Source organism: Phyllobates terribilis, unplaced genomic scaffold, assembly GCF_046119375.1.
Source record: "Phyllobates terribilis strain yellow unplaced genomic scaffold, ASM4611937v1 Scaffold_4__5_contigs__length_816908805, whole genome shotgun sequence".
Classification (NCBI taxonomy): domain Eukaryota; kingdom Metazoa; phylum Chordata; class Amphibia; order Anura; family Dendrobatidae; genus Phyllobates; species Phyllobates terribilis.
In genome coordinates, this window is record NW_027362764.1 from 613844744 (window position 1) to 614133101 (window position 288358).

Below are 288358 nucleotides of genomic sequence, written 5' to 3' on the forward strand. Positions count from 1 at the left end.
TTGTGTCACAACAGTCAGGAGACACTACTGTTTTTCTTTACGGAAAAAACTACAAAAGGCTGAATAATAGAGATTTTTTACCGTGGGATTGCAAAACCACAGTTATTGTTTACTGGGGTATGCCACACTTTTTAAATAGAGATATTTGCGGCTGAACAGTGAGCGACACACTCAAACTGCTTTTTTTTTAGATACCAAAAGCCCAAAACTGGATAGTACAGCGATTTGACCCGTGGGACTGCGAAACCACACTGGGATGTCGGGCCTACACAAGACTATTTTCAACAGATATATTTTTGTGTCACAACAGTCAGGAGACACTACTGTTTTTCTTTACGGAAAAAACTACCAAAAGCTGAATAATAGAGATTTTTTACCGTGGGATGGCAAAACCACAGTTATTGTTTACTGGGGTATACCACACTTTTTTAAATAGAGATATTTGCGGCAGAACAGTGAGTGACACACTCAAACTGCTTTTTTTTTAGATACCAAAGGCCCAAAACTGGATAGTACAGCGATTTGACCCGTGGAACTGCGAAACCACACTGGGATGTCGGGCCTACACAAGACTATTTTCAACAGATATATTTTTGTGTCACAACAGTCAGAAGACACTACTGTTTTTCTTTACGGAAAAAACGACCAAAAGCTGAATAATAGAGATTTTTTACCGTGGGATGGCAAAACCACAGTTATTGTTTACTGGGGTATACCACACTATTTTAAATAGAGATATTTGCGGCTGAACAGTGAGGGACACACTCAAACTGCTTGTTTTTAAATACCAAAGGCCCAAAACTGGATAGTACAGCGATTTGACCCGTGGAACTGCGAAACAACTCTGGGATGTCGGGCCTACACAAGACTATTTTCAACAGATATATTTTTGTGTCACAACAGTCAGAAGACACTACTGTTTTCTTTACGGAAAAAACGACCAAAAGCTGAATAATAGAGATTTTTTACCGTGGGATGGCAAAACCACAGTTATTGTTTACTGGGGTATACCACACTTTTTTAAATAGAGATATTTGCGGCTGAACAGTGAGCGACACACTCAAACTGCTTTTTTTTTAGATACCAAAGGCCCAAAACTGGATAGTACAGCGATTTGACCCGTGGAACTGCAAAACCACACTGGGATGTCGGGCCTACACAAGACTATTTTCAACAGATATATTTTTGTGTCACAACAGTCAGGAGACACTACTGTTTTTCTTTACGGAAAAAACTACCAAAAGCTGAATAATAGAGATTTTTTACCGTGGGATGGCAAAACCACAGTTATTGTTTACTGGGGTATACCCCACTTTTTTAAATAGAGATATTTGCGGCTGAACAGTGAGCGACACACTCAAACTGCTTTTTTTCTAGATACCAAAGGCCCAAAACTGGATAGTACAGCGATTTGACCGTGGAACTGCGAAACAACACTGGGTTGTCGGGCCTACACAAGACTATTTTCAACAGATATATTTTTGTGTCACAACAGTCAGGAGACACTACTGTTTTTCTTTAAAGAAAAAGCTACCAAAAGCTGAATAATAGAGATTTTTTACCGTGGGATGGCAAAACCACAGTTATTGTTTACTGGGGTATAACACACTTTTTTAAATAGAGATATTTGCGGCTGAACAGTGAGCGACACACTCAAACTGCATTTTTTTCTGATACCAAAGGCCCAAAACTGGATAGTACAGCGATTTGACCCATGGAACTGCGAAACCACACTGGGATGTCGGGCCTACACAAGACTATTTTCAACAGATATATTTTTGTGTCACAACAGTCAGGAGACACTACTGTTTATCTTTACGGAAAAAAACTACCAAAAGCTGAATAATAGAGATTTTTTACCGTGGGATGGCAAAACCACAGTTATTGTTCACTGGGGTATACCACACTTTTTTAAATAGAGATATTTGCGGCTGAACAGTGAGCGACACACTCAAACTGCTTTTTTTTTAGATACCAAAGGCCCAAAACTGGATAGTACAGCGATTTGACCCGTGGAACTGCGAAACCACACTGGGATGTCGGGCCTACACAAGACTATTTTCAACCGATATATTTTTGTGTCACAACAGTCAGGAGACACTACTGTTTTTCTTTACGGAAAAAACTACAAAAAGCTGAACAATAGAGATTTTTTACCGTGGGATGGCAAAACCACAGTTATTGTTTACTGGGGTATACCACACTTTTTTAAATAGAGATATTTGCGGCTGAACAGTGAGCGACACACTCAAACTGCTTTTTTTTAAATACCAAAGGCCCAAAACTGGATAGTACAGCGATTTGACCCGTGGAACTGCGAAACCACACTGGGATGTCGGGCCTACACAAGACTATTTTCAACAGATATATTTTTGTGTCACAACAGTCAGAAGACACTACTGTTTTCTTTACGGAAAAAACAAACAAAAGCTGAATAATAGAGATTTTTTACCGTGGGATGGCAAAACCACAGTTATTGTTTACTGGGGTATACCACACTTTATTAAATAGAGATATTTGCGGCTGAACAGTGAGCGACACACTCAAACTGCTTTTTTTTTAGATACCAAAGGCCCAAAACTGGATAGTACAGCGATTTGACCCGTGGAACAGCAAAACCACACTGGGATGTCGGGCCTACACAAGACTATTTTCAACAGATATATTTTTGTGTCACAACAGTCAGGAGACACTACTGTTTTTCTTTACGGAAAAAGCTACCAAAAGCTGAAAAATAGAGATTTTTTACCGTGGGATGGCAAAACCACAGTTATTGTTTACTGGGGTATACCACACTTTTTTAAATAGAGATATTTGCGGCTGAACAGTGAGCGACACACTCAAACTGCATTTTTTTCTGATACCAAAGGCCCAAAACTGGATAGTACAGCGATTTGACCCATGGAACTGCGAAACCACACTGGGATGTCGGGCCTACACAAGACTACTTTCAACAGATATATTTTTGTGTCACAACAGTCAGGAGACACTACTATTTTTCTTTACAGAAAAAACTACCAAAAGCTGAATAATAGAGATTTTTTACCGTGGGATGGCAAAACCACAGTTATTGTTTACTGGGGTATACCACACTTTTTTAAATAGAGATATTTGCGGCTGAACAGTGAGCGACACACTCAAACTGCTTTTTTTTTAGCTACCAAAGGCCCAAAACTGGATAGTACAGCGATTTGACCCGTGGAACTGCGAAACCACACTGGGATGTCGGGCCTACACAAGACTATTTTCAACAGATATATTTTTGCGTCACAACAGTCAGAAGACACTACTGTTTTTCTTTACGGAAAAAACTACCAAAAGCTGAATAATAGAGATTTTTTACCATGGGATGGCAAAACCACAGTTATTGTTTACTGGGGTATACCACACTTTTTTAAATAGAGATATTTGCGGCTGAACAGTGAGCGACACACTCAAACTGCTTTTTATTTAGACACCAAAAGCACAAAACTGAATAGTACAGTGATTTGACCCGTGGAACTGCGAAAACACACTGGGATGTCGGGCCTGCACAAGACTATTTTCAACAGATATATTTTTGTGTCACAACAGTCAGGAGACACTACTGTTTTTCTTTACGGAAAAAACTACAAAAAGCTGAATAATAGAGATTTTTTACCGTGGGATTGCAAAACCACAGTTATTGTTTACTGGGGTATGCCACACTTTTTAAATAGAGATATTTGCGGCTGAACAGTGAGCGACACACTCAAACTGCTTTTTTTTTACATACCAAAAGCCCAAAACTGGATAGTACAGCGATTTGACCCGTGGGACTGCGAAACCACACTGGGATGTCGGGCCTACACAAGACTATTTTCAACAGATATATTTTTGTGTCACAACAGTCAGGAGACACTACTGTTTTTCTTTACGGAAAAAACTACCAAAAGCTGAATAATAGAGATTTTTTACCGTGGGATGGCAAAACCACAGTTATTGTTTACTGGGGTATACCACACTTTTTTAAATAGAGATATTTGCGGCAGAACAGTGAGTGACACACTCAAACTGCTTTTTTTTTAGATACCAAAGGCCCAAAACTGGATAGTACAGCGATTTGACCCGTGGAACTGCGAAACCACACTGGGATGTCGGGCCTACACAAGACTATTTTCAACAGATATATTTTTGTGTCACAACAGTCAGAAGACACTACTGTTTTTCTTTACGGAAAAAACGACCAAAAGCTGAATAATAGAGATTTTTTACCCTGGGATGGCAAAACCACAGTTATTGTTTACTGGGGTATACCACACTTTTTAAATAGAGATATTTGCGGCTGAACAGTGAGCGACACACTCAAACTGCTTTTTTTTTAGATACCAAAAGCACAAAACTGAATAGTACAGTGATTTGACCCGTGGAACTGCGAAAACACACTGGGATGTCGGGCCTGCACAAGACTATTTTCAACAGATATATTTTTGTGTCACAACAGTCAGGAGACAGTACTGTTTTTCTTTACGGAAAAAACTACCAAAAGCTGAATAATAGAGATTTTTTACCGTGGGATTGCAAAACCACAGTTATTGTTTACTGGGGTATGCCACACTTTTTAAATAGAGATATTTGCGGCTGAACAGTGAGCGACACACTCAAACTGCTTTTTTTTTACATACCAAAAGCCCAAAACTGGATAGTACAGCGATTTGACCCGTGGGACTCCGAAACCACACTGGGATGTCGGGCCTACACAAGACTATTTTCAACAGATATATTTTTGTGTCACAACAGTCAGGAGACACTACTGTTTTTCTTTACGGAAAAAACTACCAAAAGCTGAATAATAGAGATTTTTTACCGTGGGATGGCAAAACCACAGTTATTGTTTACTGGGGTATACCACACTTTTTTAAATAGAGATATTTGCGGCAGAACAGTGAGTGACACACTCAAACTGCTTTTTTTTTAGATACCAAAGGCCCAAAACTGGATAGTACAGCGATTTGACCCGTGGAACTGCGAAACCACACTGGGATGTCGGGCCTACACAAGACTATTTTCAACAGATATATTTTTGTGTCACAACAGTCAGAAGACACTACTGTTTTTCTTTACGGAAAAAACGACCAAAAGCTGAATAATAGAGATTTTTTACCCTGGGATGGCAAAACCACAGTTATTGTTTACTGGGGTATACCACACTTTTTTAAATAGAGATATTTGCGGCTGAACAGTGAGCGACACACTCAAACTGCTTTTTTTTTAGATACCAAAAGCACAAAACTGAATAGTACAGTGATTTGACCCGTGGAACTGCGAAAACACACTGGGATGTCGGGCCTGCACAAGACTATTTTCAACAGATATATTTTTGTGTCACAACAGTCAGGAGACAGTACTGTTTTTCTTTACGGAAAAAACTACCAAAAGCTGAATAATAGAGATTTTTTACCGTGGGATTGCAAAACCACAGTTATTGTTTACTGGGGTATGCCACACTTTTTAAATAGAGATATTTGCGGCTGAACAGTGAGCGACACACTCAAACTGCTTTTTTTTTTAGATACCAAAAGCCCAAAACTGGATAGTACAGCGATTTGACCCGTGGGACTGCGAAACCACACTGGGATGTCGGGCCTACACAAGACTATTTTCAACAGATATATTTTTGTGTCACAACAGTCAGGAGACACTACTGTTTTTCTTTACGGAAAAAACTACCAAAAGCTGAATAATAGAGATTTTTTACCGTGGGATGGCAAAACCACAGTTATTGTTTACTGGGGTATACCACACTTTTTTAAATAGAGATATTTGCGGCAGAACAGTGAGTGACACACTCAAACTGCTTTTTTTTTAGATACCAAAGGCCCAAAATTGAATAGTACAGCGATTTGACCCGTGGAACTGCGAAACCACACTGGGATGTCGGGCCTACACAAGACTATTTTCAACAGATATATTTTTGTGTCACAACAGTCAGAAGACACTACTGTTTTTCTTTACGGAAAAAACGACCAATAGCTGAATAATAGAGATTTTTTACCGTGGGATGGCAAAACCACAGTTATTGTTTACTGGGGTATACCACACTTTTTTAAATAGAGATATTTGCGGCTGAACAGTGAGCGACACACTCAAACTGCTTTTTTTTTAGATACCAAAGGCCCAAAACTGGATAGTACAGCGATTTGACCCGTGGAACTGCAAAACCACACTGGGATGTCGGGCCTACACAAGACTATTTTCAACAGATATATTTTTGTGTCACAACAGTCAGGAGACACTACTGTTTTTCTTTACGGAAAAAACTACCAAAAGCTGAATAATAGAGATTTTTTACCGTGGGATGGCAAAACCACAGTTATTGTTTACTGGGGTATACCCCACTTTTTTAAATAGAGATATTTGCGGCTGAACAGTGAGCGACACACTCAAACTGCTTTTTTTCTAGATACCAAAGGCCCAAAACTGGATAGTACAGCGATTTGACCGTGGAACTGCGAAACAACACTGGGTTGTCGGGCCTACACAAGACTATTTTCAACAGATATATTTTTGTGTCACAACAGTCAGGAGACACTACTGTTTTTCTTTAAGGAAAAAGCTACCAAAAGCTGAATAATAGAGATTTTTTACCGTGGGATGGCAAAACCACAGTTATTGTTTACTGGGGTATACCACACTTTTTTAAATAGAGATATTTGCGGCTGAACAGTGAGCGACACACTCAAACTGCTTTTTTTTAAATACCAAAGGCCCAAAACTGGATAGTACAGCGATTTGACCCGTGGAACTGCGAAACCACACTGGGATGTCGGGCCTACACAAGACTATTTTCAACAGATATATTTTTGTGTCACAACAGTCAGAAGACACTACTGTTTTCTTTACGGAAAAAACAACCAAAAGCTGAATAATAGAGATTTTTTACCGTGGGATGGCAAAACCACAGTTATTGTTTACTGGGGTATACCACACTTTATTAAATAGAGATATTTGCGGCTGAACAGTGAGCGACACACTCAAACTGCTTTTTTTTTAGATACCAAAGGCCCAAAACTGGATAGTACAGCGATTTGACCCGTGGAACTGCAAAACCACACTGGGATGTCGGGCCTACACAAGACTATTTTCAACAGATATATTTTTGTGTCACAACAGTCAGGAGACACTACTGTTTTTCTTTACGGAAAAAGCTACCAAAAGCTGAATAATAGAGATTTTTTACCGTGGGATGGCAAAACCACAGTTATTGTTTACTGGGGTATACCACACTTTTTTAAATAGAGATATTTGCGGCTGAACAGTGAGCGACACACTCAAACTGCATTTTTTTCTGATACCAAAGGCCCAAAACTGGATAGTACAGCGATTTGACCCATGGAACTGCGAAACCACACTGGGATGTCGGGTCTACACAAGACTATTTTCAACAGATATATTTTTGTGTCACAACAGTCAGGAGACACTACTGTTTTTCTTTACGGAAAAAGCTACCAAAAGCTGAATAATAGAGATTTTTTACCGTGGGATGGCAAAACCACAGTTATTGTTTACTGGGGTATACCACACTTTTTTAAATAGAGATATTTGCGGCTGAACAGTGAGCGACACACTCAAACTGCATTTTTTTCTGATACCAAAGGCCCAAAACTGGATAGTACAGCGATTTGACCCATGGAACTGCGAAACCACACTGGGATGTCGGGCCTACACAAGACTACTTTCAACAGATATATTTTTGTGTCACAACAGTCAGGAGACACTACTATTTTTCTTTACAGAAAAAACTACCAAAAGCTGAATAATAGAGATTTTTTACCGTGGGATGGCAAAACCACAGTTATTGTTTACTGGGGTATACCACACTTTTTTAAATAGAGATATTTGCGGCTGAACAGTGAGCGACACACTCAAACTGCTTTTTTTTTGCTACCAAAGGCCCAAAACTGGATAGTACAGCGATTTGACCCGTGGAACTGCGAAACCACACTGGGATGTCGGGCCTAAACAAGACTATTTTCAACAGATATATTTTTGCGTCACAACAGTCAGAAGACACTACTGTTTTTCTTTACGGAAAAAACTACCAAAAGCTGAATAATAGAGATTTTTTACCGTGGGATGGCAAAACCACAGTTATTGTTTACTGGGGTATACCACACTTTTTTAAATAGAGATATTTGCGGCTGAACAGTGAGTGACACACTCAAACTGCTTTTTTTTTAGATACCAAAGGCCCAAAACTGGATAGTACAGCGATTTGACCCATGGAACTGCGAAACCACACTGGGATGTCGGGCCTACACAAGACTATTTTCAACAGATATATTTTTGTGTCACAACAGTCAGGAGACACTACTGTTTTTCTTTACGGAAAAAACTACCAAAAGCTGAATAATAGAGATTTTTTACCATGGGATGGCAAAACCACAGTTATTGTTTACTGGGGTATACCACACTTTTTTAAATAGAGATATTTGCGGCTGAACAGTGAGCGACACACTCAAACTGCTTTTTTTTTAGACACCAAAAGCACAAAACTGAATAGTACAGTGATTTGACCCGTGGAACTGCGAAAACACACTGGGATTTCGGGCCTGCACAAGACTATTTTCAACAGATATATTTTTGTGTCACAACAGTCAGGAGACACTACTGTTTTTCTTTACGGAAAAAACTACAAAAAGCTGAATAATAGAGATTTTTTACCGTGGGATTGCAAAACCACAGTTATTGTTTACTGGGGTATGCCACACTTTTTAAATAGAGATATTTGCGGCTGAACAGTGAGCGACACACTCAAACTGCTTTTTTTTTAGATACCAAAAGCCCAAAACTGGATAGTACAGCGATTTGACCCGTGGGACTGCGAAACCACACTGGGATGTCGGGCCTACACAAGACTATTTTCAACAGATATATTTTTGTGTCACAACAGTCAGGAGACACTACTGTTTTTCTTTACGGAAAAAACTACCAAAAGCTGAATAATAGAGATTTTTTACCGTGGGATGGCAAAACCACAGTTATTGTTTACTGGGGTATACCACACTTTTTTAAATAGAGATATTTGCGGCAGAACAGTGAGTGACACACTCAAACTGCTTTTTTTTTAGATACCAAAGGCCCAAAACTGGATAGTACAGCGATTTGACCCGTGGAACTGCGAAACCACACTGGGATGTCGGGCCTACACAAGACTATTTTCAACAGATATATTTTTGTGTCACAACAGTCAGAAGACACTACTGTTTTTCTTTACGGAAAAAACGACCAAAAGCTGAATAATAGAGATTTTTTACCCTGGGATGGTAAAACCACAGTTATTGTTTACTGGGGTATACCACACTTTTTTAAATAGAGATATTTGCGGCTGAACAGTGAGCGACACACTCAAACTGCTATTTTTTTAGATACCAAAAGCACAAAACTGAATAGTACAGTGATTTGACCCGTGGAACTGCGAAAACACACTGGGATGTCGGGCCTGCACAAGACTATTTTCAACAGATATATTTTTGTGTCACAACAGTCAGGAGACACTACTGTTTTTCTTTACGGAAAAAACTACAAAAAGCTGAATAATAGAGATTTTTTACCGTGGGATTGCAAAACCACAGTTATTGTTTACTGGGGTATGCCACACTTTTTAAATAGAGATATTTGCGGCTGAACAGTGAGCGACACACTCAAACTGCTTTTTTTTTAGATACCAAAAGCCCAAAACTGGATAGTACAGCGATTTGACCCGTGGGACTGCGAAACCACACTGGGATGTCGGGCCTACACAAGACTATTTTCAACAGATATATTTTTGTGTCACAACAGTCAGGAGACACTACTGTTTTTCTTTACGGAAAAAACTACCAAAAGCTGAATAATAGAGATTTTTTACCGTGGGATGGCAAAACCACAGTTATTGTTTACTGGGGTATACCACACTTTTTTAAATAGAGATATTTGCGGCAGAACAGTGAGTGACACACTCAAACTGCTTTTTTTTTAGATACCAAAGGCCCAAAATTGGATAGTACAGCGATTTGACCCGTGGAACTGCGAAACCACACTGGGATGTCGGGCCTACACAAGACTATTTTCAACAGATATATTTTTGTGTCACAACAGTCAGAAGACACTACTGTTTTTCTTTACGGAAAAAAAGACCAAAAGCTGAATAATAGAGATTTTTTACCGTGGCATGGCAAAACCACAGTTATTGTTTACTGGGGTATACCACACTATTTTAAATAGAGATATTTGCGGCTGAACAGTGAGCGACACACTCAAACTGCTTTTTTTTAAATACCAAAGGCCCAAAACTGGATAGTACAGCGATTTGACCCGTGGAACTGCGAAACCACTCTGGGATGTCGGGCCTACACAAGACTATTTTCAACAGATATATTTTTGTGTCACAACAGTCAGAAGACACTACTGTTTTCTTTACGGAAAAAACGACCAAAAGCTGAATAATAGAGATTTTTTACCGTGGGATGGCAAAACCACAGTTATTGTTTACTGGGGTATACCACACTTTTTTAAATAGAGATATTTGCGGCTGAACAGTGAGCGACACACTCAAACTGCTTTTTTTTTAGATACCAAAGGCCCAAAACTGGATAGTACAGCGATTTGACCCGTGGAACTGCAAAACCACACTGGGATGTCGGGCCTACACAAGACTATGTTCAACAGATATATTTTTGTGTCACAACAGTCAGGAGACACTACTGTTTTTCTTTACGGAAAAAACTACCAAAAGCTGAATAATAGAGATTTTTTACCGTGGGATGGCAAAACCACAGTTATTGTTTACTGGGGTATACCACACTTTTTTAAATAGAGATATTTGCGGCAGAACAGTGAGTGACACACTCAAACTGCTTTTTTTTTAGATACCAAAGGCCCAAAATTGGATAGTACAGCGATTTGACCCGTGGAACTGCGAAACCACACTGGGATGTCGGGCCTACACAAGACTATTTTCAACAGATATATTTTTGTGTCACAACAGTCAGAAGACACTACTGTTTTTCTTTACGGAAAAAACGACCAAAAGCTGAATAACAGAGATTTTTTACCGTGGGATGGCAAAACCACAGTTATTGTTTACTCGGGTATACCACACTATTTTAAATAGAGATATTTGCGGCTGAACAGTGAGCGACACACTCAAACTGCTTTTTTTTAAATACCAAAGGCCCAAAACTGGATAGTACAGCGATTTGACCCGTGGAACTGCGAAACCACTCTGGGATGTCGGGCCTACACAAGACTATTTTCAACAGATATATTTTTGTGTGACAACAGTCAGAAGACACTACTGTTTTCTTTACGGAAAAAACGACCAAAAGCTGAATAATAGAGATTTTTTACCGTGGGATGGCAAAACCACAGTTATTGTTTACTGGGGTATACCACACTTTTTTAAATAGAGATATTTGCGGCTGAACAGTGAGCGACACACTCAAACTGCTTTTTTTTTAGATACCAAAGGCCCAAAACTGGATAGTACAGCGATTTGACCCGTGGAACTGCAAAACCACACTGGGATGTCGTGCCTACACAAGACTATTTTCAACAGATATATTTTTGTGTCACAACAGTCAGGAGACACTACTGTTTTTCTTTACGGAAAAACCTACCAAAAGCTGAATAATAGAGATTTTTTACCGTGGGATGGCAAAACCACAGTTATTGTTTACTGGGGTATACCACACTTTTTTAAATAGAGATATTTGCGGCTGAACAGTGAGCGACACACTCAAACTGCTTTTTTTCTAGATACCAAAGGCCCAAAACTGGATAGTACAGCGATTTGACCCGTGGAACTGCGAAACAACACTGGGTTGTCGGGCCTACACAAGACTATTTTCAACAGATATATTTTTGTGTCACAACAGTCAGGAGACACTACTGTTTTTCTTTAAGGAAAAAGCTACCAAAAGCTGAATAATAGAGATTTTTTACCGTGGGATGGCAAAACCACAGTTATTGTTTACTGGGGTATACCACACTTTTTTAAATAGACATATTTGCGGCTGAACAGTGAGCGACACACTAAAACTGCATTTTTTTCTGACACCAAAGGCCCAAAACTGGATAGTACAGCGATTTGACCCATGGAACTGCGAAACCACACTGGGATGTCGGGCCTACACAAGACTATTTTCAACAGATATATTTTTGTGTCACAACAGTCAGGAGACACTACTGTTTATCTTTACGGAAAAAAACTACAAAAAGCTGAACAATAGAGATTTTTTACCGTGGGATGGCAAAACCACAGTTATTGTTTACTGGGGTATACCACACTTTTTTAAATAGAGATATTTGCGGCTGAACAGTGAGCGACACACGCAAACTGCTTTTTTTTAAATACAAAAGGCCCAAAACTGGATAGTACAGCGATTTGACCCGTGGAACTGCGAAACCACACTGGGATGTCGGGCCTACACAAGACTATTTTCAACAGATATATTTTTGTGTCACAACAGTCAGAAGACACTACTGTTTTCTTTACGGAAAAAACGACCAAAAGCTGAATAATAGAGATTTTTTACCGTGGGATGGCAAAACCACAGTTATTGTTTACTGGGGTATACCACACTTTATTAAATAGAGATATTTGCGGCTGAACAGTGAGCGACACACTCAAACTGCTTTTTTTTTAGATACCAAAGGCCCAAAACTGGATAGTACAGCGATTTGACCCGTGGAACTGCAAAACCACACTGGGATGTCGGGCCTACACAAGACTATTTTCAACAGATATATTTTTGTGTCACAACAGTCAGGAGACACTACTGTTTTTCTTTACGGAAGAAGCTACCAAAAGCTGAATAATAGAGATTTTTTACCGTGGGATGGCAAAACCACAGTTATTGTTTACTGGGGTATACCACACTTTTTTAAATAGAGATATTTGCGGCTGAACAGTGAGCGACACACTCAAACTGCATTTTTTTCTGATACCAAAGGCCCAAAACTGGATAGTACAGCGATTTGACCCATGGAACTGCGAAACCACACTGGGATGTCGGGCCTACACAAGACTACTTTCAACAGATATATTTTTGTGTCACAACAGTCAGGAGACACTACTATTTTTGTTTACAGAAAAAACTACCAAAAGCTGAATAATAGAGATTTTTTACCGTGGGATGGCAAAACCACAGTTATTGTTTACTGGGGTATACCACACTTTTTTAAATAGAGATATTTGCGGCTGAACAGTGAGCGACACACTCAAACTGCTTTTTTTTTAGCTACCAAAGGCCCAAAACTGGATAGTACAGCGATTTGACCCGTGGAACTGCGAAACCACACTGGGATGTCGGGCCTACACAAGACTATTTTCAACAGATATATTTTTGCGTCACAACAGTTAGAAGACACTACTGTTTTTCTATACGGAAAAAACTACCAAAAGCTGAATAATAGAGATTTTTTACCGTGGGATGGCAAAACCACAGTTATTGTTTACTGGGGTATACCACACTTTTTTAAATAGAGATATTTGCGGCTGAACAGTGAGTGACACACTCAAACTGCTTTTTTTTTAGATACCAAAGGCCCAAAACTGGATAGTACAGCGATTTGACCCATGGAACTGCGAAACCACACTGGGATGTCGGGCCTACACAAGACTATTTTCAACAGATATATTTTTGTGTCACAACAGTCAGGAGACACTACTGTTTTTCTTTAAGGAAAAAACTACCAAAAGCTGAATAATAGAGATTTTTTACCATGGGATGGCAAAACCACAGTTATTGTTTACTGGGGTATACCACACTTTTTAAAATAGAGATATTTGCGGCTGAACAGTGAGCGACACACTCAAACTGCTTTTTTTTTAGATACCAAAAGCACAAAACTGAATAGTACAGTGATTTGACCCGTGGAACTGCGAAAACACACTGGGATGTCGGGCCTGCACAAGACTATTTTCAACAGATATATTTTTGTGTCACAACAGTCAGGAGACACTACTGTTTTTCTTTACGGAAAAAACTACAAAAAGCTGAATAATAGAGATTTTTTACCGTGGGATTGCAAAACCACAGTTATTGTTTACTGGGGTATGCCACACTTTTTAAATAGAGATATTTGCGACTGAACAGTGAGCGACACACTCAAACTGCTTTTTTTTTAGATACCAAAAGCCCAAAACTGGATAGTACAGCGATTTGACCCGTGGGACTGCGAAACCACATTGGGATGTCGGGCCTACACAAGACTATTTTCAACAGATATATTTTTGTGTCACAACAGTCAGGAGACACTACTGTTTTTCTTTACGGAAAAAACTACCAAAAGCTGAATAATAGAGATTTTTTACCGTGGGATGGCAAAACCACAGTTATTGTTTACTGGGGTATACCACACTTTTTTAAATAGAGATATTTGCGGCAGAACAGTGAGTGACACACTCAAACTGCTTTTTTTTTAGATACCAAAGGCCCAAAACTGGATAGTACAGCGATTTGACCCGTGGAACTGCGAAACCACACTGGGATGTCGGGCCTACACAAGACTATTTTCAACAGATATATTTTTGTGTCACAACAGTCAGAAGACACTACTGTTTTTCTTTACGGAAAAAACAACCAAAAGCTGAATAATAGAGATTTTTTACCCTGGGATGGCAAAACCACAGTTATTGTTTACTGGGGTATACCACACTTTTTTAAATAGAGATATTTGCGGCTGAACAGTGAGCGACACACTCAAACTGCATTTTTTTCAGATAACAAAGGCCCAAAACTGGATAGTACAGCGATTTGACCCATGGAACTGCGAAACCACACTGGGATGTCGGGCCTACACAAGACTATTTTCAACAGATATATTTTTGTGTCACAACAGTCAGGAGACACTACTGTTTTTCTTTACGGAAAAAACTACCAAAAGCTGAATAATAGAGATTTTTTACTGTGGGATGGCAAAACCACAGTTATTGTTTACTGGGGTATACCACACTTTTTTAAATAGAGATATTTGCGGCTGAACAGTGAGCGACACACTCAAACTGCTTTTTTTTTAAATACCAAAGGCAAAAACCTGGATAGTACAGCGATTTGACCCGTGGAACTGCGAAACCACACTGGGATGTCGGGCCTACACAAGACTATTTTCAACAGATATATTTTTGTGTCACAACAGTCAGAAGACACTACTGTTTTCTTTACGGAAAGAAACTACCAAAAGCTGAATAATAGAGATTTTTTACCGTGGGATGGCAAAACCACAGTTATTGTTTACTGGGGTATACCACACTTTTTTAAATAGAGATATTTGCGGCTGAACAGTGAGCGACACACTCAAACTGCTTTTTTTTTAGATACCAAAGGCCCAAAACTGGATAGTACAGCGATTTGACCCGTGGAACTGCGAAACAACAATGGGCTGTCGGGCCTACACAAGACTATTTTCAACAGATATATTTTTGTGTCACAACAGTCAGGAGACACTACTGTTTTTCTTTACGGAAAAAGCTACCAAAAGCTGAATAATAGAGATTTTTTACCGTGGGATGGCAAAACCAGTTATTGTTTACTGGGGTATACCACACTTTTTTAAATAGAGATATTTGCGGCTGAACAGTGAGCGACACACTCAAACTGCATTTTTTTCTGATTCCAAAGGCCCAAAACTGGATAGTACAGCGATTTGACCCATGGAACTGCGAAACCACACTGGGATGTCGGGCCTACACAAGACGGGTTTCAACAGATATATTTTTGTGTCACAACAGTCAGGAGACACTACTGTTTATCCTTACGGAAAAAAACTACCAAAAGCTGAATAATAGAGATTTTTTACCGTGGGATGGCAAAACCACAGTTATTGTTTACTGGGGTATACCACACTTTTTTAAATAGAGATATTTGCGGCTGAACAGTGAGCGACACACTCAAACTGCTTTTTTTTTTAGATACCAAAGGCCCAAAACTGGATAGTACAGCGATTTGACCCGTGGAACTGCAAAACCACACTGGGATGACGGGCCTACACAAGACTATTTTCAACCGATATATTTTTGTGTCACAACAGTCAGAAGACACTACTGTTTTCTTTACGGAAAAAACGACCAAAAGCTGAATAATAGAGATTTTTTACTGTGGGATGGCAAAACCACAGTTATTGTTTACTGGGGTATACCACACTTTTTTAAATAGAGATATTTGCGGCTGAACAGTGAGCGACACACTCAAACTGCTTTTTTTTTTAGATACCAAAGGCCCAAAACTGGATTGTACAGCGATTTGACCCGTGGAACTGCAAAACCACACTGGGATGTCGGGCCTACACAAGACTATTTTCAACAGATATATTTTTGTGTCACAACAGTCAGGACACACTACTGTTTTTCTTTACGGAAAAAGCTACCAAAAGCTGAATAATAGAGATTTTTTACCGTGGGATGGCAAAACCACAGTTATTGTTTACTGGGGTATACCACACTTTTTTAAATAGAGATATTTGCGGCTGAACAGTAAGCGACACACTCAAACTGCATTTTTTTCTGATACCAAAGGCCCAAAACTGGATAGTACAGCGATTTGACACATGGAACTGCGAAACCACACTGGGATGTCGGGCCTACACAAGACTACTTTCAACAGATATATTTTTGTGTCACAACAGTCAGGAGACACTACTGTTTTTCTTTACAGAAAAAACTACCAAAAGCTGAATAATAGAGATTTTTTACCGTGGGATGGCAAAACCACAGTTATTGTTTACTGGGGTATACCACACTTTTTTAAATAGAGATATTTGCGGCTGAACAGTGAGCGACACACTCAAACTGCTTTTTTTTTAGATACCAAAGGCCCAAAACTGGATTGTACAGCGATTTGACCCATGGAACTGCAAAACCACACTGGGATGTCGGGCCTACACAAGACTATTTTCAACAGATATATTTTTGTGTCACAACAGTCAGGACACACTACTGTTTTTCTTTACGGAAAAAGCTACCAAAAGCTGAATAATAGAGATTTTTTACCGTGGGATGGCAAAACCACAGTTATTGTTTACTAGGGTATACCACACTTTTTTAAATAGAGATATTTGCGGCTGAACAGTAAGCGACACACTCAAACTGCATTTTTTTCTGATACCAAAGGCCCAAAACTGGATAGTACAGCGATTTGACACATGGAACTGCGAAACCACACTGGGATGTCGGGCCTACACAAGACTACTTTCAACAGATATATTTTTGTGTCACAACAGTCAGGAGACACTACTGTTTTTCTTTACAGAAAAAACTACCAAAAGCTGAATAATAGAGATTTTTTACCGTGGGATGGCAAAACCACAGTTATTGTTTACTGGGGTATACCACACTTTTTTAAATAGAGATATTTGCGGCTGAACAGTGAGCGACACACTCAAACTGCTTTTTTTTTAGCTACCAAAGGCCCAAAACTGGATTGTACAGCGATTTGACCCGTGGAACTGCAAAACCACACTGGGATGTCGGGCCTACACAAGACTATTTTCAACAGATATATTTTTGTGTCACAACAGTCAGGACACACTACTGTTTTTCTTTACGGAAAAAGCTACCAAAAGCTGAATAATAGAGATTTTTTACCGTGGGATGGCAAAACCACAGTTATTGTTTACTGGGGTATACCACACTTTTTTAAATAGAGATATTTGCGGCTGAACAGTAAGCGACACACTCAAACTGCATTTTTTTCTGATACCAAAGGCCCAAAACTGGATAGTACAGCGATTTGACACATGGAACTGCGAAACCACACTGGGATGTCGGGCCTACACAAGACTACTTTCAACAGATATATTTTTGTGTCACAACAGTCAGGAGACACTACTGTTTTTCTTTACAGAAAAAACTACCAAAAGCTGAATAATAGAGATTTTTTTACCGTGGGATGGCAAAACCACAGTTATTGTTTACTGGGGTATACCACACTTTTTTAAATAGAGATATTTGCGGCTGAACAGTGAGCGACACACTCAAACTGCTTTTTTTTTAGCTACCAAAGGCCCAAAACTGGATAGTACAGCGATTTGACCCGTGGAACTGCGAAACCACACTGGGATGTGGGGCCTACACAAGACTATTTTCAACAGATATATTTTTGTGTCACAACAGTCAGAAGACACTACTGTTTTTCTTTACGGAAAAAACGACCAAAAGCTGAATAATAGAGATTTTTTACCGTGGGATGGCAAAACCACAGTTATTGTTTACTGGGGTATACCACACTTTTTTAAATAGAGATATTTGCAGCTGAACAGTGAGCGACACACTCAAACTGCTTTTTTTTTAGATACCAAAAGCCCAAAACTGAATAGTACAGCGATTTGACCCGTGGAACTGCGAAAACACACTGGGATGTCGGGCCTGCACAAGACTATTTTCAACAGATATATTTTTGTGTCACAACAGTCAGGAGACACTACTGTTTTTCTTTACGGAAAAAAATACAAAAAGCTGAATAATAGAGATTTTTTACCATGGGATTGCAAAACCACAGTTATTGTTTACTGGGGTATATCACACTTTTTTAAATAGAGATATTTGCGGCTGAACAGTGAGCGACACACTCAAACTGCTTTTTTTTTAGATACCAAAAGCCCAAAACTGGATAGTACAGCGATTTGACCCGTGGAACTGCGAAACCACACTGGGATGTCGGGCCTACACAAGACTATTTTCAACAGATATATTTTTGTGTCACAACAGTCAGGAGACACTACTGTTTTTCTTTACGGAAAAAACTACCAAAAGCTGAATAATAGAGATTTTTTACCGTGGGATAGCAAAACCACAGTTATTGTTTACTGGGGTATACCACACTTTTTTAAATAGAGATGTTTGCGGTAGAACAGTGAGTGACACATCAAACTGCTTTTTTTTTAGATACCAAAGGCCCAAAACTGGATAGTACAGCGATTTGACCCGTGGAACTGCGAAACCACACTGGGATGTCGGGCCTACACAAGACTATTTTCAACAGATATATTTTTGTGTCACAAAAGTCAGAAGACACTACTGTTTTTCTTTACGGAAAAAACGACCAAAAGCTGAATAATAGAGATTTTTTACTGTGGGATGGCAAAACCACAGTTATTGTTTACTGGGGTATACCACACTTTTTTAAATAGAGATATTTGCGGCTGAACAGTGAGCGACACACTCAAACTGCTTTTTTTTTTAGATACCAAAGGCCCAAAACTGGATAGTACAGCGATTTGACCCGTGGAACTGCGAAACCACACTGGGATGTCGGGCCTACACAAGACTATTTTCAACAGATATATTTTTGTGTCACAACAGTCAGGAGACACTACTGTTTTTCTTTACGGAAAAAGCTACCAAAAGCTGAATAATAGAGATTTTTTACCCTGGGATGGCAAAACCACAGTTATTGTTTACTGGGGTATACCACACTTTTTTAAATAGAGATATTTGCGGCTGAACAGTGAGCGACACACTCAAACTGCATTTTTTTCAGATACCAAAGGCCCAAAACTGGATAGTACAGCGATTTGACCCATGGAACTGCGAAATCACACTGGGATGTCGGGCCTACACAAGACTATTTTCAACAGATATATTTTTGTGTCACAACAGTCAGGAGACACTACTGTTTTTCTTTACAGAAAAAACTACCAAAAGCTGAATAATAGAGATTTTTTACCATGGGATGGCAAAACCACAGTTATTGTTTACTGGGGTATACCACACTTTTTTAAATAGAGATATTTGCGGCTGAACAGTGAGCGACACACTCAAACTGCTTTTTTTTTAGATACCAAAGGCCCAAAACTGGATTGTACAGCGATTTGACCCATGGAACTGCAAAACCACACTGGGATGTCGGGCCTACACAAGACTATTTTCAACAGATATATTTTTGTGTCACAACAGTCAGGACACACTACTGTTTTTCTTTACGGAAAAAGCTACCAAAAGCTGAATAATAGAGATTTTTTACCGTGGGATGGCAAAACCACAGTTATTGTTTACTAGGGTATACCACACTTTTTTAAATAGAGATATTTGCGGCTGAACAGTAAGCGACACACTCAAACTGCATTTTTTTCTGATACCAAAGGCCCAAAACTGGATAGTACAGCGATTTGACACATGGAACTGCGAAACCACACTGGGATGTCGGGCCTACACAAGACTACTTTCAACAGATATATTTTTGTGTCACAACAGTCAGGAGACACTACTGTTTTTCTTTACAGAAAAAACTACCAAAAGCTGAATAATAGAGATTTTTTACCGTGGGATGGCAAAACCACAGTTATTGTTTACTGGGGTATACCACACTTTTTTAAATAGAGATATTTGCGGCTGAACAGTGAGCGACACACTCAAACTGCTTTTTTTTTAGCTACCAAAGGCCCAAAACTGGATTGTACAGCGATTTGACCCGTGGAACTGCAAAACCACACTGGGATGTCGGGCCTACACAAGACTATTTTCAACAGATATATTTTTGTGTCACAACAGTCAGGACACACTACTGTTTTTCTTTACGGAAAAAGCTACCAAAAGCTGAATAATAGAGATTTTTTACCGTGGGATGGCAAAACCACAGTTATTGTTTACTGGGGTATACCACACTTTTTTAAATAGAGATATTTGCGGCTGAACAGTAAGCGACACACTCAAACTGCATTTTTTTCTGATACCAAAGGCCCAAAACTGGATAGTACAGCGATTTGACACATGGAACTGCGAAACCACACTGGGATGTCGGGCCTACACAAGACTACTTTCAACAGATATATTTTTGTGTCACAACAGTCAGGAGACACTACTGTTTTTCTTTACAGAAAAAACTACCAAAAGCTGAATAATAGAGATTTTTTACCGTGGGATGGCAAAACCACAGTTATTGTTTACTGGGGTATACCACACTTTTTTAAATAGAGATATTTGCGGCTGAACAGTGAGCGACACACTCAAACTGCTTTTTTTTTAGCTACCAAAGGCCCAAAACTGGATAGTACAGCGATTTGACCCGTGGAACTGCGAAACCACACTGGGATGTGGGGCCTACACAAGACTATTTTCAACAGATATATTTTTGTGTCACAACAGTCAGAAGACACTACTGTTTTTCTTTACGGAAAAAACGACCAAAAGCTGAATAATAGAGATTTTTTACCGTGGGATGGCAAAACCACAGTTATTGTTTACTGGGGTATACCACACTTTTTTAAATAGAGATATTTGCAGCTGAACAGTGAGCGACACACTCAAACTGCTTTTTTTTTAGATACCAAAAGCCCAAAACTGAATAGTACAGCGATTTGACCCGTGGAACTGCGAAAACACACTGGGATGTCGGGCCTGCACAAGACTATTTTCAACAGATATATTTTTGTGTCACAACAGTCAGGAGACACTACTGTTTTTCTTTACGGAAAAAAATACAAAAAGCTGAATAATAGAGATTTTTTACCATGGGATTGCAAAACCACAGTTATTGTTTACTGGGGTATATCACACTTTTTTAAATAGAGATATTTGCGGCTGAACAGTGAGCGACACACTCAAACTGCTTTTTTTTTAGATACCAAAAGCCCAAAACTGGATAGTACAGCGATTTGACCCGTGGAACTGCGAAACCACACTGGGATGTCGGGCCTACACAAGACTATTTTCAACAGATATATTTTTGTGTCACAACAGTCAGGAGACACTACTGTTTTTCTTTACGGAAAAAACTACCAAAAGCTGAATAATAGAGATTTTTTACCGTGGGATAGCAAAACCACAGTTATTGTTTACTGGGGTATACCACACTTTTTTAAATAGAGATGTTTGCGGTAGAACAGTGAGTGACACATCAAACTGCTTTTTTTTTAGATACCAAAGGCCCAAAACTGGATAGTACAGCGATTTGACCCGTGGAACTGCGAAACCACACTGGGATGTCGGGCCTACACAAGACTATTTTCAACAGATATATTTTTGTGTCACAAAAGTCAGAAGACACTACTGTTTTTCTTTACGGAAAAAACGACCAAAAGCTGAATAATAGAGATTTTTTACTGTGGGATGGCAAAACCACAGTTATTGTTTACTGGGGTATACCACACTTTTTTAAATAGAGATATTTGCGGCTGAACAGTGAGCGACACACTCAAACTGCTTTTTTTTTAGATACCAAAGGCCCAAAACTGGATTGTACAGCGATTTGACCCATGGAACTGCAAAACCACACTGGGATGTCGGGCCTACACAAGACTATTTTCAACAGATATATTTTTGTGTCACAACAGTCAGGACACACTACTGTTTTTCTTTACGGAAAAAGCTACCAAAAGCTGAATAATAGAGATTTTTTACCGTGGGATGGCAAAACCACAGTTATTGTTTACTAGGGTATACCACACTTTTTTAAATAGAGATATTTGCGGCTGAACAGTAAGCGACACACTCAAACTGCATTTTTTTCTGATACCAAAGGCCCAAAACTGGATAGTACAGCGATTTGACACATGGAACTGCGAAACCACACTGGGATGTCGGGCCTACACAAGACTACTTTCAACAGATATATTTTTGTGTCACAACAGTCAGGAGACACTACTGTTTTTCTTTACAGAAAAAACTACCAAAAGCTGAATAATAGAGATTTTTTACCGTGGGATGGCAAAACCACAGTTATTGTTTACTGGGGTATACCACACTTTTTTAAATAGAGATATTTGCGGCTGAACAGTGAGCGACACACTCAAACTGCTTTTTTTTTAGCTACCAAAGGCCCAAAACTGGATTGTACAGCGATTTGACCCGTGGAACTGCAAAACCACACTGGGATGTCGGGCCTACACAAGACTATTTTCAACAGATATATTTTTGTGTCACAACAGTCAGGACACACTACTGTTTTTCTTTACGGAAAAAGCTACCAAAAGCTGAATAATAGAGATTTTTTACCGTGGGATGGCAAAACCACAGTTATTGTTTACTGGGGTATACCACACTTTTTTAAATAGAGATATTTGCGGCTGAACAGTAAGCGACACACTCAAACTGCATTTTTTTCTGATACCAAAGGCCCAAAACTGGATAGTACAGCGATTTGACACATGGAACTGCGAAACCACACTGGGATGTCGGGCCTACACAAGACTACTTTCAACAGATATATTTTTGTGTCACAACAGTCAGGAGACACTACTGTTTTTCTTTACAGAAAAAACTACCAAAAGCTGAATAATAGAGATTTTTTACCGTGGGATGGCAAAACCACAGTTATTGTTTACTGGGGTATACCACACTTTTTTAAATAGAGATATTTGCGGCTGAACAGTGAGCGACACACTCAAACTGCTTTTTTTTTAGCTACCAAAGGCCCAAAACTGGATAGTACAGCGATTTGACCCGTGGAACTGCGAAACCACACTGGGATGTGGGGCCTACACAAGACTATTTTCAACAGATATATTTTTGTGTCACAACAGTCAGAAGACACTACTGTTTTTCTTTACGGAAAAAACGACCAAAAGCTGAATAATAGAGATTTTTTACCGTGGGATGGCAAAACCACAGTTATTGTTTACTGGGGTATACCACACTTTTTTAAATAGAGATATTTGCAGCTGAACAGTGAGCGACACACTCAAACTGCTTTTTTTTTAGATACCAAAAGCCCAAAACTGAATAGTACAGCGATTTGACCCGTGGAACTGCGAAAACACACTGGGATGTCGGGCCTGCACAAGACTATTTTCAACAGATATATTTTTGTGTCACAACAGTCAGGAGACACTACTGTTTTTCTTTACGGAAAAAAATACAAAAAGCTGAATAATAGAGATTTTTTACCATGGGATTGCAAAACCACAGTTATTGTTTACTGGGGTATATCACACTTTTTTAAATAGAGATATTTGCGGCTGAACAGTGAGCGACACACTCAAACTGCTTTTTTTTTAGATACCAAAAGCCCAAAACTGGATAGTACAGCGATTTGACCCGTGGAACTGCGAAACCACACTGGGATGTCGGGCCTACACAAGACTATTTTCAACAGATATATTTTTGTGTCACAACAGTCAGGAGACACTACTGTTTTTCTTTACGGAAAAAACTACCAAAAGCTGAATAATAGAGATTTTTTACCGTGGGATAGCAAAACCACAGTTATTGTTTACTGGGGTATACCACACTTTTTTAAATAGAGATGTTTGCGGTAGAACAGTGAGTGACACATCAAACTGCTTTTTTTTTAGATACCAAAGGCCCAAAACTGGATAGTACAGCGATTTGACCCGTGGAACTGCGAAACCACACTGGGATGTCGGGCCTACACAAGACTATTTTCAACAGATATATTTTTGTGTCACAAAAGTCAGAAGACACTACTGTTTTTCTTTACGGAAAAAACGACCAAAAGCTGAATAATAGAGATTTTTTACTGTGGGATGGCAAAACCACAGTTATTGTTTACTGGGGTATACCACACTTTTTTAAATAGAGATATTTGCGGCTGAACAGTGAGCGACACACTCAAACTGCTTTTTTTTTTAGATACCAAAGGCCCAAAACTGGATAGTACAGCGATTTGACCCGTGGAACTGCGAAACCACACTGGGATGTCGGGCCTACACAAGACTATTTTCAACAGATATATTTTTGTGTCACAACAGTCAGGAGACACTACTGTTTTTCTTTACGGAAAAAGCTACCAAAAGCTGAATAATAGAGATTTTTTACCCTGGGATGGCAAAACCACAGTTATTGTTTACTGGGGTATACCACACTTTTTTAAATAGAGATATTTGCGGCTGAACAGTGAGCGACACACTCAAACTGCATTTTTTTCAGATACCAAAGGCCCAAAACTGGATAGTACAGCGATTTGACCCATGGAACTGCGAAATCACACTGGGATGTCGGGCCTACACAAGACTATTTTCAACAGATATATTTTTGTGTCACAACAGTCAGGAGACACTACTGTTTTTCTTTGCGGAAAAAACTACCAAAAGATGAATAATAGAGATTTTTTACCGTGGGATGGCAAAACCACAGTTATTGTTTACTGGGGTATACCACACTTTTTTAAATAGAGATATTTGCGGCTGAACAGTGAGCGACACACTCAAACTGCTTTTTTTTTAAATACCAAAGGCCCAAAACTGGATAGTACAGCGATTTGACCCATGGAACTGCGAAACCACACTGGGATGTCGGGCCTACACAAGACTATTTTCAATAGATATATTTTTGTGTCACAACAGTCAGAAGACACTACTGTTTTCTTTACGGAAAAAACGACCAAAAGCTGAATAATAGAGATTTTTTACCGTGGGATGGCAAAACCACAGTTATTGTTTACTGGGGTATACCACACTTTTTTAAATAGAGATATTTGCGGCTGAACAGTGAGCGACACACTCAAACTGCTTTTTTTTTAAATACCAAAGGCCCAAAACTGGATAGTACAGCGATTTGACCCATGGAACTGCGAAACCACACTGGGATGTCGGGCCTACACAAGACTATTTTCAATAGATATATTTTTGTGTCACAACAGTCAGAAGACACTACTGTTTTCTTTACGGAAAAAACGACCAAAAGCTGAATAATAGAGATTTTTTACCGTGGGATGGCAAAACCACAGTTATTGTTTACTGGGGTATACCACACTTTTTTAAATAGAGATATTTGCGGCTGAACAGTGAGCGACACACTCAAACTGCTTTTTTTTTAGATACCAAAGGCCCAAAACTGGATAGTACAGCGATTTGACCCGTGGAACTGCAAAACCACACTGGGATGTCGGGCCTACACAAGACTATTTTCAACAGATATATTTTTGTGTCACAACAGTCAGGAGACACTACTGTTTTTCTTTACGGAAAAAGCTACCAAAAGCTGAATAATAGAGATTTTTTACCCTGGGATGGCAAAGCCACAGTTATTGTTTACTGGGGTATACCACACTGTTTTAAATAGAGATATTTGCGGCTGAACAGTGAGCGACACACTCAAACTGCTTTTTTTTTAGATACCAAAGGCCCAAAACTGGATAGTACAGCGATTTGACCCGTGGAACTGCAAAACCAAACTGGGATGTCGGGCCTACACAAGACTATTTTCAACAGATATATTTTTGTGTCACAACAGTCAGGAGACACTACTGTTTTTCTTTACGGAAAAAGCTACCAAAAGCTGAATAATAGAGATTTTTTACCGTGGGATGGCAAAACCACAGTTATTGTTTACTGGGGTATACCACACTTTTTTAAATAGAGATATTTGCGGCTGAACAGTGAGCGACACACTCAAACTGCTTTTTTTTTAGATACCAAAGGCCCAAAACTGGATTGTACAGCGATTTGACCCGTGGAACTGCAAAACCACACTGGGATGTCGGGCCTACACAAGACTATTTTCAACAGATATATTTTTGTGTCACAACTGTCAGGACACACTACTGTTTTTCTTTACGGAAAAAGCTACCAAAAGCTGAATAATAGAGATTTTTTACCGTGGGATGGCAAAACCACAGTTATTGTTTACTGGGGTATACCACACTTTTTTAAATAGAGATATTTGCGGCTGAACAGTAAGCGACACACTCAAACTGCATTTTTTTCTGATACCAAAGGCCCAAAACTGGATAGTACAGCGATTTGACACTTGGAACTGCGAAACCACACTGGGATGTCGGGCCTACACAAGACTACTTTCAACAGATATATTTTTGTGTCACAACAGTCAGGAGACACTACTGTTTTTCTTTACAGAAAAAACTACCAAAAGCTGAATAATAGAGATTTTTTACCGTGAAATGGCAAAACCACAGTTATTGTTTACTGGGGTATACCACACTTTTTTAAATAGAGATATTTGCGGCTGAACAGTAAGCGACACACTCAAACTGCATTTTTTTCTGATACCAAAGGCCCAAAACTGGATAGTACAGCGATTTGACACATGGAACTGCGAAACCACACTGGGATGTCGGGCCTACACAAGACTACTTTCAACAGATATATTTTTGTGTCACAACAGTCAGGAGACACTACTGTTTTTCTTTACAGAAAAAACTACCAAAAGCTGAATAATAGAGATTTTTTACCATGGGATGGCAAAACCACAGTTATTGTTTACTGGGGTATACCACACTTTTTTAAATAGAGATATTTGCGGCTGAACAGTGAGCGACACACTCAAACTGCTTTTTTTTTAGATACCAAAGGCCCAAAACTGGATTGTACAGCGATTTGACCCGTGGAACTGCAAAACCACACTGGGATGTCGGGCCTACACAAGACTATTTTCAACAGATATATTTTTGTGTCACAACAGTCAGGACACACTACTGTTTTTCTTTACGGAAAAAGCTACCAAAAGCTGAATAATAGAGATTTTTTACCGTGGGATGGCAAAACCACAGTTATTGTTTACTGGGGTATACCACACTTTTTTAAATAGAGATATTTGCGGCTGAACAGTAAGCGACACACTCAAACTGCATTTTTTTCTGATACCAAAGGCCCAAAACTGGATAGTACAGCGACTTGACACATGGAACTGCGAAACCACACTGGGATGTCGGGCCTACACAAGACTACTTTCAACAGATATATTTTTGTGTCACAACAGTCAGGAGACACTACTGTTTTTCTTTACAGAAAAAACTACCAAAATCTGAATAATAGAGATTTTTTACCGTGGGATGGCAAAACCACAGTTATTGTTTACTGGGGTATACCACACTTTTTTAAATAGAGATATTTGCGGCTGAACAGTGAGCGACACACTCAAACTGCTTTATTTTTAGCTACCAAAGGCCCAAAACTGGATAGTACAGCGATTTGACCCGTGGAACTGCGAAACCACACTGGGATGTCGGGCCTACACAAGACTATTTTCAACAGATATATTTTTGTGTCACAACAGTCAGAAGACACTACTGTTTTTCTTTACGGAAAAAACTACCAAAAGCTGAATAATAGAGATTTTTTACCGTGGGATGGCAAAACCACAGTTATTGTTTACTGGGGTATACCACACTTTTTTAAATAGAGATATTTGCGGCTGAACAGTGAGCGACACACTCAAACTGCTTTTTTTTTAAATACCAAAGGCCCAAAACTGGATAGTACAGCGATTTGACCCATGGAACTGCGAAACCACACTGGGATGTCGGGCCTACACAAGACTATTTTCAAAAGATATATTTTTGTGTCACAACAGTCAGGAGACACTACTGTTTTTCTTTACAGAAAAAACTACCAAAAGCTGAATAATAGAGATTTTTTACCGTGGGATGGCAAAACCACAGTTATTGTTTACTGGGGTATACCACACTTTTTTAAATAGAGATATTTGCGGCTGAACAGTGAGCGACACACTCAAACTGCTTTTTTTTTAGATACCAAAGGCCCAAAACTGGATTGTACAGCGATTTGACCCGTGGAACTGCAAAACCACACTGGGATGTCGGGCCTACACAAGACTATTTTCAACAGATATATTTTTGTGTCACAACAGTCAGGACACACTACTGTTTTTCTTTACGGAAAAAGCTACCAAAAGCTGAATAATAGAGATTTTTTACCGTGGGATGGCAAAACCACAGTTATTGTTTACTGGGGTATACCACACTTTTTTAAATAGAGATATTTGCGGCTGAACAGTAAGCGACACACTCAAACTGCATTTTTTTCTGATACCAAAGGCCCAAAACTGGATAGTACAGCGACTTGACACATGGAACTGCGAAACCACACTGGGATGTCGGGCCTACACAAGACTACTTTCAACAGATATATTTTTGTGTCACAACAGTCAGGAGACACTACTGTTTTTCTTTACAGAAAAAACTACCAAAATCTGAATAATAGAGATTTTTTACCGTGGGATGGCAAAACCACAGTTATTGTTTACTGGGGTATACCACACTTTTTTAAATAGAGATATTTGCGGCTGAACAGTGAGCGACACACTCAAACTGCTTTATTTTTAGCTACCAAAGGCCCAAAACTGGATAGTACAGCGATTTGACCCGTGGAACTGCAAAACCACACTGGGATGTCGGGCCTACACAAGACTATTTTCAACAGATATATTTTTGTGTCACAACAGTCAGAAGACACTACTGTTTTTCTTTACGGAAAAAACTACCAAAAGCTGAATAATAGAGATTTTTTACCGTGGGATGGCAAAACCACAGTTATTGTTTACTGGGGTATACCACACTTTTTTAAATAGAGATATTTGCGGCTGAACAGTGAGCGACACACTCAAACTGCTTTTTTTTTAAATACCAAAGGCCCAAAACTGGATAGTACAGCGATTTGACCCATGGAACTGCGAAACCACACTGGGATGTCGGGCCTACACAAGACTATTTTCAATAGATATATTTTTGTGTCACAACAGTCAGAAGACACTACTGTTTTCTTTACGGAAAAAACGACCAAAAGCTGAATAATAGAGATTTTTTACCGTGGGATGGCAAAACCACAGTTATTGTTTACTGGGGTATACCACACTTTTTTAAATAGAGATATTTGCGGCTGAACAGTGAGCGACACACTCAAACTGCTTTTTTTTTAGATACCAAAGGCCCAAAACTGGATAGTACAGCGATTTGACCCGTGGAACTGCAAAACCACACTGGGATGTCGGGCCTACACAAGACTATTTTCAACAGATATATTTTTGTGTCACAACAGTCAGGAGACACTACTGTTTTTCTTTACGGAAAAAGCTACCAAAAGCTGAATAATAGAGATTTTTTACCCTGGGATGGCAAAGCCACAGTTATTGTTTACTGGGGTATACCACACTGTTTTAAATAGAGATATTTGCGGCTGAACAGTGAGCGACACACTCAAACTGCTTTTTTTTTAGATACCAAAGGCCCAAAACTGGATAGTACAGCGATTTGACCCGTGGAACTGCAAAACCAAACTGGGATGTCGGGCCTACACAAGACTATTTTCAACAGATATATTTTTGTATCACAACAGTCAGGAGACACTACTGTTTTTCTTTACGGAAAAAGCTACCAAAAGCTGAATAATAGAGATTTTTTACCGTGGGATGGCAAAACCACAGTTATTGTTTACTGGGGTATACCACACTTTTTTAAATAGAGATATTTGCGGCTGAACAGTGAGCGACACACTCAAACTGCTTTTTTTTTAGATACCAAAGGCCCAAAACTGGATAGTACAGCGATTTGACCCGTGGAACTGCGAAACCACAATGGGATGTCGGGCCTACACAAGACTATTTTCAACCGATATATTTTTGTGTCACAACAGTCAGGAGACACTACTGTTTATCTTTACGGAAAAAACTACCAAAAGCTGAATAATAGAAATTTTTTACTGTGGGATGGCAAAACCACAGTTATTGTTTACTGGGGTATACCACACTTTTTTAAATAGAGATATTTGCGGCTGAACAATGAGCGACACACTCAAACTGCTTTTTTTTTTTAGATACCAAAAGCCCAAAACTGGATAGTACAGCGATTTGACACATGGAACTGCGAAACCACACTGGGATGTCGGGCCTACACAAGACTACTTTCAACAGATATATTTTTGTGTCACAACAGTCAGGAGACACTACTGTTTTTCTTTACAGAAAAAACTACCAAAAGCTGAATAATAGAGATTTTTTACCGTGGGATGGCAAAACCACAGTTATTGTTTACTGGGGTATACCACACTTTTTTAAATAGAGATATTTGCGGCTGAACAGTGAGCGACACACTCAAACTGCTTTTTTTTTAGATACCAAAGGCCCAAAACTGGATTGTACAGCGATTTGACCCGTGGAACTGCAAAACCACACTGGGATGTCGGGCCTACACAAGACTATTTTCAACAGATATATTTTTGTGTCACAACAGTCAGGACACACTACTGTTTTTCTTTACGGAAAAAGCTACAAAAAGCTGAATAATAGAGATTTTTTACCGTGGGATGGCAAAACCACAGTTATTGTTTACTGGGGTATACCACACTTTTTTAAATAGAGATATTTGCGGCTGAACAGTAAGCGACACACTCAAACTGCATTTTTTTCTGATACCAAAAGCCCAAAACTGAATAGTACAGCGATTTGACCCGTGGAACTGCGAAAACACACTGGGATGTCTGGCCTGCACAAGACTATTTTCAACAGATATATTTTTGTGTCACAACAGTCAGGAGACACTACTGTTTTTCTTTACGGAAAAAAATACAAAAAGCTGAATAATAGAGATTTTTTACCGTGGGATTGCAAAACCACAGTTATTGTTTACTGGGGTATACCACACTTTTTTAAATAGAGATATTTGCGGCTGAACAGTGAGCGACACACTCAAACTGCTTTTTTTTTAGATACCAAAAGCCCAAAACTGGATAGTACAGCGATTTGACCCGTGGAACTGCGAAACCACACTGGGATGTCGGGCCTACACAAGACTATTTTCAATAGATATATTTTTGTGTCACAACAGTCAGAAGACACTACTGTTTTCTTTACGGAAAAAACGACCAAAAGCTGAATAATAGAGATTTTTTACCGTGGGATGGCAAAACCACAGTTATTGTTTACTGGGGTATACCACACTTTTTTAAATAGAGATATTTGCGGCTGAACAGTGAGCGACACACTCAAACTGCTTTTTTTTTAGATACCAAAGGCCCAAAACTGGATAGTACAGCGATTTGACCCGTGGAACTGCAAAACCACACTGGGATGTCGGGCCTACACAAGACTATTTTCAACAGATATATTTTTGTGTCACAACAGTCAGGAGACACTACTGTTTTTCTTTACGGAAAAAGCTACCAAAAGCTGAATAATAGAGATTTTTTACCCTGGGATGGCAAAGCCACAGTTATTGTTTACTGGGGTATACCACACTGTTTTAAATAGAGATATTTGCGGCTGAACAGTGAGCGACACACTCAAACTGCTTTTTTTTTAGATACCAAAGGCCCAAAACTGGATAGTACAGCGATTTGACCCGTGGAACTGCAAAACCAAACTGGGATGTCGGGCCTACACAAGACTATTTTCAACAGATATATTTTTGTGTCACAACAGTCAGGAGACACTACTGTTTTTCTTTACGGAAAAAGCTACCAAAAGCTGAATAATAGAGATTTTTTACCGTGGGATGGCAAAACCACAGTTATTGTTTACTGGGGTATACCACACTTTTTTAAATAGAGATATTTGCGGCTGAACAGTGAGCGACACACTCAAACTGCTTTTTTTTTAGATACCAAAGGCCCAAAACTGGATAGTACAGCGATTTGACCCGTGGAACTGCGAAACCACACTGGGATGTCGGGCCTACACAAGACTATTTTCAACCGATATATTTTTGTGTCACAACAGTCAGGAGACACTACTGTTTATCTTTACGGAAAAAACTACCAAAAGCTGAATAATAGAAATTTTTTACTGTGGGATGGCAAAACCACAGTTATTGTTTACTGGGGTATACCACACTTTTTTAAATAGAGATATTTGCGGCTGAACAGTGAGCGACACACTCAAACTGCTTTTTTTTTTTAGATACCAAAGGCCCAAAACTGGATAGTACAGCGATTTGACCCGTGGAACTGCGAAACCACACTGGGATGTCGGGCCTACACAAGACTATTTTCAACAGATATATTTTTGTGTCACAATAGTCAGGAGACACTACTGTTTTTCTTTACGGAAAAAGCTACCAAAAGCTGAATAATAGAGATTTTTTACCCTGGGATGGCAAAACCACAGTTATTGTTTACTGGGGTATACCACACTTTTTTAAATAGAGATATTTGCGGCTGAACAGTGAGCGACACACTCAAACTGCATTTTTTTCAGATACCAAAGGCCCAAAACTGGATAGTACAGCGATTTGACCCATGGAACTGCGAAACCACACTGGGATGTCGGGCCTACACAAGACTATTTTCAACAGATATATTTTTGTGTCACAACAGTCAGGAGACACTACTGTTTTTCTTTACGGAAAAAACTACCAAAAGCTGAATAATAGAGATTTTTTTACCGTGGGATGGCAAAACCACAGTTATTGTTTACTGGAGTATACCACACTTTTTTAAATAGAGATATTTGCGGCTGAACAGTGAGCGACACACTCAAACTGCTTTTTTTTTAGATACCAAAAGCCCAAAACTGGATAGTACAGCGATTTGACCCGTGGAACTGCGAAAACACACTGGGATGTCGGGCCTACACAAGACTATTTTCAACAGATATATTTTTGTGTCACAACAGTCAGGAGACACTACTGTTTTTCTTTACGGAAAAAACTACCAAAAGCTGAATAATAGAGATTTTTTACCGTGGGATGGCAAAACCACAGTTATTGTTTACTGGGGTATACCACACTTTTTTAAATAGAGATATTTGCGGCTGAACAGTGAGCGACACACTCAAACTGCTTTTTTTTTAAATACCAAAGGCACAAAACTGGATAGTACAGCGATTTGACCCGTGGAACTGCGAAACCACACTGGGATTTCGGGCCTGCACAAGACTATTTTCAACAGATATATTTTTGTACCTATAGACAGTATAGGTACCGTCCCAATTTAGGGTCACCTTGCCGCTGGTGGGACGGCTTGTATACTTTTTTTGATCAAAAATAGTTCACTAAGTACCCTATATTTATTATGCAACTTTGCTTTACATTTATATATAATGATGGTAGGGTATGAGATATATTTTTGTCTTTTGTAGGTTTTGCTTCTTTTTGCTAGTGTGAACATGCTCCTATTTCTTGCATGTCTACCATCTTAGACCTCAGTTCACATTGCTTGGTTTTTTGTCTTGTTTGCATTCTGTGCAATTTAAGGGTGTGGCATCCCCTTTGTTGAGCTGATTAGTATATATGTAGCTTACCACCGGCCTAGGTGGTCTGGAGTTGGGACCCGGTCCTATTTGTCTACCCTTTTATATGCATTACTTCAACTTTGATATACAGTAAGGTTTTTAATATAGACAGTATAGGTACCGTCCCAATTTAGGGTCACCTTGCCGCTGGTGGGACGGCTTGTATACTTTTTTTGATCAAAAATAGTTCACTAAGTACCCTATATTTATTATGCAACTTTGCTTTACATTTATATATAATGATGGTAGGGTATGAGATATATTTTTGTCTTTTGTAGGTTTTGCTTCTTTTTGCTAGTGTGAACATGCTCCTATTTCTTGCATGTCTACCATCTTAGACCTCAGTTCACATTGCTTGGTTTTTTGTCTTTTTGCATTCTGTGCAATTTAAGGGTGTGGCATCCCCTTTGTTAAGCTGATTAGTATATATGTAGCTTACCACGGGCCTAGGTGGTCTGGAGTTGGGACCCGGTCCTATTTGTCTACCCTTTTATATGCATTACTTCAACTTTGATATACAGTAAGGTTTTTAATATAGACAGTATAGGTACCGTCCCAGTTTAGGGTAACCTTGCCGCTGGTGGGACGGCTTGTATACTTTTTTTGATCAAAAATAGTTCACTAAGTACCCTATATTTATTATGCAACTTTGCTTTACATTTATATATAATGATGGTAGGGTATGAGATATATTTTTGTCTTTTGTAGGTTTAGATATATTTTTGTGTCACAACAATCAGGAGACACTACTGTTTTACTTTACGTAAAAAACTACAAAAAGCTGAATAATAGAGATTTTTTACCGTGGGATGGCAAAACCACAGTTATTGTTTACTGGGGTATACCACACTTTTTTAAATAGAGATATTTGCGGCTGAACAGTGAGCGACACACTCAAACTGCTTTTTTTTAAATACCAAAGGCCCAAAACTGGATAGTACAGCGATTTGACCCGTGGAACTGCGAAACCACACTGGGATGTCGGGCCTACACAAGACTATTTTCAACAGATATATTTTTGTGTCACAACAGTCAGAAGACACTACTGTTTTCTTTACGGAAAAAACGACCAAAGGCTGAATAATAGAGATTTTTTACCGTGGGATGGCAAAACCACAGTTATTGTTTACTGGGGTATACCACACTTTCTTAAATAGAGACATTTGCGGCTGAACAGTGAGCGACACACTCAAACTGCATTTTTTTTAGATACCAAAGGCCCAAAACTGGATAGTACAGCGATTTGACCCGTGGAACTGCGAAACGACATTGGGATGTCGGGCCTACACAAGACTATTTTCAACAGATATATTTTTGTGTCACAACAGTCAGGAGACACTACTGTTTTTCTTTACGGAAAAAGCTACCAAAAGCTGAATAATAGAGATTTTTTACCTTGGGATGGCAAAACCACAGTTATTGTTTACTGGGGTATACCACACTTTTTTAAATAGAGATATTTGCGGCTGAACAGTGAGCGACACACTCAAACTGCATTTTTTTCTGATACCAAAGGCCCAAAACTGGATAGTACAGCGATTTGACCCATGGAACTGCGAAACCACACTGGGATGTCGGGCCTACACAAGACTGTTTTCAACAAGTATATTTTAGTGTCACAACAGTCAGGAGACACTACTGTTTATCTTTACGGAAAAATCTACCAAAACCTGAATAATAGAGATTTTTTACCGTGGGATGGCAAAACCACAGTTATTGTTTACTGGGGTATACCACACTTTTTTAAATAGAGATATTTGCGGCTGAACAGTGAGCGACACACTCAAACTGCTTTTTTTTTAGATACCAAAGGCCCAAAACTGGATAGTACAGCGATTTGACCCGTGGAACTGCGAAACCACACTGGGATGTTGGGCCTACACAAGACTATTTTCAACCGATATATTTTTGTGTCACAACAGTCAGGAGACACTACTGTTTATCTTTACGGAAAAAACTACCAAAAGCTGAATAATAGAGATTTTTTACTGTGGGATGGCAAAACCACAGTTATTGTTTACTGGGGTATACCACACTTTTTTAAATAGAGATATTTGCGGCTGAACAGTGAGCGACACACTCAAACTGCTTTTTTTTTTAGATACCAACGGCCCAAAACTGGATAGTACAGCGATTTGACCCGTGGAACTGCGAAACCACACTGGGATGTCGGGCCTACACAAGACTATTTTCAACAGATATATTTTTGTGTCACAACAGTCAGGAGACACTACTGTTTTTCTTTACGGAAAAAGCTACCAAAAGCTGAATAATAGAGATTTTTTACCCTGGGATGGCAAAACCACAGTTATTGTTTACTGGGGTATACCACACTTTTTTAAATAGAGATATTTGCGGCTGAACAGTGAGCAACACACTCAAACTGCATTTTTTTCAGATACCAAAGGCCCAAAACTGGATAGTACAGCGATTTGACCCATGGAACTGCGAAACCACACTGGGATGTCGGGCCTACACAAGACTATTTTCAACAGATATATTTTTGTACCTATAGACAGTATAGGTACCGTCCCAATTTAGGTTCACCTTGCCGCTGGTGGGACGGCTTGTATACTTTTTTTGATCAAAAATAGTTCACTAAGTACCCTATATTTATTATGCAAGTTTGCTTTACATTTATATATAATGATGGTAGGGTATGAGATATATTTTTGTCTTTTGTAGGTTTTGCTTCTTTTTGCTAGTGTGAACATGCTCCTATTTCTTGCATGTCTACCATCTTAGACCTCAGTTCACATTGCTTGGTTTTTTGTCTTGTTTGCATTCTGTGCAATTTAAGGGTGTGGCATCCCCTTTGTTGAGCTGATTAGTATATATGTAGCTTACCACGGGCCTAGGTGGTCTGGAGTTGGGACCCGGTCCTATTTGTCTACCCGTTTATATGCATTACTTCAACTTTGATATACAGTAAGGTTTTTAATATAGACAGTATAGGTACCGTCCCAATTTAGGGTCACCTTGCCGCTGGTGGGACGGCTTGTATACTTTTTTTGATCAAAAATAGTTCACTAAGTACCCTATATTTATTATGCAACTTTGCTTTACATTTATATATAATGATGGTAGGGTATGAGATATATTTTTGTCTTTTGTAGGTTTTGCTTCTTTTTGCTAGTGTGAACATGCTCCTATTTCTTGCATGTCTACCATCTTAGACCTCAGTTCACATTGCTTGGTTTTTTGTCTTATTTGCATTCTGTGCAATTTAAGGGTGTGGCATCCCCTTTGTTGAGCTGATTAGTATATATGTAGCTTACCAAGGGCCTAGGTGGTCTGGAGTTGGGACCCGGTCCTATTTGTCTACCCTTTTATATGCATTACTTCAACTTTGATATACAGTAAGGTTTTTAATATAGACAGTATAGGTACCGTCCCAATTTAGGGTCACCTTGCCGCTGGTGGGACGGCTTGTATACTTTTTTTGATCAAAAATAGTTCACTAAGTACCCTATATTTATTATGCAACTTTGCTTTACATTTATATATAATGATGGTAGGGTATGAGATATATTTTTGTCTTTTGTAGGTTTTGCTTCTTTTTGCTAGTGTGAACATGCTCCTATTTCTTGCATGTCTACCATCTTAGACCTCAGTTCACATTGCTTGGTTTTTTGTCTTGTTTGCATTCTGTGCAATTTAAGGGTGTGGCATCCCCTTTTTTGAGCTGATTAGTATATATGTAGCTTACCACGGGCCTAGGTGGTCTGGAGTTGGGACCCGGTCCTATTTGTCTACCCTTTTATATGCATTACTTCAACTTTGATATACAGTAAGGTTTTTAATATAGACAGTATAGGTACCATCCCAATTTAGGGTCACCTTGCCGCTGGTGGGACGGCTTGTATACTTTTTTTGATCAAAAATAGTTCACTAAGTACCCTATATTTATTATGCAACTTAGCTTTACATTTATATATAATGATGGTAGGGTATGAGATATATTTTTGTCTTTTGTAGGTTTTGCTTCTTTTTGCTAGTGTGAACATGCTCCTATTTCTTGCATGTCTACCATCTTAGACCTCAGTTCACATTGCTTGGTTTTTTGTCTTGTTTGCATTCTGTGCAATTTAAGGGTGTGGCATCCCCTTTGTTGAGCTGATTAGTATATATGTAGCTTACCACGGGCCTAGGTGGTCTGGAGTTGGGACCCGGTCCTATTTGTCTACCCTTTTATATGCATTACTTCAACTTTGATATACAGTAAGGTTTTTAATATAGACAGTATAGGTACCGTCCCAATTTAGGGTCACCTTGCCGCTGGTGGGACGGCTTGTATACTTTTTTTGATCAAAAATAGTTCACTAAGTACCCTATATTTATTATGCAACTTTGCTTTACATTTATATATAATGATGGTAGGGTATGAGATATATTTTTGTCTTTTGTAGGTTTTGCTTCTTTTTGCTAGTGTGAACATGCTCCTATTTCTTGCATGTCTACCATCTTACACCTCAGTTCACATTGCTTGGTTTTTTGTCTTGTTTGCATTCTGTGCAATTTAAGGGTGTGGCATCCCCTTTGTTGAGCTGATTAGTATATATGTAGCTTATCACGGGCCTAGGTGGTCTGGAGTTGGGACCCGGTCCTACTTGTCTACCCTTTCATATGCATTACTTCAACTTTGATATACAGTAAGGTTTTTAATATAGACAGTATAGGTACCGTCCCAATTTAGGGTCACCTTGCCGCTGGTGGGACGGCTTGTATACTTTTTTTGATCAAAAATAGTTCACTAAGTACCCTATATTTATTATGCAACTTTGCTTTACATTTATATATAATGATGGTAGGGTATGAGATATATTTTTGTCTTTTGTAGGTTTTGCTTCTTTTTGCTAGTGTGAACATGCTCCTATTTCTTGCATGTCTACCATCTTAGACCTCAGTTCACATTGCTTGGTTTTTTGTCTTGTTTGCATTCTGTGCAATTTAAGGGTGTGGCATCCCCTTTGTTGAGCTGATTAGTATATATGTAGCTTACCACGGGCCTAGGTGGTCTGGAGTTGGGACCCGGTCCTATTTGTCTACCCTTTTATATGCATTACTTCAACTTTGATATACAGTAAGGTTTTTAATATAGACAGTATAGGTACCGTCCCAATTTAGGGTCACCTTGCCGCTGGTGGGACGGCTTGTATACTTTTTTTGATCAAAAATAGTTCACTAAGTACCCTATATTTATTATGCAACTTTGCTTTACATTTATATATAATGATGGTAGGGTATGAGATATATTTTTGTCTTTTGTAGGTTTTGCTTCTTTTTGCTAGTGTGAACATGCTCCTATTTCTTGCATGTCTACCATCTTACACCTCAGTTCACATTGCTTGGTTTTTTGTCTTGTTTGCATTCTGTGCAATTTAAGGGTGTGGCATCCCCTTTGTTGAGCTGATTAGTATATATGTAGCTTATCACGGGCCTAGGTGGTCTGGAGTTGGGACCCGGTCCTACTTGTCTACCCTTTTATATGCATTACTTCAACTTTGATATACAGTAAGGTTTTTAATATAGACAGTATAGGTACCGTCCCAATTTAGGGTCACCTTGCCGCTGGTGGGACGGCTTGTATACTTTTTTTGATCAAAAATAGTTCACTAAGTACCCTATATTTATTATGCAACTTTGCTTTACATTTATATATAATGATGGTAGGGTATGAGATATATTTTTGTCTTTTGTAGGTTTAGATATATTTTTGTGTCACAACAATCAGGAGACACTACTGTTTTACTTTACGGAAAAAAATACAAAAAGCTGAATAATAGAGATTTTTTACCGTGGGATGGCAAAACCACAGTTATTGTTTACTGGGGTATACCACACTTTTTTAAATAGAGATATTTGCGGCTGAACAGTGAGCGACACACTCAAACTGCTTTTTTTTTAGATACCAAAGGCCCAAAACTGGATAGTACAGCGATTTGACCCGTGGAACTGGGAAACCACACTGGGAAAGTCAGGCCTACACAAGACTACTTTCAACAGATATATTTTTGTGTCACAACAGTCAGGAGACACTACTGTTTTTCTTTACAGAAAAAACTACCAAAAGCTGAATAATAGAGATTTTTTACCGTGGGATGGCAAAACCACAGTTATTGTTCACTGGGGTATACCACACTTTTTTAAATAGAGATATCTGCGGCTGAACAGTGAGCGACACACTCAAACTGCTTTTTTTTTAGATACCAAAGGCCCAAAACTGGATAGTACAGCGATTTGACCCATGGAACTGCGAAACCACACTGGGATGTCGGGCCTACACAAGACTATTTTCAACAGATATATTTTTGTGTCACAACAGTCAGGAGACACTACTGTTTTTCTTTACGGAAAAAACTACCAAAAGCTGAATAATAGAGATTTTTTACCGTGGGATGGCAAAACCACAGTTATTGTTTACTGGGGTATACCACACTTTTTTAAATAGAGATATTTGCGGCTGAACAGTGAGCGACACACTCAAACTGCCTTTTTCTTAGATACCAAAGGCCCAAAACGGGATAGTACAGCGATTTGACCCGTGGAACTGCGAAACCACACTGGGATGGCGGGCCTACACAAGACTAATTTCAACAGATATATTTTTGTGTCACAACAGTCAGGAGACACTACTGTTTTTCTTTACGGAAAAAACTACCAAAAGCTGAATAATAGAGATTTTTTACCGTGGGATGGCAAAACCACAGTTATTGTTTACTGGGGTATACCACACTTTTTTAAATAGAGATATTTGCGGCTGAACAGTGAGCGACACACTCAAGCTGCTTTTTTTTTAGATACCAAAGGCCCAAAACTGGATAGTACAGCGATTTGACCCGTGGAACTGCGAAAGCACACTGGGATGTCGGGCCTACACAAGACTATTTTCAACAGATATATTTTTGCGTCACAACAGTCAGGAGACACTACTGTTTTTCTTTATGGAAAAAACGACCAAAAGCTGAATAATAGAGATTTTTTACCGTGGGATGGCAAAACCACAGTTATTGTTTACTGGGGTATACCACACTTTTTTAAATAGAGATATTTGCGGCTGAACAGTGAGCGACACACTCAAACTGCTTTTTTTTTAGATACCAAAGGCCCAAAACGGGATAGTACAGCGATTTGACCCGTGAAACGGCGAAACCACACTGGGATGTCGGGCCTACACAAGACTGTTTTCAACAGATGTATTTTTGTGTCACAACAGTCAGGAGACACTACTGTTTTTCTTTGCGGAAAAAACTACCAAAAGCTGAATAATAGAGATTTTTTACCGTGGGATGGCAAAACCACAGTTATTGTTTACTGGGGTATACCACACTTTTTTAAATAGAGATATTTGCGGCTGAACAGTGAGCGACACACTCAAACTGCTTTTTTTCAGATACCAAAGGCCCAAAACGGGATAGTACAGCGATTTGACCCGTGGAACTGCGAAACCACACTGGGATGTCGGGCCTACACAAGACTATTTTCAACAGATATATTTTGTGTCACAACAGTCAGGAGACACTACTGTTTTTCTTTACGGAAAAAACTACCAAAAGCTGAATAAGAGAGATTTTTTACCGTGGGATGGCAAAACCACAGTTATTGTTTACTGGGGTATACCACACTTTTTTAAATAGAGATATTTGCGGCTGAACAGTGAGCGACACACTCAAACTGCCTTTTTCTTAGATACCAAAGGCCCAAAACGGGATAGTACAGCGATTTGACCCGTGGAACTGCGAAACCACACTGGGATGGCGGGCCTACACAAGACTAATTTCAACAGATATATTTTTGTGTCACAACAGTCAGGAGACACTACTGTTTTTCTTTACGGAAAAAACTACCAAAAGCTGAATAATAGAGATTTTTTACCGTGGGATGGCAAAACCACAGTTATTGTTTACTGGGGTATACCACACTTTTTTAAATAGAGATATTTGCGGCTGAACAGTGAGCGACACACTCAAGCTGCTTTTTTTTTAGATACCAAAGGCCCAAAACTGGATAGTACAGCGATTTGACCCGTGGAACTGCGAAAGCACACTGGGATGTCGGGCCTACACAAGACTATTTTCAACAGATATATTTTTGCGTCACAACAGTCAGGAGACACTACTGTTTTTCTTTATGGAAAAAACGACCAAAAGCTGAATAATAGAGATTTTTTACCGTGGGATGGCAAAACCACAGTTATTGTTTACTGGGGTATACCACACTTTTTTAAATAGAGATATTTGCGGCTGAACAGTGAGCGACACACTCAAACTGCTTTTTTTTTAGATACCAAAGGCCCAAAACGGGATAGTACAGCGATTTGACCCGTGAAACGGCGAAACCACACTGGGATGTCGGGCCTACACAAGACTGTTTTCAACAGATGTATTTTTGTGTCACAACAGTCAGGAGACACTACTGTTTTTCTTTGCGGAAAAAACTACCAAAAGCTGAATAATAGAGATTTTTTACCGTGGGATGGCAAAACCACAGTTATTGTTTACTGGGGTATACCACACTTTTTTAAATAGAGATATTTGCGGCTGAACAGTGAGCGACACACTCAAACTGCTTTTTTTCAGATACCAAAGGCCCAAAACGGGATAGTACAGCGATTTGACCCGTGGAACTGCGAAACCACACTGGGATGTCGGGCCTACACAAGACTATTTTCAACAGATATATTTTGTGTCACAACAGTCAGGAGACACTACTGTTTTTCTTTACGGAAAAAACTACCAAAAGCTGAATAAGAGAGATTTTTTACCGTGGGATGGCAAAACCACAGTTATTGTTTACTGGGGTATACCACACTTTTTTAAATAGAGATATTTGCGGCTGAACAGTGAGCGACACACTCAAACTGCTTTTTTTCAGATACCAAAGGCCCAAAACGGGATAGTACAGCGATTTGACCCATGGAACTGCGAAACCACACTGGGATATCGGGCCTACACAAGACTATTTTCAACAGATATATTTTTGTGTCACAACAGTCAGGAGACTCTACTGTTTTTCTTTACGGAAAAAACTACCAAAAGCTGAATAATAGAGATTTTTTACCATGGGATGGCAAAACCACAGTTATTGTTTACTGGGGTATACCACACTTTTTTAAATAGAGATATTTGCAGCTGAACAGTGAGCGACACACTCAAACTGCTTTTTTTTTAGATACCAAAGGCCCAAAACTGGATAGTACAGCGATTTGACCCGTGGAACTGCGAAACCACACTGGGATGTCGGGCCTACACAAGACTATTTTCAACAGATATATTTTTGTGTCACAACAGTCAGGAGACACTACTGTTTTTCTTTACGGAAAAAAATACCAAAAGCTGAATAATAGAGATTTTTTTCCGTGGGATGGCAAAACCACAGTTATTGTTTACTGGGGTATACCACACTGTTTTAAATAGAGATATTTGCGGCTGAACAGTGAGCGACACACTCAAACTGCTTTTTTAAATACCAAAGGCCCAAAACTGGATAGTACAGCGATTTGACCCATGGAACTGCGAAACCACACTGGGATGTCGGGCCTACACAAGACTATTTTCAACAGATATATTTTTGTGTCACAACAGTCAGGAGACACTACTGTTTTTCTTTACGGAAAAAACGACCAAAAGCGGAATAATAGAGATTTTTTACCGTATGATGGCAAAACAACAGTTATTGTTTACTGGGGTATACCACACTTTTTTAAATAGAGATATTTGCAGCTGAACAGTGAGCGACACACTCAAACTGCTTTTTTTTTTAGATACCAAAGGCCCAAAACTGGATAGTTTAGCGATTTGACCCGTGGAACTGCGAAACCACACTGGGATGTCGGGCCTACACAAGACTATTTTCAACAGATATATTTTTGTGTCACAACAGTCAGGAGACACTACTGTTTTTCTTTACGGAAAAAGCTACCAAAAGCTGAATAATAGAGATTTTTTACCGTATGATGGCAAAACCACAGTTATTGTTTACTGGGGTATACCACACTTTTTTAAATAGAGATATTTGCGGCTGAACAGTGAGCGACACACTCAAACTGCTTTTTTTTCAGATACCAAAGGCCCAAAACGGGATAGTACAGCGATTTGACCCATGGAACTGTGAAACCACACTGGGATGTCGGGCCTACACAAGACTATTTTCAACAGATATATTTTTGTGTCACAACAGTCAGGAGACACTACTGTTTTTCTTTACGGAAAAAACTACCAAAAGCTGAATAATAGAGATTTTTTACCGTGGGATGGCAAAACCACAGTTATTGTTTACTGGGGTATACCACACTTTTTTAAATAGAGATATTTGCGGCTGAACAGTGAGCGACACACTCAAACTGCTTTTTTTTTAGATACCAAAGGCCCAAAACTGGATAGTACAGCGATTTGACCCGTGGAACTGCGAAACCACACTGGGATGTCGGGCCTACACAAAACTATTTTCAACAGATATATTTTTGTGTCACAACAGTCAGGAGACACTACTGTTTTTCTTTACGGAAAAAACGACCAAAAGCTGAATAATAGAGATTTTTTCCGTGGGATGGCAAAACCACAGTTATTGTTTACTGGGGTATACCACACTTTTTTAAATAGAGATATTTGCGGCTGAACAGTGAGCGACACACTCAAACTGCTTTTTTTTAAATACCAAAGGCCCAAAACTGGATAGTACAGCGATTTGACCCATGGAACTGCGAAACCACACTGGGATGTCGGGCCTACACAAGACTATTTTCAACAGATATATTTTTGTGTCACAACAGTCAGGAGACACTACTGTTTTTCTTTACGGAAAAAACTACCAAAAGCGGAATAATAGAGATTTTTTACCGTATGATGGCAAAACCACAGTTATTGTTTACTGGGGTATACCACACTTTTTTAAATAGAGATATTTGCGGCTGAACAGTGAGCGACACACTCAAACTGCTTTTTTTTTAGATACCAAAGGCCCAAAACTGGATATTTTAGCGATTTGACCCGTGGAACTGCGAAACCACACTGGGATGTCGGGCCTACACAAGACTATTTTCAACAGATATATTTTTGTGTCACAACAGTCAGGAGACACTACTGTTTTTCTTTACGGAAAAAACTACCAAAAGCTGAATAATAGAGATTTTTTACCGTGGGATGGCAAAACCACAGTTATTGTTTACTGGGGTATACCACAATTTTTTAAATAGAGATATTTGCGGCTGAACAGTGAGCGACACACTCAAACTGCTTTTTTTTTAGATACCAAAGGCCCAAAACTGGATAGTACAGCGATTTGACCCGTGGAACTGCGAAACCACACTGGGATGTCGGGCCTACACAAGACTATTTTCAACAGATATATTTTTGTGTCACAACAGTCAGGAGACACTACTGTTTTTCTTTACGGAAAAAACGACCAAAAGCTGAATAATAGAGATTTTATACCGTGGGATGGCAAAACCACAGTTATTGTTTACTGGGGTATACCACACTTTTTTAAATAGAGATATTTGCGGCTGAACAGTGAGCGACACACTCAAACTGCTTTTTTTTTTAGATACCAAAGGCCCAAAACGGGATAGTACAGCGATTTGACCCGTGGAACTGCGAAACCACACTGGGATGTCGGGCCTACACAAGACTATTTTCAACAGATATATTTTTGTGTCACAACAGTCAGGAGACACTACTGTTTTTCTTTACGGAAAAAACTACCAAAAGCTGAATAATAGAGATTTTTTACCGTAGGATGGCAAAACCACAGTTATTGTTTACTGGGATATACCACACTTTTTTAAATAGAGATATTTGCGGCTGAACAGTGAGCGACACACTCAAACTGCTTTTTTTCAGATACCAAAGGCCCAAAACTGGATAGTACAGCGATTTGACCCATGGAACTGCGAAACCACCCTGGGATGTCGGGCCTACACAAGACTATTTTCAACAGATATATTTTTGTGTCACAACAGTCAGGAGACACTACTGTTTTTCTTTACGGAAAAAACTACCAAAAGCTGAATAATAGAGATTTTTTACCATGGGATGGCAAAACCACAGTTATTGTTTACTGGGGTATACCACACTTTTTTAAATAGAGATATTTGCAGCTGAACAGTGAGCGACACACTCAAACTGCTTTTTTTTTAGATACCAAAGGCCCAAAACTGGATAGTACAGCGATTTGACCCGTGGAACTGCGAAACCACACTGGGATGTCGGGCCTACACAAGACTATTTTCAACAGATATATTTTTGTGTCACAACAGTCAGGAGACACTACTGTTTTTCTTTATGGAAAAAAATACCAAAAGCTGAATAATAGAGATTTTTTTACCGTGGGATTGCAAAACCACAGTTATTGTTTACTGGGGTATACCACACTTTTTTAAATAGAGATATTTGCAGCTGAATAGTGAGCGACACACTCAAACTGCTTTTTTTTAGATACCAAAGGCCCAAAACTGGATAGTACAGCAATTTGACCCGCGGAACTGCGAAACCACACTGGGATGTCGGGCCTACAAAAGACTATTTTCAACAGATTTATTTTTGTGTCACAACAGTCAGGAGACACTACTGTTTTTCTTTATGGAAAAAACGACCAAAAGCTGAATAATAGAGATTTTTTACCTTGGGATGGCAAAACCACAGTTATTGTTTACTGGGGTATACCACACTTTCTTAAATAGAGATATTTGCGGCTGAACAGTGAGCGACACACTCAAACTGCTTTTTTTTTTAGATACCAAAGGCCCAAAACGGGATAGTACAGCGATTTGACCCGTGGAACTGCGAAACCACACTGGGATGTCGGGCCTACACAAGACTATTTTCAACAGATATATTTTTGTGTCACAACAGTCAGGAGACACTACTGTTTTTCTTTACGGAAAAAACTACCAAAAGCTGAATAATAGAGATTTTTTACCGTGGGATGGCAAAACCACAGTTATTGTTTACTGGGGTATACCACACTTTTTTAAATAGAGATATTTGCGGCTGAACAGTGAGCGACACACTCAAACTGCTTTTTTTTTAGATACCAAAGGCCCAAAACTGGATAGTACAGCGATTTGACCCGTGGAACTGCGAAACCACACTGGGATGTTGGGCCTACACAAGACTATTTTCAACAGATATATTTTTGTGTCACAACAGTCAGGAGACACTTTTGTTTTTCTTTACGGAAAAAACGACCAAAAGCTGAATAATAGAGATTTTTTACCGTGGGATGGCAAAACCACAGTTATTGTTTACTGGGGTATACCACACTGTTTTAAATAGAGATATTTGCGGCTGAACAGTGAGCGACACACTCAAACTGCTTTTTTTTAAATACCAAAGGCCCAAAACTGGATAGTACAGCGATTTGACCCATGGAACTGCGAAACCACACTGGGATGTCAGGCCTACACAAGACTATATTCAACAGATATATTTTTGTGTCACAACAGTCAGGAGACACTACTGTTTTTCTTTACGGAAAAAACTACCAAAAGCGGAATAATAGAGATTTTTTACCGTATGATGGCAAAACCACAGTTATTGTTTACTGGGGTATACCACACTTTTTTAAATAGAGATATTTGCAGCTGAACAGTGAGCGACACACTCAAACTGCTTTTTTTTTTAGATACCAAAGGCCCAAAACTGGATAGTTTAGCGATTTGACCCATGGAACTGCGAAACCACACTGGGATGTCGGGCCTACACAAGACTATTTTCAACAGATATATTTTTGTGTCACAACAGTCAGGAGACACTACTGTTTTTCTTTACGGAAAAAACTACCAAAAGCTGAATAATAGAGATTTTTTACCGTAGGATGGCAAAACCACAGTTATTGTTTACTGGGATATACCACACTTTTTTAAATAGAGATATTTGCGGCTGAACAGTGAGCGACACACTCAAACTGCTTTTTTTCAGATACCAAAGGCCCAAAACTGGATAGTACAGCGATTTGACCCATGGAACTGCGAAACCACCCTGGGATGTCGGGCCTACACAAGACTATTTTCAACAGATATATTTTTGTGTCACAACAGTCAGGAGACACTACTGTTTTTCTTTACGGAAAAAACTACCAAAAGCTGAATAATAGAGATTTTTTACCATGGGATGGCAAAACCACAGTTATTGTTTACTGGGGTATACCACACTTTTTTAAATAGAGATATTTGCAGCTGAACAGTGAGCGACACACTCAAACTGCTTTTTTTTTAGATACCAAAGGCCCAAAACTGGATAGTACAGCGATTTGACCCGTGGAACTGCGAAACCACACTGGGATGTCGGGCCTACACAAGACTATTTTCAACAGATATATTTTTGTGTCACAACAGTCAGGAGACACTACTGTTTTTCTTTATGGAAAAAAATACCAAAAGCTGAATAATAGAGATTTTTTTACCGTGGGATTGCAAAACCACAGTTATTGTTTACTGGGGTATACCACACTTTTTTAAATAGAGATATTTGCAGCTGAATAGTGAGCGACACACTCAAACTGCTTTTTTTTAGATACCAAAGGCCCAAAACTGGATAGTACAGCAATTTGACCCGCGGAACTGCGAAACCACACTGGGATGTCGGGCCTACAAAAGACTATTTTCAACAGATTTATTTTTGTGTCACAACAGTCAGGAGACACTACTGTTTTTCCTTATGGAAAAAACGACCAAAAGCTGAATAATAGAGATTTTTTACCTTGGGATGGCAAAACCACAGTTATTGTTTACTGGGGTATACCACACTTTCTTAAATAGAGATATTTGCGGCTGAACAGTGAGCGACACACTCAAACTGCTTTTTTTTTAGATACCAAAGGCCCAAAACGGGATAGTACAGCGATTTGACCCGTGGAACTGCGAAACCACACTGGGATGTCGGGCCTACACAAGACTATTTTCAACAGATATATTTTTGTGTCACAACAGTCAGGAGACACTACTGTTTTTCTTTACGGAAAAAACTACCAAAAGCTGAATAATAGAGATTTTTTACCGTGGGATGGCAAAACCACAGTTATTGTTTACTGGGGTATACCACACTTTTTTAAATAGAGATATTTGCGGCTGAACAGTGAGCGACACACTCAAACTGCTTTTTTTTTAGATACCAAAGGCCCAAAACTGGATAGTACAGCGATTTGACCCGTGGAACTGCGAAACCACACTGGGATGTTGGGCCTACACAAGACTATTTTCAACAGATATATTTTTGTGTCACAACAGTCAGGAGACACTACTGTTTTTCTTTACGGAAAAAACGACCAAAAGCTGAATAATAGAGATTTTTTACCGTGGGATGGCAAAACCACAGTTATTGTTTACTGGGGTATACCACACTGTTTTAAATAGAGATATTTGCGGCTGAACAGTGAGCGACACACTCAAACTGCTTTTTTTTAAATACCAAAGGCCCAAAACTGGATAGTACAGCGATTTGACCCATGGAACTGCGAAACCACACTGGGATGTCAGGCCTACACAAGACTATATTCAACAGATATATTTTTGTGTCACAACAGTCAGGAGACACTACTGTTTTTCTTTACGGAAAAAACTACCAAAAGCGGAATAATAGAGATTTTTTACCGTATGATGGCAAAACCACAGTTATTGTTTACTGGGGTATACCACACTTTTTTAAATAGAGATATTTGCAGCTGAACAGTGAGCGACACACTCAAACTGCTTTTTTTTTTAGATACCAAAGGCCCAAAACTGGATAGTTTAGCGATTTGACCCATGGAACTGCGAAACCACACTGGGATGTCGGGCCTACACAAGACTATTTTCAACAGATATATTTTTGTGTCACAACAGTCTGGAGACACTACTGTTTTTCTTTACGGAAAAAGCTACCAAAAGCTGAATAATAGAGATTTTTTACCGTATGATGGCAAAACCACAGTTATTTGTTTACTGGGGTATACCACACTTTTTTAAATAGAGATATTTGCGGCTGAACAGTGAGCGACACACTCAAACTGCTTTTTTTTCAGATACCAAAGGCCCAAAACGGGATAGTACAGCGATTTGACCCATGGAACTGTGAAACCACACTGGGATGTCGGGCCTACACAAGACTATTTTCAACAGATATATTTTTGTGTCACAACAGTCAGGAGACACTACTGTTTTTCTTTACGGAAAAAACTACCAAAAGCTGAATAATAGAGATTTTTTACCGTGGGATGGCAAAACCACAGTTATTGTTTACTGGGGTATACCACACTTTTTTAAATAGAGATATTTGCGGCTGAACAGTGAGCGACACACTCAAACTGCTTTTTTTTTAGATACCAAAGGCGCAAAACTGGATAGTACAGCGATTTGACCCGTGGAACTGCGAAACCACACTGGGATGTCGGGCCTACACAAAACTATTTTCAACAGATATATTTTTGTGTCACAACAGTCAGGAGACACTACTGTTTTTCTTTACGGAAAAAACGACCAAAAGCTGAATAATAGAGACTTTTTACCGTGGGATGGCAAAACCACAGTTTTTGTTTACTGGGGTATACCACACTTTTTTAAATAGAGATATTTGCGGCTGAACAGTGAGCGACACACTCAAACTGCTTTTTTTTAAATACCAAAGGCCCAAAACTGGATAGTACAGCGATTTGACCCATGGAACTGCGAAACCACACTGGGATGTCGGGCCTACACAAGACTATTTTCAACAGATATATTTTTGTGTCACAACAGTCAGGAGACGCTACTGTTTTTCTTTACGGAAAAAACTACCAAAAGCGGAATAATAGAGATTTTTTACCGTATGATGGCAAAACCACAGTTATTGTTTACTGGGGTATACCACACTTTTTTAAATAGAGATATTTGCGGCTGAACAGTGAGCGACACACTCAAACTGCTTTTTTTTAGATACCAAAGGCCCAAAACTGGATAGTTTAGCGATTTGACCCGTGGAACTGCGAAACCACACTGGGATGTCGGGCCTACATAAGACTATTTTCAACAGATATATTTTTGTGTCACAACAGTCAGGAGACACTACTGTTTTTCTTTACGGAAAAAGCTACCAAAAGCTGAATAATAGAGATTTTTTACCGTGGGATGGCAAAACCACAGTTATTGTTTAGTGGGGTAAAACACACTTTTTTAAATAGAGATATTTGCGGCTGACCAGTAAGCGACACACTCAAACTGCTTTTTTTTCAGATACCAAAGGCCCAAAACGGGATAGTACAGTGACTTGACCCATGGAACTGTGAAACCACACTGGGATGTTGGGCCTACACAAGACTATTTTCAACAGATATATTTTTGTATCACAACAGTCTGGAGACACTACTGTTTTTCTTTACGGAAAAAACTACCAAAAGCGGAATAATAGAGATTTTTTACCATATGATGGCAAAACCACAGTTATTGTTTACTGGGGTATACCACACTTTTTTAAATAGAGATATTTGCGGCTGAACAGTGAGCGACACACTCAAACTGCTTTTTTTTTAGATACCAAAGGCCCAAAACTGGATAGTACAGCGATTTGACCCGTGGAGCTGCGAAACCACACTGGGATGTCGGGCCTACACAAGACTATTTTCAACAGATATATTTTTGTGTCACAACAGTCAGGAGACACTACTGTTTTTCTTTACGGAAAAAACGACCAAAAGCTGAATAGTAGAGATTTTTTACCGTGGGATGGCAAAACCACAGTTATTGTTTACTGGGGTATACCACACTTTTTTAAATAGAGATATTTGCGGCTGAACAGTGAGCAACACACTCAAACTGCTTTTTTTTTTAGATACTAAAGGCCCAAAACTGGATAGTTTAGCGATTTGACCTGTGGAACTGCGAAACCACACTGGGATGTCGGGCCTACACAAGACTATTTTCAACAGATATATTTTTGTGTCACAACAGTCAGGAGACACTACTGTTTTTCTTTATGGAAAAAACTACCAAAAGCTGAATAATAGAGATTTTTTACCGTGGGATGGCAAAACCACAGTTATTGTTTACTGGGGTATACCACACTTTTTTAAATAGAGATATTTGCGGCTGAACAGTGAGCGACACACTCAAACTGCTTTTTTTTTAGATACCAAAGGCCCAAAACTGGATATTACAGCGATTTGACCCGTGGAACTGCGAAACCACACTGGGATGTCGGGCCTACAAAAGACTATTTTCAACAGATTTATTTTTGTGTCTCAACAGTCAGGAGACACTACTGTTTTTCTTTACGGAAAAAACAACCAAAAGCTGAATAATAGAGATTTTTTACCGTGGGATGGCAAAACCACAGTTATTGTTTACTGGGGTATACCACACTTTTTTAAATAGAGATATTTGCGGCTGAACAGTGAGCGACACACTCAAACTGCTTTTTTTTTAGATACCAAAGGCCCAAAACTGGATAGTACAGCGATTTGACCCGTGGAACTGCGAAACCACACTGGGATGTCGGGCCTACAAAAGACTATTTTCAACAGATTTATTTTTGTGTCTCAACAGTCAGGAGACACTACTGTTTTTCTTTACGGAAAAAACTACCAAAAGCTGAATAATAGAGATTTTTACCGTATGATGGCAAAACCACAGTTATTGTTTACGGGGGTATACCACACTTTTTAAATAGAGATATTTGCGGCTGAACAGTGAGCGACACTCAAACTGCCTTTTTTTTAGATACCAAAGGCCCAAAACTGGATAGTACAGCAATTTGACCCGTGGAACTGCGAAACCACACTGGGATGTCGGGCCTACACAAGACTATTTTCAACAGATATATTTTTGTGTCACAACAGTCAGGAGACACTACTGTTTTTCTTTACGGAAAAAACTACCAAAAGCTGAATAAGAGAGATTTTTTACCGTGGGATGGCAAAACCACAGTTATTGTTTACTGGGGTATACCACACTTTTTTAAATAGAGATATTTGTGGCTGAACAGTGAGCGACACACTCAAACTGCTTTTTTTTTTAGATACCAAAGGCCCAAAACTGGATAGTACAGCGATTTCACCCGTGGAACTGCGAAACCACACTGGGATGTCGGGCCTACACAAGACTATTTTCAACAGATATATTTTTGTGTCACAACAGTCAGGAGACACTACTGTTTTTCTTTACGGAAAAAAATACCAAAAGCTGAATAATAGAGATTTTTTACCATGGGATGGCAAAACCACAGTTATTGTTTACTGGGGTATACCACACTTTTTTAAATAGAGATATTTGCAGCTGAACCGTGAGCGACACACTCAAACTGCTTTTTTTTTAGATACCAAAGGCCCAAAACTGGATAGTACAGCGATTTGACCCGTGGAACTGCGAAACCACACTGGGATGTCGGGCCTACACAAGACTATTTTCAACAGATTTATTTTTGTGTCACAACAGTCAGGAAACACTACTGTTTTTCTTTACGGAAAAAACTACCAAAAGCTGAATAATAGAGATTTTTTACCGTGGGATGGCAAAACCACAGTTATTGTTTACTGGGGTATACCACACTTTTTTAAATAGAGATATTTGCGGCTGAACAGTGAGCGACACACTCAAACTGCATTTTTTTCAGATACCAAAGGCCCAAAACGGGATAGTACAGCGATTTGACCCATGGAACTGCGAAACCAGACTGGGATGTCGTACTTACACAAGACTATTTTCAACAGATATATTTTTGTGTCACAACAGTCAGGAGACACTACTGTTTTTCTTTACGGAAAAAACTACCAAAAGCTGAATAATAGAGATTTTTTACCGTGGGATGGCAAAACCACAGTTATTGTTTACTGGGGTATACCACACTTTTTTAAATAGAGATATTTGCGGCTGAACAGTGAGCGACACTCTCAAACTGCTTTTTTTTTAGATACCAAAGGCCCAAAACTGGATAGTTTAGCGATTTGACCCGTGGAACTGCGAAACCACACTGGGATGTCGGGCCTACACAAGACTATTTTCAACAGATATATTTTAGTGTCACAACAGTCAGGAGACACTACTGTTTTTCTTTACGGAAAAAACTACCAAAAGCGGAATAATAGAGATTTTTTACCGTATGATGGCAAAACCACAGTTATTGTTTACTGGGGTATACCACACTTTTTTAAATAGAGATATTTGCGGCTGAACAGTGAGCGACACACTCAAACTGCTTATTTTTTTAGATACCAAAGGCCCAAAACTGGATAGTACAGCGATTTGACCCGTGGAACTGCGAAACCACACTGGGATGTCGGGCCTACACAAGACTATTTTCAACAGATATATTTTTGTGTCACAACAGTCAGGAGACACTACTGTTTTTCTTTACGGAAAAAACGACCAAAAGCTGAATAATCGAGATTTTTTACCGTGGGATTGCAAAACCACAGTTATTGTTTACTGGGGTATACCACACTTTTTTAAATAGAGATATTTGCGGCTGAACAGTGAGCGACACACTCAAACTGCTTATTTTTTTAGATACCAAAGGCCCAAAACTGGATAGTACAGCGATTTGACCCGTGGAACTGCGAAACCACACTGGGATGTCGGGCCTACACAAGACTATTTTCAACAGATATATTTTTGTGTCACAACAGTCAGGAGACACTACTGTTTTTCTTTACAGAAAAAACGACCAAAAGCTGAATAATCGAGATTTTTTACCGTGGGATGGCAAAACCACAGTTATTGTTTACTGGGGTATACCACACTGTTTTAAATAGAGATATTTGCGGCTGAACAGTGAGCGACACACTCAAACTGCTTTTTTTTTAGATACCAAAGGCCCAAAACGGGATAGTACAGCGATTTGACCCGTGGAACTGCGAAACCACACTGGGATGTCGGGCCTACACAAGACTATTTTCAACAGATATATTTTTGTGTCACAACAGTCAGGAGACACTACTGTTTTTCTTTACGGAAAAAACTACCAAAAGCTGAATAATAGAGATTTTTTACCGTGGGATGGCAAAACCACAGTTATTGTTTACTGTGGTATACCACACTTTTTTAAATAGAGATATTTGCGGCTGAACAGTGAGCGACACACTCAAACTGCTTTTTTTTTAGATACCAAAGGCCCAAAATTGGATAGTACAGCGATTTGACCCGTGGAACTGCGAAACCACACCGGGATGTCGGGCCTACACAAGACTATTTTCAACAGATATATTTTTGTGTCACAACAGTCAGGAGACACTACTGTTTTTCTTTACGGAAAAAACGACCAAAAGCTGAATAATAGAGATTTTATACCGTGGGATGGCAAAACCACAGTTACTGTTTACTGGGGTATACCACACTTTTTTAAATAGAGATATTTGCGGCTGAACAGTGAGCGACACACTCAAACTGCTTTTTTTTAGATACCAAAGGCCCAAAACAGGATAGTACAGCGATTTGACCCGTGGAACTGCGAAACCACACTGGGATGTCGGGCCTACACAAGACTATTTTCAACAGATATATTTTTGTGTCACAACAGTCAGGAGACACTACTGTTTTTCTTTACGGAAAAAACTACCAAAAGCTGAATAATAGAGATTTTTTACCGTGGGATGGCAAAACCACAGTTATTGTTTACTGGGGTATACCACACTTTTTTAAATAGAGATATTTGCAGCTGAACAGTGAGCGACACACTCAAACTGCTTTTTTTATAGATACCAAAGGCCCAAAACTGGATAGTACAGCGATTTGACCCGTGGAACTGCGAAACCACACTGGGATGTCGGGCCTACACAAGACTATTTTCAACAGATATATTTTTGTGTCACAACAGTCAGGAGACACTACTGTTTTTCTTTACGGAAAAAACTACCAAAAGCGGAATAATAGAGATTTTTTACCGTATGATGGCAAAACCACAGTTATTGTTTACTGGGGTATACCACACTTTTTTAAATAGAGATATTTGCGGCTGAACAGTGAGCGACACACTCAAACTGCTTTTTTTTTAGATACCAAAGGCCCAAAACTGGATAGTTTAGCGATTTGACCCGTGGAACTGCGAATCCACACTGGGATGTCGGGCCTACACAAGACTATTTTCAACAGATATATTTTTGTGTCACAACAGTCAGGAGACACTACTGTTTTTCTTTACGGAAAAAACGACCAAAAGCTGAATAATCGAGATTTTTTACCGTGGGATTGCAAAACCACAGTTATTTTTTACTGGGGTATACCACACTTTTTTAAATAGAGATATTTGCGGCTGAACAGTGAGCGACACACTCAAACTGCTTATTTTTTTAGATACCAAAGGCCCAAAACTGGATAGTACAGCAATTTGACCCGTGGAACTGCGAAACCACACTGGGATGTCGGGCCTACACAAGACTATTTTCAACAGATATATTTTTGTGTCACAACAGTCAGGAGACACTACTGTTTTTCTTTACGGAAAAAACGACCAAAAGCTGAATAATCGAGATTTTTTACCGTGGGATGGCAAAACCACAGTTATTGTTTACTGGGGTATACCACACTGTTTTAAATAGAGATATTTGCGGCTGAACAGTGAGCGACACACTCAAACTGCTTTTTTTTTAGATACCAAAGGCCCAAAACGGGATAGTACAGCGATTTCACCCGTGGAACTGCGAAACCACACTGGGATGTCGGGCCTACACAAGACTATTTTCAACAGATATATTTTTGTGTCACAACAGTCAGGAGACACTACTGTTTTTCTTTACGGAAAAAACTACCAAAAGCTGAATAATAGAGATTTTTTACCGTGGGATGGCAAAACCACAGTTATTGTTTACTGTGGTATACCACACTTTTTTAAATAGAGATATTTGCGGCTGAACAGTGAGCGACACACTCAAACTGCTTTTTTTTTAGATACCAAAGGCCCAAAACTGGATAGTACAGCGATTTGACCCGTGGAACTGCGAAACCACACCGGGATGTCGGGCCTACACAAGACTATTTTCAACAGATATATTTTTGTGTCACAACAGTCAGGAGACACTACTGTTTTTCTTTACGGAAAAAACGACCAAAAGCTGAATAATAGAGATTTTATACCGTGGGATGGCAAAACCACAGTTATTGTTTACTGGGGTATACCACACTTTTTTAAATAGAGATATTTGCGGCTGAACAGTGAGCGACACACTCAAACTGCTTTTTTTTAGATACCAAAGGCCCAAAACAGGATAGTACAGCGATTTGACCCGTGGAACTGCGAAACCACACTGGGATGTCGGGCCTACACAAGACTATTTTCAACAGATATATTTTTGCGTCACAACAGTCAGGAGACACTACTGTTTTTCTTTACGGAAAAAACTACCAAAAGCTGAATAATAGAGATTTTTTACCGTGGGATGGCAAAACCACAGTTATTGTTTACTGGGGTATACCACACTTTTTTAAATAGAGATATTTGCGGCTGAACAGTGAGCGACACACTCAAACTGCTTTTTTTATAGATACCAAAGGCCCAAAACTGGATAGTACAGCGATTTGACCCGTGGAACTGCGAAACCACACTGGGATGTCGGGCCTACACAAGACTATTTTCAACAGATATATTTTTGTGTCACAACAGTCAGGAGACACTACTGTTTTTCTTTACGGAAAAAACTACCAAAAGCGGAATAATAGAGATTTTTTACCGTATGATGGCAAAACCACAGTTATTGTTTACTGGGGTATACCACACTTTTTTAAATAGAGATATTTGCGGCTGAACAGTGAGCGACACACTCAAACTGCTTTTTTTTTAGATACCAAAGGCCCAAAACGGGATAGTACAGCGATTTCACCCGTGGAACTGCGAAACCACACTGGGATGTCGGGCCTACACAAGACTATTTTCAACAGATATATTTTTGTGTCACAACAGTCAGGAGACACTACTGTTTTTCTTTACGGAAAAAACTACCAAAAGCTGAATAATAGAGATTTTTTACCGTGGGATGGCAAAACCACAGTTATTGTTTACTGTGGTATACCACACTTTTTTAAATAGAGATATTTGCGGCTGAACAGTGAGCGACACACTCAAACTGCTTTTTTTTTAGATACCAAAGGCCCAAAACTGGATAGTACAGCGATTTGACCCGTGGAACTGCGAAACCACACCGGGATGTCGGGCCTACACAAGACTATTTTCAACAGATATATTTTTGTGTCACAACAGTCAGGAGACACTACTGTTTTTCTTTACGGAAAAAACGACCAAAAGCTGAATAATAGAGATTTTATACCGTGGGATGGCAAAACCACAGTTATTGTTTACTGGGGTATACCACACTTTTTTAAATAGAGATATTTGCGGCTGAACAGTGAGCGACACACTCAAACTGCTTTTTTTTAGATACCAAAGGCCCAAAACAGGATAGTACAGCGATTTGACCCGTGGAACTGCGAAACCACACTGGGATGTCGGGCCTACACAAGACTATTTTCAACAGATATATTTTTGCGTCACAACAGTCAGGAGACACTACTGTTTTTCTTTACGGAAAAAACTACCAAAAGCTGAATAATAGAGATTTTTTACCGTGGGATGGCAAAACCACAGTTATTGTTTACTGGGGTATACCACACTTTTTTAAATAGAGATATTTGCGGCTGAACAGTGAGCGACACACTCAAACTGCTTTTTTTATAGATACCAAAGGCCCAAAACTGGATAGTACAGCGATTTGACCCGTGGAACTGCGAAACCACACTGGGATGTCGGGCCTACACAAGACTATTTTCAACAGATATATTTTTGTGTCACAACAGTCAGGAGACACTACTGTTTTTCTTTACGGAAAAAACTACCAAAAGCGGAATAATAGAGATTTTTTACCGTATGATGGCAAAACCACAGTTATTGTTTACTGGGGTATACCACACTTTTTTAAATAGAGATATTTGCGGCTGAACAGTGAGCGACACACTCAAACTGCTTTTTTTTTAGATACCAAAGGCCCAAAACTGGATAGTTTAGCGATTTGACCCGTGGAACTGCGAATCCACACTGGGATGTCGGGCCTACACAAGACTATTTTCAACAGATATATTTTTGTGTCACAACAGTCAGGAGACACTACTGTTTTTCTTTACGGAAAAAGCTACCAAAAGCTGAATAATAGAGATTTTTTACCGTGGGATGGCAAAACCACAGTTATTGTTTACTGGGGTAAAACACACGTTTTTAAATAGAGATATTTGCGGCTGAACAGTGAGCGACACACTCAAACTGCTTTTTTTTCAGATACCAAAGGCCCAAAACGGGATAGTACAGTGATTTGACCCATGGAACTGCGAAACCAAACTGGGATGTCGGGCCTACACAAGACTATTTTCAACAGATATATTTTTGTGTCACAACAGTCAGGAGACACTACTGTTTTTCTTTACGGAAAAAACTACTAAAAGCGGAATAATAGAGATTTTTTCCGTGGGATGGCAAAACCACAGTTATTGTTTACTGGGGTATACCACACTTTTTTAAATAGAGATATTTGCGGCTGAACAGTGAGCGACACACTCAAACTGCTTTTTTTTTAGATACCAAAGGCCCAAAACTGGATAGTACAGCGATTTGACCCGTGGAACTGCGAAACCACACTGGGATGTCGGGCCTACACAAGACTATTTTCAACAGATATATTTTTGTGTCACAACAGTCAGGAGACACTACTGTTTTTCTTTACGGAAAATACGACCAAAAGCTGAATAATAGAGATTTTATACTGTGGGATGGCAAAATCACAGTTATTGTTTACTGGGGTATACCACACTTTTTTAAATAGAGATATTTGCGGCTGAACAGTGAGCGACACACTCAAACTGCTTTTTTTTTTAGATACCAAAGGCTCAAAACGGGATAGTACAGCGATTTGACCCGTGGAACTGCGAAACCACACTGGGATGTCGGGCCTACACAAGACTATTTTCAACAGATATATTTTTGTGTCACAACAGTCAGGAGACACTACTGTTTTTCTTTACGGAAAAAGCTACCAAAAGCTGAATAATAGAGATTTTTTACCGTGGGATGGCAAAACCACAGTTATTGTTTACTGGGGTAAAACACACTTTTTTAAATAGAGATATTTGCGGCTGAACAGTGAGCGACACACTCAAACTGCTTTTTTTTCAGATACCAAAGGCCCAAAACGGGATAGTACAGCGATTTGACCCATGGAACTGCGAAACCACACTGGGATGTCGGGCCTACACAAGACTATTTTCAACAGATATATTTTTGTGTCACAACAGTCAGGAGACACTACTGATTTTCTTTACGGAAAAAACTACCAAAAGCTGAATAATAGAGATTTTTTACCATGGGATGGCAAAACCACAGTTATTGTTTACTGGGGTATACCACACTTTTTTAAATAGAGATATTTGCGGCTGAACAGTGAGCGACACACTCAAACTGCTTTTTTTTTTAGATACCAAAGGCCCAAAACTGGATAGTACAGCGATTTGACCCGTGGAACTGCGAAACCACACTGGGATGTCGGGCCTACACAAGACTATTTTCAACAGATATATTTTTGTGTCACAACAGTCAGCAGACACTACTGTTTTTCTTTACGGAAAAAATGACCAAAAGCTGAATAATAGAGATTTTTTACCATGGGATGGCAAAACCACAGTTATTGTTTACTGGGGTATACCACACTTTTTTAAATAGAGATATTTGCGGCTGAACAGTGAGCGACACACTCAAACTGCTTTTTTTTTAGATACCAAAGGCCCAAAACTGGATAGTTTAGCGATTTGACCCGTGGAACTGCGAATCCACACTGGGATGTCGGGCCTACACAAGACTATTTTCAACAGATATATTTTTGTGTCACAACAGTCAGGAGACACTACTGTTTTTCTTTACGGAAAAAGCTACCAAAAGCTGAATAATAGAGATTTTTTACCGTGGGATGGCAAAACCACAGTTATTGTTTACTGGGGTAAAACACACGTTTTTAAATAGAGATATTTGCGGCTGAACAGTGAGCGACACACTCAAACTGCTTTTTTTTCAGATACCAAAGGCCCAAAACGGGATAGTACAGTGATTTGACCCATGGAACTGCGAAACCAAACTGGGATGTCGGGCCTACACAAGACTATTTTCAACAGATATATTTTTGTGTCACAACAGTCAGGAGACACTACTGTTTTTCTTTACGGAAAAAACTACTAAAAGCGGAATAATAGAGATTTTTTCCGTGGGATGGCAAAACCACAGTTATTGTTTACTGGGGTATACCACACTTTTTTAAATAGAGATATTTGCGGCTGAACAGTGAGCGACACACTCAAACTGCTTTTTTTTTAGATACCAAAGGCCCAAAACTGGATAGTACAGCGATTTGACCCGTGGAACTGCGAAACCACACTGGGATGTCGGGCCTACACAAGACTATTTTCAACAGATATATTTTTGTGTCACAACAGTCAGGAGACACTACTGTTTTTCTTTACGGAAAATACGACCAAAAGCTGAATAATAGAGATTTTATACTGTGGGATGGCAAAATCACAGTTATTGTTTACTGGGGTATACCACACTTTTTTAAATAGAGATATTTGCGGCTGAACAGTGAGCGACACACTCAAACTGCTTTTTTTTTTAGATACCAAAGGCTCAAAACGGGATAGTACAGCGATTTGACCCGTGGAACTGCGAAACCACACTGGGATGTCGGGCCTACACAAGACTATTTTCAACAGATATATTTTTGTGTCACAACAGTCAGGAGACACTACTGTTTTTCTTTACGGAAAAAGCTACCAAAAGCTGAATAATAGAGATTTTTTACCGTGGGATGGCAAAACCACAGTTATTGTTTACTGGGGTAAAACACACTTTTTTAAATAGAGATATTTGCGGCTGAACAGTGAGCGACACACTCAAACTGCTTTTTTTTCAGATACCAAAGGCCCAAAACGGGATAGTACAGCGATTTGACCCATGGAACTGCGAAACCACACTGGGATGTCGGGCCTACACAAGACTATTTTCAACAGATATATTTTTGTGTCACAACAGTCAGGAGACACTACTGATTTTCTTTACGGAAAAAACTACCAAAAGCTGAATAATAGAGATTTTTTACCATGGGATGGCAAAACCACAGTTATTGTTTACTGGGGTATACCACACTTTTTTAAATAGAGATATTTGCGGCTGAACAGTGAGCGACACACTCAAACTGCTTTTTTTTTTAGATACCAAAGGCCCAAAACTGGATAGTACAGCGATTTGACCCGTGGAACTGCGAAACCACACTGGGATGTCGGGCCTACACAAGACTATTTTCAACAGATATATTTTTGTGTCACAACAGTCAGCAGACACTACTGTTTTTCTTTACGGAAAAAATGACCAAAAGCTGAATAATAGAGATTTTTTACCATGGGATGGCAAAACCACAGTTATTGTTTACTGGGGTATACCACACTTTTTTAAATAGAGATATTTGCGGCTGAACAGTGAGCGACACACTCAAACTGCTTTTTTTTTAGATACCAAAGGCCCAAAACTGGATAGTTTAGCGATTTGACCCGTGGAACTGCGGAACCACACTGGGATGTCGGGCCTACACAAGACTATTTTCAACAGATATATTTTTGTGTCACAACAGTCAGGAGACACTACTGTTTTTCTTTACGGAAAAAGCTACCAAAAGCTGAATAATAGAGATTTTTTACCGTGGGATGGCAAAACTACAGTTATTGTTTACTGGGGTAAAACACACTTTTTTAAATAGAGATATTTGCGGCTGAACAGTGAGCGACACACTCAAACTGCTTTTTTTTCAGATACCAAAGGCCCAAAACGGGATAGTACAGCGATTTGACCCATGGAACTGCGAAACCACACTGGGATGTCGGGCCTACACAAGACTATTTTCAACAGATATATTTTTGTGTCACAACAGTCAGGAGACACTACTGTTTTTCTTTACGGAAAAAACTACCAAAAGCTGAATAATAGAGATTTTTTACCGTGGGATGGCAAAACCACAGTTATTGTTTACTGGGGTATACCACACTTTTTTAAATAGAGATATTTGCGGCTGAATAGTGAGCGACACACTCAAACTGCTTTTTTTTTAGATACCAAAGGCCCAAAACTGGATAGTACAGCGATTTGACCCGTGGAACTGCGAAACCACACTGGGATGTCGGGCCTACACAAGACTATTTTCAACAGATATATTTTTGTGTCACAACAGTCAGCAGACACTACTGTTTTTCTTTACGGAAAAAATGACCAAAAGCTGAATAATAGAGATTTTTTACCGTGGGATGGCAAAACCACAGTTATTGTTTACTGGGGTATACCACACTTTTTTAAATAGAGATATTTGCGGCTGAACAGTGAGCGACACACTCAAACTGCTTTTTTTTAAATACCAAAGGCCCAAAACTGGATAGTACAGCGATTTGACCCATGGAACTGCGAAACCACACTGGCATGTCGGGCCTACACAAGACTATTTTCAACAGATATATTTTTGTGTCACAACATTCAGGAGACACTACTGTTTTTCTTTACGGAAAAAACTACCAAAAGCGGAATAATAGAGATTTTTTACCGTATGATGGCAAAACCACAGTTATTGTTTACTGGGGTATACCACACTTTTTTAAATAGAGATATTTGCGGCTGAACAGTGAGCGACACACTCAAACTGCTTTTTTTTTAGATACCAAAGGCCCAAAACTGGATAGTTTAGCGATTTGACCCGTGGAACTGCGAAACCACACTGGGATGTTGGGCCTACACAAGACTATTTTCAACAGATATATTTTTGTGTCACAACAGTCAGGAGACACTACTGTTTTTCTTTACGGAAAAAGCTACCAAAACCTGAATAATAGAGATTTCTTACCGTGGGATGGCAAAACCACAGTTATTGTTTACTGGGGTATACCACACTTTTTTAAATAGAGATATTTGCGGCTGAACAGTAAGCGACACACTCAAACTGCTTTTTTTTCAGATACCAAAGGCCCAAAACGGGATAGTACAGTGATTTGACCCATGGAACTGTGAAACCACACTGGGATGTTGGGCCTACACAAGACTATTTTCAAGAGATATATTTTTGTATCACAACGGTCAGGAGACACTACTGTTTTTCTTTACGGAAAAAACTACCAAAAGCTGAATAATAGAGATTTTTACCGTGGGATGGCAAAACCACAGTTATTGTTTACTGGGGTATACCACACTTTTTTAAATAGAGATATTTGCGGCTGAACAGTGAGCGACACACTCAAACTGTTTTTTTTTTAGATACCAAAGGCCCAAAACTGGATAGTACAGCGATTTGACCCGTGGAACTGCGAAACCACACTGGGATGTCGGGCCTACACAAGACTATTTTCAACAGATATATTTTTGTGTCACAACAGTCAGGAGACACTACTGTTTTTCTTTACGGAAAAAACGACCAAAAGCTGAATAATAGAGATTTTTTACCGTGGGATGGCAAAACCACAGTTATTGTTTACTGGGGTATACCACACTTTTTTAAATAGAGATATTTGCGGCTGAACAGTGAGCGACACACTCAAACTGCTTTTTTTTAAATACCAAAGGCCCAAAACTGGATAGTACAGCGATTTGACCCATGGAACTGCGAAACCACACTGGGATGTCGGGCCTACACAAGACTATTTTCAACAGATATATTTTTGTGTCACAACAGTCAGGAGACACTACTGTTTTTCTTTACGGAAAAAACTACCAAAAGCGGAATAATAGAGATTTTTTACCGTATGATGGCAAAACCACAGTTATTGTTTACTGCGGTATACCACACATTTTTAAATAGAGATATTTGCGGCTGAACAGTGAGCAACACACTCAAACTGCTTTTTTTTTAGATACTAAAGGCCCAAAACTGGATGGTACAGCGATTTCCTCCATGGAACTGCGAAACCACACTGGGATGTTGGGCCTACACAAGACTATTTTCAACAGATATATTTTTGTGTCACAACAGTCAGGAGACAATACTGTTTTTCTTTACGGAAAAAACTAAAAAAAGCTGAATAATAGAGATTTTTACCGTATGATGGCAAAACCACAGTTATTGTTTACTGGGGTATACCACACTTTTTAAATAGAGATATTTGCGGCTGAACAGTGAGCGACACTCAAACTGCCTTTTTTTTAGATACCAAAGGCCCAAAACTGGATAGTACAGCGATTTGACCCGTGGAACTGCGAAACCACACTGGGATGTCGGGCCTACACAAGACTATTTTCAACAGGTATATTTTTGTGTCACAACAGTCAGGAGACACTACTGTTTTTCTTTACGGAAAAAACTACCAAAAGCTGAATAATAGAGATTTTTTACCGTGGGATGGCAAAACCTCAGTTATTGTTTACTGGGGTATGCCACACTTTTTTAAATAGAGATATTTGTGGCTGAACAGTGAGCGACACACTCAAACTGCTTTTTTTTTAGATACCAAAGGCCCAAAACTGGATAGTACAGCGATTTGACCCGTGGAACTGCGAAACCACACTGGGATGTCGGGCCTACACAAGACTATTTTCAACAGATATATTTTTGTGTCACAACAGTCAGGAGACACTACTGTTTTTCTTTACGGAAAAAACTACCAAAAGCTGAATAATAGAGATTTTTTACCGTGGGATGGCAAAACCACAGTTATTGTTTACTGGGGTATACCACACTTTTTTAAATAGAGATATTTGCGGCTGAACAGTGAGCGACACACTCAAACTGCTTTTTTTTTAGATACCAAAGGCCCAAAACTGGATAGTACAGCGATTTGACCCGTGAAACTGCGAAACCACACTGGGATGTCGGGCCTACACAAGACTATTTTCAACAGATATATTTTTGTGTCACAACAGTCAGCAGACACTACTGTTTTTCTTTACGGAAAAAATGACCAAAAGCTGAATAATAGAGATTTTTTACCGTGGGATGGCAAAACCACAGTTATTGTTTACTGGGGTATACCACACTTTTTTAAATAGAGATATTTGCGGCTGAACAGTGAGCGACACACTCAAACTGCTTTTTTTTAAATACCAAAGGCCCAAAACTGGATAGTACAGCGATTTGACCCATGGAACTGCGAAACCACACTGGCATGTCGGGCCTACACAAGACTATTTTCAACAGATATATTTTTGTGTCACAACATTCAGGAGACACTACTGTTTTTCTTTACAGAAAAAACTACCAAAAGCGGAATAATAGAGATTTTTTACCGTATGATGGCAAAACCACAGTTATTGTTTACTGGGGTATACCACACTTTTTTAAATAGAGATATTTGCGGCTGAACAGTGAGCGACACACTCAAACTGCTTTTTTTTTAGATACCAAAGGCCCAAAACTGGATAGTTTAGCGATTTGACCCGTGGAACTGCGAAACCACACTGGGATGTCGGGCCTACACAAGACTATTTTCAACAGATATATTTTTGTGTCACAACAGTCAGGAGACACTACTGTTTTTCTTTACGGAAAAAGCTACCAAAAGCTGAATAATAGAGATCTTTTACCGTGGGATGGCAAAACCACAGTTATTGTTTACTGGGGTATACCACACTTTTTTAAATAGAGATATTTGCGGCTGAACAGTAAGCGACACACTCAAACTGCTTTTTTTTCAGATACCAAAGGCCCAAAACGGGATAGTACAGTGATTTGACCCATGGAACTGTGAAACCACACTGGGATGTTGGGCCTACACAAGACTATTTTCAACAGATATATTTTTGTATCACAACGGTCAGGAGACACTACTGTTTTTCTTTACGGAAAAAACTACCAAAAGCTGAATAATAGAGATTTTTACCGTGGGATGGCAAAACCACAGTTATTGTTTACTGGGGTATACCACACTTTTTTAAATAGAGATATTTGCGGCTGAACAGTGAGCGACACACTCAAACTGTTTTTTTTTTAGATACCAAAGGCCCAAAACTGGATAGTACAGCGATTTGACCCGTGGAACTGCGAAACCACACTGGGATGTCGGGCCTACACAAGACTATTTTCAACAGATATATTTTTGTGTCACAACAGTCAGGAGACACTACTGTTTTTCTTTACGGAAAAAACGACCAAAAGCTGAATAATAGAGATTTTTTACCGTGGGATGGCAAAACCACAGTTATTGTTTACTGGGGTATACCACACTTTTTTAAATAGAGATATTTGCGGCTGAACAGTGAGCGACACACTCAAACTGCTTTTTTTTAAATACCAAAGGCCCAAAACTGGATAGTACAGCGATTTGGCCCATGGAACTGCGAAACCACACTGGGATGTCGGGCCTACACAAGACTATTTTCAACAGATATATTTTTGTGTCACAACAGTCAGGAGACAATACTGTTTTTCTTTACGGAAAAAGCTACCAAAAGCTGAATAATAGAGATTTTTTACCGTGGGTTGGCAAAACCACAGTTATTGTTTACTGGGGTAAAACACACTTTTTTAAATAGAGATATTTGCGGCTGAACAGTGAGCGACACACTCAAACTGCTTTTTTTTTAGATACCAAAGGCCCAAAACTGGATAGTACAGCGATTTGACCCGTGGAACTGCGAAACCACACTGGGATGTCGGGCCCACACAAGACTATTTTCAACAGATTTATTTTTGTGTCACAACAGTCAGGAGACACTACTGTTTTTCTTTACGGAAAAAACTACCAAAAGCTGAATAATAGAGATTTTTTACCGTGGGATGGCAAAACCACAGTTATTGTTTACTGGGGTATACCACACTTTTTTAAATAGAGATATTTGCGGCTGAACAGTGAGCGACACACTCAAACTGCTTTTTTTTCAGATACCAAAGGCCCAAAACGGGATGGTACAGCGATTTCCTCCATGGAACTGCGAAACCACACTGGGATGTTGGGCCTACACAAGACTATTTTCAACAGATATATTTTTGTGTCACAACAGTCAGGAGACAATACTGTTTTTCTTTACGGAAAAAACTACCAAAAGCTGAATAATAGAGATTTTTACCGTATGATGGCAAAACCACAGTTATTGTTTACTGGGGTATACCACACTTTTTAAATAGAGATATTTGCGGCTGAACAGTGAGCGACACTCAAACTGCCTTTTTTTTAGATACCAAAGGCCCAAAACTGGATAGTACAGCGATTTGACCCGTGGAACTGCGAAACCACACTGGGATGTCGGGCCTACACAAGACTATTTTCAACAGATATATTTTTGTGTCACAACAGTCAGGAGACACTACTGTTTTTCTTTACGGAAAAAGCTACCAAAAGCTGAATAATAGAGATTTTTTACCGTGGGATGGCAAAACCACAGTTATTGTTTACTGGGGTATACCACACTTTTTTAAATAGAGATATTTGCGGCTGAACAGTAAGCGACACACTCAAACTGCTTTTTTTTCAGATACCAAAGGCCCAAAACGGGATAGTACAGTGATTTGACCCATGGAACTGTGAAACCACACTGGGATGTTGGGCCTACACAAGACTATTTTCAACAGATATATTTTTGTATCACAACGGTCAGGAGACACTACTGTTTTTCTTCACGGAAAAAACTACCAAAAGCTGAATAATAGAGATTTTTACCGTGGGATGGCAAAACCACAGTTATTGTTTACTGGGGTATACCACACTTTTTTAAATAGAGATATTTGCGGCTGAACAGTGAGCGACACACTCAAACTGTTTTTTTTTTAGATACCAAAGGCCCAAAACTGGATAGTACAGCGATTTGACCCGTGGAACTGCGAAACCACACTGGGATGTCGGGCCTACACAAGACTATTTTCAACAGATATATTTTTGTGTCACAACAGTCAGGAGACACTACTGTTTTTCTTTACGGAAAAAACGACCAAAAGCTGAATAATAGAGATTTTTTACCGTGGGATGGCAAAACCACAGTTATTTTTTACTGGGGTATACCACACTTTTTTAAATAGAGATATTTGCGGCTGAACAGTGAGCGACACACTCAAACTGCTTTTTTTTAAATACCAAAGGCCCAAAACTGGATAGTACAGCGATTTGACCCATGGAACTGCGAAACCACACTGGGATGTCGGGCCTACACAAGACTATTTTCAACAGATATATTTTTGTGTCACAACAGTCAGGAGACACTACTGTTTTTCTTTACGGAAAAAGCTACCAAAAGCTGAATAATAGAGATTTTTTACCGTGGGTTGGCAAAACCACAGTTATTGTTTACTGGGGTAAAACACACTTTTTTAAATAGAGATATTTGCGGCTGAACAGTGAGCGACACACTCAAACTGCTTTTTTTTTAGATACCAAAGGCCCAAAACTGGATAGTACAGCGATTTGACCCGTGGAACTGCGAAACCACACTGGGATGTCGGGCCTACACAAGACTATTTTCAACAGATTTATTTTTGTGTCACAACAGTCAGGAGACACTACTGTTTTTCTTTACGGAAAAAACTACCAAAAGCTGAATAATAGAGATTTTTTACCGTGGGATGGCAAAACCACAGTTATTGTTTACTGGGGTATACCACACTTTTTTAAATAGAGATATTTGCGGCTGAACAGTGAGCGACACACTCAAACTGCTTTTTTTTCAGATACCAAAGGCCCAAAACGGGATGGTACAGCGATTTCCTCCATGGAACTGCGAAACCACACTGGGATGTTGGGCCTACACAAGACTATTTTCAACAGATATATTTTTGTGTCACAACAGTCAGGAGACAATACTGTTTTTCTTTACGGAAAAAACTACCAAAAGCTGAATAATAGAGATTTTTACCGTATGATGGCAAAACCACAGTTATTGTTTCCTGGGGTATACCACACTTTTTAAATAGAGATATTTGCGGCTGAACAGTGAGCGACACTCAAACTGCCTTTTTTTTAGATACCAAAGGCCCAAAACTGGATAGTACAGCGATTTGACCCGTGGAACTACGAAACCACACTGGGATGTCGGGCCTACACAAGACTATTTTCAACAGATATATTTTTTTGTCACAACGGTCAGGAGACACTACTGTTTTTCTTCACGGAAAAAACTACCAAAAGCTGAATAATAGAGATTTTTACCGTGGGATGGCAAAACCACAGTTATTGTTTACTGGGGTATACCACACTTTTTTAAATAGAGATATTTGCGGCTGAACAGTGAGCGACACACTCAAACTGTTTTTTTTTTAGATACCAAAGGCCCAAAACTGGATAGTACAGCGATTTGACCCGTGGAACTGCGAAACCACACTGGGATGTCGGGCCTACACAAGACTATTTTCAACAGATGTATTTTTGTGTCACAACATTCAGGAGACACTACTGTTTTTCTTTACGGAAAAAGCTACCAAAAGCTGAATAATAGAGATTTTTTACCGTGGGATGGCAAAACCACAGTTATTGTTTACTGGGGTATACCACACTTTTTTAAATAGAGATATTTGTGGCTGAACAGTGAGCGACACACTCAAACTGCTTTTTTTTAAATACCAAAGGCCCAAAACTGGATAGTACAGCGATTTGACCCGTGGAACTACGAAACCACACTGGGATGTCGGGCCTACACAAGACTATTTTCAACAGATATATTTTTGTATCACAACGGTCAGGAGACACTACTGTTTTTCTTCACGGAAAAAACTACCAAAAGCTGAATAATAGAGATTTTTACCGTGGGATGGCAAAACCACAGTTATTGTTTACTGGGGTATACCACACTTTTTTAAATAGAGATATTTGCGGCTGAACAGTGAGCGACACACTCAAACTGTTTTTTTTTTAGATACCAAAGGCCCAAAACTGGATAGTACAGCGATTTGACCCGTGGAACTGCGAAACCACACTGGGATGTCGGGCCTACACAAGACTATTTTCAACAGATATATTTTTGTGTCACAACAGTCAGGAGACACTACTGTTTTTCTTTACGGAAAAAACGACCAAAAGCTGAATAATAGAGATTTTTTACCGTGGGATGGCAAAACCACAGTTATTGTTTACTGGGGTATACCACACTTTTTTAAATAGAGATATTTGCGGCTGAACAGTGAGCGACACACTCAAACTGCTTTTTTTTAAATACCAAAGGCCCAAAACTGGATAGTACAGCGATTTGACCCATGGAACTGCGAAACCACACTGGGATGTCGGGCCTACACAAGACTATTTTCAACAGATATATTTTTGTGTCACAACAGTCAGGAGACACTACTGTTTTTCTTTACGGAAAAAGCTACCAAAAGCTGAATAATAGAGATTTTTTACCGTGGGTTGGCAAAACCACAGTTATTGTTTACTGGGGTAAAACACACTTTTTTAAATAGAGATATTTGCGGCTGAACAGTGAGCGACACACTCAAACTGCTTTTTTTTTAGATACCAAAGGCCCAAAACTGGATAGTACAGCGATTTGACCCGTGGAACTGCGAAACCACACTGGGATGTCGGGCCTACACAAGACTATTTTCAACAGATTTATTTTTGTGTCACAACAGTCAGGAGACACTACTGTTTTTCTTCACGGAAAAAACTACCAAAAGCTGAATAACAGAGATTTTTTACCGTGGGATGGCAAAACCACAGTTATTGTTTACTGGGGTATACCACACTTTTTTAAATAGAGATATTTGCGGCTGAACAGTGAGCGACACACTCAAACTGCTTTTTTTTCAGATACCAAAGGCCCAAAACGGGATGGTACAGCGATTTCCTCCATGGAACTGCGAAACCACACTGGGATGTTGGGCCTACACAAGACTATTTTCAACAGATATATTTTTGTGTCACAACAGTCAGGAGACAATACTGTTTTTCTTTACGGAAAAAACTACCAAAAGCTGAATAATAGAGATTTTTACCGTATGATGGCAAAACCACAGTTATTGTTTCCTGGGGTATACCACACTTTTTAAATAGAGATATTTGCGGCTGAACAGTGAGCGACACTCAAACTGCCTTTTTTTTAGATACCAAAGGCCCAAAACTGGATAGTACAGCGATTTGACCCGTGGAACTGCGAAACCACACTGGGATGTCGGGCCTAGACAAGACTATTTTCAACAGGTATATTTTTGTGTCACAACAGTCAGGAGACACTACTGTTTTTCTTTACGGAAAAAACTACCAAAAGCTGAATAATAGAGATTTTTTACCGTGGGATGGCAAAACCACAGTTATTGTTTACTGGGGTATACCACACTTTTTTAAATAGAGATATTTGTGGCTGAACAGTGAGCGACACACTCAAACTGCTTTTTTTTTAGATACCAAAGGCCCAAAACTGGATAGTACAGCGATTTGACCCGTGGAACTGCGAAACCACACTGGGATGTCGGGCCTACACAAGACTATTTTCAACAGATATATTTTTTTGTCACAACAGTCAGGAGACACTACTGTTTTTCTTTACGGAAAAAAATACCAAAAGCTGAATAATAGAGATTTTTTACCGTGGGATGGCAAAACCACAGTTATTGTTTACTGGGGTATACCACACTTTTTTAAATAGAGATATTTGCGGCTGAACAGTGAGCGACACACTCAAACTGCTTTTTTTTTAGATACCAAAGGCCCAAAACTGGATAGTACAGCGATTTGACCTGTGGAACTGCGAAACCACACTGGGATGTCGGGCCTAGACAAGACTATTTTCAACAGATATATTTTTGTGTCACAACATTCAGGAGACAATACTGTTTTTCTTTACGGAAAAAGCTACCAAAAGCTGAATAATAGAGATTTTTTACCGTGGGATGGCAAAACCACAGTTATTGTTTACTGGGGTATACCACACTTTTTTAAATAGAGATATTTGTGGCTGAACAGTGAGCGACACACTCAAACTGCTTTTTTTTAAATACCAAAGGCCCAAAACTGGATAGTACAGCGATTTGACCCGTGGAACTACGAAACCACACTGGGATGTCGGGCCTGCAAAAGACTATTTTCAACAGATATATTTTTGTGTCACAACAGTCAGGAGACACTACTGTTTTTGTTTATGGAAAAAACTACTAAAAGATGAATAATAGAGATTTTTTACCGTGGGATGGCAAAACCACAGTTATTGTTTACTGGGGTATACCACACTTTTTTAAATAGAGATATTTGCGGCTGAACAGTGAGCGACACACTCAAACTGCTTTTTTTTTAGATACCAAAGGCCCAAAACTGGATAGTACAGCGATTTGACCCATGGAACTGCTAAACCACACTGGGATGTCGGGCCTACACAAGACTATTTTCAACAGATATATTTTTGTGTCACAACAGTCAGGAGACACTACTGTTTTTCTTTACGGAAAAAAATACCAAAAGCTGAATAATAGAGATTTTTTACCGTGGGATGGCAAAACCACAGTTATTGTTTACTGGGGTATACCACACTTTTTTAAATAGAGATATTTGCGGCTGAACAGTGAGCGACACACTCAAACTGCTTTTTTTTTTAGATACCAAAGGCCCAAAACTGGATAGTACAGCGATTTGACCCATGGAACTGCGAAACCACACTGGGATGTCGGGCCTACACAAGACTATTTTCAACAGGTATATTTTTGTGTCACAACAGTCAGGAGACACTACTGTTTTTCTTTATGGAAAAAACTACCAAAAGCTGAATAATAGAGATTTTTTACCGTGGGATGGCAAAACCACAGTTATTGTTTACTGGGGTATACCACACTTTTTTAAATAGAGATATTTGTGGCTGAACAGTGAGCGACACACTCAAACTGCTTTTTTTTTAAATACCAAAGGCCCAAAACTGGATAGTACAGCGATTTGACCCGTGGAACTACGAAACCACACTGGGATGTCGGGCCTGCAAAAGACTATTTTCAACAGATATATTTTTGTGTCACAACAGTCAGGAGACACTACTGTTTTTCTTTACGGAAAAAAATACCAAAAGCTGAATAATAGAGATTTTTTACCGTGGGATGGCAAAACCACAGTTATTGTTTACTGGGGTATACCACACTTTTTTAAATAGAGATATTTGCGGCTGAACAGTGAGCGACACACTCAAACTGCTTTTTTTTTAGATACCAAAGGCCCAAAACTGGATAGTACAGCGATTTGACCTGTGGAACTGCGAAACCACACTGGGATGTCGGGCCTAGACAAGACTATTTTCAACAGATATATTTTTGTGTCACAACATTCAGGAGACACTACTGTTTTTCTTTACGGAAAAAGCTACCAAAAGCTGAATAATAGAGATTTTTTACCGTGGGATGGCAAAACCACAGTTATTGTTTACTGGGGTATACCACACTTTTTTAAATAGAGATATTTGTGGCTGAACAGTGAGCGACACACTCAAACTGCTTTTTTTTAAATACCAAAGGCCCAAAACTGGATAGTACAGCGATTTGACCCGTGGAACTACGAAACCACACTGGGATGTCGGGCCTGCAAAAGACTATTTTCAACAGATATATTTTTGTGTCACAACAGTCAGGAGACACTACTGTTTTTCTTTATGGAAAAAACTACTAAAAGATGAATAATAGAGATTTTTTACCGTGGGATGGCAAAACCACAGTTATTGTTTACTGGGGTATACCACACTTTTTTAAATAGAGATATTTGCGGCTGAACAGTGAGCGACACACTCAAACTGCTTTTTTTTTAGATACCAAAGGCCCAAAACTGGATAGTACAGCGATTTGACCCATGGAACTGCGAAACCACACTGGGATGTCGGGCCTACACAAGACTATTTTCAACAGATATATTTTTGTGTCACAACAGTCAGGAGACACTACTGTTTTTCTTTACGGAAAAAAATACCAAAAGCTGAATAATAGAGATTTTTTACCGTGGGATGGCAAAACCACAGTTATTGTTTACTGGGGTATACCACACTTTTTTAAATAGAGATATTTGCGGCTGAACAGTGAGCGACACACTCAAACTGCTTTTTTTTTTAGATACCAAAGGCCCAAAACTGGATAGTACAGCGATTTGACCCGTGGAACTGCGAAACCACACTGGGATGTCGGGCCTACACAAGACTATTTTCAACAGGTATATTTTTGTGTCACAACAGTCAGGAGACACTACTGTTTTTCTTTACGGAAAAAACTACCAAAAGCTGAATAATAGAGATTTTTTACCGTGGGATGGCAAAACCACAGTTATTGTTTACTGGGGTATACCACACTTTTTTAAATAGAGATATTTGTGGCTGAACAGTGAGCGACACACTCAAACTGCTTTTTTTTTAGATACCAAAGGCCCAAAACTGGATAGTACAGTGATTTGACCCGTGGAACTGCGAAACCACACTGGGATGTCGGGCCTAGACAAGACTATTTTCAACAGATATATTTTTGTGTCACAACATTCAGGAGACACTACTGTTTTTCTTTACGGAAAAAGCTACCAAAAGCTGAATAATAGAGATTTTTTACCGTGGGATGGCAAAACCACAGTTATTGTTTACTGGGGTATACCACACTTTTTTAAATAGAGATATTTGCGGCTGAACAGTGAGCGACACACTCAAACTGCTTTTTTTTAAATACCAAAGGCCCAAAACTGGATAGTACAGCGATTTGACTCGTGGAACTACGAAACCACACTGGGATGTCGGGCCTGCAAAAGACTATTTTCAACAGATATATTTTTGTGTCACAACAGTCAGGAGACACTACTGTTTTTCTTTATGGAAAAAACTACTAAAAGATGAATAATAGAGATTTTTTACCGTGGGATGGCAAAACCACAGTTATTGTTTACTGGGGTATACCACACTTTTTTAAATAGAGATATTTGCGGCTGAACAGTGAGCGACACACTCAAACTGCTTTTTTTTTAGATACCAAAGGCCCAAAACTGGATAGTACAGCGATTTGACCCGTGGAACTGCGAAACCACACTGGGATGTCGGGCCTACACAAGACTATTTTCAACAGATATATTTTTGTGTCACAACAGTCAGGAGACACTACTGTTTTTCTTTACGGAAAAAACTACCAAAAGCTGAATAATAGAGATTTTTTACCGTGGGATGGCAAAACCACAGTTATTGTTTACTGGGGTATACCACACTTTTTTAAATAGAGATATTTGCGGCTGAACAGTGAGCGACACACTCAAACTGCTTTTTTTTTAGATACCAAAGGCCCAAAACTGGATAGTACAGCGATTTGACCCGTGGAACTGCGAAACCACACTGGGATGTCGGGCCTACACAAGACTATTTTCAACAGATATATTTTTGTGTCACAACAGTCAGGAGACACTACTGTTTTTCTTTACGGAAAAAACTACCAAAAGCTGAATAATAGAGATTTTTTTACCGTGGGAAGGCAAAATCAGTTATTGTTTACTGGGGTATACCACACTTTTTTAAATAGAGATATTTGCGGCTGAACAGTGAGCGACACACTCAAACTGCTTTTTTTTTAGATACCAAAGGCCCAAAACTGGATAGTACAGCGATTTGACCCATGGAACTGCGAAACCACACTGGGATGTCGGGCCTACACAAGACTATTTTCAACAGATATATTTTTGAGTCACAACAGTCAGGAGATACTACTGTTTGTCTTTACGGAAAATATAGCAAAACCTGAATAACAGAGATTTTTTACCGTGGGATGGCAAAACCACAGTTATTGTTTACTGGGGTATACCAGACTTATTTAAATATATAGATTTGTGGCTGAACAGTGAGCGACACACTCAAACTGCTTTTTTTTTAGATACCAAAGGCCCAAAACTGGATAGTACAGTGATTTGACCCGTGGAACTGCGAAACCACACTGGGATGTCGGGCCTACACAAGACTATTTTCAACAGATATATTTTTATGTCACAACAGTCAGGAGACACTACTGTTTTTCTTTAAGGAAAAATCTACCAAAAGCTGAATAATACAGATTTTTTACCGTGGGATGGCAAAACCACAGTTATTGTTTACTGGGGTATACCACACTTTTTTAAATAGAGATATTTGCGGCTGAACAGTGAGCGACACACTCAAACTGCTTTTTTTTTTTAGATACCAAAGGCCCAAAACTGGATAGTACAGCGATTTGACCCATGGAACTGCGAAACCACACTGGGATTTCGGGCCTACACAAGACTATTTTCAACAGATATATTTTTGTGCCACAACAGTCAGGAGACACTACTGTTTTTCTTTACGGAAAATATACCAAAACCTGAATAACAGAGATTTTTTACCGTGGGATGGCAAAACCACAGTTATTGTTTACTGGGGTATACCACACTTTTTTAAATAGAGATATTTGCGGCTGAACAGTGAGCGACACACTCAAACTGCTTTTTTTTTAGATACCAAAGGCCCAAAACTGGATAGTACAGCGATTTGACCTGTGGAACTGCGAAACCACACTGGGATGTCGGGCCTAGACAAGACTATTTTCAACAGATATATTTTTGTGTCACAACATTCAGGAGACAATACTGTTTTTCTTTACGGAAAAAGCTACCAAAAGCTGAATAATAGAGATTTTTTACCGTGGGATGGCAAAACCACAGTTATTGTTTACTGGGGTATACCACACTTTTTTAAATAGAGATATTTGTGGCTGAACAGTGAGCGACACACTCAAACTGCTTTTTTTTAAATACCAAAGGCCCAAAACTGGATAGTACAGCGATTTGACCCGTGGAACTACGAAACCACACTGGGATGTCGGGCCTGCAAAAGACTATTTTCAACAGATATATTTTTGTGTCACAACAGTCAGGAGACACTACTGTTTTTGTTTATGGAAAAAACTACTAAAAGATGAATAATAGAGATTTTTTACCGTGGGATGGCAAAACCACAGTTATTGTTTACTGGGGTATACCACACTTTTTTAAATAGAGATATTTGCGGCTGAACAGTGAGCGACACACTCAAACTGCTTTTTTTTTAGATACCAAAGGCCCAAAACTGGATAGTACAGCGATTTGACCCATGGAACTGCTAAACCACACTGGGATGTCGGGCCTACACAAGACTATTTTCAACAGATATATTTTTGTGTCACAACAGTCAGGAGACACTACTGTTTTTCTTTACGGAAAAAAATACCAAAAGCTGAATAATAGAGATTTTTTACCGTGGGATGGCAAAACCACAGTTATTGTTTACTGGGGTATACCACACTTTTTTAAATAGAGATATTTGCGGCTGAACAGTGAGCGACACACTCAAACTGATTTTTTTTTTAGATACCAAAGGCCCAAAACTGGATAGTACAGCGATTTGACCCGTGGAACTGCGAAACCACACTGGGATGTCGGGCCTACACAAGACTATTTTCAACAGATATATTTTTGTGTCACAACAGTCAGGAGACACTACTGTTTTTCTTTATGGAAAAAACTACCAAAAGCTGAATAATAGAGATTTTTTACCGTGGGATGGCAAAACCACAGTTATTGTTTACTGGGGTATACCACACTTTTTTAAATAGAAATATTTGCGGCTGAACAGTGAGCGACACACTCAAACTGCTTTTTTTTTAGATACCAAAGGCCCAAAACTGGATAGTACAGCGATTTGACCCGTGGAACTGCGAAACCACACTGGGATGTCGGGCCTACACAAGACTATTTTCAACAGATATATTTTTGTGTCACAACAGTCAGGAGACACTACTGTTTTTCTTACGGAAAATATACCTAAACCTGAATAACAGAGATTTTTTACCGTGGGATGGCAAAACCACAGTTATTGTTTACTGGGGTATACCAGACTTATTTAAATATATAGATTTGTGGCTGAACAGTGAGCGACACACTCAAACTGCTTTTTTTTTAGATACCAAAGGCCCAAAACTGGATAGTACAGTGATTTGACCCGTGGAACTGCGAAACCACACTGGGATGTCGGGCCTAGACAAGACTATTTTCAACAGATATATTTTTGTGTCACAACATTCAGGAGACACTACTGTTTTTCTTTACGGAAAAAGCTACCAAAAGCTGAATAATAGAGATTTTTTACCGTGGGATGGCAAAACCACAGTTATTGTTTACTGGGGTATACCACACTTTTTTAAATAGAGATATTTGCGGCTGAACAGTGAGCGACACACTCAAACTGCTTTTTTTTAAATACCAAAGGCCCAAAACTGGATAGTACAGCGATTTGACTCGTGGAACTACGAAACCACACTGGGATGTCGGGCCTGCAAAAGACTATTTTCAACAGATATATTTTTGTGTCACAACAGTCAGGAGACACTACTGTTTTTCTTTATGGAAAAAACTACTAAAAGATGAATAATAGAGATTTTTTACCGTGGGATGGCAAAACCACAGTTATTGTTTACTGGGGTATACCACACTTTTTTAAATAGAGATATTTGCGGCTGAACAGTGAGCGACACACTCAAACTGCTTTTTTTTTAGATACCAAAGGCCCAAAACTGGATAGTACAGCGATTTGACCCGTGGAACTGCGAAACCACACTGGGATGTCGGGCCTACACAAGACTATTTTCAACAGATATATTTTTGTGTCACAACAGTCAGGAGACACTACTGTTTTTCTTTACGGAAAAAACTACCAAAAGCTGAATAATAGAGATTTTTTACCGTGGGATGGCAAAACCACAGTTATTATTTACTGGGGTATACCACACTTTTTTAAATAGAGATATTTGCGGCTGAACAGTGAGCGACACACTCAAACTGCTTTTTTTTTAGATACCAAAGGCCCAAAACTGGATAGTACAGCGATTTGACCCGTGGAACTGCGAAACCACACTGGGATGTCGGGCCTACACAAGACTATTTTCAACAGATATATTTTTGTGTCACAACAGTCAGGAGACACTACTGTTTTTCTTTACGGAAAAAACTACCAAAAGCTGAATAATAGAGATTTTTTTACCGTGGGAAGGCAAAATCAGTTATTGTTTACTGGGGTATACCACACTTTTTTAAATAGAGATATTTGCGGCTGAACAGTGAGCGACACACTCAAACTGCTTTTTTTTTAGATACCAAAGGCCCAAAACTGGATAGTACAGCGATTTGACCCATGGAACTGCGAAACCACACTGGGATGTCGGGCCTACACAAGACTATTTTCAACAGATATATTTTTGAGTCACAACAGTCAGGAGATACTACTGTTTGTCTTTACGGAAAATATAGCAAAACCTGAATAACAGAGATTTTTTACCGTGGGATGGCAAAACCACAGTTATTGTTTACTGGGGTATACCAGACTTATTTAAATATATAGATTTGTGGCTGAACAGTGAGCGACACACTCAAACTGCTTTTTTTTTAGATACCAAAGGCCCAAAACTGGATAGTACAGTGATTTGACCCGTGGAACTGCGAAACCACACTGGGATGTCGGGCCTACACAAGACTATTTTCAACAGATATATTTTTATGTCACAACAGTCAGGAGACACTACTGTTTTTCTTTAAGGAAAAATCTACCAAAAGCTGAATAATACAGATTTTTTACCGTGGGATGGCAAAACCACAGTTATTGTTTACTGGGGTATACCACACTTTTTTAAATAGAGATATTTGCGGCTGAACAGTGAGCGACACACTCAAACTGCTTTTTTTTTTTAGATACCAAAGGCCCAAAACTGGATAGTACAGCGATTTGACCCATGGAACTGCGAAACCACACTGGGATTTCGGGCCTACACAAGACTATTTTCAACAGATATATTTTTGTGCCACAACAGTCAGGAGACACTACTGTTTTTCTTTACGGAAAATATACCAAAACCTGAATAACAGAGATTTTTTACCGTGGGATGGCAAAACCACAGTTATTGTTTACTGGGGTATACCACACTTTTTTAAATAGAGATATTTGCTGCTGAACAGTGAGCGACACACTCAAACTGCTTTTTTTTTAGATACCAAAGGCCCAAAACTGGATAGTACAGCGATTTGACCTGTGGAACTGCGAAACCACACTGGGATGTCGGGCCTAGACAAGACTATTTTCAACAGATATATTTTTGTGTCACAACATTCAGGAGACAATACTGTTTTTCTTTACGGAAAAAGCTACCAAAAGCTGAATAATAGAGATTTTTTACCGTGGGATGGCAAAACCACAGTTATTGTTTACTGGGGTATACCACACTTTTTTAAATAGAGATATTTGTGGCTGAACAGTGAGCGACACACTCAAACTGCTTTTTTTTAAATACCAAAGGCCCAAAACTGGATAGTACAGCGATTTGACCCGTGGAACTACGAAACCACACTGGGATGTCGGGCCTGCAAAAGACTATTTTCAACAGATATATTTTTGTGTCACAACAGTCAGGAGACACTACTGTTTTTGTTTATGGAAAAAACTACTAAAAGATGAATAATAGAGATTTTTTACCGTGGGATGGCAAAACCACAGTTATTGTTTACTGGGGTATACCACACTTTTTTAAATAGAGATATTTGCGGCTGAACAGTGAGCGACACACTCAAACTGCTTTTTTTTTAGATACCAAAGGCCCAAAACTGGATAGTACAGCGATTTGACCCATGGAACTGCTAAACCACACTGGGATGTCGGGCCTACACAAGACTATTTTCAACAGATATATTTTTGTGTCACAACAGTCAGGAGACACTACTGTTTTTCTTTACGGAAAAAAATACCAAAAGCTGAATAATAGAGATTTTTTACCGTGGGATGGCAAAACCACAGTTATTGTTTACTGGGGTATACCACACTTTTTTAAATAGAGATATTTGTGGCTGAACAGTGAGCGACACACTCAAACTGCTTTTTTTTAAATACCAAAGGCCCAAAACTGGATAGTACAGCGATTTGACCCGTGGAACTACGAAACCACACTGGGATGTCGGGCCTGCAAAAGACTATTTTCAACAGATATATTTTTGTGTCACAACAGTCAGGAGACACTACTGTTTTTGTTTATGGAAAAAACTACTAAAAGATGAATAATAGAGATTTTTTACCGTGGGATGGCAAAACCACAGTTATTGTTTACTGGGGTATACCACACTTTTTTAAATAGAGATATTTGCGGCTGAACAGTGAGCGACACACTCAAACTGCTTTTTTTTTAGATACCAAAGGCCCAAAACTGGATAGTACAGCGATTTGACCCATGGAACTGCTAAACCACACTGGGATGTTGGGCCTACACAAGACTATTTTCAACAGATATATTTTTGTGTCACAACAGTCAGGAGACACTACTGTTTTTCTTTACGGAAAAAAATACCAAAAGCTGAATAATAGAGATTTTTTACCGTGGGATGGCAAAACCACAGTTATTGTTTACTGGGGTATACCACACTTTTTTAAATAGAGATATTTGCGGCTGAACAGTGAGCGACACACTCAAACTGATTTTTTTTTTAGATACCAAAGGCCCAAAACTGGATAGTACAGCGATTTGACCCGTGGAACTGCGAAACCACACTGGGATGTCGGGCCTACACAAGACTATTTTCAACAGGTATATTTTTGTGTCACAACAGTCAGGAGACACTACTGTTTTTCTTTATGGAAAAAACTACCAAAAGCTGAATAATAGAGATTTTTTACCGTGGGATGGCAAAACCACAGTTATTGTTTACTGGGGTATACCACACTTTTTTAAATAGAGATATTTGTGGCTGAACAGTGAGCGACACACTCAAACTGCTTTTTTTTTAAATACCAAAGGCCCAAAACTGGATAGTACAGCGATTTGACCCGTGGAACTACGAAACCACACTGGGATGTCGGGCCTGCAAAAGACTATTTTCAACAGATATATTTTTGTGTCACAACAGTCAGGAGACACTACTGTTTTTCTTTACGGAAAAAAATACCAAAAGCTGAATAATAGAGATTTTTTACCGTGGGATGGCAAAACCACAGTTATTGTTTACTGGGGTATACCACACTTTTTTAAATAGAGATATTTGCGGCTGAACAGTGAGCGACACACTCAAACTGCTTTTTTTTTAGATACCAAAGGCCCAAAACTGGATAGTACAGCGATTTGACCTGTGGAACTGCGAAACCACACTGGGATGTCGGGCCTAGACAAGACTATTTTCAACAGATATATTTTTGTGTCACAACATTCAGGAGACACTACTGTTTTTCTTTACGGAAAAAGCTACCAAAAGCTGAATAATAGAGATTTTTTACCGTGGGATGGCAAAACCACAGTTATTGTTTACTGGGGTATACCACACTTTTTTAAATAGAGATATTTGTGGCTGAACAGTGAGCGACACACTCAAACTGCTTTTTTTTAAATACCAAAGGCCCAAAACTGGATAGTACAGCGATTTGACCCGTGGAACTACGAAACCACACTGGGATGTCGGGCCTGCAAAAGACTATTTTCAACAGATATATTTTTGTGTCACAACAGTCAGGAGACACTACTGTTTTTCTTTATGGAAAAAACTACTAAAAGATGAATAATAGAGATTTTTTACCGTGGGATGGCAAAACCACAGTTATTGTTTACTGGGGTATACCACACTTTTTTAAATAGAGATATTTGCGGCTGAACAGTGAGCGACACACTCAAACTGCTTTTTTTTTAGATACCAAAGGCCCAAAACTGGATAGTACAGCGATTTGACCCATGGAACTGCGAAACCACACTGGGATGTCGGGCCTACACAAGACTATTTTCAACAGATATATTTTTGTGTCACAACAGTCAGGAGACACTACTGTTTTTCTTTACGGAAAAAAATACCAAAAGCTGAATAATAGAGATTTTTTACCGTGGGATGGCAAAACCACAGTTATTGTTTACTGGGGTATACCACACTTTTTTAAATAGAGATATTTGCGGCTGAACAGTGAGCGACACACTAAAACTGCTTTTTTTTTTAGATACCAAAGGCCCAAAACTGGATAGTACAGCGATTTGACCCGTGGAACTGCGAAACCACACTGGGATGTCGGGCCTACACAAGACTATTTTCAACAGGTATATTTTTGTGTCACAACAGTCAGGAGACACTACTGTTTTTCTTTACGGAAAAAACTACCAAAAGCTGAATAATAGAGATTTTTTACCGTGGGATGGCAAAACCACAGTTATTGTTTACTGGGGTATACCACACTTTTTTAAATAGAGATATTTGTGGCTGAACAGTGAGCGACACACTCAAACTGCTTTTTTTTTAAATACCAAAGGCCCAAAACTGGATAGTACAGCGATTTGACCCGTGGAACTACGAAACCACACTGGGATGTCGGGCCTGCAAAAGACTATTTTCAACAGATATATTTTTGTGTCACAACAGTCAGGAGACACTACTGTTTTTCTTTATGGAAAAACTACTAAAAGATGAATAATAGAGATTTTTTACCGTGGGATGGCAAAACCACAGTTATTGTTTACTGGGGTATACCACACTTTTTTAAATAGAGATATTTGCGGCTGAACAGTGAGCGACACACTCAAACTGCTTTTTTTTTAGATACCAAAGGCCCAAAACTGGATAGTACAGCGATTTGACCCGTGGAACTGCGAAACCACACTGGGATGTCGGGCCTACACAAGACTATTTTCAACAGATATATTTTTGTGTCACAACAGTCAGGAGACACTACTGTTTTTCTTTACGGAAAAAACTACCAAAAGCTGAATAATAGAGATTTTTTACCGTGGGATGGCAAAACCACAGTTATTGTTTACTGGGGTATACCACACTTTTTTAAATAGAAATATTTGCGGCTGAACAGTGAGCGACACACTCAAACTGCTTTTTTTTTAGATACCAAAGGCCCAAAACTGGATAGTACAGCGATTTGACCCGTGGAACTGCGAAACCACACTGGGATGTCGGGCCTACACAAGACTATTTTCAACAGATATATTTTTGTGTCACAACAGTCAGGAGACACTACTGTTTTTCTTACGGAAAATATACCTAAACCTGAATAACAGAGATTTTTTACCGTGGGATGGCAAAACCACAGTTATTGTTTACTGGGGTATACCAGACTTATTTAAATATATAGATTTGTGGCTGAACAGTGAGCGACACACTCAAACTGCTTTTTTTTTAGATACCAAAGGCCCAAAACTGGATAGTACAGTGATTTGACCCGTGGAACTGCGAAACCACACTGGGATGTCGGGCCTAGACAAGACTATTTTCAACAGATATATTTTTGTGTCACAACATTCAGGAGACACTACTGTTTTTCTTTACGGAAAAAGCTACCAAAAGCTGAATAATAGAGATTTTTTACCGTGGGATGGCAAAACCACAGTTATTGTTTACTGGGGTATACCACACTTTTTTAAATAGAGATATTTGCGGCTGAACAGTGAGCGACACACTCAAACTGCTTTTTTTTAAATACCAAAGGCCCAAAACTGGATAGTACAGCGATTTGACCCGTGGAACTACGAAACCACACTGGGATGTCGGGCCTGCAAAAGACTATTTTCAACAGATATATTTTTGTGTCACAACAGTCAGGAGACACTACTGTTTTTCTTTATGGAAAAAACTACTAAAAGATGAATAATAGAGATTTTTTACCGTGGGATGGCAAAACCACAGTTATTGTTTACTGGGGTATACCACACTTTTTTAAATAGAGATATTTGCGGCTGAACAGTGAGCGACACACTCAAACTGCTTTTTTTTTAGATACCAAAGGCCCAAAACTGGATAGTACAGCGATTTGACCCGTGGAACTGCGAAACCACACTGGGATGTCGGGCCTACACAAGACTATTTTCAACAGATATATTTTTGTGTCACAACAGTCAGGAGACACTACTGTTTTTCTTTACGGAAAAAACTACCAAAAGCTGAATAATAGAGATTTTTTTACCGTGGGAAGGCAAAATCAGTTATTGTTTACTGGGGTATACCACACTTTTTTAAATAGAGATATTTGCGGCTGAACAGTGAGCGACACACTCAAACTGCTTTTTTTTTAGATACCAAAGGCCCAAAACTGGATAGTACAGCGATTTGACCCATGGAACTGCGAAACCACACTGGGATGTCGGGCCTACACAAGACTATTTTCAACAGATATATTTTTGAGTCACAACAGTCAGGAGATACTACTGTTTGTCTTTACGGAAAATATAGCAAAACCTGAATAACAGAGATTTTTTACCGTGGGATGGCAAAACCACAGTTATTGTTTACTGGGGTATACCAGACTTATTTAAATATATAGATTTGTGGCTGAACAGTGAGCGACACACTCAAACTGCTTTTTTTTTAGATACCAAAGGCCCAAAACTGGATAGTACAGTGATTTGACCCGTGGAACTGCGAAACCACACTGGGATGTCGGGCCTACACAAGACTATTTTCAACAGATATATTTTTATGTCACAACAGTCAGGAGACACTACTGTTTTTCTTTAAGGAAAAATCTACCAAAAGCTGAATAATACAGATTTTTTACCGTGGGATGGCAAAACCACAGTTATTGTTTACTGGGGTATACCACACTTTTTTAAATAGAGATATTTGCGGCTGAACAGTGAGCGACACACTCAAACTGCTTTTTTTTTTTAGATACCAAAGGCCCAAAACTGGATAGTACAGCGATTTGACCCGTGGAACTGCGAAACCACACTGGGATGTCGGGCCTACACAAGACTATTTTCAACAGATATATTTTTGTGTCACAACAGTCAGGAGACACTACTGTTTTTCTTTACAGAAAATATACCAAAACCTGAATAATAGAGATTTTTTACCGTGGGATGGCAAAACCACAGTTATTGTTTACTGGGGTATACCAGACTTTTTTAAATATATAGATTTGCGGCTGAACAGTGAGCGACACACTCAAACTGTTTTTTTTTTTTAGATACAAATGGCCCAAAATGGATAATACAGAGGTTTGAACAGTGGAAGTGCAAAACAACACTTCTGTTTCTCTAGCCTACACCAGACTATTTTCAACAGTTCTATTTGTGTCTGAAAAATCAGAGACACGCTTTTTTTTTGAGGGGGGGGGGACACACCAAAAGGTTAATAAGATGGGTATTTGTACAGTGTGAAGGAGGAAAAAAAAAGGAGTTTTTAGATAAAAAAAAAGGATTTTTCCTGGCCCCCGACACCTGGTGCTAAGTCCAGCAATTTCAGCTACAGGAGCACACAAGACTGTAATGCAGCGTTTGCTGGTATAACCACTGTGTCTCCTATACAGCCTGCCTGCCTGGTATCTGAGATGAATACTAGTCCTGAAAAGGACTGTTTGTTTGTTCTGGCAGCCTTTACAGACCCTACGCTAACTATTTCGCAGTTTATATCTCTCCCTAAATCAGCAGCGCTGTCCCTAAACTGTCTAATCCGGAGCGACTGTGTCCAAGATGGCGGCGCCCGGTTTTAAATACTCGAGGTGACGCTGTGCGGCCAGCCAATCACTGTAATGCCCACAACCAACATGGCTGCTGTTATGATCTGCTACAGGGACTAAGGAAAGACAGGAGAACTGTCCCTACAATAGAACTAAACTAGATCCCTACGATGTAACGGGGAACCTGATCCTGCGATCAGACCCGCTAAAGTCCTCGGCTAGTCTGAACGAAGACCTATAGATGTGAGGGAGGGATCCCTACAAGAACTAGGGACTGGGATAAGTTGGACACCTCCTAGCAGAAATAGTAGCAGTGAAAGACAAACACACAACAAAAAGCATAGAGGTCAGAAGACCCAGCAAAACTAACAGAGAACGGCAACAGAGCACCAAGCTAGCTCAAGAGTACCGAGCAGTGTCGAGCATGTTCGCTCAACACTAGTCACGACCCATCTCGAAAAGTTTTCCCCCTCCCATATACTAATGTGCCACAAACAGGAAGTTTATATCACCAACCATTCCCATTTTATTCAGGTGTATCCATATAAATGGCTTACCCCGTAAATCAAATAAATCATTTGGAAACATTCCTGTCAGCAGATTCCATATACTAGAGTTTTTTTTTTTTTTGTTTAACATAAAACACTAATGGCATATACTAATACTATGATGGTCCTTTCATTTATTTATCAGTACCAATCCTGGCCTGTTGCTACTATGCAATTCACACTAATAGGTTAGTTTCTGAAAATTGAAGGTAAAGTTGTGACATCTGTTCTGGTCTTTGGAGACAGCTGCAGTGGTGATTCTTCATGCTTCTTCAGCAGCTTCAGTCACCAGATTTCCCAATACAAACTGCATATATTACTTAATAGATCTCTCTCTCTCTACCACCCTACTCATGCTCTTCATTTTTTTAATGATCTAAGAATAACACTCACTATAACCTGAACCTCACACTCCCATTCAAGACTTCTCTTGTTCTGCACTAGTGCTCTGGAATGCGCTACCCTACCCAGGACAATCTGGTAAATTCCCAGAATCCACAGTTTAAAGCATAGTCCTCATTAATCTAACTTTTCCTCAGAATCTGGTCTCTCCTATCATCGGTTTCCACACCCTCCATGCACTCAATAGCAGTCTATCTCTGTTCTTGTACAGATATTGTCTGATGACTGGTTCATATAGCTTCATTTCAATGCACGATTTATTATAATCACGGTTGGTCCATACACAACAAGCATTTTTTACCTTTTGTATCTATTTTCCTCATAGATTGTAAGTAGTGTTGAGCCACCCCCCTAGTGTTCGGGTTCGGTTCTGTTCGTCGAACACCGGCATGTTTGTCGAACACCGTCGAACACCGTTAAAACCAATGGCAGGCAAACAAAAACACATAGAAAACACCTTCAAAGGTGTCCAAAAGCTGACAAACTGCTCAGAATAGAATAGAATATTAGTGTTGGTGCTTTAAAAAAAACACTTGTCATTTAGTGTTAAAATAAAGGATTTATTAAAAAAAAATTGGCATAGGGTTCCCTGTAATTTTAGTCTCTAGCGGAGGTTAAGCAGACGGCTGAGGCAGATGTTTGAAGCCTGAGAAGGGGTAATACCCACGGAGCTTCCCAGGCTACTAATATCAGCCCCCAGCTGAATACCTAGCCTTTACTAGCTATTAAAATGGGTGACCTCCAAAAAAATGACGTGGGGTCCCCCCTATTTTAGTATCTAGCAAAGGCTAGGCAGACAGCTGGGGGCTGATATTAATAGCCCAGGAAGGGTGCCATGAATATTGGCCCCCTCCCATGCCTGCGCTTCTCAGTGTCTGCGGCATGGCAAGCTGGATGGCAGCTTTCTGCTGCGATCCAACCTGTCATGTCAATGTAGCAGAGCTGAAGCCGTCCTGGGAACCATGGAAAGGTAAGGATGAGGTTGGTTTATTATTTTACTTTTATTGCAGAAGACATTGGCTTCAGCTGAAATGGGCGTGATGATAAGTATGGTTTAATTTAGAACATTAAAAGAATGTGTCTTTATTTCATTTAAATGACTTTATTCTGGGTGTTTGTGCTTTTTTTTAACTTTGACTATGGGGTTAGTAATGGGGGTGTCTTTTTGACGCCTCTCCATTACTAACCTGGGCTTGATGTCAGCTGGCATTATAAGCTGACATGAACCCCAGCCCTATTACCCCACTGCCACCGCTAAAGGGCAGTGGGAAGAGCGAGGCTAAGTGCCAGAATTGGCGCATCCTATGGATGCGCCATTTCTGGGGTGGCTGACGGCTGGTGTTTCTAGCCTGGGAGGGGGCCAATATTCATGGCACCCTTCCTGGGCTATTAATATCAGCCCCCAGCTGTCTGCCTAGCCTTTGCTAGCTATTAAAATAGGGGGGAACCCCACGTCATTTTTTTGGGGGGTCCTCCATTTTAATAGCTAGTAAAGGCTAGGTATTCAGCTGGAGACTGATATTAGTAGCCTGGGAAGCTCCGTGGGTATTACCCCCTCCGAGGCTTCAAACATCTGCCCCAGCCATCTGCTTAACCTCCGCTAGAGACTAAAATTACGGGGAACCCCACGCCAATTTTTTTTTAATAAATCCTTTATTTTAACACTAAATGACAAGTACAGTAACCAACACTGTCACTGTACTTATATATGTGACTGACATGTTTCTATCTATCTAATCTACGCGTGATGCTCTATTCTTTCTGTTCTAAATTGTCGGGTACCGGTGTATGCCGCTGCTGAATTGCCGGCTTTTCAGGTTTCACTGTGAGCACTGTTCCCATCAATTTGTGCAATCACTGTAATGCCACAACCACCATGGCTGTGACATTACAGTGAGTGGCAGACAATCCCTGCATGATTGGTGCTCTAAATAGCGCCAAACATGCAGGACGGGAATCAGAGCTCCCGCCCGAGCATCTCGAGTACTGAGATGCTCGGGCGAGTACCAAGCAGTAGAGAGCATGCTCGCTCATCACGAATAACAGTATTACTGTGAAAAAATCCAGTTACACTTTTGGTGCACAAACAGTTATCGAACATAACCTCGAACAGCCGAATTTTTTGCAAATCGTTGGTGTTCGTCGAACGACTCGAACACCGCCCATAACAGCTCGAATTTGAGATTGGCGAACAGTTCGAGTCGAACACCGCTCATCTCTAATTGTAAGCTTACATCCAGAGCCTTGATTCCTCTTGCTTGAATTTTGAATAATGTATTGTAGTGTACTGTCCCCTCCGATTTGTAAAGTGCTGTGAAATGTGTTGGCACTATAGAAATAAAATGATTCTTAGACCAGATCAGGATGCTGTATTTAGTTTGACAATCCAGGTCAGAAAGGCTGTTTAATCCCTTATGAAAATCTATCTCAATCTCTCCCCACCTAGCCTGATTAACAGCTTTTCAGCTAAATTTCTGCTGCTAAGATCTCATACTGCTCAGTAAAAGCTGCAGATGTCAGTCAAGCTGGATGGACAGAGACTGAATATATACAGTAACATGGTTTGTAAAGCCGAATAAAGACTTGCGTCCATCAAGTTCGACCTGTTAGTTCTGTAATTGCTAAAGTTGATCCAGAGGAGGGCAAAAACCCCAAATGATTTGGCCAATCTTCACCTGAGGAAAAATTCCCTCCCGACTCTGAAACCAGCAGTCAGAATAAATCCCTGTATCAACCTACTATTTTATTTTATTTTTAAGTATATGCTGAAATCTGCCTGATATCTAGAAATGCATCCAGTCCCCGCTTGAACTGGTGTAGTGAATCCGACATTACCGTCTCCTCACTCAGTGAATTCCATATTCTCACTGCTCTTACCGTAAAGAACCCCTTCCTATGCTGGTGCTGAAACCAGTTGCAGTTGGACTCATGAGCTATTTAACTCTTTAGCAGGACTTATTGTGAAATCTGGTGACAGATACACATTAATGTTATCTCTAGGCAATATCTTTAATGACTATTTGCAGTGGATATACCTAGTGATGACCGAGTATGTTTCATTAACTCTTTCGGCGAGCACGCTCAGGTGCTCGCTGAGTATCTTGGCGTGCTTGGCATTTCTTTTACTGTCACCACGCCTGCATGTGTCATGGCTGTTAGACAGCTGTGATACATGCAGAGATTGCATGTTCTGCCCACAGATGGCTGGGACTGGAATACAAACACTAAGACTCATAGTTTTGGCGCAAGCTTGAGCTGTGCAAAACTGTCTATATTTAAAGCAGTTTTATGCCACAATTCTGGTGAAAACTTATGAATCGGTGCCATAGTCTTCAAAAAGAAGGGAATGCACCTAGGAGCACTGGAGAAAAGAGGCATCAGTTGTGTCCTGGACTACAAGGAGATGGAAAGGTATCTAGGTGTAGGCAAAGAGACACTGAATTCAACGATGTATCATTTACTTTACTGGGTGCAGCCATTCTCACACAATCAGTTTTTAGATCCAGCAAGGCAGCAGAGCGGAGAAAGCTAGCCCCATCCCCACCAGGCTCTCTGTGTACAGTCTATAGACAGTGAGGTGCTCCTCACAGAACAGGACAAAGTCAGACAATTGCCCACGCACCAGCTAGTCACAGCAATGATAATCACAAGGTGATTAAAGCTTCAGTCTTAATAAATAACAGCACAGTCCGACAGGTGACACATCATTTAGTTCAGTGTTTTAAACTTTACCTCATGCCGTCCTCAGTTTACATAGCAAAAACCTGTTGCCAGATTCCCTTTATAGTTTGAAACACCTCTTTAAGCTATATATTACAGTATAGTAGCTATTCTTTTATAATGACAAATTCCCGTACATGTTCGAACACATACTATTGCAACCATGCTCCTTGGCTTACAGCAATTCTACAGCTTAATTCATGGCAGTGTTATTTACTGGATTACCGACCCTTAGACGTATCATACATGGGAGATATGCATGTTCAACATTGTATAGTTGCATGTAGCCTGAGCAGATGGCAGTCTGTGTGCCAGTCTTGTGCATCAGCATGTGAGGGGCGGTAGGTCATAATTCCTACCACATATAGTATGCACCAATATTTTTCTCTCCGTATAAAACTTAAAAAAGACAATGCACAGAAAGTTCATGTGGAATACTATGAGTGGCAAAGTAATGTTCTGTTCTCTCTATATGACACTGCAATACACCCCAATGTCCCCTAGACATCACAAAGCTCTTTTTTCTGTATTTGCATAAATGCCTGATAGTCTATTTATTTAAAAGTGGTGGTCCGAAACTAATACTGATGTAATCCTAAATGTTACACTAAATGTCAATCTACTTTATGTAATAATCTAATTGCTTTTCTAATATACTATAATTAAAAACTAACTACCATTCGATTTCTACTCTAAGGCTACGTTCCCATCATCCGGAGCCTGCCGCAGTCTCAATGCTGCAGAGAAGCCGACGGCGGCTTCCGCTCAATATGCTAATGAGCGGCAACCATTTTTTTTTCCCCACATACGGACTTTCGTCAGAGGTTAGGTCTATGGGGAAAGTCCACATGCAGACCCGCCAGAGAAATTGACATGCTGCGGTCTGGAAAGATGCGCCGCATGTTAGTTTCCACGGGTGTGCCGCAGACGCATAGTGGACATGGGATTTCTACAAATCCCATCCACTATGCTGTAACATCTGGCCGCTGCCGTTTGCACGCAGCGCAAGTGCGATGCGTCCAATCAGCAGCGATTACCGATCGTGTGCACATACCCTGCTTTAGTTTTAATTTTTTTAGCAATTAATTTTAGAATCCTCAGTACATGTTGGCATACTCCACCAAGATGTCATCAGGGAGCGGGAGCTCATAAGGTTTTAGGGACTGGACTGGCTCCTGCTCTACTGAGTATACGTCAGTTGTCAATTCAGATGTATGCTCAGTAGAATCTTGTCTCTGTTCAATATTCTTATTAATGCACAGGGACTGTGTGCTCCCTCGCTAGCTGTGATGAGCACACTGTCAATGAACATTGTAAGGAAATAACCCGGAGAGCAGGAAGAGGAAAAGCAGAGACTAGCCCTGCCGGCGAAACCTACCTCACTTTCAGCGGCGGGGCTGATTTCTGCTTTTCCTGCTCACCTACATATCTCCATACAATGTGCACTGAGAGTGCGCTCTATGGCAGGCTTATCCGTTCTCATCAAAGATAGCGAGGGAGCGCAGGGTCACTGTACACTAAAAAGAAAATTGCACAGTGACAAGATCCTACTCAGCATGTGGCGAAATTGACAACAGACGCATGATCAGTAGAGCAGGCACTAGCCCAGCCCCTGAAATGGAAATCACTGATGACGCTTCATTTCAGGTTAGGGACAGAGGCTGCGACAGTGACTGCCCCCTGATGGCATCTCCTGAGTATCCCAGCATGCAATAGAGATTCTCAAATGAAATGGCATCAAACAGGAAGTTGGTGTAAAAAAAAAAGGAAAAAAAGCAGATAAAAATTCCCTACCGTTCCCTCTGTACTTTAACTAAAGTAAAAGCGGTAAGATTATTACAGTAAATAGATATTTAGGATTAAATCAGAGTTTATTTTGGATCACTCTCTTTAAAGATGAATTTAGAAGTTAAGGAAAGAAGGTCCATATAAGGACTGTGATGTACAGACTGGTCTCCCACATTGAATTCATCCGCTATATAAAGTAATGTGCAAAATATTTGTTTAAAACAATTGAGAAAAACTGAAGCCTCATAATAGCATTTACAGTGGGTGAAATGAGGATTGAAAATGTCCAATTTTCTAACTAAATATGTCGATGCTATTGTCATGAAATTCTCACCAGATGTCAGTAATAACCCATCGAATCCACATAAGCAAAGAAATCAAACCATAGATGTCTATAAATCAAGTTATGGGTAATAATGAGAAATGACACAGGTAAAAAGCATTGAACACAAGAGAGGTGTAAAAAGCAATGGAAAGTCATGACACCAACAGAAAACGATCAGTAATTAGAAATCAATCTAGCCACGTAGCAAAAAAATATCAGCTGGTTCAACTTATGGACTTTAAAAAGGTGTCTCATTACCAAGGTGCTACACAAGAAACATCTCATGATAGGTAAAACCAGTGATCGGTCTAAAGAACTTCGCACCTTATTGTTGGAAAACATACTGATAGCATTGGTTACAGAAACATTTCTAAACTACTGGCAGTGTTGGGGCCATAATCTGGAAGTAGAAAGAACATAATTTCACCATAAACAGGCCACGACCAGGTGCTCCCAGCAAGATTTCACATAGAAGAGTAAGAATAATTATCAGACGAGATGTCCAAGAGCCATGGACCACCAGTGGAGAGCTACAGAAAGTACAGTTGTTTCATAGAAAAGTAATGCTCTCAACCTCCATGGCCCGTATGCACGCTCAGCATGCAAGACTCCATAGCTGAACAAAAAGCATGTTCAAGCGCTTTGTTTGCTCAACATTATTTAGAGAAGTCTGTGAAATACTGGGAGAATATAGTTTGGTCAGATGAGACCAAAATTGAACTATTTGGATGTCATAATACACACTATGTTTGGAGGACATCATGGTGTGGGTCTGTTTTTCAGCATATGGCACTGGACAACATGTAATAGAAGGATGAATACACAAATGTACCAAAATATTCTTGATAAAAATCTGCTGCCATATACCAAGACGATGAAGCTGAAACAAGGGTGGACATTTCAGCAAGACAATGATCCCAAACACACAGCCAAGGAAACTCTCAAACTGGTTTCAGAGACAAAAAATAAAGCTGCTAGAATGGCCCAGCCAATCATCTGACCTAAATCCAATAGAAAATGTATGGAAGGAACTAAAGCTCAGAGTTCATAGAAGGAGCCCACGAAACCTTCAGGATTTTAGGAGTGTTTGTGTGGAAGAATGGGACAAAATTACATCTGACCAATGCATGTGACTAGTTTCTCCATACAGGAGGCGTCTTGAAGTCGTCATCACCAACAAAGGCTTTTGTATAAAATATTAAATAAATTTCAGTAAGTGTGTTCAATACTTTTTTGCTGTGTCATCTCTCATTATTACATCTGACAACTGTGAACAGATATTCCAGGTCGAGCTGACTGGACTACATTCCACAGTTCTTTGTATTCTTAGGTTTTGTATAACGAAACAGCATTTTTGATATTACTCTACAAATTCTCAATCTTTTTGAGGTCTGGGGATAGGGCTGGCCCCTTCATAACATCAATGTCGTTGGTCTGGTACCAGGAAATTATCTGCTTGTTGGTGTGTTTGGGTTCGCTGTCCTTCTGAAACAACCCATTTCAAGGGCATTTCTTCTTCAGCATAAGGAAACGTGACCTCTTCCAGTATTTTCATATATTCGCACTGGTCAATGGTGCCTGGAATGCGATAAATGGGCCCAACTCCATAGTATGATAAACATCCCAAACCGTTATACTTGCACCTCCATGTTACACAGTCTTCACAGTGTACTGTGGCTTTAAATCAGTGTTTATTGATAGTCTCACAAACTGCGGCCTTCGCACGCAATAAGAACAATCTTGCTCTTATCTGTTCTTAGAATTTTGCGCCACTTCTCTTTAGGCCAGTCAGTGTTCTTTGGAAAACTGCAACCTTTTCAACATGTTTTTTTTCCATCAATGGCACTTTACAAGGATTTCTTGCAAATAGTTTGGCTTCACATAGGCATCTTCTGATGGATTCAGGACTCACAGGTAACTGAAGATCTTCTTTGATCTCTATGGAGCTGATCATATGATGTTTGTTTGCCATTCGTGTGATTCTACGATGTATGCGGATGGTATTTCTTTTCCTACCACGTATTTTGGGCTTTGTTTGCCATTTTAAAGCTTTGGAAATCTTTTTAGCTGAGCAGCCAATTATTTTCTGCACTTCTTTATATATTTTCCTTTCTCCAATCAACTTCTTGATCAAAGTTCTTTCTCCTTCGTTACAATGTCTGGAACGATCCATTTAACTCACTGAAAAAGGGCTAAAACCAGCAGTTACAATATATCCTGACCACCTTCTTTAAATAAGGTCGATAATTGATACCTGCTTCTTAAAAGAATGAATGACCTCACTAAATGAATTGCTCACTGCTATTAATTAGAACACCTCCTTTCATTAAATGAATCTCTTACACCCAATAAGCAGTGTGCATATCATGACTGTTGATTCTTTTGGTTGCCCATTACTTGCCTACACCTATCCATGAGTTTTTTCCTGTTTGCATGATCTTTTCTTCCAAAAAACAGTAATTAAACATTAGTGATGTCAGACTGCTATTATTTTGCACATAACTGTATATGCCTAAAAGGATGTCAAGTTCGGGTGAGAAGGCCTGTGGCAAGTCCGTGTTTCAGGGATGTCTGAATGAGGCCTAAACTAATACATTTATCAGTTTTTGAACAAATGTATAGCACAGCGCAGCTTTTGAAGTAACATCCTTTGTCAAAGCATAGTATATATTCATTAAACTACAATAAAAAAGTGTGTTTCTTAAAACAATGAAAGTATTACATATAAAAAACATTAATCTTATAACCTGCTGGTAAAAAAAAAAAAAAATCTAGCTTTATGACCCATTGGAGTATTTCTCCTCCATTAAATCTAAATGCTTAATTAGTAAAGCAGAGACACAATTTTTCCCTTGTTTTATTGGAAAACATTACTAGAGCATAACATTTCACATAACTTAGATGCATGAATAAAATTATGCACAATAATATTGTGTTTTATTATATGTACAGTATACATTTTTGTTTAAAAGACAGATTTTCAAACATTTACAGTTTTAAATTTTTATTGTTTTAAAACTCTACATGTCTTTGCAATACAATAGTTTGTTACTTGAGTATGGTTAATGTACAATGAAGTTCTTTTGCCTGAAACTCAACCATAAAATACAATTTTATCAATATGATCTATTTAACATAAAGAATTTCCGTATGGCTGGGGTTTCTTCAGCTCGGTTTATGCCATGTAGTGCTGTATACATTCTTCCCTTCAAAATGTCCAAAAGAAATCAACCAAAAGTGCATTGGAAAGCTGTATTGACCGGCCAATAGATTAAGTATTTTTTTTATGATATTACCACGCCATATTGTATAAATAGATAAATTCCAATATTTATCATACTTTTACCTCATTTATTACTGAGGCAAACTCATAGTAAATTGAATGGTGATTATCTGCATGCCATACACACTCCCCTTTGATGTAAAATTTACACAGGTTATAAAGGACGTGTTGAAGAGTGCCAGTACTTTAGATAAATGTATTTCACAAAGAGACAATGCTGGTAATAATGGTAACTAACATTTAACATCTAAGTACAAGCTAATTTATATTTATCAGGCAGAAAAGTATGGCTAAAGTAAAAAAAAAAAAAGAAAAAGAAAAAAAAATGTATCCATATCATCTGCCTATGAAAGAACAAACATGTCTTGGTCCACATTTCTAAGTATTTTAGATGAAAGAAAACAGGGGCAGATATGCAGAACCATCTCATGTAAGATTTACATTTCTAAATCAAAAACTCGGAAAAAAAAAATCTTTATGCAATACCATTAAGGACCTGAATTCCAATCTTCATAAATAAAAAGGATGAGCAGCTGTTTAGGCTATGTATATATATATACACACACACATACATATTTATATATATATATATATATATATATGTATATATACATATGGGTAAAACAAGCCAGGATATAAGTGTGTAATAGTTGTACAGGTGGGCAGTTTACACTTTCTTGTTCCATGGCACTGCTTTCACACGATAAAATTTTGTACCCAAAGGAACTTTAAACCGGTTTTGAGCCTGAAACATAGAGACATGGTTATAATTACTAATTAAACAGAAACAACACTATGATAACAGAAACATAACACTGACATCCAAAGAATACTATACTGGTATAGAAAATGTCACTACTACAGCATTATTATAACGTACAATTCGTCAACACGACATGAATATTTTCTTACTAAAAGTCCATTCACACATCGGTTTCCATTTTTCTCCAGTGTGTCATCCATTCAGCCTCGTGTTTTTTCTGATCCATTTTTACAAACTGGAATAATTAAACTTTCTGAAGTTTTAGATTTTATTGTCACTTAACAATAGGTCATTTAGAAACGGATGAAAACTGGAATAAAGCTGGTGTTTAAAGGACGGTTTAAGTTTTTCAGCTTTATTGAAAGGGAACCTGTCATCTGGGAAAATACTATTTACCTGCAGATGTAGGGTTATTCCGCAGGTAAATAGTGTTACAATGCTGCCTGGAGAAAATTAACTTATTTCTTCTCGGGAGTTCTCAGCTTTCAGACATGGGGTGTGTGTGGAGCAGCTACAGTCCTAGCTCACAGCACCCCTCACTATACTGTGAGCTGCAGGTGTAGGCACGCCCCAACACTTTGATTGACAGCCAGCTCTGCAGTGCATCTGTGCAGAGTGAGGAGACAATCAAAATGCCAGGATGTGCTTACAGCTGCCACTCACAGTATAGTGAGCAGTGACTGTAGCTGCTCTGTGCCCACCCCCATGACTAAAAGCTGGCGGCTACTGGGAGGAAATAAGTTCATTTTCTCCCAGTAGCCAAACTTTCAGTAAGGCAGCCTGGCCAGGGATAGTTGTAATGCTATTTACCTATAGATTGACCCTATATATGCAGGTACGTGTTTTCCGAGGTGACAGGTTCTCTTTAATGGATATCCATAGACTTGAATTGTTGAGTTTCATCCGGATATATGGATGAAATATAACATGCAAAAGTTTAACGCAATAGACTGACATAAAAAAACCTGATATGAAATGCTTTATCTACACGCTAGGGATCAGTGCACAATGGAGCCATTAAAAGTCAACAGGATCATTAGGATAAACTTTAAATAGATCTGAATCAGAACAGAAGTCATAATCCCAATGTGAACAAGGCCAAACAAAAGATTCTAAGAACGACTTGTGTGGGATTAGAAAAACATGATCTCTTTCTTCTAGAAACAGTCCCACACTGTCCACATGTTGTGTGTTGTACTGGAGCTCAGCCCTTTTCGTCTCACTAGCTGTATTCTACTACAGGACATTTCAGTTTTGTAAAATACTTAAAGAAATGAAACCATCAATGACTGTGCATAGACAATATTATCTTCACTCTCCATTTATCCTGTCCCAGCTCGTTACAGATCACAACTATGTAACTGAGATCTTAAAACAAAGGATTGTGTATGTACGCAGTTTACCTTTTTTGCTTGGCAATACTCCTTTTCCATCACTTTACCGAGTACCCAGGGCCTTCTAGAAGAACCAGAAGCTGAATAAAACAAGGAAAAACATATAAAACATAGTAAGCATCAGACTTCCACACAACAGGTACAGGTAAATCTAGGACTACATGATGATATGTAGTTGTGCAACATAAGATCGCATTGTCACAACTAGTGAACGTGGTTGCGCTGTGACCATGATCCATCGGTCCTCAGAAATGTAACCCTACTGGATTTCTGTGCACACACATTCACTAATATTATCTGTGGCTGAGTGTGACATGTTACTATGTAGCTCTAACCCTGGGAAAAGAAAAAAGTGCAAATGTAATCACCATCACCAAATTGTACACATTAAAGTGTACTTCTAAATATATGGGGAAAAAACCCTTGTAAGTGTTAACCCCTTTATGGACGGAGTTAACATTTTCTGGAAAAAAAAGACTTTCCAAAACTTTTTTGAAAGGCTGCAAACTGTAGATTCACAATATGGCTAAAGGTATGCTGAAACAAGATCGCTAATGGCTGCAGTGGTCATGTGTTGCATATGGGATATCACAGCTGCAGCAATGGGTGGCATCAGCAGAGAGATGGCAATGGAACTGTAAGTGATGCTTATTTTGTTAATGTGCAGCTCAGTGTGCCCTTGCCCCACTCACTTTAAAAAGTACCGTATTTTTCAGACTATAAGACGCACCTAGGTTTTAGATGAGGAAAATATAAAAAAAATAATTTAAGCAAAAAATGTGGTCATGATGCCCTGTTAAGGGGGAGGGGGTCTTCTGCTGACACTGTTATATGGGTAATGTCCCCTAATTCTGTTAATATCCCCCATCCTGGTATATATAGCCCCCTCCTTCCTGTTATACATGGCCCTCATCCCCATTCTGATATGCATGTCACCCCAAATCTCCCATCCTGGTATGTATGGCACCCTTCATCCTGTTATGTATGGCCCCCCTCACACCCATCCTGGTATGTATGGCACCTTCATCCCTCTTCTTGGTATGTATGGCACTCTTCATCCCTGTATGTATGGCCCCCTCAACCTGGTATGCATGTTCCCCTTCATCCCTGTATGTATAGCCCCCTTCATCCCTGTATGTATGGCCCCCTTCATGCCTCATCCCTTTATGTATGGCCCCCCTCATGCCTCATCCCTGTATGTATGGCCCCCTTATCCTTGTATGCTTGGCACCCCCTGATCCCCATCACACTGCACAGAAAAAAAAATAAACACTCATACTCACCTCCTCTCTCCTCCAGCGCTGTGTCACGCTTTGTGCCGGAATAGTCACTGCTCCCCACGCCGGGACTGCGTTCGTGTGGGGAGCAGTGACCATTCATTCTCCCTAATAGCACACACACTTTAGCCGCAGAGTGGCTCCAATCAGTAAATGTTTGGCGATCATATCGTGTCATCCAACTTTCCTAAAAATTTAAATTTAATTAATGTAAAATCTTGAAGTAGCCCCTCTGTATTTCTTTGAGAAAATGTTCTTTAACACAGTGGTAGCATTTCTTTACACTTATGACTTTGCCTCAGATGACTCCATCATTTTGCTCTGGCTTAGGACACAGCAGGAGTTCCTGAAGGATTAGAACGTATTATGTAATAATCTTTCAAATAAAATCAATCTGTATTAGATCCGCTACCCTTTAAGGTTAGCCTACCAATTGCCTGACTTAGCCTTGCTGCTTTATTTATTTTACCCCTAGCTTAAACATAAACTCTGCAGGTTAATGTCCAGCCATAAATACATGAGTTTATATTCTAAATATTAGCTTCAATCTTCCATCTGGACAGTTAAAATGTTTAAGATCTGGCAAACAATGATCAGCAGCTAATACGAAGTCACTGAAATATCAACAAGTCATATGTCTTTACAGCAAGATCCTACTCGGTGCAGTGTGACGGTGCCTGATGTACTTCATGGTTAACATAGCAAAAGGCAAAGTACACCTCAGTGATATTCCTATACCTATAAATAAATCTGTGTCAATGCAATGAGGACAGACTAGAATAAATCAGCGGCAGAATAATCCTCTGCTAGAAGGAATGCTGAACTATAATTGACAGATGGAGAACTTATCATTTACTTTTTTGCTATAAAATAGCAAAGTTGGCAATATCCAAAGTTTTAGGTTTTCATTATGGTTGTATACAACTTGGATAGAAAGAAAGGAGGCAACAAGAATAAGAATGACCGATCACGAAAATCGTATATATTCAGGGGTGAGAGCATCTGTGATATATTGGGACAGCACTCTGATCAACACATTTATATAATAATGGCATGATCTATGTCCACCATTAATCATATTGTATTTTTGCATCAAAAATTACATTCCGTTTATGAATATAACTTAACTGTTACCAGAGTTATGTTTTTCTGATGCACAGCTTTGATTGAGCACGATATGCAGACTCCTCCAGGCAGAACCCGTACAGTGGAGGAACCTTACCTACAAGTGTATTGTGCGAGGCTGCGCCCACTAGATGGGTTCTGCAAGGAGTATGCATATTGCATACTTGACCACTGTTCCCAGGGCTGACAAAGGAGAATGCTAGCAGTGCACAATGTTGGTAGAGCACCTCCAAAGCACTGTCCTGTCAATGATACTTAAGTAATTACTTTCCTCCCCCTTTTAGTTGACTGGCGTATCTTTTGGAGCAGTGTGTGAGCTAGAGGAGTGTGATTTTCAACAAGACCAGACACCCCACCGCAAAGGAAAAAAAAAACACAGGAGTCGCCTGATTGCTGGACAGAGAGGATCAGGACAACAGGCTCACAAGGAGCAATCTGAACGTTACTTAACTGCCACTGTAACAGATTTAATGTGGGTGTCCCTCTTCCGTTTTTTATTCTACTTTGCTTCGGCCTAGCAAACTATAGAAAAATGTTAGAAGATTAGTTTGCAAAACTACTGTGTCATACCATAAGTTCACAACAGTCAGCTGGGAATGTCCGGTCCTCTCAAGCCTCCTATCGAAATTAAGCTAAACCAGGATATTACTATTAATGGATGTGGCCGATGCAGCATGGTAGCTCAGTGGTTAGCACTGTAGCCTTGCAGCACTAGGATCCTGGATTCAAATCCCACCAAGGACAACATCTGCAAGGAGTTTGGACGCTCCTCCCGTTTGCGTGGGTTTACTCAGGGTACTCCGGTTTCCTCCCACACTCCAAAGACATACATACTGATAGGTAATTTAGATTGTGGACCCCAATGATGATGATGTTTGTAAAGCGCTGTGAAATTAATGGCGCTATGTACAGTGGGGAAAAAAAGTATTTAGTCAGCCACCAATTGTGCAAGTTCTCCCACTTAAAAAGATGAGAGAGGCCTGTAATTGACATCATAGGTAGACCTCAACTATGAGAGACAAAATGAGAAAACAAATCCTGAAAATCACATAGTCTGATTTGTAAAGAATTTTTTTTCAAATTTTGGTGGAAAATAAGTATTTGGTCAATTACAAATAAGCAAGATTTCTGGCTCTCACAGACCTGTAACTTCTTCTTTAAGAGGCTCCATTGTCCCCCACTCATTACCTGTAGTACTGGCACCTGTTTGAACATCAGTTTGTTATCAGTATAAAAGACACCTGTCCACAACCTCAGACAGTCAAAGTCCAAACTCCACTATGGTGAAGACCAAAGAGCTGTTGAAGGACACCAGAAACAAAATTGTAGCCCCGCACTAGGCTGGGAAGACTGAATCTGCAATAGACAAGCAGCTTGGTGTGAAGAAATCAACTGTGGGAGCAATAATTAGAAAATGGAAGACATACAAGACCACTGATAATCTCCCTCGATCTGGGGCTCCACACAAGATCTCACCCTGTGGGGTCAAAATGATCTCAAGAACGGTGAGCAAAAATCCTAGAACCACAAGGGAGGACCTAGTGAATGACCTGCAGAGAGTTGGGACCAACGTTATACAGGCTACCATCAGTCACACACTAAGCCGCCAGGGACTCAGATCCTGCAGTGCCAGACGTGTCCCCCTGCTTAAGCCATTACATGTCCGGGCTCGTCTGAAGTTTGCTAGAGAACATTTGGATGATCCAGAAGAGCATTGGGAGAATGTCATATGGTCAGATGAAACCAAAGTAGAACTGTTTGGTAGAAACACAACTCGCCGTGTTTGGAGGAGAAAGAATGCTAAGTTGCATCCAAAGAACACCATGCCTACTGTGAAGCATGGGGGTGGCAACATCATGCTTTGGGGCTGTTTTTCTGCCAAGGGACCAGGACGACTGATCCGTGTACATGAAAGAATGAATGGGGCCATGTATAGTGAGATTTTGAGTGCAATCCTCTTTCCATCAGCAAGGGCATTGAAGATGAAACGTGGCTGGGTCTTTCAGCATGACAATGATCCCAAGCACACCACCAGGGCAACAAAGGAGTGGTTTTGTTAGAAGCATTTCAAGGTCCTGGAGTGGCCTAGCCAGTCTCCAGATCTAAACCCTATAGAAAACATTTGGAGGCAGTTGAAAGTCCGTGTTGCTCAGCGACAGCCCAAAACATCACTGCTCTAGAGGAGATCTGCATGGAGGAATGGGCCAACATACCAGCAACAGTGTGAGCCAACCTTGTGAAGACTTACAGAAAACGTTTGACCTCTGTCATTGCCAACAAAGGATAAATAACAAAGTACTGAGATGAACTTTTGTAACTGACCAAATATTTATTTTCCACCAAAATTTGAAAAAAAATTATTTACCAAATCAATGTGATTTCCAGGATTTGTTTTCTCATTTTGTCTCTCATAGTTGAGGTCTACCTATGATGTCAATTACAGGCCTCTCTCATCTTTTTAAGTGAGAGAACTTGCACAATTGGTGGCTGACCAAATAATTTTTTCCCCACTGTAAATAATGTCCCCTACATTAGCCACACTGTGATTGAGATGGCTATTGCATAGCACAGGTCTAATGTCACTTCTACGTCATCAGCTTCATCACTCGCATCTGCAGCATTGCCTAGCCAGAATAAGGCAAAACAAACTGCTCCTGTGGTGTGGCGAAATTTTGGAGCAGGGAGTGGATGTCATAGGTGACGTTATAAGCATTAATCAAGGAAGAGGGCAGGCTAAGTGTGACTTCACAAGCAGATAGAATGGTGCAGAAAAGTCCAAGGGACTATTATGAATTAAGTAACGTACAACCCAAGAGTTTTAAAACTACACTAAGATATAACGTTTGAAAGGTATTTTCTTGCACGACGGAGTGGCTAGAACAATTTGGAAGGTAGAAACCCGATGACCAATTCTCTTTAAAGGCATTTTAATTTTCATGACCTATCTTACTAGGCACAGCCACTACAAAATATAAGGAGCATTATCTGGTGAACAAAGAAAAGCAGTAGCACTTTCCAGCCCCTTTAATTAGCAGATCGCTAGGGTTGCTGGGGGCTAGACCCCAACTGATGTGATACTAATGAACAATTCTAAAGATAGGTCATCAATATTGAAATCCCAGAAAACTTATTTAAAGGGGTTGCACTATGACTGTAGATTAACTCATATCCTTAGGATAGGCTTTGTGGTCCAACCACTAGAACCCCCAATAATTATCAGAACAGGGATCTATAGAGCCCCATCTGAATAGAGCAAAGGTTAATCATGTGTATCTCATCCCCATTCGTTGTCTAATAGACTGCCAGAAGTAGACGAGCGCTGAGTTTGGCTATTTGTGCCAGTCCCATAGACAATAAATGGAACATCGGTGCGTCTGCTTGACCTCCATTTAGATGGGACTCTGCATACCACCGATAATGGGATTGGTGGTGGTCCAAGCAGTAGGACCCCAGGCGATTACTACATTATCCACAATGCATCAGTAGTGGATAACGTACAGTCGTACTATTACCTCCTTTATGTTCAGCAGTATGTAATAAGCTCTGAAACTGTGACAAGAGGCAGCCTTTCAAGCTGTGTCTACAAAGAGGATGTGAAACGTGGCATCAGAAAAATCAGCTTCAATGATTTTAAAAATATAAATTATACATGAAATTAATAATTTCAGACTTTTGAACATAACAAAACTTTAAGGCTATGTTCACACATCATGTTTTTTTCAGCGTTTTTTGATGCAGTTTTTATGCTAATTTTCAGCTGCCTTTTGCAGTATCAGCAAAGTCTATGAAAAAAAACAGAATTCTCTGTTCACATATCATGTTTTTTTTTTTGTTCAGGATTTTGTGTCTTGCATGTTTTTTTGCAAAATAGAGCATGTCACTTCTTTCAGCATTTTTCACCCATAGGAAGTGATGAAAAAAAAACATGAAAAAACGCATCAAAATTTGTATCAGCGTTTTTGATGCCAAAATAGAATGGGGTTCTTTTTTTTTTCACAGAACTTTATGTACATGCATAAAAAGAGACACAAGGACAGTGAAAAAAACGCTGAAAAAACACACCAAAACTGCAAGAAAAATCCTCAACAAAATGCCCTTGAAGATCAGGTTTTGCTGCAGAAAACTGATGCCAAAAAAAACATGATGTGTGAATATAGCCAAAAAAAGAGAGAAAGATATTCACTTTAATGGTCATCAGGGAAGCCACTACAGCAAATCTTAATATATCATAACTATAGCACCATTATTGGCACCCCTTCATTTTTTTCATAGAATGTACAATATCTTCAGAAATAAATGGAAATGTACCAAAGTTATATCCTCAGGATTTTTTAATTAGTGGTCCAAAGTAATACAATGATCAAACATTGTTTTTCAACTTCTATGTTGCAATTTCAAAGAAAAAACAGAATAAACAGCATATGCAGCATTAAAGGTACTACTAATTAACACTTGGTTGCACACCCTTTGGCATTGCTGACAGCCTCCAAACGTTTCTTGTAGCCATCTATAAACTTGCACTTCTCAGCTGAAATTTTCTCACACTCTTCCTTTGCAGTTTGTTCAAGCTCTTGAATGTTTGCAGGGTTCTTTTCCCAATGGCAGATTTCAGCTCACCCCAAAGATTTTCAATGGGATTGAGGTCAGGACTCATTGCTGGCCATATTAAAACAGTCCATTTTTTCTTTTTCAACCATTGCTTTGTACTTTTGGATGTGTGCTTTGGGTCATGATCTTCGACTCAAACCAGATTCGACTCAAACCAAGCTTTCTTACACTGGGTATGACATTTCGCTCTAAAATCTCGATAATTCTCCGATTTCATGATTCCTGTGATAAAGTCAATGCCTCCAGTACCAGAGAAAGCAAAGCAACACCACAACATTATAGAGCCTCCACCATGCTTAACTGTTGGTAAGGTGTTCTTTTTGTTTCATCTGTCCACAGAACATTTTCCCAGAAGGATTGTGGTTTGTCAAGGTACTCGTTGGCAAAGATCAGTCGTTCCTTTTTATGTCTTTTCTTCAGCAATGGTTTCTTCCTTTGCCTTCGCTCATAAAGCTCTCCTTGGTTTAGTGTGTGGAATATAGTACTTGTTGAAACCATGACCTCAGACTGTTCCAGGTTGGCCTTCAGGTCTTTGGATGTTTGACGTGTTTTTTCCACCATTCGCATCAACCTTTGAAGACATCTTGTCAATTTTCCTCTTTCCCCCACGTCAAGAGAGATTCTTGAAGGTTCCATGCTTGGCAAACTTCTTAATAACATTGCTCACTGTTGAAACTGGACTACCAAGGTCTTTGAAGATGGCATTATACCCTTTGAAAAACTGGTGTTTGCTAATAATAGCAGTTCTGATTTCCTCAGACAGCTCCTCTGTCTTCACCATTGTGACAAAGGAACAGGGCCTACCATGTGGCTTTTTAAAGCATTGAAGTCATCATTCATTGGCTAATTTATGTCACATGGGCGGGAAAATCACAGGAGAATGTATTTTGTGATTTACCACAGGCGAGTCAAAATGTGTTTCCATACTAAATGAATGCAAAGAGTGCCAATATCAGTGTCATAACAAGCTTTAGGTTTTTCTATTTTTCTCTCCCATTGTTTTTGGCTCTAAATTATTGTTTAGCATTTGCTCTTTTGTATTTAACACGAGTGCTCTATACAAAAAAACTGTTTCACTTGATTCAATTTTTTCAGGAGATATTCCACATTATGTACTTAAACTTCATGGGTGCCAATAATGCTGAGCAGGACTGTACATTGTTAATTTTACTTGGCTGCAGTAGATTATTAGAGATTAACATGAGGCTCTTGGTTAACATTCTGATCGGAACATATAAGCCCACTGCCACGTCATGGCAAGCAAACCGCTTAGTGAGTCCCTGATCTATTAAAAGCAAAAAAGCGTGGTGACCAACGCTGCCATAATAATGTGCCAGGCAGGAGAGCTACGCAGGTGCCCCACAACACCCAAAGACTCTGGGTCATACCACTCCACAGACACAACATGACAGCAAAAACGTCCCCAGCACAGCAATATCACTTTACTGCTGGTCTCCCACATTACCAGCTGATTCAACTAATAATTAATAATGCAATTACCTAATATAACATGTGTATGCATATGTGTGTGTGTGTAGGAGTATATGTGAACTGGTCTTAACAGGTGAAGTTCAACTTTAAACATTGTAATCTAATTTACTCTAGCTTCCAACATGCTTTTAGAAAAAAAGTAGTGAAACTTGAAAAATATTTGAAACAAAAAAAATTTGGATTATAGAGAACATTCTTGAAGCTGAAGCTACTTCATCTAAAAATACCTATCTGCCTCAATTTTTCCTGTAGTTTTTAAAAGTTAAAATTAAAAATAATAATCGACAGCATTAGATGCTGCTGCTGCACGGATACATATAAGGCTTTATATTCTTATGTAAGGTTAAAGGTTATTTCTTCCTATCTGCAACCTTTAAAGAGCACCTGTCAGCAGGTTTATGCTCAGTAAACCATATACACTGTCAGGTGGGTGGCGTTACACTGATTAAAATGATACCTTGGTTGATGAAATACGTCCTGTGGTTCTTTTATAATCTTTATTTTCATTCCTGAGATAATGATATTCTGATGCTTCAGGGTGGCCATTAAGGAGGGGCTTTATCTGGGGCTCTGCTTAAGTATTCATATGTACAGCTTCTGAGAGGTCACTGTGCTTTCAGTGACCTGCCTCCTATTTTAAATACTGCCTGTATAACAGTGGTACACATCAGAAAATTTGCCTGCAGCAAAACGGCCCCGCCGCCAGCGCATGCGCAGTAGCATCTCGTTTGCCGAGAGATGCTACTGTGCAAGCTCCGCTAGCAGCGCCATTTTGTGGAGGAAAAATAAATTTGCCTGCAGCAATATGGAACCACCGCAGCTGTTTTACTGCAGGCAAATTTTTTGATGTGTACCAAGATTACATAGGCAGTATTTAAAATAGGAGGCAGGTCACTGAAAGCACAGTGATCTGTCAGAAGCTGTACATATGAATAAATAAGCAGAGCACAAGATAAAGCCCCTCGCCCAGGGCCCACCCAAAAGCATGGGCAGATCATTATCTCAGGAATGAAAATAAAATTAAGAAAGAACCACAGGAAGGATTTAATCAACAAAGGTCTAATTTTAATCGGTGTAACAGCGCCCAACTGACAGTGTATGTGGTTTACCAAGCACAATCGTGCTGACAGGTGCGCTTTAATAACATTATTGCTCAACTCGCAATCGGCATTGCCTCCAAAGGTCAGGGACTTCTGCACATTAACAACAGATCACAGTATCTTTTCTATGCCAACAAGATTTCAGTCCTTTGAGAAAAAATAATTTCAACTGAAAATATTCTGGATAGTTCCAGTTTCTGAACAAAACCAGATGAGGCTTATAAGTAGAAACATTGACAACATGAAGGGCTGTTAGCATGAAAACAAGGATTTCCCATTGTTCACTGCTTTTCATTAGCAATTACAGGATTTGACAGTGTCTATTTTGGGGAGAAGAGACACATTTCTCACACATAACTGTATTTTACAGTCTCTCCTTATCTGTTCTCAGATGTGTGAACATAACTATTTTGGAGGCTACCACAGATCTGTGTCACAACCCAATGGTACATTCCCACATGATGCATTAAGAAGCCATAGTCGTAGCTGATCTGCAGAGATGTCCTCCATTCAGCATGCATGCGCCATCCTCGTTACCCTCAGTGCACTAATATTATATTTGCACATAGGATGTTGGACCTAATTTTAGTATCAGCGAAAACCAGGGAGAAGCAGTAAGAATATTTTTATGTAAAGAATATCTTAACATTTGCTATTTTTATACGTCGCTCTCTTAATTGCTAGTAGATTGGTGGGGGTCCAGGTTCCGAGACCCTAGCAACTATCCCTGAATACACTGCCCATAGAAGGGAGGAGAAGATACGGATTGTGGGGGGAGTGCAGGGCGCAGGTGCGGGATTCCAACGCCACAACTGCACATCACAGGGCACTGAGACGTGCATTGGAGGAGGGTGGTATTATAATGGAGAGGAGGTGGGGATTTCTTCCGGCACCCTAAGCCACGGAGCCTGGAAAAAATAGTTAGCATACAGAAATAAAATAAGATTTCCCAACAGGACTGCTAATGTGAGGCATTACAGGTAGGACTAGTTTAACATTTCTATCCCCTGCATACCCATATTAATAGGTTATATACGTCCCAGAGGGCGACAGTTTCCCTTTAATGAATCAGGAGCGTCTGACTCCCAACATGTCCCCCTCTCATCAAGACCAGTGAGAAAACCGCCAGTCTTGATGAATCGGGAAGAAAATATCAGCAAAGTAGATGATATTTTAACAAACTTCACCTAAGGCTGCAGAAAATATCTGTGTAAATATTGAGTGGCAGTGCAAATTTTTAAATATGTAGCATGTCATTTTTGTTTTATGTTTTAGTAAATTACACCAACATCTAGCAGTGAATTTGTGGGTGAACAAAATCAGTCCCGAGGTCAGGAACCCTTAACCCTTGTTTAGCATATAATATTGATGCCCTAATCTTAAGATGGGTCAGCTGTATAAATGTGTGGCAGCAACTACTGCAGATGAGAGGAGCTAATAACAGCTGATCAGTAGGAGTGCCAGGTGTTGCACCCCCACTGATCCGAAATTGATGAACTATCCTTTGAATAGGTCAGCAGTAGTATATGACATGACATCCTTTAATAATGATGCTGATTTACAAAAGGTGGTCCAGTTTTTTTCATGGGCGTGGGGAGGTGAATATTTATGCCCTTTAATAAGTGGGCACACGCGATAGCCCGGCAGCAGCAGGAGCCTCAGCGCGGCTACACTGTGTGCCGGCTATGAAGGAGCATGAAGTCACTGCTCCCCGCACACACAGTCCCGGCGTGGGGAGCAGTGACTTCCGGCAGCTGATCTCTACTTGTGAGCCGCGCATGGCAGTGACGCCATGCGCGACTCACATGGAGAGATCAGTGCGGACAGACAGGATGCAGCGCTGGAGTAGAGAAGAAAGGTGAGTAGGAGTGTTTATTTATTTTTTTATGTGCAGCATGATGGGGATTAGGGGGACCATGCATTCTAGGATAAGGATGAGGGGGCCATACATACCAGCGTAAGGATGAGGGGGGCATATATAACAGGATAAAGATGAGGGGGCCATACATAAGATAAAGATGAGGGGGCCATACATAATAAGAAAAAGATGAGGGGGCCATACATACCAGGATAAGGATGAGGGGTGCCATGCATACCAGGATAGGGATGAGGGGTGCCATGCATACCAAGACAGGGATGAGGGGTGCCATGCATATCAGGATAGGGATGAGGGGTGCCACGCATACCAGGATGGGGATTGCTGTGCCATGCATACCAGGATAGGGATTAGGGGTGCCATGCATACCACGACAGGGATGAGGGGTGCCATGCATACCAGGATAGGGATGAGGGGTGCCATGCATACCAGGATAGGGATTAGGGGTGCCATGCATACCAGGATAGGGATGAGGGGTGCCATGCATACCAGGATAGGGATGAGGGGTGCTATGCATACCAAGACAGGGATGAGGGGTGCCATGCATATCAGGATAGGGATGAGGGGTGCCATGCATACCAGGATGGGGAGCATACCACGACAGGGATGAGGGGTGCCATGCATACCAGGATAGGGATGAGGGGTGCCATGCATACCAGGATAGGGATGAGGGGTGCCATGCATACCAGGATGGGGATGAGGGGTGCCATGCATACCAGGATGGGGACCACGTATAAAAGGAAGGGGGGGGGGGGCATATATATCAGGATGGGGGATATTGTCAAAATTGGGGGACATTACCCCTATACCAGTGTCAGCAGAAGCACCCCTCCCCCTTAAAAGTGCATCATGAACACATTTTTTGCTTACATTTTTTATTTTTTTTATTTTCCTCCTCTAAAACCTAGGTGCGTCTTATAGTCCGAAAAATACGGTAAATGCTTCATTTCTGTCATGTGCATGATTACTGCTTATTAAACTTGAACTTTGACTCTTCAGGCCATGTCTCCATGTGTATATGTTGGAGGTATATTTTGGGGGTATTTCAGATAATAAGACACATGATATCTTGGGGAAGGAATATATGATAAAAGAAAAAACATGCCTCATAGATAACGTGACCCAATATATACATAATCATCTCCAAAGTTGTTGAAAATGTTACAATACTTTTACTAATTTACCAAACAGGCATAATTCCATAGAATAAAATGGAAGTAGCAGGTTTAATGGGGCTAAAATACTTATGGGTGACACTTACCACACTCACCTGGCTTAAGATCTAATGCCAAAAGAGATTCCGAATGCAAGAAATACAGTGTTGGGCTGACTGTAAATAACACATAATTGTCGTGACGTTCATCCAAAATAATAAGAACCAAATCCCCAACCTGGAAGCTGTTAACATGTGAAACAAAAAGAAGATATGTTTTCCATCATATTTAATGATATGAACATTTTCATGCATCAGATAACTCTTAAATGAGAACTTGTTACAAAACATAATTCCTTAACTTTAATAGCACTGTTACATTCAAACTGAAAATTAGTGTACCCTACAGTGTCCATTTTAGGACATGATCAGGTATCAAAATCAAACATCAGAATGATGTCAGTTTGAGGCCTAAAATGAACACTGTAGTATCCAGTGGAAGCTCGGCCGTCGATGTAAGGAGACAGCAAAGGAACCAGTGGATGCAAATGTGACAATATGAGAATCACACATTACCACTCGGTGGTCATGCATGTGAAACAGCAAACAGAGGGCAACTCTGCATTAGTCACAAAGTATGTGCTTGGAGTTCAGGATAATTTCAGCAAAAAATAAAGCTCGAGTTTTGCAAGTAGTTACATTTAAAGGGAATCTGTCATCCTGTTTATTCTTCCCAATCTTGTGTCACCATAAAATAGGGACACAACCCCCGATTCCCTCACCGGGTCTACTGCTGGGCTACTAGCTGTAGTTTTGATAAATTCACTGTTTTCTCTCTTGTAGCACTATTAGTCTTCTCAGTGATGAGCTCTGAATAACCCGACCACAACATTGATTGACAGCTTTCTGTCTACACTGTGCATAGCCAGAGAGTTGCTAATTAGTGGTGGCGGTTGGGGATAGCCAGAGCTCATGAACATGGATGACTACAGTCATGGCCAAAAGTTTTGAGAATGACACCAAAATTATATTTTCACATGATCTGCTGGCCTCTGGTTTTTATTAGTGTTTGTCTGAGGTTTATATCATATACAGAAATATAATTGCAATCATATTATGAGTACCAATAGGTTATATTGACAGTTAGAATGAGTTAATGCAGCAAGTCAATATTTGCAGTGTTGCCCCTTCTTCTTCAAGACCTCTGTAATTCTCCCTGGCATGCTCTCAATCAACTTTTGGACCAAATCCTGACTGATAGCAGTCCATTCTTGCATAATCAATGCTTGCATTTTGCCAGAATTTGTTGGTTTTTGTTTGTCCACCCGTCTCTTGATGATTGACCACAAGTTCTCAATGGGATTAAGATCTGGGGAGTTTCCAGGCCATGGACCCAAAATCTCTATGTTTTGTTCCATGAGCCATTTAGCTATCACCTTTGCTTTATGGCAAGGTGCTCCATCATGCTGGAAAAGGCATTGTTGGGCGCCAAACTGCTCTTGGACGGTTGGGAGAAGTTGCTTTTGGAGGACATTCTGGTACCATTCTTTATTCATGGCTGTATTTTTAGGCAAGACTGTGAGTGAGCCGATTCCCTTGGCTGAGAAGCAACCCCACACATGAATGGTTTCAGGATGCTTTACAGTTGGCATGAGACAAGACTGGTGGTAGCGCTCACCTCTTCTTCTCCGAATAAGCTGTTTTCCAGATGTCCCAAACAATCGAAAAGGGGATTCATCAGAGAAAATTACTTTGCCCCAGTCCTCAGCAGTCCACTCCCTGTACCTTTTGCAGAATATCAGTCGGTCCCTGATGTTTTTTCTGGAGAGAAGTGGCTTCTTTGCTGCCCTCCTTGAAACCAGCCCTTGCTCAAAGAGTCTCCGCCTCACAGTGCGTGCAGAAGCACTCACACCAGCCTGCTGCCATTCCTGAGCAAGCTCGGCACTGCTGGTAGTCCGATCCCGCAGCTGAAACAGTTTTAAGATACGGTCCTGGCACTTGCTGGTCTTTCTTGGGCGCCCTGGAGCCTTTTTGACAACAATGGAAGCTCTCTCCTTGAAGTTCTTGATGATGCGATAGATTGTTGACTGAGGTGCAATCTTTGTAGCTGCGATACTCTTCCCTGTTAGGCCATTTTTGTGCAGTGCAATGATGGCTGCATGTGTTTCTTTAGAGATAACCATGGTTAACTGAAGAGAAACAATGATACCAAGAACCAGCCTCCTTTTAAAGTGTCCAGTGATGTCATTCTTACTTAATCATGACTGATTGATCGCCAGCCCTGTCCTCATCAACACCCACACCTGTGTTAATGGATCAATCACTAAAACGATGTTAGCTGCTCCTTTTCAGGCAGGACTGCAATGATGTTGAAATGTGTTTTGGGGGTTAAAGTTCATTTTCTGGGCAAATATTGACTTTGCAAGTACAGTAATTGCTGTTAAGCTGATCACTCTTTGACATTCAGGAGTATATGCAAATTGCCATTACAAAAAATGAAGCAGTAAACTTTGGAAAAATTACTATTTGTCTCATTCTCAATACTTTTGGCCATGACTGTACATAGCAGTGAGAGGACTAGCAGAGCAAAAGATAAAACAGTGTTTTATCAAAACTACAGCAAAAAGCCCACAAAGTGACACTGCTGGAATCCAGATGTCGGCGCCTACTTTATGTTGCTCTAAAGGGGGAAAACTTGGTGAAAGATTCACTTTAAAGGGCTCACAATACCAAAGGTCCCCATACACGTTAAACAACTGCCACCTGAACGTTCATCTCCACCGCTACTCTTGTACACAGGAACACTCAGCTTGACCAAGAGCGCCTGTGTTCTCTATGAGAGAGCTGGTGGCAGAGAAGCCTGGCAAAGGCTTGTCTCCCAGAGTACAGAAGGAACAGTGTTGGAAATCCAATAGAACAGATCCTTCTATATTTAAACATCATCTGTCTGGGGAAACAGCAGGTCTCCAAACACATTAAACGAGCATCGATTCAGTCATTCCATCCTTGTGTGTGGGGGCCTTAAAATGTGATTAAAATTATGATCATCTAATGATCTAGTATCTCTGGAGGAAGTGGGTTCAGATGGAAGACAAACACCTACCCATTTCAAAGTCGGACATCCAGAGTTTTTAGAGGGGTTAGTTTAGCTTAATTTTATGAGAACACCTTCCTTTTGTCTCAGAAATTCTCAAACAATAGAAGGTACAACCAAGGATACTTTTTTTATAGCCAGAAAAACACATAATACAAGTAATATTTAATTTAGAAGATTCTACGGTACTGTATACCAGGGTTCCCCAACCACCGGTCCGCGGACCAGGACCGGGCCGTTGGGTTTTCTTTTTCCAGTCCGCGGCTCAGAGCACACTGTGTGGGGTGGATGCTGCCCGCTACTGCAGGGAGTGACGGGGCGGGGAAGCAGGCTGGCCTCAGTAGACGCGGCTCCCGGCAGAGAACATTATGCGGGGGTGCCGGGATGGCGGGCTGGCCTCAGTGACGCAGCTCCCAGCACAGCACATTATGTAGGGCTTGGTGGGGCGGGGCGGTGATCTGGCCACAGTGCCGTGGCTCCAGGCATAGTTCCCGGTGGGGACCTGGTGTACACTGTAGACCAGGTCCTCGCCGGGAGCTATGCCCGAAGCCACGACACTGTGGGCACTACACTGTGTTAAAGGGAGCCGCGTCTGACCTGGGTTCCGGGTATCAGTTCTGCACTGGAGCAGGCCCCACCCCTTCAGGTGACATCATTTCCTTGCATGGACACATGGGCCTGACATCAGCAGAGAGCAGCAGAGCTCTATTAGCCGCTGTGGAGAGGGGACCCGGCAACAGATCTGCACAGTCCTCAGTCCCCACTTATGTCTGGATATTACTGCGCGGAGTAGCCAGGTATCCCAGATAACAAGTGTGTGCGGCTCTTGTCCTCTGTGAGCAACCACCGGCTTGTTATGTTGCATTATGAGAATGAATTAAAGAAGTTGGCCACAACTTTTTATTATGCTCCCAATGTATCCCCCCGGGGCCCATAAGTGTCTTTGCACTTATCTTCTGTTGCAGTTTCGGCCTGTGAGCGGTGGTATCGGTGGCCGCTCACAGGCACCACGTGACCTGCCACTGATGTCACGTCAAGTGAGGCGTGACATCAGTGACGCGGTCCCCATGGTGGATGGTGGGCTGTGGGCGGGGATACCCCACGCGTCACACCCAGCATCCACCACGCTCTTTCCCGATGAATGAGGAGAGGGAAAGCGCACGGTGGATGCCGGGTGTGACTTGCGGGGTAACTCTGCCCACAACCAAGCATCCACCGGTGGAACGCAGAAGACAGAGACCCCGGGCTGCATCCGGAATCATGAAGTGACATCAGTGGATGTCAGAGCCAGCTGCAGCCGGGGGTCACGTGATGCCTGTGAGCGGCCAGTGATAGCGCCGCCCACAGGCAGTAACTGCAACAGAAGGTAATTACAAAGACACTTATGGGCCCCGGGGGATACATTGTGGGGGGAATAACAAGTAGTGGACAACCCCTTTAATGAATGGGGGGATGTGTGTGACTCCAGTAGCCATTGTGCTTCTGCTGTATACAGGTTGCAGGCACCATTTATTGAGTGATTTAGGCCCTAAATTATATATGTGTATATATATACACATACACACACACACACACACACACACACACATATATACATATGTATATATAATTTGTTTTTCTAAAGAAATGTTTCCTTCCTTCCTCTTGGCTCAAGAAATCTTTAAAAGAATAAAATAAAAAATAAATAAGTAAATATATATAATTTCAGTGTAGCTGCTACACTACTACAGGACCTCTGCTGATGTCACGCCCATGTGACCATGCAAGGAAGTGACACTAAAACACTGACAGTGTGCTCTGTGGCGCTCAGAGCACACTGTATGGGGTTGATGTTCCCTGCTGCATCAACCTCCAACCCCCTTCATAAACCCACCCCCATATGACCAAAGCCCCGCCCCTGTCGGGCCATGGAAAAGTGGTCTTGCTTTAAGCCGGTCGCTGGTGCAAAAAAAGGTTGGGGACCACTGCTGTATACAATCGAAATGGAGGAGGAATCCAGATCACAGGTATACAATTTCTTTATTCAGGTAAGTATGGTACAAAGGATGAAGGATAAAATCTTCATGTCAGCGATGGCATCTATGTATTTCAGGTGTCTTAGCACTCTAAGTCATGACTAAGGTTGCTAAGACACCTGAAACGCATAGATGCTATTGCGATCATGAAGATTTTATCCTTAATTTTTTTTTACCATACTTACCTGAATGAAGAAATGGTTTGCCCGTGAGCTGTATTCCTCCTCCATTTCGGCTACACATCCACGCTACGCCGAGGCATCTCTCGGTGCTCCAGGTTACAAGGATATTTAAACGGTGAGCTGGATGTCTCTCTTTCTATATTGACTGTATATAATACAACAGCAAAGTGCACTAACTACAGTGTGTAGATTGGAAAAATAAACCTTAATCTTCAAATCACAATTTAAGGTTGCACTTTTTATAATGTGAAAACAACATTAAATCTTAAGGCAAGGTAGCTAAATGTCCCCCATGTGCATATATTTCAGGATTTGTATGATGGTCTCCATTGTAAATGCCATTTGGGGTCTTCTAATAAAAACTTCAGCTCCTGCATGCAATTTAACGACTATTTATAGAGTAGAAACGCAAGACATAACTGTATATACTTGTTTTTAATGCTATGCTGTCATTCTGGTATATGGCTAATGTACCACCTACAGCAACAAAGAGTCCAGAAACTTGAGAAAACTAACAATTATGGGACAGTGAAAGCCTGATAACATTTGCATACTGTATATTAATGAAGAAGACAAAAACATTTTTTTCACACTAAGATAATAGAGCTTAAACCCTTCAGAATGCAGTATATTTTGGCTTTTCATCTATGCTTCTCCACATATTTACGAACATTTTACTCTCTTTGTTGGTTTCTTACGGCGTTATTCTTTGCACCACCATGGAACATATCGGTTTTGTTTTTTCTGCGTTCATTGATGATTCTTCAGGTCAGTGTGATTAAGGAAATACCAAATTTGTTAGTTGTTCTTTTATTTGAGTGGTGAAAAAACAAAAAAAAAGCAGAATTTTGTAAAATTAAAAAAAAAAAAAATATAGACAATTTGGTTTGTGTCGAGATTTTACTATACCCGTACCATTTGCACTCCCCCCTTGATGGACACGTGTGAGGTTTTGCTTCTCGCATGGTGAGCGAACGTTGTAATTGGTACAATTTCAGGGTACATAAAACATTTTCATCGCTTTTTATTGCATTTTGTGGTGCAGTTATGGTAGAAAATACAATTCTGTCAAGTGGACTTTTTTTTTTTTTTTTTTTTACAGCACAGGTTAATTTATTTTATATTTTGATTGATCGGACCTTTACAGATCTGGTCATACCAAATATGTTTGTTCTTTTTCTATGCATTTTTAAAAAGGAAAAAGGAGGGTGATTAAAATATTTATGTTTATTTTTCAAAACTTTTTTTTTTACTTCATTTTATTAGTCCACTCAAGGATCTTGAACCTCTGATCACTTGTTCTATATATTGCAACACTATGTTATTGCAGTATATAACTAAAATAATAGGTCTCCTATGGCTGGGCTTCACAGGAGTAACAAAATGACAGCCATGGGCACGATCAGTTGGCCCTTTCAAGCCATGGCAACCCACTGGCATTCCGGGATTGCATAGCACAATGGAAAGGCGATGGCCACATGGGATCATGCATTTTAGATGCCACTGTCAGATAGTGAGAGAGCAATTGGCATTTAGATCCGATCTTAGTCATTACAAGCAGATGCTGGGTATGGTGCGGGCTCAGCTCCTGAGCCTGCTCTATATACACAGGCACTCAACATGGGACGTACCAGTAGCCAAATTGTCAGTAAGGAGCAAATAACTTTGACTACTAAAAATTGAGGTATAAAATATTAAAGGGGTATTCCCATCTCCAAGATCCTATCTCAATATGTAGTAGGTGTAATAATAATAATATTAGCAAATACCTCCAATTAGAAATGTAGTACAGTTTTCTGTTTTTTCATTGTCTTTTTCCTCATGTGCAGGGCATTGCAGGACCTTAGGTATCCATGGTTACGGCCATCAGCAATGAGCTAACTCACTATATCAATGGTCGGAACCATGGATACCTAAGGTCCTGCAATGCCTGCACATGAGATAAGTGACACAGAGAATCAGAAAAACCATACTATATTTCTAATTGGAGGTACTTGCTAATATTATTATTATTACACCTACTACATATTGGGAGAGGATCTTGGAGATGAGAATACCCCTTTAAATAAAAATGGTTTGCCTATTGTACATATAGGCAAATAGCTTTGATAAATAAAAAAATGTTACATTTTTAAACACTTTTTTTTTTTTTTACTCTTAACTATTAATGTACTGGATTATTTCTATATACCAAAATTCTATATTCTGTGTCCCGATTCCCAGTGGCAGTTTTTCGGTCATGCCTACCTATGCCCTAACTACAGGCAAAAGGAGTTTTCTCCAAATCAACAATTCACGGCAAAGGTTATAAATGTCTATTTTCCTGAAACCCAACACACATTAACAAAAAGAGTCCCATGTTCCCGGGCTGAACACAGCACAAGTATGTGCATTGCTGCACTATTCAAAGTCTACTGAACTAATGGGAGATCGCTGAGAGCTGTACTCAGATATCGGTCAGTCCTGGGGTGTCTGAATGATGTTGTGGCGTGCATGATCGACCACCACTTCAATCACGCACAGTATATAGGACCTGTATTCTAAGCTCTAATACACACTAGAACTGAGATTCAGTAGAAGATAAGATGCATATGTGAAATGATCACCTGCTTTAAAAAGGTTTCCAAACTAAAAACATCTATCATTTTTATTAACTAAAATTGGACTTTTACTAGACAGATATTTAGTTCATCTTGAGAAAAAGCACACTAAGCTGAAGTGTTATCAGAACCCATGGAAAAAGTGATCACATACTTATCTACATGATATCCCACCCTTTTTGGAAATATTTGGCAAAATAAAATACGGTAAAATAGGTCGTAAATGTGAAAGGTTTTGTTTAAGGTAAGAAAACAATCCACACAACAATTTAAAGAGGACATGTCACTTACCATAAATATGTGCATTCATTTTACCTGGTGCAAATGCTCCTCTGTTCTCCTGAATCTGGAGCCGTTTATTCTTTGTCCACAAGAAAACATCTATACAGAAGACTAGGGGACAATGCCCAGTTGGCTAAAAAGACTACATTTACTGCCGTGGCCAAAAATTTGAGACTAACAAACAAACTTTAGTTTGCACAAAGTTTGATCTTTTAGTTTTTGTAGGTACAATTTGTATTACTGAATTATTGTTCTGAAGACTGATCAGATGAATTGCCATAATATTGCAAAGACATTCTTTTGCATGAAAACTAAATCACAAAAAACACATTCAAAGAGAAAGGTTCAATTGCCATAAAAAAGGCTTTACTAATGCAGAGCTTGCACAGTAATGGCAGCAGGCAGGAGTCCGTGCATCTACATGCACAGTGATGGCTTTTGTGATTATCTTTAGTTAATATAAGCGCAATAAGTCTCGGCAATCTCATTCCTTCATTCATTATCAGACCCCGATATGCAGTCTGCAGCCTGATCCTGGGTTCAGACTTTTCTCTGTAGGAGTGTCTCTCCCGGTAATAAAGATAATGTGGGGTGTGAGCATATCCAATGTCCTGCTGTCTTTATTAGCTCTTACATCAGCACAGCTTCTATCCTGCACTTATTTTCACTTCATGTACTTTGCTCCTTTTCTATAGCCTCTTTTCTCTGCCACCCCTGAGTCTGTATATACTTTTCCCCCTCTCCAGGATATTGAAACCGGTGTTTAACTGTTTCTCTGTCACTATCTCTGCCAAAAAGAAAGGAGAATGGGAGGGAGCCATCAGAAGTAAGCACCAACTCTGACAGATTCGGCTGATCACTCAGCTAGATAAAAAAAAAAATTACTGATGTTCTGCAGAAGTACAATGGTGGAATTTTTTTATAAACCATTAACACATAGCACTTCATGCAGGCTGCTTACATCAACTATGTATATTCATGTGAACACAATTTTACAACTTTACATATTTGGCATCAACAGAATTTAGTCAACTTATTTTTTTTGTGACTAATCCTGAGTTACAGCATGCATAACTGCTCAGGACTGCATGAACATGTAAGGTGGCCACAATGCTGTAAACTCCTATCATTTAACATGTTTATCGTGTGTCATTATAAATCTGCAATAACTGGAAGTGCAGTAGAGAAGAAGCCCAGGGGGCTAACGCTGTATTTCACGAGAATGACAATTATATATTCAGAATTGTAGCAGCAATTGGATTATTTATAATATACTAGAAAAAGTAAAAGGGCTCTTAAAAGAAAAAAATATATATTCCCCCACAAATACTTTATATACATATATAAATATACTTATATCTATCCAAAAGAAATAAAAACTTACTCTCGAATTGCGATTTTCTCAGAATGCCTTGAAGAAACTGATGACAAGCTCTGCGACATCTTAAATAAGAAAAAAATCAAATATTAGTCTAAAATGTATAATATTATAATAATATGAGCTTTACTTTCAATGTAAAGTGACTAACACTTGTGTTTTTCCCATAGGCCACCAAAAGTGCAAAGATTCCTAACTCTCTATACATGTCAGACTACATTTGATTTTCAGAACATGTGGAGCAATTTCGTAAGACAATGGTGCATACACCGATAATATATAATGTGCATATTTGTTGAATCAAGAAACTATATATTTTTTTTTTTAAATTAAAGGGACCGTATCACTAGAATATCATCACATCGCTATCTGTATTTAAATGATCCTAGGCTTAAAGGGGTTCACCAGGAATAGAAAAATATAAATAACCAAAGTAAAGGTCATTATAAAGAGATATCTAAAAATATTTATTTAGCAAATCACCATTGTTTTTATCTAGGGAGGGAGTCATTGAAAGAATAAAAATAGCTGCTGTCCTGTTACACTGAGGGAAACCTGATCCAGAATGTTGGCACAGCTGCCTGTGAGCATGCACAGTAGGAGGCACCACCCTGCCTCATATGTAGGAAGATGTGCTCCGCTAGTACTGGAGATACCAGAAGTGCTGCGGTGACAATACAGGGTACAGATTATCACCAGGTCAGTGCCGGAGCTTTCTACTGCATATGCCCACAGGCATTTGTCCTAACATTACAACACAGGTCTATTTCACTACTGTGGGACAGCGGCCATTTTAATTCAACAGCGATTAGCTCCCTAGACAAAACAATTGTGATATGCTCATTAAAAGTATTTAGAATATTATTTATAATGACAATTCTTTTAGTCATTTATTATTTTTGGTTAGACTCATTCTTCCTGCTCTTCACATGTACATTAGCAGAAATAGACTGACTCAGACCCAATTTGTTTGTATGATTGGGTCATTGTGATTGGTGGATCATCTACTGTATACAGAGTCCTGTCTGTGAGGATAATGAAGCTGATAAAAAGTCATCAGTACAGTACAGAAAGTCTAATATAAGGCCTAGTGGTCAGTGTGAAAATGGATACATTTATAGATTTTTTTTTTAATATAGTGATATGGAATATTGGAAATATAAAAATATTCAACAGAAGAATTGAACGTGTTTTTTGAAAGACCACAATATTAACTGTGCAAGGGCAGTATTTAAAACAGGAGGCAGGTCACTGAAGGTTTGGTGACCTGTCATTTAAGCCCAGAATGATGACGATAAGGCGAGACCACCAAAAAAAGCTTCCCCTCTCCCCCCAAACGGCCGCCACGGAGAACGAGCATCTCATTAACTCAAAACTGAAAACACTGATTACACAACAACCACAAGACAGATTTCATCAACCCAGGAATCATATTAATCAGTGTAACAGCGCCAACCTGTCACTGCCTGTAGTTAACTTAGCAAAATCCTGATTACAGGTTTCCTTTAGGCTGCTTTTTCATAGTGAGGTTTGCGTTTAAGTAGCAATAAGAGGGGAAGATGTGGCTCAGGAGTTTAGAAAGAAGCAGAATTATAAGATTTGATATATTACACAGTTTCTTCTAGCAGCTTTTCTATTAATTTTTGCAAACTTTGTCAAAAATACAGTTCTCATTTAAAGATCAGGATACAGGATACACTGGCATCATTTACATTTGTGCAATTTTCACAGCCCAAGATAAAAAAAAATGTGAAGGTATGATTGTTTACCATAGAGTCCTTCTGTTAATATAGGAAACACTTTTATTTGTTATATTGATTTCTAAATACTGAATCTTAATCGCAGTCCACTGAAAAGGATATTTGAACCATTAAATAGATTTATTTTCATTATTTAGTCCAAACATTAAGATCTGGGATTTAGTTGTTAACTTTAAAGTGAGAAAATATACTAAGACCAGAGGTTTATTACTTCATAAAGAGAATTTATTGGTTTTGTAAAGTATGATACTCTGACCAATCATAATACCTTGAATTTTAGGACTAATTCAAGGATATTCCACCAGGGACTCCATTACTAATGTAAAAATTAGTCACGACGGAGGACAGACATGGCATGTTCCATTAGTGTTATGGAAAGGATCAAAAAGGAAGAAAGAAAAGAACACTTTAGCCAAAAGTTAGAATATAGAGCCAGAATGGCAGATTTTTATGAAGGCATTTAAGCTGAATGTACTTAATAGTGAGTGGACTATCAAAAGCCTGGTCTGCATCCGATGCTAAAAAAAAAAGGAGAGAGGCATATGTCAAGAGCCGGCAGCGTAATTAATTCCATTCACAGAATCCTCTCCAAAATCTACGTAAAATAACAGTGTGAACATACCCTAAGGTATTTGGTTAAAGGGGTTAAAAAACATCATATTTTGATATGATATTTTAATTTTTTATATTTTTTATAAAATTAAGGCAAGGGCTACATGGTGACATATGTCAAGAAGCGGCAAGTGGCACAATCAAAAACATTTTTTTGCGTCTTTCCGCAACTTGCCGACGTATGACTATTCTAGAGCCGAAACTTGGTTATAAGGCGAAGGCCATACTGAGATATTTTTTGAAGCGCTACGGATTTAACAGATGGAGTCTATGGGAAGACCAGTAACCTGATGGCTTGATACTATCAAGATAACGGCAGCAAAGACCATGGTGGACCTATCTAGGCATGCACAAGATCTATCTTCCTACAGATCGTTCATCCATCAAGTTGCCATAGCTAGAGACCGAGGCGTAGGTCGTTAAAAAAAAAAAAAAAGAAGTCTGTATGCACTTAATGCATTGCAATGACAGCAGCTACAGATTGACAGTTAAACATCAAAGAGTTGTAAACCCAGATAGAGGTAAAGTGACCCAAAAGGCACTGAGAGCCATAAAAGATACCAAAAACCACAAAGTATGCCTGGACAGAAATTTATTGAAGCATGACTAAAAGTATTTATTTTATTAGGTGCAAACATACAAAAACAAGTAAAATCCTTGTCCCACTACTATGCAATCACACAGTAACAAGGTGACATACATAGGTGTATATATATATATATATATATATATATATATATATATATATATATATATGAGATTATTATATTATTGAATAAGGTATGCAACATATAGGTATTCACTAGTGATGAGCGAGCATGCTCGTTACTTGATATTTACGAGCATGCTCGTGTGTTTTCCGAGTATCTTCGGCATGCTCGAATGTAATGTTTGAATCACTCCCGTGTGCATGATTTGAGACTGTTTGACAGCTTTAATACATGTGAAGAATGCCTAACGGTCGCAAATCATGCACACACAGTGACTCAAACATAACTTTCGAGAACCTTGCAAATACTTAGCGAGCACCCGAGCATGCTCGCAGAAAGGGTTAACAGAAGATGCTCGCTCATCACTAGTAGTCACCAAAAAACTATGACCATATATAGATGGACATAGATTAGTAAGATGTAAAACAACCCATAGATATATATAACGAGATATATCTGAAAATACTAGGAGACCCAGTAATATGAAATTAAGCAACCATGGGGTGACATATATAGGCATATATGTATTAGGAGATTCTCATTTTCATTAAGTGCGATACATATTATATGAACGGGTCACCTAGCAGTTATGACCATACGTATATGGACACAAGGTGATAGATTGCAATGCTATTGGCAAATATGAATGATCAGACATATCAAAAAAGTGCAGAGTGCAATCACACTCCTCCACCAAACACCTGACGCACGTTTCACATCTTCGTCATCTACATATGGTCATAGTTTTTTGGTGGCTACCTATATGTTGCATACCTTATTCATGTTTCGATCTTAATAAATTATTGTCCTGGCATACTTTGTGGTTTTCTGTATCCAGATTAACAGTTCAACTCAAATCAACAGTGTTACAAAAAAAACCTGTGTTTTCCTAGCCTTAAAAAAAAAATTGCACAAAGGTCACAGTTACACATGACTTGCATTGCAATCTATGATAAAGTTGTATACGACTTGAGACCAAATGTCCCATAAGTGTGGTTTGCCTGGGACGATCACATTGCGGTGCAAATAACTGTAGTGGTGACATGTTGAGGCCAACGCCGCAGTCAGTGATTGACTGAAGTGGTTTTGTTGACACAACACTGCTTCAGCCAGAAGATCAAAAACAGATGGGGGACGAGGGAATGGTTGCCACAATGGGTGTATTACTCCTTTTGCCATTTTATATGATTGTCAACTGTTTTTAAAATCATTTATGGATAAATCCTCCTTATCCAATGTGGATTCACTTATTGGCCTAGTCTTTTATAATCTAGAAAAAATGATATTTCTCATTCTTGCTGGTTAATTTAGTTTTGCATATTTGACTGCCCATTGCATTTGTTTAACCATGTGTCCATGAGATGGCAGAGGCAGAGATGTGCAATACACACAGCAGTCAGCAAAATGAGTAATGTACCACACCTTGACCCGGTCACCATATAAGACTGTGTCTTACTTACAAATGAAGAACTATTTTAGAAGCACATATAATTTGTTTAGAAACCCTGACAAGTTCTACAGGCCTGGAATATATTACTTTTTTTTCACACTTGCTGGTGTAACATAGAAGCCATGGGTTCACTGGTAAAATATAACACTTCTCTCCATTGCTGTATAATTGACAAAGAATATTTCATACTAATAAAAAAAAATCTCATCTGTGGGTTAAAAGTGCTTATAATTGAATATTTTCAAAATATCTTACATTCCATTATTTAGCCAGCACAAGAAAACGGAAGATGAATGTGAGTTGCTGTTATTACAAAATAAACTTATTTTTTTTATTTATTATTATTATTTATTATTTAATCACTATTTAATTACTATATATTATTTAATCATTATTTAATAACTTAATCACAAATATGAAGCGATATAAGATTGAAAACAGATTACATGATAACTAAACAGTCTGCTGATAGCAGGAAGGGCAGACAGAAAAGTAGTGTGTGATGTGATGAGATATAAGTCAGAAACACCGTATTCTTTCCAACAAACTGGGGATCCAAAAATAAAAAAGCAACATACTGATTGGAAATCTGCTACTAAAATGGGATTTGTTATTTCAACAAAATTTGTATAAATAGTAGTGTTGAGCGAACGTGCTTGGATAAGGCGTTATCCGAGCATGCTCGTGTGCTAAGAGAGTGTCTTCGGCGTGCTCGAAAAATATGTTTGCGTCGCCGCGGCTGCATGTCGGGATTGCCTAACAAAAAAAATCACATGCAAGGATTGCCTAACAAACAGCCAATCCCTGCATGTCTTGCGGCTGTCTAATAATTGCAAGACATGCAGCCGTGGCGACGGGAACATATTTTTCAAGCATGCCGAAGACACGGTGTTCAAGAAAGAAGGAATTCTGCGGTGTTAGTGAAGCGCTAGAACAACTAGACAGTGGATTAGGTTATAACACACAAACCTTTTATTGTTTAGTACGCTCTCTAACGCCACGACGCGTTTCGATAGCAGACGCTATCTTCCTCAGGTAGATCGAAAGCGTCGTGGCATTAGAGCGTACTAAACAATAAAAGGTTTGTGTGTTATAACCTAATCCACTGTCTAGTTGTTCTAGCGCTTCACTAACACCGCAGAATTCCTTCTTTCTTGATTGCTAATCTCCCCTGTGGAGAGCGGTGGAAGCTGCTCTTTTTACAACTAGCCTACTACAGGACCTGCCGTAATGTCATTGTGGAATGCCCACTTCGGTCACACGGTCCTGGTCATGTGACCGCTGAAGCAGACAGAAGCTCCCTACAACAGTTCCTGCCAAGTTGTGATCATCTTACAGACTCCCACCTGGAACAGTTTTCCCTTGTTGTGCGGGGCTCCTTTGCACAACACTACATCTCCCCCTTCATTTCCACCCCCCAAACCTCAGGCTCTTCACCATTGGCGCTTCTACTGTTTTTGTTTTCCCCGAAGACACGGTGTTAGCACACAAGCATGCTCGAATAAAGCCTTATCCGAGCACGTTCGCTCAACACTAATAAATAGTAAAAGTGAATAGAAGAAGCTTTGTAATATATATTACTAGAGAAATATGCTTCTTATGAGCCACATCTCACCCCAGCCTACTGAATTCATTATACAATCTGAAATTAAAAACAGCTCAAATGGGTCTTGGTAAAAGCAAGACAGCCTGTCAGCACAGTGAGGTGTCAGGTTACACCTCCTATTATACTCTATGAAGAGGAGAAGGGAGAGCAGAGTAAGAACACTAAGGCCCCCCGATTCATTTACAATGGCGTTTGATATGCCAGTCTTAACATGAGGTGTGCAGGCATAAGTTGTGTGCTCCTTAATGAATTTGGCGCATCTTACGAGTGGCATGCGCCTTTGTGCACCTCAGCAGACTGGAGTAACATTTCTGGCGTAAGAAACACTGCAGCTTTCTATGAATTTGATGGGTGAAAAGAACCATGCCCAATGCCCTCCACAGCTCAGTTCATCCTGGGTGAGCTTCTTGAACCTGGCATGAAAATGCCAATTGGTGAAAATGTTTTGTGACTTTTCAAAGTGTTTATGTCAGTATTAGGGCAAAAAAACTTTGATGTATCAGCCCCTAAGAGGCGAGACAGACAGCAATTACCGTGTGACTTAGATTATCCCAGATCTGGATTCTCAGCCACACAGATCAGTACTGCTGCATAATCTCCTTCATGCTGCTGCTGCACTTGAATATGTGCTAACATGAGAAAAAAGCAGGAATTGCTCTGCTTCTGTGTATAGGAGACATCAAAGCATCTAGTCGCCATACACTAGCTTAGTGGGAATTGAAAACTAAAGTTAGAGCCTGCAGATGTTGAAAAAATGGAGGATACAGGTCATCTAATGTCCAGAAATTGTCTTATTACTCATGTACCCACAAGACAGCCTAAACTGAAAAGTTACTTGTAATAACTAGTGATGAGCGAGAGTGCTCGTTTAACCTTTTCGCCGAGCATGCTCGGGTGCTTTCCGAATATCTTCGGCGTGCTCATTTATTATGTTCGAGTCCCTGCATCTGCATGATTTACAGCTGTAAGACAGTCTGAACACATACAGGGACTACCTGTTTGTTAGGGAATCCTAGCATGTGTTGAGGCTGTCTTACAGCTGTAAATCATGCAGACGCAGAAACTCGAACAGAATATACGAGCAAGCAAAAGCTACTTGGCAAGCACCCGAGCATGTTTGGTGAAAGGGTTAAACGAGCACGCTCGCTCATCACTAGTAGTAACGTGTGCTGTAAGACCTCATGAAAATGCTGCATTCTCAGCTGTCCTGCAGCTTTCCATACGGTTTAAAGACCCAAAAGACTTCAGGTGTATTATGAAATGTTGAAATTTAATTTCTTTATGTGAGTAACATTAAAAAAAAAGAAGCACAAGGAATCCATCTGATTTATAAGAACACTGTAAACACTTGCGGAGCTGGGCTACAAACCAACTGGCTGCATTGCCTTCACAGCCAGTCTTACTGGTATATAAAGAACCTGCTTTACGAGTAATTCTCTCAGGCCGAATGATTGCGGAATTCTTTTTTCCTTTGCAGTGAGGGGCAAAAAAGAAATTCAGGGGTACTTCTGCATTGCCGGCAGTATAGAAGGAAGGGGGGCTCTGCTAAAATGCTTCTGCTTTTGTATGATGCTATTCTGTTTGTCTTTCCTCATATAGGGATGTATGCCATACATAGGAGTATATAATATATATACTCCTATAATATATGGGAGGAATTCTGACTTTATTTGGGCCAAGATACTGATTTTAGCACCAACATCGTTATCTCTGAAAGAACACTCATTACACCACTAAAAAGAAAGCACTGTCCATACAATTGTTATTTCTCACCAGTCTCTGGTTTAATCGCTTATTTTCTTCTTCTTTTTGTTGCAATGTCTAAAAACAAGAAAACAGAAAAAGAGAAACCATTACATGCATTACCAGATCATTTGGGTATGGTTCTAGAAAAAGTGCAAGCTGCTACATTTTAAAGGGGTTGTCCAGTGCAGCTTGCCGAATATGAGTGTGTGTAGGTGTGTGAGTGTGGGTATGTGATATGAGTGTGTGTGTATGGTGTGTGTGATATGAGTGTGTGTGTGTGTGTGTGTGTGTGTGTGGTGTGTAGTATAAAATTAATTTGGAATTTTTCCTTTATATAGAAAAAATAAAAAGACAACTGACAGCGTTATCAGAGTGTACCAAGAGCCAATAAATATGATTTATGAATGGAGTCCTTCTCGAGCTGTGCAAGACACAGGGCACAAGTCCTCAAAGCACTTACACTGACGTAGCTTGATCACACGCAGCCGGTCTTGCTCTCTCCTGGTTATCCTCCAAATAAGACCCAAAGGGCATTTATATGAGATCAAATATAATGAATACCTTTGGAGCAGTAGATGAAGTGCTCATACATAAGAAAAAGCACATCCAGCGGCGGGTACAAGCCGAAACACATTGCATATATATGATTCACATTAAAGTGCATCTTATGTGTTCTAAAATGAGAAGCCACCGGATGTGTATTTTCTACGTTACAAGTGCTTGGTCTGCTGCGCCGAATGTATTCGTTATATTTGATCTTCTCTGTGTGTAATATACATAATGTTATACACTTGTTTGCTGACATGAAGTCAAAAAGTTCTGCTTTGACAAACAGGGGAGCTCGGAACAGAAGCAACAATATTTGAATTTTGAACACAAATTTGTCTCTATTTGGAATAGATTGTCATATTTGCAGAGCACGTGTGGATCAAGAAAAACAGAAAACCCCCATGAATGTCTTTTTTGTAAATTATACCCTGTAATGGATTTATCTAAGGATGTAGTGGGTAGTTTGATACCACCATTTTTAATGCAGTTGATGCAATACAAGTTTGAAAATGTACAATTTGCATTTTTTTCATTGTTTCTTTTATGAATCTTTTTTGTACATTCTGAGGAACACACCTCAAATTTAATTGCACTAGTTTTCCAGTGTTCAGATATGCATCCAACATGGCATCAATGTGAGTACTGGACCCAGGTCTGTGCCTATAATAATAGATGGCGCACCATTTGGTCTTTAGGGTAAAAGTGATGAAATTCTAGAACCCATTCAAAGCTTACAGAGACATTGAGCAAACAAGAATTCCTCTAGGAATTATTACTCAGAGGGACGCATGCCCCTAAAAACACATTTGCTGATTATAAAACTTGGTCTTGCTAACAAAACAGTTGTCCTGCAATTGTGTATGTTATAGCAGGAAGAATAAACTGTACTGGAGAGAAGGGCAAAATGTGGAGGAAAATGCAGGCAACTATGTGGCAAACCTGAGTTTGTTCCAAAGATGAAATAACACCAGCAGGGCTAGAATGACAGGTTTACTTTTCAGAGACTGGTCGTACAACGTTCGTTTAGCTCCATCAATTCCTATAGAAGAGACGAATGTGCCAGTAGACGTGGTACACCATAGCAGGCTCCCGCCAGCCAAGGTAGCAACCGGTATGTGCACAAAACAACCAATCCCCTACAAAATCCTGAAAGTATTGTCTGGTACAGGATGTTCAGCAAGAACCATGCAGTATAGCCCATAGTGTACAAGTAAGGAACAGCCTCATGATTAGAGATCCTCCAATAAAATGATCATGCCCGTATCACCAACATAAATATATAATATAAATGGAAAGAAGAGTTTGGTGTAACAAGACAGTCGTAAAAGCAGTCAAACTAAGATAAATGGTCAAAAATGTTTGTGAGTGATCAAGTCCTGGAATTGTCAGATGACCTGACTTTTCAAGCACACTTGTGGGGTCCACATTCTGGAGTGTACAGATGTGGGCGAGAATTTGTCTGAATAATAGTTTGGTATGTGAGGATTGCAGCCTTGAAGTAATTGTGAAATGGGGTAAAATATTCTCTTCATTACTTGTCCCATAAAAATAACTCTACTGGGGCCAACTAAACAAAAAATATAAATTATTTGAAAATAAAAAAAAAGACCCTATCACACAATTTGGTGTAATTCATGGCAATGTAATAATGGGAAGTTGTGTGGTAGGTCTCAAAATAGGGGGAGATACAAAGGCCTAGTTGTTAAGGGCATATAGCGCAATAATACCAGGAATCACTCCTCCTACCTGCCTTCCAACAAACCCGGCATCTTTTTTGGGATTACTTTTGGGTGGGAGTGGCAGGGATGGGGTTTAAAATGAAATGGTGCTCTGCAAGTCTCCGGACATCCTCGGACGGCAAGGCTACCTCCTGTGCTGTCGAGTCAAATAGGAGACACTCGACAATTTTGCCCTGGAACTGGAGAATAGTGATTGCTCCTTGAAACTTCTCGTAAAAGATGAAGATGTAGTAGGTAGCAATCTGAATGAGGTACATAGCTACCTTTTTGTACCAGGCCCTGGTCTTCGGCTTCACCAGATATGGTTGAAGCACCTGGTCTGATAAGTCTAAGCCACCCATAAATTTATTATAATCTGTGATGCAGACCGGTTTCTCCTTGTCCCTGGTAGAGCCCGTCTCAGACCGTCACAGTGGTGTCCGCATGCAGCGTGGTCAGCATGTAGACGTCTTTCCTGTCATTCCACTTCTCTGCAAGAAGTTGGTTACTTGCAAGTGAGAATGACACCCCCTTCTCCAAACATCTGAAACCAACTGTGACAGAAAACCTACTCATTTTTTTCTGATATATTTGCAGCGTGGAGGGATTTATATAGGGGGATACTGGTTTAATAATTGTTGGTGTACAATACATGTGGTACCCTTCATGTAAAAATGGCATCAATTGTCCGGGGTGGGGGCAGTTTGATGGGTTCATTTTGCGGTCCCTATCTTCATATATTAGAAAGGTGCACGTGTACCCTGATGTGCTCTCGCACATTTTGTACAATTTTACACCTTATTTGGTGCGCTTGGAGGTGGTGAATTGGCGGAATGACAGACGGCCCTTGAAACTCATCAGGGACTCGTCAACTGCAACATTTTGCTCAGGGGTATAGGAATTTTAAAATGAATGCTTTAGGAGGGAAATTAGGGGTCTCAATTTACTAAGGTGATCATAGTTGGGGTCATTTCTTGGGGTTTAGGGGGGTTGGAAATTGTCAATAAAATGAAGGAATCTTATTAGGGATTCATAACAGGCTCGGGTCATGATAGTTGAAAATGCAAGGGGTGCTGTGGACAAACTTTGTTGCCCAGTAGAAATGGAGAGTGGATTTTTTTTTTCCTAAACCCATGTTAAGGGTGAGGTCCCAAAATGTATTTATTTCAGGGACATTTGTAGGGATCCATGAACGGGAATGAAAGGATGTGGAGTTTTGGGAAATATGTTGTAGGGCATATACATTTGTTTGGTGGGCAATTAATTGTAGGACTTCTGGGGTAATGAAAACTTGGAAAAATTCAAAGGGAGTAAAATTGGTGACACCTACTTTTATTCTTGGAATTGCTAAAAACGGGGACGTTTGAGGGGAAAACGCATTGTCGGGATATCACAATGGAAGGGGGAATGCAGAACTTGGCCTGTCTCTGACGATTCAGCAGTGACGACGGACTCCGCTACCATTAAGCTGTGGGATCCCGTGGGGGAAGAGGAATTGTCACTGGCTAAAAACTGTTCTACTTCAGAAGCAGATTCTGTATCATGTATCAATCCCGGAACTGCTGGAGCAAAGCCGGGTGTACGCCTGCTCCACAGTGAACATTCTATGGGTCATTATTTTATATATAGTAAACCTAACGTAACAGTAGTCATTTATATATAAATATATATTAATTTTGAAGACACCCTAACCCTAGCTAAATGCAAATAAAGAAATTAATAAAAATATATAATATCTGACTACGGGAATGACACGGGGATGGATGATAGGGGGGGGTGAAGAGGAGATTAGGGAAGAATTTATTGAAGGAGATCTAGAAATTAGATTTTTTTGTTATAGCACAGGACAGCAGTTGAGTATAGTGTATTTCTTTTCTCTCCCAGAACTACAAGGGGGAGAAGAGAGAGTGCTGCCATATTTACTAAATATTGGGGTTTTGATCACTATGATAGGGTCTGCAGTATTACTACACTAATGGGATCTTAAATGTTATTGTAGCACAAATTTCCTAAAATTATATATGTTAGCATTGAATACAAAAGCTAAGCCTAATTACTACATAAGCATACAACAGTAAGAAGGAGGATACTTACTCTCTCTAACAGCATAATTTTCTGTTTCTCCTCTGACAACGTAACATCACTATAAAAAGAAATGTGCCGTGATACAGTTACAGATTTGTCATAGATGATTCATCGAAAGTCAAAGCCAATAGCTAAAATTAGAAATTAGGCAAGCAATAGTGCCATCTTCTACAGTGATGTCACAAGGACAGGCAATGACTGACCACCACTGTCACTTGAAAACTGATTTTGAAAATCAAAAGCTGCCGCCAGGTACAGCCAATTCTGCGCATGCACACACTGCATGCACACATACACACACACGCTGCACACATGCACGGCGCGCGCACACACACACACACACACACGGGGAGTGATCACATTACACTCTCTGTATAGTGAGCGCAGACCGCTCTTTCAGTAAGCCTGGCAGACATGATTTAAACAATATTTTCCTGCATAAAACCACTATATCGGCAGGTAAATAGTGTTTTTTTTGACTGGTTCTGTTCAAAGGTGTAGTTTAGGATTGGTGAAAACTTTTTACTAAATGCAGGAAATGTTGTAAAAAAGTAGCAGCTAAGTCCTACTTCTGTAATGGACCGGTCAGTTGTGGTGACTAGTGTTGAGCAAATTTGTTTGGCATTTCAAATTCAGGTTCGTGTTAGGGGTTCCGCCTTGTTCGTGCCAAAAATCGTGACAGCGTGGCTAATCAGGGATGTTCATGGGTGGAGCCGATTTTTTTGCGCAAACAAGCCGGAACCCCGAATACGAACCCGAATTTGAAATGCCGAACAAATTCGATCAACACTAGTGGTGACTTGTCTTGCAGTGAAGACCTGCTGACCATGGGCGTGAGACCGCTGCAGCCATGTGTGCATGGTTGACTTGTCATCACTGCAGGCCAAGTCCAATATGTTATATTTTTATTTTAAGACAGTTTCTTACCCATAGTAATTTTTTTAAAATCCTGGCGAATAATACAATATAATACAAGCAGAGAATCTAATAATAGAGTGAGGTAAAAAAAATAAAGCTCCCACGCAGTGATTAACGTGGGGAACATCTTCTTTGTAAAGTCCAAATTTCGTATACAGCTCAGTAGGTTACCACTAGTGCAAATGCTGAAAGCTTTAAAGGGGTATACCCATGGATATGCTTAAATGCATAGTATTGTAGATACAATTCCCACCAATGAGACCTTTATTCTTCTTGAGAATGGGGCCCCGTGATAATCTGCTGTAAGTGGAGCGATGGTCTGAATTCCCATATGAATAAAAAGGGAATTCTGCCCCACTCTCCACTGACAGCAGTGTGCGTCAAGGTCCTGTTCTCAAGATGTGGGATACTATTCATGTTGAGCATATCCTCTATATGAGATATTACCACCCTTTTAATCCATAAAAACGTTTAACCAAACACAGAGACGGCACTTACTGCACAGCGGTCATACTGATTTCTAAAGTGGGCTCCATTCTATCTTCATCGTCACATTGAAGTTCAGGCACGAAGGCTCCACTAGGCTCAGAGGAGGTAGGAACCGTGTGAGTTGAAGACATAAAACTCCTTAGCTTGCAAACATCTTCATCAAGTCTCTTCTTTTCCTCAAGTAAACGTGCTCGGTCTTCCGATAGTGTTTCAATTAAATCTGCAGAAAAACACAGAAGAGATGAGAGAAGCTGCTGCGTACGCCCTTAGTGTACAGCCATATCGTAGCCATAGAGTTGCTTACATTCATGTTTATATACCCTATTAAAAGTACCTACTATTGGGACCTTCCAGCACCATGTTACCAATCAGTAGCGTGAAAAAATATGAAGCAACGCACCGTTCCAAGGGCTGCTCATTGCCCACACAGATCTACTTTCTTACACATTACTGTAGGAAAGGCTCTAATCTTACAACATTTTGCTTGTTTGTATGGATTTTCTTAGCTTATTTTGCTTGCTGTGCAATTATTACTGTATGTTCATTACCTCAAGTAACTTAACAAGGATATTTCATTCTTTTTAGTCTTAATCTAAATATGACAGTGTATCATCTCACAAATCACCAGAAAGAATATTGTGCCCCATAATTACCATTCTATACTTCTTTAACTCAAACCCGTATTTCCTGTCAACTAAGCTAATACTACTTAAAGGGATTGTCCCCTTTGCAGAAATCTTTGTACGGTGCTATACTCGGCCTCCGCCGCTGCTCTTAGTGTCTGGCACTGTCTATGGCGCTGACATCATGTCAGCAGCCAACCAGTGAACTCAGAAGCTCTCCGTCAGCAATGGAGAGTTCAGTGATTGGCTGCCTGCTGTGTTGTCAATGTGACGTCAGCGACATACCAATGCCAGACACCGAAAACAGTGACGGAGACTCGCCGATGGACCAGGGGACGGTGAGTACAGTGCTTTTTGCTTTATCCTAAACTGCACTGAGGATTGAAGATTTCCTTGACAGCGGACAACCCCTGTAATGCTGAGTCCATGCTGCAAACATCATGAACATCCTTCGTCCACATTCACTGTGAATGTCGTCCATAGTTTGATCACCTATTTTTTTCCTGTGATAAGTCTCTAGAAAGTTTACAATTAATTTCACAGTACGACACAACATATGGCACACTCCATAATACAACTATTACTATCGTAAGGTCATACAAATCTAGGCGCCACTTGTATTGTTGGGGGGATTTCACAACTGTAACATGGATCAGATTAAAAAAAAAATTCAGCTCCTAAATGTCTTGTCCCTAAATGTAATTTATACAGAAAAAGATATTATAAAGGTTTCTTCCCTTCAAAGTGACAGTCAGAAATGGCAGACACAACACCTTATTAGTACAGGTAAAGCAGGACAGCAGGAGAGATTTTTTTGGAAGAGGTATGTACTGTATTTTGTAGTACTCTATATAAACGGCATTGAGAAAGCCTTCTGCTTGTGATAAACAGGAGAAAAAGGTCCAGAAATCCCCGAGTTCTATATTCGAGCGCAATACCAGTCTCCCATGTAAAATCACAGTCATGTCATCATAATGTCTGACGTTACCAATGTGTCTGAGAGGCTTCTTAATAGCGAAACGCAAGGTATTCCAAGAATGCAATGGGTGCAAATGCAAATCTGCATAGTCCGGTCAGTCAAGTAGGAGGAAAAAGTCTGGATTATACATTTCTAAAAATGAGCGTATAAATTGCACAGTTAGAAATAAAACTATATAAAGTGAATAAGTGCAGGGGGTGGCAAGTAGGATAGCAGAAGCTCATGTTGATTACTCCAGAAGATAATGTCTAAAGGAAGGGGATGGCATATAGTAGTCCTGACCAGATTGCAATCCACTGGTAGACCAGGAAATCCTACTGTTAGGCTACATTCACACATCCAAGGCTAGCTCATCAATATCAGATCGGTGGGGGTCCGACATCACCACTGATCCATGTTTTCAGCTCTAGTGTCAACCACATATCAACAGCTAACTGACCCGGAGCAGCCAGGCTGCCTTCTGTTCTCTGGCAGCGGCTAATCTCCAGAGAAATCCAGCAGACCGGATACTTCTTTCCCCGTCAGAGAAAGTTAGGAGGCTCCAATACACATTAGACTGACACTTGATCTTGTCTATATCAGATGGTTTGGCCGACTTTAATCTAATGTTTAAGGGGGTCTTAAGACACTTTTCCTGACAAGGCTCCACTAAGTTACACCCCTTTCTGGCTACTTTTAAAACAGTCTAGTGAGGTGAAAAATAAAGGCTAAAAGTCGGAGAAAGGCATACACACCACTTTCATGGGGCAGGGTTTTGGCACATTTTTTCATTGTCTTGACCTTACCTATATACAGTACAGACCAAACGTTTGGACACGCCTTCTCATTTAAAGATTTTTCTGTATTTTCATGACTATGAAAATTGCATATTCACACTGAAGGCATCAAAACTATGAATTAACACATGTGGAATTATATACTTAACAAAAAAGTGTGAAACAACTGAAAATATGTCTTATATTCTAGGTTCTTCAAAGTAGCCACCTTTTGCTTTGATGACTGCTTTGCACACTCTTGGCATTCTCTTGATGAGCTTCAAGAGGTAGTCACCGGAAATGGTTTTCACTTCACAGGTGTGCCCTGTCAGGTTTAATAAGTGGGATTTCTTGCCTTATAAATGGGGTTGGGACCATCATTTGTGTTGTGAAGAAGTCTGGTGGATACACAGCTGATAGTCCTACTGAATAGACTGTTAGAATTTGTATTATGGCAAGAAAAAAGCAGCTAAGTAAAGAAAAACGAGTGGCCATCATTACTTTAAGAAATGAAGGTCAGTCAGTGCGAAAAATTGGAAAAACTTTGAAAGTGTCCCCAAGTGCAGTTGCAAAAACCATCAAGCGCTACAAAGAAACTGGCTCACATGAGGACCGCCTCAGGAAAGGAAGACCAAGAGTCACCTCTGCTTCTGAGGATAAGTTCATCCGAGTCACCAGCCTCAGAAATCGCAGGTTAACAGCAGCTCAGATTAGAGACCAGGTCAATGCCACACAGAGTTCTAGCAGCAGACACATCTCTTCAACAACTGTTAAGAGGAGACTTTGTGCAGCTGGCCTTTATGGTAAAATAGCTGCTAGGAAACCACTGCTAAGGACATGCAACAAGCAGAAGAGACTTGCTTGGGCTAAAGAACACAAGGAATGGACATTAGACCAGTGGAAATCTGTGCTTTGGTCTGATGAGTCCAAATTTGAGATCTTTGGTTCCAACCACCGTGTCTTTGTGCGACGCAGAAAAGGTGAACGGATGGACTCTACATGCCTGGTTCCCACCGTGAAGCATGGAGGAGGAGGTGTGATGGTGCTTTGCTGGTGACACTGTTGGGGATTTATTCAAAATTGAAGGCATACTGAACCAGCATGCCTACCACAGCATCTTGCAGCTGCATGCTATTCCATCCAGTTTGCGTTTAGTTGGACCATCATTTATTTTTCAACAGGACAATGACCCCAAACACACTTCCAGGCTGTGTAAGGGCTATTTGACCAAGAAGGAGAGTGATGGGGTGCTACGCCAGATGACCTGGCCTCCACAGTCACCAGACCTGAACCCAATCGAGATGGTTTGGGGTGAGCTGGACCGCAGAGTGAAGGCAAAAGGGCCAACAAGTGCTAAGCATCTCTGGGAACTCCTTCAAGATTGTTGGAAGACCATTTCCAGTGACTACCTCTTGAAGCTCATCAAGAGAATGCCAAGAGTGTGCAAAGCAGTCATCAAAGCAAAAGGTGGCTACTTTGAAGAACCTAGAATATAAGACATATTTTCAGTTGTTTCACACTTTTTTGTTAAGTATATAATTCCACATGTGTTAATTCATAGTTTTGATGCCTTCAGTGTGAATGTACAATTTTCATAGTCAAGAAAATACAGAAAAATCTTTAAATGAGAAGGTGTGTCCAAACTTTTGGTCTGTACTGTATATACAGTATATCATGGTATACAGGTGGTTTACCCTGAAGAGCAGAGACATAGCAGGCATACTGTCTTGTGATAAAAATCCTCACATTTTCTACCAAGTATGTTAGGACAATTCCAGTCTTTTTCTCCAGTGGGACCACTTACCTTTATCTCTTTCCTGCTGCTGTGTAATACTCTTCAGCTTCTCACTCAGTTCATTAATTACATTTTCTTTTTTAAGTCTCTCCCTTGTTAAAACGGTGTTAAAGTTTGTCTATAGGGAAGAGAAGAAATGTAGTAATAAAACTAATCATTTACAGTATATATCCGGAAGCTAATCAAATCTGTTTGTTTTAAATTAATTATGTGAGTATGGAGAAACAGAAGAATACACCACACATCTCGCCATCACCCCACTTATATGTAAGATGATGGGTGATAGTTTGATCATTGTGCGCATTCTGTTACTACCGAGACCCATGCGTTCTACATAGGATTTGCACTGCGCATGCAGCCTGGAATACAGACTCAATAAAAAGCATTTCATGTTTTAAGAAAATATTTTTTAGAGAAGGAAGGAATGATATAGAGGGAAAACAAAAAAAATAAATAAGTAACACTGCTTACCCCTGCAATCCCATGCTGCTCCAGCACGACCTGTCACGGCGGTCCAGGCCGTACCCAGGGTTATGATGTCCAATCTGTCACCTGACTGCTGCAGCCAATCACAGACCTCATAGTCATGTATTGTACATGCCGTTGTCACCACTTTGTGAAGTGACTAGCACAATGATCTGCATAGTCAGGAAAACCAACGGGGCCACCAGAGTAGTGACAATGGCTTCACCAGGTGAGTTATTTATCCAGATTACCTGCCTTTGGCAAGTCCTAGACAACATCTAAATTTGCAAAATTCCTGGAGAACCCCCCTTAACTATAGTCACTTTTTTATCATTTTAATTTTACACTTTTTAATCTTATATATGTATTTTTAATTTTGATTTTAATATTTTGTACATATAATGTAGCAATATATATAGTATATGCCAGTAACAGTTGTTAGAGCATAACTATGTCCTAACATCAAAATAAATGGTCAGACAGCCCTTGGCATTGGTGGTCTGTGCTTATTAGGTAAGGGTCTAGATTGCCTCACAGCAATTTCCAGTGACACAATCAAATTGGGAGGCTACATGATCTCCTTGGAATGCTGTGATCAGTGTTAATTGTGGCATTCAAAAGGTTAAACATAAGAAGCCAGTCTGCCTCTTTATGTTAGAGCTGTGGTCCCGGCTCCTCACTGCATAGGTACACATCCAGGTGATCAGCAGGACGAGGACCTACTCCTCATTGGGTAGGTACACATCCAGGTGATGAGCAGGACAAGGACCTGTTCCTCACTGCATGGGTACACATCAAGGTGATCAGCAGGACGAGGACCTACTCCTCATTGGGTGGGTACACATCCAGGTGATGAGCAGGACGAGGACCTGCTCCTCATTGGGTTAGTACACATCCAGGTGATGAGCAGGTCAAGGACTTGCTCCTCATTGCATGGGTACACATCCAGGTGATCAGCAGGACAATGACCTACTCCTCATTGGGTGGGTACACATCCAGGTGATGAGCAGGACGAGGACCTGCTCCTCATTGGGTTAGTACACATCCAGGTGATGAGCAGGTCAAGGACTTGCTCCTCATTGCATGGTACACATCGAGGTGATCAGCAGGACAATGACCTACTCCTCATTGGGTGGATACACATCCAGGTGATGAGCAGGACGAGGACTTGCTCCTCATTGGGTGGATACACATCCAGGTGATTAACAGGATGTGGTCCTGCTCCTCATTGCGTGGGTACACATCCAGGTGACCAGCAGGACGAGGTCCTGTCCCTCATTGCGTGGGTACACATCCAGGTGATCAGCAGGATGAGGACCTGCTCCTCATTGGGTGGGTACACATCCAGGTGACCAGCAGGACGAGGTCCTGCTCTCCATTGCGTGGGTACACATCTAGGTGACCAGCAGGATGAGGTCCTGCTCCTCACTGCATGGGTACACATCCAGGTGACCAGCAGGACGAGGTCCTGCTCCTCATTGATTGGGTACACATCCAGGTGATCAGCAGGATGAGGTTCTGCTCCTCATTGGGTGGATACACATCCAGGTTATCAGCAGGATGAGGACCTGCTCCTCACTGGGTGGGTACACATCCTGGTGATCAGCAAGACGAGGTCCTGCTCCTCATTGGGAGGACGCTAATCTGAAGCGCTCGATGCCTGCCTTCTAGTCCTGCATTGTTAACCAGTTAGAACAATCCTCCGCTGTTACAGACCTGCTGTTCTGCTATAAGGGTGATCCTGAGGTTCTGCAGTTCTTCAGTTTTTTTCCTTTCTTGCTGCTCAAGTTGCTCAGAGATCAGCTGCTTCTCCTGCTGAAGCTTTTCTTTAAGCTCCCAAACCAGACTGTGCGAAAGTCCAGAAGAACTTAAAATGGAGACGAGAGAAAGGATGACAGAATTAGACAACCTTAATGTTTTTACAGCTTTCCATAGCAGTATTGTCACACTTTACTATTTTATTTAGTAGGCTTTCACAGATTCTAGGTAACTTAAATAGCAGCTTAAAGTCTACTGAAACACACTGCCGTTAGTAAAAGCAGTGATTGCCATTCTAAGGGTATGTTCACACTGTTTTTTTATGGAGATTTTGGAGCATATTATGTGACAAAATCCATATAAAAAAGCAAAAACAAAAAACAATACAAAACACTACTGTATTGCTGTAAATAGAGAGAAAACACTTTTCTATGAAGCCCATCTTGATTTTTAAAGGGGTTAAGCTACAAGTCTTCAGTTACTCTGTGTGACTGCACACCTATAAATCCTCACATTGTGGGATGCTGTGAGGATTCTCCAGTGCCAGGCACGTTACTGCAACTATGTGATTGGCCTACATGCGGTCACATCCTGACTAGACGTGTGCAGCCTCACTCAATGTAAGCATATTGAGTGAGGCCAAACAAAACTAGTCGTAATGTGGTTAGGAGTATGTAAATCTCATAGTTGCGGTCACATAAATGCTTGCTCCCGGCACCGGAGAATCCTCACATCTCGCATAGAGTGACTGCAGACTTGACTATCTCAAAATTGCATAGGAAAGAGGATAAAGGGAGCAGGTACACAATTTAACTGCCACTGTTAGTGACGGTCAGCAGTCACTGGTCAATAGCAGCGATTGGAGCAAACTCTGGTCACTGCTTCTACATGCAGATGCTGACTGTATAACACAACAAGAATCTACCAGATATGTAATACAACTTGAAATTCTAAGCCCTATGTTAATAATGAAGTAGCTGAGATGTACCTAAATATCGAAGGCGCCAAAAAAAAAAAAGGCTCTAAATCACATAATCTTTATTAATATAAAAGACAAACAGCACAGTAGCTCCAAGAAAAGCTAAAAGACACCACTAGGGGGCTATAAAACAGTGTCATATGGGAGATTCCAATAAATATCAAGGTATCCAGGAAGATTAGTCTATAACACATGTGATGAACCGCTATCCTAAGATACAGCCACCAATGAATTACAGAGGAAGTCTCACCATAAGATCCCAGGAATAGTTAAATGGATTGTCTGGGATGTTTTCAGTGATTGCCTATCCTTAGGATAGGTCATCAATATCTAAATTGGTGAAGGAGCAACACCCAGCACACTGGAGGTTCAGCGGTTCCCAGTGCTTGCCAGATGTGCTCAGCTATGGAGCAACACAGAACAGGTCTGTCATCCATATAGTGGCCGTGGCTGGGGACTGTACATCCGAACTCTACCGATTTGAAGCTCCGCAACTCCACAACTGAGCAATTCCAGCTGCCGCCAGCACCAACTGGTCAGTGGAGGCGTTGGGTGTCGCACCTCCACCAATCTAAGTATGAGGATAAGGCTAGGCCATCAATGTAAAAGTCCTGGACAATCCCTTAAATTTACATAGTGTAAATGGATTCCCTGGCAGTATTTAGCACAGGCTTCCTTTGGCACCTTTTTTTCGAGTTTATCTGCCGGTTATTGTACAGACCTAGCTCCTGAGCCTGCTCCATACATGGTGATTTGATATAGATGTAGGATGTACTATTGTGGCCTACGTCAGGAAGGGGTTAAGATAACTAGCTTTCAACTGAGCTTCTGTAACTTTTCAATGTATACAAACTAAAGTCAGAGAGCATTGGATTACCAACTAATGCTGATGACAATGCACAGCTCGCACTACATATTGTACAGCACGGCAAAAACGCTCCTTTTAGAAAATTTGAGGTCAATTTTTAGCCAAGAAGGAGTAGATAATTTGCAGTAAATCAAATTTATAGTACAGAGGTATACATAATGTTAAAGAGCAAATCTGAGGAGAATCAGAGTCTAAATTGCTAATAATTTAAAAATGTTTTATTAGATTTTAATGCATACTCTTTTTTTAATAGATACAAAAATACACAGGTCAGGATCACAGCCCAGACGCAGGCAGGAAAGATACAATGGGTAAATACCTTTTATGATTATATTGTTTATCAACCATACCGTATTTGACTATAAGCAATTCTTGAGATAATGGTGGTTAGAACTCATGATTGACACACTATGTCAGTGCTATCTTACACGTGCACATGTCCATACATATGAACAGTGTCATTGCATTGAAATTTTGACTTGATATTACTCAGTCATTTCAAAAAATGGTAAATCCACAACTTTCGCTGCTATATGGCTATAATTGAACATGTACAGACCTAGGTATGTTTGACACTTTTTACATAATTGTATCCTGACCTAACCCTCGACCCACATACCTTGGGGCTCACCTACTGACTCTTGCATGTACCCACCATATTTTTGTACAAATATATGTATTTTTGTATCTATTAAAAAAAGAGTATATATTAAAATCTAATAAAAATAAATTTAAATTATTAGCAATTTGGACTCTGATTATCCTCAGATTTGCTTATTATGTTGAGTCGCAAACATATGGGTACCACACAATAAAACATGGAACCGGTATTTTTTCATAATAATATTAGAGGCTGTACAGTGAAGAAGATAAGTTATCCACAGATAAGGGAATACAGAGATATTTTCTAAAATCAGGCAATAACTTTACATGCTCAAGCAGGTGAGATCGGTGAATTGTAACATTAAGAAATCTATTAAAAAAACAAAAACGGATACCTATGGCGGTAACTTCAGTGAAGAAGAATAGAGACCCAGATGGGGAAATAAGAAATTAACTTTTACCCCTTAACGACATGGGAAATTTTCGTTCTTGCGTTTTCCAAGAACCAGATTTTATTTTTTACCCTGTTTAGCCATAGGAAAAGCTTTTTTTTTGTGGGATGTGTTGTAGTTTGGAATGACACCACTTATTTTACTGTAGAATGCGCTGAAAAAATGTGAAAAAATTGAGAGTGCGGTGAAATTGAGGGGGAAAAAAGCTGTTCTGAAATTGTTTTTTGGGTTTTATTTTTATAGGGTTCATGATGTGGTAAATATGACTTGGCAAACGATTTTCCAGTTCAGTACGATTGCAGTGATATAAATCAGCTTTTTTTTGTGTGTTAATTTAATAGCGAAAAAAAAAATCAGAAATTGTATAAAAGAAAAGTTTTCTTGTATTTTTTACACGCTGAGCTGATGTTTTTATTGATACCATTTTGGGGTACACGAGGGTTTGATTATTTTTTGGTGCATTTTTAGGGGGTGAAATGCGGTGTACAAAAAGCAGCCATTCTGGTGTTTCGATTTATTTTACTTTTGATAATTTTAGATTTTGATTGAACTGACTTTTTGGGGGGCCACAGTGATACCAAATTTGTCTATTTTTTTTAATTTCTTAGTCAGTGGTGTATTGAATGAGCCCCACAATGTCGTTTTCAATGTTTCCTTTCCTTCTTGCAAAGTATTGTTACAAAAATTCAAACGACCTATTTATCAAAAACTTGGTACAGCTTCAGAGAAAAATAGTTGAATAGATAAAAAAGCTAAAAATGGCTAAATGGTATCGTCTCACGTAAAATTCTGCTCAGGTGGGAATATTCCACAGCTTTGTACCTCAAAACCAGACCATTTATCAAACACCAGGCCAGACATATAAGCCATTTGTGGCCAAATTTAAAAAATAATAATATAAATGTAAAGGTTTTGCAACTTACTGGACTCCCAGAATATAATTTCAAATTGAATTGTTTTTTTCCACCAAGCAAAGAAGGGAAAATCTCTTCTTACCTTTTACTTAACTCCTGCTCAAGGAACTGAATTTTTTCTAAAAGTTCGTTTTCAAAAGTTTGTCTGTGTACGTCAACATCTGTAAGACCGAGGTGTGCACGGTCCTCTTTATCTGACGGACCCTTCTGTGAGAGTGATTCTCTTTCAAGCTTGTGCGTGGACAAAATTTGATCTCGCTCTTCCTCTAGCTTCCGAATCGACGATTCATAGACGTCTTTCTGCTCCTTTAGAGACCTCTCGTGGTCTTCAGTTTGCTTTTCAAATGCTTTCAAGCTATTATCTAGTTGGATTCGGAGGACATTTATATCTTCCTGGAGCTTACACTCAGTTTCTCGAGCTTTTTGATGGACAGACGTTAAATGGCTAATGTCATTTTGCAACGAGCTGGTTTCGGATTCTTTTTGTTCTAAAAGTTCTGAAATACACTGATTTTTTTCAGCTGTCAATAGTGTTTTGAGTTGGGTAAGTCCTAGCTCATGTTCTTCTTTCTGAACCTGCATCAGGCTATTCAGATTTCCAATCTCCTTTTTTAGGGCTTCTGTCTTTTCATCCAGTTGACATTGTAAGTCATCCTGCTGTTGCATTTTACTTTCCTCCAGGACTAACTTCATTTCGTCTACTTCTCCCTCTTTAAGTGCCAACTCCATCTCCAATTTACAACGAATGTCTGTGAGTTCTGAAAGTCTACAGCTTAAATCTTGCAATTGGGAATCCTTCTCCTGAACAGCGACAGCGGACGATTCCTTTAACTGGTTAGTCATGAGCTTATTGTCATGCCTTATCTGTTCCACATTACACTTGTGTTCAGTTATTACATTTTCAAGATCTTCTGCATGCCTGAGCTTTAAGTTTTCTTCTAACTCTTTTAAATGTGTTTGCTCTAAAATAAGTAATTCCTCCTTAAGTAGTCGAAGTTTTTCTTCATTCTCAGCATGAAGCATCTTAACATCCTCGAGCGCCGCTTCCCGAGACTGCTTCAGCTTCTGAATTTCACACGTCTGCTCCCTCATGGCACTTTCAAGTCGGATAACTTTTTCATCCTTCTCGCTCTGTAAACAAAGAAAGGTTTCATTTTCCCTTCGAATTGCAGCAAATTCATTATCTTTACCCTGCAAATCATCCTTTAGGCCCGAAATGTCAAGTTTTAACTGGGCAATGGTTTCCTCGTTCACTTCATGGCCTTGCTTTGATACATGGAGTCGTTTCTCATATGAGTCTTGTAAGCGCTGCAATTCCTCTAAATGCCTCACTTTTAAGGCGGTTTCGAGAGAAACCTTGGAGCGTTCGATCATATTTAGAATCTCAGAAGAAACAGTTTTAATAGCATTGGCAAATTCACTTTGCTCCCTTTGTACGTGTTTCCGCAAATGGCAAAGCTCCTCTCGGAAATTTCTCACGTTAGTTTGCGATTCCTGGGCCACTATTTTACACTTCTCCAGACAAGTTTTCAAAGAAGCGTTTTCCACATTGTCATCTTTAGCTTTGCTTTTTGTATCCTGCATTCGTCTGTTGTCGATTGCATTTATAACAGAAGAATACAGAGACTCCACCATCATTTCTGGACTTTGCGTATCACTGATATTGGGAGAGACAGGATTCTCCTCGATAACAAACTCATTAACTGCAGACATAAAATCAGATTCCGGACTATCCCCTAACGAGTCCAAATCTAAAGAACCCTGTTTAATTGCCTGTTCACTATTTGGATGGGGAATTGTTTCAAAGTCAAATGTATGAGCGTCAATGCTGTCTGGAGACAGTTCTTCTAAAGGTCCGGGAATGGCAACAGAAGGACAAATGGGACCCTGAAGGCTAAATGTTGGAGGAGACTTGGATGAGGTAGTTGTAATTTCGGTTGCATTCTCAATCCTCGGTGTTGTTACAGATTGGGGGGACAGCTGGCCATTAGAACCCTAAAAATTAAAAGCAGGGATATGAGATAATGTGTCATGAGATAACAGTATTCGTGAAGTTACATAAAAAGTGATTGTTATGTTACATAAATTGCAATTATCCAGCCAAAGTTCTGAATAAGTTGCAGAACAAATATTTCTTCTGGCAGTACGCACAATTTTAACAAATGTTGTACCTTTTGTTCGTTTAACAGATCTGTAATGGTCTGTGACATTTCATCCAAACTTTGTGCAGCTTTTACCAAGTTATGTAGAGCACGTACATGCTGGTGTAGAGGCTCAAAATCACAAAGTAAGGGAACCCTAAAGGGAGAAAAGGCGAACTTAAAATGATACATAGTGAGTTATGTTTTTATAAAAAATAAAGACCACAGAGTAAGAGACAAAACAGTTCATTCCCTTCAGTATGAAGAGCAGAGGTGCACATAGAAAGATTCCGGGTATCAAGCCTTCACCTTCAATGACCACTGGACTTCCCTTGAGAGGGGAGCAGGTCGTTCAGACATTAGACTTTAGTATTCTGAACTCCAGGTAGCATGTCATGTTTTAACCTCAGCATTGTGTAGTACCATTTGTTCTGTTTAAAATAATATAAACTGGAACATATGTAAAATGTACTCAAAAATAAGCGACAGATTAGTAATACAGTCAGAATATAAGCATGTAAGAGTAGTTCTAGTTACTACTGCACCCAACGTATGGTCCCAAACTTCCATAATGGAGACCTGCTCTGCGTTCTCACCTGAAATTTCTTCTAAAGTTTCTGATAGCACACTGAGCTGCAACTTTACAAGAAGTAGCAACTAATATCTTAAAGAGTACCCAGCTTTTTTGCCATATTTGGTCAATAATAGGCCAAATTTTTGCAATTATTTTATTCTTGCTGCTGCCAGTGTTTATTTTTTCTTCTTTTAAATCCAGCATTGGGTTCCAGAAATATGGGCCTTCTTATTTAATGCCAATTTTTTTGGTCTTCATCCATGGGGCAAAACTCAGAGGGTAATAATGCAGAATAGACTAAAGACACACCCCAGAGGATCCTGTTAGCCAAGCCTCTTTGGTAAAGACCATAAAATTAGCACTAAATAAAAAGACCCACATCTCTGAACAGTATGGTGGATTGACCAAAACAATGGAAAACTAAGAGGAGCAGCAAGAATAAAATAAGGGCAAAAACAAGCTACTTTTGACTTTGCGACAAATCCTATTAAAATATGTTTTCCCTAAATTACATGTCATGTACATTTGTGGCGGTCTAGATTGTGACACTTCAACCCGATTGATAAAAAATGTTCTCTGAAGCTGCTCAACAGACAAAAGCACTACGCTGCTGCATCATAGCGCAGTGTACAGGCTCAATAAAAAGTCTATAAGATGGACACCACTTTGTACTCATGCTCATGAAGGATGAACATACTAATTCCTGGTAAGAAGTGCATTTTAGAAAAAAAAAAATTTAATGCACAATGAGGGTCTCAGGAACCGGAAGGACATGCAAGGAAGGGAAAATAAATTAAAAGCAAAACAAAACAAAACCATAGGTACTTTTCCATGTTTTTATGGCATATAATTGCTGCCCCAATATACAAAAAGTTTATCTCCATGACAAATCCTCTTTAAATGTCACTTTTCTGCTTTATAAAGAATAGACAACGCCATTGGTCCCCAAGGGCTTCTGCTTGATGAAACTATTAAAGTTGAAAGAGTTGACGGATGTACAACCATGCAAACCATAAATCTCTCTCATCTTGGGATTCATCTCGTTTTAAGCAATATTTTCAATGCCAGACATCATATGTGCGGCTTTTGAATGAAACCATAATTTAATAAGATTTATTTTGATCCAGGTCAACAGCTGCTTGCTCTTATGACTCACTATTGTGGCGATATAAAATGTCAACAGGAATGGGAACATGAAAAATGCACTTTACAGGGTTTTTTTTTTCTTCAAAAAGCAACCGAAAATATAAATCTAGAAATTTGTTTCAATACGTAATTCCTGTTACATTTCTAAAGCACGTTCAAAAAGCGGGTAACTTGTTAGGATTAGGACGGGACGGTCGGAAAAAAATAGACCAGCAGCGATTGGGAATTTGGAGGAGGATAAATAATGACTAAATTGTGAGTGGAAAATTTGAGAAAACAGTGGTCTCAAATACTGTAGATGACAATGACCCCATAAAGAGTAACAAGTATCATTACTGGATCTTAAGAGTACAAAGGGCTATATTTTTAATTTTATCATAACTCGCAACTGAGAAAAAAATGCTTAATTGTATATCCTATAAGATGAAAGTGACCTCTTCCTTAAAGCAAAAACAAGTTTTTTTTTGAGAGCTATAGTGGGGCTAATAATCTAAGTTCCCTGACCCTGGCATTATACTTACCAGCCGCCATCTTCATATATTACCAGCACTGCTTTGGTCGCGCCATCTCGTGACCGCAACTTCTGCTGGTAGTCTGCTGTAACGGTCACAAGTTCTCAAGGTAAATCTGAGACCCTCGTTCTGGCTTTCAGAGACTTACATTGAAGTGTGACTTCCGGCTCACCCAACAAACACAGGAGCAATCCGGCAGGTCACAATCTGCAGAAGACCAGCGTCAATAAAAGAAGAAGCCGGCGGTGGTGAGTATAATACTAGGGACAGGGAACTTACATTAGTGACACCACTCCAGAGCGCCCCAAAAAAAAATGCTGGTGCTTTAATTTACAGCAGCCTGCTGATCCTCTTTCCCCTGCCTACATGTTCTTTGCAAATGTCAGAAAAACTTTCTCAGTACCCCCCAAAAATTAAGCTAATATTGTACAATGTAGGCAGGGTGGAGGGGTTATGGTTGCACGTGAAAATTCATGTTGTGAAAGGAGACAGAAGAAAGTGGAGGAGGGGGCATCTTATCGACTATGCACATCAATACCATGGACTAAGAGAAGATGACAGGATTTGGGAATGTTTAGCTTGCAAAAAGAAGACTGAGAGGAGACTTAATAGCTGTCTACAAATATCTCAAGGGCTGTCACATTGTAGAAGGATCATCTTTATTCTCATTTGCACAAGAAAAGACTAGAAGCAATGGGATGAAACTGAATGGGAGGAGACACAGATTAGATATTAGAAAACTTTTTGACAGTGAGGGTGATCAATGAGTGGAACAGGCTGCCACAAGAGGTGGTGAGTTCCCCTTCAATGGACGTCTTCAAACAGAGGCTGGACAGACATGTCTGAGATGGTTTAGTGAATCCTGCATTGAGCAGGGGGTTGGACCAGATGACCCAGGAGGTCCCCTCCAACTCTACCATTCTATGATTCTATGACCTATCCAACATTTATAGAGGAAGACCATATGTATTTGTAAAAGACATACCTGAGGAAAAGTTGGACTTCTGGAGGACAGAGTGACTGTAAAAACTGCAGGTCGTTCAAAGAGATATCGGGAAGCTCACTATCAAACCTTCTTGGCTTTCGGGTCTAAATTGCAAATGTACAATTTTAATGAAATAATGAAAAAAAAAAGTTAAGTTGTAAAATTGGTGTATTATATGCAATAACCCAAACACAAATAATGAAATAAAAAAATCAATAACATAAAAGAGAGGCTCATATACTTTTCCTTCAAGAAAATTACAGCATTGTCATGTTTCCAATTTTCACTGGGTGGAATGAAACAAGGACGTACAGTGTGGCTAGCCTGGCACCCAAAACGACACCCAGCTATGGCGAGCCAATGGTCGCACCCTAACTAAAAGAAATGAATGGCATTTGGTCCTTTAGATAAACCCTATGTAAATTAATGGACACACCAAAGAAATATCTGTCTATGGTTTTCAATAAACATGACCATAACACACGTTGTATTAAAAAAAAAAGCCATAATCTAAAGATTTTGGACCTTAGTGTTAAGAGCTTTCAGAACCACTTGTACTTGGTCTGTGAAGTAGTAGGACAGACCTTGGACTCCTTCTCCAAAACACTATTGAATAACGGTCTGTTTTTGCGTTCAAGATAAAAAAAAAAAATTCCAACACTGCAGATAAACTTTCTATCAGCGACCTCTCAGCATCAAGAAAAATTGCATACGGGCTACAGAACACATCCTAAATTAGCCTTTTTGGACAAATTAATTCTGCAATGTTTGGCCTGCTTAAGAAAAATTGTAATATATTTAGCTTCCACAATTCAGAGTATCAAATACCTAACAAAAAAGAAATGGAGTCATTCCATTATACATACGCAGAAAGATGAAGGCCAAGAGTCAAGTCCTCGAAAGAGACGATTTCTTAAATAGGATTTCCCTGTTTGAATAAAAATAAAATTAGATCACAAAAATATATTATAGAGTTAGAAGGTTTCGCCGTACACCCTCACGGGCTTGGTTAATTTATTTACATTTTCCAGCAACAAAAAAAGAAAAAAATTGCATAGCTTCTATGAGACTGGTAGCAGAGGGAGCCTTGGAAGTAATTTGTTCACCAATTCAATGGCTGCTGTTATATGTTGAGTAGAGCGACAGCCTTTCTCTTCTCCAGCACACTCACCCTCTCAGGCAAATAACAACCTATGTTCCAGCTGTATTATGCTATTCCTACTTTTCATGAACCATGGAACAGCTTAATAATTGGGGAGCGACAGAGCCTGAGCTCCTTCATCTCTGCTGCCTTTATCATTAGTGAAGCCCTGGAGCTGCAAGGGTTGCAGTGGTTTATAATGAAGCCACAGGCTGATCATGTCACACTTCACTTTCGGCTGGAGAAACCATGATCACACTGGGAACTCCGTGGGAGTAGTAGGGACTGGTGTCGGATTGTATGGTGCCGGTGGGCTGGTCTTGCTTTGGTTGTAGATCTTGGCTGCTGCTATGGAGAGGTACAGGAGGCTTGTACATGAGACGTATCTCTCAGTAGGCCTATACCATGGAAAACATTACTACAATCTACCAAAAGGTATAGGTCAGGAGTCCCACCCCCCCCCCCCCCCCAACACATATCTCTGACGGAAGTCTAAAAAAGTGATGTGAACATAGCCTTAAGTGGTCATCTTTTTCTCAATCTGCTCTTCGTCCTAAAGCAGAATAAACTCTCGAGTCCTTAAAAACATCTGTGGATGATGGTGAATTATAGGAATATAACAGAATTCTGAAATATGTTATCACATTAGCGCACTATGATTGGGATCTCTAGATCCTATATGAATGATGCAGCAGTGCGCTCAACCTAAATATCATTAGACAAACATAACAACGCAAAACTTACTAAAGATTTTCCCAAAAGTTTCCCTTTTTGCCTTCTCGTTTTCATAAAGAGATTTTCCATCTTTTACTAAGGCATTTGCCCACTGTAACAGAAGAAATGCTGATGTTAAAAAATATATACTAATAATGAAATAAACTGATTATTATTCTATTCCATACAGCTCACTGAGCAGTCATAGCAGGTACCGGGCCAACATGATAATTATAATCTTTATTTATAAAAATTTATATATCCAGAGTGTTGTAAAATACTTATTGCCAAATGCTTGATTGCAGTTGTTGCTGCTAAAGGTGGCCTAACCAGTTATTACGTTTAGGGGGGCAATCACTTTTTCACACAGGGCCCTGTAGGTTAGGATTTCTTTTTTCCCTTAATAATAAAGACTTTAATTTAAAAACTGCATTTTGTGATTACTTCTGTTATCTTTGTCTAATATTTAAATTGATTTTATGATCTGAAACATTTAAGTGTGACAAACATGCAAAAGAATAGGAAATCAGGAAGGGGGCATACACTTTTTCACACCACTGTATATATACATATATAACACGCACACACATATACCAGCATTAAAAAAATACAGTTAAACATTAAAAACACATTTAATTCCATTTCAGAGCAAAAACACTGGACATCTGATGATGAATTCCCGTTAAAAGGACATGTTATACTACCACATAAAATTGAAAACAATTCTATACCTTAAATCTTTCTGCTGTACAAGCTCTAGGTGTCTCCCTTCCCTAGTTATGGCTCACACTATTTACGGTGCTTAACATGCATATAGGCAGCCATATAAAAATTGATGAATTGAAAACAAAATAGTCTTAGCTTCTCCGGTGTCAAATATAGTTCCACCATCAAGAAGGCGATTTGTGCAAGAAGATTTGTCTGTCTTCACTCTTCAAAGCGACGCCCGGCTAAATGGGATGCACTGAGCGGTCATAGAGACAAACACCACGAGAAGACTGGATTCTGCGAGAGCTGCGCCCCATTTATCTCCAGGTAGAGGACACCCACCATTTTGATATCAATATGCCGATAGTGGATTCACTTCGCACTTACCTCTCTGTAGTGTTTTGTGAACATCTTTCTTCTTACAACCTCCACCACTGCTAGGCAGTACATTTGAGGAACTGTACTAAGTGCCTCCACTATTTTGATCCTTTCAAGTAATTCTGTTAAAAGTCTGAATAAAGCCTGAAGTTTTTCCCCATCTTGATCAGCATGCAGCATTACAAAGCAGCACCACCTACAAAAACACAAAAGACACATAACAATGACATATGACCAGGTTTTCAGACTATTCATGCTCACTTATGAGCATTATGTTCTTTAATGCCCAGAGAAGCGTGAGGATGACGAGGGTGGCAATGCCTTGCATTATATCTACAGTGGAGAAAATAAGTATTTGATACACTGCCGATTTGCAAGTTTTCCCACCTACAAAGAATGGAGAGGTCTGTAATTTTTATTATAGGTGCACTAAAAATAAATCCAGAAAATCACAATGCAAATGAATTATGTAAAAATCATACACTTTATTGCATGAAATAAGTATTTGATACAATAGAAAAACAGAACTTAATATTTGGTAAAGAAACCTTTGTTTGCAATTACAGAGGTCAGATGTTTCCTGTAGTTCTTGACCAAGTTTGCACACACTGCAGCAGGGATTTTGGCAGATTCCTCCATACAGATCTTTTCCAGATCTTTCAGGTTTTGGGGCTGTCACTGGGCAACATACAGTTTCAGTTCCCTCCAAAAATTTTCTATTGGGTTCAGGTCTGGAGACTGGCTAGGCCACTTCAGGACCCTGAAATGTTTCTTACACAGCCACTCCTTAGTTGCCCTGGTTGTGTGTTTCGGGTCATTGTTATGCTGGAAGACCCAGCCACGACCCCTCTTCCATGCTCTTACTGAAGGAAGGAGACTGTTGGCCAAAATCTCGCGATAGAAGACCCCATCCATCCTCCCTTCAATAAGGTGAAGTCGCCATGTCCTCTTTGCAAAAAAACATCACCAAAGTATGACATTTCCCCCACCATGCTTAACGGTTGGGACAGTGTTGTTGGGGTTGTACTCATTCTTCTTCTTTCTCCAAACACGGCGAATGGAGAATATACCAAAAGTTCTATTTTGATCTCATCTGACCACATGACCTTCTCCCATGCCTCCTCTGGATCATCCAGACGGTCACTGGCAAACTTCAAAACGGGCCTGGACATGTGCTGACGTGAGCAGTGGGACCTTGCGTGCCCTTCAAGATTTTAATCCATGACGGCATAGTGTGTTACTAATGGTAATGTTTGAGACTGTGGTCCTAGCTCTCTTCAGGTCATTGACCGGGTCCTCCCGTGTAGTTCTGGGCTTATTCCTGACCTTTCTCAGAATCATCCTCACCCAATGAGGCGAGATCTTGCATGGAGCCCCAGAATGAGGAAGACTGACAGTCATCTTGTGCTTCTTCCATTTTCTAATAATTGTGCCAACAGTTGTTGCCTTCTCAATAACCTGCTTGCCTTTTGTCCTGTATTCCATCCCAGCCTTGAGCAGGTCTACAATTTTTCCCCTGGTGTCCTTAGACAGCTCTTTGGTCATGGTCATGTTGGAGAGGTTGGAGTGTGATTGATTGAGTGTGTGGACAGGTGTATTTTATACAGGTAACGACGAGTTAAAACAGGTGCAATTAATATAGGTAATGAGTGCAGAGTAGGAGGGCTTCTGAAAGAAAAACTAACAGGTCTGTGAGACAGAATTCTTGCTAGTTAGTAGGTGATCAAATACTTTTTTCATGCAATAAAATGCAATTTAATTATTTAAAAATCATACAATGTGATTTTCTAGATTTTTTATTTAGATTATGTCTCTCATAGTTGAAGTGCACCTACAATAAAAATTACAGACCTCTCCATTCTTTGTAGGTGGGGAAACTTGCAAAACTGGCAGTGTATCAAATACCTATTCTCCCCACTGCATCTGTAAACAGGAGGTGTCAGAAGGGAAACAGGTGAAAAAGTTTAAAAGTTTAAATCTAAATCCTTCTAGTGCCATTATCCATAAAGACTGTTTCTGCAAAAATCTGAGAAAATATTTGTAGTCTGATTCGCTGGTGCCATGGTCTGGATTGTGATTACCTTTGTTATCTAAAACCATACAGAAAGACATTGTGGGATGCATATTTGATATAGTATTATATGTATTAGGGGCTTGGCCACTTTATGGCGTGACACTAATAGCACTTAATAATGTATCAATGCTAGCCTGGCATAAGTGGATACTGGTCATAAACTTATATCAGTAATCCGCCTATAGTCTGTAGTGTTCTGGCCATGCTCTGTGACCTGTAGGAAGGTCACTGTGCAGGTGAGAAAGAAGGGAGCCCTGACCATTAACCTATAGTTAGTGGTGGATCCTGCGCTATCTGTATATGTTTTACCTTTGTACAATGGGGGAGGTGAATGGTTCAGGAATAGTTTACCTAAGACATTGGCAGCGCATTGAGTTTGTATGAAAATATTTTACTTTCACACTATGGGGTCTGCCATTGAGTTGCTCAGGGCATTGTTCAATTTCACACCTAACTGGGCCACATGTACTGTTCAATCTCACACATAGCTCAGCCAATGTTTACACTGTACATATCACTAATTTAATTACACTGTACTAATACAAACTACCATCTCAGTGACCAAGACAAGATGGTAAAATTACAAAAATAAATGAGTTTCACATACTGCTGTACTTGCTTATTTTCAATTAAAAAGCAGCAAAACCTGATAGCTATGTTCACACTAGGCGTTTTTTCACTACCCATTACTTCCAATGGGTGAAAAATGCTGAAAAAACGCTGAAAGAGGTGACACGCTCTATTTTGCAAAGAACCATGCAAGGCACAAAATCCTTAACAAAAAAACATGATGTGTGAACTAAGAATTCTGGAATCTCATAGACTTTGCTGGTACTGCAAAGGGCAGCTGAAAAATTGCATAAAAAAAGCATCAAAAACCGCTGAAAAAAAAACATGATGTGTGAACACAGCCTTATAGCGCTCTGCATTCTCAGAACGGTGCTCTCTATATTTAAAGATAGGGATAACAGTGTACTGTGTAGTCAACATATCACTGATAGCTAAATGTGTTATAGCCTAACTGGTGCTGGGCTTTATAGTTCTACTAATACTACAGTTCTATTCACCAGAGATGTCATTCAAGGAGAAGAGCCCACAGTACTAAAAACCAAGAAGTAAGGAGACTGCATAGTTCTGTGCTGCTCAAGAGACAACTTGAGATTAACCCCTTTAACACCAATGAATACACATTTATATTTTACACAGTTACACATATTGCTTTAAACTTTCTTAAAACGTCTGCAACACAAATGGGAACAACTCTGAAAAAAATCTTAATAACGTAAGAAAATAAATACCAATCTTTGCGATATTCTTACTTTAATCGAACTTGTAGGTTATTGGCAAGCTCCTGTTTGGCAGTGGTACATTTCTGTTTGATATCCAACAGTTTTCTGTGGTTTGTTAACATGATCATTAGTTGATTTGCATGGCTCAAACACAAATCAGGTAAAACAGAGGGGTCCTTCAAGTTTTCAGCCCGCTTCTGATTGGCTAAAAATCCCTGAAAAGAACAAAATGCTCTTTAGATCAAAACTTAATACACATATCACAATATTTTTTTACAACATGCATAAGTAATGACCAGCTATAAAAAGAACATTTTTGCCAAGTAGTTAACAAATGTATCCCCTTTGAAAGTATAATTCAGGAGCATTTTTCCTTAGAACACTGTATGAGGCCTTTATTTAGAGTTTCTGGAAATAACTATATAAATGAACTGACAACGCTTCTTGTACAATTAGTGCTGACAGTGTCAGGCAGTGTAAGGGCACATTCTACTTTACTAACAAATTGAATAACTAAATTTAGTCAAAGATTTCCAGGAAGAGTATTCGAGAGATGGCATCAAGAGTTCTTAGAAAGAAATTGCTCAATAGCTGTTATTTCGTACGGAGTGTTTGTTAAAACAGCAATACCAGGAGAGCCAACAGATCATCTTCAGGCCTGATTCAGATGGCACATTTCTTATCTGTGCCTCATCAGTTATTTACAGATGGTGATATGGTGAACATGTAAAGCAAAAGACTTACTCACATTGCTATTTATTTTATGTTCTAGGTTCCTTTTTTTCTACTTTCATTTTTCTAATGGATAGAATATGTCCACTGAAGTCTTTTGGGGCAGCTAAAAATTCGGATGCATCATTTTTCAATCCATACTCATTGCTATGAGTTTACATTGGGCAAAACTGATTTGTCCTAACATAAAAGCACATCATTACAACAAAAGAAAATACAGATGTACTCAGCCATCTAAGGTCCAGTGCCACTTCTCCGTCGCTATGTTCTTTGCTGACAAGCTGCATCTGTATCCCAACTACAGCCAACCACAGAGACCAGCTCTATGTCATCTCTGGAAACCCATTTAATGGCGGAAAAAAAAAATCAATTGGGAAGCATAACTTCCTTTTTTCGTGGATACAGTCATAGTATTTATTCTTATAGGATATAAGGCTGTATAGACCTTTTAGGATTGTTTGTGTTGCATCTAAAATTAAGAAACTTGCCGACAGTCATGATTAAAAATACTATAACTTTTGTCACCTCCAATGCAAAGCTATGTGCATCCATGGTAACAGACTACAAACAAACCCTGTGTAGTCTGATCCTGCAATTGTTTTTTTATTTTTCTAATTGCCCCGATCATGACCTCTACTGTCTGTAGATTATTTTCAATAGCACAGACAGTTTTACAATTAAAGAAACCTTTGCATTTGCCCACAAAAGAACAATGATAGATTTAACAAAAATTGTAAGTCGTAATAATAGATTTGTTTCATCTTAGGACAGAAGAGGAAAAGGTTAGACTATTGGGCAAGATTAACCTGATTTGTTATTTTAAATAGCAGCAATATCAGAGGACAGGAGAAATATAATTGGAAATCCTTATTATCATCCTGTATAATGACAGCACAGCCACTAACAATATATTTAAACTTAGATAAGGAAATGAAAGGGAGGGGAAAAATCCCATTCCCAATGGGATGAGGCTGATGGAGGGTCATGTGACCAGACCAGTCTACCAGATGCCATTGTATGGACAGAGGTGCCGGTCAATCTGGAGGAAAGCTGCACTAACAAGCGAAAGAGGCCAACTCCTTTAAGTCCTCTGCTGACAATTCCTTCAGTTTCATGAGATGCTCCATTTCTCTGAGTCATTCCATTATGGAAAGCAGTATGACAGGGTTTGCCATTGTTAGGAAGTGTTCAGGATCCCTTAGCAGATGAGATTGAATTGGAAATGACTGATAAGTGTTAGGAACCCTAATGCGACTTTCTGAAGGACAAATGTCAACAACGGAGGTGCATTACAAATTACATGTTCCTAGTTACAGCAATGATATGACTAAGGACAACTTATGTCTATGGTCATGTGATGGTCCCCGGAGTGCACCGCTCACCACAGGACTAGGCTCTGATAAGCAGTCATGCACCTATGTGCTTATTACATGACCAGGACAGATTTATCTCTACGGGAAGAAAATAATGAAGATTGATTGGCAGCTGGCAGAGATCTGGAAAACTGAAAATCCAATTGATACAGGAAGTATATGCGAATAATGGAAAATGTTGCATTAAACAAATTTACAAATAATATTTATGAGCTAATATTGAAATAACGCTGAAGTGGAATTCAGGGTATAACATGTTATCAACCAGTTATCGAGACCGCTGAGACCCAATGTTGGGATACAGTGGTGGTTGTGCCTGGAAATGAGATCCATAATTCACAAAGTATAGTTTGATGTACATTGTTGTGGTCAGGAAGCAGACTAGCACAGGGGTCAGCAGAACACCAGCAAGAAGAGCAGAGGGATTTCCCATCATAATTATCTATTTTAATATATCTGGCAAGACTGAACAGATAATAGTAAGTCCAAGTTCATGGCATATTTTGTAAGAAATTCCTTAGTGATTACAAACTGGACATCGATTCAGACTCCACAGCCCGGCCGACCCCACAGAGTCTCAAAAGGATACTCTTTTGTCCTGACAGGCTAATGGAGCTAAGAGGAAACTGGTCTACTTGGACAGATGTTAAATTGGAAAAGGATGTATGTAACAGAGTCCTTAGGTACACACCTTGGAGGTACAAGTCCGGAGACAAAAAATTTTTTTTCTTCTCATCAGATGAATTAAAAAATGAGATCACAACACTTTACATAATCATCCTGCACGGCGCTAGACACATTATATATGAAAAAAAATAAAATACATATATTTTGTTTTAAAGTAGACAAGGGAAAATCTGCACATATTGACATGTTTTATGAAATCAGTTATGAAGTTAAACATTTTTAGCTCATGCCTGCTCAAGAGAAACCTACAGTATACGTCAGTACTTCTTTCCTGGCATACAGATGTATACGTCTGACGTACAGCTGAAAAGGTGTTATGGATAGAGCCAAGATCACAAGATAATCCTAAAGGTTTGGGACAGGCTCAACTGTTTACATCTCCCAACCTTCACTGTAAAAATGATCATGTTGCTTCATCCTTTAATGGAAAATAATTAAAATACTTTCCACATGTGATATATAAAGCCCATATAGCGCTATTTTACACTGGAGCCGTGCCAAAACAGTTACTGCTTACTTTCACCTCTTGCCATGCACTTAAATGTTATTTACCCCTATAAAATAATGAAAATCTTTTGGAAAGGTTAACACTTGTTATGTGACCCACACGCACGGCCCAGCAAACGAGGCACATCTCAAGGGAAGAGGAAACTAATAAGATTTACTAGAAGCAGCTTTCCTGCGTGTTGACAGTTCCTTCTATAATGCATAAAGTGAAAATTAAGTATCACAGCAAAACAAAATAAGGACTGTAAGGCAACAACACAGACAAGACCAATTAATTTGATTAGTAGACGATTTTTACTTCATTGCTGATGTATCAACACTGAAGGAATTCTGAAAATCAGTGACTTCAGATTTATAATTAGGAATCACATCCTGACCGTTTTCCAAAGTATGGTGTTACAAGATATGTACTTACAAGAAAGAATGTATTTTGGTCTGTGATCACAAGTGAACGTGATATCTTTTACAAGTAATGTTTTGGAAAGATGCAGAAAAGCCATCAGTCACCAGGTTTAGGCTGCCCTATTTGAGGTAGCATGAACTAGATTCACTTTAAAGATGGCACAGCGACGAAGAAGCAATTTAACCTATGTATTTCACTTCTGACCCTTTTTTTTTCACTAATATACATGTCTGTTATATATATAATATTTTGCTGTAATTGCACTTCTACTTTCATAGCGTCATAACTTTAATTTTCCCATCAACGAAGCCACATGACAGGTTGTTTTTTTTAGTGGGATGACATTTTTGAATGGCACTATACTTCAGCATATACTACTAGATAGATATCAGACCTGATGAGGCTAGTTAGAGACTGCTGATTTTAATAATCCATGTCAGAATGGATGTATAATTCTGAAAAGTCTTAACTCCATTTCCATCCACCTAGCCTTTAAGACCGCTCCTCAGTGTCACTCCTCCCTGCTGTGATCTCACATGCACAGTACAAGCTGCAGCTGACAGTCAGGCTGGGTGGATGGAGAATGAATACACTAGGACTTGTGAGCTCTCTCAATCTATATCTGGAGCTTCATCCAATTGAATAGATTCATTTAATAATGTATGCAGTTTATATACTGAAACCTGTTGATAGATCGGCTTTAAAGAGAACACTGATAGAAAGAGAAATAATGAACAATAGTAGTGGACTGGACTGGAGAACAAGTATCGGGAATAACCAACATGAAAGGGCTGATTCATCAAGATTGGCATAGCGCACAACTGAGTTACGCCAGCCTTGCTGAAATAGAAGGCACTGAATTAATTAAAGGGAATCTGTCAGGTGCTTTTTTCGTAGGATAATAATAGTATCCTGAAATCGGGTTCGGGCAGCCTTTCAGAATATGTAAGTTTTATTACTGTACCTTCACCAGTTTTCTTGCTGTAAGCTTTGAACAATTCAGAGTCATGCCGGCTAGTCAAACGTAAGGAAATCAAAAGTAAATATGCCCCTTCCCATAATCCCACGCACCCCTTTGCGCCTAAGTGCAGCCAAAGTGCTATTTCAAGATACTATTAGTATCCTACAAAAAAAATCACCTGACAGATTCCCTTTAATTCGGTGCCTCTTCTAAGTGGTGCGCGCCAGAGACTGGAGTAGCAGTTCTGCCGTACAAAATGTCGGTACTCTTGATAAATCTGACAGGCAGGCGTGGTCATGTCCCAGTCCTGGCTCAGCCCAATTTGGCAGAGGCGAGTCAAACTGTTGAAAAGCCAACAAAAGTCACATCATTTTTGCGCAACTCCCCTTTGATGAAAAGCTCTGATGAATAGGCCCTATATACTGTATTATTATCCACTAAGACAAGGAAGTAAATTCACATGATCACAATTAGAGTCCATGTATCATTACTATATTAAGTAGTATATCCAGTCCTATAACACTGCTAAGACAAATCCTCAGCGAGGTTTCTGTAATCAATAACACACCAGGATGATGAATCATGTCTAAATTATGTGCCATGTTTGCCTGTAAACCATCAAATGCACAAAGTATTATGGTAATCTCCTACTTCATTATTACCACCAGAATCAGGGCATTACTCATAAATTGTATGCTCACTGGTTTTTTTCATGTTTCTACTGTTTTCAGCAGAGACCAATGTGGCCTACTTTCACCACAAAGTAAAGCATATGCAAGTTTCTTAGTCCATACATCTTTAAAGAGATGCCAAAAGTGAAATGTATTTGGATAGGGGACAACTTCCTGATTGCGGAGGGTCCCAAAGCTGGTACCACCATGATCCTGAGAACAGATCTGATTCATAAATGGAGCAGGCTGGACCTCTGCTCCATGTACTGCCTGTGGGTTAGCCATAGAAAGCCAAGCGCTGTACTCTGGTTTCACTAAGTTCAGCTGTTCACAGTGAATAATGAGTTCAGGGGGCAGTGGTGTGAGGGTTTGAGGAAAAAGGGATTCATAAGTGGAGAAAGAAGATTATTTGTTTGATAATAGACAGCATATAATAAAGTTTCTTATATTAGTTTATGCAAAGTTTGTTATATTAGCAGAGACTATTTAACTGGAGATGTCAACCAAGGACTGGATTTTCAATAAATACCTGTAGAATGGGATAAGGCACCTTGTGTCGTTTGATGTAGATGTGTAATGCACATTTCTTGTAAATAGTTTCTCCCATTCCCTTATAAAATGCACAGATTGTCAACTTGGGAGAAACAGTTTACAAAAAATGTGCATTACATATCTACATCAAACGACACAAGGTGCACTGTTACAGGTATTTATTGAAAATCCCATCCTTGGCTGACAGCTCCAATTAAATAGTCTCTGTTGGTTTAACAAACTTTGCATAAATCAATATAAGAAACTTTATTATATGCTGTATATTATCAGAGAAATAATCTTTCTCCACTTCTAAGTCACTTCTTCTCCAAACTTCCAACCCACCCCCTCCTGAATTCACCGTTTACCCTGAAAAACAGCTTAACACAAGATGGGCAAACAGCTCACTACATCATGTCACAATTGGCTATATAAAGGGAATCTGTCACCCCTGGCACTTATCTGACCTCTAACATGGGCATACAGGTGATAGAAATGTAAATCTCTACAAACCTGTATGCCTCATATTAGAGGTCTTGTAGCTGTGAAATAACTTTTTATTCAATCAAGTTTCTGATGTGTTCCAGTCCCGGGGCCCTGAAGAAATCCCGCCTCCTGTGGTAATTATAATGTTTCCCTCCTCCCCTGCACGTCACAGTGCCTGGAACTGGCTGCTGCAACTGCACATCCCAGGGCACCGTGACATGCAGGGGAGGGGGGAGGGGGGGCCTGATAATTTCCACAATAGGCCGAGATTTCTTCAGGGCCCCCGGGCCTGCAAGCATCAGAAACTTGATTGAATAAAAAGACATTTCACAGAAAGACCTCTAATATGAGGCATACAGGTATGTAGAGATTTACATTTCTATCACCTGTATGCCCATGTTAGTAGGTCAGATAAGTGCCAGTGGGTGACAGATTCCCTTTAAAGAAGGAGGCTATTGGAGGAGTGAGGAGCTTCAATTTCTAATAAGTGATTTTACTTATCTCAGAGCTGAATTAACAGCTACACGGCTTAATATTACTGTGTAATATCCTCCATGATGCTGCTGTTTCTGAACATGTCTCAAAGTAAAGAAAAAAAAAAAAGTCAGAAATCCCTCTGTCTGTGTGTAATGTGCATAGGAGACATGATAGCAGTTAGTCTCCACCTATTCGCTAAGGGATAACTGTAAAATTAGTGACAAAGGCTGCAGAGGGGAAAACTGGTGCCATGTACAGTTCAGAAACTGTTTTATTCCTCATGTACATGCACAACATCTAAGGTTGGTTTCCCACTACGATTTTATAACTTTTGAAAGTAGATTGCAAGCAAAAAAAGAAAAATCTGATCTATTATAGAACTGATGCAAATGGATGTACACAAGCATATCCGTTTTTATAACATATATGTTGCATCCATAAAATTAAAAAAAAAAAAAAAGTGATCCTTTTTTTAAACACAGGAAAGTGCCAGGAGATCACGTGACTTTTTTTTTCGGGGGTGGGGAGGAGGAGGGGGAATGAAAAAAAAGGTCTGAAAAAAAAAAAAAAAAACAGATTCAATGGTATGACAGTACATTTGCATAATGTCTTCTATAGACTGCTTTTGCATCTTGCAAAAAAAACAGATCGAAACGGATATGTGCACAAACATATGTCAGACTGATACCCATTTGACATGGTTTTTCCTATCTGCTTAAATATGTTTTTTTTTTTTTTTTACAGTACGAATGGATATGTCAGGTACAAAACAAAAACGTGGTGTGAAAGAGGCCTTATGCTGGGGCAACACATCGACTTTGGCTGTAACACCTGTCATGCCTTCAAAGTTGGCTAGGAGTCACTGCTATCTCACAGCAACAATATAAGAGAATGGGGCTGCGAAATGCGAATGCAACAAGGGCACAACGTCCATGACAAGTAAGTCGCAACAATGTCACATTTTTTGCGACTTGATGGTTGCAACTTGGTGTCGTATGGCAACCCCATTCACTTGTATTGCACTGTAATGCAGCAGCAACATCTAGTGAACTTTGGTCACGTGACAGGTGTCGTAGCCAATGTCGCCGTATACACCCGGCTGTATTCTGAACAGTCAATGGAAAGAGCAGTTAAGTTTTAATTCCAAATCTTAGAAAATGACTGTAAAATGATTTGTGCCGCAGGCATTGAGGGCAGTCATAGAGAATAAGTATGATCTAATGACAAAGATTTAGATGCTTGAGTCGTGTAAGCTTTACAATAAATTGAAGAGAATCAAAAGGATTGGTTATTCTTCAGTAATTCACTTTGAAATCTGTTATTGGAATGATAAGGGATTTCACAGGGAAACCATACATTATTCACCAAAGTATGTTGGCCTGCTGAATAAAAGTGGCTATAAAAAGTGGCCTGTTTGTACAAGGCAAAGAAAAGGGAAAGGAATACAGAGTGAAAAAGAGAAAGCAACAGATAGAAATAGCAAAAAGGAAAGAAAGAGACAAATTGAAGAAGAAAGACACAAAGGAAGCCAAAGACACAGAGAAGGGGACAATGAAACACAGAGAAAATGGCAAAAACAAAGAAAGTGACAGGGACATAGAGAAAAAGCAAAATAGACAAAATGAAAACGAGCAAAAGGCCCACAGAGAAAGCAAAAAATGGACACTACAAGTAGAAATAAACAGAAAGAGTTACACATAATAGCTTATCTACCCTCAGAACAAGATGATCCAGTAGGTTTGAGTTCAACTGTCTGAACTGTCTTTTCCCACATCCTCCACAGGGAAGGCGTTGGTTTGCTTACTTCTCTCATTCCAAAGCAAGTCGTCCACATCTTGCAGACGTGTGTACCTTTCCGCTGTGCCAACAGGGTGTTTAGCAAGGACATAATCAAGTGTCAGATTGCTATAGCAAAACCCCTCTAAGTGTACTAAGGCTAAGTGCCCACGATGCAGAAATGCTCCGGATTTTTCCTGAGCATTTCTGCATCTCCCTGGCAGAAAAAACGCATGCGGATTGTACATGCGTTTTTCCTGCCAGGTTGAAGCGTTTTGATCATGTGATTTCGCATGCGGGTTGACAAGCGCTTTCCAAGCGATTTTAGCATCACTTGGAAAGTGCTTGACAACTTGGTCACACTATATAACAACCAGCATGGATTTTATATAGTGTGACCAAGTTAGTTAAAAAAAAGAAGAAAAATGGTAAAAAAAAAACAAAAAAAAAAAAAACATATACTCACCTTCCGATGGCCCCCGGTCTCCTTATCCGATGCGCCTGGTCTTCCCGGTGTCTCGCGGTTGTGTAAAAGGACCTTCCATGACGTCATTTAGTCATGTGACAGGTCACGCGACCGCCGACGTCAGCGGTCGCGTGACCCGCCACATGACTAAATGACGTCCTTTTAGACCATCGCGAGCCGCCGGGGAGCCAGGACGCATCACTATGGAGACCGTGGGCCAACTGAAGGTAAGTATAATGTATATTTTTTATTTTATTTCTTTTTTTTACATGTACTATTTTACCCGGGTCTGGATGAGAGTCTCCTCTTCTCCAGACCCGGGTACCATCCGCACATTGAATCGCTTAATATCTGCATGTGCACATGTAGTGATGCAGATATTTTGCGATTCAATGCAAGTCAATGGTGGCGAAAACGCCGCAATTACGCAAAATAATTGGTAGTGCTGTGGATTTTACCGCAATGATAATCCACAGTGGAAATTTAAGCAGCATGTGCACAGAATATTACAGATCTACCAAGCGTTTTTCAAGCATTTCAGCAGCGGAATTGCTTAAAAAACGCATAGTGGGCAGACAGCCTAACACTGCATATTGAGACAATTCAATCTAACAATTTTCATTCCCCAAGGACACACGGCAATAACAGCTTCAGAACATAGTACAAGCTAGTCTACAGATGTGGCCAGAACGCAGGTTGCAGAAAGATGAAAAGCAAGTATTCTGGCATAAAATGTTTGATGAATTCCGCCCTTTGGGTTTTAGACATTTTTGGGGTTTTGCTCAATAAGGCAACCAGAAAGAAAGAGTGCGGCTTAACTGGAAAGCAGTGGTTTAAGATGCAACATGGAGTGCTAAACTTTGGTTAGAAATTTCTGCCACAAAGTAAGCAAACTAAGAGGTGGTGTAAACTTAGACGAGGGCAGGGATGCACAGCCTTTACTCCAGTCACTGCTGTCAAAGACAGGCAGCGGGTGGGGGATAGGGAGAGAAACAGCAGAGCTGTAAGTACAGTATCCACCCACTATATGTAATAGAGAGAGAGTTAAAAAATCATTTCATCAGAATTTTATACCCCAAACTGCTGATTGATCTGCATGCAACAATGAAGCAGAGTCTGCACTCACTTACCTGAGCAAGTTCCTTTTGTTCATTAACCAACCTACTGCAGCTAGCAATCATTTGATCCAGTGCATAAAGCCTATCTTCAAGCCCCTTGATGGCTTTCATATTCTGATTATCCAATTTGGCAACATTTTGTCGGCACTCAGCCAAGAAGGGTTGAATTATTCGCGGGTCCAACTACAAAATTTCAAAGCAAAAAGAATGCTTTACAAAGTAGAAATAATGTTGTGTACATGTCAATCAGTGCATAATAAATGAAAAAGAATATATACAATGATTACTTATGAGGGAACTGCTATTTCAACAAAGGAATGCATAAATCAATAGTACAGGTGAATGTAAGAAATTTTATAATATGTCTTATCAGAGAACTTAGCTTCTTTCTCAACTTATGAGCCACTTCTTGCCCTCCCCTGGCCTCTTGAACTCATCATTCACCCTTGAAACAAACTGCTCAAGACAAAATGGCTGCAGGCTCACTGAGGTGCCAGGTTACACCTCCTATTATAATCTATGTAACTGGAAGGACGATGAGGAGCAAGAAGCAGACAGAAAAAACAAGCAGAGACACAGAAAGATTGTGCTGAGCTTTCTATAAAGTCTTTTATCTTACATCAGGACTTAATTCACATCTACAATGCTCAATACTGCTGAATAATCTCTTCCATGCTGTTGTACACTGCTCAAAAAAATAAAGGGAACACTTAAACAACAGAATATAACTCCAAGTGGATCAAACTTCTGTGAAGTCAAACTGTCCACTTAGGAAGCAACACTGATTAACAATCAATTTCACATGCTGTTGTGCAAATGGAATAGATAATAGATGGAAATTATTGCCAATTATCAAGACACACTCAATATTGAGTGGTTCTGCGGGAGGGGACCATAGACCACATCTCAGTACCAATGCTTTCTGGCTGATGTTTTGGTCACTTTTGAATGTTGGTTGTGCTTTCACACTCGTGGTAGCATGAGATGGACTCTACAACCCACATAAGTTGCTCAGGTAGTGCAGCTCATCCAGGATGGCACATCAATGCGAGCTGTGGCAAGAAGGTTTGCTGTGTCTGTCAGCGTAGTGTCCAGAGGCTGGAGGGACGTGGAGGGGGCCGTATGAGGGCAACAACCCAGCAGCAGAACCGCTACCTCCACCTTTGTACAAGGAGGAACAGGAGGAGCACTGCCAGAGCACTGCAAAATGACCTTCAGCAGGCCACAAATGTGCATGTGTCTGCACAAACGGTTAGAAACTGACTCCATGAGGGTGGTATGAGGGCCCAACGTCCACAAATGGGGGTTGTGCTCACAGCCCAACACCGCGCAGGACGCTTGGTATTTGCCACAGAACACCAGGAGTCTGGAGACGCCGTGGAGAGCGATCTGCTGCCTGCAACATCCTTCAGCATGACCGATTTGGCATTGGGTCAGTAATGCTGTGGGGTGGCATTTCTTTGGAGGGCCACACAGCCCTCCATGTGCTTGCCAGAGGTAGCCTGATGGCCATTAGGTACCGAGATGAGATCCTCAGATCCCTTGTGAGACCATATGCTGGTGTGGTTGGCCCTGGGTTCCTCCTAATGCAGGACAATGCCAGACCTCATGTGGTTGGACTGTGTCAGCAGTTCCTGCAAGGTGAAGGCACTGAAGCTATGGACTGGCCCGCCTGTTCCCCAGACCTGAATCCGATTGAGCACATCAGGGACATCATATCTCGCTCCATCCACCAATGTCACATTGCACCACAGACTGTCCAGGAGTTGGCGGATGCTTTAGTCCAGGTCTGGGAGGAGATCCCACAGGAGACCATCCGCAACCTCATCAGGAGCATGCCCAGGCGTTGTAGGGAGGTCATACAGGCACGTGGAGACCACACACAATACTAAGCCTCATTTTGACTTGTTTTAAGGACATTACATCAAAGTTGGATCAGCCTGTAGTGTGTTTTTACACTTTAATTTTGGGGGTGACACCAAATCCAAGCCTCCATTGGTTAATAAATTTGATTTCCATTGATGATTTTTGTGTGATTTTGTTGTCAGCACATTCAACTTTGTACAGAACAAAGTATTCAATGAGAATATTTCATTCATTCAGATCTAGGATGTGTTATTTGAGTGTTCCTTTCATTTTTTTGAGCAGTGTATATTGTCCACTATGCCACGTCTGCTTCTGTCAGTGTGCTAAGGAATGAATAGCAGGAATAACTCTCTGGTCTGAGTATGGGAGATATCATGGCAGCTACTCTCCTTCCACCAGCTCAGAGTCAATTACAAATTTAGAGAGAGAGCTTGCAGAGGGGAGAACTGGTGAAAATGCAGGTTTACAAGTCATATAATGGCCAGAAATACTATTATTTCTCACATAAACACACACGAAGGCCTATTGGGAAAAGTTACTTAAAAGTATAGTTACCCTTTAACTTTGTAGTTATCACATCTCAGTATAATCTAAATGGTCTGGAAAGAAATGGTCTGGCAGAAAACCTGGAATTTGACAAAAATAGTCCCTTGACAGATTAACATACAATAACAGTGGGCCGAGTGATATGTGATAAAATATTGCACAGCACTAGGCCGTGTTATATGGCAGTGTGAGCAGGCCCTTAGACTGGACAACCCCTTCAAATTGTGATCTCCAAAAGAAGATACATAGGGTGGGTGACGTACAGCGGACTGGTAGTGCCCCAATATCACCTAGCAAAGTAATAACATTTGAGCAGGATGTGCCAATTACATAGATTTCATTTTCATAGATGAATATTCGTCATGTGGTGACAGGTGTTGTCTACATGCAATCTAATAGAAAATGCCCATTGATGTGTGCAATACATAACATAACTAGAGGGCACAGAATCAATATTGGAAAATGTACCAACAATCCTTTAATCTCATTTTGGCTGCGAGTAAACCATTATCTCATGCAGGTTGAGAACATAAAATGACATTAAACATCAACACATTACACTAGTTATTCTGAATAAAACCTATAATTCCTCGTATTATGGGAAAACCACTGCTTGACCTCAGAGGCAACAAAGATCAAAAGCTATAAAGGAAATGATTGTCCACTCAGAGAACCATTCATTTATTTTTAATGGACCCCTTGAAGGAAAGGGTTCTGCCGTGTTCCTAATCCAGCTTAGAACTCTCTCATCCATGACCAAACCAGCGGAGCATATTCCAGATCCGCCATTAGTTTTGGTTGAGCTTGAGCACTAGATGTACACATTAGAAAAACACAAATCTCTTATGAGAAAACTGGAGAAATGGCTTTTCTATGAGAAGGGAAATAATCCATTTCATGACCTTATGTGGGGTCTCCAACACAAACACATCGGCTCCGGCTGCACGCGCCCGCCTGCTCACATTATGCAATAACAGCCTTATTTCTTTCTGATTTTTGCCACTTTCATGTGATGCCAGCAGTTAAGCTCATTAGTTATCCGGCTCCAGATGGAACTAACTTGCAAAAAAAGATTTGCATTTTGAGTGGGATTGAGAAGTACTTTTTGCAGCTAGGACTATTTAGAGCTGTATAGAAGTCACCCATGATGATACACAGCAGCGTAGACAACACGTAGTGATCCGTAACACAGATATAATGAGGATCCCCTTTTTCCTGACTTCTAGGAGAATACGGCTATCATACAGCATCAGATAGAGCAAGCTGCCACCGGAAAGAGGATGAAATACAGCCAGATAAAATATGGATGTATCACTGGCTCCTTAAAATAACATTGACCTCAGTAAGAGCACAAAACCTACAGTGTGAATGAGCATAGTAGCAATACATACAACTTACTGCCAGAAAAACAGAATTTTGGTATTAGACCGTTGATCTCATAAAGTGAGATATCCCACCACATTTGGATTGGTTGGGGAGGGAACTACGGCCCCTTCATCAATCTTGAGAATGAAAGAGCCACAGGACTGACATAAGGCTGCTTTCACACTTCTGATATTCACAAGTAAGGACCAGTTCGCAGAGGATCGCCTGACCCAACTTCAATAGCCTCATACATGCCCAAGAAGCCGATGAGTTTGGGTCAGGACACTCAGCAGTAAACTAGTGCCGCAGGCCCTTCATTCTCTGAATCAGTTGGGGTCCCAGAGGTTGGACCCTACCAATATGTTAGCGATTTATGTCTTCACATTATAAAATGGGAATACACATTAAAAAGGAAAACAATCAGAATGATTTCTGGTAAGTCTCACATATACACTACTCACAAAAAGTTAGGGATATTTGGCTTTCAGTGAAATTTCAGGATGATCCTAGAATGCGCTCTAACCTTTTCTGGTGAACTTAATGTGACGTCTCCAAACCTTTGATTGCACACGTCCAACTGTGCAATGTTTCAGCACTTTTTACACAACTTGCTGTTCTCTAACAAGGAGCTTAATGGTAAAATTCACAACAGGTGTTTGATCCATGAATCGCCCAATCAATTTCGAGGTTCACTTATAATTGGTATTAATCAGTCCTCCTCATCACGCTGTTCACATTTTGACATCATGAGACCAAGACGACACCTAACAATTGATCAGCAGTACTGGCCATTGCGAGGCTTCAAGCAGGATGTTCTCAGACAGAAGTGGCCACAGAGCTTAGCGGGTCACAGAGTCATCAGCAGGGTGCAACAGAGATACAGGAAGAGTCACAGACAGGCAGAGAAGTGGACGTCCTTTGACCACATCCCACACTGATGACCGCTTCATTGTGAACAATGCCCTTCAGAAACGGATGATGAACGCCACACATCTCGAGGCACATTTAAGGGAGGCAAGAGGCACCCAAGTGTCACGTCAGATCATTCAAAACCTTTTACATCAGCATGGTCTGCGTGCTAGACGCCCTTGAAGGATATGGGCCTTTTTATGAAGTGCTAATTTTTCCGGTCTCCACCAAGGTGTGATTTATAGGACTCCGAGGGCTTCTCTTTGGCAGCTCTGCATTATTACCCTGTGAGCCACACTCCCCTGGTAGACACCAGAAAAGCTAAATAAAAAGGCTTATATCTATGGGCCTGTATGGCAGATTTACAAAACCTATATACTGAATAATCGGAGAAGCAGAAGAAATAAAATAATAGTAAAACCTGGCTACATTTGACCTGATGACAAGTCCTCCCTGAATGTCCTCACATTTGTTTCACATCATCTTCTCACATTACCCATGACTTATCAGAAGATCATTGCTTGTGTGTGTAAAGTCAAACAATAGCAATTTAGGCAAGAGAAGAATATATAGAAAAAAATAGGGGAATATTTATTAAAAATGTGTTTCATTTGTCAGTCCTAAACCCACGTGAGTTGTATCCAATTTAGCCTGAGGAACACAACTTATTTTCACTTTTATTAATAAATCTTCCCCTAAGTTTTGTCTTGGAAAATTGTATGAAAGAACAAGCACAGCGGGTTCTAGACATGTTATGACACGGGATTTGGTTCCATGACCAACGCCAAAAAGACATGGGAGGCGATAGCGTCCCATATCCGGATCTGCCCTGCTCATCACATCAGCTCATTCTCCAACAGTGAAGAATGAACTTATCACTCGGAGCAGATTAAACCCATTCGTTCTCAACACACTGCATCAATTAATTGCACATAGAAGGGGGCACAGTTTTTCTAAGGCTTCTGAAATGGTAATAGTGCCATAAATTGAGAAAAAAACATAATTTATAACAGACAAAATTACTTAAGGGTTTGCTTCCAAAACATTGCAGCATCATCTTTTTATCTCGCTATATCTGCCACAATATAGGAGAGCTGAATTTTCTATGGTCGAGGGGACACATACTAACTCTTGGAGAAGAAACATCAAGTTTTCCATTTTCAAGAAACCTAATCCAATTACACAAGGATACTTTGCATTCTATAGCAGATGGAGAATGAAACAATTCATGAAGTGCAAACTCCGTCTTTTTCTTTTTAATGCACGTAGACCACCATACAAATTTGTTGGGCATTTAGACACTAAAAAGGTAGCCAAAATGTCTGATGTCCTTATTAAGCAGTTTAAGACAGTAATACAAAAGCCTCATTCAGATGTCAGGGATGCACAGACTGGTCACCTGACCCGCGATCAGTCCTTACATCACAGTCCGTATGCGGACCATATTACATGGACTTCTGAATGAGGCTTAAATTACGTTTAAATTACAATTATGTTACAATTACTTCTTTATACATCATGCATTGTTTTTATAGAGGGAAAAACTAAAAACTGCAGTTTGAAACACTCATGTTTTTTATTTAACACTTTTGGAGAGCATTTCAACATTAAAGAGAATCTGTCACCATGTTTGTGCTACTTCATCTGACTGCAACATAATGAAGGAAAAGAGATCCTGATTCCAGCGATGCATCACTTAGATTACTGGGTGCAGTAGTTGTAACACAGTCAGAGTTTTTAGATGTAGCAGAGCTCAGAAAGCCGCCCCCATCCACACCAGGCTCTCTGTGTGCACTGCCTGTTGACAGTGAGCTGCTACTCAGAGGAGGGGGGTGGTCAGTCTAGCAGTCCTGTGAGCTGTAGTCCTGGCAGTGATAGCCTCCTTGTGATAAAACCTTCATTGTAAGCAAACCACACACAGCCGCCAAAAAAATGTGACACATCACTGAAATGTATGTCTCAGCCTCCACCTCCTGCTGTCTTCAGATTACATAGCAAAAGCCTGCTCACACTTTCTCTATAAAGGGTTTGTCCACGACTCCAGGCATGTCAGCACCTGCTCTCTTGAGGCTTGCGTTACATTGTCACTCGAGCCCTGTGGCCAATCAGAAGCCTTTTCTTTTCAGAAGAGGAGGAAGTCAGTGAGTAGCAGCAGCTCTCATTTTTTCTGAATGTCAGTTTAGTCACGCGAGCCCCAAAACAGCAGGTGCCGACATCCCTGGAGCAGCGCCCACACCCGAAGGTAAGTACAGCTGTTATTATTTTACACGCGGGAAATAGTGATTAAGAATGGGTTGTAGTAGTAGTGGACAACCCCTTTAAACTCTTACAATTTAAGTTTATGACCTTTTATTTAGTCACTGTACTATATAATGTACAGTAAAAAAACAAAAACCTGAAAATAAAAATTTGTGGACGCCACTTGCAGAGGAGACCAAAGGTGCCAAAAACATCAGAAACACCCATTTTGGAAATTACATCCCTAATGGAATTTATGTAGGGCGAGTATTTAGTGTTTAGCCAACTTCTTTACCTTTGAGCTGTGTGAAGATGAAAAATGACATTGGTTGCAATAAAAAAATAGATTTAGCTCAAAATGTTTTGTATTTAACATGAAAAAACATACCCACTCAATTATTATGCCATTACTCCCAACAGCAGCAATACCCTACATATGGTCACACACTACTGTTTTAGCACGTCAGGGCTCAAAAGAGAAGGAGCGCCATTTGACTTTTAGGACGCAGTTTCATGGAGAAGTTTATGGGCACCATAAGCATGGCATCTGAAGTGACAAAACAGCACAGCCAAAAAGGACACTTTCAGCAAATGTGATATATACTTATATACATACACACATCATATATATATTATATATATATATCCATATATATAATTGTCTTATCTCGTCTGCCTGTCTGTGTCTAGGAAATCCCGCGTCGCTCATTGGTCCGGTAGCGGCCAATCAGCGAGGCGGGAGTTCAGAAAAAAGATGGCGGCCGTTAGCGGCTCATCTGCCGGACGGAGGTCAGTGGCGATGCAACCGGGAGATGAGCGGCGCTAGCAGCAAAACTACCCCGACCGGCGGCGCCGCTGACCTCCATGCGGCTAACGTCGGGAGATCAGCGGCTTGGCCCGCTGATCTCCCGACGGCAAGTGTGAATGGAGGACCGGGGAGCGACGCCGCCAGTCGGGATGCTTCTGCTGCGAGCAGCCGCTCATCTCCCGGTTGCTTGCAGCGGAAGTACCCGCACAGGCAGCACTGCTCCCCGGTCCTCGCTAATACGACGCTGATTGGTCGCAGCCTCCAATCAGCGATATGGGCGGCAAATTTAAACGCCGCTCTGTTGATTGGTCGCGGCCGCCAGCCGGGCGCGACCAATCAGCGATTTTGGCGCCAAATTTAAACAACGGTCTGATCATTGGTCGCCTTCGCCGGCTGCGAACAATCAGCATTATTGGCGCCAAATTTAAACAACGCACTGCTCATTGGCGGTCGCCGGCCGCGACCAATCACCGATTTGGGCGCCAAATTGAAATATCGTCCGCGACCAATCACCGATCTTGGCTCCACATTTAAACACCGCTGTACTGATTGGTCGCGGACGCTATTTATATGTGGTGCCAAAATCGGTGATTGGTGGCGCCCAGCGTCGGCGACCAATCAGCACAGCGGTGTTTAAATGTGGAGCCAAGATCGGTGATTGGTCGCGGCCGATATTTAAATTTGGCGCCAAAATCGGTGATTGGTCGCGGGCAGCGCCCGCGACCAATCACCGATTTTTAACACAAATGTCCGGACCTTTGTAACACCATGCGGATACTGTGGGGACATCAGCGGCTAGGGTGTCAAGGGAGGACCGGGGAGCAGCGCTGCGGGTCGGGATACTTCTGCTGCGAGCAGTCGCTCATCTCCCGGCTTCTCGCAGCGGAAGTAGCCGCACAGGCAGCGGCACTCCCCGGTCCTCACTAATAAGATTCCGCTCCCCGGTCCTCACCAATACGATTCGCTGATTGGTCGCGCTCTCCGCACGCGACCAATCAGAGATCTTGGCGCTAAAGTTAAAAACCGCTCTGCTGATTGGTCGTGGCCGCTGCCCGCGACCAATCACCGATTTGGGCGCCACATTTAAATAGCGGCCGCGACCAATCACCGATCTTGCCGCCACATTTAAACACTGCTGTGCTGATTGGTCGCGGACGCCAGACGTGTCCAATCAGCGAGATTGATGCCAAATTTAAACACCGCTCTGCTGATTAGTCGCGGTCGCCGTCCGCGACCAATCAGCAATATTGGCGCCAAATTTAAACACCGCTCTGCTGATTGGTCGCGGTGGCCAGCCGAGACAAATCAGCGATTTTGGCGCTCTGCTGATCAGTCGCAGCCGGCGATTACGACCAATCAGCATTATTGGCGCCAAATTTAAACCCCACTCTGCTGATTGGTCGCGGTTGCCGGCCGCGACTAATCAGCATTGTTGGCGCCAAATTGCCGGCCGCGACTAATCAGCATTATTGCCGCCAAATTTAAACACCGCTCTGCTGAATGGTCGCGGCCGTGACCAATCAGCATTATTGGCGAAAAATTTAAACCCCGCTCTGCTGATTGGTCGCGGCCAGCGAACGTGACCAATCAGCATTATTGGCACAAAATTTAAACCCCGCTCTGCTGATTAGTCGCGACCGCCAGCCGTTACCAATCAGCGATATAGTCGCCAAATTTCAACACCGCTTTGCTGATTGCGCCCGGTCTGCCGCATACATATTCTAGAATACCCGATGCGTTAGAATCGGGCCACCATCTAGTATATATATATATATATATATATATATATATATATATATATATATATATATATATATATATATATATATATATATATATATATATATATAGTCATGAAAATACAGAAAAATCTTTAAATGAGAAGGTGTGTCCAAGCTTTTGGTCTGTACTATATATATATATATATATATATATATATATATACACACACACATACATACATACATACATACATACATATATATATATACATACATATATATATATATATATATATATATATATATATACACACACATACATACATATATATATATATATATATACATATATATATATACACACATACATACATATATATATATATATATATATATATATATATATATATATATATATATATATATATATATATATATATATATATATATATATATATATATATATTACAGACCAAAAGTTTGGACACACCTTCTCATTTAAAGATTTTTCTGTATTTTCATGACTATGAAAATTGTACATTCACACTGAAGGCATCAAAACTATGAATTACCACATGTGGAATTATATACTTAACAAAAAAGTGTGAAACAACTGAAAATATGTCTTATATTCTAGGTCCTCCAAAGTGGCCACCTTTTGCTTTGATGACTGGTTTGCACACTCTTGGCATTCTCTTGATGAGCTTCAAGAGGTAGTCACCGGAAATGGTCTTCCAACAATCTTGAAGGAGTTCCCAGAGATGCTTAGCACTTGTTGGCCCTTTTGCCTTCACTCTGCGGTCCAGCTCACCCCAAACCATCTCGATTGGGTTCAGGTCTGGTGACTGTGGAGGCCAGGTCATCTGGCGTAGCACCCATCACTCTCCTACTTGGTCAAATAGCCCTTACACAGCCTGGAGGTGTGTTTGGGGTCATTGTCCTGTTGAAAAATAAATGATGGTCCAACTAAACGCAAACCGGATGGAATAGCATGCCGCTGCAAGATGCTGTGGTAGCCATGCTGGTTCAGTATGCCTTCAATTTTGAATAAATCCCCAACAGTGTCACCAGCAAAGCACCCCTACACCATTACACCTCCTCCTCCATGCTTCACGGTGGGAACCAGGCATGTAGAGTCCATCCGTTCACCTTTTCTGCGTCGCACAAAGACATGGTGGTTGGAACCAAAGATCTCAATTTTGGACTCATCAGACCAAAGCACAGATTTCCACTGGTCTAATGTACATTCCTTGTGTTCTTTAGCCCAAACAAGTCTCTTCTGCTTGTTGCCTGTCCTTAGCAGTGGTTTCCTAGCAGCTATTTTACCATGAAGGCCTGCTGCACAAAGTCTCCTCTTAACAGTTGTTGTAGAGATGTGTCTGCTGCTAGAACTCTGTGTGGCATTGAGCTGGTCTCTAATCTGAGCTGCTGTTAACCTGCGATTTCTGAGGCTGGTGACTCGGATAAACTTATCCTCAGAAGCAGAGATGACTCTTGGTCTTCCTTTCCTGGGGAGGTCCTCATGTGAGCCAGTTTCTTTGTAGCGCTTGATGGTTTTTGCAACTGCACTTGGGGACACTTTCAAAGTTTGCCCAATTTTTCGGACTGACTGACCTTCATTATTTAAAGTAATGATGGCCACTCGTTTTTCTTTACTTAGAATTTGTATTATGGCAAGAAAAAAGCAGCTAACAGTCTATTCAGTAGGACTATCAGCTGTGTATCCACCAGACTTCTGCACAACACAACTGATGGTCCCAACCCCATTTATAAGGCAAGAAATCCCACTTATTAAACCTGACAGGGCACACCTGTGAAGTGAAAACCTTTTCCGGTGACTACCTCTTGAAGCTCATCAAGAGAATGCCAAGAGTGTGCAAAGCAGTCATCAAAGCAAAAGGTGGCTACTCTGAAGAACCTAGAATATAAGACATATTTTCAGTTGTTTCACACTTTTTTGTTACGTATATAATTCCACATGTGTTAATTCATAGTTTTGATGCCTTCAGAGTGAATGTACAATTTTCAAAGTCATGAAAATACAGAAAAATCTTTAAATGAGAAGGTGTGTCCAAACTTTTGGTCTGTACTGTATATATATATATATATATATATATATATATATATATATATATATATATATATATATATACACACACACACACATATATATATATGTACACACACGTGTGTGTGTGTATGATATATATATCTTATTTAGAGAGCAGATCTTTCTGCTTTCTCGGAAAATGTGTTTAGAGAAGGACAGCATTTTTAGTTGATACACATTTTTTCAGGGTTTTTTTTTCACAATTTTTTTAAACTGATTTTTACCTTTTTGCTTAGTCCTAGTACTTCAGCATTGCAGGTTATTAGACCTGCAATGTGGCTCAGGCCACCATTGCTGGGAGACTATGAGGCCATCACCTGGTCTGGAGTCATCATAGCTACCATCGGAACTGCAGACTCGCGGGTACCAATGGTGTGCTGGGGTGTAAGAGAGAGCCCCCTCCCTCAAATATGCATCTAGATTCTGCTATTAGTATTGTCAGTGGCATCACCAATCTGGGCAATTATAGCAGGGTGTCAGCTATGATATACAGCCGACGAGCACTGATTATTTTGGTGACTGAGCCAGAAAAATCATTGTGCTGTACGTGTATGGCAGTCTATGAGAATGCACTGCGCCGATGTCAAGAAACAATTACGTTTCCCAAGGAAACTTAAACCTGTTGGTATTATAAGAGTATGTGTATACCATGCCTTTTTCAGACAGATTTCGCTCCAAAACTAAAAGCTCAAAAGAATGAACATATACATTTCTATGTAAAAATGGCTCGCTGTTCTTAATTTCAGCCTTTTGAGAGACTTAAGTTTATGGTTTCAAAAATATGCTAAGTAGTTATAAGAAGTGATCCGAACATTCTTCAGGCATTTTTGCTTTGAAGATTCTCTATACATAGGAGAAGTTAACATAAGGCCCAAAAGACGCCCGCAAGGTGCCCAGGCGTCTTCTTGAGCATTTCGACAGAATTTTTGCTTGAAAAAACAACAGCAGTTTCTTCATTGAATTGAAGCTATAAAAGGATCAGAAATGTCAGTAAAAAAAAAACACAAATATGTACAAAGAAAGCCTGTCGGCAGGCACAAACATAAAAGCAGGAGGCACAGTGGCTCAGTGGTTAGCACTGCAGTCTTGCAGCGCTGGGGTCCTGGGTTCAAATCCCACCAAGGACAACACCTGCAAGGAGTTTGTATGTTCTCCCCGTGTTTGCATGGGTTTCCGCACACGAAGACATACTGATAGGGAACCTAGATTGTGAGCCCCCAGTGCTAATAATGTCTGTAAAAAGTCTAATAAGCTTCAAGAGGTAAAATGTTTTCTATAGCGTTGTCCTCTTGAAATTTCTAGGCGGGTTCACCATCAGTATTACCGTAAGTAGTAAAATTAACGATCTCTATTGAATCCAGTAAGAGTACAAAGATGGCTGCCTGGGTCCTTCTGTAGGGTCATGGCAACACATCAGCATCTAACGATCACATGAAGGGTGTAGGGGAGTGGGGGGAGGCAACAGAATGGACCCTCATCCTTCATCACATCACTTATAGGGAACTTGTCACTAGATTCCTGCTGCCCAAACAAGGGCTGCAAGAATCATAGCCCTGCTGTCTGCGATTGCATCCAGATATACTTTACTCTGAAATGCTGATTTTTTTTCTGAGAAAACAAAGTTTGAAAAGCCGTCAGCGGACTATTAGAAGAGACCTGTCTAGTGTAGCATCCCTCACTCCCACTCCAGTTGAATTAAAGGCCTCACACAAGGCTCAGTCTACAATTTATGCTGTCTGTGTTTCGGGCAGCATGAACCTAGTGAAAAATCCTTTTAAATGCCGCTTTCAGAGACCAATAGTGGCATTTATGTGATTAAAATAGCAGATGTCAGGAAGAGATAAAAATTTGTAATTTTTAACTGAGTTCCCCTGTAACTGGTATATTGACCTCAGTTACAGGAAAATTCAGCCCACTTACTGCACTGATGGGCTCCCATTAGCCTTATCGCACAATATTTTTACATGTCGATTGATGTTCTTATAACAAAATATTGCTTCTGTGACTCAACATAAAACATGGTGTGAATACATTTCTGAAAATGAAAGACTGAGTAGTCATAGTAAATAATTAGTAATGGTGTCATTCACTTACTCTGCTCATAGAGTCAAAACATTTCCTAACCAATGACTCCACGTCATTGGGACGATCCTGTACATTTATCCAGTCCAGAAGTGACACATTGAACAGTGGGCCATCCTGGGCCATAAGCTCCTCTGAAGGATCCACAGACTCCATATTTTCTTGCTCTGTGAGATTGTCATGTACTTCCTGTGATACGTGTTCTCCAGATGTGGAAAGAGAAGCTAATAAAGCGGTATTTTTCAGTTTTGTTTCATCATATTGCACCATGTGAGTTGTCTTCTCAGTCTCCAGTTCATCAATCTCTCCATCAGTAGAAGACAACAATCTATCTAAGCACATCCTATAGCTATGACGAGTCAGACACTCTAGCAGCGGGATCTTGGCCATGACAGACACAGCGGTTCCTAAACTAGAAAATAAATTCAAACAGAGCAATTAATATCTTAAGAAGGTGCACATCTGATTGACCTCGGTAGGGAACGGCAGATCATAAAATGCTCATTAACATACTGTGCCATTGAAACAGTTGCATAAACCTTCTTTAAAAGGGAATCTGTCACCAGATTTTGGCTACCTCATCTGAGAACAGCATAATGTAGGAAAGAGACCCTGATTCCAGCGATGTACCATTTAGTTTAGTGGGTGCAGCAACTGTGAAAATCAGAGCTTTTAGATGTGGCAGAGCTCAGAAAGCTAACCCTGCCCACACCACAGCTTTCTGTGTACATTGTATATTGACAGTGAGCTGCTTATCAGTGGAGGGGGCGTGGTAGGACCAGGGCTCACGTGCACTACGGTCCGGGCAGTGATAATCTCCTGGTGATAAAACATTAATAGTATGGGAACAACAGAACACAGCCTAATAAGTGACACATCCCTGAAATCAGTGTCTCAGCCTCTTCCTGATGCTGCCCTCAGATTTCATAGCAAATACCTGCTGACAGATTCCCTTTAAAGGGAAGATGTCCGGACTGCAGAAAAAAGCAGTCATCCTTACCAATAACAGGTCACAATACTAATGCACTGCAGGCCTGGATGATAATTGGAATTGGGGTGTCTGTCCCTGTGGGGTGCACTTACATAGAGCTGAGCAGCTCGCCGGATCTATTAGTATAGGTTTTACTAATAAATTGTAAGCCGGTATGGTGGACTACACATATCTGTGTGACTGGCACCTTATCTGTTTGATTTTAGAATATTGTACAACCCCCAACCTACGCCCATGAATGATAGGTGTGTGAGTGGCTGATTTATCAGTATTTTGTACCTGTGCTGCCTCCGCCTTTTATCATGGCCTCCATTATCCTGAAGTGCATTGGTATTGTAACCTGGTATTGGTAAGCATAGCTGTTTTTTTACCCTGTCATGTTTTTTGGATTAATGTCCTTTTTTAAGTGAATTGCCGGAACCACAGGCAGAATGAATCAAGGCCTGGCAGTGAAATTGCAGCCAGGTAGGATTTATTCTAAGAAGTTGTGATGTTCCAGAGACATTATAGATTGAGAAGCTGGCCAGGGACTACATGGAGAGAAGTGACTAGCCCGATGCGGCCGATGGCCGGCTTCTCCCAGCCCTGCACCCAATGATTGACAGGTTTCTCCCAATGTACACACATGGGGCAGACCTGTCAATCAACTGGAGCAGTGCTGGGAGAAGCTGGGCAGGAGCCGCACCGGACTAGCCAGGTCACTCCATATAGGCTGGCTTTTCAAACTTTATATACTCTGAAATGCTGCAGCGTTTCAGAGTAAAACATAGCTGGCGCTAATCACGGAGCCTCCATTTAATATATGTTGCCCATGGTTCTGGGCAGCAAAAATCCAAAGACAGGTTCCCTTTAAAAGGTTATTCTGGATTACTAAAAAGTCCACTTTTTCCAACTTCAATTTTAACACTTAACTTGCAAAGAAAAAACCTTGTTCTCTATTCCTGAACAAGCCCTTTAAGCAAGACCTATGACCACTCCAGACAAGTCTGTTCAGTACATACTTCTACTCCCCATGTAGTAACACTTCTGGAGCATAGTTCCTTACAGCGCTGCTTGCTAACCGTCATATTACTGCTGGAAATTCATGGATACACTGACATCATGGTATTACCACTCTCCTCCCAGGAAAGTCCCTACAGACAGCTCTGACTGGACCGTGTCTGAGAGAGCAGGACACCAGCCCGACAGCAACACACAGGTGAAAATGTATTCACCAATTTATAGGATAGGAGGAATAACAACAAAATGTTATATGTACAAACAAATGATGTGTCACTGCTTGTTTCAGTTTTGATAAAAATCAGTATTAATTAGCAGATTATCACTGGAGGATTAATAAACCTGCTGCCCTGTAGTCCTCCATAGTTATGACCTGTGAATTATCTCATCCCAGCACTGATTGGCAGCTTTCTGCCTATGCACAGTGTACACTGAAAGATGCCAATAAGTGATGCAGACAGGGTTATACAGAGCTAAGCATTCAAAAAACTGGTAGCGCTGCAGCAGATAAAACTGTGACTTTATCAAAACTGCAACACGCAGCCCAGTGATACATTGCTGGAATCAGGGTCTCTGCCCCTACATCATGCTGCTCCGAGATGAGGTAGCAAAAACCTGGTGACAGATTCCTTTTAAAACAGCAGCGGACGATTATGCAAAAAATGATCTGATCATCTGATCGACAAGCCTCACAATGCATTTCAATGCACTTCCAAGCAAGCTTGCAAATTGTTTCCCCAATTAGGCAGCAGAGAGACAGCTGTAAATCAGCATGACACCAGTAGTCCCATCTGTCAACAGGAAGAGACCCTGCAGCACTGTTGACAGGGAGCAGCTGAATTTCTGGCAGGAGCGATCAATGACCGGCGCCGGGTACAACACACAGTTAGTTGCCTGTTATCAACTACATACCATTTTTTTTAAAGTCCCGGATATTCCCTTTAATAGACCCAGTGTGGTGTAAGAAATAAAAAAAAAAGCCTATACTCGCCTACCAGACAAGCACCACCCCACTACACTCCACCTGGTGCCATCTCGTGGCTTCCAAAGGGGAACATCACACAATCACTGCAGCCGTCATGTTGAGTCTGAACAGGTGTCTTACTGCAGTGGTCGCCTGACGTCCCCTATGTCACAGTACTAAGTGCAGAGAAATATTGAGATTCTGGTAGCCGAGTACAAAAGATGAAGAGATGATTTTTTTATTTTTTCACCACTATGGTGAAAAAATAAGGGTAACTTTTAAAGCAGGGGTGGGGAATCTTTTTTCTCCCAATGGCAATTTAAATATTTAATATCATCCTTAAGGGGCCATACAAATTGTGCGCCAACTCCGCCCATAAAGTACGTCCTGACAATGGCACTGATGTCCGCACTCAGTAGTGAACACGGAGCGCGCGTCAGCACTCAGTAGTGAACACGGCACGCGTGTCAGCACTCAGTAGTGAACATGGCACGCGCGTCAGCACTCAGTAGTGAACATGGCACGCGTGTCAGCACTCAGTAGTGAACACGGCACACGCGTCAGCACTCAGTAGTGAACACTCCATGTGAGTACTCACAGAGCAAGAAGAAATTAATGGGCCGGTGGCCATCAGAATACAGCTGCTGACCAAAGCACTGTGGTCCCTGGGAATCTGCCCGGAGACCGGATAAAAGGTCATCGAGGGCCGTAAACGGCCGGTGGGCCTGAAGTTCCCCACCCTTGTGTTAAAGTAATGGACAAACTATTTCAATTTTAAATTAGGGCATTATATTATGTAATAAAAATGCAGTGATAGAGTACTAGGGATCTGGAGTGACACTAACACTACATCATAAATAATCTTTCTGCTATAAATCAAAACTTATACTGAGACCAAAGAAACTAAAAACAAAATCAAGACAATTCAGTTGTTTGCATGCTTTACTGGTGTCTAAAGGAAATCTGTCAGCAGGTTTTAGTTAAGTAATCTCAAGACAGCAGGAGATAAAGGCTGACACACAGAAGTCAGGGATGTGTCACTGGTCAAAGTGGGTGCTGTTATTTACTAACTGTGAAGGATTTATCACTAACAGATTAACATTGCTGGTCTAGTCTGGCAATGCCCCCTCCGGTGATAAGCACCTCACTGTCTATGGACGTTGTACACGGAGAACTTGGTGTGGGCAGTGTTAGCTTTCTCAGCTCTGCTTCATTCTAAATCTAAAAGCTCTGATTGTGTCAGAACGGCTGTACTCAGTAATCTAAGTGATACATCATTGGATTCAGCTTCTCTTTGTCTATATCAGGCTGCTCTCAGATGAGGTAGCAAAAACCTGCTGACAGATTCCCTTTAAAGCTTAAGGACCTTTTTGGGATAATTTGTGCTTTACTATTTAAGTTCTCTAGTGAAAACAAGTTATCAATTACCCTTAAGAAAAGTGATAACTTATTGATCAGTGGGGGTCCGACCGCTGGGACCTGCACCAATCCGCAAAATCGGGGTACTTTTATCCTTGTTTGAATGGAGCAGCAGTGCGCACGTTTGACCGCTTCTCCATTCATTCCTTATGGGTCTACTGAGCGCTGCGCTTGGCTTTTCCAGCAGAATGAATGGAGCAGCAGTCGGGCATGCACACTGCCGATTCATTGTAACAGGAATGAAATTCTCTTGGTGTGGATAAAAGTTACCCGTTCTACCGAGCAGTTCGGTCCGAGCAGTCGGACCACTGCTGATCTTTAATTATCACTTATCCTGCTTGAAGTTGATAATTTTTTATCATATTATGCACATATTCAGTCAACTTACTTTGTTAACTTCATCTTCATATCATCTACAGACTGGATATATCTTGAATAGGCATTATCAAACTTGAAAAGCAGCTTTTGGTATGAATGCGTACAATCTTCTAGGTTGGCCATGATGGCAGCCCAGCCCTGATGCTGAAGATGCTCGTCATGAACCAGACCTTCACAAAAGGAACAAAGCTTCTTGGCTACTTCATACATTTCCTGAGTAGAGATGAAAAAAAAAATGGAATGAGGATTCCTGCCCAAATGCCATACATAAAGAAGAAAAGTAATGGCGATATCAGGGCAACACATGTAAAAAAAGGCTTTATTCAAAACGACAACTTGTCCCCGTAAAAGACAAGTCCGAATACGTCAATGACAGAAAAACAAATAAAAAGGGAAGAAAAAAAAGTCCACACAAAAACGAAAATTTTCCCTTTGCGGGAGGAGTTAATATTGCATTTTATCATGATTTAACAACGGGTCGCATACGGACAGCACACGTGAGAAAAAAAAATTGTCATGAGTTTTCTGGATGAAACGGATGATAATTTTGTATGCTTGTGTGAACTTAGCCTTAGTGGGGTTGTCTCACAAACAATCGTGTTGACCAATTAATAAATAACATTAAGCATTTTCACAATTCGATGTATTAATAAAAATAAAATTAAATTGTTGTGCAGAGAAAGTGTTATTGCTGCCCCTGTTGTATCCTGTGTAAGGCTTGTTGCTGGCCATGTAGAGGCGCTCCAGCTGCAGGTCAGCAATGATCAGATATAAGGAGGGGAGATAAGTGAATATTCTCTACTGATGCTCCTGGCAGGGTCTATTTTTTTGTTTATGGCATTACTCCTCCCTGCTTGTTCCTGTCATTTAAGTAGTGATAGCATCTGGCATAGCTGAAGATCTTTGAACTTGCCTTAATAATTCACAACAGTACAGTAGATGGGCATATACCCTGTTTTTTTTTCATTTTAAGTGTTTGACCTCTGTGATCACCTACAGCTCCTCCTCCTCCTCCTACTACTACCATGGTGTGATTTATGGATGGGAATAGTCCTCAGCTATAGCAGATACCATCACTACTTAGATGGAAGGAACAGGCAGGGAGGAGTAATGCCATAAATATACAATAGCCCCTACCTGAAGCATCAGTACAGAATATTCACTTATCCTACCCCCTTCTATCAGATCAATTCTAACAGCACGTGCTGATCTGCAGATAAAGTGCCTCTACATGATCAGACACCCAGCCTTAGGGCTCATGGAGACACCCGTGGATCTCGGTCCGGGCACGGGCTGCAATGCACAGACTGACTGCGGCTCTCCCGATCAGAGCGACAGCCTCATAGAAATATATGAAGATGTCGTGTTCTGGTCGGGAGATATGCGGTTAGTCCATGCTCAGACCGATTTGCACAGACGTCTGCATGAGCCCTTACACAGGTTACAGCAGGAGCAGCATTATCAGTTTATACCTGCACAAAGACATAATTTTTTAAAAATACACCAAACAATGAAAATGCTTAATCAGTATATTGATTAAACAGCACTTTTGTTTGTGGAACATCCCCTTAAAGAAGCTGCCAGGTCTACATTGATAAGTCTGCAGTTGTCAGTTAAAGGGGTTGACCACTTTATCTTTATTTTAACAAATGTTTGGGGACACAACTTTGTGGCACTTACTAATATAGAAGTATTACAGGTTCTCCTTCTATAGTTGTTGGTGAGGCCCTCATCACAGACTGCACAGCTGTCTATGGCTGCTGGTGGAGGAGGATGGAACCAGACCGGTGCATCAACCTCCTCTAATTTAAAAAACACTGCACATGGTAAAGCTGATATTATTAGATGTATGATCAGATGTACAGGTATGGTCATTTGCTCTTCCACCAGCAGCCATATTGTGAGCAGGATAGTTGTCAGCACACTTCATCCCAGACTGCACAAGTGCAAGAGGAGACAGGTAATACTTATATAATGGCAGTATCTGCAGCCATCAGCCAGGCTGGGAGTATGGAGAATGAATACACTTGGATCATGAACTATTTCACTACTAAAATGTGCATCTTTGAGGGAATGGTCATAAAAAAGGGTGTGTAACTGAAGCCATGGCGCTAATCTACTTGTGACAGTCTTCAGGACAAAAATAAATAAATAATTGGTATTTACTAGCAGATTACCACTATGTCTACAGGTAAATCCTAGAATGTTAGAGTTGGAGGGGACCTTCCATTGAAGGAGAACTCACCACCTCTCATGGCAGCCTGTTCCACTCATTAATCACCCTCACTGTCAAAAAGTTTTTTCTAATATCTAATCTGTATCTTCTCCCATTCAGTTTCATCAATAAATAGTTATTTATTACAGGACCACTTTAATGACATGATTATAGAGCCATTCTGACATGGATTTTCAATGTAAATTCACTCACATTTGGGAAAGTAATATCACTTTCTATAGGCTGATGTTATACAAACAAATCTGTAACAAGTATATTACTGACATACCTAGTCCTGAATGTATCACAAAAGCTGGGGAGAGGAAATCATTCAATTTTCATTTAAAAAAAATTAATAAAAATAGCTGCCAACCAATCTGTACCAGCAACCAATCACTAACAGATGCCATTCATCTGTCCATAGTGAATAAGGCTTCAACACGGGATATTAGAAAGTCTCACCACCGCAAGCTGTGTCCTGGAGGCGACGGTGTGAAATACAGCAGGCATCATAAGAGACTCTTCAACTTTTAATTCCATTTCATTCTCTGCAGAAAACATTGTCCTAGGAATAACCGGAGGCCGTTCACATAATATCATCTCTTTATTGAAGAGGAATATTGGATTGGTGTCCTGTGATGGCAAAACACAAGAGAATATATGACAGAAGTGTAACTTTTTTTTAGTATACATTTGAAGGTACTGACTAGAATTGGTATCAATCAATTTGCAGGACCTGATCCTTCTGCCAAGTCCGTAATCTGTGACAGCTGGACGGGAGGACTTGAGAACCGCCTCTAACACGACAGAATCCTCAGCTCCTCTTTTGATTAGCTGGCCTGGCGCAATGTCATCATAGCGGCGTGACATGCATCTGAAGTCGTCCCAGGCCGACTAATCAAAAGAAGAGCTGAGGATTCTGTCAGGTAAGATACGATTCTCAGGGCATTGGTGCAGAGGATACAGATTACTGACGTGGCCAATGGACTGGGTCCTGCAAATCAATTTGCACCAACTGTAGTGGTGACTGCCGCCATAGTTGGCGGAGCACTTCTTCAATCAGCCTAGTGCTGTTATTTAATAAGTGCTAGATACTACCTGCCCTTTAAATTTGTAGGCATTGGCTCAGAAGAGGCAAGTCTGATAAAGTAGGTACCCATAGAAAAAGGTACACCTTGTGTGGCTCATGGGCAAACACAAATTGGTCCAGTTCTGCGCTGAGTGCCTCAGTTTAATAAATATAGTCCATGTGGCAGTAAAACATCTCATGTATCCAGTGTTTGCGGTGTGCTGACAACAGTGCACATACTAATGTATATATGTGTGAGGGAACAATGATGCTTTCGATAGTGCCATGCACAATAAAGGAATGTAATCTCCCAGAGTACACAGTAAATATAACTTTGCATCAGTCATAAAGCAAATACCCTCCTGTACAGACAATGCCAATGCTCCCAGATTTTACTAATGTCTTAATACAGACAATAAAATGGGGTCTGGCTGGAGACACTCTCAGCAAGTAGCTGATTTTTCTTCAAGCAGCTATTTTCCTGCAGTGGTCACCCATATAATACATAGAAAGCCAGAGTCTGAAAATGAGGCTGTGTTCACGGATAGCAGGGATTCCTGATCAGAGAGCTCTCGGTGGTGACGTCCAGATACAGTAGCAAGACATCTGGACAGAGCTCATCTCCATGAGATAATAATGATAATAACCATAATATAGGACTAATACTTACAGTCCCAGCGCTGTAACTGCACACCCTCCTGTCCGGTGCCATACATTCTCCCCCATTTACGACAAGTATCTGGTGCTGAACAGCAATCTTGTACTTTGCCTGAATAGCATGTTTAAGGTCAGTCACCCTAAATACAAAGAGAGGAAAAAAAATCTGTTAATCATTTTTGTTCCATTCATTCAGTCTCTTCAGCATAAATTGAGTTCTGTAAAAGTGGCCAAGCACAATACATTGATGAGCGGCTTATGCGTTTGCTTGCAGAGATCCGTTGACATTAGATAATGTTGTGGTGGCACTTTGGCTGTCACTGTTACAGAGGTAATGTTATAGGGGAACTCTAGCAGTAAACCAGTAATGATTCCAGCTCCCAGGGGACATATGTTTGTAGTAAGCCTTCTAACAGGAGATTGGTACAACATCTTAACAGGCTGGGATGGATAGAGAAGTCATATAGAAAAGATTCAATGATCTGTAAAACCTTGATGATGCCCCCTCAGGCCAGGTCCAGTTTTATAGAAGCGAGTGAGTAGAGTGCACTTTAAGACGCACAGATATCCCCCTCTCTGTCAGTGCCTACGTTATTAATATATGATCTGATATAACCAGCCTAGAAGCTTTCCATATCTGATGACTGACGCAATCTTGGACGTTTAGTGCTTTTAAAAGCTATTTAAAAGAAGCAGTCGGCCAGATATTCCCTATAGATAGGCGCAGCGCTGTCTACTGATGGGAGTCTGTGGTTTGCCTGCTGTTCACAGCCATAATCCAAGACTTTTCCATTGGACGGACATTGACTTACAGGCTAGCAGCCTAGAGGTGGCTCTAGAGAAGCTAATTAATGTCTATTAAGGCTCGTTCAAACCACCTTATTTTCAGTCCGAGTGCAGACCGTGAAAAACACAGACTAATGTTATTCAATGGGGCAGTGAAGATGAGCGATTTTTTTCACTGGCCGAATCTGCATGTGAAAAAATAAATAAAGATTGCAGTATGCTCTAGTTTCTTCCATAAATTGAATGACACTCACCAATTCAAGTCTATGGGTGCGCAATAAAAAAAATAAATAAAATAAAAAAAAAACGATACCATACGATTTTTACGGATACATTGCAATTCTATAACATAGGAAACTGTAAATGGTTTTGGAAATTATTGCTGTTGTAAGAAAACAGATTGTATACGGACTACACATTGATGGCAGCGTGAAAAAAATAAATAAACAAACCCACTTTTCTGGATGAAACTCTGAATGATTTTTTTTGTGAACCTACCCTTAATTGGACAAGGAGAACAAAAAAATACCAGCAACTGCAGATCTGCAAACTATTCATGAGGCCACTGCATCAAGGGGGTTTTTCATTTTCAGAAAGCCTCTGCCCCCAGCTGCAGTTTTGTTTTTTTTTTCAAAAAAACAAACTGTGCTGTGCTTATCCTCCCTGGGTCCAGTGTAATTATCTGAAGCGCTGATGTCACGTTGATAGCAATGCAGCCCAAAAATTAGCTCAGCAGCTCTGCCCAAGTTTGAGCTCACTGATTGGCGGCAACGCAGTCAACATGACATCAGCACTGCAGACAAATAGGTCATGTTCAAACATTGCGTTTTTTCGCTGCTTTTTTATGCAAATTAAGAGCTGCTTTTACAGTACCAGCAAAAGCTATGACGTTTCAGAAATCTCATGCACATGCTTGGTTTTTTCCCCTTGTTTCTTTTTCCTAGGCTATGTGCGCACGTTCAGGATTTGATTGCAGAAATTTCTACAGCGCTTCTGCAACTCTTGGCAGGAAAAACGCTGCAGAAAAAAATGCGCGTTTTGCGCCGTTTTTTTACATCTATGAATGCTTTTTAGAGCTAAATAAACATATTTGAAAAAAGAAACGTGGGACATCGCTTTAACCCTTGAATTAAGGTCATACCTGGGGTGAGTATATTGCTTCATTTAAATGATTAAAGAATGTGTCTGTTGTATTTCAAATAAAGTGCTTTACTTTGCGTGTGTGTTTAACTCTTTACTTTAATTAGGTTTAGTAATGAAAGGGTATGATTGACACCTTGTCATCACTAAACAAAAGGGCTAGGTGTCAGCTAATCCAATAAACACAATCTCTTTAGCATTTCCATTCAAGTGATTTCTGGGGCAGCTGAGTGCTGCCATCTTAAGCCTAGGAAGGTGCCATTAAACAAACATATTCCCTGGCTATTAATAACAGCTCACAGCTGTTTCGTTAGCTGCTACGTCCTCACGATCAGCAACAAGCAGCGCTTTGGATGCAGCGCATTTTCACTGCGTCCAAAACGCTGTGTTCTAATGCCGCACTTTGGCCACGTTTGGGTACGTGGCCATGATCAAGAGCCGCTGCAGGTTTGAAGCTGCGTGTTTATGCAGCGTCAAACCCACAGAGTCCAGATGTTACAGCATAGTAGATGGGATTTCTAGAAAGCACTGCTATGTCCGGATCGTGGGCACATAGCCTAAAATGAAAAAAAAAATGGCGTGGGATCCCGCCTCATTTTTATAACCAGCAGAGGGAAAGCCGACTACTGAGAGTGGATATTAGTAGCCGGGGAAGGGGCCATTAGCCAAAAATATTCCCTGGCTATTAATAACAGCCCAAAGCTGTGGGCTGTTATTAAAATCTAACCAGAAAAGGCTAAAACAGACAGCTGCGGGCTGATATTAATAGCCAGGGAAGGGGCCATGGATACTAGTCCCCTCCGTGGCTAATAATATCAGCTCTCAGCAGTCCCAGAAACGGCGCACCCATAAGATGCGCCAAATCTGGCGCTTAGCCTCCGCTCTTCCCATTGCCGTGTAGCGGTGGCGAGAGAGGTAATAGGGTTGGAGTTTATGTCAGCCTTGTATTGGCGGCTGACATGAAGCCCAGGTTAGTAAAGGAGAGGTGTCTATAAGATGTCCCCATTACTAACCCTGTAGTAAAGGTTTTCGATGGTTATTCAATAAAGACACGGCCAGAATAAAAGTATTATATTGAAATAAAATTACACACGGTTTTAATAATTTATTTATTATTCGCCTAATTCCCGAATCCCTCGTCTCCTTTAAAAATAAATAAATAAATAAATAAAAAACAACCATGTCCCGCACGTGTCCCCCCATCATGACGTAATCCAAATGTCCCACGGCGATCCAGGTCACTTCTACAGCAGCCACATCAATCACTGATGTCACTGCTGTAGAAAACAGCACCGTACACTGACAGGAGTGTAATCACTCCTGTCAGTGTAAATCACTGCTGGCTCAGTTCATCAGCTGAAGATCAGCTGATAAGCTCCGGTGCACTCATTTTGTGCATTAGTGCTGCGTGGGAACATTCATGGGAAAATTCCCACACAGCACCGATGCCGTAAAGTGAGGTACCGGAGCTCGTCAGCGGATCTCCAGCTGGTGAACTCCAGTGAACTCAGTCCCGGCCGCGCAGCAATGTACATTGCTGGGGGTGAGAACGCTCCTGTGAGTTTAACGCCGGCCGCCGGGTGATCGGGTCGCCAGGAGACAAAGGGAGGATGCCGGACAAGTGAGAATAAGGTGTTTTTTTTATTTTAATGTAGATTTTATTTTTACACAGTCACCGCACAGATGGCGGCTCGGCTGAGGAGACTACTTCTCCCCTCAGCCACGCCACTCTCTCTGTTATCAGCGGGAGCGGTGGTAAGATGATGGGAGTAGTCTTCTTCCCTGGCCCAGATAACATTTTTTGTGCGTTTTTGCGCTGCAGAATCGCTACAAAGAATGGACATGCTACGGAATTAAACGCAATGACAATCCTGAACGGAAAATTCCGTATCATGTGCACAGCACATCAGGATTGTCATTGCATTAGCTGGCAGACGGATTACCTAGCGGTTTTGGTGCGGAAAAAACACTGCAAAATGTAACATCCCTGGCACGTGCTGGTATGGCTTACCACCTCCCACCATGCAAGACCGCCAACTTACCTATCAGTTCAGGCTGCACACTTTGCTCCAGTACTTGCTGTGTGCATGTCTCTTGTCTGATTGCTTAGGGCAGCGGTGCGGTTACTGCCTGATTCTTAAAGTTACAGTGTGCGCACTCCTAATGCGTCCCCAGCCTATTGCTGTGAGTCACTGGATACTTAAACCCCCTCCACCCAGTAGGAGGTGCCCGAGCAACACTTTCTTTCAGTGTGTTCTGTGCAACTGAGTTGCCAGGTCCTGTCCTGTATCTTGTCTGTTTTCGCCATCCTGGGGGCTGTATACCCAGGCATGTTACCTGTATCTGTGACTTCTAGTCTGTTTCCACCACCCTAGGGGCTGTATACCCAGGCCTGTTACCTGTATCTGTGACTTCTATTCTGTTTATGCCACCATGGGGGCTGAGTTCCCAGGCTTGTGCCTGTATCTTGTTCCGGGTTCAGTTCCTGTCTGAACTGTGTCCTAGCCCGTTACCTGTTTGTCTCTATGTCCGTACCTTCCCTTTTCCTGCAGTGTCTGAACCTGCACCTAACTCCAACTCGTTGTCTCTGTACTTCTGTTTGTGAGTTTTGTGTCCACTGGCTACTTCATTGTAAGTACCTTGTGTGTATCTGGTTCTGCTTGTCCCGTTTCCCAGCCTCCGTATCTACCTCCTGTGTTCTAGCTATCTTCCTGTGTTTCCCAGTCTGTTCCATGTGAACAGAGCCCTGTCCTGTCTGCCTGCACCTTCTGCTCTGTTCTGCCCTGCTTGTCCTCCGCACCTGCGGTTTCGCTCTGCTTTGCTTGTCCTCCGCACCTGCGGTTCCGCTCTGCTTTGCTTGTCCTCCGCACCTGCGGTTTCGCTCTGCTCTGCTTGTCCTCCGCACATGCGGTTTCGCTCTGCTCTGCTTGTCCTCCGCACCCGCGGTTTCGCTCTGCTCTGCTTGTCCTCCGCACCCGCGGTTTCGCTCTGCTCTGCTTGTCCTCCGCACCTGCGGTTTCGCTCTGCTCTGCTTGTCCTCCGCACCTGCGGTTTCGCTCTGCTCTGCTTGTCCTCCGCACCTGCGGTTTCGCTCTGCTCTGCTTGTCCTCCGCACCTGCGGTTTCGCTCTGCTCTGCTTGTCCTCCGCACCTGCGGTTTCGCTCTGCTCTGCTTGTCCTCCGCACCTGCGGTTTCGCTCTGCTTGTCCTCCGCACCTGCGGTTGCGCTCTGCTTGTCCTCCGCACCTGCGGTTTCGCTCTGCTCGTCCTCCGCAACTGCGGTTTCGCTCTGCTCTGCTTGTCGTCCTCACCTGCGGTTTCGCTCTGCTTGCCCTCCGCACCTGCGGTTTCGTTCTGCTCTGCTTGTCCTCCACACCTGCGGGTTTCGCTCTGCTCTGCTTGTCCTCCACACCTGCGGGTTTCGCTCTGCTCTGCTTGTCCTCCACACCTGCGGGTTTCGCTCTGCTCTGCTTGTCCTCCACACCAGCGGGTTTCACTCTGCTCTGCTTGTCCTCCACACCTGCGGGTTTCGCTCTGCTCTGCTTGTCCTCCGCGCCTGAAGTTCTGCTCTGCTTGTCCTCCGCACCTGCAGCTCTGTTCCTGTATCCCAGTCTGTACTAGTCCCTATCCAGCCTGCGTTCCTACCTGCCAGTATCTGCCTGTCTGCATACCAGCCTTGTCTGGCAGTATCCACCTGTCTGCATACCAGCCTTGTCTGGCAGTACCCGCCTGTCTGCATACCAGTCTTGTCTGCCAGTACCCGCCTGTCTGCATACCAGCCTTGTCTGCATACCAGCCTTGTCTGCCAGTACCCACCTGTCAACATACCAGCCGTGTCTGCCAGTACCCGCCTGTCAACATACCAGCCGTGTCTGCCAGTACCCGCCTATCTGCATACCAGTAGTGTCTGCCAGTACCCGAATGTCTGCATACCAGCCGTGTCTGCCAGTACCCACCTGTCTGCATACCTGCCTGTTCCTGCATTCCCCGGTGTGGGTCAACAGCTGTGACCGGGGTCTGACCTGGAGTAGCACCTGGGCCACCTCATACGTCCCTCCTCAGACCACAGAGTCGATTATGCCGCCGTGTGTTCGTGGTCAGATCTGGCGAGGCCCCTAGTCACGCCCCTACAGGCACTCCTCGGTTCGTGGCCCAGTGGGACTACTAACCACGCTCACGCCAGTCAGTCCGGGCGTGAGCGCAACACAAAAACGCATCAAAAACGCACAGTGTGCACATAGCCTTACAGAATTAGAAAACTGTTGCATTTCTGATATCTGCAACAGGTCAATGAGAAAACGAAAAATCACTGCATAAAAAAACTAAAGCAATTTTCAAGCAATTTTGGTGAATAAAAGTAACTTTAACATGTACAGTAGACAAACCATGCAAATTGTCTCTTTAGACACTACTTACCCCTTAGACCAGAGGTTTCCAACCTTTCTGACCTTGAGAGGCACACTTAGCTATGAAAGAGGATCACAAGCCACATCCAGCTCCTGCCCCACTCACAGTAGTGACACTCAGAACCCCCTATTACCGCTATGACCACAGCCAAGGCTTTTCCACTGAAATCACACCAAGGCAGTATGCCAAGCTCCAGGGTTTCCCATCTTGCCTCCATTCAGATTTGGTCTTCTGTGCAGGGTTACACACAAGTCACCATCTAGTGATCAGCTCTTAATAGTCGTTTGCTACACCTGGTGCTAATGCACCAAGCTAGCAGACAGCTGCAAGCCACACAACACAGGCCCGCAAACCACATGTGGCGCTCAAACTAAAGGTTGGGGACCCCTGCCTTAGACTGTAGACAAAGCACACATGTAATCCAAACACACTGCAAAAAAAAGCATTAAAAAATGCCACGCAAAAAGGTGAAAACAGGCGTTTTGAACGCGTTTTTCCTTCCAGGAGAGCATGTTTTGAGTGAAGAAAAAAATTCAGTATGTGAACATAGGCTACCAATAACCGGGAACAACAGTGGAGACTCAGCGTTGGAACCGGGGAGGAGGAGTAAAACAAACAGCAGCCGATGAGACAGGAGTTTTCTGAAATTGGGAAAAAAAGCACAGACCACTTCTATAGGTTTGTAAACGGACAGCGTTTTAAGCACTATCCTACTGACAGATTCTCTCTAATGCTCACATAGGTACCCATTTACATGATGAAGGTCAAAAGTATGGTTTGGCCTCCATCACACTGCTATGCTTTGGCTGACTGCGCTCTCCAATATAGACAGAGTCCCCACAAAACCAAAGTAGTATAAGTTTCCTTGCAATGGTTCCGCATAGAGACGCGGGCTACCCAGCCATAGAGACGCGGGCTGCCCAGCCATAGAGAAGTCGGATGCCCAGCCATAGAGACGCCGGATGCCAAGCCATAGAGACATGGGACGCCTAGCCATAGAGACACCGGATGCCTAGTCATAGAGACACCGGATGCCCAGCCATAGAGACACCGGATGCCCAGCCATAGAGACACCGGACGCCCAGCCATAGAGACACCGGACGCCCAGCCATAGAGACACCGGATGCCCAGCCATAGAGACACCGGACGCCCAGCCATAGAGACACCGGACGCCCAGCCATAGAGACACGGGATGCCTATCCAACCAGACTGTGGCCAATGTTGGGCGAATACCTGCTTAGAATATATGCCCAACAGTGTCAACAAGCACTCAGCCCTGTACGTAATCTTCCCTGCTCTACCTCTGAGCTATTAATACAACATGTGATACAGAATATTTGTGTCATGGTACTTAATGGGACTAATAAAAGCAAACAATGACATATACATCAATATCTGAATTTTCAATTTGTCTGAGACGCAAGAGGTCAGGATCACCGGTATTAAACTAATTGATATGCTCTTGTCCCCGCTGCCAAAGTAAAGGAAACACACAAGCGCTGGTGCAGTCTGTTAAATAGCAGGCAGCTCAAGGTATTTCTCATTTCCTCCCAAAATGAAGCTACATTATTTTGTCTTTGTATTCTTTTTGTAATGAGCTCACTACATTGCTCCAGCAATACAGAGCGAGAGCAGACATTGTGTGCGAAAATCTAGAATGAGGATTATTGAAATAACAGGCTGCACGCATGTGATGACGGCCCAGTCACAAATATGTCATAGATGATGTGCACTTACAGCCCCCTACTCCCTAGAATAAACCCTAGAGTGGATTAGAAAAAAATATTTAGATTTATGATCATCTAAGTACATCCAAAATTCTGTGCGAATTTCATTTGTAATTTAAGGCAGATATTCCCATTCCTGAGATAGGAGAGGACAGTTTGTGCTCATAAAGTTATCAGCACAGTGGCTCAGTGGTTAGCACGGCAGCCTTGCTTCGCTGGGATCAAATCCCACCAAGCAGGGCTGTGGAGTCAGTGTCCATTTTGATGGAGTCGGGAGTCGGATTCAGAGTCGATATAAAATGGACCGACTCCGAAAATATATAATAAATTGGGTACAGTAGTTCAATGCAGATTGTGGGGAATATTTTTTCATAAGAATTTGGGAAAGTTATGAAATGTCCTATAAATGTCTGTCCTATTCCTGATCTAAGGGTCTAGACTTTTAGCTGAGATGAATCTGTGCTACAGTAAGTTTATCACTTAAACATGAGCCATGTATGAGGGAGTCGGAGTCGTCAAGTCGGTGTCATGGAAATTGAGGAGTTGGAGGTTTGGCTTACCCACTCCACAGCCCTGCCACCAAGAACAACATCAGCAAGGAGTTTGTATGTTCACCCCGGGTGTGCGTGGGTTTCCTCCGGAAAATGGGTGGGGCGTCTTATTGTCCGAATACAGGTTTACCGGGGGAGTTGCGGTGGTGGTGGAGCAGAGTGCCTTCTTCAGGAATCCGGCGGCGGCAGAAGTGTGGCGATGCTAAGGGCTCGGTGTCAGCGGTGAGCAGAGTGGAGTGCATCATTGCTTTCCCGGCAGCCATTTTCCTGAAGTGGTGGGTCGCTTCTGGCGAAGCATACGCAGATTGGGATCTCGGCCCAGCCGGGAAAACAATGATGCACTCCTCTCTGCTCACAGCCGACAAGGGCCTGCAGCATTGACAGCTTCCTGAGGAAGGGACTCTGCTCCACGCTATACACTCTGCTCTGCCTCACCGCCAACAACGGGCCCGCAGCATCACACCACTGGGACACCCCATCCTCCCACCCAGGGCCTGCAGCATTACCCCACTTCTGCTGCCACCGGCATCCTGAGGAAGAGACCATGCCTCCTGTGACCCTGCTCCACCGCCGCAAGATACCTTAAATTCGGACTATAAGACGGATCCCCATCTTATAAAAATCTTTCTTTTTCCTATTTTCCACCCAAAAATTTGGGGTGCATCTTATGGTCTGGTGCGCCTTGTAATCCAAAAAAGATGATAATTGCTTAATGGTAATTTGATTTTCCAGAACCATGACAGCACCGTACAGAGAGAGAGTATCCATATGGTTCTGGAAAATCATATTACCGATAAGCAATTATCATCTTTTCTATCATCTTTTCCCTTCACCATGACATCACAGTACAGAGAGATTAAAATAGAAGAAATCCCTAGGGCGGGACCACTGCTGAAAGCGCCTCCCAAAGGAAGGATCAGACAGCCCTAGATCCAACCTGTAGTGTTTAAAGAAGGTGGTAGGAGAAAACCAGATTGCGGCTTTGGAGATTTGGTAAAGAGGCATTAGCTCTTTCTGCCCAAGAGGTAGTTATGGCCCTTGTAAAGTGCGCTTTTATACCCCGTGGGGGATCACGGTCAGAGGCAGAGTAGGCTAAGGTTATGGCCATCCTAACCCATCTAGCAATCGTGGATTTAGTAGCCCCTTTACCTTTGTTCGGCCCCTGAAAGAGAATAAACATGGCCGAAGAATAGTTACCTCAAGGTATCTTAGGATACACCTTCTCACATTTAGGGAGTGAAATACTATTTCCCCTTGGGTTTTTGGTTTATCACAAAATGAAGGAAGAACCATTTCCTGACTTCTGAGAAATCTAGAACTTACTTTTGGGAGGAATGCTGGATCTCGTCTCAATATCACCAGATCTTGACAGATATAGCCTGTAACTCGCTCACCTGCCTGGCTGAGGTTAGTGCCACCAGTAGCACTGATTTTAGCGTAAGCACTTTAATAGTAGTGAATGAAATAGGCTCAAAGGGAGCCTTTGTAAGGGCATTTAGAACTAACTTTAGGTCCCAGGGGGCCACCTTAGGACCGGCTATTTTTATGATCCTATGAATACATGTCCTAACAAGGCGGTTACCTCTTAGGCTATGTGCCCACGATGCAGAAATGCTCAGGATTTTTTCCTGAGCGTTTCTGCATCTCCCTGGCAGAAAAAAACGCATGTGGATTGTACATGCGGATTGTACATGTGTTTTTCTGCCAGGGACATGCGGATGTGAAGCGTTCTTCACATGCATTTCCGCATGCGGGCTGAGAAGCGCTTTCCAAGTGATTTTAGCATCACTTGGAAAGTGCTTGACAACTAGGTCACACTATATAAATCCATGCAAACAGCATGGATTTATATAGTGTGACCCGAGAGAATGTAAAAAAATAAATGTATACTTACCCTCCGATGGCCCCTGGTGTCTTGCTTCACTCCGTTCTCCCTTGCCGGCAGCGGTAACTGAAGGACCTGCCGACGTCAGCGTCGCGTGACCCGTCACATGACTCTGACGTCAGCGCAGGTCCTTCATTCCATCGCGAAGTGCCGGGAAGCAAGGAGGAGCGCAGCGTGGGCCAGCAGAACGTAAGTATATATTTATTTTTTATTTCATTCTTTTTTTTCCAACTTTTTTAATGGTACCTGGGTGTGGATGAGACTCTCCTCTCCTCTACACCCGGGTACCATCCGCACATTAGAACGCGCCAATTACGCAAGTACAGATGCAGTCTTGCGGTATTGGCGTGTTCTAATGCAAGACAATGGCGGCGAAAACGCAGCACTTCCGCAAAATAATTGGTAGTGCTGCATTTTTTTCCGCAATGATAATCCGCAGCAGAAATTTCCGCAGCATGTGCACAGCACATGCGGATTATCATTGGGGAACATGGCAGGCCTTCTACCATGCGTTTTTTAAGCGTTTCTGCCGCTGCGGAAACGCTTAAAAAACGCATCGTGGGCACACAGCCTTATACTCTGTAAAACACACTGGGGGAGGGTAGAGAGTTGACGCCCCTTTTATTTTGGTAGGTCTCCTATTCCTGGGGGTGGATACTCTCTCTCTGTACGGTGCAGTCATGGTGAAGGGAAAAATATGGTAAGTTATATGGAGAACAGCGACTGTCCTTTCATTAGAACTTGCAATGTCTTCCACTAGCTCTTCCTACTTTCCATTGAATTTTATCATCTCAGTAATGGGAAAATCTGCCTTCCCCGACTACATATTTGACCCATGAACTGAGATTGAAAGATCAGTCCAGGAGGAGAAAGAAGTGGGTTTCTCTGATAAGATATCACAAAGTTGCATATTTGTATGTGTACTACTGATTTGCAAAATAAAAATTAAAACAGTTAGTCTTTAAAGAAATATGATTAAAAAGGTTTTCCAGTGTCGCTGAACTTGGGCCCTCGACAGCAATTAATATAGTGCAAAATAAATGGGCAGATTTCTGAAGAAAAACAAAACAAAAAGCCACTTATTAATTTAGGAAGATTTTTCAATCAAACTGATCTGACAAGGAGAGCGAGATCTCTGACATCCGCTGTGGTCATTCTCTTCCATCACTGGGTTTTCTTATTATTGGGTGACAATCCCTTTTCTCTTTGTTTTAGGACTCTTATGACTTTGTGTTATGCAATGCTGATCTGTCACTAAGGCCTGTAAGGGTACGTGCAGCATGTCTTATCTACTACACCTGTATAGATTGCTTCTTTCCATGGTGAAAGTACACTCTTAACAGTGTGAATATCTAATGTTAAAAGTAGACCTTGCACAAGATAGTCAGACTTAGTCTTAGGCTGTGTGCCCACGATGCGTTTTTTAAGCATTTCCGCAGAGGCAATTCCGCTGCAGAAATGCTTAAAAAACGCATGGTAGAAGGCCTGCCATGTTCCCCAATGATAATCCGCATGTGCTGTGCACATGCTGCAGAAATTTCCACTGCGGATTATCATTGCGGAAAAAAACTCAGAACTACCAATTATTTTGTGGAAGCGCTGCGTTTTCGCCACCATTGACTTGAATTGGAACGCATGGAATCCGCATCACTGCATCTGTACATGCGAAATCCATGCGTTTCAATGTGCGGATGGTACCCGGGTGTGGAGGACAGGAGACTCTCCTCCGGACCCGGGTACTATAGAACCTGTGAAAAAAAGAATAAAATAAAAAATAAATATTATATTTACCTTCTGATGGCCCACGGTGCGATTGTCGGCAGCTCGCGGTGGACGGAAGGACCTGCTCTGAAGTCATAGTCATGTGACGGCAGGTCCTTCAGTGTACTGCGAGCTGCCGGCAAGCCAGGACGGATCGAATAAAGACTCCGGGGGCCATCGGAAGGTAAGTATAGATTTATTTTTTTATTTTTTGCCATTCTTTACGGTCACACTATATAAATCCATGCCGGTTGCATGGATTTATATAGTGTGACCAAGTTGAAAAGCACTTTCCAAGTGATGCTAAAATTGCTTGGAAAGCACTTGTCAACCTGCATGCGGATATGCATGTGAAGAATGCTTCACATCCGCTTGTCCCTGGCAGGAAAAATGCATGTACAATCCGCATGTACAATCTGCATGTACAATCCGCATGCATTTTTTCTTCCAGGGAGATGCAGAAACGCTCAGGAAATATCCGGAGCATTTCTGCATCGTGAGCACATAGCCTAAAGGGACCTGTCAGTCAATTCCTGCTGCCCTTTAGGAGCACAGGAGGCACAAAACGGCCGTCGTCCGACTTTGGTCCACTTCGTTCCCCTGCCTGCATGTTTTTTATTGCAATGCAATAAAGGACTTTTGAACGACGGTGAGTGAAATCTCTTCTTATTTTTCGGATAATAATAATTTTATTTATGTAGTGGCAACATATTCCACAGGACTTTACAATTAAGCAGGGACATGTACAGACAAATTCATTACAGAGTAACACATAGTACACCAGTTACAGGAGGAGAGAGGTTCCTGCTCACAAGCATACAATCTATAAGGAAAAGGGGGACACAATAAGTAAAAAGTGTATGTCATGTGAGGTCCAGTCATCATTATAATAAATAGGGCACTTAGAAAAAGCTGCATGATCCGGTCATCAACCAGTATCTGTGTAAGTGCAGTTACCGTCTGCTATTGGGTGCATGAAGCATGTGCAGAAAGATCAGTAGGAAGGACCAGAGTCTGCGGAAAATTTAGAAAGAGGAAACAGGAAAGAGTTAGATTAGTGAAGTGAGGTGATAGGCCTGTCCTAAGAGATGTGTTTTTAAAGAGCACTTAAAAATGTGGGGGCTAAGTATTAATCGGGGTAGTGCACTCCAGAAATTTGGCACAGCACGAAAGAAGTCTTGGGAGACGGAAGTATTATTATGAAGGATGTTAGTCTTAGATCAGTTGCAGAACATAGAGCCCGGGTAGAGTGGTAAAAAAGATGAGGGAGGACAGATAGAGCGGTGTAGAACTGTGAAGAGCTTTGTGGGTAAGATATGAGTTTGTATCGTATTCTGTAGCGAATGGGCAACCAGTGTAATGACTGGCACAAGGTGGAGGCTTCAGTAAAGAGGCTGGACAGAAATACGACCCTGGCTGCCACATTCAGGACAGATTGGAGAGGGGGGAGTTTAATAAGAGGGAGACCGATCAGCAGAGAATTGCAGTAGTGCAGACAAGAATGAATAAGAGACAGAGTTTTTTGCAGTTTCAAAGGTGAAACGAGCCCTATACTAGCCTGGCGTGATCTGATATATTGACAGGTCTCTGACTAAGCAAACACATGGAAGACACCTGCCAAGTACTTGTAGCAGCGCCAAATTAGCCTGTTCTCTCTCTATGGACCACGGTCACCTCTTCAACTATAATTTCTCTGAAAGTTCAGGCGTTTCCCTGGCTCTGATCCATGCTGCCTGTGGTTAGGACAGCATAAATATAGGTTCTCTTTAAGAATTTTAAACCTGGAAAAACCATTGAGTCGTGACCTACAACAGCCAATCATTGCTGCTTTCACTTCCTAAATAACCTCTGTAAAAAAGAGGTGGTCTCTGCTAGACAGAAAGGGCCTCCTTGACATTTACACGAGTTACTTTCAACCATGTCGGAATTGCTGCCATTTTCCAACCCGATTCTCAAAATAAAGTAGAATGGGACAACACAATACGGAAGCATTAACTTAGATTAGAAAAGCCACCCACTAATGCCAACACGTTATGCACAGAAATTGGTGAGGATTTTTAGGGCACATCAATGTCTTCTGTATTGATATGAATTTTCCTCATTGATTTCCACAGCAAAATCCACAGGTGTAGACAATAAAAAGGAGTATACCCCCATTATGCAAACCATGTGGTAATCCAGTCTGGTCCCTCACCGGCCTCTAGTGATAACGTGCTGTGCGTGTCATCGCTGGAGGACAGACGTCACCGGACCAGTGAAGGCACATTGGCAGAAGCAGGCGTCCATTATACAACTTTTTCGAGATCAGATGTTAGAGTCTGCTCCAGGATCAAGTGATTTGGTGTTGATATTCTGGTGAATTTTCTAACAGATTTGCTGAGAATGAACAAGAGCAAATCCAAACTAATGTGGACGTACTCTTATAGTAAACATCTTACTTCTTGTAACAGCCCAGCATGAATTTTACAAGGGATTTAGTTGCCCAACTTTACCGCTATTGTAACCATTTTCACAGCCACTATACAGACAGGAACCCTGCTGGGTCTCCATAGGAAGAGTTCTACTTCCGATTATCACCAAGGAAGCAGGATTTGGTATGTCTTGTACTGTCCCTTGTCCTTTAATAAAGATTATTCGGTTTTTGTGTAGGTCTGATATGCCAGTCATGAGAAATACAGCCAGATGCAAACGAGGCTGATGGTGCACTGGGGGCGGATCAATGCACCTGGACAGCTTCTTACACGTGCGCCTGGACAGCTTCTTACACATGCACCCGGACTGCTGCCATGTTAGATTTCTCATGACTGGCACATAAAAACAAAGTCTTTTTATTGGGGGGATAAGCATCTATACACTTACTACTACAGCAAATAACAACCTGCTGACAGGTTCCCTTAGAATAGAGATTTTCGTGTGCAAATGGCTCTCAAGAATAAATTCTACAGACAGCGGCCTCAGACACATTTCTGCTTCATTTTACTTTAACAAATAAAATGTATATTGATGTACTGAATTATTTTCATGTGTTTTTCATATATACATGGAAAGACAAGTCCTGACAGCACATACATGATTTACATTGCAACAGCTCTCTCCTGTTGTGGACAGGTCTACCATCCTGCTAAAGAAACCAAGTCACCACTGTATAGACAAATGGAGGAAAGTGACAACCTCTCTGGCCACAGATCGGGCTCACAGCAGCGGTTTGTCACGTCCTTTCCCTGCACGATCCACCTAACCTGCATTGTGAAATCACATGATAGGTGAATTAAAACTGGGTGGGTCGCTAAAAGCAGAAAAAAATAATTCATATGTCCAAAGGCCTCCAAGGCAGTTATTTTCTTAGGGATATTTCTTTATGTTTTTATTACAAGTGATAATTATATTTCAGAATGCATGCCTTGGCAAAAATATACATAGGCTCCTGTCCACCTTGCAGGGCGGCATATGTGGTGCAGATGTTTCTGTGACCGAAGGATCCATTTCTGTGAATGGGCTTGTTTTAGTGGAAGCGCATGGCTTTCTGCAGGCCACATTCAGCTAAACTGCACATTTGCAGAACTTTCTGCAACAAATCTGTCACTTGTAAATTCACCACTAAAATCATTTCAGCAAAAACAGTTACACAATTATTCACATAATACATACAATGCAGTGAAATAAAAAGATGTAAAATAGATTTATGCCTTTATGTGTGGAATGATGCATCTAGGGAGACGTCTCAAATGCAAGAGAAAAGAGTGGAGGAATCGTGCACACATCTTGCTCTTAGGGCAGGTGCAGACAAGCATATTTTCGGTCCGAGTGCGATCCGTCAAAACATCGGATCACACACGGACTAATGTTATTCTATGGGGCCATGCACAAGTCCGGTTTTTTCTTCACTGCATGCCTGAATTTGATCAGATATTCAGATCGCACTCGGCCATGCAAGTTAATTATTCTGTGGAAACCATCGGACTGCACTCGGATGACATCTGAGTGAAGTATGATTTCCACTGATTGACAGAATGGAGAAGACAGAGAGTATTTTTTTTCTTCATCTTCTCCTCATCTGAGAGAATTGGATCGAACTCTGATCAGAGTGTAATTTGCCTAATCGTCCCGATACTCTCGGATGAGAGAATACATGGTTGACGGCACCTGGCCTCACACTTCCACCTGTCTATATTTCCTCTCCTGACTTTCACACCTAGTGTAGTGGAGAATAGCAGCGTAACATAAGGTCAACCAAATAAAAAATCATTCGTTACAAAGGTTCTTACGTTTGAACGGCGAGCTCAGTGTCAAATGTAAGGGTGATTCCTGTGTTCACCAGAAACACATACAGCTTCATGATGACGGCTCTATGTTCCTCTGCTCCCTTCTTTACACTTTATTGTGCTCATTTAGAAACTGTGGAGAGAATGGAAACATTAGAAGTGTAAAGTTTGCACATTGTAGTTTCACAACAGCTGTAAAGCCTCAGGTTGTAGATCACTAATTCTCAAGCATGCAGAAGTATTATAGTCTCTCTATCATTGTGAGTTGGTGAGAATCGATTTCCACTTCCCAGTCTATCAGCCATGATGGTGGAGAGAGGTCACTGAATGGATGTGGGAGAACCACCACTCACCTGACAGCATCCGTGGCACGTCTTTTGATTAACCAGCTGGTCACAACGACACTTTGTGTCGTAGCGCAAGTGACATTGTGCCAGATCTGTTAATCCAAAGAAGAGCCACGGATGCTTCTCCCACAGCCGTACAGTAGTTACTGACTGACCAATATTGTGGCGAAGGACTGGGATGTGCAAATCTATTCACACCAACTCTACTCACCATACATACGTATGTGGATCTCTTATATGGTATTTATGCAAAGTGGCAAACCAACAAATAGTCCCTACTGTGTCTGACTAAGCTTCGACAGTGACCGATATCGGAGAGAACCAGAATATTAGATATATTATGAATAGCCAGGGTTGCACAAAATGAAGTCACCAAGACCAAGCCTGCAACATATCCAGAAAATTGGTCCAACCCACTGGATTCTGCTCTCTGTCATTCATGCACTTGGTGACTGGGTGCTTTCACTTGCAGCCAAGTGAATGGAGCTTGATTGCAAGTAGCTACCATGACTAGATTAGTTTAACGGGAACCTTACAGCCGATGCATGTGCCCGATCCACGGACAGCTTGTATCATACACTGGTAGCATGATCTCAGTTATATATGTATAACTCTAAAATACTGCTGCATTCCAAAGAAAAACACAAGTTAAAAACCGTGGGTGCCCGAGCTGTACAGGAGACTAGTCAGTCAGGACTGTCCCTGGTGACTTGTCCCTGCCGGCTCCACTGGAGTGACAGGTCTCTCCCTACAAGTGCTCGCATTACATAATGTCAGCATCGGGGAAGACCGCATCGACACTGCAGGAAAGAAGATGGCACAACTGTTTTTTTGTTTTACATTTTTTATTTTATGATGGGCAGTTTAACTGTTAAAGTCAATCTGTCAGCATGATTTCAACACCCCCCTCTGCCCAAAAAGAAAAACCTACTTATATGCGCATGTAGCTCTTTCAAAGGCAACTCCAGCAATACCTCTACACTGCCAGTCTGCTCCTCCATTATTGAGAAATCAGAGTTTGAACTGGCAATACAGGTGAATCCTGACAGCGTGTAGATCATACACTGTCAGGATTCAGAAGTCTGCAATCACACAGAGTGACTGCAGACTTTTATCAGAACACTGGATAACCCCTTTAAAGATATAATCAAGCAAGAGTAGTTTTTGTGGGTGCACTGTAGCCTGGGTTGGTTTATTTACAGTCATGGCCGAAAAGTTTGGCACCATTGAAATTATTCCAGATAATTTATATTATTCACTTATTAGCGCCATTAATTCCATAGTGCTTTACAGACATCATCACTGTCCCCATTAGGGCTCACAATCTAAGTTCCCTTTCAGTATGTCTTTGGACTGTGGGAGGAAACCGGAGAACCCGGAGGAAACCCATGCAAACACGGGGAGAACATACAAACTCCTTGCAGATGTTGTCCTTGGTGGGATTTGAACCTAGGACCCCAGCACTGCTAGGCTGCAGTAATAACCACTGAGCCACCGTGCTGCCCCTGAAAGCATTTCTCCCAGAAAATTATGGCAATTACACGTGTATTGTTATACACGTTTATTTCCTTTGTGTATATTGGAACTACACAAAAACACAGAGGAAAAAAAGGCATATTGGACAACATTTCAAACACAACCCCAAAAATGGGCCAGACAAAACTGTTGGCACCTTTAAAAAAAAAAAAAATTGTGGGTAAACAACTTTGTTTCAAGCATGTGATGCTCGTTCAAACTCACCTGTGGCAAGTAATACGTGGTCAATATGAAAATTACACCTGAAACCAGATAAAAAGAGAAGTTGACGCAATCTTTGCATTGTGGGTCTGTGTGTGCCACAGTTAGCATGGAGGACTGAAAGAGGAGAAGAGAACTGTCTGAGGACTTGGGAACCAAAATTGTTGAAAAATATCAACAATCTCAAGGTTACAAGTCCATCTCCAGAGATCTTGATGTTCCTTTGTCCACAGTGAGCAACATAATCAAGAATTTTACAATCCATGGCACTGTAGCTAATCTCCGTGGACGCGGATGGCAGAGAAAAATTGATGAAAGGTTGCAACACAGGATAGTCCGAATGGTGGATAAGCAGCCCCAATCAAGTTCCAAAGAAATTCAAGCTATCCTGCAGGGTCAGGTTTCATCAGTGTCAGCATGAACTATCAATCGACCATTTAATGAAAAGAAATGCTATAGCAGGAGACCCAGTAGGACCCCACTGATGACACAGAGACATAAAAAAGCTAGACTGCAGTCTGCCAAAATTTACGTAAGCCAAAATCCTTCTAGGAAAGCATCTTGTGGACAGATGAGACCAAGATTGATGTGCTTTACCAAGAAGCTCTTTCTCAGAATGAGGCCAACAAAGAAAAGAGCACCGTACCTACAGTCAAATATGTTGGAGGTTCAAAGATGTTTTCGGGATGTCATGCTGCCTCTGGCACTGGGTGCCTTGACTGTGTACTAGGCATCGTGAAATCTGAAGAATACCAAAGTATTTTGAGTCGCAGTAAAGTGCCCAGTGTCAGAAAGCTGGATTTGCATCATTGGTCTTCCAGCAGGACAATGATCCACCCAGAAATGGAAATTCAGTAAAGGGAATTTATAATGTCGAAAAACGCTGTCAATCTGCTGTTAATAGTATTCTAAAGCCCCACTGCTGGGAGAAAATGGACTTCATTCCTCTCAGCATCAGTACTATGTTCAGAGTGGTGACAGGAGACGCGCCTCTATGACTGAAAGCTGTAGGCTGCCAGGAGGAATAAAGGTAATTTCCTCCCAGCAGCCTGACTTCCTGTGTGGAGGCTGCACTGCTTTAGAACACTGTTAACCTGCAGATTAACCCCTTATCTGAGGGTTAATAGTGTTTTTTGACATGACAGGTTCCCTTTAAGAGAAGTGTCCCCATACCTTGCTCTATGTAGTGCATATGTATATTGCTTTTTGACTTAATTTTGTATTTTTGTGTACAACTGTGTTTAACTTCAGCCAGGACTATAGGTCTTGCTTCTTCCGCCCACACTCGGCATCTCCTTCACCACCTTAAGCCTTATTCAGCATCAGTGATTTTTCACATATGGAAAGAAAAATTGTCTGAGTTTCTGCAGAGTTTTAGCTTCATCCGTGTTTGGTCTGTTTTTATCATCAATGTTTCATCAGTGATTTAGATCCTAGCTTCATCCGTGTTTAGACCGTTCTTTACCAACAATATTTCATCAGTAATTTTGACATTTGAAAAAAATAAATAAATAACACAGCTTCTCCCATTCATTGCAGTGTTAATCACAGACTGCACACTGATGGTATCCACGAGCTCCCTGTGATTTTCACTGAACCATAGGCCTGTATGGGTAATTTTCATCTGTGACGAACTTAAAAAAAAAAACGGACATGTTTCCGAGATTATTTTTTTTGTTAGCAGTCCACAAAAACAACATGGAGTTGAGAACTGCTCGCGAGATTAATGGTGTGAGGCAGTGAGGGGGAATCATATGCGAGGGACAGTATGTTTCCCCCTGAATGCGCATAGAGGCATATTGAACCTGCTGGAGTGCATTGCAGTCAAAGACACAGCTGTGGTTGCAGAGCACAATAAAAAGTAAGTTGAACTTGGTCAAGCTATTTGACCAAGTCAGATTAAGAAAACCCGGCATGGGTTTTTATTTTTGGAGCGATCTACAGGATGGAAGTGGGACGGGTCGCTCCCTCCAGCCAGGTCTTACAAGTGGCTCATGTCCACAGTTTCATTTAAAAACCTGCAGCAAAGGTTTGGGTGTGTTAGTGGTTTGTTTGCAAGCTGCAGAGCAGGAGGCTCTGTAATCCTGTGTGAAGGCACAACACAGGCCTGTGAAGGCAACGTAACTGGCGCTCCGCAGAGTGAAACGGCGTGGCAGTTTCCCACGGCAACAGGTTTACACAGACTGTTTGGATCACCTGGCTGCGATCCGGAGGACATCTTTTGCATTTGAGTTGTGAGTTTTTGCAAATAAAGACATTTAAGTTGAACCTTTCCTTGGGTCACTGCCTCATTACCGCACAGTGTGAACACCGCCGCATTACAATGGGTACATGTTCTGTGAAAATCACAGAACATTTTCAACAAAAAATGTACATTTGAATGATTCCTTATGTTCCCCTTAAATGTACAGTAGGAGCACTGAAAGTTTAATTTTAAGTTAAGGAGTTTGTCATACTTCCTTGGGAATCATTTCTCATTTGTATGCTTGCCTGGCAGCGCCACAAGAAGCAGTCACATTACATGATTTCATAAGAAGAGCACGGTGGGGCACGTGGTGACCCCCTCCTCATGGTGACATCACTAAGGAGAACGCTACAGGTCCTTGTGGGTGAGCAATGAGACCAGTGGGGCAGAGAGAAGACTAAAACAACAATGGGACCTATGAAAATGTTTTTCGTTTCTCCACTTTTCTTCTTAAACTTTTAAAGGTCGTCCACGTTCTGATGGAAAAGTTCTTGTACACTCGTAGACATTGCTTCATCACCAGACACATCAGATTGAGGTCACTGGCTGAGATATTGGTGTGCATGGAGGAAAAGGGATGGTGGGTATAAATGGACCTACTGCCAAGAGAACCAACCAGGAGAATATCAGTGCCCCTAACATGCCACATGGGTGGCTGCATCTATAATAAAGCATGTAATATATATATATATATACACATATGTATCATACACTTACAGGTATAATATATATATATACACACACGATGTGTTTCCGTCCTGGGACACCATACAGACACCATACCATGCAGTGACAGCTGTTACCCGGGTCCGTGACGACCCCCGGGGCAGCCATGATGTACAGGGCACAGGCCTCCCAGCACTAGCATGCTTACAGCTGAGGGCGGATTAATAGGAAGCATCTGACTGAGGGGCCTGGGTGTCAGGCCGGGGGAAGGGAGGAGTTGTCAGCTGCTGCCTCATCTACATGTACACCACAACAAAGGGGCTTCACACACCGGGCTCTGCGGCGCCCCCGGATCCCACCCTCAGCCGTGACCCCGTCATACCCGGACACGATGCGGCCGCCACTCGGGAAGATCCCCTTATTATTGTTGTTGTTGACGACTCAGCATCGCTCAGGCTGCTTGTTTCCGGCGGCGGCTCTAGCATCGCGAGAGTGAGGATAGGTCTCGCGGTATTTGGAAGAGACACACAGGGGAACTGGGGATAGGGGAGAGGCGGCGCGCTGGTCGTGACGTCATGTGTGCAGTGAGGCGCTGCGGCGGCTGTGTGTGGCCGAGACTCGGGTGGGGAGCTGCGGTGTCTTGCGACTTCCGGGTAGTTTAGTAACGGCCAGCAGTAGTGGTAGTGAGGCGCCATAATTGTCCACAGGAAGCCTGGTGTACCTGGGCTACTAGAGTCCTGTTGACAGCTGGAAGCAGGGCACAAGCTAATGTGATGCAGGGTGCTCACAGTATTACACCCTGGCCATGTAGATGGTGTTATACCGGGGGTTCTCTCATGGGAGACCCTCTTATAGCTAACATTACTGAGTACGGTGGTAATGAGCTGCCATTACTGCGACCACAGACATTAGATTATGGAGGTCAAAGAGTTAACATTCTTAAACTTTTCTTCTTAAACTTTTCTTTTCTTTTAAACTTTTCAACTGTCTAAGGCTGTGTTATCCCTTCCGACAGTCACACTCTAATGTAGAGACCGCAATGCAGGAGACAGTGACACTCCGCTTATAGACCTCGATGTATGCGACAGTCACACTCCCCATATAGGCCGCGATGTAGGAGACAGTCACACTACGTGTCCAGACTGCGATGTAGGAGACAGTCACAGACTGCGATGCAGGAGACAGTCACACTCCGCTTATAGACCTCGATGTAGGAGACAGTCACTCTCCCCATATAGGCCGTGATGTAGGAGACAGTCACACTCCGCGTACAGATCGCGATGTAGGAGACAGTCACACTCCGCTTACAAACCGCGATGTAGGAGACAGTTACACTCCGCGTACAGACCGCAGTGTAGGAGACAGTCACGCTCCGTGTACCACCGCAATGTTTGGAGACAGTCACACTCCACGTACAAACCACGATGTAGGAGACAGTCACACTCTTCATACAGACTGCGATGTAGGACACAGTCACGCTCCGTGTACCACCACAATGTTCGGAGACAGTCACACTCCGCTTACAAACCGCGATGTAGGAGACAGTCACACTCTTCGTACAGACTGCGATGTAGGAGACAGTCACACTCCGTGTACCACCACAATGTTCAGAGACAGTAACGCTCCGCGTACAGACCGTGATGTTCGGAGACAGCCACACTCGTCTTACAAACCGCGATGTATGAGACAGTGACACTCTTCGTACAGACCGGGATGTTTGGAGACAGTCACGCTCCGTGTACCACCGCAATGTTTGGAGACAGTCACGCTCCGTGTACCACCGCGATGTTTGGAGACAGTCACGCTCCGTGTACCACCGCGTTGTTTGGAGACAGTCACGCTCCGTGTACCACCGCGATGTTTGGAGACAGTCACGGTCCGTATACCACCGCGATGTTTGGAGACAGTCACACTTTATGTACAAGTATAAAAAGACTGGCCTTCATTTCCAAAACAGAAAGCTGGTGTTTACAGGTGCTTACTAAGAGTAGCCATCTCCATATATAACTAATAAAGTTGCACTCTGCAACGCTAAGTATGCAAATATGAAATTTTAATAGCAGCACTGCTCTAGAAAATAGAAATAATTGAGAAATCTTAATTCATAAATTGGCAAATTCAGGTGTACCTGGTAGCCACTTTAAAGCGTTTCTCGTTGCCAGGAACCTACCTTACACTTTGTGTACAGACCGCGATGTTCGGAGACAGTCACACTCTGTGTACATAGAAACAGAAAAAACTGACCGGCACGTCCAAAACAAGAAATAAGTGTGTACAGGTGCTTACTAGGATCAGCTACCTCCATATATAACTGGATGTGCCGGTTATATATATGCTCTTAGTAAGCACCTGTACACACCTATTTCTTGTTTTGGATGTGCCAGTCAGTTTTTTCTGTTTCTATGTATAAGCTTTGACTGAACACTCCGCTTCTATGCCACAGGCAGTTTTTATTGCAGCAGGAACTTGCTTATCCCACACACAAGCAGCTTATATCTGTTAGAGAGGTGTTAACATTGGTAGGTTATTGGTATTTTGAGAAACGCCTTAACGTGGCTACCAGGTACACATGAATTGGCCAATTTATGCGCTAATATTTCTAATTTATTTCTATTTTCTTGAGCAGTAATACTATTCAAATTTCGTACATTTCATGTTCGCATGCTTAGCGTTACAGAGTGCTACTTTGTTAGACTGGTGTTTTTCCCTATATACGGACCACAATGTCCGGACTGACCACAAGTTTCCTAACTCTAACTTCATATGTGTCTATGAGGCTGTAAGTTCAGGTGAGGAAACCCACGAGCAGCCCAGGCATTGAGGTCCATATACAGGCAGTGATATACGCTTTTCTGAATTCTGCCCAATAACCATATATGAGGCTCTCGGGTTTGAGTGTGGAGCCTTGCAGCCGATATATACTGTACATCGTGGTCTGTGTACCTTGATCTAGAGATCTTGGTCTATACGTTGCTGCCAATATATACATTGCGGTCTGTACATTTTATTTACAGCATGGCTGGTTTGTACAGCACAGTCTATACATTATGGTCTGTATATCATGAGCTAGAGATGGTCTATACATCACAATTTTTAACATCACAGTCTACATTACAGTCTATACAACGTGGTCTGTACATTGCGGTCTTTACATCACGGTGTGTAGATGGCGATCTGCTCTCGGACCATAAATAGCGGATGTGTGAACCACAATATTTGGGGATCTCCCTATTCTCCACTGATGGTAGATGTGTGGGAATGAAGATTCGGGCACTTTGGTTGTAACAATCCCGATCCTTTACCTCTCAGAGGATATAAACCACCACAGGACTGTCTGGTAGCATTTTACCTACATTTCTCCTCTCAGAATATTTGCACACAACCGCCGTGAACATAATTGTCATATAGAGTTTATCGGCCTACCTGTTCTCTATGCTCCGCGAGCTACTTTCGACTAACATCCGCACCAATCCGTATCTCCCACTCCCGGCTCCAAGACTTCTACTGAGCTGCACCTATTCTTTGGATTAGGATTAGTGTTGAGCGAGCACTAAAATGCCCGGGTGCTCGAAGCTCGGGCCGAGCTCACCGTGATACTCGGGTGCTCGACCCGAGCAACGAGCCCAATGTTAGTCTATGGGAGACCCGAGCATTTTTGCGGCGGCGCCCCCGGCAGTCTGTAGAAAGCCTAACAAGTGCCCAAAACGATAGTGACAGTGCTCAAATAACATGGGGACAGCATGGGGATCGCCCCAGGAAGCATTTCTGACCCCCAGGTCACTGCTGTCAACAACGTGGTCAGAGGTATTAAGCAACTTTTACGGGCTCACAATAAAATGTTCAAAAACTAAACTGAAACTGGTTTCCTGTGAAATATGTTAAGGAACATCCTTTCCAGGGTAAAGACTTGTGTATAATGTAAAATAAATAACCAAAAAAAAAATACTCCTCCACACCTTGGGCTATGTTCACAAGTAGCATTTTTTATGCGTTTTTGTACTGCTTTCAACCGTGACAAATGCATTCACTGGGAAATGTCATTTTAACATTTTACAACCTTATCTGGCCGTGGAAGCATCTCTGACACCCAGATCACTGACTAAAAGTGTGCCCATCAGAAGTGATCCATGCCGCATCAGAAGATGCAGACTTGCAACTATCCCCGTGCAGGTTCTTGTCCCAGGGCAGTGATCAATCGTACCTCCCCCATTCCTTGCAATGCAAGTGCAAATATGCAGCCTGCCACCCACCCACCCCCAGGCTGCGATACCATACTGCTTGCTTGCACTTGAAATTGTCCTTTTAGGCATGTGGAGGCGGAATCTGGCCACCACGTCATGGCTGCGTCGGCGGCCTGGTATCCTTACTCAGTCCCCATCCGCCTGGCGGCCGGGTGTCCACGCTTGGTCCCCAGCCGCCAGGGGGCGGCCGGGTGTCCATACTCGGTCCCCAGCCGCCCCTATTTGTCCCGGTGCGCCTTATACACAAGCGCGCATACCAAAACATTACCTGTGCCCTCCCCAGTGCATTTAGTGGGAAGGACAGCCTAACCACAAACACGTGGACATGTGAATGTGGCCAGGGATGGTCCATCTCACTGATGCCTTCACACTGGGTTAATATTGTGGAAGCCGGGACACAGTTGGACACTGGGATGCAACACGTCCTCCAGACATAGAGGATTGCGGGTCCTGGGTCAATCAGGCTTCAACACAAAGTTCAGAAGGTAGACAGCAGCAGTGGTCAGCCTCCTACACAACGAGTAAATTATTCATGATCATGAGGCCATCCATCTCCTTAGGTTTCTGTTCCTTGGAATGCAAGCGCATGTATGTAGTAGCGGCTAGGCCTGAGGTGGTCAGCGTTTTGGCGCATAGCCTACCTCCTCTGAGGATTGCTGGATGTTTTCCTGCTACTATCCCAGTTCTATGACTCCCATTAAAACAAAGCTTCAGGTGATGAAAGATGGAAGAGGTGGTGGCAAAGGAGAAAGAGCAGGAGGAACAGGGACCATTCACATCAATACCAGGCCAGTCAGCCACACATGTCTTGTAGGTTATATTTCTGTACCAAAAGGAGCGATTCAGCTACACAGTTATAGGGCATACTGTGAGTGCAATGCCTACCAAAAATTTCGAGGCACTCCAATGGCCCTTGGAAGTGACATGGAGGTCAGAGAGCCTTAGCTAAACCGTTTTTTCCATTTATAGCAACTGGGTCTCCTGTACACTGTTGGCCTAAGCAGTGAATGGAAGGCTTTCCAAAAATTATGAGGAACTGCAATGCCCCTTGAAACAGATGTGGATTACAATGTGCTAAAAACCTTCTACCCATTATTGGGGAGTGGGTCTCCCTTAGTGTTCGCCTATGCATTGAAAAGCAAAAGCTGACTAAAATTAGGAGGAAATGCAATGCCTGTTGGAAGAGACGTGGAGGTTAGAGTTAATTAAAAACAACATTTCAATGCCCCTTGGAAGAGCTGTGGAGTTCAGAGTGGTTTAACAAGACGGTTGTAATGCCCCTTGGAAGAGACATGGAGGTCACAGTAGCTTAACAAGGCGGTTTTAATGCCCCTTGAAAGAGACGTGGAGGTCACAGTAGCTTAACAAGACGGTTTTAATGCCCCTTGGAAGAGACGTGGAGTTCAGAGTGGTTTAACAAGACGGTTTTAATGCCCCTTGGAGAGACGTGGAGGTCCCAGTGGAATAAAAAGAGAATATCAATGCCCCTTGGAAGAGTGGTGGAGGTCGCAGTGGAATAAAAAGACAACATCAATGCCCCTTGGAAGAGATGTGGATGGCACAATAGCTTAACAAGACAATTTTAATGCCCTTTGGAAGAGTGGTGGAGGTTACAGTGGAATAAAAAGACAATATCAATGCCCCTTGGAAGAATGGTGGAGGTTACAGTGGAATAAAAAGACAATATCAATGCCTTGTGGAAGAGACGTTGAGGTCACAGTAGCTTAACAAGACAGTTTTAATGCCCCTTGGTAGAGTGGTGGAGGTCACAGTGGAATAAAAAGACAATATCAATGCCCCTTGGAAGAGACGTGGATGGCACAATAGCTTAACAAGACGATTTTAATGCCCCTTGGAAGAGTAGTGGAGGTTACAGTGGAATAAAAAGACAATATCAATGCCCCGTGGAAGAAACGTGGAGGTCACAGTAGCTTAACAAGACGATTTTAATGCCCCTTGGAAGAGTGGTGGAGGTCACAGTGGAATAAAAGGACAATATCAATGCCCCTTGGAAGAGTGGTGGAGGTTACAGTGGAATGAAAAGACAATATCAATGCCTTGTGGAAGAGACGTGAAGGTCACAGTAGCTTAACAAGACAGTTTTAATGCCCCTTGGTAGAGTGGTGGAGGTCGCAGTGGAATAAAAAGACAATATCAATGCCCCTTGGAAGAGACGTGGAGGTCCCAGTGGAATAAAAAGACAATATCAATGACCCTTGGAAGAGACGTGGAGGTCACAGTAGCTTAACAAGACGATTTTAATGCCCCTTACAAGAGCCATGCAGTACAGCATATTAAAAACATTCCCATTATTGGGGAGTGGGTCTCCCATAGTCTTTCCCTATGCCTTCCAAGCAAAAGCTGCCAAAAATTAGGACGGAGGAACTTGCAATGCCCCTTACCAGAGCCATGCAGTACAGCATATTAAAAACATTCCCATTATTGGGGAGTGGGTCTCCCATAGTCTTTGCCTATGACTTCCAAGCAAAAGCTGGCAAAAATTAGGACGGAGGAACTTGCAATGCCCCTTACAAGAGCCATGCAGTACAGCATATTAAAAACATTATTCTCATTATTGGGGAGTGGGTCTCCCATAGTCTTTGCCTATGCCTTCCAAACAAAAGCTGCCAAAAATTAGGATGGAGGAACTTGCAATGCCCTTTACAAGAGCCATGCAGTACAGCATATTAAAAACATTATTCCCATTATTGGGGAGTGGGTCTCCCATAGTCCTTGCCTATGCCTTCCAAACAAAAGCTGCCAAAAATTAGGATGGAGGAACTTGCAATGCCCCTTACAAGAGCCATGCAGTACAGCATATTAAAAACATTATACCCATTATTGGGGAGTGGGTCTCCCATAGTTTTTGCCTATGACTTCTAAGCAAAAGGTGCCAAAAATTAGGACGGAGGAACTTGCAATGCCCCTTACAAGAGCCATGCAGTACAGCATATTAAAAACATTATTCCCGTTATTGGGGAGTGGGTCTCCCATAGTCTTTGCCTATGCCTTCCAAGCAACAGCTGCCAAAAATTAGGACGGAGGAACTTACAATGCCCCTTACAAGAGCCATGCAGTACAGCATATTAAAAACATTCCCATTATTGGGGAGTGGCTCTCCCATAGTCTATGCCTATGCCTTCCAAGCAAAAGCTGCCAAAAATTAGGACGGAGGAACTTGCAATGCCCCTTAAAAGAGCCCTGCATTACAGCATATTAAAAACATTATTCCCATTATTGGGGAGTGGGTCTCCCATAGTCTTTGCCTATGCCTTCGAAGCAAAAGCTGCCAAAAATTAGGACGGAGGAACTTGCAATGCCCCTTACAAGAGCCATGCAGTACAGCATATTAAAAACATTCCCAATATTGGGGAGTGGGTCTTCCATAGTCTTTGCCTATGCCTTCCAAGCAAAGCTGCCAAAAATTAGGACTGAGGAACTTGCAATGCTGGCAACACGGACCATCGTCACCCTGGTGGTATATTGGTGGTGGAGGCTGAGGATAAGGAGAAAAACAGTCGAAATGAGGAAGCGTATACCTATGTGTGGGTGTGAAGCGGTGCATGGGAATACACCTCCCGAAATAACACAGTGGGTTTGACTTTAAGTTACTCTGCTGTCATTTGGTGGTGATGAGAAGTCTGGCCCAATCCAGTCCTTGTTCATTCTGATAAGGGTGAGCTTGTCAGCATTGTCAGTTGACAGGCGAGTGCGCTTATCAGTTATAATTCCCCCAGTGGCACTAAAAACGCGCTCCGATAACACGCTAGCGGCAGGGCAGGCCAGTGTCCAGCTTGGATGCCCAATAATTAAAAGGCACAGAGGAATCACGGAGGACGCTGGTACGGTCGGCAAGGTGCTCCCTCACCATGTTTTGAAACTTTCCACTCCATGTGAAAGTACCCCGCGCCTCAGGGCCTGTAAGCTGGGTGGGTCTTAGAAAACTGTCCCAGAACGTTGACAGTGTTCCCCTGCCTCTGCTGGATTGGAGTTGCGTCTCTCTCGCCTATACGCCTTGCTTGGGCAACGAACTGTGACCTCTGCCGCTAGCGTGTTCAGATGGGAATTTTTTTAACAGTTCTGCAGCAAGGGCCTTCTGGTACTACCCCATTTTTGTAGACCTCTCCACCTCAGGAATAAGAGAGTGAAAGTTCTCCTTGTAGCGGGGGTCTAAAAGTGTCACCAACCAGTAATGACTGTCACCCAACATTTTGACAATGCGAGGGTCACGGTTAAGGCAGCGTAACATAAAGTCAGCCATGCGTGCCAGACTGGTAACGGGCAAGACTTCCGTGTCCTCACCAAGATGACGACTGACCATGCTCTCCTCCTCCTCCTCAGGCCACCAACGCTGAACTGACGGTATGACAGTTGTACAGGTACTACCATCTACAGCGCATGATACCAGCTCCTGTTCCTCCTCCTCCTCTCCCTCATTGTCCCCCAATGCACGTTGGGATGAGATGAGGCTGGGCTATGTGTAATTGACCGTTACGGCTTCTTGATCCATCTCATCATACTCTGGTTGCAATGCCTCCTCTTTAATTCTCTGCAGAGAGCGTTGCAAAAGACAGACAAGTGGGATGCTGACGCTAATGATGGCGTCATCGCCACTCACCACCTTGGTTGGCTCCTCAAAGTTTGTCAGGATGGTACATATGTCAGACGTCCAGGTCCACTCCTGAGGTCTTATGTGTGGAGTCTGACCTGAATATCGACGGCCTTGTTGCAGCTGGTTCTCCACAACTGCTCTCTTCTGCTCACAAATCCTTTGCAACATGTGGAGGGTAGAGTTCCAACGTGTGGGGACATCACACACCAGTCGGTGTGCCGGAAGCTGCAAACGCTGCTGCAACACAGCAAGGGCGGCGAAAGCTGTAGTCAACTTGTGAAAATGAGCTGACAGGCGGCGTACTTTGACGAACAGATCTGGCAACTCGGGGTATAGCTCTCAAAATATGGCGATGCAAAAAACTAGATTTTGCAAAAAAAAGCGTCTCTTAGTGTGTGACAGCTGTCAGTCATAAAAACCCGATATAAATCTGGTATCTCTGTAATCGCACCGACCCGAAGAATAAAGTAATCTAATCAGTTATATCACACGAGGAACGGCGTAAAAAATAAATAAAACCAATTCTTCACCTGCTACTGATTTGTTTATTATGTCTCCCAAAGATCGCAGTAAGGCTCTGCTCACATTTATCCTGCGCTCCGCGCTGAGCACTTACACCAGAGTTTCCGTGTAAATCTCTGAAATACGTGATTCAGACGGAACCCATGACGGAAGATTCCCTGTAATGAGGCAGATATAGGCCACTGTGGATGCCGTCTGGCCTGTGATCCCACGGTGTCATTTGTTTTAGGCGTGCATAAAAGTGCGGTTGGCCACAGTTTTGTGCACTTCAGAAAAAAAGGACACCGCTAAACAGAGGCCAGACGGAGTCCAGAGAAACTCTGCTGCCTCATTACAGTGAATGGATCCCGCAGGGGTTTCATCTGAATTACATCACTTGGAAATTTAGATGGAAACCCCGATGTAAGTGCTCAGCCTAGAGTGCCGGATAAATGTTACGTAAAATGTTCCCAATAAAAGCTTCAACTCAGTCCTCTAAAAAAGCTAGTCCCCACTCAGGTCCGTCATCTGTTAAAAATATAAGGGACTTCCAAGTTACTGGTAGCAGAAAGACTCTGGAAAAACGAAATGGCCCTTGCCTCCCAAAAGAAATTCAGAAAATTTTGTGCTCCCAAATCCAAATGCCTATTCTACAATAATTTGTTCTCCAATTGTCAAATAGCGCTCCGTCCCCCCCAGATCTCGCCGTATGGCTGAGCGGTACGATACAGCCACATATGGGGTATTGCCACTTTTAGAAGAAATTGTGTGACACATTTTGGCACCATTTTTACCCATTGCCCTGTGTGAAAATGTAAAATCTGAGGGTAAAACATTTTTTTGTGGTAAAAATATAATTGTGCTTTTTTCACTGCCCAATGGTATAAATTAAAAAATACTCACTACTTCCCGAGATGAATTCCTTGAGAGGTGTAGTTTACAAAATGGGGTCACTTGTGGGGGTTTCTGCTGTTTCGGCATGTCAGCGACTCTTCAAATGTGACATGGTGTCTGCAACCTATCCCAGCCAACATAGCGTTCCTTTCTCTTCCGAACCCTGCCGTACACCAAAGCAGTGGTTTTCCCCCACATATGGGGTATCGGCGTACTCAGGAGAAATTGCACAACAAATTTCATGGTGCAATTTCTCCTGTTACCCTTATGATAATGCAAAATTAGGGAATAAAAAACATTTTTTGTGGTCTAGTTTCCAAATTGGTGTCACTTGTGGGGGGTGTCCACTGTTTAGGCACATCAGGGGCCCCCCAAATGCAACATGGCGTCCGCTAATTAGTCAAACCAATTTTACATTCAAAAAGTAAAATGGCGCTCCTTCCCTTTCAAACCCTGCCGTGCGCCCAAACAGTGGTTTGCCTCCACAAATGGGGTATCGGCGTGTTCAGGAGAAATTGCACAACAAATTTCATGGTGCAATTTATCCTATTACCCTTATGATAATGCAAAGTTAAGGGATGAAAAACGTTTTTGTGGGAAAAATGTGAAAATTTTATTTTTACAGCTCATTATTATAAACTTCTGTGAAGCACCTTGGGGTTCAAGGTGCTCATCACACATCTAGATAAGTTCCCTAAGGGGTCTAGTTTCCAAAATGGTGTCACTTGTGGGGGGTTTCCACTGTTTAGGCACATCAGGGGCTCTCCAAACGCAACATGGCGTCTGCTAATTATTCAAACAAATTTTACAAAAAGTCTAATGGCGCTCCTTCCCTTCCGAACCCTGCAGTGCGCCCAAACAGTGGTTTTCCCTCACATATGGGGTATCAGCGCGCTCAAGAGAAATTGCACAAAAAAATTTGGGGTCCATTTTTTCCTGTTACCCCTGTGAAAATAAAAAAAATTGGGTCTAAAGTAACATTTTTGTGAAAAAAGTTAAATGTTAATTTTTTTCTTCCACATTCCAAAAATTCCTGTGAAGCACCTGAAGGGTTAATAAAGTTCTTGAATGTTGTTTTGAGCACCTTGAGGGCTACAGTTTTTAGAATGGTGTCACTTTTGGGTATTTTCTGTCATAAAGACCCCTCAAAGTGACTTCAAATATGATGTGGTCCCTAAAAAAATGTTTTTGTAAATTTTGTTGGAAAAATGAGAAATCACTGGTCAACTTTTAACCCTTATAGCTCCCTAACAAAAAAAAAATTTGTTCCAAAATTGTGCTTATGTAAAGTAGACATGTGGGAAATGTTATGTATTAACTATTTTGTGTGACATATCTCTCTGATTTAAGGGCATGAAAATTCAAAGTTTGAAAATTGCAAAATTTTCAAAATTTTCGCCAAATTTCCGATTTTTTCACAAATAAACGCAAGTGATATCGAAGAAATTTTACCACTATCATGAAGTACAATATGTCACGAAAAAACAATCTCAGAATCAGGGGGATCCGTTGAAGCGTCCCAGAGTAATTACTTCATAAAGTGACAGTGGTCAGAATTTAAAAAATTGGCCCGGTCACGAAGGCAAAAACAGGCTCTGGTGTGAAGTGGTTAAACAGATATATTTGTGTCTGAACAGTCAGCGAGACACTGAAACTGTTTTTTTTTTATGCAAAAAGGTGGATTACACCCAGATTTGAACCGTGGAAGAGGAAAACCACAGTTCTAGTTCTCTGGCCTACACCAGAATCTTTTAAACAGATATATTTGTGTCTGAACAGTCAGCGAGACACTCAAACTGTTTTTTTTTTTTGGAAAAAAGGCAAAAAAGTGAATAATACAGAGATTTGAACCGTGGAACTGCAAAACCACAGTTCTAGTTATCTGGCCTACACCAGAATCTTTTAAACCGATATATTGGTGTTTGAACACTCACTGACACACTCAATTTTTTTTTTAGGGGGGGGGGTTACCAAATGGTTAATAAGACGGGTATTTGTTCTGTCTGACTGAGGGAAAAAAAAAAGAGGATTTAGATGAAAAAAAAGGATTTTTCCTGGCACCCGAGACCTGGGGCTAAGTCTAGCAATTTGAAAAGCAGCACACAGGACTGTAATGCAGTGTTTGTTGGTATAACCACTGCGTCTCCTATACAGCCTGCCTGCCTGATATCTGGGATTGATATTAGTCCTGAGAAGGACTGTTTGTTTGATTTTGCAGGCTTTAGAGACCCTACACTACCTATTTCACAGTATAAATCTCTCCCTAGCTCAGCAGCACTCTCCCTACACCGTCTGATCAGGAGCGACTGTGTCCAAGATGGCGGCGCCCGGTTTTAAATACTCGAGGTGACGCTGTTCGGCCAGCCAATCACTGTAATGCCCACAACCAACATGGCTGCGGCATTATAGTGACTGGCTGGCAATCCCTGCATGTTCATTGGCTCTGTAAAGAGCGCCAAACATGCAGGGCGTAGACCTGAGCTACTTGCCGAGTAACCCGGAAATGCTCAGTGCTCGCCGAACATCCCGAGTAGTGAGATGCTCGGGCGAGTACCGAGCAGTGTCGAGCATGCTCGCTCAACACTAATTAGGATGAACCACAACTTACACAGTTTTAGGCACTCGGTAAAAACACACCTGTTTAGGGCGTCCTATCACGTTCCCTAATCAAAGTCCTTTTATATTTTTATAACCCATTCATTATTTCTCCAAACATAAGTATCCACCAAACTCCACCGCACCCAAAAGCACTACACTACTGCCTGGTGACTAGCTCATGCAGCCTTTATCTATCCCTCATCCCCTCAAGATGGCTGGACCTTCATTATAAGTAAGCCCCTGTACTTTGTGTCACCCCTACCTCATTATAGATTGTAAGCTCTTACGAGCAGGGTCATCATTATTTTTGCTTTAATTATTGTATTATCTTTAGCTATGTTACTTATGACTGTTGAAAATTAACCTCTGAATTGTAAAGCGCTACAGTATATGTTGGTGCTATATAAAGATTATTATTATTATTATAGGGTTCCCCAATGACACATAGTGACTTTGTATTACATAGACAACCATTTATCTGCATGGCCTCCATGGGACCATGGATTCCCTCATGTAGCACAAGATATTAGATGTACTCATGTGCTGCCGGAAGTGGTTCACATTTTTGTTAGATTAGGTGCATCTCACAAAATTAGAATATCATCAAAAAGTTAATTTATTTCAGTTCTTCAATACAAAAAGTGAAACTCATATATTATATAGAGTCATTACAAACAGAGTGATCTATTTCAAGTGTTTATTTCTGTTAATGTTGATGATTATGGTTTACAGCCAATGAAAACACAAGAGTCATTATATCAGTAAATTACAATAATTAACAAAAAACACATGCAAAGGCTTCCTAAGTGTTTACAAAGGTCCCTTAGTCTGTTTCAGTAGGCTCCACAACCATGGGGAAGACTGCTGACTTGACAGATGTCCAGAAGGCAGTCATTGACACACTCCCCAAGGTCCCAGAGTTCCAATTTTCATTTTGAAATCAAGGTCCCAGAGTCTGGAGGAAGAGTGGAGAGGCCACAATCCAAGCTGCTTGAGGTCTAGTGTGAAGTTTCCATAATCAGTGATGGTTTGGGGAGCCATGTCGTCTGCTGGTGTAGGTCCACTGTACTTCATGCTTCCCTCTGCCAAAAGTACCAATACCTGGTTTAAAAACAACTGTATCACTGTGCTTGATTGGACAGAAAACTCTCATGACCTTAACTCCATAGAGAATCTAAGGGGTATTGTCAAGAGGAAGATGAGAGACACCAGACCCAACAGTGCAGACGAGCTGAAGGCTGCTATCAAAGCAACCTGGGCTTCCATAACACCTCAGCAGTGCCACAGGCTGATCGCCTCCATGCCACGCCGCATTGATGCAGTAATTGATGCAAAAGGAGCCCCGACCAAGTATTGAGTGCATTTACTTAACATACATTTCAGTAGGCCAACATTTCAGATTTTAAAAACATTTTTCAAGCTGTTGTTATAAAATATTCTAATTTACTGAGATAATGACTTTTGTGTTTTCATTGGCTGTAAGCCATAATCATCAACATTAACAGAAATAAACACTTGAAATAGAGCACTCTGTTTGTAATGACTCTATATAATATACTGTATGAGTTTCACTTTTTGCATTGAAGAGCTGAAATAAATTAACTTTTTGATGATATTCTAATTTTGTGAGATGCAGCTGTATTGCTCCCATAATTTGTGTTACTCACAGGTGGGCTCCAGACACAGATAATTGGATCACAAAGTGCCTGTTGGTGCAGCTTGTGTGAATTTTCGGTGTGCCAGTACTTACTGCAGTCCAATTTACAGGGCTCTTTTGGTAAAGTATCAGGGAAATTGTGACATCCCCAAATTACCAACTGAAGCCTATGCTTCATTGAATGCGTCCATCATAGCTACTTTATAGAACCTTTCTTCAGGGTAAACTCCGGAGCCAGATTGCTGTAGTTATCTATATTATAAAACCTATGCAGAAGTCCTCATTCTCTACAAGACAGACATTTTCACTACTTTTCTGGAGGTTTCTCCTATTCGTAATACATCGTCACATTCCCTCATTGCTCTAATGCCTTAGCCAGGCAGGGACTCAGACTCACTAGATTGAGCCAGTTGTGAGCCTATAGCGCCTTTAAACTCTGATTTTAAAATATTTACCCACATTCTTGTAAACAGGCTTAATCCCTGGCTACCCTGTCTGGTTAACAAGATCAAACAGACTTTGTACAATTCCATCAGGGTGGGGACAATACCAGACGAGTTGAAGATTTAGTGGACATAATAAAAGGGGAAAGATGGCACTTCTGGTTGGTCTTCATCTTGCAAAGTCAGTTGACTGCCTGTGCTGGCCTTTCTTATTCAGCATTATGAAGTTTGGACTTTCAGGCCACTTTGTGACTGCCCTGTATGCGCTTTATTCATCTCCCACGATTGCTATCAAGCTGCTCATTAGTACTATAGATAGACTCTATATTAGCAATGGTAGCAGACAGGGCTCTCCATTGTCCCCCGGCTGTGTGCCCACGATGCGTTTTTAAAGTGTTTCTGCAGCAGCAAAAACGCTGCAGAAACACTTAAAAAACACATGGTAGAAGGCCTGCCATGTTCCCCAATGATAATCCACATGTGCTGTGCACATGCTGCGGAAATTTCCGCTGCGGATTATCATTGCGGAAAAAAACGCAGCACTACCAATTATTTTGCGGAAGTGCTGCTTTTTTGCCGCCATTGACTTGCATTAGAACGCATTGATTACGCATCACTGTATATGTAGATGCGCATTCCATGCGTTCAATGTGCGGATGGTACCCAGGTCTAGAGGAGAGGAGACTCTCCTCTGGACCCGGGTACCATAGAAAACTGTAAAAAAAAAAAAGAATAAAATAAAAAATAAATATATACTTACCTTGTGGCGGCCCCCGATGCGCTCCTCCTCTCATGCCGGCAGTTCGCGATGGACTGAAGGACATGCGCTGACGTCATAGTCATGTGACGGGTCACGCGACGCTGACGTCGGCAGGTCCTTCAGTGTACCGCGATCTGCCGGCAAGGGAGAACAGAGGGAAACAAGACTGCGGGGGCCATCGGAAGGTAAGTATAGATTTATTTTTTATTTTTTGACATTCTCTCGGGTCACACTATATAAATCCATGCTGTTTGCATGGATTTATATAGTGTGACCAAGTTGACAAGCACTTTCCAAGTGATGCTAAAATCGCTTGGAAAGCTCTTGTCAACCCGCATGCGGAAATACATGTGAAGAACGCTTCACATCCGCATGTCCCTGGCAGGAAAAACGCATGTACAATCCGAATGTACAATCCGCATGTACAATCCGCATGTACAATCCACATGCGTTTTTTCTGCCAGGGAGATGCAGAAACGCTCAAGAAAAATCCGGAGCATTTCTGCATCGTGGGCACATAGCCTTACTGTTTGTATTATGCATTGAGACATTGCCAGTCATAATACGATAAAATCCTAACATCATTGGGGTCCAATTGGGAAATAAAAACTTCATGGTATGCCTTTTTGAGGATGATGTTTTTTTGGCCCTTACTAATTTACATACACTGTGTGCAGAATTATTGGGCAAGTTGTATTTTAGAGGATTATTTTTATTATTGATGAACAACTATGTTCTCAATCAACCCAAAAGACTCATAACTATCCAAGCTTAATATTTTTGGAAGTTGGAGTGTTTTTTTTTTTAGATTTAGGATATCTGTTTGTGCAGGTAACTATTACTGTGCCGAATTATTACGCAACTTAATAAAAAACAAATATAATCCCATCTCACTTGTTTATTTTCACCAGGTAAACCAATATCAGTGCACAAAATTTAGAAATAAACATTTCTGACATGCAAAAACCAAAACCAAAAAAATTACTGATCAATATAGCCACCTTTCTTTATGATGACACTCAACAGCCTTCCATCCATAGATTCTGTCAGTTGCTTGATCTGTTTTCGATCAACATTGCGTGCAGCAGCCACCACAGCCTCCCAGACACTGTTCCGAGCGGTGTACTGTTTTCCCTCCCTGTAGATCTCACATTTTATGATGGACCACAGGTTCTCTATGGGGTTCAGATCAGGTGAACAAGGGGGCCATGTCATTATTTTTTCTTCTTTTAGACCTTTCCTGGCCAGCCATGCTGTGCAGTAGTTGGATGCATGTGATGGAGCATTGTCCTGCATGAAAATCATGTTTTTCTTGAACGATACCGACTTTTTCATGTACCACTGCTTGAAGAAGTTGTCTTCTAGAAACTGGCAGTAGGACTGGGAGTTGAGCTTCACTCCATCCTCAACCCAAAAAGGTCGCACAAGTTCATCTTTGATGATACCAGCCCATACCAGTACCCCACCTCCACCTTGCTGGTGCCTGAGTCGGAGTGGAGCTCTCTGCCCTTTACTAATCCAGCCTCTGGCCCATCCATCTGGCCCATCAAGAGTCACTCTCATTTCATCAGTCCATAAAACCTTTGAAAAATCAGTCTTAAGATATTTCTTGGCCCATTCTTGACATTTTATCTTATGTTTCTTGTTCAAAGGTGGTAGTTTTTCAGCCTTCCTTACCTTGGCCATGTCCCTGAGGAGCGCACACCTTGTGCTTTTTGATACTCCAGTAACTTTGCAGCTCTGAAATATGGCAAAACTGGTGGCGAATGGCACCTTGGCAGCTTCACGCTTGATTTTCCTCAATTCATGGACAGTTATTTTGCGCCTTTTTTGGCCAACACGCTTCTTGCGACCCTGTTGGCTATTTGCCATGAAACGCTTGCTTGTTCGGTGATCATGCTTCAAAAGTTTGGAAATTTCAAGACTGCTGCATCCCGCTGCAAGACATCTCACAATTTTGGACTTTTCAGAGCCCGTCAAATCTCTCTTCTGACCCATTTTGCCAAAGGAAAGGAAGTTGCCTAATAATTAAGCACACCTTATATAGGGTTTTGATGTCATTAGTCAACACCCCTCCTCATTACAGATATGCACATCACCAGATTTACTTAATTGGGAGTTGGCTTTCAAGCCTATGCAGCTTGGAGTAGGACAACATGTATAAAAAGTATCATGTGATCAAAATACTCATTTGCCTAATAATTCTGCACACAGTGTACAGTGAAATGTAGAATTTTGGGCATCCACGGTGGCTCAGTGGTTAGCACTGCAGCCTTGCAGCGCTGGGGTCCTGGGTTCAAATCCCAAAAAAGGACAACATCTGAAAAGGAGTTTGTATGTTCTCCCTGTGTTTGCATGGGTTTCCACCAGGTTCTCCAGTTTCATCCCAAACTCCAAAGACATACAGATAAGGAATTTAGATTGTGAGCCACAATTGGGACAGCGATGATTATGTATGTAAAGTGCTGCAGAATATGTTAGCGCTATGTAAAAATAAAGATTATTATTATTATCCATGGTCAAAATTACTGTTATTGTGAACAGTTAATCAAGTTGAAGATGAAATGATCTCTAAAAGGCCTAAAGTTAAAAATGACGCATTTCCTTTGTATTTTAGCCCAAAAAATATATACTGTATTTATATTTTCATCTTTTACATCTTAAAAATTACAAAAAGGAAAATGGCCAATGCAAAAGTTTGGGCACCCTGCATGATTAGTACCTAGTAGCACCCCTTTTTGAAAGTATCACAGCTTGTAAACGCTTTCGGTAGACAGCCAAGAGTCTTTCAATTCTTATTTGAGGGATTTTCATTCATTCTTCCTTGGAAAATTCTTCTGTGAGATTTCTGGCATGCACTGCTATTTTGAGGTCTAGTCACAGAGATTTTCAATGACGTTCAGATCAGGGAACTGTGAGGGCCATTGTAAAACCTTCAGCTTGCACCTTTTGAGGTAGTCTATTGTGGATTTTGACATGGGTCTGGATCATTATCCATTTGTAGAAGCCATCATCTTTTCAACTTTTGCTTTTTTGCAGATGGTGTTATGTTTGCATCAAGAATTTGTTGAAATTTCTTTGAATCCATTCTTCCCTCTACCCGTGAAATGTTCCTTGTGCCTTTGGGTGCAACTCAACCCCAAAGCATGATTGATCCACCCTCCATGCTTAGTGGTTGGTGAGATTTTTTTTTCCTGAAATTCTGTGCCCTTTTTTCTCCACACATACCTTTGATCATTGTAGCCAAAGAGTTATATTTTACATTCGTCGATCCACAGGACTTGTATCCAAAATTCATTAGGCTTGTTCTTTTGCATACTTCTGATGCTGAATTTTATGATGAGGACGCATGAGAGGTTTTCTTCTGATGACTCTTCCATCAAGGCCATATTTGTGCAGGTGTCTCTGAACAGTAGAACAATGTACCACAACTCCAGAGCCTGCTAAACTTTCTGAAAGTCTTTTGAAGTCAAGCAAAGGTTCTGATTTGCCTCTCTAGCAATCCTAAGACCAGCTCTCACTGAACTTTTGCTTGGTCTTCCTGACCTTATCTTGACCTCCACTATTCTTGTTAACTGCCATTTCTTAAATACTTTTCGAACTTAGGAAAGGGCAACTTAAAAACGCTTTGCTATCTTCTTGTAGCCTCTTCCTGCTTTGTGGACCTCCACCATTTTCAGAGTACTAGGCAGCTGCTTAGAAGAATCCATGGCTTCTGTTTTTTGGCACAAGGTTAGAGGAGGCTGGGCTTTTATAAAGTTGAGAAATTTGCATCACCTGGCCTTTCCTAACGATGATAGTGAACAAGCCATAACCCTAATAGGCTAATTAAGATCTGAAACCTTGGTCAAAGTTATCTGAGCACACAAATCTCCAAGGGTGCCCAAACGTTTTCATCGGCGCATTTTCCTTTTTGTAGTTTTTAAAATGTAAAAAATTACAAGTATATACGTACAGTACAGACCAAAAGTTTGGACACACCTTCTCATTTAAAGATTTTTCTATATTTTCATGACTTTGAAAATTGTACATTCACACTGAAGGCATCAAAACTATGAATTAACACATGTGGAATTATATAGTTAACAAAAAAGTGTGAAACAACTGAAAATATGTCTTATATTCTAGGTTCTTCAAAGTAACAACCTTTTGCTTTGATGACTGCTTTGCACACTCTTGGCATTCTCTTGATGAGCTTCAAGAGGTAGTCACTGGAAATGGTTTTCACTTCACAGTGTGCCCTGTCAGGTTTAATAAGTGGGATTTCTTGCCTTATAAATGGGTTTGGGACCATCAGTTGTGTTGTGCAGAAGTCTGGTGGATACACAGCTGATAGTCCTCCTGAATAAACTGTTAGAATTTGTATTATGGCAAGAAAAAAGCAGCTAAGTAAAGAAAAACGAGTGGCCATCATTACTTTAAGAAATGAAGGTCAGTCAATGCGAAAAATTGGGAAAACTTTGAAAGTGTCCCCAAGTACAGTTGCAAAAACCATAAATCGCTACAAAGAAACTGGCTCACTTGAGGACCGCCCCAGGAAAAGAGGACCAAGAGTCACCTCTGCTTCTGAGGATAAGTTTATCCGAGTCACCAGCCTCAGATATCGCATGTTAACAGCAGCTCAGATTAGAGACCAGGTCAATGTCACACAGAGTTCTAGCAGCAGACACATCTCTTCAACAACTGTTAAGAGGAGACTTTGTGCAGCAGGTCTTCATGGTAAAATAGCTGCTAGGAAACCACTGCTAAGGACAGGCAACAAGCAGAAGAGACTTGTTTGGGCTAAAGAACACAAGGAATTGACATTAGACCAGTGGAAATCTGTGCTTTGTTCTGATGAGTCCAAATTTGAGATCTTTGGTTTCAACCACCATGTCTTTGTGCGACGCAGAAAAGGTGAACGGATGGACTCTACATGCCTGGTTTCAACCGTGAAGCATGGAGGAGCAGGTGTGATGGTGTGGGGGTGCTTTGCTGGTGACACTGTTGGGGATTTATTCAAAATTGAAGGCATACTGAAGCAGCATAGCTACCACAGCATCTTGCAGCGGCATGCTATTCCATCCGGTTTGCATTTAGTTGGACCATCATTTATTTTGCAACAGGACAATGACCCCAAACACACCTCCAGGCTGTGTAAGGGCTATTTGACCAAGAAGGAGAGTGATGGGGTGCTACGCCAAATGACCTGGCCTCCACAGTCACCAGACCTGAACCCAATTGAGATGGTTTGGGGTGAGCTGGACCTCAGAGTTAAGGCAAAAGGGCCAACAAGTGCTAAGCATCTCTGGAAACTCCTTCAAGATTGTTGGAAGACCAATTCCGGTGACTACCTCTTGAAGCTCATCAAGAGAATGCCAAGAGTGTGCAAAGCAGTTATCAAAGCAAAAGGTGGCTACTTTGAAGAACCTAGATTATAAGACATATTTTCAGTTGTTTCACATTTTTTTGTTAACTATATAATTCCACATGTGTTATTTCATAGTTTTGATGCCTTTTGTGAATGTACAATTTTCATAGTCATGAAAATACAGAAAAATCTTTAAATGAGGTGTGTCCAAACTTTTGGTCTGTACTATATATATATATATATATATATATATATATATATATATATATATATATATATATATACACTGCTCAAAAAAATAAAGGGAACACTCAAATAACACATCCTAGATCTGAATGAATGAAATATTCTCATTGAATACTTTTTTCTGTACAAAGTTGAATGTGCTGACAACAAAATCACACAAAAATCAGAAATGGAAATCAAATGTATTAACCAATGGAGGCCTGGATTTGGAGTCACCCCTAAAATTAAAGTGGAAAAATACACTACAGGCTGATCCAACTTTGATGTAATGTCCTTAAAACAAGTCAAAATGAGGCTTAGTATTGTGTGTGGCCTCCACCTGCCTGTATGACCTCCCTACAACGCCTGGGCATGCTCCTGATAAGGTTGCAGATGGTCTTCTGTGGGATCTTCTCCCAGACCTGGACTAAAGCATCTGCCAACTCCTGGACAGTCTGTGGTGCAACGTGACGTTGGTTGATGGAGCGAGACATGATGTCCAAGATGTGCTCAATCGGATTCAGGTCTGGGGAATGGGCGGGCCAGTCCATAGCTTCAATGCCTTCATCTTGCAGGAACTGCTGACACACTCCAGCCATATGAGGTCTGGCATTGTCCTGCATTAGGAGGAACCCAGGGCCAACCGCACCAGCAAATGGTCTCACAAGGGGTCTGATGATCTCACCTCGGTACCTAATGGCAGTCAGGCTACCTCTGGCGAGCACATGGAGGGCTGTACGGCCCTCCAAAGAAATGCCATGCCACACTATTACTGACCCACTGCCAAACCGGTCATGCTGAAGGATGTTGCAGGCAGCAGATCACTCTCCATGGCGTCTCCAGACTCTGTCACGTCTGTCACATGTGCTCAGTGTGAACCTGCTTTTATCTGTGAAGAGCACAGGGCGTCAGTGGTGACTTTGCCAATCCAGGTGTTCTGTGGCAAATGCAAAGCATCCTGCACGGTGTTGGGCTGTGAGCACAACCCCCATCTGTGAACTTTGGGCCCTCATACCACCCTCATGGAGTCGGTTTCTAACCGTTTGTGCAGACACATGCACATTTGTGGCCTGCTGGATGTCATTTTGCAAGGCTCTGGCAGTGCTCCTCCTGTTCCTCCTTGCACAAAGGCGGAGGTAGCGGTCCTGCTGCTGGGTTGTTGCCCTTCTACGACCCCCTCCACGTCTCCTGGTGTACTGGCCTGTCTCCTGCTATCGCCTCCAGCCTCTGGACAATACGCTGAAAAACACAGCAAACATGCCGCAGCTCGCATTAATGTGCCGTCCTGGATGAGCGGCACTACCTGAGCAACTTCTGTGGGTTGTAGAGTCCGTCTCATGCTACCACGAGTGTGAAAGCACAACCAACATTCAAAAGTGACCAAAACATCAGCCAGAAAGCATTGGTACTAAGATGTGGTCTGTGGTCCCCACCTGCAGAACCACTCCTTTATTGAGGGTGTCTTGATAATTGCCAATAATTTCCATCTATTGTTTATTCAATTTGCACAAAAGCATGTGAAACTGATTGTCAATCAGTGTTGCTTCCTAAGTGGACAGTTTGATTTCACTGAAGTTTGATTTACTTGGAGTTATATTCTGTTGTTTAAGTGTTCTCTTTATTTTTTTGAGCAGTGTATTTTCTGCCTAAAATGCAAAGGAAATGTGTCATCTCTAACTTTAGGCCTTATAGAGATCATTTCATCTTCAACTTGCTTAACTGTTCACAATTAACAGTCATTTTGACCAGGGGTGCCCAAACTTTTACAAGCCACTGTATCTCACTTCCACACCTCTTTAATATTGTCAGGATATAAAATTAACACCATTAAAACAGAAGTCTTACCATTTAATAGCCCAGACAATCAACTACACACTTTACAGGAAAAAGTTAATTTTCAGTGGAAAATTGTTGCCCTGATTTACTTGGGGTTACACCTTTCCCCTCCTTACTCTACCACATACTTCCGATTTCATTCTTTGGCCGAATATGTGTTAGAACCCTCCTGTTTGTTTTTTCCATCATGTGTTTTGCGGTCACGTGACCATCTGCCTTTATATTCTAGCTCCGCCCTTTTGGCTGTGCTTGACTACAGTGTTTGACTGTTTCTCTAGCCTGGTGCTTCTGTGCCTTTCTCTGTCAGTTCGCTTGGTCCTTCTGGGACCTCTAGTACCTTTTTGTCAGTTTGTCTTTTTGTGTTCTGCAACTACTTCTCTGTTTAGGAGGTGTCCCATTTTTGTCCCAGTCCTTAGTTCTTTTAGGGACCCCTCCCTTTATGCTATAGGTCTTCATTCAGACTAGCCGAGGACTAAGATGGGTCTGTTCACTAGGAACAGGCAGCCCGCTACATCGTAGGGATTCAGCTTAGTCTTACTGTAGGGACAGCTTTCCCCTATCTTTCCTTAGTTCATGTTGCACATCATAACTATATGAGACATGAAGATAACCCTCCTAATAACGTGACAGACCTCTGCACTTCCACGTCTGAATAGAGCGGATGTCATGCAAGCAACGATCTGCATAGGTACATTCTCTGTATTCACTGGAGATCCCATTGATATAACCCTTAATAATAAGTATAGTTAGGGGATAATATAAAAACTTGTCACAAGTCACAACCCCTAACATCCAGACTGTGCCTATATTTTTCTTTCTCAGTCTGTGGATTCTGATAGAAAGAAGGTAGAAAAACATCTTAGGTATTGTTTCTGTATGAAGCAACCTTGGGCAGAAAGACAGGAGCAATCCTTACTAAATAGATCTCTAATGCTCAGATATGATTCTTTTCACAAGAAGGCTTGAAAATGATAGCAGTCAAGATTAGCACATTTATCAAAAAAAGCTTGAAGATCTCTGACAATGGCTTACTAAGACACCAGTAGCTTCTGCAGCCTACGTATACATAGCTTATAAGGGTTATAAACTGTGTGGTCAGACAAGCTTATTAATGGATTCACTGTTAACTCACTCTGCACATTGCAATGTACTATGATACATAAAGGCTGTGAAAGCCAAACAATTCATATTTTTTAATAAAATCTTATTGCAAAAATGAAGTTTAGCCAAAATATATTGATATACCGTAAGTAAAAAATGTATGCCCCAAAAATGACCATATTCTTTAATTCATACAATGTTTTATTATGATGTTTAATATTCTAGAATGTGTTTTACTGATATGCTGTCACAGTGGCCTTTGTGTTTATCGGCCTGTGTTCTCTTTGGATGATTTCACAGTTTTGTCTTCACGCCTAGGAAATGTTCTATATTATATTACAATATATCTGGGTGTAACCTACATGGGGTAAATAGGAGTATTGTATATCAGTGTAAATCACCCCGTATGAGTATGCCATATTAGGAAAAACTATTTTTAGTTGGAATAATAAATAAATAGACCAAACACACTATATGCAAAAGCAATGTGTTATTTCTGCTTCCCTTTGGGGTTACACTGTTCTACATAATTTCAAAAGTTGTCAAGTTCAGTTATGAAATCAGCCAGTTCTTAATGATTTTGACCTCCTGAATTCAATCTGACAATGGCAATTTTTAGTTGGCTCTTGTTTCTATGATATCAAAGCGTTTAGCTTTTACTGCTACAATTAATGCATAAGTTTCATTATTATTTTTGCATTTATAAAGATGCAGAATATTTTGTTATGCCAATTTTCTGATATCTATTTAGAGGAAACTTAGCAACAATTCAAATAACAAAAACCCGTCTAAACACTATTGCGAGTTGTAAATAGTTACAGAAATTGCACTACAAAATTTGGTCCTCACTCAGTGACAATTATTTTTTGTCTCTTGTACTCCTGCATCGGATCATCTCTTACAAGTGTCAAACAGTAATCTGCAAGCTTTGATGGATTCCATTTTCCTTCATATCTTTTCTCCATAGCCTCAATATCTTGGTGAAATCTATCTGCTTTGTTAATGCAAGAGCAAGGCATATCTGAAAAAAACATCTAGAAACATTTCAATATGCTAAGAAACTAATTGAATAAATCCTAAAACTGTATACCTTACACAGAGAAGATTTATAAAAGTAGGTGATGCAACTATAATTAGGATTACTCTCAGAAGTGCTTATTACCCCACGGCCTATACCCTGTCTGATTTCCTGGTTGCCCGGGTCATACTACACACAGATGTCTTTGACAAAGACCAGTCTCGGTCAAAACGTTGGACAATATCTGTTTTGTCTCCTTGCCTGATCATAATAAATAACACTGCAGCAAGATCTACAATCTCATTTCCTTTTTTGTGGTGCTGAGGTTTTTACTTTGATTAGGCTGGACCACAAGTCCCTTCCTCAAGCAAACTACATTTATTAAGACAGTGCTACTAGTCTTTCTCCTTCATGTAATTAGGATTACATCATCAAAGCTGAGTTGGCGTCTTTTGATTGGTCACCCTGTAACACTAATGCTGGCACCTCTGCATGGTTCTTCCTCCTCCATGCAAGGACCCCGACATACTCACCGCCGCGGTCACATTGTCAGCTCGTCGCTCGGCACGGCGTGCTCACCTGTCTCCTGCTCTTGTGCACTGTTTCCGGTGAGGCGCCAAGTGAGCACATGCGCTGACCTGTTCTTAAATGGGCAGCACATGCACCTGCTAAAATGCCCTTAGCCAAATAGCTGGAAGGCTTCTTGTTTAAAAGGCACCCTCCCCAATAGGGAGTTCGGTTTACTACTAGTGAGTTGATACGCCCCCTGGTTCTTGCATGGCCACTCCTGAACCCGTAGCCCCTGATCCTTGCTTACTGAGTAAGGAGGTTTAAATAGAGAGAGTCCCCTGGCACTATTGAGGACCTCGAATAATACACAGGGTAAACTGATTTGAGAGGAACGAGTACAAATAGCACTAAAGCTATTAAAGCTTACCTTGCCCCGTGGCAACCGCACTGCCAATGACACGCCTCCAAACACAGAGGTAGCTATAGCGAGTTCTGCAACGTGTGTTATACCAGTGATAAAACATAAGATCTTTGGTTCTGAGACAAATGCATCAGTAAAGGGTTGTGGGATGCCACTCAGCAAGTCTCACAACCCAGAAGTTGGACCTAACTCCTGCGAAAGTGTTGGGCGATTTAAAAGCTGCATAGGGGTCCAGTTTAGTTTATTTTTTTAATTAGTAATATTTAGACAATTTTTCAGTGTGTATTTGCTTGTTGTATTCTTAAATAAATAATACACTTTAAACACACTTGGCAGGGGACCACACAGGGGTGTAGAAAGCTGTTTTTTTGTGTCCGAACTAGGCAGCTATCAAATTAAAAACACTGTATATTAGTAAGTTTTTCAATTTGCATTTAAGCATGTTTAAAAAAAACATGTTATCTCCCTGGACACCTCCTATAATCGTGGATTGATTAATGCAATTATTCTTACATCACCTTTGCAGTTAACACCTTCCGGTTCATGATTTTTTTTACACTAATTTATTAGTTGAGCAGCCTGCACTAAATCAGTTGGTGTTTTATGAAGGTACCAAGCAATAGTTTTATCGCTTTTATTTTGTTTCACCTACTGGATCTCATCTCTAGATGTTCTCAATTTGCATATACATTTAAAGGGAATCTTAGAGAAATGTGTTACATGGAACAAAATCTGCTCCAGTGTCCGCTCAATGTGAACTTATATTTGTCACATGAAAAAGACAAAGCTAGACATTGAAGTGATATTAAAGCTGATGTTTTGAATGATTAGAAAATCTAATTTTTTTCCTGCCACTTTCTTCTAGAGATCTGTCAATGGGACATTGATGGAGTTGGCTGCTATTGGTTCTTATGGGACAAACTCTTTAACACTGGGCTTTATTACTTGAACTTTTGTGCATTTCCAAACTATCAACTCTTTGCAACTACGTCATGGTAAAGTTCAGAGAATTAAACTGTCCCTGACTGTAAAAATGAGAAGGCTTTTCTGATTTATCACATTTAATCTTATTTTGTCTAGCAGTATTCTGATGATATAGAGATGTTCAGACTTCTTCAATTTCAATTATCTCATAAGAATGTGAACATCTAATAAATTATTTCAGGGATCAACACATGCTTTTGTTTTTGTACCTATTTTTATTTGTTGACATATTATACATGGACACAAAATCTTGTCGAAATGAATTTTGCTCGGGATTACGTGAGACTTTCAGAAATCCTTTAGTGAGTCAGAGTATTAAGGGATAAAACTTAAGACATGGTAATATATTGTCTGGTAAATTGCTAATCGTGTATTACAACCCCTGGCAAAAATTATGGAATCACCGGGCTCAGAGGATATTCATTCAGTTGTTTAATGTTGAAAAAAAGCAGATCACAGACATGGCACAAAACTAAAGTCATTTCAAATGGCAACTTTAGGGCTTTAAGAAACACTAAAAGAAATCAAGATTAAAAATATGGTACTCAGTAAGGGTAATTTTTTTCAGACCAAGCAGAGGGAAAAAATTGTGGAATCACTCAATTCTGAGGAAAAAATTATGGAATCACTCTGTAAATGTTCATTTCCAAAACTAACACCTGCATCAAATTAGATCTGCTTGTTAGTCTGCATCTAAAAAAGAGTGATCACACCTTGGAGAGCTGTTGCACCAAGTGGACTGACATGAATCATGGGTCCAACACGAGAGATGTCAATTGAAACAAAGGAGAGGATTATCAAACTCTTAAAATAAGGTAAATCATCACGCAATCTTGCAAAAGATGTTGGTTGTTCATAGTCAGCTGTCTAAAATCTGGACCAAATACAAACAACATGGGAAGGTTGTTAAAGGCAAACATATTGGTAGACCAAGGAAGACATCAAAGTGTCAAGACCGGAAACTTAAAGCAATATGTGTCCAAAACATCAAATGCGCAACAAAACAAATGAGGAACGAATGGGAGGAAGCTGGAGTCAATGTCTGTGACCGAACTGTAAGAAACCGCCTAAAGGAAATGGGATTTACATACAGAAAAGCTAAACATAAGCCATCATTAACACCTAAACAGAAAAAAACAAGGTTACAATGGGCTAAGGAAAAGCATTCCTGGACTGTGGATGACTGGATGAAAGTCATATTCAGTGATGAATCGCGAATCTGCACTGGGCAGGGTGATGATGCTGGAACTTTTGTTTGGTGCCGTTCCAATGAGATTTATAAAGATGACTGCATGAAGAGAACATGCAAATTTCCACAGTCATTGATGATATGGGGCTGCATGTCAGGTAAAGGCACTGGGGAGATGGCTGTCATTACATCTTCAATAAATGCCCATGTTTATGTTGATATTTTGGACAGTTTTCTTATCCCATCAATTGAAAGGATGTTTGGGGATGATGACATCATTTTTCAAGATGATAATGCATCCTGCCATAGAGCAAAAACTGTGAAAACATTCCTTGAAAGAAGACACATAAGGTCAATGTCATGGCCTGCAAATAGTCCGGATCTCAATCCAATTGAAAATCTTTGGTGGAAGTTGAAGAAAATGGTCCATGACAAGGCTCCAACCTGCAAAGCTGATCTGGCAACAGCAATCAGAGAAAGTTGGAGCCAGATTGGTGAAGGGTACTGTTTGTCACTCATTAAGTCCATGCCTCAGAGACTGCAAGCTGTTATTAAAGTCAGAGGTGGTGCAACAAAATACTAGTGATGTATTTGAGTGTTCTTTTGTGTGTTTGTTTTTCATGATTCCATAATTTTTTCCTCAGAATTGAGTGATTCAATAATTTTTTCCCTTTGCTTGCTCTGAAAAAAATTACCCCTACCGAGTACCACATTTTTTATCTTGATTTCTTTTAGTGTTTCTTAAAGCCCTAAAGTTGCCATTTGAAATGACTTTAGTTTTGTGCCATGTCTGTGATCTGCTTTTTTTCAACATTAAACAACTGAATGAACATCCTCTGAGCTCGGTGATTCCATAATTTTTGCCAGGGGTTGTACAGTGCAGAGGAACTCCAATCAAAGATGGAAAAACCATACATCATATAGTATTTGTGTATGAATGTTAATTTTACATTATTATGGCTGTATTTCTGCTGTCTTTTTACACTATTTACCTGCAGATATGGGGTTAATTTGAAAGTTAAAAGCATTCTGAAACTGTCTGGCACCTGCACTGAGCGCCCCGCTGCCAGGAGTAAATTACCTTTATTCCTCTCGGCAGCGTTTCGGCTTTCAGTCATATGGGTTGGCCAGCGCGGCTTCAGTCAGCACTCAGAGAGCTGACAGTCAACTGCACCAACTCCAGAAGTGGTGTCTTCTCCATTTTAAAGTCACAGCACTGCTGCAGCTTGAGATTGGCTGATGCAGTCATGTGATTTCAATAATGGTCATCAGAGAAACATCCGATGATGTGCTTTTCAAGGCTGCAGCAGTCCTGTGACTTCTGAACAGAGGAAACATCACTTCTGGACCCAATGCAGGCCCCCTGAGCTCCGGGGGAGCTGGAAGATGAGTATGCTTCTGTTTATTATGTTAAAACTATTCAAGCAGAAAAAAATATCTGTCAGACTACCCCATTGAACTGCATAAGACTCAAACAGGCTATTGAATTATATATTTTTCATCCAGCTTCTATGGGATCCAGGAAAGTTAGGGCTTTGCCATGTTTTACTATTGGTGTACAAGAGCTGTCATTCTGAATATGGCCTTGATTTGTGTTTGGGGTATCACATCTGTGCCAGAGAGTTGATTGCTAAGTGTCTCCCAGTTCTGTATAACTTTAAAGCAGAGTATATAGTATATACAGTGAGTGAAATAAGTATTGAACATGTCACCAATTTTCTAAGTAAATATATTTCTAAAGGTGCTATTGACTTGAAATTCTCACCGGATGTCGGTAACAACCCATACAATCCGCACAGGCAAAGAAATGACACCATAGATGTCCAGAAATTATGACATGAAATGACTCATGGAAAAGGTATTGAACTCATAAAGAAAGAGAGGTGCAAAAAGTAATGGAAAGTCAATACACCAGCTGAAATATATCAATAATTAGAAAGCTATCCTGCCACTCAGTGAAAAATAATATCAGCTGGTTCAACTTATGGCCTATAAAAAGGTGTCTCATTACCAAGGTGCCACACAAAAAACATCTGATGATGGGTAAAACCAGTGCACTGTCTCAAGACCTTCGCAACCTTATTGTTTCCAAACATAATGATGGCATTAGTTACAGAAGAATTTCTAAACTACTGAAGGTTCCAGTGAGCACTGTTTGGGCCATAATCCAGAAGTGGAAAGAACATAATTTCACCATAAAGCAGCGACGATCAGGTGCACGTCACAAGATTTCAGACAGACTAGTGAAAAGAATCAGAACGGTTGTCCAAGAGCCAAGGACCACCTGTGGAGAACTGCAGAAAAACCTTGAATCAGCAGGTACAATTGTTTCAAATAAAATTATAAGTAATGCAGTCAACCTTCATGGCCTGTATGCACACTGACCACACATGACTCCATTGCTGAACAAAAAGCATGTTCAAGCACGTCAAAAGTTTGCTCAATAACATTTAGACAAGTCTGCGAAATACGGGGAGAATATAGTCTGATCAGATGAGATCAAAATTGAACTCCTTTGATGCCATAATACACACCATGTTTGGAGGTCAAAAGGCACTGCAAATCACACCAAAAACTGCATACTAACAGTGAAGATTGGAGGTGAGAACCTCATGCTGCGGGGCTGTTTTTCAGCATATGACACTGGCAAACTTGATTAATAGAAGGATGGATGAATGGACAAATGTACTGAGCCATTCTTGATAAAAATCTGCTGACATCTACCTGGATGATGAAGGTGAAACAAGGGTGGACATTTCAGCAAGACAATGATCCCAAACATTCATTAGAGGAAACTTTCAATTGGTTTCAGAAAAACAAAATAAAGCTGCTAGAATGGCCTAGTCGATCATCGACCTGAATCCAATAGAAAATTTATGGAAGAAACTAAAGCTCAGAGTTCATAGAAAGAACCCACCAAACCTTGAGAATTTGAAGAGTGTTTGTGTGAAAGAATGGACCAAAATCACACTTGAGCAGTGCATGGGACTTCTTTCTCCATACAGGAGGTGTCTTGAAGCTGTCATTACCAATTAAGGCTTTTGTATAAAGTTTTAAATAAATTTCAGTAAGCTTGTTCAATACTTTTTCCCTGTGTCATTTCTCATTATTACACAAAACTTAATTTATGGACATCTTTGGTTTGATTTCTTTACCTGTGTGGATTGGATATGTTATTTACCAACATCTGGGGAGAATTTCATGTCAATAGCAACTTTAGAAATATATTTACTTAGAAAATTGATGACGTGTTCAATACTTATTTGACACATTGTGGCTGACGCGGTTTGGTTACGCTGTGGTAATCCTTATGAGGATTGGGAATGTACAGTATATGAAAGTTTCTGCTGTTTTAGAATTTTTAGAAGGGTTAAAAGTTGACCAGCGATTTCTCATTTTTACAACAAAATTTACAAAACCATTTTTTTAGGGACCGTATCACATTTGACTTTGAGGGGTCTATATGGCAGAAAATATCAAAAGTGACACTATTGTAAAAACTGCACCCATCAAGGCGCTCAAAACCACATTCATGAAGTGTATTAACCCTTCAGGTGCTTCACCGTAATTACTGGAATGTGGAAGGAAAAAATAAATATTTAAGTTTTTTTCACAAAAATTTTACTTTAGGCCCATTTTTTTTTTAGTTTCACAATAGTAAAAGGTGAAAATGGACCCCAAAATTTGTTGTGCAATTTCTCCTGAGCACACAGATACCTAATATGTGGTGGGAAACCACTGTTTAGTGCATGGCAGGGCTCGGAAGGGAAGGAGCGCCATTTGACTTTTTGAATGTAAAATTTACTTGCATAATTAGCAGACGCCATGTCGCGTTTGGAGAGCCACTGATGTGCCTAAACAGGGGAAGCCTCCCACAACTGACACCACTCTGGAAACTAGAACCCTCAGGGAACATATCTGGATGTGTAGTGAGCACCTTGAACCCCGAGGTTCTTCACAGAAGTTTCTAACGTTGAGCCATGAAAATAAAAAAAATCTGATTTTTTCCACAAGAATATTTTTTAGCCCCAAATGTTGCATTTTCACAAGGGTAACAGGAGAAAATGGACCCCAAAATTTGTTGTGCAATTTCTCCTGAGTACCCCATATGTGGTTGAAAACTACTTTTGAGGCATAGTGCAAAGCTCAGAAGGAAAGAAGTGCCATATTAGGGTTCAGACTTTGCTGGACTGGTTTGAGGGTGTCATGTCGCATTGGTAGAGCCCCTGAGGTGGCAGATCAGCCGAACCCCACATAGGTGACCACATTTTACAAACTACACCTCTCAATGAATTCACCTAGGGGTGCAGTGATCATATTAACACCACAGGTGTGTTACAGTATTTTTTATATTGGGCAGTGAAGAAAAAATAATTACATTTATCGGTCGACTATGACAGCACCACGAGAGAGGGGATCCGCCCACCCAGGACAGGAAACTTACAGGCTTAAAAGGGGCGGTCCTCTCTCTCGCCTCAGTTTGATTTCCTGTCCTTGATAGAGGGAACCTATAGCAGGCTCATGTAAGATCCCAAATAGTCCGAAGATGGGGGCCTCCGGTGGTAGACCTCTTTGCCACGAGACTAAATCGAAAGACAGAGCTCTTTTGTTCTCTAAATCCCAGAAAAAATCCCCTGGCAGTGGACGCCTTCCAAGTAACTTGGGATTTCAGCCTGGCCTATGCCTTTCCCCCATTGAATCTTCTTCCCATGGTCCTAAGAAAGATCAGAGAGGATAAGGTGAGGGTTCTTCTGGTCGCACCTTTTTGGTCCAGGAGGCCCTGGTTCTCATGCCTGAGGAACATGTCCATCTCCGATCCTTGGGTCTTGCCCGAGATTCCGGATCACCTTGTCCAGGGTCCAATAGTCCATCCTCAACCTCCTGGCCTCCACTTGACGGTGTGGAACTTGAGAGGTCGCTGTTAGAACGTAAAGGGTTCTCTCGGGACCTAGTAGCTAAACTAATGCGTAGTAGAAAACCTATCACTACTAGAATTTACGCTAGAACTTGGAAGAAATTTTTATCTTTTTCCGGTTCTACAGTTAGTGAGGGGACACCAATTGGTAAAATTTTAGAGTTTTTACAAAAGGGCCTTGAGTTGGGGTTGGCGACAAGTACCCTAAAAGTCCAAGTCTCTGCCTTGGGTGCCCTATATAACTGTGACTTAGTGGGCAATTACTGGGTTTCTCGCTTTATCAAAACCGTGTTTAGATCCAGGCCTGTCATCAAAAGCAATTAGTACCCTGGGATCTAAATTTAGTTCTAAAGGCACTAACCAGCTCGCCATTTGAACCAATAGATTTAGCAACCCTTAAGTCCATCTCCCTTAAAATAGCGCTTCTAATAGCTCTAACATCAGCTAGGAGGATCAGTGATATCCAGGCTCTGTCTTCGGCTTCACCTTTCACTCAGATCCTGGACGATAGAATAATTCTTAGACCTGACCCAGCGTATCTCCCTAAAGTAGCTTCCAATTTCCATAAACTCAAAGAAGTAATCCTACCCTCTTCCTGCCCTAATCCGAGTAACCAAAAAGAGGCCGAATTTCATACGTTAGATGTAAGGAGATGTGTGATTAGGTACCTCTCTGTCACCCAGGCTTTCAGGAAAGATATTTCTTTGTTAATCTCCTACCAAGGGGTTAGAAAGCGTCTTAAAGTTGCTAAGTCCACCATAGCTAGGTGGATTAGGGAGGCTATTACTCTAGCTTATGCTTCTAGCGGTGAGGAAGCGCCACAGGGGTTGAAGACTCACTCTACCCGGGCAGTGGCGGCCTCGTGGGCGGGTGTATCGATGGAAGACATATGTAAGGCTGCTACCTGGTCTTCTGCGTCTACTTTCTATAGGCACTATAGACTGGATTTGGGTGTTTCATCTGACCTCACATTTGGGAGAAGGGTGCTCCAGGCTGTGGTTGCTCCCTAGACTTCTTCATCTCTGCAATTCACTCGTAGTGCTGTCATGGTCGACCGATAAAGTCATAAGTTACTTACTGGTAACTGGTAACAGCACCCATATATTCCCTCCCTTCACATTGTGGGAGTGCTCCGTATTTATTAATTAGAGATTTCACACTTAGTTGGTGTTATATTAAAATATTGTTTTATGGTTGTTTGCTATGTCTACAAACCTGGTGGTCCTTTCAATGCTCTGTAATCCAAACTGAGGCGAGAGAGAGGGCCGTCCCTTTTAAGCCTGTAGGTTTCCTGTCCTTGGTGGGCGGATCCCCTCTCTCGTGGTGCTGTCATGGTCTCCAATAAATCCCATTACCAGTAAGTAACTTATGACTTTTTACCACCAAAATTTTGTTTTAGCCCCAGATCTTACATTTTCACACTGGGAAATGGGTAAAAATGGCACCAAAATTTGTCCCACAACTTCTGCTGAATTTAGAAATACCCCATATGTGGCAGTGCAGTACTGCTTAGCCATATGACAGAGCACATTTTGCCTCCTAAAGCACAGATTTTCCTAGAATAGTTTGCGGACATCATATACAGAGCTCATACGTGCTAGAAGAGCAGAATCCCCATCAAGTGACCCCATGTTGGAAATTATACCCCTTTGTGAAGTTATCTGCAGGTGTAGTGACTATTTTGACTCCATGGGTGTTTTCCAGAAACAAGCAGCAGTGGATGAAGTGAAGATTTCAAATTGCCGTTGTAATGACCAGTACATTGTAGTGAGCAGTACGTTTTGCTCAGCTCATGCTTCTGGAGACACTCACCCGTAAATTAGGCAGGCTCTCATTGCTACAGGAATGCCAAATATGTGGATGCTACCTGTGGTTTAGACCCTTCTGAGCTCCACAGTGTGAGGGGGACATTTGGATTTGGGAGCGCAGAAATCAATGGATTTCTTTTGGATGGCGAGGTGTCATTTCATTTTTCCAAAGCCTTTGTGTTACCATTAATGTGGAAGCCCCTTATATTTCCATTAACAGATGATGGACCTGAGTGGGGGCTTTTTTTGTGAAAGGAGTTGAACTTTTATTGGGAACATATTTTACATAACATTTTGGATCACATTTATTCTGCGCTCTACGCTGAGCACTTATATCAAGATTTCCATCGAAACCGCTGAGTGACGTGATTCAGATGAAACCTCTGAGAGATCCATTCACTATAATGAGGCAGCAGAGTTACTCTGGACTACGTCTGGCCTCTGGTCAGTGTTGTTCTTTTCGGAAGTGCACAAAACTGTGGCCGATGGCACTTTTATGCACGCCTAATAAAAAGACGGACACCGCTGGATCATAGGCTAGGCGGCGTCCACATCAGTCTCATTACAGGGAATCTTCCGCTGAGGGTTCCTTCTGAATCACGTATTTCAGAGATTTACACGGAAACCCCGGTGTAAGCGCTCAGCATAGAGCGCAGTATAAATGTGAGCCGAGCCCTACTGCGATCTTTGGGAGGCAGAATGAATAAATCAATAGAAGGTGAAGAATTAGTTTTATTTATTTTTTACGCCGTTCCTCGTGTGGTATAAGTGATTAGGCTTCTTTATTCTTCGGGCCGGTGCAATTACAGCGATACCAGATTTATATTATTTTTATGTTATAGTACTTTTACACAATAAAAACTATTTTATAGAAAAAATAATTATTTTTGCATCGCTTTATTCTGAGAGCTGTAACTTTTTTATTTTTCCGCTGATGGAGCTGTATGGCAGCTTGTTTTTTGCGGGGCAAGATGATGTTTTCAGCTATACCATTTTTAGTTGCAATTGTCTTATTGATCGCATTTTATTCCACTTTTTGTTTGGCGGTATGATGATAAAGCATAGTTTTTTGCCTTGTTTTTCTTTTTTCTTACAGTGTTCACTGAAGAGGTTAACTAGTGGGACAGTTTTATAGGTTGGGTTGTTCCGGACGCGGCTATACGTATGTGTACTTTTTTTGTTTAATTTTTTTTTACACAGATAAATGTATTTATTGGATTAATATATATATATTTTGTTCTTTATTTTGTGATTTTTTTCAAATATTTTTATAATTTTATTAACATTTTTTTTTTACTTTTTTACATTGTCCCACCTTTCCCTGCCCTGATCATTGATCTAATACTCTACAGTGCATCGCATCGCATTATGCTGATAGAAGAAGACAGGGAGCTCACTCCCTGTGCGTTGTCGCTGTCCCTATTGACAGCGGCATCACAGGGAGCTGTTGAGTGTCAGCTCTCACATAGAGTTGACATCTGCTCTGGATCATGGAGGCGCTCAGCATGAGCCAGAAAGATTGCGGTGCTTTATATACAGTACAGACCAAAAGTTTGGACACACCTTCTCATTTAAAGATTTTTCTGTATTTTCATGACTATGAAAATTGTACATTCACACTGAAGGCATCAAAACTATGAATTAACACTTGGAATTATATACTTAACAAAAAAGTGTGAAACAACTGAAAATATGTCTTATATTCTAGGTTCTTCAAAGTAGCCACCTTTTGCTTTTATGACTGCTTTGCACACTCTTTGCATTCTCTTGATGAGCTTCAAGAGGTAGTCACCGGAAATGGTTTTCACTTCACAGGTGTGCCCTGTCAGGTTTAATAAGTGGGATTTCTTGCCTTATAAATGGGGTTGGGACCATCAGTTGTGTTGTGCAGAAGTCTGGTGGATACACAGCTGATAGTCCTACTGAATAGACTGTTAGAATTTGCATTATGGCAAGAAAAAAGCAGCTAAGTAAAGAAAAACGAGTGGCCATCATTACTTTAAGAAATGAAGGTCAGTCAGTGTGAAAAATTTTGAAAACTTTGAAAGTGTCCCCAAGTGCAGTTGCAAAAACCATCAAGCGCTGCAAAGACACTGGCTCACGTGAGGACCGCCCCAGAAAAGGAAGACCAAGAGTCACCTCTGCTTCTGAGGATAAGTTTATCCGAGTCACCAGCCTCTGAAATCACAGGTTAACAGCAGCTCAGATTAGAGACCAGGTCAATTCCACACAGAGTTCTAGCAGCAGACACATCTCTTCAACAACTGTTAAGAGGAGACTTTGTGCAGCAGGCCTTCATGGTAAAATAGCTGCTAGGAAACCACTGCTAAGGACAGGCAACAAGCAGAACAGACTTGTTTGGGCTAAAGAACACAAGGAATGGACATTAGACCAGTGGAAATCTGTGCTTTGGTCTGATGGGTCCAAATTTGAGATCTTTGGTTCCAACCACCGTGTCTTTGTGCGACGCAGGAAAGGTGAACGGATGGACTCTACATGCCTGGTTCCCACCGTGAAGCATGGAGGAGGAGGTGTGATGGTGTGGGGGTGCTTTGCTGGTGACACTGTTGGGGATTTATTCAAAATTGAAGGCATACTGAAACAGCATGGTTACCACAGCGTCTTGCAGCGGCATGCTATTTCATCCGGTTTGCGTTTAGTTGGACCATCATTTATTTTTCAACAGGACAATGACCCCAAACACACCTCCAGGCTGTGTAAGGGCTATTTGACCAAGAAGGAGAGTGATGGGGTGCTACTCCAGATGACCTGGCCTTCACAGTGTTATGCACATGCCCGGGCTGACTGGCATGTGCGTGATTAGTGATCCCACTGTACCATGAACCGAGGAGTGCCTGGAGGGGCGTAACTAAGTATCAACTCGATCCGACCAAGGTCGCACGGCGGCTTAGTCGACTCCGTGGACCAAGGAGGAACCGAGCAGAGGGACCAGGTGCGACTCCAGGTCAGACCCCGGTCACAGTTGTTGACCCACACCGGGGAATGCAGGAACAGGCAGGTTAGACTGGCATACAGGCAGGTGGGTATTGGCAAGTACGGCTGGTATGCAGACAGGTGGGTACTGGCAAGTATGGCTGGTATGCAGACAGGTGGGTACTGGCAAGCACGGCTGGTATGCAGACAGGTGGGTACTGGCAAGCACGGCTGGTATGCAGACAGGTGGGCACTGGCAAGCACGGCTGGTATGCAGACAGGTGGGCACTGGCAAGCACGGCTGGTATGCAGACAGGGAGATACTGGCAAGCACTGGAGGAGTGCAGAGACTCAGGAGTAACCACTGCTTCGAAGTATACTTTGTCAAGCTCACTGGATGAAGTGGGCGAAGTATCAGGTACAGGGTGTAGGAAAGTCTCATTCCAATTGTTATCAGGTAGCATCCCGGGGAATTCAGGAGACAACTGGAGGTCCTCCGCCTGGTTGGAAGGGTGCAGAGACTAGGGGGTAACCACTGCTTCGGAGTACACTTTGTCAAGCTCATTGGATGAAGTGGGTGAGGTATCAGGTACAGGGTGTAGGAAAGTCTCTCTCCATTTGTTATCAGGTAGCACCCCGGAGGATTCAGGAGGCAACTGGAGGTCCTCCGCCTGGTTGGAGGGGTGCAGAGACTTGGAGGTATCCACCGCCTTGATGGACGTAAGGCCAGATTTATTAGAGATGGATGGTCCTTGCTTTGGGACCATCTTCAGTCTGGTTTCAGAGATCATGAAGTACAATCATCGAGACTGTGTGGGGACATCGCCTCCGCTTCTCTTCCTTCGGAGACTTCAGCGTACAGCGAGTCAGCGACTAGCAGATCTGGTGAAGAAGAAGAAGAAACTGCTGACTGTCCTGAAGATATGGGAACTGGACACCCCTTGTACCTTAGCAGTCCCCCAGGATACACCATGTAGGGTCTCCAGACCTGAGCGGGCACTAGATCTCTCGGCTCTGGACGACTTGTGGGTAAACCAGTCAGCACCTGGAATGTGAGCTTCTTCATGTGTAATGCTCCAATCTGGAGCTTAATTTGTACAGACATATTTTGACTGTTTCTGAGTACGGCTCGTCCTTCCGCTGACAATGCCCAAACCGGCTTCTGGAGTTTTCGGATGGGAATCAAACACTGACTCTTCAAGGCTTTATGCCTGAAACTTCCGGTCAATCCGAGGCTTTCACTTGCCGCGGAGACAGTCATGGTCATCTGTGGAGAGGAAACACTAGCGCCAAGGGCAGCCTCTCCTACAGGCCTAATGTCTTGGGATTCTCCAACCTTCGCTGGACAAAGACCGTCAGGGGTTCCCAAACAACCGCAGCGGGACCGCAATCCGATTTTGTGACTGAGTTCTGGCCTCTGCTGCGCCTGAAGAACATGGTCAACCTTCATGGATTCAGTGCGGATAGCTGCCTCTACAGGCTGGGGAACAGGAGGTCTTTGGGAGGACAGAACCTGGCGTGATGGTTTGCCTCTACTCCTTGCACGTCTGGACTGCCTCTTGAGGTTAGGAAGATAAGTATTCTGTGGAGCATAGTCATCCTGTGTGGATTCTGGGTGGGCAGCAGTCTCTTCAGGCAGGAGAACTGATGAGCTACCCACACACATTACCCATCGGGGCTGCTCCGGGATATTGGGAAGGGAAGCTTTAGCAGAGGCTTCAGGATTAGGGTCATCGAAGACCATTAGAAAGGCCACCAGGAAGGCCTGCAGGTCAGAGACGATAGGATCCCGTGCTTCCCATAGGGGGATGATCCATTTCAAGGCATCACCCGCTAGGTAGGACATCATAAATCCCACTTTAACCCGATCGGTAGGGAAATAGTGAGCATGAAACTGGAACTGCAGCATGCATTGCCACACAAACGCACGGCTTTGTTTTGGATCCCCATAGTACCGTGGCGGATCCGCAGGAACGGGTACTGATAGCTCCATTGGGGCTGGTGCGTAAATCGTCTGGACCTCAGCTTGCGAAAAAAAATTTTTTTTTTTATGCACGTATTCGCTGGACACGGATTCAAAATGTCTCTGAGAGCGAAGGGCCGCAGGGCTCAACGGGAACCATGGCCTGAGCAAACTGTTATGCACACGCCCGGGCTGACTGGCGTGTGCGTGATTAGTGATCCCACTGTATCATGAACCGAGGAGTGCCTGGAGGGGCGTAACTAAGTATCAACCCGATCCGACCAAGGTCGCACGGCGGCTTAGTCGACTCCGTGGACCAAGGAGGAACCGAGCAGAGGGACCAGGTGCTACTCCAGCTCAGACCCCGGACACGGCTGTTGACCCACACCAGGGAATGCAGGAACAGGCAGGTTAGGCTGGCATACAGACAGGTGGGTATTGGCAGGCACAGCTGGTATGCAGACAGGTCGGTACTGGTAAGCACGACTGGTATGCAGACAGGTGGGTACTGGCAAGCACGGCTGGTATGCAGACAGGTGGACAAGGAAGAGCAGAGCGAAACCGCCGGAGCGGTGGACAACGCAGAGCAGAGAGGAACGCTGGTTCGGTGAGCAAGCAGAGCGAAACCGCAGGTGCGGTGGACAAGGCAGGGCAGAGCGAAACCGTAAGAGCGGTGGACAAGGCAGTGCAGAGAGGAACCGCTGGTGCGGTGAGCAAGCAGAGCAGAGCGAAACCGCAGGTGCAGTGGACAAGGCAGAGCAGAGCGAAACCGCCGGAGCGGTGGACAAGGCAGAGCAGAGAGGAGCCGCCAGAGCGGTGGACAAGGCAGAGCAGAGCGAAACCACTGGTGCGGTGAGCAAGCAGAGCAGAACAGGGCGGAAGGTGCAGGCAGAGAGGACAGGGCTCTGTTCACATGGAACAGACTGGAAAATACAGGAAGATGGTTAGAACACGGGAGGTAGATACGGAGGAAGGGAAAAGGTGCAAGCAGAACCAGATACACACAAGGTACTTACAATGAAGTAGCGAGTGGACTCTAAACTCACAAACAGAAGTACAGAGACAACGAGTTGGAGTTAGGTGCAGGTTCAGACACTGCAGGAAAAGGGAAGGTGCGGACATAGAGACAAACAGGTAACAGGCTAGGAGACAGTTCAGACAGGAACTGACACTGGAAAGAGATACAGGAACGAGCCTGGGTATGCAGCCCCCAGGGTGGCGGAAACAGACTAGAAGTCACAGGTAACAGGCCTGGGTATACAGCTCCCAGGGTGGCGGAAACAAGCTAGAAGTCACAGATACAGGTAACAGGCCTGGGTATGCGGCCCCCAGGGTGGCAGAAACAGACACGATGCAGAACAGGACCTGGCAACTCAGAGGCAAGGTGAACACTGATAGTTAGTGTTGCTCAAGCCCCTCCTTCTGGGTGGAGGGGGTTTAAATATCCAGTGACTCACAGCAATAGGCTGGGGACGCATTAGGAGTGCGCCCACTGCAGCTATAAGAATCAGGAAGTAACTGGGCCGCCACCCTAAGCAATCAGACAAGAGACATGCACACAGCATGAACTAGAGCAAGGTTTGCAGGCTGGACTGATGGGTAAGATTGCGGTCTTGCATGGTGGGAGGTGGTGCACTATGCAAGCACACCGCCAGGGATGTTACACCCGGTATCCAGAAGCGGTGCCGCTAAGAAACTCATCGAGTAAATGCATAGCCAGGGAACTTGTCCATATATTTGCCAGGGCCAGCCTGCCAAAGGAAATCCTAACCAAGGGACCCCGTTTATGAACAAGGTAATGAAGGAGCTGTGCAAGGTCCTCCAGATTACATAGTAACATAGTTTGTAAAGCCGAATAAAGACCTGCGTCCATCAAGTTCGACCTGTTAGTTCTGTAATTGCTAAAGTTGATCCAGAGGAGGGCAAAAACCCCAAATGATTTAGCCAATCTTCACCTGAGGAAAAATTCCCTCCCGACTCTGAAACCAGCAGTCAGAATAAATCCCTGTATCAACCTACTATTTTATTTTATTTTTAAGTATATGCTGAAATCTGCCTGGTATCTAGAAATGCATCCAGTCCCCGCTTGAACTGGTGTAGTGAATCTGACATTACCGTCTCCTCACTCAGTGAATTCCATATTCTCACTGCTCTTACCGTAAAGAACCCCTTCCTATGCTGGTGCTGAAACCTTTTCTCTTCCAGTCTTAGTGAATGCCCTCTTGTTACCGTAATATCCCTCCTTTTGAACAAATCCTGAGCAAGATCTCTATACTGTCCCCTAACATATTTGTACACATTTATTATGTCTCCCCTCAACCTTCTCTTTTCCAGGCTGAATAGTCCTAGTTTTGCTAACCTCTCTGGGTATTGCAGTCCCTCCATTCCCTTTATTAATTTTGTTGCCCTCCTTTGTACCTTTTCAAGCTCATTTATATCCTTTCTATATATTGGGGCCCATAACTGAGCACAGTATTCCAAGTGTGGTCTGACCAGTGCTTTGTACAGTGGAAGAACAATGTTCTCATCCTTTGCAGCTATACCTCTTCTGATACATCCCATTACGCTGTTTGCCCTTACAGCAGCGGCCTGACTTTGGGCACTCCAATTTAGTTTGCTATCAATCAAGATGCCCAAGTCCTTCTCTATCTCTGAATTCCCCAATGATTTCCCATTCAGTGAGTACTGGTGACTTCCATTTCTCCTTCCCATATGTATGACCTATCATTTCTCCTCGTTAAACCTCATTTGCCATTTAATGCTCCACCTACCCAGCTTATCCAAATCCCTCTGTAGGTCTGCACTGTCCTCTTTTGTATTAATTGTTTTACATAACTTCGTGTCATCTGCAAATATTGATATTTTACTATTTATCCCGTTGACTATGTCGTTAATAAAGATATTAAATAACAATGGGCCTAGTACAGACCCCTGTGGTACCCCACTAGTGACGCTTACCCAATCTGAGAATATTCCATTTATAACCACCCTCTGCCTTCTATCCTTTAGCCAGTTAGCTACCTACTTGCAGACATTTTACCCCAGCCCCATCATTCTCATTTTGTATACCAACCTATTATGTGGCACGCTATCGAACGCTTTTGAGAAGTCGAGATACACGACATCCACTGGTTCCCCCTGATCTAATCGAGAGCTAACCTCCTCGTAGAAGTCAATCAGGTTTGTTTGGCAGGAGCGATTCCTCATGAATCCATGTTGGTTCGGGATTAAAAGATTATTAGCATCAAGATGCTCCGTAATTGCCTCTTTAATGAAGCTTTCAAAAATTTTGCCCACAACGGACGTCAGACTCACCGGCCGATAGTTTCCGGCGTCACTTTTCGCTCCCTTTTTGAATATTGGCACTACATTCGCCTGACGCCAATCAAGTGGTACAGACCCAGTCTCAACAGAGTCCTTAAATATAAGATGTAACAGTCTGTCTATCACATTACTTAGTTCCCTTAGTACCCGTGGGTGTATGCCATCAGGTCCTGGTGATTTGTTTATTTTAATGTTACTGAGTCGTTTCTGTACCCCAGCTTGGGTTAGATTTGTCATACTTAGTGGAGGATTAAGCTTGTCACTTCTCATTTCTCCTGTTAGTTCTATTTCCTTTGTGAAAGTTGTCGAAAAAAAATTATTTAATAGATTAGCTTTATCCTCATCTTTCTCTATGATTTTGCCTTCCTCACTTTTTATCGGTCCAATATTATCCGATTTAATCCTTTTACTATTTATATACATAAAGAACAGTTTGGGATTTGATCTACTTTCCCTAGCAATGCGTTTCTCTGTTTCCTCCTTCGCTATTTTTATTTGTTTTTTACAGGTTCTCGTTTTTTCCTTGTAACACATTAGTGCCTCCTTACTGTTTTCCTGTTTTAATCTCTTGAATGCCTCTTTTTGCTATTTAACGCCCCTTTTACGTTCTTGTTCAACCATATTGGTTTCCTCTTATTTCTGGCCCTTTTATTCCCATATTGTATATACCCAGCTGCGAACCTCTGTGTACCATCTGCCGATGGCTTAGTAGAGCGCTTTAACAAGACCCTGAAAGCAATGCTCAAGAAAGTCGTGGAGAAGGATGGACGTGACTGGGACTAACTACTGCCCTTCCTTCTCTTCTCAGTAAGGGAGGTACCACAAGCATCTACCGGTTTTTCTCCGTTAGAGCTCATGTATGGATGTCATCCACGAGGGCTCGTGGATATCGCTTAGGAAACCTGGGAAGCCGAGGTTGCGCCACACCGGAGCATCATTGAACATGTCGCCCAGATGCAGGAAAGTATAGCAAAAGTGATGCCGATCGTGAAAGTGCATCTCCTCCAGGCACAGGAAACCCAGGCAAGGGTCTATAACCGATCGGCGAGGCCGAAGCAGTTCCAGCCCATGGACCGTGTTTTGCTGCTAATCCCTACAGTTCAGAACAAGTTCCTGGTCAAATGGCAAGGTCCGTACGAGGTGATGGAGAAAGTCAACGAGGTTAATTATAAATTCCACCAACCTGGCCGAAGAAAGCCACACCAAATCACCAAATATACCTTGTGAACTTGCTCAAGCTGTGGCGGGACCGGAAACCTGTGGAAACTTCTTGCCTGGGAGCTGCTCCGGAAGGCAAGGTGGAGGAGGTTACTATTGCAGAGACTCTATCGCCGGCCCAAAAGCAACAGTGTCAAGAACTACTAGAGCGGAATCGGGAGCTGTTCTCAGAAGTTGCTGGGGCTTACTCAGGTGTTAGAGCATGATTTGCTAACAGAACCACATGTAAGAGTGAATCTGAAGCCATACCGGATTCCAGAAGCACGTCGGGAGGTGATCTCGGTCGAGGTGAAGAGGATGTTAGAGCTCGGAGTGATAGAGGACTCAAAGAGTCAGTGGTCGAGCCCAATCGTCCTGGTGCCAAAACCCAATGGAGAGTGGATGACTACCACCGGCTTAATGAGGTGTCCAAGTGTGACGCATACCCAATGCCCCGTGTCGGCAAACTCATTGAGAGGCTTGGACCGGCGAGGTACTGTACATCACCACTCTTGACCTGACGAAGGGCTACTGGCAGATCCCCATGTCCCAGACGGCCAAGGACAACACGGCTTTCTCGACACCTGATGGGTGCTTTCAATACACTCGGATGCCGTTCAGACTAGAGGGGGCCCCAGCCACATTCCAGAGGACTATGGATCGGATCCTAGCCCCACATAAGAAGTATGCCGCAGCCTACCTTGACGACATTGTGGCCTTTAGTTCAGACTGGGCTAGTCATCTACCTAAACTACGGGCCGTTCTGGATGCTCTGAGAAAGGCGGAATTTACCATAAATCCGAGAAAATGTGCCGACGGAAAAGAGGAGGCCAAGTACTTAGGCTATGTCGTCGGAAGAGGCAAAATAAAACCGCAAGTTAATAAAGTGGAGGCAATCCAGACCTAGCTTCAACCACTCTCCAAGAAGCAAGTAAGAGTGTTCCTGGGAATGGTGGAATATTACCGGCGGTTTATCCCAAACTTTGCCATGATGGCCGCGCTACTGACGGATCTCCTAAAAGGCACCAGATCAACCATGGTGAAGTGGACGGAGGAAACAGAGACCGCGTTTCAACAGTTGAAGCTAGCACTGTGTAAGCAGCCGGTCCTGGTCGCACCAGACTTTAAGAAAGAGTTAGTGGTCCAGACAGATGCTTCAGAGGTTGTTCTAGGAGCCGTACTCTCTCAAGAGATAAATGGAGAAGAACATCCCATTCTCTAGCTCAGCCGGAAGCTTTCGTCCTGTGAGAAGAACTACGTAATAGTAGAAATAGAGTGTTTAGCCATAAAGTGGGCCATAGATACTCTGAGATATTACCTACTAGGCCGGAAGTTTAAGTTGATGTCAGATCATGCCCCTTTGAGATGGTTGAGGGAAAAGAGGGGTAAAAATGCCAGGGTAACTAGATTGTTCCCAGGTCTTCAGTACTTTAACTTTCACCTGGAATATAGGCCCGGGAAGTTACACGGTAACGCTGATTCCCTCTATAGGATTCCCTGTCTGGTATCGGAAGGTACTCAAACCCCCGGCTTTGGAGAGAGGGGAGAAATATGTGACAGAGTCACTTGTATGATATACGAGGGGAGGTATGTGTCACTCAGGTTGCTCTCCTGTGTGAACTGAAACCTACTAAATTTCTGCCAGCATGTTATACGTTGGAGGTTAACTCTCAAAGGGTGTGTTGGGAGGCCATTCCCCTACCTCCCATCAGGGTGTTGCTGAGCAGAGTTAAATAGTCAGTAGTTTGCTCTGTGTAGTGTGTGGCTTGGAAAAAGAAATCTCCAAGCTGTGTTGGGCTGAAGCCAGAGAGCAACACTGGAGGACTGGTGTTGCTGAAGACTTCGCTGTGCTACCTGGAGCAGGTCGAGCCTTGCTTGCTATTAGACTCTGTTGTACTTTCTCTTTTGTTTTCCCATTAACCCCAAGAGGGCCTGTTTATTTTTTTATGGGACGTTGCTGGAGTTTATGCCGCATAGTAAACCCGCAGGAAGTTTTACCCGAACCTTGTGTCCTGTGTATGCCTCCGGAGAGCCGAGCAAGTCGCTTTACCACAATATATTGACTATTTTATGTTTTTATAAGTGTGATATCCATGTGAAGGAGACATGTGGTCCTCCATTGTTATACTCTGTCAGATTGCTTTTAAATTTTTGAAATACTTGATAAAGATTTATTTTAGAGGCAATAAGCACTTATTGTTTCTTTTTGGTATTACATAAATATACATGGCTGAGTTCATACAGCAAGTGCCTGATGCATTTGGCAGTTAGTGTTAGGTTGGTTTTAATTCATACTTGCACTGTATGATCCATGGTACCTGGATTGTAGAGGCTGAAATTGTAATGGTGGAATTATACTGTGCTCCGGAGTTAAGTTGTCAGTGTTCAGGCAATATCTGACCTCTATATATGTCTCTTCAGTCAGTAGTGTTCATTGGAAAATCACAGTTCGTCCTCTGTTGATGATGGTGTGGAGTGTAATTTCCGTAGATGCTTATTTATTTTCCATGATGCATTGCCCCCTTTCTCCTAAAAATGGACACTAACCATTTTTACAACTACGGTGGTGCAGTCTAATCGTAGGTATCAGGGAACCTCAGCAGATGACCGGGGTGTTACTGAAAATAAATCACTATACAAAGACCAGCATAGATAGTTACTTGCAGCTGAAGTTTTTTCTGGTGAAGTTGTTCACTTTTCCCGCCTTTTCCATCTGGCCCAGACCGACATGACAACTCTTCCAGCCACAACTCATCTGCAGAGATTGCAACACTGACACCTTTGACTTCTCACAATTCCAACAGCGTCTGCAACTGTTCCCAACCTGCGTAAACTACTCAACCTAATGCTGAGCCGCTGCTGCCATATGTGTCCCTATTACTGCACCACTTAATAATGCCCATCTCTGTGCCCCTTACATAGTAATAATGCCTCCTTTGTGCCCTCTAGATGGTAAAATTGTCCCCTAGAAAATATTAATGTCCTGTGCAATTACCCTAGAAGAGTGTCCACATTTTTCCTCATAGAAAGTAATAATGCCCCGTTTGCACCTTTGACAGTCACAATACTCTGTGTTCCTTGATTTCCCTCAAGTACAGCTCCCTTATACACAGTATGATGTCAACACCGCAGTCCTATACACATTATAATGGGCCCACAGCTCTCCTTCATAGTCTGATGCCCCCCACACCTCCTTTATACACAGTATCCTTGAATCACAGCTCCCTTATACACAATAGGATGAGCCCCACTTCCCCTATAGACAGTTAGTTGGGCCTGCAGCTCCCCTATACACAGAATGATGGGCCCACGGCTCCCCTATGCACAGTATGATGGGACCACAACTCCCCTATACACCGTATGATGGGCCCACAGCTCCCCTATACACCATATGATGGGCTTACAGCTCCGCTATACACAGTACGGTACCCCCACAGCTCCCCTATACACAGTATTCTGGGCCCACATCTCCCCTATTCTCAGTATGATGGTACCACACTTCCCCTATGCAGTGTGATGTCCCTCACAGCAACATATACACAGTGTGATGCCCTCCCCCCCCACACACACACCTACACAACAGGATGGGCCCACAGCTCCCCCACACACAGTAAAATATTCTCACAGCTCCCCCACACACAGCAGGAAGAGCTCTAGTAGATACCCCACAAGCATACATTAAATGCCCCAGTAAGCCCTTCACTTGTATGATGACCCATGACCCACAGTAGCCCCTCAACTTGTATGATGGCCCCCAGTAGCCCCTCCACTTGTTTGATGACTTTAGTAGCCCCTCCACTTGTATGATGAACTCCAGTAGCACCTCTACTTGTATGAGGGACCCCAGTAGCCCTCCACTTTTATGATGGCTCTCAGTAGCCCCTCCACTTTCATGATGGACCCCAGTAGCCCCTCCACTTGTATGATTGTTCCCAGTAGCCCCCCACTTCTATGATGGCCCCCAGTAGTCACTCTGCTTCTATGATAGCCCCCAGTAGCCCCGCCACTTGTATGATGGCCCCAAGTAGCCCCTGCACTTTTATGATGGCCCCCAGTAGTCCCTCCACTTTTGATGACACCCAGTAGTCCCTCCACTTTTATCATGGCCCCCAGTAGTCCCTCCACTATTATGATGGTCCCCAGTGACCCTTCCACTTGTATGATGGCCTTCAAGCCCCTACACTTTTATGATGACCTCCAGTAGCCCCCCACTTGTATGATGGCCCCAGTAGCCCCTCCGCTTGTATGATAGCCCCAGTAGCCCCTTCAATTGTATTGTGACCCCCAGTAGCCCCTCCTCTTTTGTGATGCCCCCCCATAGTCCCTCCACTTATATGATGGCACCCAGTAGCCCCTCCAATTTTATGATGGCCACCAGTAACTCCTCCACATTTATGATGGACCTCAATAGTCCCTCCACTTTTATCATGGCCTCCAGTAGTCACTCCATTTTTGTGATGGTTCCCAGTGGCCCTTCCACTTGCATGATGGCCCTCAAGCCCTTACACTTATGATGGCCCTCAGTAGCTCCTCCACTTTTATGATGGCCCCTAGTAGTCCCTCCACTTGTATGATGGCCCCCAGTAACCCTTCCACTTGTATAATGGCCCCCAGTAACCCCTTAACTTTTATGATGACGCTCAGTAACCCATCCACTTTTATGATGGCCCCCAGTAGCCCCTCCACTTTTATGATAGACCGCATTAGCCCCTCCATTTTTATGATGGCCCCCAGTAGCCACACCACTTTTATGATTGACCGCATTAGTCCCTCCACTTTTTATGATGGCCCCCAGTAGTCCCCACAAGTTCCATTAAAATAAAAAAACATGGTATACACACCTATTTCTGGGTAGTGAAGAGTCCACCAGCACACAGCTGCAAGGCAGACCAATGCGGTGATAGCATTGCACTGGGGCACGCAAACTACGTCAGTGTCCCGCCATGATTACATCATCACGTACCTCCGCCCAAGATCCGTCCTGTGCCTCCCTTCTGTTCTGCAGATCTGCACACGTCAGGACTAAAGCAACCTGTGGTCCACAGAACGGGCAGCGGTAGAGCAGGGAGATGGTGTTTCCCTGCTCTACCGCAGGACTTAACTATATCGGTGAGCTGCACACTCCAATATAGTTATAAGTGACAGGAGCTTCTGGTGGAGTGCTCTGAGCATGGGTCCGGGGTCTACCGCACCCTGTGCCCTCCCCCGGTAGCTACACTACTGGTTGGGAGTATTTCCCAATGAATACGCCAAATCCTTGTTAGTGCAAACTTAGAAAAAAAAGCTAAATACTAATTTTGTATGAATGTATTTGTTTAACACTATTTTGTCCTGTATGTTATTTGTTGAAACAATGATGTTATTATTGCTTTGCTTTACATATTTTCCTGTTCCATAACTAAAGAATAATGAATTCACTATTCCATTCAATACATTTATATTGTTCACATTCATCATTATGCAAAGCTAGTAGAATAATTTTCATTTAATTATGTGAGTGGGTGTTTATTAAAATTGTGGGATGTTAACTGATCATTTTTATAAAGTTATTTTTTTCAAGAAGTTGCTTACCTTCCAGATATCATCAAGCAAACTTTATAATTCTCATCTTTATTGTATATATACATTTATCTCGCCTACTTCTTTTACATGAGCCTTTTTCGTAGCAGGTGCCAATTTCATTCCACCTCTTAAAATTACCTCTTAAAACAAGCTAAGATGTGTAACTAGAAGTCTTGACTAAATACTGTATACTTTATAGACATTTGGTGTTTTTTTTCATTAAAGTGTACTTGTTGCGTAACACAAAAACTGCATGGTCTTACTGTCCTCAACCCTAACAGGTAAAAACTGCTTTTGGTTCACATATCAATTTAATTTATCCAGGAAACGTCCTTATTATCATGCTCTGTAATTTGGCATCCACTGGGCAGTTCCTCTTCATCAACATTCTGCCAGCGCTATATGTACTATAACTTTCTCTTTCACAGTTTCAGCATACATTGCACTACTTGCACTCATTTAAAAAAAAATCATGTAGCACATTTCTTCTCTCTAGACTTATACATGTTGTGGATCCCTTGGTAGTAGGGCTCAGAACTAGCGCAGTGTGACATTGCACAGCCTGGCTCTAAAGGATTTTCCCCAAATTACATGTTAGCCATATCTAAGGGATAGGGGATATCTTGCTAATCACTGGGGGTCCTACCGCTGGGACCCTCACTGATCCCAAGAACTAGGTTCTGTAAAGTAGTCTTGAATAGAGGAAATATGCACATCCTAAGTCTTTGTTCTTTTCACTGTCTAGTGAATTGCCGGAGAAAGCCGAGTACAACCCTAAGCTCTTTCTGGCAGTGTCATTCTGGCAGAGGTTAGTCCTGCTGCAGTGGTATTTTTTATTATCTGGAAATTATATAATGCACTTTATAGGCACAGAATGTATGTGTAGTTTGGCCCCTAAACCACAGGGACATTCTTAGGCTATGTTCAGACGTTGCTTTTTTGCTGCATTTTTCTATGCAAATTGTAAGCTGCATTTTACATTAGCAGCAAAGTATATAAGATTTCTCAAATCTCATGCACACACATTCTTTTTTTTCCTGACTGAATTGGCAAAAAATTGGAATTGGGGAAAAAAAAATTGAAAAGGTTTTTCAAACTGCAGCATGTCACTTCTTTCAGAGTTTTTTCAGCGCTTTTTCACCCATAGAAAGCAATGAGTAAGTGCAAAAACGCAGCAAACCACGCAGGTGTCAGGTTTTGCTGCGTTTTTGGTGCAAAAACCTAAGGATATTGCATCATGTTTTTTTTGGGGGGGGCACTAAACTTTATCAGTATGTAGAATAGACAATAAAAACGCAGCAAAATCTGCCTTTTGTAAGCAGCTTCTTTACTGCCAAGAAAGCAGGTTTTGCCTGCAGAAAAGAACGCAGCAAAAACGCAATGTGTGAACATAACCTTAGTCTAATACTTTCTTTGGATAGTAAATTAAGTTTTGCTACTTTTTTTCGTGATATGTTGGGTGGGGCCTGACTTTTTATGTAATTTTGTATTTCTTTTGTTTTTTGATATCAGATGAAAATGTATAGAAAAGAAAAGGAAATTTGTATCTTTTTTCTCATTTTCTTTTTTACCCCAACATAGGACAACTAAAATACTTTTTAATTTGCATATATCAGATAGGGACATGGCTATAGATAGTGATTCAGACTAGCGGTGGGTTTTATTTTTTTTACTATGTTTTATTTATTTTTTCTTGCTTTAAAATATATTTATTTTTTTCATTTTTTCATTCATTTTACACATTTTACCTTCCATATTGTCATATAAGACCCTAAGGAGCATTTCAATATTTAAATACATCATATATTGCTGAAATTCAACACAGCAGCTTCTGCTCACTCGTGACAGCTGATGATTACATGATCGCTGCGTCTGAAGGAGGAAGCACCGTTAGAGCTTCCTGTACTGTATGGTGTATGGTAATAAACCGTCTCTGCCTTTGTCTATGGACACAGACAAACATACTCAGGCTAAAGGTGATCCCAAGACAAGAAGAGAACCATGATTAAAAAATGAATTAATCTTTATTAGAATAAGGGCCCCCGGAAGAAGCTTGTGGCGAAACGCGCATCAGGGTTGGGGGAAGCCACTGTGAACTGTCCTGTCTGCTCCTGCCTTGTGCCTCTTCTGACCTCCTCTACTTACAGGTATTTATTGGTTTTCCATAGTTATATGAATATTATATGTGGTCAGGACAAAGTAGCATCCCTCTTAAGAAGAACTCTGTATTTGACTTTTTTTAAATTATTTTTTACTCTCATTCTGTGATATCAATGCAGCTGTTTGTTTAATTGGCCCTACAGACTTTAAATGTTTGGGCATATAACTGTAATGATGTTTTAGAATGTCACTGCAGAGTAAACAGCGGCATGGGATCATACAGCTTCAGGAGCAGGGAGCTGGGTGTTAGGCACAACCAGACTCTCCATAGACAAGTAGTAAAGCTCAAATGTTCATATAGTTATACAAATGGCACTTTCATTTTCATGCTTTGGCGATGCAATGTGAAAATACATGTAGTGTTGGCACAACTTTTATTACCTTAAGGGCTGCAAAAGTCCAGCAATTCTAATTGTTTATGGGCTGTATTCATCTTTAGAAACATCTCTTTATCTCATGGTTAATGGCCACCATCACTGGTTTCACTGATTCCCAGAATTCACAGCCATCCTTGTGATCAGTAGAATTGTGGAAAAGACTTAAAGATCTTTTGCTTTCAGAGCATCAAAACATATATATATTATTACATTATATGAGCAAAAATATTGGGACATCTACACACTACACCTACAGGAGCCTTTAGGGAATTCCGTTCTAAATCCATAGGCAGTAATGTGGAGTTGGTCCATGTTTGAAGCTAGAACAGCTTCCACTCTTCTGGGGAGATAGCCTCTATCATTTTATTCACTTAGATCAGTGTTTCAAAACTCCAGTCCTCAAGGCCCACCAACAGGTCATGTTTTCAGGATTTCCTCACTATTGCACAGGTGACAGCATTATTGCCTGTGCACGTGATGTTATCACCTGTGCAATACGAAGGAAATCCTGAAAACATGACCTGTTGGTGGGCCTTGAGGACTGGAGTTGGGGAACACTGACTTAGATGACTATTTCACATATGGACATCTCTCGGAACCAGGAGAAGAGGCCGTCTGCAGTAGACTTAGGGCATTTCTACTGTGATTACTTGCAGAGCTACCTAGGTGAGCATATACAGTTGCGCTCAAAAGTTTACATACCCCGGCAGAATTTTTGCTTTCTTGGCCTTGTTTCAGAGAATATGAATGATAACTAAAAAACTTTTTCTCCACTCATGGTTATTGGTTGGGTGAAGCTATTTATTGTCAAACTACTGTTTTCTCTTTTTAAATCCTAATTACAACCAACAACATCCAAATGACCCTGATCAAAAGTTCTCATACCCTGGTGATTTTGGCCTGATAACATGCACAGAATTTGACACAAATGGGTTTCAATGGCTACTAAAGGTAACATCCTCACCTGTGACCTGTTTGCTTGTAATCAGTGTGTGTGCTTAAGAGCTGAGTGAGTTTCTGGGATCCAGACAGACACTTGCATCTTTCATCCAGCCACTGACGTTTCTGGATTGTGAGTCATGGGGAAAGCAAAAGAACGGTCAACGGATCTACTGGAAAAGGTAGTTGAACTGTTTAACACAGGAAAGGGATACAAAAAGATATCCAAGGAATTGATAATGCCAGTCAGCTGCATTCAAACTGTGATTAGCAAATGGAAAATCAGAGGCTTTGTAAAAACCAAACCACGTTCAGGTAGACCAACAAAAATTTCGGCCTCAACTGCCAGGAAAATTGTTCGGGATGCAAAGAAAAACCCACAAATAACATCAGTTGAAATTCAGGACTCTCTGAAAACTAGCGGTTTGGCTGTTTCAAGATGCACAATAAAGAGGCACTTGAAGAAAAATGGGCTGCATGGTCGAGTCGCCAGAAGAAAGCCATTACTGAGCAAATGCCACAAAGTATCTCGCCTACAATACGCCAAACAGCACAGAGACAAGCCTCAAAACTTCTGGAACTAGGTAATTTGGAGTGATGAGACCAAAATTGAACTTTGTGGCCACAACCATAAACGTTACATTTGGAGAGAGGTCAACAAGGCCTATGATGAAAGGAACACCATTCCTACTGTAAAGCACGGAGGTGGATCGCCTTATGTTTTGGGGATGTGAGAGCTACAAAAGCACAGGAAACTTGGTAAAAGTTGAAGGAAAGATGAATGCAGCATGTTATCAGCAAATACTGGAGTCAAATTTGCATTCATCAGCCCGGAAGCTGCACATGGGACGTACTAGGACGTTCCAACATGATTCAAAACACAAGGCCAAGTCGACCTGTCATTGGCTGCAGCAGAACAAAGTGAAGGTTCTGGAGTGGCCATCTCAGTCTCCTGACCTCAATATCATTGAGCCACTCTGGGGAGATCTGAAGTGCGCAGTTCATGCTAGACAGTCCAGGAATTTACAGGAACTGGAGGCTTTTTGCCAAGAAGAATGGGCCGCTTTACCATCTGAGTATGTAAACTTTTGAGCATAACTGTAGGGTAGGGGTCCCCAACCTGTAGCTCTGGAGCCACATGTGGCTCGCTGTCTCGTGAATTGTGGCTCGCATCTGTCTGCCAGCTTGGTGCATTAGCTCCAGGTCTAGTAAACAGGAATGAGGCGCACATCTTAACATGGGTTCACCGGAGTACATCAGCTGAAGATCAGTTGACGAGCACTGGTACCTCACTTACGGCATTGGTGTTACGTGGGAATTTTCCCACGCAACACTGATGCAGTAAGTGAGGGCACTGGAGCTTATCAGTTGATATTCAGCTGATGAACTCTGGTGAACTCAGCCCCAGCAGTGCAGCAATGTACACTGACAGGAGTGATCACGCTCCGTCAGTGTACCGCCTGCTGCTTTTTTTTTTTTTTTAATAACAGATTAAAACCCTGTGGAAATTAATTTAAATAAAAGACTGTATTCTGGTCTTGCCTTTATTTGAAAAAACTTCAAAACCTTACTATGGTGTTAGTAATGGGGGCGTCTTATACACTGTGTGCAAAATTATTATGCAAGTTGTATTTTAGAGGATTATTTTTATTATTGATCAACAACTATGTTCTCAATCAACCCAAAAGACTCATAAATATCCAAGCTTAATATTTTTGGAAGTTGGAGTGTTTTTTTTTTAGATTTGGCTATCTTAGGAGGATATCTGTTTGTGCAGGTAACTATTACTGTGCAGAATTATTAGGCAACTTAATAAAAACCAAATATAATCCCATCTCACTTGTTTATCTTCACCAGGTAAACCAATATCAGTGCACAAAATTTAGAAATAAACATTTCTGACATGCAAAAACAAAAGCCCAAAAAATTAGTGATCAATATAGCCACCTTTCTTTATGATGACAATCAACAGCCTTCCATCCATAGATTCTGTCAGTTGCTTGATATGTTTTCGATAAACATTGCGTGCAGCAGCCACCACAGCCTCCCAGACACTGTTCCGAGAGGTGTACTGTTTTCCCTCCCTGTAGATCTCACATTTTATGATGGACCACAGGTTCTCTATGGGGTTCAGATCAGGTGAACCTTGGGCCATGTCATTATTTTTTCTTCTTTTAGACCTTTACTGGCCAGCCATGCTGTGGAGTAGTTGGATGCATGTGATGGAGCATTATCCTGCATGAAAATCATGTTTTTCTTGAACGATACCGACTTCTTCCTGTACCACTGCTTGAAGAAGTTGTCTTCCAGAAACTGGTCGTAGGTCTGGGAGTTGAGATTCACTCCTTCCTCAACCCAAAAAGGTCCCACAAGTTCATCTTTGATGATACCTGCCCATACCAGTACCCCACCTCCACCTTGCTGGCGTCTGAGTCGGAGTGGAGCTCTCTGCCCTTTACTGATCCAGCCTCTGGCCATCCATCTGGCCCATCAAGAGTCACCCTCATTTCATCAGTCCATAAAACCTTTGAAAAATCAGTCTTAAGATATTTCTTGGCCCATTCTTGACGTTTTATCTTATGTTTCTTGTTCAAAGGTGGTCGTTTTTCAGCCTTCCTTACCTTGGCCATGTCTCTGAGTATCGCACACCTTGTGCTTTTTGATACTCCAGTATCCTTGCAGCTCTGAAATATGGCAAAACTGGTAGCGAATGGCATCTTGGCTGCTTCACGCTTGATTTTCCTCAATTCATGGGCAGATATTTTGGGCCTTTTTTGGCCAACACGCTTCTTGTGACCCTGTTGGCTATTTGCCATGAAACGCTTGATTGTTCGGTGATCACGCTTCAAAAGTTTGGAAATTTCAAGACTGCTGCATCCCTCTGCAAGACATCTCACAATTTTGGACTTTTCAGAGCCCGTCAAATCTCTCTTCTGACCCATTTTGCCAAAGGAAAGGAAGTTGCCTAATAATTAAGCACACCTTATATAGGGTGTTGATGTCATTAGTCAACACTCCTCCTCATTACAGAGATGCACATCACCAGATTTACTTAATTGGTAGTTGGCTCTCAAGCCTATGCTGCTTGGAGTAGGACAACATGTATAAAAAGTATCATGTCATCAAAATACTCATTTGCCTAATAATTCTGCACACAGTGTAGACGCCCTCCATTACTAACCTGGGCTTCATGTCAGCCGCCAATACAAGGCTGACATTAACTCCAACCTTATTACCCCACTCGCCACCATTACACAGCAGTGGGAAGAGCGGAGGCTAAGCACCAGATTTGGCACATCTTGTGGATGCACCATTTCTGGGACTGCTGAGGGCTGATATTATTAGCCGTGGAGGGGGCCAGGATCCATGGCCCCTTCCCTGGCTATTGATATCATCCCGCAGCTGTCTGTTTAGCCTTTGCTGGTTAGATTTTATAGGGGGACTCTACGTCAATTTTTTTCTAGGGTCCCCCTGTAATTTAGCCAGTGAAGCTTATGCAAACAGCTGTGGGCTGTTATAAATATCCGGGGAACATTTTTGGCTAATGACCCCTTCTCCGGCTACTAATATCAGCTCTCGGCGATCAGCTTTCCCTCTACTGGTTATGAAAATGACGCGGGAGCCCATGCCATTTTTTTAAATTTTAGACTATGTGCCCACAATCCAGACATAGCGGCTCTTTGGAAGCAGCATATCTTTGCTGCCTCCAAAACACTGCATTCTACTGAACGCAGGTAAATCCACATGTGTTCACTGAACCATGTGGATTTACCACATTCAATACATTCTAGTGTGAAATTTCTGTTGCGGAGACTAGCGACTCCGCAAGAGAATTTGACATGCTGCGGTCTTGAAAGACGAGCCGCATGTCAGCCTCAGATGCACACATAGTACACATCCACTATGCTGTAACATCAGGACGCTGTGGGTTTATCGCTGCATAAATATGCAGCTTCAAACCCGCTATGACACACAAGTCTCCGCTGCAGATTTTGACCAATTGAAATGTTGAATTGAGAACAAAAGTGCGGCATTAGAACACAGCGTTTTGGACACAGCTAAAATACGCTGCATCCAAAGTGCTGCTGGTTGCTGATCATGGGGACATAGCGGCTAAACAAACAGCTATGAGCTGTTATTAATAGCCAGGGAACATGTTAGCCTAATGGCACCTTCAAAGGCTAAAAATAGCAGCTCTCAGCTGCCCCAGAAATTACATGAATGAGAATTCTAATGAGATTAAGGTTTATAGGATTAGCTGACATCTAGCCCTTTGTTTAGTGATGAAAAGGTAAATCAGACCCTCTCATTACTAAACCTAAGTAAAGAGTAAAATAAACACACACTGAGAGTAAACACTTTATTTGAAATACAACAGGCACACTATTTAATCATTTGAATTAACCAATATACTTACCCCAGGTCTGACGGAAATCCAAGGGTTAAAGCGATGTTCCATGATTATTTTTTCAAATATTTTTATTTAGCTCCAAGAAGCATTCATTTCTGTAAAAAAAATGCATCAAAATCTTGGCAAAATGCGCTTTTTTTTCTGCAGCGCTTTTCCTGCCAAAAAATGCAGAAACCTTAAAAAAATTTCTCCATTCAAATCCTGAATGTGCGCACATAGCCTAATAGAAACACGTCACCATTTCTGCATCTTTTGCCCACTCCTGGTTTTGGCTTACAAATACTGAGGTAAAAAATGAACCAAATGCTCAACATGTGTAAGACTGAGTTTTTATTATGAGTTTTTGGTGAGTTTTTTCATACTATGTACTTTTGATGTGCAACGAACTTAAATTTGCAACGTATCAAAGTCTCTTGCAGTGAATAAGTTACCATATATGTTTTATTTGTGGATTTTCCTCATAGATTTGAATGAGATGAGGAAAATTTGCAGGTAAAAAATCATATGCTTTAATCGTAAACAAATATTAATCAGGTTTGCAAACTGCTAGCAATCTATTCCTTACCTATAGTTCATTAAATGTGTTCATAGGACTGTTCATGGTGCATTTCACATTTTAGCAATTATGTTTAATAAGAAGCGCTTGCCTCTGTGTTAACGTTTTTATATTTTTTGCAACTGAGGAGACCTCACGCACTCAATGATCATGTTAGTTCATATGCTACTTGATATCACAGCATTGTATTGTATATAAAAATGTGACTTTAAAGGGGTTGTCCAGTCAAAACCGAGAAGTCTGCAATTACTCTGTGTGACTGCAGACTTATAAATCTCCCCAGCACATGCATTGTGCGCTGTAGGAATTTGCCGGTTTCATTCCCGGTAATGGAGGGTATGTATGTGTTATACATACTCCCGGTCCACGGGCATTTTCTCGCACACTTGTATTGAGCCAAGGCCACGCCCCATCTAGTGACGCAGACGGTCAGTAAGCCTGGCCGACTAGAGGACGGGGGCACGACAGGGTAGATTTTCTCCTGAGGAACCAATGGACTGAAGGGGATGAAGAAACCCGAATGATGCCCACATGCACAAAAAATGGGTGAGATCAACACATGTCACTAATATTTGATAACACTGTATGTTTTTTCATTTACTGACCAGGATTTGTTGGAAATTATTGGCCTTTTTGTAGGTCATATGTTTGCATTCTAATAGGGCGGTCTAGGCATTACGTGTTTTAGAACTAGTTTTGTTATTACCTGGCATCCTCTGCCTCTTGTTTTGATATTTCTAGAGGTAGTATTTGTCAATTTGGTTATAAACAGGATTTAATTGAAGATTTTTATTGAATTTTGGAGGTATTTAGTATATACTCTTTTTTTAGAGATTTATTAAAGGTTACATTTTAAGAGATATATATATATGAGAGTATATCAATAGCCAATCACCTACAGTCATACTACAGGCTTAAACCAATGTTAGTACAATTATTACGGAAACACACATATGGTCATATTATCATTAGTTCGGCACATGATGGAAAGTTACAAAGTTATACATCCCGGCTCAGACTAGTTAGATAACAGGAGCAGGGTATTTCATAGAATGTTCTTGAGAGAAAAGGTTCTTGTGAGAAAATTGCATGTGAAGCAGGAGAAAAGAATAACAGAATGTATGCTATGCAAGGAGTAATAATAACATGATTTTAAAAGCAAGCAATCAAAAATGAAGTAACTATAAAAGTAACTAAAGCATGAATATTGATATGTCCTTTACATTTGCCCCCTAAAAATTATGTTATTATCAAAAATAGAGGTGCTTTCCCAGGGTCATGTAGAGCCTGAGGGACAGTGGTCTTCACTCAATTAGTGCCCTTGTTACCAATTGAGACCGTCGCGGCATGTCCATGCCCCCTTGTCCGTTGATATAATCATAAAGCTCTGATCTTCAGACGTGAGGTTGGTCAGGGCGTGCGGGTGAAGGTCATCATTCCCTTGTCTTCCAGGTCCTCAATGCTGGTTACATCTGGGAGATCCGTGTATAGTAGCACTGGATGTTGGTTGACAGCGTTCTCCTTGCTCTCTGACTGGCAGGTTTTCCTCATGCAAATTGGGATACATAAAAAGACTAATTTTAGTAAGACATACATTAACAAGATGCAAGCAGCAATATGCAACACTCCTTGTAATATTCCAGCAATCCATCCACCAATCCCTTTAAACCAATTAGCAGGATTTAAAAAGGAGAATGTATCAGACCACCAACTGTCTTTGGTCAATTCGTTATGTTTGTTATATTCTTCCCTGAGTTTCCTAATGTCTTCCATTTTAGTCTTTAACCGTATGGTAGAATCGGGGTCAATATAGTGACAACAGGCTGGGCCTATAACCTGACACATCCCTCCTTGAGCTGCTGTCAAATAGTCCAGCACTAAAGTATGTTGATTGACTACTATAATAAGTTGATTCTACACCGCAACGGTAGTATTAATTACTTCCAATACACTCCAAATCTGGTCATCTAAGTAGTCAGTGACTTCCACTAATTTGTCCCACATTTGTGTTACCATAGGGTAGAGGAAGACGGTACTGGCTATCTTATTGGGTATACTCATTTGTACTAAATGTGTTCTTCCTGATGGGCGTGGGGTGTTGTCCTTGGCACGTTTATAGATGGTATGAAGAGGGATGGCTCACATATCTACTTTACTATGGGGAATAAGATAAGTGGCTGGTGTTAGCCGGGCCAACGTACAAGTCCTCCCTACTCCGACTGGGAGCCATTTATACGCATTATTCCCACAGACCCAATATGTGGCTGATGGCAGATCCCATAAAGCAGAGTGCTGTAATACTAATTTATGTACCAAATCGATAAAAAAGGTGTTATTTGATAACATACACCATGAAGGCATGTGTCCCAAGGGGGCTACAATATTCAACATCCGGATTGCCACATGTTGAATCACTAGGCTTATATTCAGAAGATTCATTGCAAGGGATGTTACCAGATATTTTATAACATGTGTCATTGGTACCTTTTATAAACAGATTTGCATGTACCCATGAGTGATTATGAATGTATCTTTCCAACAATGACGGTTTAAAAGCATCTGCCGTACTAGAGGTAGCATTAAAACTGATTTGTAGACCTTCAGTTGGTATGAAGCCTAAATTAGTCAAGGAGGACTTGTTTCTGGGCACCCATTTGTTTCCTTTAAGGGCAAGAAATTGTAGGTGTCTACTGGTGGCAGTAAGATTCCCTTGCCACCAGGGGAGATCCACCCACCCAACTACTTGTATACCTACAGTGGTGTTCCATAATCTACTAAACTTAGTAGCGTTATTAGCAAGGGCGTCGCTACAATTGGGCCAGTTTAGTAATTCCTCCAGAGTGACTGGGACCACCAGAAAAGGCATACTAGCGGCTGAAACTGGTGAGTGAGTGCATATCCAACAGTCATTGATCTGGTTGTTCTCTAATTGACTCAATTCTTGTACCAAAATCTGGTGGCGAGTAATGAACTTGTTATTAAAAGGGTCAGTACTCTTTTGTAGGCTATTCCAGGTATTGACTAGTCTAACCACGCATATTATCATAAAACATCTCAGGATGGTTGACGTTTGCAGTGTGAAGCATGGATCCATGTTGACTTCCTTTCAAGTTTTACTGCTGTTGGGGTTGTAAGGAGCACTTGGTATGGTCCGTCAAACAATGGTTCTAGTCCGTGTTTCCGAACATGCTTCTTCACATACACATAATCTCCGGGCTTGAGGGTATGACAACCTTCTGCGTCAGCTGGATCTGGAATAGAAGATGATACTAACGCATGGGTGTTAGTTAGTGCTTTGGCAAGTTGAATCACATACTATACAACATAATCCGTTTCTTCTGATAATTGTTGTGGGGTAAATCGAGCTATAACTGGTTGCGACCCAAATTGAATCTCATAGGGTGACAATTTATGTTTCCCTATGGGGGTGGTACGTATGTGATATAGTGCAATGGGAAGGAGCTCAGGCCACTGGGTCGTAGTCTCCTGCATCATTTTTTCTCACCATATTGGCACCATTGCCGCATCATTTTCTCGTACCATCATTGCTGCTGTTTGTTAGGTCTGCCATCTACACCGATCAATATTAGATTGTCGTTAGAAAATTGGACTGGGAGACCCTGGGGCAGTTCAGTGGATTTTAAAATGGAGATGGCCGCCCCAGTGTCTACCATGAACTTCACCGGATTCCCTCCTACCGGGAGAGCTACAGATGAACAGAGCCCGGGGGTGGTTACGGGCATCACGATGGCAGACTCTGGTTGGCCTCCATTTCAGAATGGACGGTCTTAGGGGACATTTTCTCTTAAGTCTCGTGGGCCGGGCGTCCTATTTCTAGATAGGGGGGCTTGGGCAATGCACTGGCTAGCAGGGGTGTGACAGTCCCTTTGGAAGTCTCCTGTCCGGCCACACCTCCAACACTGAAGACGGGAATTCACTACTGGTCTTTTCCCGGGATACATTACTCACTGATCAGGTACCGCCATGGGGTAATAGTGGGGCTGTAAGGGAGGATACTGTGTTGCGGGTGCCGCAACTGCCACTGCAGCGGGTTTGGATTTAGGCTTAACCGCAGAAGCGGTCCGGGCGACACTTTTCTGGAAGCTTTTTGCTACCTTTAGGGCATCTCCTGGGGTGGCTGACTCAACATCTGGTCGTACAGCCAATATCGCATCCTTGATCTCAGTCCGTAACCCCTGGATAAAGGTGTATACTAACAGCTGGCAATGAGTTTTAGTATGTAAGGAGAACCCAAGGTCCTTATAGACCTGCATAAGGAGCCCATAAAACTTCTCAGCCTACTCTCCCTTCTCTTGAGTGACATCTGTGAGGGTAGTGGATTGATCAGCCAACTTATCCTGATCCCATATTTTAAGGGCTTGACAGAAGTCAACCCCACTCTCATACGTATTGGCGTCTAATGCTCTATTATATGGGATAGCTGCCTCTACGATGGGATAATATCCTTCACCGGCTTTTACATGGAGCAGGTGTAAAAGATCTTGCCTTGTTGTTGAATATACAGTACAGACCAAAGGTTTGGACACACCTTCTCATTTAAAGATTTTTCTGTATTTTCATGACTATGAAAATTGTACATTCACACTGAAGGCATCAAAACTATGAATTAACACATGTGGAATTATATACTTAAAAAAGTGTGAAACAACTGAAAATATGTCTTATATTCTAGGTTCTTCAAAGTAGCCACCTTTTGCTTTGATGACTGCTTTGCACACTCTTGGCATTCTCTTGATGAGCTTCAAGAGGTAGTCACCGGAAATAGTTTTCATTTCACAGGTGTGCCCTGTCAGGTTTAATAAGTGGGATTTCTTGCCTTATAAATGGGGTTGGGACCATCAGTTGTGTTGTGCAGAAGTCTGGTGGATACACATCTGATAGTCCTACTGAATAGACTGTTAGAATTTGTATTATGGCAAGAAAAAAGAAGCTAAGTAAAGAAAAACGAGTGGCCATCATTACTTTAAGAAATGATGGTCAGTCAGTCCGAAAAATTGGGAAAACTTTGAAAGTGTCCCCAAGTGCAGTTGCAAAAACCATCAAGCGCTACAAAGAAACTGGCTCACATGACGACCGCCCCAGGAAAGGAAGACCAAGAGTCACCTCTGCTTCTGAGGATAAGTTTATCCGAGTCACCAGCCTCAGAAATCGCAGGTTAACAGCAGCTCAGATTAGAGACGAGGTCAATGCCACACAGAGTTCTAGCAGCAGACACATCTCTTCAACAACTGTTAAGAGGAGACTTTGTGCAGCAGGCCTTCATGGTAAAATAGCTGCTAGGAAACCACTGCTAAGGACAGGCAACAAGCAGAAGAGACTTGTTTGGGCAAAAGAACACAAGGAATGGACAATAGACCTGTGGAAAACTGTGCTTTGGTCTGATGAGTCCAAATTTGAGATCTTTGGTTCCAACCACCGTGTCTTTGTGCGACGCAGATAAGGTGAACAGATGGACTCTACATGCCTGGTTCCCAACGTGAAGCATGGAGGAGGTGTGATGGTATGGGGGTGCTTTGCTGGTGACACTGTTGGGGATTTATTCAAAATTGAAAGCATACTGAACCAGCATGGCTACCACAGCATCTTGCAGCGGCATGCTATTCAATCCGGTTTGCGTTTAGTTGGACCATCATTTATTTTTCAACAGTACAATGACCCCAAACACACCTCCAGGCTGTGTAAGGGCTATTTGACCAAGAGGGAGAGTGATCAGGTGCTACGCCAGATGACCTGGCCACCACAGTCACCAGACCTGAACCCAATCGAGATGATTTGGGGTGAGCTGGACCGCAGAGTGAAGGCAAAAGGGCCAACAAGTGCTAAGCATCTCTGGGAACTCCTTCAAGATTGTTGGAAGACCATTTCCAGTGACTTCCTCTTGAAGCTCATCAAGAGAATGCCAAGAGTGTGCAAAGCAGTCATCAAAGGAAAAGGTGGCTGCTTTGAAGAACCTAGAATATAAGACATATTTTCAGTTGTTTCACACTTTTTTGTTAAGTATATAATTCCACATGTGTTAATTCATAGTTTTGATGCCTTCAGTGTGAATGTACAATTTTCATAGTCATAAAAATACAGAAAAATCTTTAAATGAGAAGGTGTGTCCAAACTTTTGGTCTGTACTGTATCTCTCTATTTGTGGCCATGCCCCTGTAAAATGCCATGGGGGAATGTTTGGGATCCGGGAAACGGTTACACAGAATATCCGTCTGTGCTGGGGTAAACGGGGTATATTTGGGTGGACTGGTATTCTGGTCCGCTTCCTCCATTTCCTCCATTTTTATGAGAGGGGGTGGAGGTGGGGGGAAATCAGCATGAGTACTGATTGTTGGAAGATCTTGGAGGTAGGGGAACACCGGGGAAGACCAGATATCGGGTTTGATTAGTTGAACGGCATAATCAACGAGATCCCTGTCGATGGCCAAGAGTCTTATCTCTCTCAATTTAGTTGGATGCGTCGTGATGTATTGCTTTATTGCCCCGACTATTATTTTGGTCGTGTCTTGTTTTGGATATCCAAAAATACCGGTGGAAATAAATGGCAGGTCTAGGGTTGGGACTGAAGCTGGGATGCGTATGCTATGGTGTTTTGAATTGTTTCTGTAAGCAGGTGTTATGACCTGGGTACATCCAGGGGATCATATTTTGGTCCCACCGCTTGTATAACATACTGACATGATAGCTGTCCCGCTCTTGTAGCCATCACCTCTCCTTCTCTTAACGCACGTGGTCACGGATGTGATCGTTGGATGCAGTTTGTATTGTAGGTCCCCCAATACGACATATTTCTGCAGCTAGCCCCCCCCCATGCTGAAGTTTTGCATTTGCTGCGTTTACAATGATCCCAACTTGCTGTTGTGGTATACTCCCCTGCCTATTCTAAGTATAGTGGAAAATTCCGAAGGACCATTCAGTAAAACAGACGCCACCTCCTGGTACTCGTGTCCATGTTCTATTTCCCCAGTTCGGGAGAGGGTGAATAGGGTAGAGTTCAGAGGACCTTGGGTCTCTCCGAATGGAGTGTGGACCCTGGCGGGAGCAGGTGGGGGCAATGGTTTATAATACCCACCGTCAGCGTGAAGTAATGGGAAGGTTGGTGCTACAACACTGGGTCTGCATGCTTCACAATTACAACACGTCTCGCGCCATCCCGGATTAGTGGCCGAACACCCATGACAGAGCCAGTCATCTGGGTTATATGGTGGTGGCTGGCCACCAGTGGGAAGTGCAGGGTATTTAATCTCCTTAGGTATAAATTTCCCAGTTTCCGGATTCAGGGGATGGGGTAAGGCTACATTTGTGGGGGTAGGGGATGCTTCTTTAGGGGCTTCAGATTCAGTTTGTGGACACATAAGTTGGGAAGGGGAATCTACTTCCTCCTCTACCTTTTCCCCATCAGCTTCATTTTGCAGCACAAAACAGCCAGTCTTTGTTACAGTGCTAGATAATTTTTCTTTCTTGCCATAAAAATAATTGAAATAAGCAAGCTTCATCTCCTCCTCTCTTTCAACATATCCATCTCCACAAATCTCATGTGCAACTTTCCTAAACTTTTCAGCGTCTTCCAACAATCCTCAGTCAACTAGTCTTCCCCTTTTCTGCCGGATTCCTTCATCTCACAATGTAGGCTGAAGTCTCCCCGCTACGGGAAAGTTTAACAACTTAACCACTTTTGGTGCATTCTTAAATGATCTTTTTCCCTCTCGACTGACCATGATAGTGATCACATCCTCTCCCTCCTGAGGGGGAGGCACTTTCTTTCTGCTCCACGGAAACATTGATTAATCACTGCACTGCTGCCTTTCGATTGACAGAGATCCTTCATTTGTGCACAGTATGAGTCCGGCCGGGCTCAGCTGTTCCACTGACTCACCCCTCCCTTCGGGGAAGTCACGTACGGTACTAGGTGAAAGGAGGAGAGCTCGCGTCTGCAGCCTTCCGGACACTCGATATACTTATATCTGCATGCGTGTCCTGCCCAATCTTCGATCACCTGCCGCGACTGATACTTTTAGTGTTCAGTCTCCTAAGAATCTTGTCAGAAGTTTAAGGCAGATTCATACATTATTCACTTGTCAATCTGAGATGTTACTGCTTTAAATGTTATCAATATCAGACCTCTAATGGGACTACACCCCTATAGTCTCACCTTTGACTATATCCAACAAAGACGTTCGGAGATACTGCTAACGACCACGCACCACGTGGAAACCACGCCAAACGGTCAGTACCACTAGTAAAGAATTCATGCACTTACCATGGCTTTTGTGGGGGATGATCAGTCCCAATTCCAGTGGGGGAGGCCGAAAGCAAGTCTCTTTGTGGACGTCCAGAGGTGGTGGGGCGTCCCTGGTTAGGGATCCGAGTCACGGCACCAAGCTGTTGAGGGAGGGCAGCAATGACCCTTCACGGTTGACCAAGTGAGTGTCAAATTATTATGTTATAAGGTTGATTGCAATCAGGGAACCAGACGACGACAGAGCTCTGTATGGGAGGATTCAGAGAATCTCTAATCCCGTTTATTTTACTTAGCATTATATATTGTTTTGAGTATATCAATAGCCAATCACCTACAGCCATACTACAGGCTTAAACCAATGTTAGTACAATTATTATGGAAACAAACATATGGTCATATTATCGTTAGTTCGGCACATGATGGAAAGTTACAAGGCTCAGACTAGTTAGATAACAGGAGCAGGGTATTTCATAAAATGTTCTTGAGAGAAAAGGTTCTTGTGAGAAAGTTGCATGTGAAGCAGGAGAAAAGAATAAAAGAATGTATGCTATGCAAGGAGTAATAATAACATGATTTTAAAAACAAGCAATCAAAAATGAAGTAACTGTAAAAGTAACTAAAGCATGAATATCGATATGTCCTTTACAACTTCACATATCACCTGAACAGTTGACAACTGGCAGCCACAATATACATTAATTGTCAAACTTTAAAGGGAACCTATCATGTCAAATAATGCTATTAATCTGCAGATACGAGGTTTCTTTGACGATTAACAGCATTCTGTGCGGCCACTCAAAATCTGGCTATTGGGAGGAAATGAACTTAAGCCCTCCCGGCAGCTTCGAGCTTTCAGTCATAGAGGGGTGGCTTTAGTCACCACTACGTACATAGTAGGCGAACGCTGTAACCACACCCTGGCACTGACTGACACCAAGCTCTGTACTGATGCACTGATGAGTAGAGATGAGCAGTGTTCGACTAGAACTGTTCGCCAATCTCAAATTCGAGCTGTTTTGGGCGGTGTTTGAGTTGTTCGACGAACGCGGACGATTTGCGAAAAATTCAGCTGTTTGAGGTCATGTTCAATAACTGTTCGTGTACCAAAAGCGTGTCCTGCATGTCTGGTGCTATTTAGAGCACCAATCATGCAGGGATTGTCTGCCACTCACTGTAATGCCACAGCCATGGTGGTTGTGGCATTACAGTAGTTGCCCAAATCGATGAGAACAGTGCTCACAGTGAAACAACATGAAAAGCCGGCAATTCAGCAGCGGCATACACCGGTACCCGACAATTTAGAACCGAAAGAATAGAGCATCACACATAGATTAGATAGATAGAAACATGTCAGTCACATATATAAGAAGTACAGTGATAGTGTTGATTACTGTACTTGTCATTTAGTGTTAAAATAAAGGATTTATTAAAAAAAAAATTGGCGTGGGGTTCCCCGTAATTTTAGTCTCTAGCGGAGGTTAAGCAGACGGCTGGGGCAGATGTTTGAAGCCTGGGAAGGGGGTAATACCCACGGAGCTTCCCAGGCTATTAATATCAGCCCCCAGCTGAATACCTAGCCTTTACTAGCTATTAAAATGGGGGACCCCCAAAAAAATGACGTGAGGTCCCCCCTATTTTAATAGCTAGCAAAGGCTAGGCAGACAGCTGAGGGCTAATATTAATAGCCCAGGAAGGGTGCCATGAATATTGGCCCCCTCCCAGGCTAGAAACACCAGTCGTCAGCCGCCCCAGAAATGGCGCATCCATAGGATGCGCCAATTCTGGCACTTAGCCTCGCTCTTCCCACTGCCCTGTAGCGGTGGCAGTGGGGTAATAGGGTTGGGGTTGATGTCAGCTTATAATGCCAGCTAACATCAAGCCCAGGTTAGTAATGGAGAGGCGTCTATAAGACACCCCCATTACTAACCCCATAGTCAAAGTTACAAAAAAACACAAACACCCAGAATAAAGTCCTTTAATTGAAATAAACACACAATTCTTTATTGTTCTAAATTAAACCATACTTACCATCACGCCCATTCCAGCTGAAGCCAACGATCTCCTGCAATAAAAGTAAAATAAAGCAACCTCATCCTTACCTTTCCATGGTTCCCACGACAGCTTCAGCTCTGCTACATTCACATGACAGGCTGGAACGCAGCAGAACGCTGCCATCCAGCTTGCCATGCCGCAGACACTGAGAAGCGCAGGCATGCTTGCGCTCTGCAGTGTCTGGCTGTGACGGCATCCAGATGAGTCGAGGTCATGTCGAATGAACTCAGCTCACCTCATGCACGTCACTGACAGCGTGGGAAAATTCTCCTGCGCATGCGGTGAGTGCAGGAGAATTTTCCCACGCTGTCAGTGATGAGCATGAGGTGAGCTCATGTCCAATGAACTCAGCTCACCTCATGCACGTCACTGACAGCGTGGGAAAATTCTCCTGCGCATGCGGTGAGTGCAGGAGAATTTTCCCACGCTGTCAGTGATGAGCATGAGGTGAGCTCATGTCCAATGAACTCAGCTCACCTCATGCACGTCACTGACAGCGTGGGAAAATTCTCCTGCGCATGCGGTGAGTGCAGGAGAATTTTCCTATGCTGTCAGTGACGTGCATGAGTTGAGCTCATGTCCAATGAACTCAGTTCACGCATGTCACTGACAGCGTGGGAAAATTCTCCTGCGCATGCGGTGAGTGCAGGAGAATGAGGTGAGTGCATGAGGTGAGCTGAGTTCACTGGACATGAGCTCACCTCATGCACATCACTGACAGCGTGGAAAATTCTCCTGCACTCACCGCATGCGCAGGAGAATTTTCCCACGCTGTCAGTGACATGCATGAGGTGAGCTGAGTTCATTGGACATGAGCTCACCTCATGCTCGTCACTGACAGCGTGGGAAAATTCTCCTGCACTCACCGCATGCGCAGGAGAATTTTCCCATGCTGTCAGTGATGTGCATGAGGTGAGCTCATGTCCAATGAACTCAGCTCACGCATGTCACTGACAGGGTGGGAAAATTCTCCTGCGCATGCGGTGAGTGCAGGAGAATGAGGTGAGTGCATGAGGTGAGCTGAGTTCACTGGACATGAGCTCACCTCATGCACATCACTGACAGCGTGGGAAAATTCTCCTGCACTCACCGCATGCGCAGGAGAATTTTCCCACGCTGTCAGTGACATGCATGAGGTGAGCTGAGTTCATTGGACATGAGCTCACCTCATGCACGTCACTGACAGCGTGGGAAAATTCTCCAGCACTCACTGCATGCGCAGGAGAATTTTCCCATGCTGTCAGTGACGTGCATGAGGTGAGCTGAGTTCATTGGACATGAGCTCACCTCATGCTCGTCACTGACAGTGTGGGAAAATTCTCCTGCACTCACCGCATGCGCAGGAGAATTTTCCCATGCTGTCAGTGACGTGCATGAGGTGAGCTCATGTCCAGTGAACTCAGCTCACCTCATGCACGTCACTGACAGCGTGGGAAAATTCTCAGCGCTTGAGCAGGAGAATTCTCCCACGCTGGGATGGCATTGAGATGACAGGCTGGATCACAGCTGAGCGCTGTGCTTGCTTGCGCTCTGCAGTGTCTCTGAAGGATGACAAGCTGGATGGCAGCGCTCAGCTGTGATCCAGCCTGTCATCTCAATGCCATCCCAGCATGGGAGAATTCTCCTGCTGTAGCGCTGAGCGCTGAGAATTTTCCCACGCTGTCAGATGCCGTCACAGCCAGACACTGAGGAGCGCAAGCATGCCTGCGCGTCTCAGTGTCTGCCGCATGGCAAGCTGGATGGCAGCGTTCTGCTGCGATCCAGCCTGTCATGTGAATGTAGCAGAGCTGGAGCTGTCGTGGGAACCATGGAAAGGTAAGGATGAGGTTGCTTTATTATTTATCTTTATTGCAGGAGATCGTTGGCTTCAGCTGGAATGGGCGTGATGGTAAGTACGGTTTAATTTAGAACAATAAAGAATTGTGTGTTTATTTCAATTAAAGGACTTTATTCTGGGTGTTTGTGTTTTTTTGTAAATTTGACTATGGGGTTAGTAATGGGGGTGTCTTATAGACGCCTCTCCATTACTAACCTGGGCTTGATGTCAGCTGGCATTATAAGTAGTGTTGAGCCACCCCCGTAGTGTTCGAGTTCGGTTCGGTTCATTTAACACCCGTATGTTCGACGAACTGTTCGTCGATCTGTTCGTCGAACACCGTCCAACACCGTTAAAACCAATGGCAGGCAAACAAAAACACATAGAAACACATAGAAAACACCTTCAAAGGTGTCCAAAAGCTGACAAACTGCTCAGAAGACACAACTAACACATGGAAAAGTGACACGTGCATATAGTCATGCGAAAAGAAAAGAGGTGGAGGAGTAAAAGGAGGGGGAGACACAGATATAGGCATGTCATGCCCTTCTAAAACCAAAAAAGTGCGAAGCCGACACGGCCGTCCGTTCCTGCCCGTGCGACCTCCGTGTCGCCGGGTTTGTGCCAGAGCTGCGGTGGACCCTGACGGCCAGCTCCCCTCTCCCAATACTGGTGCCTGTCCGCTGGTGGGGCGAGCGAGCCCCCCTGCGGTGGAGGCAGGTCTAAGCTTTTTAATTTAAATTGTCTCTCTAATTTGAATGAATACACTTTAAATCCTTTTACAAGGATCTATTGGAGGGCAAGTCTCATGCCAGCAGCCGCGTAATTCCAGCTCTAGTAGCGTCCACTAAAGCTGCTGCAGTTAAAAAGCTTTAATAAGGATCGAGCTTGGCGGTCCACCGCAAGGCGTCCTACCGCCAGTCCCAGCCCCTGTGCCTTGGGGTGCCTCCCCGATGCTCTTCACTGAGTGTCCCGGGGGCCCGAACCATTTCCTTTGAAAAAATTAAGTGGCCAAACTACAGGTGGTGTAGCTTGCTTAACAGCTGGGATAATCCGCTGACTAGCAGACCCTACTACTAGGCACAAAGTATTTCCTGGGCTAGATGCAGTTAAAAATTTGTAATTAGATACTCTCGTTGGATGCTGAGAAAGCACTCCATAGAGTCTCCTGGCACGCCATATATTATTCCCTTAAAAAGCTTGGGGTAGGGGTCTAGGGGACCCTTTTATAGGCAAAATCACGGCCCTGTATCACAATACGTCACCTAGGCTGAAGATAAATGGAACATTTTCATCACCTTTCATAATCACCAATGGGACAAAGCAGGGAAGTCCTCTGTTCCCTCTCTTATACATCCTAGTGACGGAGCACCTGCTCTCATCAATTCGCCATAACCCCAATATTAGGTGGATTGAGATGGGAGGCACCGAGTACAAGTGCTCTGCATTTGCTGATGATGTCCTAGTATATATCACTCAATCACATATATCCATCCCTGCTGTTATGGCTGAAATAGATCACTTTGTTACATGGTCAAATTTTAAAATCAATGCAGGGAAGTCTGAGGCCCTCGATGTCTCCCTCCCCAAATCCATACAGGATTCCATCCAGTCCAACTTTCCCTTTGCCTGGCCCTCACAGGGTATCAAATACTTAGGAATTCCTATTCATAGAGACCTCTCCCGTCTATGTTATCTTAATTTTGGGACCTTTATTGAACAACTCCATACAGACCACGGTTGGCAAGTTAGAACTGTAAGATTCACTACGTGAACCACTGGTGTTTTGTGGAAAAGCACATGTACACTGTGTTCCAAATTATTATGCAAAAAGTGTTTAGGAGTGATAAGGGAAGAATTTTTTTGTTTGTCAGTTAAACTCATTGATGGTGATGTGTGTCAGGGCTATTTATATCACTGCAAGGAATTGCAGACACCTGTACTAATTAGTTTGGCAGGTGTGTCCAATGAAAGGCAAAACTACTTAAGAAGGCTTTCCCACATTATTAAGCAGCCTACATTTTCTGCCAAAATGGGAAAGAAAAAGGATGTGTCGGCTGCTGAAAAGCAACAAATTGTGGAGTGTTTAGGTCAAGGCATGACTACAATCAACATTGCCAAGACACTTCATCCTGATCATCGCACAATCAAGAAGTATGTAGCTGATTCACAGTACATACGTGTGCGTGCTGATAAGGGAAAAATGAGGACTCTTTCCTACAGGCAATTACGTCAGGTTAAAAGAGCAGCTGCAAAAAAGCCTTGTCATAGCAGCAGACAAGTTTTTGAAGCTGCTGGTGCCTCCAACGTCCCCCGAACAACAAGATGCAGAGTCCTTCAGAGGTTTGCAGCTGTGCGTAAGCCATCCTGTCGACCTCCTCTATCCACTGCACACAAGCAGAAACGGCTCCAGTGGGCCAAACAATACATGAAGACTGACTTCAAAACTGTTTTGTTCACCGATGAGTGCCGTGCAACGCTCGATGGTCCAGATGGATGGAGTGGAGGATGGCTGGTTGATGGACACCCCACACAAACACGGCTACAGCGCCAACAAGGAGGAGGTGGAGTAATGTTTTGGGATGGAATCATGGGGAGAGAGATTGTTGGCCCCTTTAGGATCCCTGAAGGGGTAAAGATGAACTCCATAATGTATGTGGAGTTTCTCAAACAGCACTTCCTGCCATGGTTCAAGAAGAAGAACCGTGTATTCCGCAGCAAGATCATTTTCATGCATGATAATGCACCGTCTCATGCTGCACATAACACATCTGCATCTCTGACTGATATGGGCATAAAAGGGGACAAACTTATGGTGTGACCCCCATGCTCCCCTGACCTCAACCCCATTCAGAACCTCTGGAGCATCATCAAAAGGAGTGTCTATGATGGCGGGAGGCAGTTCACATCTAAGCAACAGCTCTGGGAGGGTATTCTGTCTTCATGCAAAACAATTGAAGCAGAAACCATCCAAAACCTGACAAACTCAATGGACGAGAGAGTTGAGAAGCTCCTTTCGAACAAGGGGTCCTATGTGCAACTGTAACATCACCTAGAATAAAGTTTTGAGTTGAAAACTGTTTGATTTCAGTTTCTAATAACCTGCTAATGCTTATAATTTCAAAAATGACCATTTTTTTGTTTTTTATTAAAATGAAAAGGTTGATCGAAGAGTGTGGGGGATCTAAGAGTGTGGCAGCCAAGTAGTCCGGATTACTTCGAATTCTGACAATCTGAGTGTCATGTTGCTAGTAGTGCAGCAAGAAGGCACTCATGTGTCTTGCGCATCTAGGAGTCCCAAAATTATTTTCCGGGCTAGATGCAGCTAAAAATTATTATTAATTTGAAAGCTGGTGGAGCTTAGTTTAGATGGCCTAATAGAATCAGTACTGCACACTGCTACAAGGCCTAAATTATTTTCCAGCCAAGATACAGATAAACATGATTAGTAATTTTAAAGCTGGTGGAGCTTAGTATAGATGGCCTAATAGAATCAGTACTGCACACTGCTACAAGGCCCAAATTATTTTCCAGCCAAGATACAGATAAACATGATTAGTAATTTTAAAGCTTAAAACGGTTGGTGAGGTGATTTTAACAAATCATCAAGCTTTTACTCTCCCCAGGTTGACACAGGGGTAGAAAAGTCATTTCGGATCCATGATTTGTTCATCTTTATGAACGTGAGTCTGTCTACATTATCAGTGGAGAGCTGCATGTGCTTATCTGTCAGCACACCACCAGCAGCGCTGAACACACGTTCAGACAGAACGCTGGCTGCGGGGCATGACAAGATCTCCAAGGCGTAAGTGGCGAGCTCCGGCCATTTTCCGGATTGGAAGCCCAAAAAGAGCAAGGGTCCAGTGACACAGTCATGGCTTCAATGTTTACTTGGAGGTACTCCTGTACCATCGTCTCTAGGCGTTGACTATGTGTCAGACTTCTTGTCTCCTGTGGCCTTGCAAAGGATGGGCTAAAAAAGTGGTGAAATGATTCCGCAAAATTGATGTTACCAGCAGATACTGTGTTTCTGTTACGTTTTGAGAGCTGAACGCTTGACGGTCCCACGGTTGGCAAGTTGGAACTGTGAGATTCACTACGTGCACCACTAGTGTTTTGGGGAAAAGCACATGTAAGATTCTGCAACAGTCTCTGCTGATACTCCTGCATGCGTGCATCTCTTTCTATGGCAGGAATAATTCCTGCAAATTTACTTTTGTACCGGGGATCTAACAGTGTGGCAACCCAGTAGTCAGGATTATTTCTAATTCTCAAAATTCGAGGGTCATGTTGCAGGTAGTGCAGCAAGAAGGCACTCATGTGTCTTGCGCATTCAGGAGCACCAAGTCCCTGTTGTGTTGGTGGCGAGGTAACAATCATGCTTCCTTCCTCTGCCCTCTCCCCCCAACCTCGCACAACAGAAATGTGATCAAGGTCTCCCTCATCTGATGAGTCTTCCATCAGTTCGTCCTCCACTTCTTCCTGGGCTCCTGCACCTTCCTCACTAGTTTGGCTGCTACCATGCGCCCTGGTAAAACCATCTCCCCCACCCTCACATGCCTGCCGCCTTGGTGCTGCCGACCGTCTGGACCTTGCAGATGTTAGCCCTTCTGCATACAACTCCTCCTCCTCTACTTCCTCCACCTCCTCTTGTGCCACCACCTGCCTCCGAATTCTGTTTAACATGTGCTCCAGCATGTAAATCACCGGAATAGTCATGCTGATAATGGCATCGTCAGCACTAAACATCTTTGTCGCCATTTCAAAACTGTGCAGAAGGGTGCATAGGTCCCTGATCTGAGACCACTCCTCCAGCGTGATTTGCCCCACCTCTGGATCTCATTGGCCCAGGCTATACGTCAGAACATATTGCACCAGGGCTTGTCGGTGCTGCATCATGTGCAGAGTTGAATTCCACCGGGTAGGCACATCGCATTTTAGCCGGTGAAGTGGCAGGCCCAGTGACTTCTGTAGAGATGTAAGTCGCGGAGCTGCGGGATGCGAACGGCGGAAGTGAGCACACAGCGACCGTGCCCTCTGCAGAAGGCCATCTAGTCTGGGATAGTGGGCTAAAAATTGCTGGATAACCAGGTTCAACACGTGAGCCATACAAGGCACGTGTGTGACATTGCCCCGGCGAAGGACCGCACCGAGGTTTGCAGCATTGTCGCACACGGCCTTCCCTGGTTTCAGGTCCAGTGGAGACAACCATTCATGAAACTGGTTCTCCAGAGCTGACCACAACTCCTCAGCTGTGTGACTCACATTTCCCAGACATTTCAAAGTAAAAACCGCCTGATGACGTTGAGCCCTGCTGCCAGCATAGTAAGGAGGTGTGCAGGATCCCTTCTGCGCTGTTTGAAAGCTTGTGGCATGACCAGACAGGCTTTGGGTGCAGGTGGAGGACCGAGAGGAGGTTGAGGAGGCAGAAGCAGTGGAGGAACTTTGAGATAAAGAGGATTGACGCACAACTCATGGGGACGGCAAGACTTGGACAGCAGCCCCTTGTCCTGCTGTCACCATAGTTACTCAGTGCCCAGTCAGCGACATGTAACGCCCCTGTCCATGCCTACTCGTCCAAGTTTCTGTGGTGAAATGCACCCTGTCACACACAGAGTTTCTCAAAGAAGCGGTGATGTTGTGTGCGACATGCTGGTGGAGCGCAGGCACACCTTTCTTTGAGAAGTAGTGCCGACTGGGCATCTGGTACTGGGGCACTGCGACTGACATAAGGTCTCGAAAATCCTCTGTGTCCACCAGGCGGAAAGGAAGCATTTCTTTACCCAAGAGCTTGCAGATGGTGAAATTCAACCTCTTAGCTTTCTCATGGCTAGGAGGAAATGGTCTTTTACTTCTCCACATCTGAGGGACCGAGGGCTGGCTGTTGTGCTTAGAGGGGGTTGAGAAGGGTGTCCCCAGCAAACTGCCAGTCTGTGAGGAAGATGCAGGCGGACATGTTAGGTTGCCTTGAACCAAAGGTGGTGCTATCGATGTCGGACAGCGCTGAACACCAGCTGGTGTTTCCACCTCCAAAGAAAATGATGACCTGCCAATCATGCTGGCTGTTGCGGGTAAAGAGGTGGCAGGTCTGCGTCCCAAAACAGGTGTGACTGCTGTCCCCCCAGTCACAGAGGATGAAGAGGCCGCGGATGCACAAGATGTTGGAGACCGTGGTAGGCCCGGCCGGCTAGGCCACATTGTAGCACAGTGAGCTTCCCACTGCAACTTATGCTTCATGTCCATGTGCCGGTTCATGCATGAAGTACTCAAACGATGTATTTTTTGGCCTCTACTTAGCTTTTGCTGACAAATGTTACAGATAACACGAGTTGGGTCATCTTTATCGATCTGAAAAAATGCCCAGGCTATGCAAGGCTTAGCACCCATGTGACCTGAAGAGCCACCACGACTTGTGGTCAGAGGCAGAGTTGTGTTTGAGGATGCAGTTGTTGACGTGCTTCCAGTACTACGTCCCTGTCCAGGAAGGCGCAACCTGACCGCGTCGTCACTAGCATCCTCCTCCACCTCCTCTGCTGACCTCATCTCTTGGCTGACTGTGGGTTGACAGTAAGTGGGATCTCCAACCTCGTCATCATCACCCTGTGTGTTATCACACCCGTCGTCCTCAGAGCCAACCTCTTCCTGCCCTG

General features: G+C 41.5%; 1 protein-coding gene across 2 annotated transcripts; it reads right to left on the minus strand.

The window, feature by feature from the left end:
- Positions 1–96926: 96926 nt before the first annotated feature.
- Positions 96927–211629, minus strand: RB1CC1 (RB1 inducible coiled-coil 1). 2 transcript variants are annotated; one of them, XM_073679296.1, is made up of 23 exons: positions 211477–211629; positions 206103–206232; positions 189595–189721; positions 188318–188488; positions 185651–185853; positions 180902–181301; positions 167257–167427; positions 157087–157271; positions 153703–153889; positions 152638–152719; positions 151619–151680; positions 150753–150856; positions 147566–147692; positions 145477–147389; positions 141537–141687; positions 139365–139473; positions 135213–135423; positions 133806–133854; positions 129472–129519; positions 121567–121625; positions 112127–112254; positions 99389–99459; positions 96927–97967 (listed from the first exon to the last, which is right to left on the minus strand). In XM_073679296.1, the coding sequence occupies exons 2-23, from the start codon at positions 206171–206173 to the stop codon at positions 97890–97892; spliced, it is 4707 nt and encodes a 1568-aa protein (XP_073535397.1). In that variant the 5' UTR covers positions 206174–206232; positions 211477–211629; the 3' UTR covers positions 96927–97889. The 2 variants fall into 2 exon arrangements, with proteins under 2 accessions (XP_073535397.1, XP_073535396.1); XM_073679295.1 differs by having other exon boundaries at positions 112118–112254.
- Positions 211630–288358: the final 76729 nt, after the last annotated feature.

What these genes read in the sequence shown, in the direction of transcription:
- RB1CC1 (XM_073679295.1), bottom strand. Translation starts at nt 206,173, where the DNA reads ATGAAGCTGTATGTGTTTCTGGTGAACACAGGAATCACCCTTACATTT. An exon ending in CTTGGCCTTCATCTTTCTGC is followed by an intron (nt 150,857 to 151,618) that starts GTATGTATAATG and finishes TTTGCAATTTAG; the next exon opens with ACCCGAAAGCCAAGAAGGTT. An exon ending in ATCTGTTAAACGAACAAAAG is followed by an intron (nt 147,390 to 147,565) that starts GTACAACATTTG and finishes TTTAATTTTTAG; the next exon opens with GGTTCTAATGGCCAGCTGTC.